Genomic DNA, 288358 nt, shown 5'->3' with positions numbered 1-288358 from the left:
AACTCATTCCACAGAGGGACGGAAAAATATCTGCGGGCATTCGGTCCTCCCTTGTACTTAATTGATGAATTAAGGTCACTGATTAGTAAGAAATTCCCCTCACCTAGTTGTCTAGGTCTTCATTGAAAGGAAAAAAACAAAAAAAACAGCACAGTCTAGTCCCTCCATGGAATGAGTTTTACACCCCTGGTGTAGGTGATCTAACAGCTAGCTATAGCTAGCTATGCTACCAAGATCATTTTAAAGAGTTCTGTTGGAAATGTCACGTTTTCACGCAACGCTGTTGTCGTTTAAGATGGATAATAATTTGGTATTTCTCTGTATAATTATCATAACGTGAGTATACGTTAGTTGTTCATTGGCACAGTACACACGGAGGTCGCCATTTGTTCTATAGTGTGTTTATTAATTCAACTACATGAGGGAACAAGAGACACTCACATAAATCTCACAGCTAGTGCCAGTGGCCCCTCACAGGTAGCTGGACCCTCAGACATTTGAAACAAACCAAACCAGAGCCTGTCCACAGCATATAAATGACGATAAGATCTAGGCTAGGGTTAGGATTGAGCTAGGGGTTAAACATAGTCTAGGTCAGCCCTTACCCTAGCTTCATGTCAACATCCCAGTTCAAGCCAAACCCTAGTCTCATTGCCATACCTCCAAAATTAAGTCGTTGTCAAACCTGGTTTGGGACGAGGCTACCTAACCCTAACTCTAGCTTCATGTCCACATCTGGTTCAACCCTAACCCTAACTCTAGCTTCATGTCCACATCTGGTTCAACCCTAACCCTAACTCTAGCTTCATGTCCACATCTGGTTCAACCCTAACCCTAACTCTAGCTTCATGTCCACATCTGGTTCAACCCTAACCCTACCCTCAACCCCAACCCTAACCTTTTATCCTACGTTCCTCTTTGGACCCGTAAGGTTGTCTCCGTCTGACTCTCCTTCTGACCCAAGTTCCAGAAGCCTGGCTCAATGTCACCAGTGAAAAACAATGGAGAAACACAGCTGGACGGTTTGAAACATTTGGAAGTTGTTCAGGATTTATTTGCTGTCCTCAGTGACGGTTACAGGAGAGTAAAGAAGAGGAGAGGGTAAATCACAAGCTGATGTTTGACCTGTCTTATGAGCTATACGCTCAGATGGAAAAACACAGATGTAAGAAAATAAAAATACAAAAACTGTTGAGCAACATTTTTTAGGTGTTGACTGAAATGTATTATGCACTGTATGGAGAGAGACAGTTTGTCTGTGTATGAGACAAGGCTTAATTTGTATTCAGATCATCATCCTAAACATCATGACTTCATTTTCCTCCTTCACATTCCTGTAGTCTAATGACACCTGCAAACACAGGAACAGACTTTCTGCAGTCTTCCTCACCATATATACAGTACACACACACACACACACACACACACACACACACACACACACACACACACACACACACACACACACTTTCTCTATTTCTTCTTGCATACATATATTAATATTTACTGTATGCTCCAGAGTCTGTGACCTTGTATCAATCTATAAACACTTTATCACTCTTGGTTACGTCTACAGATATTTACACCGCCTCACTCAGTCATATGAATGTATAGCGTATCTAATAGACTTACCCGCCCCCACCTCACCAACATGTTCTATACACAAACACACATTTACACTGTTTGTAGTAGAGCTAATGATTCCCTCCTTCTCCAGTAGGAAGGCCCGGTCATGCCAGAGCAAGGCTCATTGATTAAAAAGACACCTCATTAATCTGTTAGAGTACCCGATACCATTGGATACCAGAGAGCAAAGTGAACCAGACAGTCAGAGTTGAGAGAAGAGAGGGAGAGAGGGAAAAGAGAAGCCAACAGAGCCAAGTCAGATGAAAAGCAAGCAATTCTCTTTATCTCAATATCCAACTCTTTGTCCCTGTATCCCCCATCGGGCCACCTAACCCCTTCTGTCCACCACAGTCATGCTCACAAATTGGAATAAGCGATCTCCATGGCAACCCATCATCTGGATGAAGCATACCAGTGTGACCTCAGAGAGACCCTGTCAGCTCCTTTAGACATTATCCAGCTGAGCATCACCACACACACAGACAAGAGACTGCATGACTCACCCACCTCACAGAGCACCACCTTAGAGTTTATTGCATTGTGGGAAAAGCAGACACAGCAAGGACCTATTCTCCTGGTAATAAAGGCATGCATTGTTATATAGACTCAATGTAGTATTTGGCTGTTGGGGTTTGTGTGTTTAAGTGAAAACCAGGCTTTACCTTTGTATTGTGACCTAATCTCTGTGTTTTGTACACAGTTTTTTTCAATCACTTAGGTGCAATTTTCACAAGTATGTAGTACGTTTTCTTAACTCTAAGCACAAAAATCAAAATAGATCAAAATGGTTTGTTCCAAATCTCTAAGCACAATTGAATGAGTACACACAAATTCACGAAATCACTTGTTCATTGCACTAAATCACCCTTCCATATTCAATCGAAGTATCTTATTTTCAAAATGCAGTACTCACTTTTGATATCATTGTCCTGTCATTTTTTAATACAATTAACTCCAAAAACTGCTAAAAACGGCTAACTACTGAACCAAAACGCACTGCTGAAATTCCTGGGTTGTATATAACAATATACAGTTGTGGCCAAAAGTTTTGAGAATGACACAAATATTAATTTCTACAAAGTTTGCAGCTTCAGTGTCTTGAGATATTTTTGTCAGATGCTACTACGGAATACTGAAGTATAATTACAAGCATTTCATAAGTGTCAAAGGCTTTTATTGACAATTACATGAAGTTGATGCAAAGAGTCAATATTTGCAGTGTTGACCATTCTTTTTCAAGGCCTCTGCAATCCGCCCTGGCATGCTGTCAATTAACTTCTGGGCCACATCCTTACTGACGGCAGCCCATTCTTGCATAATCAATGCTTGGAGTTTGTCAGAATTTGTGGGGTTTTGTTTGTCCAAGTGCTTCTTGAGGATTGACCACAAGTTCTCAATGAGATTAAGGTCTGGGGAGTTTCCTGGCCATGGACCCCCCAAAAAAACAATGTTTTGTTCCCAGAGCCACTTAGATATCACTTTTGCCTTATGGAAAGGTGCTCCATCATGCTGGAAAATGCATTGTTCGTCACCAAACTGTTCCTGGATGGTTGGGAGAAGTTGCTCTCGGAGGATGTGTCGGTACCATTCTTTATTCATGGCTGTGTTCTTAGGCAAAATTGTGAGTGAGCCCACTCCCTTGGCTGAGAAGCAACCCCACACATGAATGGTCTCAGGATTCTTTACTGTTGGCATGACACAGGACTGATGGTAGCGCTCACCTTGTCTTCTCCAGACAAGCTTTTTTCCCGGATGCCCCAAATAATCAGAAAGGGTATTCATCAGAGAAAATGACTTTACCCCAGTCCTCAGCAGTCCAATCCCTGTACCTTTTGCAGAATATCAGTCTGTCCCTGATATTTTTCCTGGAGAGAAGTGGCTTCTTTGCTGCCCTTCTTGACACCAGGCCATCCTCCAAAAGTCTTTGCCTCACTGTACGTGCAGATGCACTCACACCTGCCTGCTGCCATTCCTGAGCAAGCTCTGTACTGGTGGTGTCCCGATCCCGCAGCTGAATCAACTTTAGGAGATGGTCCTGGCGCTTGCTGGACTTTCTTGGGCGCCCTGAAGCCTTCTTCACAACAATTGAACCGCTTTCCTTGAAGTTCTTGATGATCCGATAAATGGTTGATTTAGGTGCAATCTTACTGGCAGCAATATCCTTGCCTGTGAAGCCCTTTTTGTGCAAAGCAATGATGACGTCACGCGTTGCAAGTAACCATAGTTGACAGAGGGAGAACAATGATTCCAAGCACCACCCTCCTTTTGAAGCTTCCAGTCTGTTATTCAAACTCAATCAACATGACAGAGTGATCTCCAGCCTTATCGTTGTCAACATCCACACCTGTGTTAACGAGAGAATCACTGACATGATGTCAGCTGGTCCTTTTGTGGCAGGGCTGAAATGCAGTGGAAATGTTTTGGGGGATTCAGTTCATTTGCTTGGCAAAGAGGGACTTTGCAACTAATTGCAATTCATCTGATCACTTTTTATAACATTCTGAAGTATTTGCAAATTGCCATCATACAAACTGAGGCAGCAGACTTTGTGAAAATTAATATTTGTGTCATTCTCAAAACTTTTGGCCACGACTGTACAGTGCATTCAGAAAATATTCAGACCCCTTGACTTTATCCAAATTTTGTTACGTTACAGCCTTATAAAATTGATTAAATTGCCCCCCCCCCCTTCATTCTACACAAAATACCCCATAATGACAAAACAAAAACAGGTTTCTAGAAATGTTTGCAAATTTATATTTTAAAAAACAACTTGAAATATTACATTTACATAAGTATTCAGACCCTTTACTCAATACTTTGTTGAAGCACCGTTGGCAGCGATTGGCATCCACCTGTGGTAAATTCAATTGATTGACAATGATTTGGAAAAGCACACGCACCTGTCTATTTAAAAGGCCCAACAGTTGAGAGTGCATGTCAGAGCAAAAACCAAGCCATGTTGTCAAAATAATTGTCTGTAGAGCGCCAAGACAGGATTGTGTCGAGGAACAGATCTGGGGAAGGGTACCAAAACATTTATACAGCATTGAAGGTCCCCAAGAACACAGTGGCCTCCATTCTTCAATGGAAGTAGTTAAGGACAACGAAGGCTCTTCCTAGAGCTGGCTACTCGTCCAAACTTAGCAATCAGGGGAAAAGGGCCCTGGTTAGGGAGGTGACCAAGAATCTGATGGGGACTCTGACAGAGCTCTAGAGTTCCTCTGGAGATGGGAGAAACTGCCAGAAGGACACCCATCTCTGCAGCACTCCACCAATCAGGCCTTTATGGTAGAGTGGCCAGACGGAAGCTACTCCTCAGTAAAAGGCACATTACAGCTTGCTTGGAGTTTGCTAAAAGGCACCTAAAAACTCTCAGACCATGAGAAACAAGATTCTCTGGTCTCATGAAACCACGATTGAACTCTTTGGCCTGAATGCCAAGATTTACGTGTGGAGGAAACCTGGCACCATCCCTACGGTGAAGCACGGTGGTGGAAGCATCATACTGTGAGATGTTTTTCAGCGGTAGCGGCTTTCCGAAGGCACTGTATATACAGTCTCAGACAGACCAACTGGCGCATTGCACAGTCAGGGTTGAGGGAAAAATGAACGGAGCAAAATACAGAAAGATTCTTGATGAAAACCTGCTCCAGAGCACGCAGGACCTCAGACTGGGGCGAAGGTTCACCTTCCAACAGGACAACGACCCTAAGCACACAGCCAAGACAACACAGGAGTGGTTTCGGGACAAGTCTCTGAATATCTTTGAGTAGCCCAGCCAGAGGCCAGACTTAAACCTGATCGAACATCTCTGGAGTAGAGGTCAACCGATTATGATTTTTCAACACCGATACCGATACCAAGTTTTGGAGGACCAAAAAACACGATACCGATTAATCGGCCAATTTTTTTAACTGTATTTGTAATAATGACAATTACAACAATACTGAATGAACACTTATTTTAACTTAATATAATACATCAATAAAATCAATTTAGCCTCAAGTAAATAATGTTCAATTTGGTTTAAATAATGCAAAAACAGTGTTGGAGAAGAAAGTAAAAGTGCAATATGTGCTATGTAAGAAAGCTAATGTTTCAGTTCCTTGCTCAGAACATGAGAACATATGAAAGCTGGTGGTTCCTTTTAACATGAGTTAGGTACCTTCTTACCTTCTTCCCAGGTAAGAAGTTTTAGGTTGTAGTTATTATAGGAATTATAAGACTATTTCCCTCTATACTATTTGTATTTCATTAACCTTTGACTATTGGACTATTATAGGCACTTTAGTATTGCAAGTGTAACAGTATAGCTTCTGTCCCTCTCCTCGCTCCTCCCCGGGCTCGAACCAGCAACACAACGACAACAACCACCATCGAAGCAGCGTTACCCATGCAGAGCAATGGGAACAACTACTAGAAGGCTCAGAGCGAGTGACGTTTGAAACGCTATTAGCTAGCCATTTCACTTAGGTTACACCAGCCTCATCTCGGGAGTTGATAGGCTTGAACAGCGCAATGCTTGACGCACAACGAAGAGCTGCTGGCAAAACGCACGAAAATGCTGTTTGAATAAATGTTTACGCGCCTGCTTCTGCCTACCACCGCTCAGTCAGATATTTATATACTTGTATGCTCAGTCAGATTATATGCAACGCAGGACACGCTAGAGAATATCTAGTAATATCATCAATCATGTGTAGTTAACTAGTGGTCATGATTGATTGTTTTTTATAAGATAAGTTTAATGCTAGCTAGCAACTTACCTTGGCTTACTGCATTTGCGTAACAGGCAGTCTCCTTGTGGAGTGCAACGAGAGGCAGGTCGTTATTGCGTTGGACTAGTTAACTCTAAGGTTGCAAGATTGGATCCCCCGAGCTGACAAGGTGAAAATCTGTCGTTCAGCCCCTGAACAAGGCAGTTAACCCACCGTTCCTAGGCCGTCATTGAAAATAAGAATGTGTTTTTAACTGACTTGCCTAGTTAAATAAAGGTATAAAATATATAAAAAAATAATCGTCGCCCAAAAATACCGATTTCCGATTATTATGAAAACTTTTAATCGGCCCTAATTAATCGGCCATTCCGATTAATCGGTCGACCTCTACTCTGGAGACCTGAAAATATCTATGCAGCAACGCTCCCTATCCAACCTGACAGAGCTTGAGAGGATCTGCAGAGAAGAATGGGAGAAACTCCCCAAAAACAGGTTTGCCAAGCTTGTAGCATCAAACCCATGAAGTCTCGATGCTGTAATCGCTGCCAAAGGTGCTTCAACCTATTACTGAGTAAAGGGTGTAAATACTTATGTAAATGTGATATTTCCGTTTATTTGGAATACATTTGTAAAATTCTAAAAACCTATTTTTGCTTTGTCATTATAGGGTACTGAGGATTTAAACTCAATATTAGAATAAGGCAATAATGTAACAAAATGTGGAAAAAGTCAAGGTGTCTGAATACTTTCCGAAGGCACTGTATACACAGGCTCAGACAGACCAACTGGCGCATCACACACACACACACGATCTTAAGCAGGCCCCGCAGAGTAGGATGGGATGGATGAGAGGGCAAGAGAGGTGACTTTGCTGTCATGTCCCTCATGTCGGTGGTAATGTTTTCAGACAGCTCTACCCTGGCAGGAAGAGACCATCTAAACACAAGGGCGAAAACAGACCGACAAAACCATGGAAACCATTCGCTTTTATTGTTATAGTCATGTTTACAAAAATGTGCTATTCCCTTTGATACTTAAGAATGTTTTACACATAGTATTGTACCAAATAACAAGTGGATGCTAATTTTTCCATGATCAGACTTACCGATATAAAAATAACTATAACCCAAAAAACTCAAGTAAGTCACCTTGGCATAAGGAGAATCTGTTTAGTTTAATAAAGCAAACTTTAGTGCTACCTTGTGTTCCAACAAGGCATGAGATTACAGCAAAAACGTTCACAGGAACACCGAAGCTAACTGGTTCGGTTGTTCTTGCCAGTCAGAGAATGTAAAGAACATAAGCATTGTTTGATCATTCAACTATAGACATGAAAATAAATATGACTAAAATGACTACGGTATATACTGATGGTGTGGTAAGTGTAAATGTATGGTGTGTGTGTGTGTGTATGAAAAAAAGGCTCATCAGTAAGCAAGACCCAGTTCAGAACAAGAGGTGAAGAATGCCAAGACAACAGTAAAACATTAGGTTAATTCTACACAAGCAAATTGAGAAGCAAACCAGTCTGAACAGTGTTTCGTACCACTTTATACAGCCTCCACCCACCACTCAAAACATCAACTACAACATATTCAGAAGTTAGTCACACACAGTGGTCCCCGTTACTCTGCCTGACACAAACACCCAATCAAACAATCACGCTTTGGAAAATTTAGTCACCTACATTCCTCTCAAGTCCAAAATGTAGCACCATCTGGTGTTTAAAATGTCCTCAACCTCTAAATGTGACCCCCAAACCCCTTCAGACTTACTGCTGTTGACACCCAGTTGCTAAGAGCAAACCTCTTGTTGGGGTGGATTAGTGCCAAAAGGTCCATTCTGTCATTTAGACAGAAGCCTTAGCTGTTGTTACTGCACCACAGGATCTGATAGGAGAAAGGCTGCAGCAGGAATAAACAGAGGACGTTAGCCTCTTGGTGTCTGCCTGGTGTGCTCTAGTGAAGGTAGGCAGACGTCCCTCACAGTCCACTAACAATGGAACAGCCACTTACTGTCCACCATTGACTAATATAATCCAATTGAAACTGTTCTCTACTGCCAACAAATATAAGATTGGATTAAATCAATTCCTCATTATGTGGTGCCTGATGATTCTGTCTTTGTTTCTAACAGTGCTGTCAATCTCATTACCATGACTAAAGGCACAGGGAGGAGGACAAGGGGGAGGGAGAGTGAAGAGTGCCATTTCGCCCCCACTGGATTACTTTGAAATGAAAGGAGTTGAAAATAAGTAGGACCCAAGGCTCTGAGGTTTCACATCCTCTAAACCCACTCAAATCACACCTCTTTTTTTGTGCTTTGAGACAAACAGGAAACAACAAAACCCCATCTAACCAACCACGCACAAATCATATGCAAGTCTACAGAACACTTAGACACATTGAATAGATGCACTGTACAGCTTAATTAGACAAAACCAAGAATCAACAGGGTCTAAGTCATGGATCGGTATTAAAAAACCTTCTCTCGCAACTTCAAGGATAAATATACTAACTTGTATTAGAGGAGTGATAATGATATGTTACATTAGGAAAACAGTTTGTGCTTTATAAGTAAGCAGTGTTTTGTCTTGTAGTGACAAGACACGTTAGGAATGAATGAATCATTGAAATGAGGGTTGAGAACTCATGAAGGTCATACATACATCAGGTCTGTCAGATGTCTTGCTGCATTTCCATGTTGTAGGCGACACAGTCCAGAGCACCTGGTGTTGTATAGATCCACGTGGCTATAAATATCAATATATTATTAAAATGTAGCTGTTAGAGTCGTAGCACGTTTACTGTACTGTATGTGATGTCTGTCGTTCACTTGAGATCTAGAGCGATGTCCGATAAGGTTAGTCTACTATTATGGGAGTGGGGGAGCAGCTACGATGTTCAATAAGTACACACAGAAGAATATACAGTAAGTAACATTTGATTGCAAGATCTATGGAGTGTTTTAGTTTTAACACATCAAAAAAGACAAGAACATTAAATCCCTCTCCCAGTACCTAATAATGTATGTCAACAGCAGACGGCTTTCCTAACGTTAAGGGAACGTTTTGATAACCACACCCGACATCAGAGCATCAACAGCATAATCATTTTACCAAAACATCTCTCTCTCTATAATAAGCTCAAAGAGAACCCAGTTTGGGGCACCAAGAGTCCAAGAGATAAAGGATGAGGTTGTGCAAATTCCATTGTTGGAGAGAGGTCCAGAGCCTAATTCCAATCAAGTCCACTGCCTCTCATGGATCTCAAATGACTCGGTGTTTGCAATAAATCAGAAATGCAAACTACCCAACCAGAGGGTATGGAGCTACTGCTATATAGCTGATACCTTCCAGTCAATAAAAGACTAGGCTCAAGGGATCAGACTGGAATTGGGTCCACCTCTACCCCTTTTCTTGCTACACTGTATGTGCTGATGACATCACTTATTCTCCTCCCATCTGCTGTATTGTTTGTTTGCTCTTAAAATCAGCAGACACAGTGCAGTATTAACATTCAGCACCGCAGCCAATAAGAGTCGAGCACAAAGTGATATAGGAAATGTGTCATAAGGCAGGTGTCAATTGAAACCCTAAACACAACGAAAGGCCAAGCACATCTTTTCCAGAGAACAAAAAATAAGTTACAATTTGTCATATTTCCATCTATTAACAGTTCATATGGTTTCTTACATTTAATAAAGTGAGGAACAGTACAAGGCACACATTTAACGTTTTGAATTGTTAAAGATATAAATAACTGACAAAAAGAAAATCAACATGAGTAGTGTGCTGTCCTCCAGTTATCTCTTCAGCTCTGTTTAAACTATTTCATCATTCTCCTCTGTGCTTTGAGGACCTCTTATAAGGTTGTGTATGGATCCATCTGATGTTTCTGTGCCTAGCAACCTGATCTGGTTGACTCACAGTTTGACCCTAAAACAAGGCAACAAACAAGTGGTTCCATTGATGGTCAGTTCATGGTGTGGTCAGGTCACGGTCAGTCCACTGTGGTCCAATGTGAGTCAGAAAGGTCAGTCAGATGATGTCTACGAAGCTGCCAGGGAACAGTCCGGTCCTGCCGTTCCTCTGGAGTGTTCCTTTGAACCAGCCGTCCTCTCTCTTCCTGTGGACAAACACTATGTCTCCTTCCTTCAGTTCCAGCTCTGCCTCACTCTGAGGGGGGTAGGACACCACCACTCTGTACCTGGGGAGGAGAGATGGAGGATCAGAGAGGATACTGTACTGACACATACTCCCCTCCCCCCCCCACGAAGCACAGGAGAACAGAAACGCTACACAGATACACAGACAGCCCATTTTATTCATTACATGTCACTGTCCTACGATATAATAAATTAAGTACCTCTCGCATATGATTGGCCGAGCATCGTGCTGCTGGGAGATGAGGGAGGAGCATGCCTGGCGAGGGGGCGGGGCGATGGGGGCAGAGCCATCCAGTGGGCTGCTCTTACGTTGTGTTAACTCTGGGGTGGTGGGTAAAGTAGGCTCAGGCTCCATGGGGCAGGGGACTGCACGGCCATGGTTACCCATGCCAACGGTGGTGGAGGAGAGCGAGGGGGAGGGGGTGGTGTCAGGGCCCATGGCCCTTTGGAAGACCTCCCCCGTAGCAGCCTGTTCTGCCTCCAGGGTGGGGGAGGAGGGGGGAGAAGGGCGAGACTTCTTCTTGTTAGATGACAGCAGCTTCAGAAGACCTTTCTTCTCCCTCTGCAGAACGACAGAACGAAACAGAGAAAGCGAGAGAAAAAAGTAAATTATGTTGCTACTATGTTGCACTTGTCTGACAACGGCGTAGGCTGGATATAGACTGTCTTAAAGGAATTCATTGTGTGGACATTAGAATCTGCATAAACAGAAACCATGGACTTGGTCATTAGGTTGTTGGCTGACTAATCAGGGTTGTAATGTCCTCATCTGGCCTGCTGCCAGCTGCCTGTTCTGTTTGTTCTGTTTGTGTTGGCTGGCCTGGACTGACTCCCATCTCTAGTCTCGCCCGTGAAACAGACTGAGCGTTGTGCGTCAATTTGTTTCTGAAGATAAACTGGAATATCTGTGTTCAACAACATACAGAGGACATGGTATTTAAAATACACTGCAGTAAACAAGAGCACCAGACACTCCAGGCGATTGTCAACTAATTTTGGAATCCACTGTAGACGTGTTGAACACCAGCCAAATATGCTAGGCATAATAGAAGTACATGCAAACATGAGAAATATGCTAACATTGTTGATAACAATACAGATGGCTAGGGTGCTATCATGAATGCCCACCTTGCCGTCCTTGTCCAGCCGACAGGCAAGGGAGGAATTAGCTGACGTGGAGTTGCCGTTGCCTGGGGCGACGGGCATGGTGAGGTCTGCCACTGGTCGCAGGGCATCACGATCCAGCGAGGCGGCACTGACGTTGGGCGGAGTGAGGGAGGCGGCGGCACAGCCCAATGCCACACCGGCACGGACACAGCCCTGGGCAGGGTTAGAGGGCTGGGACTGGCACACGGCCAGGTGGGGCAGATAGGCTACAGAGGTCTGGGACTGGATGGGTGTCACAGCAGCGGTGGGCCGGTCCTGACTGTGGCAGGCTGCTGGGGCCAGAGGAGAGGCACAGAGTTAGATCATACACACATACCATTTCCCTATATATTCATTATCAAACACACTATCCCACCCTCAGGCTACATAGAATGCACACCTCCATTCCCCTAGTAGGTGACCCTACCTGTCCTGACAGCATTGCGTGCCTGGTTAACAGTCATCTGGGAGGTCATGTGCATGAGAACCTTGGCCTGTCCGGTCGCCACGTGAGCAGCCGTCACCATGGCAGCAGGTAATGGGCTGGAGGGGGCAGGGCCGGGACAGATGGGCAGGGGCTTGTTGAAGTCTGGCCCTGGAACGATCGCCCCCAGAGAAGTGGAGGGGCTGACGATGGTGACCCCTCGTCCAGCCTGGGTGCACAGAGTCAGGGGCACCTTGGGCTGGGTGCTGCCTGATGCCGTCCTAATGGGACCAACAAGAGGAGAGGGGTAAGGGCTGGGAACCTTAAGGTAGCTGCATATACAGAGATAATCAGTGTGTGTGCATACACCACCGTTCAAAAGTTTGGGGTCACTTAGAAATGTCCTTGTTTTTGAAAGAAGAGCACATTTTATGTCCATTAAAATAACATCAAATTGATCAGGAATAAAGTGTAGACATTGTTAATGTTGTAAATGGCCGATTTTTAATGGAATATCTACATAGGCGTACAGAGGCCCATTATCAGCAACCATCACTCCTGTGTTCCAACGGCACGTTGTGTTAGCCTTTTAAAATGATAAACCTGGATTAGCTAACTGATCATTAGAAAACTATTTTGCAATTATGTTAGCACAGCTGAAAACTGTTGTTCTGATTAAAGAAGGGATAAAAGTGGCCTTTAGACTAGTTGAGTATCTGGAGCATCAGCATGTGTGGGTTCGATTACAGGCTCAAAACGGCCAGAAATAAATAACTTTCTTCTGAAACTCGTCAGTCTATTCTTGTTCTGAGAAATGAAGGCTACTCCATGCGAGAAATTGCCAAGAAACTGAAGATCTCGTACAACGCTGTGTACTACTCCCTTCACAAAACTGGCTCTGACCAGAAAAGAAGGAGGAGTGGGAGGCCCCGGTGCACAACTGAGCAAGAGGACAAGTACATTAGAGTGTCTAGTTTGAGAAACAGACGCCTCTCACAAGTCCACAACAGGCAGCTCCATTAAATAGTACCCGCAAAACACCAGTCTCAACGTCAACAGTTGAGGAGGCAACTCCGGGATGCTGGCCTTCTAGGCAGAGTTACTCTGTCCAGTGTCTGTGTTCTTTTGCCCATCTTAATCTTTTCTTTTTATTGGCCAGTCAGATATGGCTTTTTCTTTGCAACTCTGCCTAGAAGGCCAGCATCCCGGAGTTGCCTCTTCACTGTTGACATTGAGACTGGTGCTTTGCGGGTACTATTTAATGAAGCTGCCAGTTGAGGACTTGTAAGGCCATTTTGAGGCTGCAATCAAACCCACAAATGATGATGCTCCAGATACTCAACTAGTCTAAAGAAGGCCAATTTCATTGTTTCTTTAAATCAGCACAACAGTTTTCAGCTGTGCTAACATAATTGCAAAAGGGTTTTCTAATGATCAATTAGCCTTTTAAAATGATAAACTTATATTAGCTAACACAACGTGCCATTGGAACACAGGAGTGATGGTTGCTGATAATGGGCCTCTGTACGCCTATGTAGATATTCCATTAAAAACTTCTTTTTTTTTTTAAACTGACATTTCCAGCTACAATAGTCATTTACAACATGAACAATGTCTGCACTGTATTTCTGATCAATTTGATGTTATTTGAATGGACATTTTTTTGTTGCTTTTCTTTCAAAAACAAGGACATTTCTAAGTGCCCCCAAACTTTTGAATGGTAGTGTATACACACACACACACACACACACACTGTCGGTCAATGGAATCATGTAGTAACCAGAAAAGTGTTAAACAAATCAAAATACATTTTATATTTGAGATTCTTCAAAGTAGCCACTCTTTGCCTTGATGACAGCTTTGCACACTCTTGGCATTCTATCAACCAGCTTGAGGTAGTCACCTGGAATGCATTTCAATTAACAGGTGTGCCTTGGTAAAAGTACCTTTGTGGAATTTCTTTCCTTAACGCGTTTGAGCCAATCAGTTGTGTTTGTAGGGGTGGAATACAGAAGATAAATCTATTCGGTAACATACCAAATTAATCTCTCCAGAAATAAGTCTCACACTGCTGCCGCCTATTACAGACCCCCCTCAGCTCCCAGCTGTGCCCTGGACACCATATGTGAATTGATTGCCCCCCATCGATCTTCAGAGTTCGTTCTGTTAGGTTACCTGAACTGGGATATGCTTAACACCCCAGCAGTCCTACAATCTAAGCTAGATGCCCTCAATCTCACACAAATTATCAAGGAAACCACCAGGTACAACCCTAAATCCGTAAACATGGGCACCCTCATAGATATTATCCTGACCAACTTGCCCTGCAAATACACCTCTGCTGTTTTCAATCAGGATCTCAGCGATCACTGCCTACATCCGCTATGGGTCCCGCAGTCAAACGACCACCCCTCATCACTGTCAAATGCTCCCTAAAACACTTCTGCGAGCAGGCCTTTCTAATCAACCTGGCCCGGGGTATCCTGGAAGGATATTGACCTCATCCCGTCAGTCGAGGATGCCTGGTCGTTCTTTAAAAGTAATTTCCTCGCCATCTTAAATAAGCATGCCCCTTTCAAAAAATGTAGAACTAAGAACAGATATAGCCCTTGGTTCACTCCAGACCTGACTGCCCTTGACCAGCACAAAAACATCCTGTGGCGGACTGCAATAGCATCGAATAGTCCCCGCGATATGCAACTGTTCAGGGAAGTCAGGAACCAATACACGCAGTCAGTCAGGAAAGCAAAGACTAAACTTTTCAAACAGAAATTTGCATCCTGTAGCTCTAACTCCAAAAAGTTTTGGGACACTGTAAAGTCCATGGAGAACAAGAGCACCTCCTCCCAACTGCACTGAGGCTAGGTAACACGGTCACCACCGATAAATCCATGATAATTGAAAATTTCAATAAGCATTTCTCTACGGCTGGCCATGCTTTCCTCCTGGCTACCCCAAACCCGGCCAACAGCTCCGCACCCCCCGCAGCTACTTGCACAAGCCTCTCCAGCTTCTCCAGAACATGGCAGATGTTCTGAAAGAGCTGCAAAACCTGGACCTGTACAAATCAGCTGGGCTAGACAATCTGGACCCTCTCTAAAGTTATCCGCCGCCATTGTTGCAACCCCTATTACCAGTCTGTTCAACCTCTCTTTCGTATCGTCCGAGATCCCTAAAGATTGGAAAGCTGCTGCGGTCATCCCCCTCTTCAAAGGGGGTGACACTCTAGACCCAAACTGTTATAGATCTATATCCATCCTGCCCTGCCTTTCTAAAGTCTTCGAAAGCCAAGTTAATATACAGAACACTGACCATTTCGAATCCCACCGTACCTTCTTCGCTGTGCAATCCGGTTTCCGAGCTGGTCATGGGTGCACCTCAGCCACGCTCAAGGTACTAAACGATATCATAACCGCCATCAATAAAAGAGAGTACTGTGCAGCCGTCTTCATCGACCTGGCCAAGGCTTTCGACTCTGTCAATCACCGTATTCTTATCGGCAGACTCAATAGCCTTGGTTTCTCAAATGACTGCCTCACCTGGTTCACAAACTACCTCGCAGACAAGGTTCATTGTGTCAAATCGGAGGGCCTTTTGTCCGCACCTCTGACAGTCTCTATGGGGGTACCACAGGCTTCAATTCTCGGGCTGACTCTTTTCTCTGAATATATCAACGATGTCGCTCTTGCTGCGGGTGATTCCCTGATCCACCTACGCAGACAACACCATTCGGTATACATCTGGCCCATTTTTGGACACTGTTAACTGACCTCCAAACGAGCTTCATTGCCATATAACACTGCTTCCGTGGCCTCCAACTGCTCTTAAACGCTAGTAAAACCAAATGCATGCTTTCAACCGTTTGCTGCCCACAACCGCCCGCCCGACTAGCATCACTACTCTGGACGGTTCTGACCTAGAATACGTGGACAACTACAAATACCTAGGTGTCTGGCTAGACTGCAAACTCTCCTTCCAGACTCATATCAAACATCTCCAATATAAAATAAAATCTAGAATCGACTTTCTATTTCGCAACAAAGCCTCCTTCACTCACGCCGCCAAACTTACCCTAGTAAAACTGACTTTTCTACCGATCCTCGTCTTCGGCGATGTCATCTACAAAATAGCTTCCAATACTCTACTCAGCAAATTGGATGAAGACTATCACAGTGCCATCCATTGTTACCAAAGCGCCTTATACCACCCACCACTGCGACCTGTATGCTCTAGTTGGCTGGCCCTCACTACATACTCATCGCCAGACCCACTGGCTCCAGGTCATCTATAAGTCTATGCTAGGTAAAGCTTTTTTTCTATTGTGTTATTGACTGTACGCTTGTTTATTCCATGAGTAACTCTGTTGTTGTTTCTGTCGCACTGCTTTGCTTTATCTTGGCCAGGTCGCAGTTGTAAATGAGAACTTGTTCTCACCTAGCTTACCTGGTTAAATAAAGGTGGGGGAAAAAATCAGTATGGCAAGAACAGCTCAAATAAGCAAAGAGAAACGACAGTAGATCATTACTAAGACATGAAGGTCAGTCAATACCTTGAAAGTTTCTTCAAGTGCAGTCGCAAAAACCATCAAGCGCTATGATGAAACTGGCTCATGAGGACCGCCACAGGAAAGGAAGACCCAGAGTTACTCTGCAGCAGAGCTACATTCATTAGAGTTAACTGCACCACCGATTACAGCCCAAATAAATGCTTCACGGAGTTCAATTAACAGACATCTCAACATCAACTGTTCAGAGGAGACTGTGTGTCAGGCCTTCATGGTCGAATTGCTGTAAAGAAACCACTAAAGGATACCAATGAGAAGACACTTGCTTGGGCCAAGAAACATGAGATTTTTGGTAGGTGAATGGATGATCTCCGCATGTGTGGTTCCCACCGTGAAGCATGGAGGAGGTTGTGTGATGGTGCTTTGCTGGTGACACTGTCCGATTTATTTTTAATTCAAGGCAAACTTAACCAGCATGGCTACCACAGCATTCCGCAGCGATACACCGTCCCATCTGGTTTGCGCTTAGTGGGACTAACATTTGTTTTTCAACAGGACAATGACCCAAAACACACCTCCAGGCTGTGCAAGGGCTGTTTGACCAAGAATGAGAGTGATGGAGTGCTGCATCAGATGACCTGGCCTCCACAATCACCCAACCTCAACCCAATTGAGATGGTTTGGGATGAGTTGGACTGCAAAGTGAAGGAAAAGCAGCCATCAAGTGCTCAGCATATGTGGGAATGTTGAGGTCCTGCACTTGCATGGTTACACATGGTCTACGGTTGTCAGGCCGTTTGGAAGTGTTTCCAAATTCTCTAAAACATTGGAGGCGGCTTATAGTAGAGAAAATTAACATTAAATTCTCCGGCAACAGCTCTGGTGGACATTCCTCCAGTCAGCATGCCAATTGCACCCTCCCTCAAAACTTGAGACATCTGTGGCATTTTGTTGTGTAACAAAACTGCACATTTGTGGCCTTTTATTGTCCCCAGCAAAAGGTGCATCTGTGTAATGATAATGCTATTTAATTAGCTTCTTGATATGCCACACCTGTCAGGTGAATGGATTATCCTGGCAAAGGAGGACAAATGCTCACCAACAGGGATGTAAACAAATTTGTGCACAATTTGAAAGAAGTAAGATTTGTGCATATGCAACATTTCTGGGATCTTTTAGACCAACAGTTTCAATGTTGTTGCAATGTTGCGTTTATATTTTTTGTTCAGTACTTATATATTACATTTTTTGGGGGGGGGGGGGGTAGACCAGCTTTAATATTGCAGATAATCCTCTGCATCATTTTGCAATATATATTTGTAAATAGAAATAAAAAAAGTGTTCCTTCATTATTTTCCCTTAACCCTACCACCCCTCCCCTAATTTAAGTAAACTTTTTGTCCACCCACACCATTTTGTCCACCCACACCAGACGCGATCAGGACACACAGGTTGAAATATCAAAACAAACTCTGAATCAATTATATTAACTTAGAGACAGGTCGAAAAGCATTAAACATTTATGGCAATTAAGCTAGCTAGCTAATTTGTCGTGGGATATAAACATTGGGTTATTATTTTACCTGAAATGCACAAGGTCCTCTACTCCGACAATTAATCCACAGATAAAACGGTCAACCGAGTTTGTTTCTAGTAATCTCTCCTCCTTTCTTCAGGCTTCTTCTTCTTCGTACATTATATGGCGGTTGGCAACCAACTTTAAGGTGCATGACCACAACGGACTGGAATGTTAAACTCAGTTCCTCTTTCAACCACCCACGTGGGCATATGCTCCTAAAAACCAATGAGGAGACGGGAGAGGCAGGACTTGCAGCTCGTCGAGCGTCACAATTAGAACCAAGTTCTATTTTAGGGCATTACAACACTGACGCGGGAAAGCAGTGTGGGTGCAATGATTGAATAAAGTATGTGTAAATTTAATTTGCAACGCGTCCGGTATGGTCAGCCTGTTAGGCTTCTACTTCCAGCTTATACATACTAAACTCAGCAAAAATAGAAATGTCCTCTCACTATCAACTGCATTTATTTTCAGCAAACTTAACATGTGTAAAGATTTGTAAGAACATAAGATTCAACAGACAAACTGAACAAGTTCCACAGACATGTGACTAACAGAAATGGAATAATGTGTCCCTGAACAAAGGGGGGATAAAGATCAAAAAGTAAGTCAGTATCTGGTGTGGCCACCAGTTGCATTAACTTCTCTAGGGTAGGGGGCAGCATTCAGAATTTTGGATGAAATGCATGCCCAAATTAAAATGCCTGTATCTCGGGCCCAGAATATATGATATGCATATAACTGGTAGATTTGGATAGAAAACACTCTAAATTTTCCAAAACTGTTAAAATAGTGTCTGTGAGTATAACAGAACTGATTTGGCAGGCAAAAACATGAGAAATCCATTCAGGAAGTAGTTTTTTTTTCTTTTCTTTTTTTTAGTTTCTATTCAATGCCAATACAGTATCCATTGACTTAGGACTCAAAATGCAGTTTCTATGCCTTCCACTAGATGTCAACAGTCCTCAGAAAATGTTTCAGGCTTGTATTCTGAAAAATGAATAAGTAAGAGCAGTCTGAATGAGTGGACCCTGCCGTGTCACAGAGCTTTTTCCTGCGCAAATCCGAAACAGTGCGTTTCTTGTTTACATTTTATATTGACGACGTTATTGTCTGGTTGAAATATTATTGATTATTTAGGCTAAAAACAACCTGAGGTTTGAATATAAACAATTTGACATGTTTCTATGAACTTTACGGATACAATTTATATTTTTTTGTCTTTCTGTTTTTACTTTGTTTGAGCCTGTGGATTACTGAAGAAAACGTGCAAACAAAACAGAGGTTTTTGGGTATAAAGAGACTTTATCGAACAAAAATAACATTTATTGAGTAAATGAATGTCTGCTGAATGCAACCATATGTAGATCATCAAAGGTAAGGGATTAATGTTATCTCTATTTCTAAATTGTGTAACTGTTCTACCTGGCTGGTTACTGTTTGTAATGATTTGTCTCGTGGGCTATGTTCTCATAATCGTAATGTATGCTTTCGCTGTAAAGCATTTTTAAAATCTGACACCGTGGTTGGATTCACAAGCAGTTAATCTTTAAACCTATGTAAAATATGTTTTGTTTTCTGAATCTTTATATTTGAATTTGGCGCCCAGCAGTTTCACTGGCTGCTGTAGAGGTGGGACGCTACCGTCTCACTTGCCCAAGAGAGGTTAAGTACTGCAGTGCATCTCCTCCTCATGGACTGCACCAGATTTGCTGTGAGATATTACCCCACTCTTCCACCAAGGCACCTGCAAGTTGTCGTACATTTCTGGGGGGGAAATGGCCCAAGCCCTCACCCTCCGATCCAACAGGTCCCAGACGTGCTCAATGGGATTGAGATCCGGGCTCTTAGCTGGCCATGGCAGAACACTGACATTCCTGTCTTGCAGGAAATCACGCACAGAACGAGCAGTATGGCTGGTGGCATTGTCATGCTGTAGAGTCATGTCAGGATGAGCCTGCAGGAAGGGTACCACATGAGAGAGGAGGATGTCTTCCCTGTAACGCACAGCGTTGAGATTGCCTGCAATGACAACGAGCTCAGTCAGATGATGCTGTGACACACCGCCCCAGACCATGACGGACCCTCCACCTCCAAATCGATCCCACTCCAGAGTAGAGGCCTCGGTGTAACGCTCATTCCTTCTACGATAAACGCAAATACGACCATCACCGCTGGTGAGACAAACCTGCGACTCGTCAGTGAAGAGCACTTTTTGCCAGTCCTGTCTGGTCCAGCAACAGTGGGTTTGTAACCATAGGCAACGCTGTTACCGGTGATGTCTGATGAGGACCTGCCTTACAACAGGCCTACAAGCCCTCAACCCAGCCTCTCTCAGAATATTCCTGACAGTGTGAGCACTGGACTGCCATCCTGTACCTGTCCCGCAAGTATGATGTTTGGATGTACCGATCCTGTGCAGGTGTTGTTACACGTGGTCTGCCACTGCAAGGACGATCAGCTGTCCATCCTGTCTCCCTGTAGCACTGTCTTAGGCGTCTCACAGTTCGGACAATGTAATTAACTACATTGACCATAATCCATTGCTCCAGTTTTTTTCCAGATCAGAGAGGAATAGGTGAAGTGAGAGGTTTCACCCTTGCCAAACTCTGTCCAAAATAAGCCCAATGCGTTTCTATGGCCTTATTTTGTATCGAAGCTCGTCGTCTGCCTTTCCGCCTTTGGGACAACGACTCCGATTGTTTGGGCGGAGATATGAGCATCTCTCGTCATTATATAGATCTTTGGACTGATACAGCATAGACCGCATGAGAGAGGAATGTACACAACGATGAGAGAGACAGTTTGTGAAAGTATGCCTAATCTACTTTGAAGAACTAGTAAAATTATATCGTCAGACAGCTCTGCAGCATAATTAGGCAGGCTAGCTAACTAGGATGACTAAAGACAGTACAGTATGGGGAGCACAAAACATTAGATGGCCTGGCTGGCTGGCTGACTGCAACTGCCTGAGCAGATGATTACTTTAAGGAATGAAGTAATCAAATATAAATTAAGTAATATTCACAACTGAAATATTTTATTATTTCATAGCAATTTCCTATTTTTTTATTGATGTGGACCTGATCAGAGACTATGGTTGACCATTTTTGGCCTTGCAATTTCCATTAAAATGTAGTTTTTTAAATCTATGTAACATCTTTATTTCCTAATGCATTTCATGTAAAAAAAAATGTTTTATAGAAACCGAAGTTGAAAACAGTGACTCTAATAACCGAACCGAAACAACCTCAAAAAGCACTAATCGCTCAGCACTACCCTCTGAACATAAACAATCCATGTCTCTTTAAAGTCGAGCACACAGCCATGCAATCTCCATAGACAAACATTGGCAGTAGAATGGCTTTACCGTCATAGGATGCCACCTTTCCAACAAGTCGGTTCGTCAAAGTGGTAGGTCACACAAGCTCACAGAACAGGGCCACCGAGTGCTAAAGCGTGTAAAAATGAACTATCCTCGGTTGCACCACTCACTACCGAGTTCCAAACTGTCTCTGGAAACAACGTCTGCAAAATAACTTTGTTGGGAGCTTCATGAAATGGGTTTACATGGCTGAGCAGCCGCACACAAGACTAAGATCACCATGCGCAATAACAAGCGCCGATTGGAATGGTGTAAAGCTCGCCGCCATTGGACTCTGGAGCAGTGGAAACGCGTTGAGTGATGGATCATGCTTCACCATCTGGCAGTCCGACTGATGAATCTGGATGAATCTAGAACACTACCTGCCCCATTGCATTGTGCCAACTGTAAAGTTTGGTGGAGGAGGAATAATGGTCTGGGGCTGTTTTTCATGGTTCGGGCTAGGCGCTTTAGTTCCAGTGAAGGGACATCTTAATGCTACAGCATACAATGACATTCTAGGTGATTTTCTGCTTCCAACTTTGATTTAACCTTTTATTTAACTAGGCAAGTCAGTTAAGAACAAATTCTTATTTTACAATAACAGCCTACCCCGGCCAAGCTCTCCCCTAACCCGGACGGCACTGGGTCAATTGTGCGCCGCTCTATGAGACTCCCGATCACGGACAGTTGTGATAAAGCCCGGGATCGAACCATGGTCTGTAGTGACGCCTCTAGCACTGTGATGCAGTGCCTTACACCGCTGCACCACTCGGGAGCCAAACTTTGTGGCAACAGTTTGGGGAAGGCCCTTGCCTGTTTCAGCATGACAACGCCCCCATGCACAAAGCAAAGTCCATACAGAAATGGTTGGTTAAGATCAGTGTGGAAGAACTTGAGGCGGTTATAACAGCAAAGGAATGAGATGTTCGACGAGTCCGAGCCCAGTCCACATACTTTTGGTCATGTAGTGTATATGTGTGTGTGCATGCGTACGGTCTGTGTGTGACAGACCTGCTGACAGGGCTCATGTAGTTGCCGGGGAACACTCCTATCTTGCCAGTGTGCATGGAGGTGCCTTTGAACCATCCGTCCTGACAGCGCTCCAGCACCAGGAACATCTCTCCCTTCCTCAGCTCCAACTCATCCTCCTTACGGGGGGTGTAGGGAAACAGGGCCACGTAGCTGCAGTGGGGGGAGAGAGAGATGGGACACATCAAACACACACACGTGGCCATCGACACAGGGACTGTCCAATTAACCTCAGGAGGAAATGAATCAGACATGTTGTGGATTCAGAACATCTCGTCTGTGACATGAGCAAAATGCACCCCCCTTCCACAGGCTACAGTATATCCATCAACATTTCCCCTCTCTTTCTAGTAGGCACTTACTGGCTGATCGAGATGGACATTCCCCTCTGGACTGGTCTTCCAATAGTTCAGAGAAAGCCACACTATATGTTTGTAGAGCAGGGATAGGCAAGTGGCAGCCCCTTTTGTAGGCCCGCAGATCAATTACCCCCCCAAAAAAGTAAAACAAATATTCAACAATTAAAAATGCAAATGTTTAATAAAAAAAAATCTGCATAAAGAAAATTGTAATTTTCCCATCAGTGGAGTTTCCACCAAACTGATGTTGTACTTTTTAGCTTAAGTTTAAGAACCAAATAAAAATCTGTGCTTCCATCGCATTTTCAACTCTACCGATAGTTGTCAAAAAAAAACTGTTGCGCAAAAAAGCAAATGTGCCAACTCTGATCTTACATTTTTATGTGTTATTTTAAATGTAGGACTACACTGGTCTTGGCATGTGTGCTCTAGCCAACACAGCTCACAGATACAGCGCGGGTAGGCTGGTCTACATGATGACATTATGGATAAGAGTGAGAATATTTTTCATTTGTCAAATGGCAGTCAGGCATCCATAATCATGTCAACAGAATAAGACCCTCAATATTTATTGGAAAGGAGCATCAAGATCACTGTGCACTTTCACCACCCTGTGAAGTTCATCATAACTTATTTCATCTGGCGCCTAATAAAGTGTACGGTTTCCCGAGTTGTAGTGGCAGGTACACAGAACATATCATTGAGTGACTCCCATTCTTCTTTCGAAATGGTTGTTATATTCACATCACATTTCCACCGCCATTTATCGCATAATTAATTTTAGACAAAAAGATCCCACCATGTCTAACGAACAAATGCTGTCTGCATTTATAAAATTGAACAAAAACTTCCTGTTTCCATCACAGCTGTCGCATATAAACTGTGGATGGAAACATGGTTTCTGACAGTCAACCAAGTTAGTCAGCTACAGTGCTTGCTAGACTAACTACAGTGCATTCGGGAAGTATTCAGACTCCTTGACATTTTGCTGTTATTGATAAAGCAGTTATTGACAAATAGACACACCCCCGCCCCCTCATCTTACCAGACATAGCTGCTCTGTCCTGCCGATGCATGGAGAAACCAGCCAGCTCTATATTATCCGTGTTGTCGTTCAGCCACGTCTCGGTGAAACTAAAACTGCAATATCTTATGTGTCCCGTTGGTAGGATACTCTTAAATCGTAGATCGTCTAGTTTTCCAATGATTGAACGTTGGCCAATAATACGGAGGGTAATGGTGGTTTACCTACTCGTCGGCTAATTCTTACAAGGCATCCTGCCCTCCTCCCCCATTTTTTCTTCATGCTGATGACAGGGATTTGGGCCACGTCTTGACAAAGCAGTATTTCCTTCACATTGGACTTCTTAAAGAAAAAATATTTGTCGAGGTGAGTCATCGCTGTTCTGATGTCCAGAAGCTCTTTTCAGTCATAAGAGACAGTAGCAGCAACATTATGTACAAAATGAGGTACAAACAATGCGAGAATTAAAATAAATAAATAAATAGTACAGTTGATTAGGAGCCCGTAAAACAGCAGTCATCACCTCCGGTGCCATCATCTCTCCAGAGTTCCTCTGTGGAGATGGGAGAACCTTCCAGAAGCACAACCATCTCTGCAGCACTCCACCAATCAGGCTTTTATGGTAGAGTGGCCAGACGGAAGCCACTCCTCAGTAAAAGGCACATGACAGCCCACTTGGATATTGCCAAAACGGCACCTAAAGAACTCTCAGACGATGAGAAACAAGATTCTCTGGTCTGATGAAACCAAGATTGACCTCTTTGGCCTGAATGCCAAGCGTCACGTCTGGAGGAAATCTGGGACCATCCCTACGGTGACGCATGATGGTGGCAGTGTCATCATGCTGTGGGGATATTTTTCAGCGGCAGGGACTGGGTGACAAGTCAGGATCGAGGCAAAGATCAACGGAGCAAAGTACAGAGATCGATGAAAACCTGCTCCAGAGCGCTCAGGACCTCAGACTGGGGTGAAGGTTCACCTTCCAACATAACAATAATCCTAAGCACACAGCCAAGACAACACAGGAGTGTCTTTGGGACAAGTCTCAAAGTCCTTGAGAGGCTCAGCCAGAGCCTGGACTTAAACCCAATTGAACATCTCTGGAGAGACCAGAAAATAGCTGTGCAGCAACACACCCCATCCAACTTGACAGCGCTTGAGAGGATCTGGAGAGAAGAATGGGAGAAACTCCCCAAATACACGTGTGCCAAGCTTGTAGCGTCACACCCAAGAAGACTTGAGGATGCAATTGCTGCCAAAGGTGCATCAACAAAGTATTGAGTAAAGGTCTGAATTCTAAACTTGATATTTCAGTTTATTTTTATAGATTTGCCAAAATTTCTAAAAACATATTTTTGCTTTATCATTATGTAAATGAATACATCTTAGAATAAGGCTGTAACGTAACAACATTTTGAAAAAGCTAAGGGGTCTGAATACTTTCCGATTGCACTGTATATTGTATTAATCATGGTCTAATTACCGACCGGGGGGCCCCCATTGATTTTGTTAGTCACTCAAAATGTGTAAAATGCAGGAAATTAACTTTAAAAAAAGAAAAAATCCCTCTACGCCACATGGCAAAACGAGTAGTATTTCATAAACTTAGTTATAAAATCGCAAAATCTTCTCTCCACCCCACGGCAAAATGTGTAGAATTGCAGGAAATTAGGCTAGGGCTGGCTCTGATTGCCGGTGTGTACAGTGGGGCAAAAAAGTATTTAGTCAGCCACGAATTGTGCAAGTTCTCCCACTTAAAAAGATGAGGCCTGTAATTTTCATCATAGGTACACTTCAGCTATGACAGACAAAATGAGAAAAGAAAATCCAGAAAATCACATTGTAGGATTTTTTATGAATTTATTTGCAAATTATGGTGGAAAATAAGTATTTGGTCACCTACAAACAAGCAAGATTTCTGGCTCTCACAGACCTGTAACTTCTACTTTAACTTCTTGTCAATATGGGGGCGCTGTTTCCACTTTGTAAAAAATCGTGCCCAAGTTAAACTGCCTCGTACTCTATTCTAGATCGTACAATATGCATATTAATATTACTATTGGATAGAAAACACACAAGTTTCTAAAACCGTTTGAATTATATCTGTGAGTAAAACAGAACTCATTTTGCAGCAAACTTCCTGACAGAAAGTGAAAGATCTGAAATCGAGGCCCTGTTCCAGGGCCTTCCTATTCAATTGCCTGAAATCTATGGATATACATGCACTACATACGCCTTCCACTAGATGTCAACAGGCAGTGGGAGGTGGAATGGCGTGTCTAGCTTGATCTGAGGTCGAACAAGAGCTTTTGGAATGACGTGTCTGGAAATTTCATTGTCTTCGAAGGCGTGAGAAGGAACCCCAGATTGCCTTCTGAAAAGCTTTCGGTATACACGGCTAATATCTCCGGCTTTGATTTTATTTGATACATGTGATAATATCATCGTAAAGTATGTTATTTCAATCGAGTTTTATCAGATTATTCAACGTTTATCGGGAGTTTTGCGTCGAGAGAAGATGGACATCTTCGCGCCACTTGGCTAGATATGGTTGCTAATTCGACAGGAGAAGAGGACATTCTAAAACCAAACAACGATTTATTCTAGACCAAGGACTCCTTGTACAAGATTCTGATGGAAGCTCAGCAAAAGTAGGAACCATTTATGATGTATTTCTGTGGAAAAAGTTTAGTCCTATTTTCCGCCCTTATTGCGGGCGCTGTCTCGCTATAACGTAAGCTGTTTGTTATGGTAAAGTTATTTTTTTTTTAAAATCTAACACGGCGATTGCATTAAGAACTAGTGTATCTTTCATTTGCTGTCCAACATGTATTTTTTAGTAAAGTTTATGATGAGTTCTTTGGTCAGATTAGGTGACTGTCCAAAATATCTCCGGATAATTTGGTGAATCGATGCTACATATTCATAACGTATAACCACGGTTTGCAGCTCAAAATATGCACATTTTTGAACAAAACATAAGTGTATTGTTTAACATGATGTTATAAGACTGTCATCTGATGAAGTTGGTCAAGGTTAGTGATCAATTTGATATATTTTGCTGGTTTTTGCGAATGCTATCTATGCGGTGAATAAATGTGGTTGTGTGCTTGACTATAGTGGTAAGCTAATTAAATGCTATATTGTGTTTTCGCTGTAAAACACTTAAATCTGAAATAGGGCCTCCCGGGTGGCGCAGTGGTCTAGGGCAGTTCATCGCAGTGCTAACTGCGCCACCAGAGTCTCTGGGTTCGCGCCCAGGCTCTGTCGCAGCCGGCCGAGACCGGGAGGTCCGTGGGGCGACGCACAATTGGGCTAGCGTCGTCCGGGTTAGGGAGGGTTTGGCCGGTAGGGATATCCTTGTCTCATCGCGCTCCAGCGACTCCTGTGGCGGGCCGGGCGCATTGCGCGCTAACCAAGGGGGCCAGGTGCACGGTGTTTCCTCCGACACATTGGTGCGGCTGGCTTCCGGGTTGGAGGCGCGCTGTGTTAAAGAAGCAGTGCGGCTTGGTTGGGTTGTGCTTCGGAGGACGCATGGCTTTCGACCTTCGTCTCTCCCGAGCCCGTACGGGAGTTGTAGCGATGAGATAAGATAGTAATTACTAGCGATTGGATACCACGAAAATTGTGGAGAAAAGGGGATAAAAAAAATAAAAAATAAACTGAAATATTAGCTGGATTCACAAGATGTTTATCTTTCATTTGCTGTACACCATGTATTTTTCATAAATGTTTTATGATGAGTATTTAGGTATTTCACGTTGCTCTCTGTAATTATTCTGGCTGCCTCGGTGCTATTTGTGATTGTAGCTGCAATGTAAAACTATGATTTATACCTCAAATATGCACATTTTCGAACAAAACAGATTTATTGTATAACATGTTATAATACTGTCATCTGATGAAGTTGTTTCTTGGTTAGTGACTAATTATATCTCTATTTGGTCGGTTTTGTGATAGCTACCTATGCGGTAAAAAAATTGTGAAAATATGCGGTTGAGTCTTTTGCTATTGTGGTTAGCTAATAGAAATACATTGTTTTCGCTGTAAAACATTTTAAAAATCAGAAATGATGGCTGGATTCACAAGATGTGTATCTTTCATTTGCTGTATTGGACTTGTGATTTCATGATATTTATATGCTAGTATTACTTGTGGCGCTATGCTAAGCTATGCTAGTCAGCTTTTTACTGATGAGGATGCTCCCGGATCAGGGATGGTGATGAAGTAGAGGTTAAGAGGCTCCTCTGTCCTCCACTCGTTACCTGTATTAATAGCACCTGTTTGAACTTGTTACCAGTATAAAAGACACCTGTCCACAACCTCAAACAGTCACATTCCAAACTCCACTACGGCCAAGACCAAAGAGCTGTCAAAGGACACCAGAAACAAAATTATAGACCTGCACCAGGCTGGGAAGACTGATAGGTAATAGGTAAGCAGCTTGGTTTGAAGAAATCAACTGTGGGAGCAATTATTAGGAAACGGAAGACATACAAGACCACTGATAATCTCCCTCGATCTGGGGCTCCACGCAAGATCTCACACCGTGGGGTCAAAATGATCACAAGAACGGTGAGCAAAAATCCCAGAACCACACGGGGGGACCTAGTGAATGACCTGCAGAGAGTTGGGACCAAAGTAACAAAGCCTACCATCAGTAACACACTACGCCGCCAGGGACTCAAATCCTGCAGTGCCAGACGTGTCCCCCTGCTTAAGCCAGTACATGTCCAGGCCCGTCTGAAGTTTGCTAGAGAGCATTTGGATGATCCAGAAGAAGATTGGGAGAATGTCATATGGTCAGATGAAACCAAAATATAACTTTTTGGTAAAAACTCAACTCGTCGTGTTTGGAGGACAAAGAATGCTGAGTTGCATCCAAAGAACACCATACCTACTGTGAAGCATGGGGGTGGAAACATCATGTTTTGGGGCTGTTTTTCTGCAAAGGGACCAGGACGACTGATCCGTGTAAAGGAAAGAATGAATGGGGCCATGTATCGTGAGATTTTGAGTGAAAACCTCCTTCCATCAGCAAGGGCATTGAAGATGAAACGTGGCTGGGTCTTTCAGCATGACAATGATCCCAAACACACCGCCCGGGCAACGAAGGAGTGGCTTCGTAAGAAGCATTTCAAGGTCCTGGAGTGGCCTAGCCAGTCTCCAGATCTCAACCCCATAGAAAATCTTTGGAGGGAGTTGAAAGTCCGTGTTGCCCAGCAACAGCCCCAAAACATCACTGCTCTAGAGGAGATCTGCATGGAGGAATGGGCCAAAATGCCAGCAACAGTGTGTGAAAACCTTGTGAAGACTTACAGAAAAATGTTTGACCTCTGTCATTGCCAACAAAGGGTATATAACAAAGTATTGAGATAAACGTTTGTTATTGACCAAATACTTATTTTCCACCATAATTTGCAAATAAATTCATTAAAAATCCTACAATGTGACTTTCTGGATTTTTTTTCTCATTTTGTCTGTCATAGCTGAAGTGTAGCTATGATGAAAATTACAGGCCTCTCTCATCTTTTTAAGTGGGAGAACCTGCACAATTGGTGGCTGACTAAATACTTTTTTTGCCCCACTGTATATGGATGTGGGTACGTAGACCGGGGAGCCACTACGGCCCCTCATGAGTTCACCCCATCACTGGTGTAGAGGAATACTATGGTAACGTTCTGCATGGCACAGCTGTGGCAGGGCTCCAGTGAGGTGCTGTAAAGGGAGTGGGAAAGTCACATCTCCAAGAACCTCAGAGGGGAAGAGGCTTTAAAGAACAACTGCTGACAGACAGCATAGACACTTTCACTGGTGTCAGGGAGGTGGAAATTAAGAAAAATGCAGAAACACACAAACACACTCACTTTGGGGAGGTGACCCGTATCTAATTCCTATCAGGTGTCTGGAGTCTCTCAAAGGAGTAATGATGTGAGAGGTCCAGGGTCACAAGCAGGATCTCTGATAGGACCCAGGAGACTCCATACCCCACAGCGGTTGACCTTTCACCCTTCACCTGTGCTCTGGGGTGAAGGGTGAAACCTCTGGTGTTCCACACTGACAGCTGAGCGGTCATTTAGAGGCTTGGAGAACTCCCAGAACACATTAGACGGCCCCACACCCTAGCCATGTGTGGAACATGCTCTTAAACAGCATGTTCCCTCTGGTTTAGTGTGCTGGTACTTTATACATGGAAGGGTGTTACATGTACATCTGTGTGTATGTGTGTGTATACTCACACTGTAGGTCTTTGTCTCCCACTCTGGTCGCTTGTGCTTGGGGAAGGTCTCTGACCAGCAGCCAACGAGGCTGCTGCTCCCAGCGCTGAAGATTGTGGGGGAGGAGGTGGGGGAGGAGGGAGAGCTTCCTGTCAAAAAACAACAAAAAAACAATCTGAAACAGAGATCAAACAGCACAGTTCACAATAAGTTTGAAGCGAATCCCTCACAAACTGCTTTGTTTGGAACCAAAAGACAGGAAACAAGTAAACAACTCACTGCCTTCAGCGCAACATGAGAGTTACATTAAAGCTCTTGATGGAATGATACATGAGAACCATACCCCTTCCCTTTAAGCCCATGACTAGGTGTTACATAATGAGAGAAACTGCTCGGTGAAAAGGGTATATTATTTACTCTCTGTTCAATGAGGGAGAGTATCGCTTGGCACAGAAGTTTGGTCTTGTCCCCAACTTCCCCATAGAACTGGGAAGGAATCTCCAGTGTGCTTGTTTGTTTGTTGCTATAGAAACAACACTGGGGCCTTGTGAATCCATTGCTGTGTTTAATTGGGACCATATGAAAGTCAAAACATTTCTGTAAACATTACATAGTTTAACCCTCAGGGGCGCTCTGAGCAGATTCTTCTGGGCTCTCTTATCCCCCTTGTTCTGCCTCTAACGTGACAGAAACCAGACCAAAACAACTCTTACACAATCATACACACTGACATATTGGTGTACTGGGAAAGGGTTTTGTTTTCTTCTAAACATGCAAAACTATTAATACATCTGCAGAGAAAGGCATTGTAGACGGTAAATATTTCAGTCCCCATCACCTGGAACAAGACAAATGTGTCTCAGCTTGACATTAACAGGCCTGAGGAGCAGACAGACATCACTAACATGGAGCAGTGGAGGGGGGGTTGAAATACATTCAGAAGAGCCTACATGCTACCATGCATGTTTGTGTGTGCGCTGTTGACGGAGCTGAGATAATGACATTGCCTGCAGGCCAGAGAAATCATCATGTAGAGTTAGTTCCCCAGTGAAGTGGAGAGCTTAACCTTTGTGTACACATAGTCCCCTGTTCAGCAGTACCACATACCAACAAAGCCACACACAGTCAGTTGACCATGACAAAGCAGCAGATACATCAGTCTCCGCCATACACGATAGCATGTAAGTAAAGTAACATAGATCAACCTAAATACACTGCTCAAAAAAATAAAGGGAACACTTAAACAACATGAGATCCTCAGACCCCTTGTGAGACCATATGCTGACACATGCACATTTGTGGCCTGCTGGAGGTCATTTTTCAGGGCTCTGGCAGTGCTCCTCCTTGCACAAAGGCGGAGGAGGCGGTCCTGCTGCTGGGTTGTTGCCCTCCTACGGCCTCCTCCACGTCTCCTGATGTACTGGCCTGTCTCCGGGTTACGCCTCCATGCTCTGGACACTACGCTGACAGACACAGCAAACCTTCTTGCCACAGCTCGCATTGATGTGCCATCCTGGATGAGCTGCACTACCTGAGCCACGTGTGTGGGTTGTAGACTCCGTCTCATGCTACCACTAGAGTGAAAGCACCGCCAGCATTCAAAAGTGACCAAAACATCAGCCAGGAAGCATAGGAACTGAGAAGTGGTCTGTGGTCACCACCTGCAGAACCACTCCTTTATTGGGGGTGTCTTGCTAATTGCCTATAATTTCCACCTTTTGTCTATTCCATTTGCACAACAGCATGTGAAATGTATTGTCAATCAGTGTTGCTTCCTAAGTGGACAGTTTGATTTGACAGAAGTGTGATTGACTTGGAGTTACATTGTGTTGTTTAAGTGTTCCCTTTATTTTTTTGAGCAGTGTAGTTGTTAAAACTATTATTAGGGTAGGAATGGGCATTTGAAATGTTTTGACTGTTCGAGTACTCGCATGATAATCAAAAATGGGGAGAAAAAAATTATCTAATTTTAGAACTGCACTGGAGAACAAAATGTTTTATCTATAGGCCTATGCCAACAGTGCACAGCAATGCCTAATTTATCATAACCATTACAGATAACAAATCCTAATAGCTAAATTGCTCAATTCAGTCAAAAAAAGCAAGTGCCATTTAATTTACTGAAACCATAATATCAACTGGTTATATTATATGGTGAAACAATCTTCTAAAAGATAGTAACCTCAGCAGTAGTGCTTGCTTGTAGAAGCATATGGCTGTGCAATGGCATAGCCTTGTTTTGTTCATTTAGCAGAGATGCTCTTCTTTCCTGAGCCCTTATCACAGCCAAGACGCACTTATTTTAATAGTAAAAAACATCTAATATAACAAAATAAAAGAACTTAAAAAGATGCTAGTGCAAAAAAGTGATGCGCATCTTCAGTCTAGAACAGTTCACCTCACAGTGATCAATTGTAACAGGGCTCAATTTGGCGAGTTGAAGAATGTTTTCAGGGCTCGAAATCTACCCTTTTGATATACAGACGCTCTATTTACTTTATTTTTCCTGTTCTTGGGAATTTTCAAAATAGATGAAAAATTCCTCATTGAAAACTGCATGGTGAGCAATTACTGCCACGGAATCTGTTAGGGGAGTAGGCATATGCTTAATGAGTCTGGTGAAAATATGTTCCTTGTTTCATCAAACTAATGTTTTTGCACACTTTCACTGTGGAACTTGTCTATGTTTAGGGGGGTTAAAGCCTAGGCTAACCAATTATAAATGGCACTAGCAGTTCGCCTAAGTGGAAAACAGACGGGATGCAATTATTCCAAAACTGCAGCTCGTTGTTGGAACTTGAGATAAAACTGGCATCATTTGGCAAGGAATGTAGCCTGTCTATCCCATCAGTCAGATATGTTTTTATAGGCATTTCTGTAGTCTTAACAGGAGCACACGAGTGTGTGTAGGGAGTGGTTGGAATGCAATTGAGGGAATGAGGCATGGCGAGGAAAGGGAATTTAGGGAGAAGAACTGTATGATGCTTGGCTTGGTTTCTTTTTTGTTGTGCCCCGCAAATGCACATGTACAAATGGCACACTAGAGTTAAAGCAAATGAATGTTGTCTTCAAGACAAAATGTCACTTTCCTGTTCTGGGAGCCACAAACACATTCTATCAAATAGCTTTACAGTATTTCAAAAAAATAATTTAAAAGTAATCTCTGGCTAAAGATGGAGCTTTGACGTCCGTTCCAGTACTCATGTCCATCCCTAATTAGGGAAACCGTTGCGTAGTTGCACGAACACTATTGTTATATTGAACTGTTGGTATGAATACTGTAGAATCTTTATAGAGAAGTGCACCTACCACAGCAATGGATGCATAACTTGTCTCTGGGGGAAATGTGAACACGGTTGCCGTAGTAACAGGACTGCTGGGGGGAGGGGTCACTAGGAGTCCAGTTGTACAGATGTGTACCTGTTGAGGAGAGAAGACAAAGTCAGTCAACTTACTCAACCAATACCACTACTACTCCCCTACAATATAATACTTTCAGGCATATACATTACACACAAAACAGTGTGCTAGAACAACTATGGCATTTTTCAACGATAGTTGCAACTGAATGGAGCTCCATCAGAAGGGACAGATGTTTTGGTCAATTTGTGCCAGTCTGTCCCCTCACATCCAGTCTCACATGGGTAGAAGTACTCTGTCATGAATGAACTAACAGACTAGTTATTTAATTTCTTAACCATCTCACACATGGCGTTAAAATGTCCCATTGAATGGAAATGTCGCCTTCACAGCAGCGGTGAACCCAATTGGCCAAATCAAGCTGTGCTGGTGTCCCAATAATCAGATTGGCTGGGTTAGGTCATATGACTGCCAAGCACACGTTTTAATTGGCTGGGTGAAGACAGGTGAGTGCTCAAGTCTCTTGCTGAGAGACGGGGAACCCCAGCAGTGTGACGCGGACTCATTCACTGTGGCTGTCCTGGTAACAGGGTGATTCTGTTGGACACAGTCTCCTTGTACCCTGTACTCTCCATCACTCCATGCATGACTGCCCCAGACAGAGCAGAGCTGCCTTTCTGGGTGAATCATTACAGAGGACCCACCTCAGACTCAATTAACTGTACCATGTGGAAGGGGAAGGTGCAATCAGGCAAGACAGAAAGTACTCAGCTATATCTATCTGTGTTGTGCATTTTGTTAAACATGTGTATGAGCTACATGGAACATATGTGTGTGTGTGTGTGTGTGTGTGTGTGTGTGTGTGTGTGTGTGTGTGTGTGTGTGTACACAACACGGGCACATCAATTACACTGGAAATTAACTGAAAATTTTCAGTTTTACAACAGGTCTGTTTTCATATACTGCAGGCTCCTTTATACATCTGACATGAAAGCAGTAGACAGAAGGCGTGTTCATTTCCATACACTCCCTCTGGCACCCCAGGAAACGACTGCTTCCCTTTCTGTCTGCTTTGAAGGAGGGAGAGAAGAGGAGCGAGAGAAAAGGAGAGATACCGAGCCACACAGATTTCGTCTAGGGAGTCTGTCTTTTTATGTGTTTTTATTAAACACATTCATCTATAAATCAAACCCATCTTAAGTCCTATAGCTTCCAGGTGTGCATGGGAGGTTCTATAATACTGAGTGTGTCTAGTTCATAATTAGGGAAGATAAAGCCAGGTCTGGAGAGTTGAACATGATTCTCCCCTCATCACCCTGTGGGTCCACAGCTTTAGTGAGAGATGGGTCACCCCAACATGAAAAGAACTGTCTGCACACACACAAACAAACATGCTCTGATAGCATAGTCAACACACACATACGAGAGCACTAAGGGATGCCACCAGTTGTAGAAGGGCTTTGTGTGGCTGCTGTTTCCGAGGGGAAGCTGTGGGTAAATCATGCCAGTGTGTCTGCGCTGTGTTGCAGCCCTGAGCCCCGGAAGGTGAGACAGAAGAGGACGCTAGGGTTGGGCGGTATACCATATACCGGTATTGATGCACGGACTATTTCATTTTTTTAAATATTTTTTTTTCTTCTAGTTTTGTCCCATGGAATAAATGTTGTAGATCTTAATGTTTTTCCTCATAATCGTGGACTATCGGACCACCATTTTATTACGTTTGCAATCGCAACAAATAATCTGCTCAGACCCCAACCAAGGAGCATCAAAAGTCATGCTATAAATTCTCAGACAACACAAAGATTCCTTGATGCCCTTCCAGACTCCCTCTGCCTACCCAAGGACGTCAGAGGACAAAAATCAGTTAACCACCTAACTGAGGAACTAAAATTAACCTTGTGCAATACCCTAGATGCAGTTGCACCCCTAAAAACTAAAAACATTTGTCATAAGAAACTAGCTCCCTGGTATACAGAAAATACCCGAGCTCAGAAGCAAGCTTCCAGAAAATTGGAACGGAAATGGCGCCACACCAAACTGGAAGTCTTCCGACTAGCTTGGAAAGACAGTACCGTGCAGTATCGAAGAGACCTCACTGCTGCTCGATCATCCTATTATTCCAACTTAACTTCTCTAGGGTAGGGGGTCAGCATTCGGAATTTCGGATGAAAAGCATGCCCAAATTAAACTGCTAGCTACTCATCCCCAGAAGATAAGATATGCATATTATTAGTAGATTTGGATAGAAAACACTCTGAAGTTTCTAAAACTGTTTGAATCATGTCTGAGTATAACATAACTTATTTAGCAGGCGAAACCCTGAGGACAAACCATTCAGATTTGTTTTGTTTTTGAGGTCACTCTTTTCAGTGAGTTTTCATTGGGAAACCAGATTTTTAAGGGACCTTCTTGCAGTTCCTACCGCTTCCACTGGATGTCAACAGTCTAGAAATTGGTTGAGGTTATTCCTTTGTGTAATGAAGAAGTACGGCCATCTTGAAGGAGGGTCACTCGAAGTGTCCTGTCAGAAGCGTTTGACCAGAAAGCTAGCTTTCTGGTTTTAATCCTGTATTGAACACAGATCATCCCGTCTTCAATTTGATCGATTATTTACGTTAAAAAAGACCTAAAGTTGTATTACAAAAGTAGTTTGACATTTTTTGGCAAAGTTTACAGGTAACCTATGAGATATTTTGTAGTCACGTTTCACAATTTGGAACCGGTGTTTCTCTGGATCAAACGCGCCAAATAAATTGACATTTTGGATATACACTGCTCAAAAAAATAAAGAGAACACTTAAACAACACAATGTAACTCCAAGTCAATCACACTTCTGTGAAATCAAACTGTCCACTTAGGAAGCAACACTGATTGACAATAAATTCCACATGCTGTTGTGCAAATGGAATAGACAAAAGGTGGAAATTATAGGCAATTAGCAAGACACCCCCAAAAAAGGAGTGATTCTGCAGGTGGTGACCACAGACCACTTCTCAGTTCCTATGCTTCCTGGCTGATGTTTTGGTCACTTTTGAATGCTGGCGGTGCTCTCACTCTAGTGGTAGCATGAGACGGAGTCTACAACCCACACAAGTGGCTCAGGTAGTGCAGTTCATCCAGGATGGCACATCAATGCGAGCTGTGGCAAAAAGGTTTGCTGTGTCTGTCAGCGTAGTGTCCAGAGCATGGAGGCGCTACCAGGAGACAGGCCAGTACATCAGGAGACGTGGAGGAGGCCGTAGGAGGGCAACAACCCAGCAGCAGGACCGCTACCTCCGCCTTTGTGCAAGGAGGTGCACTGCCAGCGCCCTGCAAAATGACCTCCAGCAGGCCACAAATGTGCAAGTGTATCTTTAAAATGGTGTAAAATACTTGTATGTTTGAGGAATTTAAATTATGGGATTTCATTTGTTTTGAATTTGGCGCCCTGCAGTTTCACTGGCTGTTGACGAGGTGGGACGCTACCGTCCCACATACCCTAGTGAGGTTAATTGAGGAAAATAAGAACAATTCGAAATTTCTTTTTGATACTGTTGCAAACCTAACTAAAAAGCAGCATTCCCCAAGTGAGGATGGCTTTCACTTCAGCAGTGATAAATTCATGAACTTCTTTGAGGAAAAGATCATGATCATTAGAAAGCAAATTACAGACTCCTCTTTAAATCTGCGTATTCCTCCAAAGCTCAGCTGTCCTGAGTCTGCACAACTCTGCCAGGACCTAGGATCAAGGGAGACACTTAAGCGTTTTAGTACTATATCTCTTGACACAATGATGAAAATAATCATGGCCTCTAAACATTCAAACTGCATACTGGACCCTATTCCAACTAAACTACTGAAAGAGCTGCTTCCTGTGCTCGGCCCTCCTATGTTGAACATAATAAACGGCACTCTATCCACCGGAGGTGTACCAACTGTACTTATGTCGGAAAGATATCAGTTTGTCTCTGTGAATGGTTTGTCCTCTGACAAATCAACTGTACATTTCGGTGTTCCTCAAGGTTCCGTTTTGAGACCACTATTGTTTTCACTATATATTTTACCTCTTGGGGATGTCATTCGAAAAAATAATGTTATCTTTCACTGCTATGCGGATGACACAGAGCTGTACATTTCAATGAAACATGGTGAAGCCCCAAAATTGCCCTCGCTAGAAGCCTGTGTTTCAGACATAAGGAAGTGGATGGCTGCAAACGTTCTACTTTTAAACTCGGACAAAACAGAGATGCTTGTTCTAGGTCAAGAAACAAAGAGATATTCTATTGAATCTGACAATTAATCTTGATGGTTGTAAAGTTGTCTCAAATAAAACTTAAGGACCTCGGCGTTACTCTGGACCCTGATCTCTCTTTTGACGAACATATCAAGACTGTTTCAAGGAAAGCTTTTTTCCATCTACGCAACATTGCAAAAATCTCAAACTTTCTGTCCAAAAATGATGCAGAAAAATGTATCCATGCTTTTGTTACTTCTAGGTTAAACTACTGCAATGCTCTACTTTCCGGCTACCGGGATAAAGCACTAAATAAACTTCAGTTAGTGCTAAATACGGCTGCTAGAATCCTGACTAGAACCCAAAAAATGTATCATATTACTCCAGTGCTAGCCTCCCTACACTGGCAAGGGCTGATTTCAAGGTTTTACTGCTAACCTACAAAGCATTACATGGGCTTGCTCCTACCTATCTTTCCGATTTGGTCCTGCCGTACATACCTACACGTACGCTACGGTCACAAGACGCAGGCCTCCTAATTGTCCCTAGAATTTCTAAGCAAACAGCTAGAGGCAGGGCTTTCTCCTATAGAGCTCAATTTTTATGGAATGGTCTGCCTGCCTACCTACCCATGTGAGAGACGCAGACTCGATCTCAACTTTTAAGTCTTTACTGAAGACTCATCTCTTCCGTTGGTCATATGATTGAGTGTAGTCTGGCCAGGAGTGTGAAGGTGAACGGAAAGGCTCTGGAGCAACGAACCGCCCTTGCTGTCTCTGCCTGGCCGGTTCCCCTCTCTCCACTGGGATTCTCTGCCTCTAACCCTATTACAGGGGCTGAGTCACTGGCTAACTGGTGCTCTTTCATGCCGTACCTAGGAGGGGTGTGTCACTTGAGTGGGTTGAGTCACTGACGTGATCTTCCTGTCTGGGTTGGAGCCCCCCCTTGGGTTGTGCCGTGGCGGAGATCTTTGTGGGCTATACTCGGCCTTGTCTCAGGATGGTAAGTTGGTGGTTGATATCCCTCTAGTGGTGTGGGGGCTGTGCTTTGGCAAAGTGGGTGGGGTTATATCCTTCCTGTTTGGCCCTGTCCGGGGGTATCATCGGATGGTGCCACAGTGTCTCCTGACCCCTCCTGTCTCAGCCTCCAGTATTTATGCTGCAGTAGTTTATGTCGGGGGCTAGGGTCAGTTTGTTATATCTGGAGTACTTCTCGTGTCTTATCCGGTGTCCTGTGTGAATTTAAGTATGCTCTCTCTAATTCTCTCGGAGGACCTGAGCCCTAGGACCATGCCTCAGGACCACCTGGCATGATGACACTTTGCTGTCCCCAGTCCACCTGGCCGTGCTGCTGCTCCAGTTTCAATTGCTCTGCATGCGGCTATGGAACCCTGACCTGTTCACCGGACGTGCTACCTGTCCCAGACCTGCTGTTTTCAACTCTCTAGAGACAGCAGGAGCAGTAGAGATACTCTGAATGATCGGCTATGAAAAGCCAACTGACATTTACTCCTGAGGTGCTGGCCTGTTGCACCCTCGACAACCACTGTGATTATTATTATTTGACCCTGCTGGTCATTTATGAACATTTGAACATCTTGGCCATGTTGTTATAATCTCCACCCGGCACAGCCAGAAGAGGACTGGCCACCTCTCATAGCCTGGTTCCTCTCTAGGTTTCTTCCTAGGTTTTGGCCATTCTAGGGAGTTCTTCCTAGCCACCGTGCTTCTACACCTGCATTGCTTGCTGTTTGGGGTTTTAGGCTGGGCTTCTGTATAGCACTTTGAGATATCAGCTGATGTAAGAAGGGCTATATAAATACATTTGATTTTGATTTGATATTTAACCAGGTAGGCAAGTTGAGAACAAGTTCTCATTTACAATTGCGACCTGGCCAAGATAAAGCAAAGCAGTTCGACACATACAACAACACAGAGTTAAACATGGAGTAAAACATACAGTCAATAATATAGTATATATAACATAATATATAATAATACAGTAGAAAAATAGGTCTATATACAATGTGAGCAACTGAGGTGAGATAAGGGAGGTAAAGGCAAAAAAAAAGGCATGGTGGCGAAGTAAATACAATATAGCAAGTAAAACACTGGAATGGTTTGAGTTTTATAACGGTAGTTTGGTTTGTTAAATGTGCTAGTTTACTCCACTATGAGTCATCTCTCAGCTCTCTCTCAATGCCGCATTCCACACAGACCTAGCCCCACCCCGTCACTCAAGGAGCACATTTGTTGTTGCTCGACCATGAGACATTTGCTTTCCTTCTGCATGGTCATGCATCAATGTTGAGGCAATTTTCTGCTTGCTTCTTAATATAAATCCAGAAGCGTTCTATAATTAATTTGTTTCTTACATGTGCAAACATCTACATAGTTTGTCTTTCATTAGCAAGTTGTGGCTAAATCGTATTAGCCGCTAATGCTAATCGCAAGTAAGATGGCTAGCTAATAAATGTACTGAGTCCGAGCAAACACTAGTAAGATGGCTAGCTGTTGCCAGATAATAGAATGTTAATTTCTCTACCATAAGCCACCTCCAATGTCATTTTAGACAATTTGGTAGTACGACCAACCGGCCTCAACTGCAGACTGCGTGTATGGCGTTGTGTGGGCGAGCGTTTGGATATTTTATTAGGATCCCCACTAGCTGTTGCAAAAGCAGCAGCTACTCTTCCTGGGGTCCACACAAAACATAATGACATAATACAGAACATCAATAGACAAGAACAGCTCAAGGACAGAACTACATACATGTTTTTAAAAGACACACGTAGCCTACACATGCATACACAAACCATCTAGGTCAAATGGGGGAGAGGCGTTGTGCCCGCGAGGTGTTGCGTCATGTTTTTTTTAAACCAGGTTTGCTGTTAATTTGAGCAATATGAGATGGAAGGAAGTTCCATGCAATAAGGGCTCTATATAATACTGTATTCTTTCTTGAATTTGTTCTGGGGACTGTGAAAAGACCCCTGGTGGCATGTCTGGTGGGATAAGTGTGTGTGTCAGAGCTGTGTGTAAATTGACTATGCAAACAATTTGGGATTTTCAACACTTTGTTTCTTAGAAAACCAAGTAGTGATGCAGTGAGTCTCTCCTCAACTCTCAGCCAAGAGAGACTGGCATGCATTGTATTTATATCAGCCCTCTGATTACAATTAAGAGCAAAACGTGCTGCTCTGTTCTGGGCCAGCTGCAGCTTAACTAGGTATTTCCTTGCAGCACTGGACCACACGACTGGACAATAATCAAGATTAGACCAAACTAGAGCCTGCAGAACTTGCTTTTTGGAGTGTGGTGTCAAAAAAGCAGAGCATTTCTATTTTGTGGCCAGACCTCTACCCATCTTTACAACCATTGAATCTGTTTTGACCATGACAGTTTACAATCTAAGGTAACACCAAGTCATTTTGTCTACTGAAATTGTTCAACAGCCACACCATTCATTACCAGATTCAGCTGAGGTCTAGAACTTAAGGAATGATTTGTACCAAATACAATGCTCTAAGTTTTAGAGAAGTTCAGGACCAGTTTATTACTGGCCACCCATTCCAAAACAGACTGCAACTCTTTGTTAACGTTTCAGTGACTTCATTAGCGGTTTCTGTAGTTTCTGATGCGTATATGGTTAAATCAGCATACTTGTACACACATGCTTTGTTTAATGTCAGAGGCATGGTCATTGGTAAAAATGTAAAAGAGTACAGGGCCTAGAGAGCTGCCCTGCGATACACCCCACTTTCCATGTTTGACATTAGGAGAAGCTTCCATTAAAGAAAACCCTCAGTTCTATTAGATAGATAGCCATATCATGGATTCAGAGCTGAGGTTGAAAAGCCATAACACAAGTTCTCTCAACAGTTTATGGTCAATAATATCAAAGGCTGCACTGAAATCTAACAGCACAGCTCCCACAATCTTCTTATTATCAATTTCTTTCAACCAATTATCAGTCATGTGTGTCATTTGTGTCAGTGCAGTACATGTTGAGTGCCCTTCTCTATAAGCATGCTGAAAAGTCTGTTAATTTGTTTACAGAGAAATAGCATTGTATTTGGTCAAAAACTATTTTTCCAACAGTTTTCTAAGAGCTGGCAACAAGCTTATAGGTCTGCTGTTAGAACCAGTAAAGGCTGCTTTACCACTCTTGGGTAGTGGAATTAATTTGGCTTCCCTCCAGGCCTGAGGACAAAAATGAGTGGCTAGAGAGTCAGCTACCTTCCTCAGTAGGTTTCCATTTACTGTAAGTTGTCAATGCCAGGTGGTTTGTAATTATTGATCAATAACAATTCTTCCAACTCTCCCACACTAACTTGACAAAATTGTAACTTGCAATGCTTTTCTTTCATTATTTGTTTTTTCTGCATGAATACAACTGCTCACTGTTCGTTGTTGGCATTTCCTGCCTAAGTTTGCTCACTTTGCCAATGAAATAATCATTCAAACATTTGGCAACATCAAATGGTTTTGTGATGAATAAGCCATCTGATTCGATGAAAGATGGAGTTGAATTTGTCGTTCTGCCCATAACTTAATTTAAAGAAGTCCAAAGTTTAATTTCATTGATAGGTCAACATTGTGAACAGTGTGCCCCATGGTGGCGGTGGGGTTATGGTATGGGGAGGCATAAGCTATGGACAACGAACATCATTTGCATTTTATCAATGGCATTTTGAATGCATAGATATACCGTGATGATATCCTGAGTCACATTGTGGTGCCATTTATCTGCCGTCATCACCTCATGTTTCAGCATGATAATGCAAGGCCCCATGTTGCAAGGATCTGTACACAATTCCTGGAAGCTGAAAATTCTTCCATGGCCTGCATACTCAGACATATCACCCATTGAGCAAGTTTGAGATGCTCTGGATCAACATGTTCCAGTTCCCCGCCAATATCCAGCAACTTCACAAAGCCATTGAGAGGAGTGGGACAACATTCCACAGGCCACAATCAACAGCATAATCAGCTCTTTGAAAAGGAGATGTGTTGAGCTGCATAAGGCAAATGGTGGTCACACCAGATACTGACTGGTTTTCTGATCTACGCCCCTACCCTTTTTTTTTTTAAGGTATCTGTGACCAACAGATGCATATCTACAGTGCCCTCCACTAATATTGGCACCCTTGGAAAATATGACCAAACTGGGCTGTAAAAAAAATGTCTTCATTGTATATCCTCTTGGTCATTCATTCAAAATATTCAGAAAAATCAAACCTTTAAAGATAAATAATTGGAAGAAAAAATGAATTCTTAAAAAAAAAAGTTTTTATCTTAAATGTGTGCCACAATTATTCATTCAATACTTTGTGCAACCTCCCTTGGCCAAGATAACAGATCTGAGACTTCTCCTATAATACGTAATGAGGTTGGAGAACACATGGGAAGGGATCTGAGACCATTCCTCCATACAAAATCTCTCCAGATCCACACTTGTGGACTCTCCGCTTCAGCTCATCCCACAGGTTTTCTATGGGGTTCAGGTCAGGGGAGGCCGTGGCAAAACCTTTATTCTGTGGTCAGTGAACCATTTTTGTGTTGATTTTGAGGTGTGCTTTGGATCATTGTCCTGCTGGAAGATCCAACCACGACCCAGTTTAAGCTTCCTAGCAGAAGCAGTCAGGTTTTGATTTAATATCTGCTGGTACATGGAGTCTATGATACCATGTATCCTAACAAGTTGTCCAGGGTCTTTGGAAGAAAAACAGCCCCATAACATCAAAGACTCACCACCATACATCACAGTGGGGATGAGGTACTTTTTGGCATGGCTATCCTTCTGTCTACGCCAAACCCATCTCTGGTGTTTGTATCCAAAAAGCTCTATTTTGGTCTCATCTGACCATAGAACCCAGTCCCATTGAAAGTTCCAGTAACGTTTGGCAAACTGTAGGTGCTTGAGTTGGTTGTTTGATGACAGCAAAGGCTTTTTTTATGGCAACCCTCCCAAACAACTTGTGGTTATGTACAAGACCCAACACAAAACCCAACTAGCAATTCTCCAGCTGTGATCCTTGGAGATTCTTTGGCAACTCAAACCATCCTCCTCACTGTGCGTGGGGTCAATAGACACACGTTCTCTTCCAGGCCGATTGCTAACATCTTCAGTTGCTTTAAATTTCGTAATTATTGCCCTGATAGAGGAAATGGGCATTTTCAAACCTTTGAGCTATTGTCTTATAGCCATTTCCTGATTTGTGCAGCTCAACAACCTTTTGTCTCACATCATTACTGTATTCTCGGGTCTTTCCCATAGTGAAGGATGACTATGGGAACTTGTCACCTCATATTTATACCCCAGTAAAACAGGAAGTCATGGCTTACCACTTAAGTGTTCCTAATCACTCAGATGAACTTAAAAATGTAAAATATGAATGGGAATATACTTCAGTTAGATTTTACTCATAAGAACTTCTAGGGGTGCCAATAATTGTGGCACACATGTTTCGGAGAAAAAATATTTATTTAATTTATTTCACATACATTGTATTCAATCATTTTACTTCAATTAAAGGTTCGATTTTTGTGAATATTTTGAATGATAGACCAAGAGGATAAACAGCAAAGAAACATTTTTCACAGCCCATTTTGCTCATATTTACCAAGGGTGCCAATATTATTGGAGGGCATAGCCAATTATGTGAAATCCATAAATTAGGCTGATTTTCCTTATATGAACTGTAACTCAGTAATGTTTTGCATGTTACGTTAATATGAATGCTGTCAAACCATAGACTAAGCCCTGTTGGCTTAATTCAAAAACAAATTTCAGAAAGACTATACTTATTTTGAGATACTTCAAACCAAAAAACACTGATAAGATGAAGTCAACATCCGATCTTCATATAACGAGTGTATGGTCATTTGCAATGTCAGTATAAAAGTCCCTACTCTGTATACCAGGCAGGCTGGGGTGAGGCAGTTCTCCTCCACACTGTTCTCTGCTCAGTTGCAAAAAACTAAGCAGCATTCTAAAGGTTTCCTCACTTCACAGCTTCCGTGGGTCACAGAACGTCTGCCTAAGACGCTGACAAATCTGTCTGACTGTGTGTCTGTCATGTCCCCAGCCCCTCTCTCTCTACAGTGCCAGGCAACCACAGAACAGCTGTGATTTGTTGCCATTCTGAGGTTGCTGTGGAAACCTCGGGGGCTAAGCTACAGTCTTTTTTGCGGGTGAGTGGAGTCACGCATCCATGATTTCAAACGCTTGGACGGAGCGATGGCCTGTTAGGAATGACGGGGGGAGAGAGGGAGGGAAGTGTGGTAACAGAAGGAGACTGGGAATCTTTGTCAGGGAAACAAACAGCGGATGAAAACAAGAATGTTAGTTGAATCTGCTTGTTTGTGCTTGTTGCGTGAGCATCTTGTTTCCCCCTGTTCCTCTCTCTCACTCATTACCCCTGATTAACAGGCCCAGATGGACCGTGTGGAGCCGACATGGGCAGGAGGCTGGACAAACACTGAGGGCTATAACAGACTTGGTGACAGAGAGGAGCACATCCCTTTCCAAGACAGTCTATCATCAGCTATCCCATGAAATAAATGGCAGTGATTATACACTTGTCCATAGTACAGACACCCAAACATAGACAAATGAGCTGCTATGCTGGACAAGATGATGGTTTTCCCAATTCTGGTTTAAGGGGACAGTATTGTTCAGAACAAAAATATGCAGTCAATTCTGGAGGAATTCATTAATGGGGCCAATAGAGTCAGGTTTCTGGACAAGTCCATTGATCATACAGAGTACTTCAGAGAGACATAAGGTTCTCCATTTAGTGGCTTCCTCGTTGAATACCCCTAACCAAACAGTACAAAGACACTGGACTAGGAGGAACGTAGAAGCCCTCTCTATTTTTCCCCTTCATCTCACCATACAGTATATGTCATCTGTGAGGGTGCGCTGTAGAAGAGCCCTCCCTTACTATCTCCCATTTACTCCTCCCCTCCCTCCTATCTCACCTGTGAGGGTGCGCTGCAGGACAGTCCTCCGCTGATCTCTCCGATGCGTGCGGCTGCCGTGGGGTTGGAGGAGCTGATGAGGACGGGCCCACTGATCTCCATGGAGTGTCTCTGGGGGGGCGGGGCCAGACAGGGCTTGTGGGACATGGTGAGGGATGTAAACGAGTGGCGCTTCTTACTGTTCTTCTTCTCCCCGGCCCGGTGGGGGCCACCGTTACTCTGGGGTCCCGATGAGGCCCCCTCGCCAGAGTCCTCACTGGAGTCCCCAGACTTGTCCAACTCAATCAGCTGACGCGCTGCTGTGTTAAACTACAGGCGGAGAGAGGGAAGAGGGGAAGGAAAGAAGGGCAGGATGGGTTGGGGTAGATAGGAGAGAAAAGGAGTCGTTGTCGTTAATATGATAATGAAAGCCGTCACTCTTCATAATAAACCTAGTTGTAGTAAGAACCACCCTGTGCCTTTATCTGATGGGAGAAAGCAGTAGGCTGAGAATGCTGCCAGTGCCAGGGGGTTGAGAGAGAACCTTGGGCTCAGGGGGAGTGGGAGTCAACGGTTTCAGGCAGGCAGCGGCGCAGACAGCAGCCTTTCATGTGAGGTAGGAATCAAAGGAGGAACACTAAAAAGGGTTTAGCTAATCACAGGGAGAACGAGGGAGCACTCCACGACACAGATAGCCCCGAGCTGCTCTCCCTCTACTTGGGACATAAAAGTGGAGAATTTCACACCAATCCTGAGGAGAGGCAGTGCTAAATGTGTACACACGTAGCACTAGATCAGATATACAGCCAAGTATATACAACCAAATATAGAATGGGTATCAGTAAAAAAATCACTGTACAGAAATAACTCAGACACAATCAAGTGTGGCTACAAAAAAATGTATTATAGCTTGTCCTCCATGACAGGTCCAGATTTGCTCATATTTAGTTTTAAAAAGAAAGCTGTTTACTGTATGACATATGCTGAATGTACAGTAGTCATCAGTTGCACATGTGTTTATGTAACCTGTGTGAGACCCGAGTCAAAATGTTATTTCTTTATTGATTTATTTATTTTACCGTTATTTTACCAGGTAAATTGACTGAGAACACGTTCTCATTTGCAGCAACGACCTGGGGAATAGTTACAGGGGAGAGGAGGGGGATGAATGAGCCAATTGTAAACTGGGGATTATTAGGTGACCATGATGGTTTGAGGGCCAGATTGGGAATTTAGCCAGGACACCGGGGTTAACACCCCTACTCTTACGATAAGTGCCATGGGATCTTTAATGACCTCAGAGAGTCAGGACACCCGTTTAACGTCCCATCCGAAAGACGGCACCCTACACAGGGCAGTGTCCCCAATCACTGCCCTGGGGCATTGGGATATTTTTTAGACCAGAGGAAAGAGTGCCTCCTACTGGCCCTCCAACACCACTTCCAGCAGCATCTGGTCTCCCATCCAGGGACTGACCAGGACCAACCCTGCAGGGTGGTATGCTGCTGGTGAATTTACCATTTCTTGGTGGAAAACGTTGTATTTCTCTGCTGTGAAAACATGGTCAATTGTATCCATTAGTTGTTTTGCATCCGTTCCCTTCAAAATATCCACCCTTGGGATATTATGAAAAATCTAAATCTGTCACATGAATAGTGCCATGAAAAATAAGACATATTTTTTTTAATTCTCCTCTGCTTCTAAGAATGTAATTCTTTTTTTTATTTTTTTTTTTTATCCCATTTTCTCCCCAATTTTTCGTGGTATCCAATCGCTAGTAATTACTACCTTGTCTCATCGCTACAACTCCCGTACGGGCACGAGAGAGACGAAGGTCGAAAGCCATGCGTCCTCCGAAGCACAACCCAACCAGCCGTACTGCTTCTTAACACAGCGCGCCTCCAACCCGGAAGCCAGCCGCACCAATGTGTCGGAGGAAACACCGTGTACCTGGCCCCCCTTGGTTGGCGCGCACTGCGCCCGGCCCGCCACAGGAGTCGCTGGAGCGCGATGAGACAAGGATATCCCTACCGGCCAAACCCTCCCTACCCCGGACGACGCTATGCCAATTGTGCGTCGCCCCACGGACCTCCCGGTCGCGGCCGGCTGCGACAGAGCCTGGGCGCGAACCCAGAGACTCTGGTGGCGCAGTTAGCGCTGCGATGCAGTGCCCTAGACCACTGCGCCACCCGGGAGGCCAAGAATGTAATTTTCAATGTCAGAGTCAAAGATAACTTTCACAAAAGCATTCACACGGGAAAATGTCTTGTCTTCTCAAATTGCTCTTCCTTTTATGACAAGCCTCTGCCCACTCCCGGGCTTCTCTCTACCATTAGAAGTGTAACAATTCACTAAATCCACGGTTCAGTACGTATTTGGGGTCACGGTTCGGATTTGGTACAACAGGAAAATTAAATGCAGTTAACAATCTTCAGCATTCACAAATGTTTCTGGCATTGTCTGTTGTGACACGATTGTTATGTTAGGCCTCTCAAGGTTCCACTCTGATGCTGCGTTTGTAACCATGTGGAAGGTGGGAATTTACCAGTTGTGAAGTCATAAATGCCAGTTGGATGCATTCATGTGACTTGAAAACTGATTGGCTAAATTGCCAACAAGCTGCAAGCATAAACTAAAAGTACAGCTATCATGCTGGCAAACAAATTATAGAGTTCATAAATCACATTAATATATTGCTTTTTATAAATAATGTTTTGTTACATTTAACTGCAGAAAATGCTGTTAGAGGCCTTTTCCTTAGTAGATGATGTTAGAGGTTACCATTTGGGAGAAGTGGGTGCTCAGGATGATAGAGGAGTTTCCCACAAGGGATTACCAGTTGGAGGGGCATTCAAGTGGATTTTTCCCAGTCGCATGTGTTAAATTTCCACTTCCATCTGGGTTACGAATGCACCATGACACTGCCTCCTTCACTGCCAAGCGCACACTTGTGAGTCTCATAAAGGGGGTGGGTCTGTAGCACGGAACATCTCCCACTGCGGAGTAATGTGATGGGCTGTCCCTTAAATAAGCACAACACAGGGCCAATGGCCAATTAATTACAAACTTCTGCTTTGGCTTGCTTATATAGACTGGGTACTATCTGTTTGCTGAAATGGGTGCAAGAGGGAAGTTCGTAACGTGGCTCGAGCACTTCCACGAGGTGCTGAAACTCCCTATTCTCAACAACCAGGAAGATGCTTCAAATGAAAACAGACTGCTTTAAAAGATAAATAGCCTACAGTATAGGCTACAGGCCTATACAATTCAATAATATTGAAATCAATTTCATGTTTATTCAACTGAGTTCTATTTTCCTAATTGCAGGCTGCTGTCTAATTTTTGCCTCAATATATTTCATGTGTAATGTGCGCAATGATGTGCCAAATCTTGATTTTAGTGCATTAGGGTAAGCCGCCTCAATTTGTGCAGTCATGATAATATCTTTCTAGGAGCTGATCCGTCGTCAGTATTGTGGAATAATTCCATTGTTAATGTAAGATTTGAATGGAGAAAGACAGCGCTGCTCTCGGATCAGCTTTCTTTAGATCCTATCAGTATCGACACGCCTCAACACGCACTTAGCGAACGTTCTCTGCGTGGTGTTTTGGGAAACGCATGTTACATCTTCGGTCGTTGTAGGAAAGATGCATTGTTAAAACACTCGTAAGCCTAAATTCCATCACTATCGGGAAACCAGGCCCAGATCTATAACACAGGTAAGGTTCCTACCAGCAGACAGTTCTCTCAGCAGTGATCATGGAAGCTTTTATAGGACAATGGTGAATTACCTCAGGATGTCAAGCTAAAGATGGCTAAAGCTTTTTAAAGCAAACACTGGCTGTATTTAAGGGGCACATGGGAATTTGGACAGCTGCTCAGAAGGTGCTCAATGACCAGTCATTCTAATGGCATGTTTAGTACTTTGGTGAAATATATTTTGACCGTTTAAGGGTGAAGCAAAATGTACACTAATGTGTACATTTTGAAAGATGTCTAACAAAGCAACAACAAAAAGATTGCACTAACATACTACATTTTCCAACCTCTTACCGGAGGTAAAATGCTAGCCTGAACATATCAGGGACACTCCGGTTGTTAAGACTTGGAGGAACATTTCGCTTACCTCAACATATGATATGGGGAAGATTCCAATTTTATCCCCCAGCATTCCCTCTGCCCAGTTTTCGTCCACTCTGCGAATCACAGTCAGAATATCATCCTAGAAGAGAAAAGATGCAGAGCTTGTTACCGGGAAGACTGTCATTAAAGATGCTGCTAACTAGGAGATTTTCAGATCTTCTAGGAACAAACACCCAGGATAGAAGAATAATGAGGCTGAGAGAGAGAGACCATGTTTTATTAAAACTCCCAGAAGTGCCCAGTTAGGCTACATTATTAGAGTAAATAGAGTAACACAGAATTATTAGAGTAATACAGTACAGTGGATCCTGTTTAAAAAGGAACAAGATAGATCGAATCCCCGAGCTGACAAGGTAAAAATCTGTCGTTCTGCCTTTAACCCACTGTTCCCCGGAAGGCTGTCATTGTAAATGAGAATTTGATCTTAACCGACTTGCCTAGTTCAATAAAGGTTTAAAAAAAAAATAAAGATATAAGACAGCAGACTGCTTATAAAAGCCAAGGATAGAAAGATCTAATCTACCCTTTCAGTTGATTAGAATAGATCGATAAATGTAGTAATTTAGCAATGGTACAGTAGTCGTCTAGTTCTAGATGTGTGAGTGGATAACTGGTCCTCTACACTAGGAGGAAAAATGCCTTGCATCCGTAGGACACGTCTGCAGAAAGAGACAGAGGAACACAGTTTCACTGAGGTTTGGTCAGGGTTAAGCCACAGAGGTTTTACAATCAAGTTGTTGAGCTGTTAGATTCTCCAAACTCAGGAAAATTACAGCTTAGAAAAAACAGTATTGGTTGTAATTAAAACTCTTGCTAGAAACTGTAGTTCCAGCTTTAGCGAAAATGTCCTATGTGGTAGGGCTGTGGTCTGTACAGTGGCCTACAACTCACCTTAGTGAAGGGCAGGCAGTCCTTGTCTGCCTCGTTGTCTTTCAGCTCAAAGTCGTAGAGGGCCTTGCACTGTGGCGGTGGCTGCGGCAGCGGTTTAATGATCTGGACAAAATTGGTGGGGAAAAAGCCGTGGACTCCACCCATCTCTCCATGGTACCAATTCTCATCCACCTGGCGTCGCAGGATGATGATGTCACCCTTATTGAACTTGAGGTCCCCAGGTTCCTTGCCATCGTAGTTGTACAGGGCCTTGGCACAGGGCAGCTGGGGTACACCCTGTAGAGGGAGAGAAAGAGAGATGGAGAGTGTTCAGGTGTCCAAAACATCAGGACTCATACATAATTGAGCACCACTCAGAACCACATGAATTGGGGGGGGGGGGTTGTAGTGATGGTCCATATGGGCCACTCACCGCACAAATGAATCAGGATTAAACCACCCTGACCTGGGTAGAGCTACACTTTCAGACAGACCCTATCACCCTCACTCACAGCTAGCATCACTCACTCATTGTACAATCTTCTTCCACCAAGTCAGTGTGTGCCTCAGTCACCACTCTCACTGACATTCATTCTCTGTTGCTTTCTAACCGAGAAAGAGACCCAAACGATGTACCGAAAAGAATCTTGGCCCAAAACAGACACCAGTTACTATGGAAACCAAAGGAAGAAAAGTGTGAAGGCCTACTTCTTATGGGAATTGGCAGAAACAAGAAAAGTCAAATGCATTCCCAAAACAAGAACACTAAATGTGCATCAATAGCTTGGTTTCCATCCAATTGGCAACAGATTTTAATGCGAATATTTTAAAATGAATTAAGCGAGAAACAGCAAAAATAATTTTTATGTGCACTACGTCATCACGCACAGCTTTATACCTGCAATAAGTGAAATTGATGGTAACACATTTGGTGGTATGCACATTTACAGAGATGTGTTTCCATCAAATTGACTTGTTGAAGCAAAAAGGCTGTGTGTGATGACGTAGGGCACATAAAAATTACTTTGCAGTTAAATTCCCATGTACTGAATAAAAATACAAGTTAAATGGGTTTCCATCGCATTTTCAACTCTACTGATGGTTTTGTCACAAAAAATGTTGCGTTATATAGCGAATGTGCCCTCTCTGGTCTTGACACGTGTGCTCTAATCAACAGCTGGCAGATACAGTGCAGGTATAGGATACATGATGAGATTAATATAGACAAAGAGACAGATCATTTTTATTTTTGCTAACGACAGTCAAGCATCAATCATGTCACCAGAACAAGACCCTCAATATTTATTGGAAAGGAGCATCAAGCTCATCACCGTGCACTTTCACCACCCTGTGAAGTTCATCATAACTTATTTAATCTGTAACCTAATAAACTGCATGCTTTTCCAAGGCGTAGTGGGAGGAACACACACCATGTCATCGTGACTCCAAATTTACTTCGATATTATGGTTACTATGTCAATATTTATATATTGCATCATTCAATTTTAAACACAAGAAGATCCCACCTTGTCTAGCGTATTTTGTTTTGTCAACATTTGGAAAGTTTACTGACAAATTTGCTGTTTCCATCAGGCCTGTCATTACATGTCGGATAGAAATGTCAACTCAGCAAAAAAATAAACGTCTTTCAGCAACCTTAACATGTGTAAATATTTGTATGAACATAAGATTCAACAGACAAACTGAACAAGTTCCACAGACATGTGACTAACAGACATGGAATAATATGTCCCTGAACAAATGGGGGGGGGGTCAACATCAAAAAGTAACAGTCAGTATCTGGTGTGGCCACCAGCTGCATTAAGTACTGCAGTGCATCTCCTCATGGCACCATATTTGCCAGTTCTTGCTGTGAGATATTACCCCACCCTTCCACCAAGGCACCTGCAAGTTTCCAGACATTTCTGGGGGGAATGGCCCTAGCCCTAACCCTCCGATCCAACAGGTCCCAGACGTGCTCAATGGGATTGAGATCCAGGCTCTTCGCTGGCCATGGCAGAGCACTGACATTCCTGTCTTGCAGGAAATCACGCACAGAACGAGCAGTATGGCTGGTGGCATTGTCATGCTGAAGGGTCATGTCATGATAAGCCTGCAGGAAGGGTACCACATGAGGGAGGAGGATGTCTTCCCTGTAACAAACAGCGTTGAGATTGCCTGCAATGACAACAAGCTCAGTCCGATGATGCTGTGACACACCGCCCCAGACAACGACGAACCCTCCACCTCCAAATCAATCCCGCTCCAGAGTACAGGCCTCGGTGTAACGCTCATTCCTTCGATGATAAACGAGAATCCGACCATCACCCCTGATGAGACAAAACCGCGACTCGTCAGTGAAGAGCACTTTTGCCAGTCCAGCGACAGTGGGTTTGTGCCCATAGGAGACGTTGTTGCCGGTGATGTCTGGTGAGGACCTGCCTTACAACAGGCCTACAAGCCATCAGTCCAGCCTCTCTCAGCCTATTGCGGACAGTGTGAGAACTGATGGAGGGATTGTGCGTTCCTGGTGTAACTCGGAGAGTTGTTGCCATCCTGTACCTGTCCCGCAGGTGTGATGCTCGGATGTACTGATCCTGTGCAGGTGTTCTTACACGTGGTCTGCCACTGCGAGGACGATCAGCTGTCCGTCCTGTCTCCCTGTAGCGCTGTCTTAGGTGTCTCACAGTACGGACATTGCAATTTATTGCCCTGGCCACATCTGCAGTCCTCATGCCTCCTTGCAGCATGCCTAAGGCACGTTCACGCAGATGAGCAGAGACCCTGGGCATCTTTCTTTTTGTGTTTTTCAGAGTCAGTAGAAAGGCCTCTTTAGTGTCTAAATATTTCAGAACTGTGACCTTAATTGCCTAACGTCTGTAAGCTGTTAGTGTCTTAACTTCTCTAGGATAGGGGGCAGCATTTTCACTTTGGATGAATAGCGTGCCCAGAGTGAACTGCACCCTACTCTGTCCCAGATGCTAATATATGCATATTATTATTGGATATAAAACACTCTGAAGTTTCTAAAACTGTTTGAATGATGTCTGTGAGTATAACATAACTCATATGGCAGGCAAAAACCTGAGAAAAAATACAAACAGGAAGTGAGAATTCTGAGGCTGGTTGATTTAACTCATCGCCTATTGAAACCCCAGTGGGATATGGATCTGTTTGCACTTCCTACGCCTTCCACTAGATGTCAACAGTCTGTAGAACGTTGAATGAAGCTTCTACTGTGATGTGGGGCCGGATGGGAGCTGTTTGAGTCAGTGGTCTGGCAGAGAGCCAGTTCCTGGTCTAGCGCATTCCGCATGATAACGACTTGCGTTCCACTACTTCTATAGACACAAAGGAATTCTCTGGCTGGAACGTTATTGAATATTTATGATAACAACATCCTAAAGATTGATTCTCTACTTAGTTTGACAAGTTTGTTCGACCTGTAATATAACTTTTTGAAGTTTTCATCCGACGTTCGCCTGGATCTGCGTGAGCGTTTGGATATGTGTACTATACGTGCCCAACAAAAGTAGCTACTTGGACATAAATAATGGACATTTTCGAACAAAACAACAATTTATTGTGGAACTAGGATTCCTGGGTGTGCATTCTGATGAAGATCAAAGGTAAGGGAATATTTATGATGTAATTTCGTATCTCTGTTGACTCCAACATGGCGGAGAAATGTTGTTTCTATCTGAGCGCTGTCTCAGATTATTGCATGGTTTGCTTTTTCCGTAAAGTTTTTTGAAATCTGACAGCGGTTGCATTAAGAACAAGTGTATCTTTAATTCTATGTAAAACATGTATTTTTCAAAGTGTATGAGTATTTCTGTTATTTGATGTGGCTCTCTGCAATTTCTCCGGATATTTTGGAGGCATTTCTGAACATGGCGCCAATGTAAACTGAGATTTTTGGATATAAATATGCACATTATCGAACAAAACATACATGTATTGTGTAACATTATGTCCTATGAGTGTCATCTGATGAAGATCATCAAAGGTTAGTGATTCATTTTATCTCCATTTCTGCTTTTTGTTACTCCTCTCTTTGGCTGGAAAAATGGGTGTGTTTTTCTGTGTCTATGTACTGACCTAACAATCGTTTGGTGTGCTTTCGCCGTAAATCCTTTTTGAAATCAGACATGTTGGCTGGATTCACAACAAGTGTAGCTTTAATTTGGTGTCTTTCATGTGTGATTTCATGAAAGTTTGATTTTTATAGTATTTATTTGAATTTGGCGCTCTGCATTTTTACTGGCTTTTGGCCAACTGGGTCGTTAGCGTCCCACATATCCCAGAGAAGTTAACGACCGTTCCACAGGTGCATGTTCATTAATTGTTTATGGTTCATTGAACAAGCATGGGAAACAGTGTTAAAACCCTTTACAATGAAGATCTGTGAATTTATTTGGATTTTTACGAACCATCTTTGAAAGACATTTCTTTTTTTATTGGATGGAAACCTGGTTAATTTGAATGTGTGTGACACTGAATGGGTCTTGTTGGGTGGCCTTTTAAATGAGTAAGTCTATTGTAGTACAGGATCGGTGTGATGAGCTTGGTTGGCTCACTGTATGTATGTCTGTCTGTGTAATACAGAAGTCTAAATGCCCCGGACCTGGCCCAGTTCTCTCCCTGTGGAAGGTTAGGTGGTCTCCACTTGCTAGTCTGGAGCCCTGAAAGGACCATTCAGGGGTGACAACACAGAGGGGACGGGGAGGCTCAATGAACCCCATTCAAGATGGCTGTCCTCACATCCCTCCACTCTGTTAGAGGCCTTTGGTAGTGCTCAAAATCACAAATACTACCGACAGCGTCAATCTGAGCACTGACAGATGAAATAAACCAGATATGAGGGAGAAAGATAGTCAGAGGTAAAGAGAAATAAGAAAAAAGAGGGTCTGTGACAGAGCAAGAGCTCAGCGCGAGGCGGCAGAGAGAGCGAGCGCGAGGCGGCAGAGAGAGCGAGCGCGAGGCGGCAGAGAGAGCGAGCGCGAGGCGGCAGAGAGAGCGAGCGCGAGGCGGCAGAGAGAGCGAGCGCGAGGCGGCAGAGAGAGCGAGCGCGAGGCGGCAGAGAGAGAGAGCGAGAGGCGGCAGAGAGAGAGAGCGAGAGGCGGCAGAGAGAGAGAGCGAGAGGCGGCAGAGAGAGAGAGCGAGAGGCGGCAGAGAGAGCGAGCGAGAGGCGGCAGAGAGAGCGAGCGAGAGGCGGCAGAGAGAGCGAGCGAGAGGCGGCAGAGAGAGCGAGCGAGAGGCGGCAGAGAGAGCGAGCGAGAGGCGGCAGAGAGAGCGAGCGAGAGGCGGCAGAGAGAGAGAGCGAGAGGCGGCAGAGAGAGAGAGCGAGAGGCGGCAGAGAGAGAGAGCGAGAGGCGGCAGAGAGAGAGAGCGAGAGGCGGCAGAGAGAGAGAGCGCGAGGCGGCAGAGAGAGAGAGCGCGAGGCGGCAGAGAGAGAGAGCACGAGGCGGCAGAGAGAGAGAGCACGAGGCGGCAGAGAGAGAGAGCGCGAGGCGGAAGTGTTTAGAGCTGGCAGGCGCTGCAGTCTTGTTTAAGGCTAACGAAGCGTTTAGCGGCTGAGAGTAGAATGAGAGTACAGAACACAGAGCTGTGAAGCTGAGCCAGGGTGACATCACCCGCTGCACACAATCACACAGCCCTGCCTGGTCTTGGCCTGGGCCTCTCAGCCAATCACACGCTGCACAGGATGGCCATGGCTGTGAGGTGGGGGGGGGGGGGGCTGGGGAAGAAAGAATTGATGAGCGGGGCAGGCAGCCCCCCCAGCCAGCACACTGCTGCTCTAGAACTGGTCTCTGAGGGGAAAGCAGGTCTTTGAGTCAGCCTGGCCCTGTGCTGGCAGGGAGCATTGTGATGTAAAAGGACATTAACAGCTCAGGTTCTGCAGAAGAGGGGGAAGAGGGGGAGGAGATCCAAAAGCTGACCCCTCCTGTCTCAGCCTCATTTATGCTGCAGTAGTTTGTGTCGGGGGGCTAGGGTCAGTCTGTTATATAATAATCCCCAGTTTACAATTGGCTCATTCATCCCCCTCCTCTCCCCTGTAACTATTCCCCAGGTCGTTGCTGCAAATGAGAACGTGTTCTCAGTCAACTTACCTGGTAAAATAACGGTAAAATAAAAAATAAATAAAATAAATATCTGGAGTATTTCTCCTGTCTTATCCGGTGTCCTGTGTGAATTTAAGTATGCGCTCTCTAATTCTCTCTTTTTCTCTCTCGGAGGACCTGAGCCCTAGGACCATGCCTCAGGACTACCTGGCATGATGACTCCTTGCTGTCCCCGGTCCACCTGGCCGTGCTGCTGCTCCAGTTTCAACTGTTCTGCCTGCGGCTATGGAACCCTGACCTGTTCACCGGACGTGCTACCTGTCCCAGACCTGCTGTTTTCAACTCTCTAGAGACAGCAGGAACAGTAGAGATACTCTGAATGATCGGCTATGAAAAGCCAACTGACATTTACTCCCGAGGTGCTGACTTGCTGCACCCTAGACAACCACTGTGATTATTCTTATTTGACCCTGCTGGTCATTTATGAACATTTGAACATCTTGGCCATGTTCTGTTATAATCTCCACCCGGCACAGCCAGAAGAAGACTGGCCACCCCTCATGACCTGGTTCCTCTCTAGGTTTCTTCCTAGGTTTTGGCCATTCTAGGGAGTTTTTCCTAGCCACCGTGCTTCTACACCTGCATTGCTTGCTGTTTGGGGTTTTAGGCTGGGTTTCTGTACAGCACTTTGAGATATCAGCTGATGTAAGAAGGGCTTTATAAATACATTTCATTTGAAAAGCAGGACTGATATGAACATTTGTACAACTGGACTGTACAATTCAAGTAGCCTCATTTTCATGACATGGCTGTTTGTTCAACAATGCTCCAAATGCAGTGCTCTAGACACGGCACTACACAACAGAACCAAAACTACACTCAGTGAATTGACTGTAATCTCCTCACAAGCCCATTGAGCTGCAGTCCAGGAGTGTTTTCCCCTACAAACCCCTCTTCTGGCCTTACACAAGAGGGGCTGTCAGCAGATTTACATTTCCCCGTTTCACCCAGCTTGACAGAGTAGAGAAAATGGTGGGGAGGGTGAAAAGGAGGGGGTTGAAGAGAGGGAGTGGGCTTCTGAATGGAAGAGTTGGTCTGTATGAATGAGATGGAAAAAGGAGGGAGGGAGGAGGGGGTGGGCGTTTCCGGTTTGCAACCATGGAAACTATGCAGATGTGTCTGAACTGGACAAACATGCATGAGTCGAATCCAGGCTTCAGTCCAGTCCAAACACCGAGGTCAGCTCCCCACCCCACAGTTGTAGTTTCCAGAAAGCCAATATTCTACTTAGTTTAGCACAGAAAACATGGTAATTAACTACAATGACCATAATCCCTTGTCCGTTGTGTGTTTCTTTTACACCTGCTACGTAAAAGGGAAGAATGCATAATCGAGAGATAGAGCAGTTGCTTCACAAGGTATCTCTACCTGAAAATACCTGATCTAAGTGATTGATAGTTGGTATTCAGGAGTCAAAGTATGCCTTATTTACTCTGAAGAACTAATAACATTTTGTTTTTGTCAGACAGCAGCAGCTCTAGAGATGAGATGATGGCCCGGAATTAAATAAAGTCAAATAAAATAAATGTAATACAAAAAACTGAAATATTGTATTAAAGTAATGTGAATACATGATGGTTAATAAGTGATAAGCAGTAATAGCCAGTCACTACCATCATGGGACTTTTGTTTTATTCTGTGTTGTTACAGCATTCAACTCACATAATGCAAAGTGCATTTAATGTTAAAGAAAATAAGCACTAATCGCTCAGTAGTACTGGGTTTCTCAATGTACCAGTCTCTGCAAGTGCCTGCTTGTTTATAAAAGAGAAAGAGTATCCTCCATCCAACCCCACACAAATGGTACAATCCAGCTAGTCTCTTTCCAGAATGAGAGTCACTGTGCCAGTGTTTTTATGCCTTTTCCCCTCACCCAAAGAGCGAGGCAGACAGAACAGACTGCATTAAGGGACACCTTCCCTCCTTGCCGCAGCTAAGCCTCTCCACTCCCACAGATAAATCCTTGTCACCTCCCACCAATGTGTTGAGGTGAGGTGGCCGGGCCGAGATCACATCCGTTCCCAGCAATGAGATGGAGATCTATAATATAATCGCAACATTAAAAGTGTTGATCCTATGTGTTGAAATAAATGATCCCAGATATATCCTATATGCACAAAAAAACGTATTTCTCTCAAATGTTGTGCACAAATTTGTTTACATCCCTGTTAGTGAGCATTTCTCCTTTGCCAAGATAATCTACCCACCTGACAGGTCTGGCATATTAAGAAGCTGATTTAACAGCATGACCATTACAAAGGTGCACCTTGTGCTGGGGGACAATAAAAGGCCACTAAATTGTGTAGTTTGGTCACAACACAATGCCACAAATGTCTCAAGTGTTGAGGGAGCATGCAATTGGCATGCTGACCACAGGAATGTCCACCAGAGCTGTTGCCAGAAATGTGAATGTTCACATCTCTACCATAATCCGGCTCCAATGTCAATTTAGAGAATTTGGCGGTACGTCTAACCGGCCTCACAACCGCAGAGCACGTGTAACCACGCCAGCCAAGGACCTCCACATCCGGCTTCTTCACCAGCGGGATCGTCTGAGACCAACCATCCGGACAGCAGATGAAACAAGAGTATTCCTGTCTGTAATAAGGCCCTTTTGTGGCAAAAAACTAATTCTGATTGGCTGGGCCTGGCTCCCCAGTGGGTGGGCCCCTGCCCAGGCATATGAAATCCATAGATTAGGGCGTAATTCATTTAAATTGACTGATTTCCATATCTGAACTGTAACTCCATAAAATTGTTGAAATTGTTGCATGTTCCGTTTATATTTTTGTTCAGTATAGATACTAAGGCTTTAATTACAGCCCTCTCCCTCCCTCCCTAGCCCACATAAACAGCTGCTCTGAAAGAAACGTTTAAAAGGAAGTCATCATTCAGCGGCATAACTCAGTGTCAGACAGAGCACGTCTAATGAGAATCTGACACAGGCCACAACTAATCACTTCTGTCCTGGTTATAGATTTAAGCACATGATTAGACAGTACACATCACAGACCCACAGTGTGTGCACTATGACTGAACAATACAAGTACACACATTTCCACATCATGCATGAGAAGCTGACTACACAACACACTATTATGATCCACAATGCACACCTACATGGGAATCTCAGCCGCTCTCTAATTTGTGTGCGCGCACTATAACAATAGTAACAGCCTGTGTGTAAGGCAATATTGCATGGCATCAGATGGTGTGTATAATCCTACCTTCATCAGAGATAATGCAATTAGTCAGAAGTGGAGTGCTAAGGGGATTTGGCTGTAATAGTGTTTACTTAAGTTTCACAGCATCGGATCATAACAGAATTACAACACTGTTCCCTCTACAGCACCGCCAAATGTCAACAACCAGCGAGCAAACAGATAACAAATACACAATGCACACAGACACACAGCAAGACAGACAGGGTAAGCTTAGGTCACAGCCTGTGGACTAGACTAACCCTAACCATATCCTAGCCGCCAGTGACGACAGCAGCACTAGAACACACAAATAAACTGCAATTTTAACTGAGCAATCATAGGTTATGAACCTGCCATCTGGCATGATTTATATGTACAGTAATAGATTATGAAGAGAATGTCCGCTGCTCATCCACACAGCTACTCTACCCAGTAAGAGCAAGCCTACTGTTTGGAGCTGCCATAGATGGCCATTGGAGTCTATAGGCAGACCTTGGTCAAGAACTCTCCAGTCTGGAAGATTGACGATGACAGTAGAGTGGTTCTTCTTCCAGACAGCATGTCTTCATTTCCAGCCAGGCCTCCTGTCTCTCCCCCCTGGGCTATGGCTTCCATATGAAGAGCCCCTAGAAACTCAGCAGCGGGTGGGGACAGGCAGGCGGCCGACCGTACAGCCACTGGGGGGGACGTCTGCATCTGCCTGCCAACCCAGAGACAACACATACATTCCTGGAGAGGGAACAGTATTGTGCTCTGACCAAAACATGGCATTCTGTCTTCATCAACATGTCAGTGTGTACTGCTCAGACTCCCCTAGTGTTGAGAAAGCACACGAAGGGAGTGACACATTGTGGAAGTGTGGAATTCGAGGGGCAGGAGCAATCTTGTTTTTATTAGAGCGCCATTACTTTAAATTGGTTCCTAATGGTCTCGTTTATGACCACTGGGAGACAGCAGCCTTCCCTGTTCCCTCCCTGTACACACAATCCTGGGGGCTTCGGACTGTGTGCCTGTCATATGCAGGGACAGGACTAGGGACAGTCAAGGAAGGAATGACCTGGTTTGAAGAGAGGAGGTGGTATGATGTATAGGTTGACTTGAGCCAGACTCAGTCAGGACACATGAAGACAGAGAGGAAATGAGGATCAGGAGAGAGGTTGAGCGACATGTTATAGGGTGATTTTCACTCAGAAATATACTTACTACTCCTGCCTGAGTCCTCTAAAGGTTATCTGAGTCCTGTAAAAAGTTGTTAGCTCAGGAGTTCAGACTGAGCCGAATCTACCTCAAACTGGTCTGTTCATTGCGCTAGAGAGAGCAGCTACCTAGCGTCCCTGCTCCTCCTCCTGTCCGCCTGCCGCCCTCTCGCATGGAACCAACACTGAGACAAAGGCTAACTTCCAACTACTGGTTTCTAAGGCAACCCGTCTCTGCGTGCCTTTTTTTGGACTGTTTATGGGTCTATTGACAATGTACTGAATCTTGTGAAAGAGTCATTCAAAGTCAGCGGGGCAGTGCTGAAGTCAGTGGTAAAAGCAACATTATAAACGGGGTGGTTCAAACCCTGAATGCTGATTGGCTGACAGCTGTGGTATATCAGACATTATACAACAGGTATGACAAAACATACATTTTTACTGCTCTAATTACATTGGTAACCAGTTTAAATACTAGCAATAAGGCCCCTCAGGGGTTTGTGGTATATGGCCAATATACCACGGCTAAGGACTGTATCCAGCCAATCCGCGTTGCGAGAACAGCCCTTAACCGTGGTATATTGGCCATATACCACACCCCCTCGTGCCTTATTGCTCAAGTAACACACAATATCGGAGTGAACAGATGCACGTCTTCTAATGTGAGGCGTTTTAAAATAAACCCTTAGTTTAGCTTCCTTTGTGTTCCTGTTGGAAGTCTTCACTACTTACAGTGAGAGAGAGGAGGCAGACAGGCAGGCAGACAGACGTGTGGAGGCCAGACGGAGCTCTGGCTCACACATGAACTTCTCACTAGTCCTCTCAGGCAACTCTACTACTGGCTCTGTGTATTATTGGCACTGTAGATCTTCCTGTTCATCCTCCTATCCCTACATCAGGTCAGTATAGGGCTTCCTCATCCAGAATAATACCAAGAGGCATTGCTTCCCCTCCTCTGAGTGCCAGTTATAAACACACACCTCAGGAGTAACCACTTGTTGACGCCAACAAATTCTCCCTTTATGGCCTGTCCACTGGCCCTGGGCTGCAGTGTGGGGGCTCTTGGGAATTGCAGTCATGATCAAAGCAGCCTCTCCTGGAGTCTGGACACAGAGGGCCCATGAGGGAGCCATGTGTAGGCCTAAACCAGGAACTAGGCTAAACTCAGAGTTCACTTTAAGAGAGAGGGGGAAAATCTATAAAAACATTCAACACATGGAAGTACAACTAAGACATTGCTGAGGCAGGAGCATTTAGTAAGCTACAGATTAGTCATAAAAAAGACGCCAGTTTGCCAGGAAAGGGGTCTGGGTTTATGGAAGACTTATGGCAACAGCGCACTCAGCCATACGGTTTTCATAAAGCTGTGAGTGGCTGGGTGTGTGTGTGTGTAATGAAGGTGCCATTTTACGTGAGCATGTGTGTGCAATGTATGTGCAGACTCGCTGTGAGTGTGTGAGTGTGCATGTGTGGGTGTGTGCGCGCGTGTCTAGCCTTTACCTGGTCTGATTGGCCCCGTTCCAGAGTTGAAGGCTGGTTCTGGGTGGCCTGGGATCACAGACCTGAAAGCACAGAACCCTCCATCTCTGTGCCATTTCATACACTGACTAGGCTTTAAGACAGTCTCGCACACAGGAAAGAGCCCACTCACATTACACTGAGGAGAGAGGGGGAGAGAAGAAGCATGACCAAAAGACAGATGGACTAGAGGAAGATGGAGAAAGACGAGGAATAGAGGAAGCGAGAGACGAGAGAGAGAGGAACACAGTGAGATAGGAGTGTCAATGTGATGCTGTTTGATGGGACTGACAGAACCTCCACTCCAACATGAGCCAGAAAGACACAGAAACATGTAGAGACAGGGTGGCCCAGCAGACCCTTCCAGCCAGGACTAATCTAATGCAGCAGGAACAGCTGGGAAAGCTAGGACAAACAACCAGAAATCTGTTCCCTTCACATCCCTGCCTGCAGTGGTACAAGAGAGAGCGGGAAAGAGTGAGGGTACAATACAGGTTCTTTCACTAATCCACCACAGATATCTTTCACCGGGCCAGCTTGGCCACGCAGAGACCGTGCAGTCACTAAAAGCAATACATCTAAAAAAACTCCTCCGCTGTCATTTCTTTCTCCTCCCACTCTCCTCTTCTCCCAGTCGCTCTTGCTCTGGCTGAGGGGGAGGCATGTTAAATGGGATGAGTTGTGCTGCTCCAGACTGAAGGAGAAAAGGCTGGGGTCATGAGTGTTTGGTGATGGGCTGAGAGAGATGAAGAGCGGAGCAGGCTATTAGTCCGGCCCTGAGAAGCTCAACATCCATACATCCATGTTTTCCACTCCTCTCTCGCCAGTTCACTTCTCCCTCTCCACAGGGCTCTTTTCTGCTCAGCCTCCCTCTTTTGCTCTCTCCCACAGAGGTCAGCCTATTGGTCCACTTTGGAACCACAGAGGTCAGGGGGATGTCAGTGGGTGTTTAATATCATGTTTTCCATCCATGAGTTTACTGCCTATTCAGATACAAGAGAGAAAATAGGAATCCCCCAATCTAGAATGAGCGGACAGAGGCTTTAGCATAAATAGAGATTAGGATGAATACCGGGGGATTACAACAAATGTCACAGTTATCAGTCTATCGAGTGCGGCTTGGTATGAGCTGAATACTAAGCGCCTCTTCAGATCTCTCCACTCCCCTCCACTGCCGGCTCTTAGAAGGGAGCGATACGTCGGCAGGCTTTTGTTCCAGGTAGCCAGCCAGCCATTCAGACTGAGGCAGAGCCAGCTGTTCCTGTCCTGCTTGGTCAGACTGGACTGATTTAGCCCTGTGTGAGGTAGTGGCACTGAGAGGGTTAATGGTTTAAGGATTGGATCACTTGCCAGGCAGACAGGAGCTCCCCAGATCCTGATTTCGCAGTATTTAGACTAGAAACACACCAACATAGTTAAAATTCACTCCAGGCAATTTGTCATCCTTCTTCTGATTACAGGGCTGTCATTTGGCACTGATGGGCCATGACCAATGAACATTATTTGGACTTTAGGTCATGGGTTGGCCCTGGTGGTTTCAGACCAGTGGCCTTTAAGCCGGAGTTTGACCTCTTGGGTCTCAGACAAGTGGGCATCAGACTTTGGGGGCAGAAAGGAAACAGTGGGCAGCTGAACGGTTGTTTGCATTGGCTGGTATTTGGACACCTCTACAGTTGACAAACAAAGCCAGCATATTGACGCAGTCGTGAAAAAGGGCCAGTTCACAAATGCTGCATCTGTTCCCCCTCTCAAAGACCATCACAGCTATGTCCATCATTCACCATTCTGAGAGAAAGTATGTGTGTCTGTCCATGCAATTCAGTATGGAAGTGTGTGTGTCTTGTTTGCAGTGTCCTCCCCCAAACACCCACAGCTCAGACCTAACGTCTAACTGCTAGCTTTTCTTCTCCTCTGATGAATGCTGGCAGAGAGCTGGAGCCACGGAGCCAGAGAGCAAGGGACAACTGACAGGCTGTTCAGGAGCTCAGCATAGACAGACCACTTTACTTTACACTTGTTTTCATCCAGAGTGGATTGGCAGACCTGTCCACCAGTTTATGCAACCCCCTTACTAGACCTGGCCCCAGTCTGTCCAGTCTACCAAGACCATGACTGAGTCTCCTGAAGTCATGTCTTAAATCTTGAAGTATGGGAAACAACAAACTGTTGTTTTTGTGGGTAAATATGTGTAGAGGGCTGGGTTGGTCCAGACTGGCCTGAGTCTCTGTAGGAGCAGCCAGCCACCCCTCCCATTATCAGCTTATCAGACTGAAGGCGTCAGGCCAGAAAAACAACAGCCAGGCAGGGAGGGAAGGGCTCCTGCTCTGTTGAGGCCCACACCACAACACTCCCTGGTTGCTGATCAGCCCCCCCCTAATGACATTATGGTATGGCTGGCGCTGAGAAGGGACTAGGAGGGGCTGTGTGTTTCTGGCTCCAGAGGTCATGAGGCAGTGAGACACAGTAGGAGCTAATGAGGTACCCACCCTGCCATTATCAGCAGCTCAGAGCCCAGCTCACATACATACCACACAAAATATCAATACACCTGGACTGTGACACCTGGCTGAGATATTAACACTGCACTGACTGCATGGTTACAGAGTAGAGACATGGGTCTCCCTGCATCTGTGTGGGTGTGGGTCAGGGTTTCTGTTACCCAGTAATGGTTTGCTTTTGACCAATAAATAAAATTACTGTCGGCCAATTGTCCTCGAGAAAAAAGAGAAAAAAAAGTCACATTTCAAAATAATGTTTTACAGTGATCCCTCGCCACTTCGCGGTTCACTTATCGCGGATTCGCTATTTCGCGGATTTTCATAATGCATTTTTTTTTTTTTTTTGGTGCATTGTGCTCTGCATTCTGATTCGCTAAAAACTCACTCCCGCTTCTTGTATCAAAACATGCTACGAATTGGACACGAGAGATGAGGAGGAAGGACTAACGCTTGGTCGCTTAGCAACCATGGTGCGAATGGCCACTGAACTTAAGCGAGTAGCTGAGGAATGGGACCCTTTAATGAGCCGTTCATTACAGTTCTCCAACGTAATCGATGGTGGCATGTCGGTGTACAAGGATCTTTTTGCAAAGAAGAAAAAAGAGCGACAACAGCTGCCTATCACTATGTTCTTCTCCCGAACAAACACACCTGCACCGCGGGCTTCAGAAGAAGAGAACACTGCAGAGCGCAGTCAGGATGCAGCGGCCCAGTCTGAAGAGCAGTGAAACGGCCTACACGTGAGTCACTGTATTTGTATACATGTAATAGTTGCTAATTGTAAAAAAAAAAAAAAGTTTTCTATTTCGCGGATTTCACTTATCGCGGGTCATTTTCGGAACGTAACCCCCGCGATAAACAAGGGATTACTGTATACCCTATTAATTTATGCTAATACCAGTCGATGTAAATCCATTTGAATTAGTGATGCACCAATATGACATTTTGTCCGATACCGATATTTTTCTTGCCAAAAAAACACGATAACCGATATTACAATTTTTGCGGCCTTTTAAGCATTCTAGTACAGTTAAATAGTTAACACACACAGACGCAGCGGTCTAAGGCACTGCATCTCTGTGCAAGAAGCGTCACTACAGTCCCTGGTCCAAATCCAGGCTGTATCACATCCAGGCGTGATTGGGAGTCCCATAGGGTGGCGCACAGTTGGCCCAGCGTCGTCCGGGTTTGGCCGAGGTAGGCCGTCATTGTAAATAAAAGTTTTTTCTTAACTGACTTGCCTTGTTAAAAGGGCTCACACACACACACACACCAAAAAGTTATATTGTTGGCATTTGTCCCCATTACCAGTAAAACAATCAAAACCTATTTCACATGCTGTGCTGTTTCGTTGTTCATTTGTTCAGTTGTTTCATTCCCAACCAGGATTTCGTCAAGCAGTGATGTTTCAGCTCTGTCTGTCCGTGGCCTCTCTTCCTCGGTGCGCACTGTCACTGTGTGTTTCCATCTTGTCCAGCTGTGTATGTAACATTTCATGTAAACCCTGTTTCTTGTCTGAGACGAAGTAGCAGTCCTTGTACATAGCATCGAGTATGGTGGCGACACAGTAAAGAGAGAATGCCACTGAATAGCTTGTTCACAGCTTGTGTGGGCAGTTTTGTTGAGCAGGCGTTTCAATGTCATGACAGAGGGTATCACGTCTGCTGCAGGCGCAGTTGATGAGCTTATTTCTCGAGTCAGTTGTTTGAATGGAGCTAGCTAGTGTGTTCATGTTTCCAACATGGTCTCAAATGCCATTGAAATGGCAGCAGCGGTATGACAACCAGTACATTCATGAGCACGAAATCCTCGTCAACCCACTGTGCTGTCAGACTCAGCATGCTCATGGGGCTGATATCGCTGATCCAAATGTCAGTCGTGAAGCTAATAGCAGTGACGCTAATACTGTGTAACTCCGGTAGGGCAACATCCGAACATTAGAAGGTGCGCTAACGTTAGTGTGTGCCGGTGCTCATCCAGTCGCAAAAGCCAACATCACCCACGACAGAACGGTTGATTGTCAAGGGCAATGAATTGCATTATCTTGGCTTCAATGGATTTCGACTTTGAGTTGTCTTGCTGACATTTTCTTACCCTTTCAAATGACTGCTCGACTTGTTGACTGCTCGATCCACACAGCAGACATTGTGGGCTAGGTTAGGAATGCTGTGTTGCACAACATTTTACGTGGCGTCATTACTTCATGCACCCATGTTATATAGGTATGCACGTCAGCGTTCACATCAGTTTTGCACATCAGCATTAAACTAGACATTAGGCAGATGTCGGCCAATTCCGATATCTTCACCGATATATCGTGCATCCCTAATTGAATAGTCATGCTTATCGGTCTATTGGTTAAATTGGCACGTGTACAGTATATTCATTATGTATCTTATCACACGTACTGCACAGAAAGCAATTGACCGGAAAATGTGTCAGACAGCGTGAGATCAGCTGCTACAGCATCTCAAGCAGAAAATGCATAGGCAACAGAACGCAGGCTTTATCGGCGCGTCACACACCACTTTGCAATGAGCAGAAGGCAGTATTGCATTAAAAAAACAATCGTTTGAAACCTCAGTTTTTTTTCTTTACATATGAGGCAGGTCTTACCTTGCTTCCAAGTATCCTAGCCAAAATCAGGCCATATGCAAAGGCAATCATTTTAAATAAACTTCATTTAATTTTCCAGTAGCCAAAGGCACAATCCTATTCATATTAGCAAAACATGCTAGTTGTTGCATAGAAATTTTGAAAGAGAAGATTTAATAACGTATACTTTCATCTCGGTCACATGAAACCGCTCACATGTGCAGTGTGCAACGTAATGAGAATAATAGTTTATCAACATTTTAAGCAAAAATGTTTTGATCTGTTGCTGACTCATTGCTTTTCAACGTTAAATGTTTATGTAGCCAAGGCCTACCGGTTGTATGAATTTGGGATCCATCATACCACAACTAACTGCCCCAGAGTATGTTTGGAATAGGCTATTTCTTTCTTGATAAGCTGACCAATAGAATAGGGCAACTTTCTAGTATGGGGGATAGTAGATTGATTTTGTTGTTCGTTACGCATCTTGTTTGCTGAAGAAAAGGAAATGTGGACTGTTTACCTATTCGATTGGCCCTGTCCGGGGTATCATCGGACGGGGCCACAGTGTCTCCTGACCCCTCCTGTCTCAGCCTCCAGTATTTATGCTGCAGTAGTTTGTGTGTCGGGGGGCTAGGGTCAGTCTGTTATATCTGGAGTATTTCTCCTGTCTTATCCGGTGTCCTGTTCGAATTTAACTATGCTCTCTCTAATTCTTTCTTTCTCCCTGAGGACCTGGGCCCTAGGACCATGCCTCAGGACTACCTGGCCTGATGACTCCTTGCTGTCCCCAGTCCACCTGGCCGTGCTGCTGCTCCAGTTTCAACTGTTCTGCCTGCGGCTATGGAACTCTGACCTGTTCACCGGACGTGCTACCTGTCCCAGACCTGCTGTTTTCAACTCTCTAGAGACAGCAGGAGCGTTAGAGATACTCTGAATGATCGGCTATGAAAAGCCAACTGACATTTACTCCTGAGGTGCTGGCCTGTTGCAGCCTTGATAACCACTGTGATTATTATTATTTGACCCTGCTGGTCATCTATGACCATTTGAACATCTTGGCCATGTTCTGTTATAATCTCCACCCGGCACAGCCAGAAGAGGACTGGCCACCCCTCATAGTGGGTTCCTCTCTAGGTTTCTTCCTAGGTTCTGGCCATTCTAGGGGGGTTTTCCTAGCCACCGTGCTTCTACACCTGCATTGTTTGCTGTTTGGGGGTTTAGGCAGGGTTTCTGTACAGCACTTTGAGATATCAGCTGACGTAAGAAGGGCTTTATAAATACATTTGATTGATTGATTATCTTCAAAAAGTGTGCATCAGAATTCGGTAAGTATGATGCACGTCATTGCATCCTCGACTTGCATGTTCTGTTAAAATTAATTACCATAATCTAAATGGGATTCTTAGCACTGTAGGTGGACGCCATAATCAGGTTACACACCCAATACATATGGGTCTAGGAAATTTCTAAATTTCTCAAAATGTTCGGTAAATGAAAATGCTGCTGGTAAAATGTCCGGTGCCACATTTTCCTAATAGAAACTCTGGTGTGGGTCATGCAAGACTTTAATTTACCAGACATCCATATACACTGGGTGTGTAACGCATTTAGGCTTCCACCCACGGTGCTCAAAATCACATTTCGATTATTGTAATTAAAACAGAATAGAAATTGACCTGTTCTTAAAACAACATGACAGGTTTTATTGAAAAGCTAAACATTGCCCGTTGAGTCTTCATCCCTACTATAAATCATAACTGAATATAATTTAAAACTAAGAAAAAATTGCCTAGAAGAACAAGTCACCTACAGAGTAATAAAAAAACATTTAAAAATATAATTTGCAAACAATCTGTCCTATAGGCTTTTTGTATGAACATGTATTAATAAATAACAAAAACACAGCTGTTTTCAAATACAATCTAATCTAGGCCTCTAACTTAAATTAGGCCTAATAAATAAAAAAAAACATGGCTGTCTACGAACACCAGGGCCAGCCGGTCATGGCTAGAAGGGATCCAGATTTTGTCAAATTAACGTCAGATTTAACTTTCCGTAGCAGGTGAGGAGAACTAGGTTAAGGTTAGGAAAAGGGTTAGCTAAAATGCAAATAAATTCAACCTTTTACATTAATTTCACAAAAGCTGCCATGACCAGGCCGGCCTGCCCGACTCCCCATTCTTTCTGGGATTCAACACCACAGCGGTGGAAAGAGGACACACTAGGCAGCCACAAAAATGAAAAAAAAATGTAAAACTGATGTCGGACAATCAAATTTGATATGTAAATAAACTAAATTCGTTAAGGCTGGTTCATTTGAAGTTTATTTTACAAAGCTGCTGTGAAACGAGGCCCGCACCATGCATTTACTGTATGAAAGCACAAAGCTCAAATTCTCCATTTACAGTTCTACTGGATGATGATAAATGGTATGTTTATTGTAATTTGAACTATCGTGGGGTCGTGACTCGTGTGATATACGTGGCTTATTGATAACCGTTTCCTACTATAGGCAGATGGCTGCCTAGTGATTGCAACATTGTAACTCTCCGATGTGAATAGTTGGTAACAATTCCTACTGAAGTCCTACTGAATAAGCGCGACTGAAATGCACTAATTGCGCATAACACACATCAATCGTTCCAAATCTTTATACTATACATGGCAGGCATATGTTGAGGACAGAGCTTGACGAACACAATTAATTAGCCTCTAATTGACTTGCGTTTGTGGTGGGCCGTGGCCTGTTCAAAGTGAGCCGCTGCTGTTCAGAAGTCAAAACTTCCCAACACTTGGAGCAGCTTGTGATGCGCAACAGCCTTCTTACTTTGTCCTCAGGAAGGAGCGATCTTGAGGCTGTCTTGACTCTGTTTGAGAAAGAATCCCCTCTCGACAGGCACACTGGAAACAGGAATAAAACACAATCTTTGCCAATTTTGCCCAGCCTGGGTACAGTTAGCTGAAGACCCTTATGAGTAAAAAAAAATTATGGAAATACACACACGACACTGATTTCCAAGCAGCTTGGGGATTTATTGGCATATGAAGTATATTTGACTTTGAAGTTGGAGCACATTTCCTGGTATGTCCATCAATGAATAAAAAACATTATTTTGCAATGGATTTTTATTTTAGGACAATTTGGCCGATAACAATTTTATTTATCGGCTTTTCATGCATTTTAAAAATCGGCCAAAAGCTGGCATTTACCGGCTAACGGAAACCCTGGTGAGGGTGTATATCAGTCTGAGTCACCAAAACAAACACACGGGATCAGTCTGAGTCACCAAAACAAACAAGACACAGAACACGACACATATCGACAGCCCACCTGGGAGAATCGCGTGCGTGACATTTTACTCAGGTGTGCCTAGGTTGATTCTCTCCGCCACCCTGACCAGAGTCAGAAAGAGTCGGCGTTTGAGTGTAAGAAAGCGAGAGCACGCTCAGCATGTGTGTGAGAGAGGGGCAGAGAAACCAACAACTACTAGAGCCCCCTCTCAGTCTACAAACAGGTCTCCTCTTTCTATTCAAGCCAACTTCAATAATTAATCAAACACTGTCAGGAGAGGCCCCAAGCATGGAAAGTAAGTGAGAACACTGGATCTCTCTTTCACCGACTCCCTCATACTGGGTACGTACACACACACACATACACTTCATCTCCATGGCTCAGTGGGAAACAGATGCGATATCAAATAATCATAGGACTGTAGACTGTAGTGGTATGTACTGAGAGTAGAACCAGTAGGAGCTGATCAAATGACTCAACCATTGGCTGATAAAGAGCAACAGAGAGATCGTCTGGTTTCCAATGCTATTCCCTATCTCCATCCTCAGAGCACTGGGACACTGACAGGACGTGGCATCAACAACTATCACACAGGCCAAGGGTCAAAGCTCCACTGGGACCAGGATCAGACTGTTCCTATCAAGTCAAAACATACTACTGTGTGTTTGGTTTTACTATCCATGTGGGGACCAGAAGTCCTCACAAGGATGGGGAAAAAAAGGAAACGTGTGGACCTTTTGCCAGTCCCCACAAGGAAAAAGGCTATTTTAGGCTTAGGTGTTAGGGTTACAATGCAGGTTAGAATTAGAGCCCAATCAATGTTTTTCGGGGTCCAATACCAATTCTTTTGAGGACAAAACTTACCGATACATCTGCTGCTATATTGTTTTAGTGAGGAAATGAAAGTCATTTCACTGAATTCTCATAAATTGCCATCCAAAAGAGCAATTGCACAATACCAATGCTTCAAATGTAGATTTCACATTGTGACAATGACACGAGAAGTGTTCAGATAAGCATAATATTCCATTTTTACATTCTATTTATTGACTATTGTTGGAATTATCAGCCGATACAGTGGTAAAAGGTCAAAATAGGCTGATAATAATCAGTGAACCGATAAATATCGGTTGGACTCTTGTTAGAATTAGGGTTAGTGAAAATATGATTTTGAATGGGAATCCTTCTTTTGGTCCCCACAAGGATAGAAAAACAAACCTGTGTGTGTGACATGGTGCGGAGAGGAGACAGGTCAGAGGTTAAGAGAGTATTCTTGTATATGACACATTTCCCTTCTACAATGTCAACCTGAAACTCAGCGCTCCCACCAGATCTGAAGGAAGAGCGAGCAAAAAGGGAGTGGGTGGAAGAAGTGTGGCTGTCTTCCTGCCTGTCCATCCTTTTCAGAGGATGGACCATGCATCTGTATCAAAATCCTCAGAGGTGGGCGCGCACACACACACACACTCACCTCTTCCACTGTGGAAGTAATGGGCCAGAGGTCAAACTGAAAACTTAACTCTCACCAAACCATGAATCAGCCCTGGGGATAGGTAATGGACACTTAACATGCCAGCCAGCCAATGGGCCATGGTCAACCAATCACAGGCCACCAATCACAACACAGGGTCAGAGGTCAAGCGGGATAGGGATTATGATCAACCCAAGGCTGAATAACCAGATGTCCGCTGTGGTGTGTGCTTGAGACACTTACTCCATGAGTTTGTTAGTATCTAAATCAGGAAGTCTCTGTGGTTGGACCACACACAGCTACTCTAGAGAGCTGATTGTTGGAAGAGAGTGTTTTGATGGTAGTGTCTCAGCGCTAGGCCTGTAACGGTCTTGGAATTTGAGTTACCAGTAATTGGCCAGGCCAATGTACACAGTTACCAACATAACAGTTTTGGAGGGGGGTGGGGGTCAAAAGCGGGGAGGTAACAATTCACTATTAGGCCATTATTCAAATAAAGATATGCCTACCTTGTCGCTTTTCTGCATATATTTTTTTTCATACAGATCCTATTTCTACGCACAAAACCATTCAAACAAAGTCCGATGGGGAAAGGGGGTGGGGGCAAAAACTGGGAGGTATCAATTAATTATTAGGCTATTATTTACAAAAATGCATCAACAAATGAAGAAATGCCTGGTTGGAGAGGATCTGTCACATTTTTGTATTGACAAAATTAATGGAGTCAAAATAAAGATAGCAGTCAAAAGTTTGGACACCTACTCATTCAATGGTTTTTCTTTATTTTTACTATTTTCACATTTTTCTAATACTGTGAGGAACTATTAACATTTGAACGGATGTAAAAAAAAAAAATAAAAAAAAAAAACAAGACTTCTTTGACTTACTGTGTGAGGTGAAGAAAAAAAAATTAAATACTGAGAAGCCCAGCTGGGCACTTTCCTACATTTGACATTTGTGAGAAATAGGCCAAGTACTTTATGCATGATTAGGTGCGCACACTCCATCAACATGACAGAGAAACCAGACATGTTCATTGCACACATGGAGCACCTAAACGGTATGAAATAAACCAAAACTTGTTTCTCACAAGTGTAGTTGGTTTTGAACTCTGCAAACGTTTCCACTCCGAGAATGAGAAGGGTAAATTACTGTAATTAATACATGCATTAACAGAAATGTATGTAACCGAATGAAAGGGATTAACTGTAAAGTGCCTGTTTTACAAACGGTAGGCTACCACATGGGTATTCATAAAAGTGCATTGTGGGCCGACACTGTATAGCCTACGCTACTATTCTACTTTGTGGAAATAGGAGGGCGACAATTTTGGGGGTTTAGCCCTAGGGCGGCATATCGGTTAGGACCGGGCCTGATCAGCATTGATTATTCTATAAGAAATAAAAAATCTTCTGTATCAAATTATACCATGCCAGGTTGGAGGATCGGCGCATTGTCTATTTGACACAGTATTAGTGCATTATAGGCCTCAGAGCCATAATAATTAATGAAGCCCGACACTTCCCCAAAAAATTTAACGAATACCGATTTACTTACTAGCAAGCAATGAAAATGTGCATTTTATAAAATGGAAGTCCACACATCAAATTTTTTATCACTGAAGTGCCATGGACTATCGCTCTCTACATCCCCACACATCTAGCGATTAGCTGCTCGAGAATCGAAGGAATGTTAAAGGGGATGTAGAAAGTTTAATAGAAAGACTAAGTTAGAAAAAGAATATATCTTATAATCATTAGTAAACACTCCCGCTATCAGGTAAATTTTATCTACATGAAAATAAAGTTAATAAAAATAAATTCTAAAATAAATGTAGGCCTATTTCAACGGTGGACGATCATTTTATTTTTATCCAGTCTTCATCCTACTGTCAGTTACACGGTTATTCAACTAACATCGCATCCCTAGTCAGGAGGGGGGTTGAGGTTGGCAAAAGCTGAGTTTAGGCCACCCAGAGTCTAGTCTTACACAGGATCAACATTCACAGATAACAGAACACACACACTGAATTGTGACAGATTACAGTCTATAAATTCCACACGGTTGTTGTTGTAATGCAAATAAATATAAGAAGCTTCACGCCTTACATTACACTATACCATGGCACTGTTGAATACTCGATTCTGATTGGCTAGAAGGACATGCTAGAGAGTGCATTATTCCCCTATAATGAGCGGTTTAATTCATTGCTATGAAGTTCATTCTTACATGTTCTATGTTTTAGCTCCTTTTGAAAGCAAAAGTGGAATTGAAATCATTGGCATTGTTGAATTCGATTTTCATAATAGCAAGATACTGTATGAGGACTGATGGTTTTGTTAGCTAAGCTAGCAAGTCTGTTTAGTTACCAAGGCAACTACCGTAGCTTTCTAGTAAACTTGATAGCTACTTCAGTGGATGACGAACACATTTCTATCAGCAAATATAGCCTTGGTATAAGCGGTATAATCAACTCAGGGCTCTATGCATTCTCTGGAAAATAGTGCAACTCCATGGAAGGTTAGTGCCACACCGCTAACGACGTGAAACACACCTACCACGTCATGCATTATTTTCCATAGTACGCAAAGCCCCTCGTTGATTATCCGTTACATACCTGATGAAAGTAAAGATGGCTGCCTCGCCCCCTCATGAATATGAGAGTCAGTCTGTCAGGACAGGAGGCAGATGGTGCAGGTGACTCTGCCCTGAGGGCAACAGCTGCTAAGGCTGGTTGCCTGTGTCTGCCTGGTTGCCTACCTCTCTGCCTGATTAATTCCGGATGATTCCCTTCTGCCGGATGCCTTTGATTCCTGCCTTCCTGATTCCTTTCTGCCTGCCGGGCTTATCGACACACTGCTAAAGCCTTAATGTACAGCCACCTCATATCAGAGCATAACCCAAAATTCAAACAGCTTGTAAACTTCATAACAAAGACGCAGAACACACACACAGGAACACAAAAGCAGTGTGGACGAGACCAGACAGGCCCAGTGTTTAGAAGGAAAACAGAAACCTGCGACTCCCTGTGGCATTCCATACACACACACCCTCAGATGTCTGAACACACACAGCTTTTCAGGTCGGTCTGAACACACACAGCTTCTAAGGTTTGTCTGGAGAGGCAGATAAAAAGATCAGACACACATTAACACAAACACACCGTTCTGTCTGTGGAGATAGACTCAAATGGAGAAAAACATGAGATTTAATTAGCCTTACGTGTCTGAGGTGAAAACATTCTCAAAACCCCAAAACCACACACCCCCCTCACCAAGGGACCGATACTGCCTTCTAAAGGAGGTAGTAACCATAGCTACACCTTAATCTTATGATTAAGTCTTTTGATCCGCTCCCCTGGAATTATGTCAACCCCAGAGCGGGACATAGTGATTCCCATAGCATAACCAGCATGGGCAACACGTACACACACATAATGCCGTGACAACGCGCATACAAACACAGCACTCACAGTACAGCCAAAGTCTAGGCTAAGTGTTTGCTCATGCCAGAATGTGAGCAGTGCTGTCTCACTAGACTGGTATTGATTGGCCAATCTCATTAACCTTTTTAGGCTACAGCCAGAAGGAAAGGGAGATAGGCACAGGCTCCAGCTAGATATGAGACGGAGAGATCAGATGGAGAGGGAGAAGCCGAAAAAAAAAAAGGGAGAGGCAGAAGAAGCCACTTAGCAGAAAGGATGGGCCCCTTAGAGACATGAAAGAAGAGATGGTGAGGGTTTCACAAAGACAGACATTAGGTGGATGATCAAAACCTCAGACAATCATACACTTAGCTCCCAGCTCCCTCTGGACCTCCATGGGAAACTCACAGGAGAGAATAGGGTTAGGGTCAGGATAGGGTAAGATAATGTGTGAAAGAACGATAAGGGGGTAAATCCATTTCAATTAAATCACTTTTTGACAGCATCCCTTTTGATTTGAACGAAACCTTCAATACATACTTGCCCATGGAAGGTGGTCAGAAAATGACTTTTTGGACCTGAATGCCAAAACATTCAGGAGATAGAGCTGCTCAAAGTTGACCCATTTTGCATATCATACCATGAGACAACCATCTTCATCACTGGAAAAAACAAACGTTTGAGTTTGATATCATTTAAAAGCTAGAAGTTTTTTGTTGTCATTTTTAAATCTAACATCAATGATCTAAAAATGCGTAAACTCCTTTTTTCATATTGACATATGATTGAGAGGGGTTTGGTTAAATGCAGAAGACATTTCTGTTGAATGCATTCAGTTGTGCAACTGATTAGGTATCCCCATTCCCTGTTGTAGTTTAGGCTTGACAGTACAATTTAAAACTGATATTCCCATTCAAGTCAACATTTTCTGATGTGTGGACCTCCAACCATCTTTGTTATATTATTTGAAAGTTGATGTTTCTATTTTATTCCCATTTTACTACATTTATCAGCCAAAACATGCAACCCACCCTGTACTCAAGAGCATGTTGTGTCTCAACCGATGTTGGGCACAATAAAAACACTTCAGATTATGTAAAATAGGGTCTAAGCTACAACATACACTACCAGTCAAAGTTTTAGAACACCTACTCATTCAAGGGTTTTTCTTTATTTTGACTATTTTCTACATTGTAGAATAATAGTTTAGACATCAAAACTATGAAATAACACATGGAAGGGCCTCCCGGGTGGCGCAGTGGTCTAGGGCACTGCATCGCAGTGCTAACTGCGCCACCAGAGTCTCTGGGTTCGCCCCCAGGCTCTGTCGCAGCCGGCCGCGACCGGGAGGTCCGTGGGGCGACGCACAATTGGGCCAGCGTCGTCCGGGTTGGGGAGGGTTTGGCCGGTAGGGATTTCCTTGTCTCATTGCGCTCCAGCGGCGGGCTGGGCGCAGTGCGCGCTAACCAAGGGGGGCCAGGTGCACGGTGTTTCCTCCGACACATTGGTGCGGCTGGCTTCCGGGTTGGAGGCGCGCTGTGTTAAAGAAGCAGTGCGGCTTGGTTGGGTTGTGCTTCGGAGGACGCATAGCTTTCGACCTTCGTCTCTCCCGAGCCCGTACGGGAGTTGTAGCGATGAGACAAGATAGTAATTACCAGCGATTGGATACCATGAAAATTGGGGAGAAAAGGGGGATTTTTTTTTTTTTTTTATACATAAAAATAAAAATAACCCATGGAATCATGTAGTAAACAAAAGTGTTAAACAAATCTAAATATATTTAATTTGTGATTCTTCAAATAGCCACCCTTTGCCTTGACAGCTTTGCACACTCTTGGCATTCTCTCAACCAGCTTCATGAGGTAGTCACCTGGAATGAGTTTCAATTAACAGCCTTGTTAAGTGAATTTGTGGAATTTCTTTCCTTCTTAATGCATTTGAGCCAATTAGTTGTGTTGTGTTAAGGTAGGAGAGGTATACAGAACATAGCCCTATTTGGTAAAAGATCAAGTCCATATTATGGCAAGAACAGCTCAAATAAGCAAAGAGAAACGACAGTCCATCATTACTTTAAGACATGAAGGTCAGTCAATACAGAACATTTCAAGAACTTTTAAAGTTTCTTCAAGTGCAGTCGCAAAAACCATCAAGCGCTATGATGAAACTGGCTCTCATGAGGACCGCTACAGGAATGGAAGACCCAGAGTTCTCCAAATGTGTATTCCTCACCGTAAAGCATGGAGGTGGTGTTATGGTGTGGGGTTGCTTTGCTAGTGACACTGATTTATTTAGAATTTAAGGCAGTTAACTTGCATGGCTACCACAGCATTCTGCAGCGATATGCCATGCCATCTGGTTTGGGCTTAATGGGACTATCATTTGTTTTTCAACAGGACAATAACCCAAAACACACCCCCAGGCTGTGTAAGAAGGGGAGAGATGGAGTGCTGCATCAGAAGACTTGGCCTCCACAATCTCCCGACCTCAACCAAATTGAGATGGTTTGGGATGAGTCAGACCGCAGAGTAAAGGAAAACCATCAAACAAGTGCTCAGCATGTGAGAACTCCTTCAAGACTGTTGGAAAAGCATTCCAGGTGAAGCTGGTTGAGAGAATGCCAAATGTGTGCAAAGCTGTCATCAAGGCAAAGGGTGGCATTTGAAGAATCTCAAATACAAAAATATATTTTAGATTTGTTTAATACTTTTTTGGTTACTCCATGATTCCATATGTGCTATTTCATAGTGTTGATGTCGTCACTATTATTCTACAACGTAGAAAATAGTACAAATAAAGAAAAACCTTGAATGTGAAGGTATTATAAAACTTTTAACTGATAATGTAAATGAACATTAAAAAAAATCTGAATGTACATATTTTTAGATAAAATAGTAATTTACTATTTAATATTAATTGTTGTTTTTTTTCCCTCAGAAATGATTAAATAGCTTGAGAACCCTGTTTGTAAGCTTTTAAATGATATCAACCTCAACCATTTATTCTTATGGTGTGGTGGTGTATGAAAAAAATGGGTCAATTATGAGCACCTTTATCTCTAGAATGTTTTGGCACTTCTACAATAGGCAAATATGTATAGAAATTCAAATATGTACATTCAAATCAAAAGCGGTGCTGTCAAAAAAGTGAATTTAACTTCTTGCAACTATAGGGGGTGCTGTTTAACATTAGCATAATTTGCTTTACAGATTAAACTGCCTAGTACTCAATTCTTGTTCGTACAATATGCATTTTATTATTATTATTGGATAGAAAACACTCTCTAGTTTCTATAGCCGTTGGAATTTTGTCTCTGAGTGAAACAGAACTCAATCTACAGCACTTTTCCTTGATTGGGAGTCAGATTTCAAACATTTTGGCCACTGATCTGGAGTCAGTTTAAAGGTCACTGTAAACGCTATGGAGAAACAGACACTGCTTACGTCTTCCCCTGGGTGTCAGTGCGTGATGACGCTTTGAATGGAGTCGATTGCGCAATCAGTGCCTCCATAAATAACAAAATACCGGAAGTAGCGTCCTTTTGGACTCTGCGCTCAACGCAAGAAGGATATCTGACTGGCCTTTTTCCAAGCCTTGGTTTAGCCAGTAATATAGCGTCGGTCATGTTTTTACTCGTTATAGGTGTTAGAAACATCATAAGGTAGTTAATTTAAACTGTTTTATAGCAATTTATATCCGTTTAGTGCGATTTTGAGGCATTGCTTTGTAATACACTTTGAAGCTCCGGGCACGTTTCGGGGTCCCGGTCGTACGTTAGTGGGCATTGACGGACAAGTGGACATCTTTCGACCAAAAGATGATTAGACCCAAGAAAGGATTCATTGCCCAAGATTCTGATGGGAGAACAGCTCATAGTAAGAACAATTTATGATGATAAATCGTGTTTCTGTCGAAAAATGTTAAACGCTTATGCCGCCATTTTGTTTGCTATAGCTTCGCTTGGCGCAACCTGTATTGAAAAGTAAGGATAATTTAAAAAATGTAATTCCGCGATTGTATTAAGAATTAAATTGTCTATCAATCGCTGTCCACCCTGTATTTTTTAGTCAAATTTATGAGTATTTATGTATAAGACTAGATCACTGTCTAATATGGTGCACGACATTTTCTGACCAGCTGTGCTACTTTTGTCATTGTCTAACCATGATTTTGGTGGCTAAATATGCACATTTTCGAACAAACTCTATATGTATGTTGTAATATGATGTTACAGGAGTGTCATCTAAAGAATTCTGAGAAGGTTAGTGAAAAAATTAATATATTTTGTCGATGTTGACGTTATCGCTCTCTTTGGCTAGAATCAATGCTCTGGTAATGTTTGCACATGTGGTATGCTAATATAACGATTTATTGTGTTTTCGCTGTAAGACACTTAGAAAATCTGAAATATTGTCTGTATTCACAAGATCTGTGTCTTTCCATTGCTATGTGCTGTGTATTTTTAAGAAATGTTTTATGATGAGTAAATTGGTAATACACGTTGCTCTCTGTAGTAATTCTAGTTGCTTTGGTGAGATTTGTGATGGTGGCTGCAATGGCAAACTATGATTTATACCTGAAATATGCACATTTTTCTAACAAAACCTATCCTATACCATAAATATGTTATCAGACTGTCATCTGATGAGGTTTTTTCTTGGTTAGTGGCTATCAATATCTTAGTTTAGCCGAATTGGTGATAGCTACTGGTGTTGAGAGAAAATGGTGGACAAAGAAAAATTGTGATTTTTTGCTAACGTGTTTAGCTAATAGATTTACATATTGTGTCTTCCCTGTAAAACATTTTAAAAATCTGAAATGGTGGCTTTATTCACAGGATCTGTATCTTTCATTAGGTGTCTTGGACTTGGGATTTAATGATATTTAGATGCTACTATTTAATTGTGACGCTATGCTAGCGATGCTAATCAGTGTGGGGGGGGGGGGGGGGTTGCTCCCGGACCCGGGGTAGAGGCTCGTGAAAGGTTAACGGATGTACCCATGGAAGGAGAGAAAGGTATAGGGCCGGTTCAATCGTTCCCAGTGGAGAGCAGTAAGTATGCATTTGCCAGTGTGTGGGCAGAGTGAGGGTGTAATGAGGGGGTTCCATCACACATGCCGAGGTCAGCCAGACAGCCAGCAGGAAACGCCGCCAACAACGTCGTCATCAAAGAGGGCCAACAGCGCGACTCATCGGCCTCAGACGCAGGGAGGAGCACTGGAATTTAATGAGACACTTTTACACCAGGACATAGCAGTAAACAACATTCCTCCTGTCTATAAAAAAAACTAACTCCAAAGACTGGAGGAAGAAAACAAGTACAAAACAAAGATGGAAAAAAAATACTTTACACAGAAATGCTAAGCTATTTCTAACAGGGAACAGGAAATTGGACTTGGAGCTACATCCAATAGGCAGCAGCTAAATTAATGAGTTTTGATTTTGCTCCCTGTTCGGTTTGAAGTGATTTCATGGAGATATGCGGATCAGAAATAGAGAAGAGAAAATAAAGAAATAGACAGAGGGGGAGTTGTACTAAGGCCTCATTACTACAGAGGAAACAACGGCCTTACCCCCCCCCCCGAGCTTCAGTTAAAAAGGATACTGCTGCAGCTCTCCACTCACACACGACAGGAGGTCCAGCTCACGACCTCACGCAGCCCTTCCCCGGTGTCATTAATCAACATTTGCCATTGAGCAGGTTGTCAAATAACCTCCTCTACAGATGTACGTGCTAGGTTTCACACAAGGCTAATGTCCCATCAAAAGTGTACCTGTGACAATGACACCAGCTGTAGAACAATTCCAGATCTTTTATTGAGAGAGCCATGTTCCAATTGCACTTATTAATTCTACTAGTCTGTTGTCACTTTGAAGAAACCTGGTCAATCGTCCACACATATAACAATATATTGCTGACAAATGGACTAATCATCACACAGCCTAAGCAATTCAGTTTTAAAACTAGCCTAACCTTTATGTTGAATCATTTCTAAGACTAAAATGCAAATGAAAGCCATCCAGGGGAACCACTCTCTCTCCCCATCGTGTGCTTTCTCTGTGTTAATGAGCATGTTCTTTTCATCCGTCTCTGCTTGTTGCGACCCCACACCGCCACGACCTCTGAACCCTGACCCACACTTATAATGGATTTTGTCCACATCACATGATAAAGACTTCTATTTCATCTAAACTTGTGGGAAGATGGAAAACTACGGTTGTTCTAGTATGAATCAACATAAAACCAAGAGGACAAAATATCCCAGTAATCTGAGAGACAGAGCTAACCTCCAGTCACACAGCTTTTCACTGAGGCTGCCTGCCCTGCTCCTTTATTCCACCTCAGACACGCACAACTGTGACTTCTGTTACACTGTGACAAGGCAGGGCCAGTGGAGGGAGGGACCCTTTTCCATAGCATTCTTTCCTAAACTTCTGTCTGACACTAGCAGCATCCCTACCCCCCAAACACACACCTCTCTCGGAGACGCTCCTGACGCCTGTGTCAGTCAGATCAGAGGAAAGCAGAAACAAAACCCTGTTGTGCATCTGTCTGCCAGGCTCCCCCCCCCCCCCCCCCCCCCATCCATTCTTTGGTCCAGATAAGAATTGGAGGGAGAGACAGGATTGGACAGGAGAACCGATCTGAAGGGGCCAGTTCAAAGACTGAGGGACACATAACAACAACAGAAGGCGAGACTGGGGACAATAGGAGAGATTGAGCAAGGGAGTTTGTGTGGTGTGGTAGATGAATGAGTCCAATAGGAGGAGAGCCAAGCAGGGGCAGCGAGGCAAAGGGTCCCCAAGGTCCAGCACTCCTGGACGCACTGTGCGGGCAGGCAGGGAGGGATCAGACCGGGCTAGAACCCAGCCAGCCAAGGCTTTGATCTTGGCCTTTCATGGTTTGACATATTCCACCTGCATTACCCTCCCATTCATCTCTCTCTCTGTATGGTAAGATGCCCTGGGAGGGACTGCAGAAGACTTCACAAGGACACAACATGCTATAGCAGGGATATGCTAGAAAATTACGCTGAATGTGCTTTGAAGACATTTGGCGTACACTCACAAAAACAGTGGTTTTGAATGTCACCCAGCGTGTATTGGTGTGGTGTGTGCGCGCTCTAGGCAGGGGCTTAAGGCGTCCGCATGCTTCCAAGACCAAACCATTCAGAAGAGTTTGTGCATATACTATGACAACATTGTGACATTTTGTTAGTTTTGGACATCGTGAGGGTTTTTAGGGATGTTGGAGCGAAAAATGTCTTAAGGCAAGCCAAAGTTGGTAGCTGAAGTCTACGCCCCTTCCTTGGTGATTGGTCAACAGTAGGGATTCTTTAGTCATGTCTTTGTTGTCATTCAACGAGAGACTACTCGTTTTCATGCACATTTTTTTAAATTGAGGAATACTGCACCAACATGTTAGTTAGATGTAAAATTCCACGACCTAAGATCTCCTCTGCTAAAACGTCAACATTATTGACAGATTCAAACTATTTTGAGGAAATGTATACTGGCCACGGCATCTCAAAATGGACAAACAGTACTATTGCCGCTAATTTCTCATACGAAGGTCTTTCATGCGAGCACGCTCATTCGGTTCACCTAGCCGATTTTGGATAGCTGCCAGCTGAACTGAAGCATGCTGACGCCTTTAGGCTAATAGCTCAGGGCATTGAGAGTTATCTCCTTACTGAGGGGATCATATAACAGAATGAGAAAAAAAACCTCAAAAGGACCAAATAATGGAGCAGTAACAAGTGTGACCAGCTCTTATCTCCAACAAACAGGTATTTTCTGAATAGAGGGAAATTCCAACGCACCCAAACCCCTTTGAAATGAGCAGACTTCTGATGTACTGCTACAGTAAATGAGGTTCAACCAGCATTAGGGAGTTTCTCCAACAGAAAACGGGATCTCTGTACCTGCATAGTTAAAATGGATACAATAACACAGTATTCCACTGACTCTACATACAACCTGGACATCTTTCCATCTACCCAGCTCCTTCCTTGAGGTTCTTGAATGAGGGACAATACACCAAACAACTTGTTGTCAAGACCTAAATACTGAATGAAGCCAGCCCATATCACACCTAAACATTATTGCATGTTACGGACAATCTAATCGTATGTTGTATCACTGGTATGCTATTTAATAAGAGAGAATGCCATGCAAGTAAGCATTGTACTTAACATTTTTCCTAGAATATTCAATTTAAAAAGAACGCTTGTTTTTGTTTGCGGGTGAGAACGAGCAGACATGCTATTGAGAGAGCAAAAATCTAAACAAGCACTGCCTTGAGCTAGGTAGCCTAGCGGTTTGGTCAGTAACCGAAGGGTTGCTGGTACAAATCCCCAAGAAGATTAAGTGAGAAATCTGACGATGTGCCCCTGAGCAAGGTACTTAACCCTAATTGCACCTCAAGTATCAAAGTTAGGACCGAGAGACTGAAAAACAGCTTCTATCTCAAGGCCATCCAACTGCTAAACAGCCATCTCCAGCACATTAGGGGCAGCTGCCTATAGACATAGATTAGGAATCACTGGCCACTTTTAGAAATGGATCACTAGCCACTGTAAAAATGTTCCGTCCTACAGCTGGCTAGCTAACTATGATAATAGCTAATGTGGGCCAACGATTAGAGCCAGTAACACAACATGCTCCTACACTGAACAACAATATAAATGCAACATGTAAAGTGTTAGTCCCATGTTTCATGATCTGAAATAAATGATCGCAGAAATGTTTCATACAAACAAAAAGCTTATTTCTCGAAAACGTTGTGCACAAATTTGTTTACATCCCTGTTAGTGAGCATTTCCCCTTTGCCAAGATAATCCATCCACCTGACAGGTGTAGCATGTAAAGAAGCTGATTAAACAGCATGATCATTACACAGAGCCACCTTTTGCTGGGGACAATAAAAGGCCACTAAAATGTGCAGTTTTATCTCACAACACAATGCCACAGAAGTCTCAAATTGGGGGAGCGTGCAATTGGCATGCTGACTGCAGGAATGTCCACAGGAGCTGTTGCCAGAGAATTTAATGTTAATTTCTCTACAATAAGCCGCCGCCAACGTCGTTTTAGAGAATTTAGCAGTACGTTCAACTGGCCTCAACTGCAGACCACGTGTATGGCATTGCATGGGTGAGCAGTTTGCTGATGTCAACATTGTGAAAAGAGTGCCCCATGGTGGCGGTGGGGTTATGGTTTTGGGCAGGCATAAGCTACAGTCACGCAGACACAATTGTATTTTATCGATGGCAATTTGAATGCATTGAGATACTGTGACGAGATCCTGAGGCCCATTGTTGTGCCATTCATCTGCCTCATGTTTCAGGATGATCATTTTTAAGGTATCTGTCTGTAACCAACAGATGCATATTTGTATTCCGTCATGTGAAATCCATAGATTGAGGCCTAATGAATTTGATTGACTGGTTTCCTTATATGAACTCAGTAAAATCTTTGGAATTGTAGCTTGTTGCATTTATATTTTTGTTCAGTATATTTAATCCCTGCAGATTTGCTTTGTTTTGTTTCCGAACTGGCTCGAACCATGGGAAACCACAAATGTGCTCATTCATCCATATTTAACGACCCTCTGAAAGCAGACTACTTACCCTCACTGGGGTGGTCTTAGCCTGGGCTCTCTGGGGCTGTGCTCCTGTGTCTCTGGGCCCGTTGCCCTGCACCCTGATGCCAGCTGTGCCATTGGCGCAGACTCCAGCTACGGGGCCCACCCGGCGGGGCCTCTGTTTGATGCCGTCCAGCAGCCGCACCAGAAGGATGTTACTGGGCAGCTCGTCCACAGCACACTCCACCAGCGTGCGGCACTCTGGGCAGCGCAGCTCTCCCCGGGAGCCCAGAATGCCCTGGAGGCAGCGCCTGCAAAAGGTATGCTGGCAAGGGAGGACCTTGGCTGTGGCATCCAGCCGCTCCAAACACACTGGGCACTCCAGCAAGTCCAACAGCACCGACTCATCCATTCTGTCTCCACCTCTGAGATTTGCTTCTACTTCAGTGGGAAGAGCATGGTGGTGGTGGTGGTATTGGTGGGGGTTGTGTATAGGAAACCGTGTCCGTGCTGTCACGTCACTCCCATGCCGCAGCTATGGCCATAGCGCCTGCATCAGCTGTAATATGGGGGTAAATTAGTTTGCTGTCATCCACATATAAAAATATTTATTGGCAATAGTTTGAGTCCTGCATATAAAACAAGCTATTGCGCTATTTACTGCTACTATAAAATGTGGAATGTAACAAAGTTCAAGAACCTTACATTCCAAAGTTCTCTGTCATCCTGCCAGTCACACCCAAAGGTAAAAAGGAACATAGCATGCCAGGCTGCACGTCCTATTCTACAATATTACTGATATGCTCTTTCTCATTTTCCCATTTATACCTGTCAATCGTAACTGATCAAATCGTTTTGCAAATAGAGCATTTCCCATCTGATCAAATCTTTTTGCAAATAGAGCATTTGCTATTTGTTGACTGCAGACGTAAAATAATCCCAAATTATTATTTCATATATTCAATTCCCTACGGACTCAAATCACAAATGTAGCCTATTATTAGATTAAAGAGCATTATAGAAACCCTGGCGAGAGATGTTGACACATTCAAGCAGTGGGATTACATGCACTACAACCGCGTTAAACTCAAAACCAGTGTGTGCATTTCTCACTGTGTCCAGAACGAACGGAGAGGATCTCCGTGACAATTTCATAAGAAAGGGCTTTGATCCTCATAATCCCTGACTGTAGTAAATTGGATACATTTGGAAGAAATATAACTAACTAGTATTGCTAAACAATACGACCACTTCGTAGAACGCAAGATTTGGGAGCAGAGCTCTGAAAGAGGCTACATGCCGAATAGTAAATCTTTCGCAAAAAAAAAACATTCTGCAAATCTGAAAAACATCCAGTGGTCTTGCGTAACTTTGCTACAATGTTCCAGTATGAAAAACAATTAGACACATTACAGCCACAACTAATGTCGCTCATAAGAAAAAAGTTATGTCCTGCATGATTATGTTGATAACCGAGATTAGCTTGTTGGCTAACTAGCTAGCTTGTTGATGAACAGTGTGTCAAAAGTTCGCTGTGAGTAACGTTACTAGTTATTAGTGTGTAAACCAATGTAACTGACTCAACAATTAAAATGCCATTGAATGACATACCATTAGTTTGTGTATTATATGTTTGATGTTAGAAAACAATCGTCCTTGAAAACACAAATCTTAGCTACCTCAAAGACGGGCCTCCTCTTCCACCCCTCCTCTCCTTTCCGAACAATTTCTCTCTCCGACTTGGATAGCGAACAAGCAAGGAATGAGCGACTTTGGAAAGAGCCTATTTGGCCTGTAATATAGTTTTCACAGTTTATTCTGCTTCACAGAGAAAATAATCTTTACACGCTATTGTATTCTGCACTTTCCGAAATAGCCCGAGAGACCATGTAAACTGGTAAATTCACGGTTTGGGAAAGACGGACGGAGAAACGAACTCCAGCTGCGGTATCAGAACGCCATGATGAACTAGATTGATTCTATGGAACACGCCCAAGATACTTCAACGAGGCGGGAGGGCGTGATGATATGTGTCAACCATAGGTTGGTGTCAACTCAACAGTCAACGTGTAAACATTTCACGCACACTCAAAATATGTTTTACTACTCCCTGGGTTAGTATTTTTACATTCATAAAATAATTTAACGAAATAAATGTTGTTGATAATTTATCTGGATTACTGTCAAGTAGTAGGCTACTGTATTTGAAACCACTAGCCCAGGCATTCCCAAACTTTTTGAGTTCGGGGACGCCTTTTGTAATAGCAAATTCATCAGGGACCCCCTCAAAATCAGAACACAACTCCAACTTTAGTGTGCGATAAAAATAGCATACAGGGAGTTTACTATGACTTCTGCATTGGATGGCCGGACTAACCAGGTCTCTGGCCCTGGGAAAGAACATTTTAAAGGTCCCCCTCTTCGCATTGGAGAGAAAATGTTGCAGTTTTAAAGCTAATTCCTTGCAACTCTACACATTTTGCCATGGGGCAGAGAGACATTTTTGCAGTTTTAAAGCTTTATACAACTCTACACATTTCCCATGGGGCAGAGAGACAATTTTGCAGATTGAAAAGGAAAGGGGAAACCTAGTCAGTTGTACAACTGAATGCATTCAACTGAAATGTGTCTTCCGCATTTAACCCAACCCCTCTGAGCTTAAATTATGTTCAAAACAAAATATTTAGGGAATACAAGAAGTAATTAGTTGATCCCAGTGAGCCTCCCAGGCCCTGTTGTACATCTAAGGGTATATTGTAGATCAATAATATTACATTGTATTGTATTGCATCCTCCAATCCACAAACCCCTTTGCCACATTTGTCTAATCTGTTGTTGCTATCAATATTTATATATTTTTTTTTATGTAAAAAAATAATAATAATGAAACGTATAAAAAATAATAACACAAAAACAATTCAGATCTGGCCGCAGACCCCCTGCAGTACTTCTGCAGACCCATATTTTCGGAAACCACTGCTCTAGCGCAAACCCTTCCTTGTAATAATGTTAGGTTGTTATTAACGCCCGCAGCAATAATAAGCCCTAGAAGCCTACGGTAGAAGTAGTGAAACCTTACCATGGAAGAGAATCATGTATTTTAGGAACAACAAAAAAATACCAACATCTCACAAAAACAGTATATTTTTGCTTCGCTCTCAAAACATCCACTAAATCCACTGTATTTTGTTTTATGTACCTTCAATACTTTTTTCCACATGACTGCTCAAAGGTTAGATTTGTGTCAGCTTGCAGAAAGTATGTGCACATAGTGCAAGTGTGACGCAAGAATGATATCATGGCATTTTGGTTCTTTATCTTTATCTACCATCACTCACCCACTTATCTTCCTCCATTCCATCACCACGACCCTGTCCTCCATTCCATCACCACGACCCTGTCCTCCATTCCATCACCACGACCCTGCCCTCCATTCCATCACCACGACCATGCCCTCCATTCCAAGTTCAGCTAAATCAAATCAACCCCTAAGCTTAAAGCTTCTGCTAATTGCATGTATTATAATTATCATTATTATTATTAGCCTGTAATAAAGGGATCAATTTTTCTGTTCTCCGTACGTCACTGTAATGTTTATATAAATGTCCCATGTGGATATTATAAGGATGTGCAGGAGGCTGCCATAGAGAAGATTATGCGAAGCATTCTGAGCGACACAGACACTGGGATAGACCTCTTTCCCATCACTGACCCCACTCCTCTTCCACTGAGAATCAGAGCAACACTTCATTTACACCTCTATTTGTCTGTAGTAAACAGCATCTCTCCATGTGTTTGTCTCTAGCAAACAGTGTGTTTGTGTGTGTGTATTTGTGTGTGTGTGAGAGAGAGAGAGAGAGAGAGAGAGAGGAGAGAGGAGAGAGGAGAGAGGAGAGAGGAGAGAGAGAGAGAGAGAGAGAGAGAGAGAGAGAGAGAGAGAGAGAGAGAGAGAGAGAGAAATTCTTATTACTAGAATTTATCAGTGCTGGCCATTTCCCCCATTAGTCACATAACCTGAGCAGCATCAGTGAAAGGGAGAGAGACAGAGGAAAACAATAAAAAGTGTGATTTATATTGATCTGACTTTGTTTGAGGACACTGCATACTGAGAGAGGGACGAGAGGGGGAAGACAGGGAGAAGGAAAGAAAGAGCAATAAAAGCAGAAGATTTATATGGAGTTGGCCCTCTTCTGTCACTAGTGATCACATAGGAGCTGGCAGGAGCTCTCAGGTCATATTTCATCACCGTGGAGACAGAGGCAGTACTCCACCCCCTGGGTGAGTGAAAGCCTAGGACTATAACCCCTGCCCTCCTTTCCTGCATAATCCCCTCTGTCCCGCCCTCCACTCATATTTTACCCTTCCAGTCCGTGTGACATCTGACTGAGCCTCTGGGATGTAATATTTGCAGCAGTAGAAAGCAGCATGAGTGATTCACAGACATTGGGAGGTAATGGCCACTCAGAATGATCCAATCTGAAGACAGAAAGAAACGAGTCCACAGCCCTGTTATTGGTAATAATCAAGACTGATACACATCACACACACACACACACACACACACACACACACACACACACACACACACACACACATCCCCCCTCACCTCACACACACACTCTAATGTGCAAGGTCTTACACACACACGATGGAGGTGACAGCTGTGTTATTGCCTAGAAGCAGGAGAGAGGAAAGAGAAGCGAGACAGGACAAGACATATGCTCCATTTTCCCCTGGCGGGAGAAAACCTGACAGCCATGATAAAGCATTCAACAATCAGCCTCGTGTACAGTAAACGATAAACTAGTTCTGGAGACAAATATGGACACAAAACATCTAAAAATGTATAAATGTACATATACATGTATATCGTATAGTGATTAAGGAATGTATTATTCATCATTAGTGGTGAAAAATAAAAAAAATTCAAAGGATTGTGGCAGAGTAGCAATCACACTACACATTATGACATAAATAATCAACTTTTGCAAGAGAACTACACACAATATTATTTTTAATGAATGAGTAGCTGAGTCATTCATTTGGGGAAATGTTCTTTGTCTGAGAAGAACATTTATCAAACTCTATCTTTAATTCAATAGTGCACTTATTTATTCAGCTACAACACAGAGGTAATTTCCTAGAGAAATTGCAATTGCACATTGCACTAATACTGCCACCCAGCAACTGATTGACAAGAATTCATAAAATAATTGCCACATAGGTCTGTATAGATGAATTGAAACTAGAGCAAAGGTTAATTAAAATGTAGCACAAAAATTCATTGAACATCTGTTGGGTTTAACCTGTTTGGGCTGCAGGGGCAGTATTGAGTAGCCGGATAAAAGGTGCCCATTTCAAACGGCCTCGTACTCAATTCTTGCTAATACAATATGCATATTATTGTTACTATTGGATAGAAAACACTCTCTAGTTTCTAAAACCATTTGAATTATATCTGTGAGTAAAACAGAACTCCTTTTGCAGCAAACTTCCTGACAGGAAGTAGAAAATCTGAAATCGATGCTCTCTTCTAGGGCCTGCCTATTAAAGTCCTTGATATTTATTCGTTTAGATGCACTTCATACGTCTTCCACTAGATGTCGACAAGCAGTGAGAGAAGAAATGGAGTGTGTAACTTAATCTGGGCTCGAATAATTGCTCTTTGTATGACTTGTCACCAGTTTCCTGTTTTCTGGAGAGCGCGTCAAGGGACCTGGATTTGCCTTCTGATAAGCTGTCGTTATGGAAGACTAATATTTCCGGCTTTGATTTTATTTGATACATGTGACAATATCATCGTAAAGTATGTTTTTTCAATATAGTTTAATCAGATTATTGAAATTTTTTCGGGAGTTTTGCCGTGTTCCGTTCTCTTCCGTTTGTTGACGATGGAGAGATTCGCGCCACTTGGCAAGTGTGCTGGCTAAATCGAGAGGGAAAAAGGCCGTTCTAAATCCAAACAGCGATTGTTCCCGACAAAGGACCCCTTGTACAACATTCTGATGAAAGATCAGCAAAAGTAGGACCCATTTTATGATGCTATTTCATATATCTGTCGAACATGTTGTGCTAGTCGTTTGCGCCCAGCTTTTGGGGACTCTCTAGCTATACCTAAGCTGGATGTCGTAATGAAGTTATTTTTAGAATTCTAACACGGCGATTGCATTAAGAACTAGTGTATCTATCATTTCCTATGCAACATGTATTTTTTAGTTATGTTTATGAATAATTATTTGGTCAGAATATGTGTGTCAGAAAAAGTGTCAGAAAAATGTCCGGACGTTGTGGGAAAAAGATGCTACGTTAGCACAATGTATAACCACTGATTTCAGCTCTAAATATGCAAATTTTCGAACAAAACATGAGTGTATGTATAACCTGATGTTATAGGACTGTCATCTGATGACGCTTATCAAGGTTAGTCAAAAATTATATATCTTTTGCTGGTTTGTTACGATCGCTAACTTTTGCTACTGGGGAATGGCTTGTGTTTCTGGCTATTGTAGTAAACTAATATAACGCTATATTGTGTTTTCGCTGTAAAACACTTAAGAAATCGGAAATATTGGCTGGATTCACAAGATGCTTGTCTTTCATTTGCTGTACACTATGTATTTTTCAGAAATGTTTTATGATGAGTATTTAGGTATTTGACGTTGGTGTCTGTAATTATTCTGGCTGCTTTCGGTGCAATTTCTGATTGTAGCTGCAATGTAAACTATGATTTATACCTGAAATATGCACATTTTTCGAACAAAACAGATTTATTGAATAACATGTTATAAGACTGTTGTCACGATCGTCAAAGGGAGAGAGAGAGGACCAAGGCGCAGCGTGTGCAAAATACATCTTCTCTTTAATTTGAAGAAGAACAAACAAAACAACAAAATGACGACCGTGAAGCTATACAAGAACTAAGTGCAACACATGCAACATAGAACCTCGACATAGACAATTCCCCACAAACAACAAAAGCCTATGGTTGCCTTAAATATGGCTCCCAATCAGAGACAACAATAACCAGCTGTCTCTAATTGAGACCCAATTCAGGCAACCATAGACTTTCCTAGAACCTACACTCAACCATAGACACAGCTAGACACATTCACTCAACACAAACCCATACACTACACCCAACACCCCCTTTACCATATAACCACCCAAAACCGAACAAAACACAAACATTCCCCATGTCACACCCTGACCTAACTAAAATAATAAAGAAAACAAAGAATACTAAGGCCAGGGCGTGACATAAGGGGGGGGTTAAGGTGCGAACTCCGGGCGCACCAGCACAAAGTCTAGGGATGGTCTGGGTGGGCTTCCTTCCACGGCGGCGGCTCCGGCACTGGTCGTGGTCCCCACCCCACCACAGTCACTACCCACCTCCGTAGCCTCCTCCACATGGCCACACTCCACCTTAACCCCACTGGATTAAGGGGCAGCACCGGACTAAGGGGCAGCACCGGACTAAGGGGCAGCACCGGACTAAGGGGCAGCACCGGACTAAGGGGCAGCACCGGACTAAGGGGCAGCACCGGACTAAGGGGCAGCACCGGACTAAGGGACGGCAGCACCGGACTAAGGGACGGCAGCACCGGACTAAGGGACGGCAGCTCCGGACTGAGGGACGGATCCTGGCTGGATGGCTCATGATTGGCTGACGGATCTGGCTGCTTATGGCTGGCTGACGGATCTGGCTGCTCATGGCTGGCTGACGGATCTGGCTGCTCATGGCTGGCTGACGGATCTGGCTGCTCATGGCTGGCTGACGGATCTGGCTGCTCATGGCTGGCTGACGGATCTGGCTGCTCATGGCTTGCTGACGGATCTGGCTGCTCATGGCTGGCTGACGGATCTGGCTGCTCAAGGCTGGCTGACGGATCTGGCTGCTCATGGCTGGCTGACGGATCTGGCTGCTCATGTCTGGTTGGCGGCTCTGGCAGATCCTGTCTGGTTGGCGGCTCTGGCAGATCCTGTCTGGTTGGCGGCTCTGGCAGATCCTGTCTGGTTGGCGGCTCTGGCAGATCCTGACTGACGAATGGCTCTAGCGGCTCCTGACTGACGAACGGCTCTGACGGCTCGGGACAGACGGGCGGCTCTGACGGCTCGGGGCAGACGGGCGGCTCAGATGGCGCTGGGTAGACGGATGGCTCAGATGGCACTGGGTAGACGGATGGCTCAGATGGCACTGGGTAGACGGATGGCTCAGATGGCACTGGGTAGACGGATGGCTCAGATGGCGCTTGGCAGACGGGTGGCTCAGATGGCGCTTGGCAGACGGGTGGCTCAGATGGCGCTTGGCAGACGGGCAGTTCAGGCCCCGCTGTGCAGACGGCAGACTCTGGCCGGCTGAGGCGCACTGTAGGCCTGGTGCGTGGTGCCGGAACTGGTGTTACCTGGCTGGGGACACGCACCTTCAGGCTAGTGCGGGGAGAAGGAACAGGGCATACTGGACCCTGGAGACGCACATTAGGCCTAGTGCGTGGTGCCGGAACTGGTGGTACCGGGCTGGGGACACGCATCTCAGGGCTAGTGCGGGGAGCAGCAACAGGACGCACAGGACTCTGGGGACACACAGGAGGCTTGGTGCGTGGTGTAGGCACCAGTGGCAAAGGGCTGGAGACACGCACCATAGGGCTAGTGCGTGGAGGAGGCACTGGTGGTACTGGGTCGGGGCGGGGAGGTGGCGCCGGAAATACCGGACCGTGCATGCGTACTGGCTCCCTTGAGCACTGAGCCTGCCCAACCTTACCTGGTTGTATGCTCCCCGTCGCCCGACCAGTGCGGGGAGGTGGAATAACCCGCACCGGGCTATGTAGGCGAACCGGGGACACCATGCGTAAGGCTGGTGCCATGTACGCCGGCCCGAGGAGACGCACTGGTGACCAGACGCGTTGGGCCGGCTTCATGACATACGGCTCAACGCGCAATCTAGCCCGGCCGATACGTGGAGCTGGAATGTACCGAACCGGGCTATGCACGCGTACAGGAGACACCATGCGCTCTGCTGCGTAACACGGTGTCTGCCCGTACTCTCGCTCTCCACGGTAAGTACAGGGAGTAGGCGCAGGTCTCCTACCTGACTTCGCCACACTCCCTTTAAGGCCCCCCCCAAGAAATTTTTGGGTTGTACTCACGGGCTTCCAGCCTTGCTTCCGTGCTGCCTCCTCATATCGCCTCCTCTCGGCTTTAGCTGCCTCCAGCTCTTCACGAGGGAGGCGATATTCTCCCGGTTGTGCCCAAGGCCCCTTACCATCCAGTATCTCCTCCCATGTCCATGAATCCTGTGTAGGTGGATCCTGTTGCCGCTTGACACGCCGCTTGGTCGTAGATGTGTGGGGAATTCTGTCACGATCGTCAAAGGGAGAGAGAGAGGACCAAGGCGCAGCGTGTGCAAAATACATCTTCTCTTTCATTTGAAGAAGAACAAACAAAACAACAAAATGACGACCGTGAAGCTATACAAGAACTAAGTGCAACACATGCAACATAGAACCTCGACATAGACAATTCCCCACAAACAACAAAAGCCTATGGTTGCCTTAAATATGGCTCCCAATCAGAGACAACAATAACCAGCTGTCTCTAATTGAGACCCAATTCAGGCAACCATAGACTTTCCTAGAACCTACACTCAACCATAGACACAGCTAGACACATTCACTCAACACAAACCCATACACTACACCCAACACCCCCTTTACCATATAACCACCCAAAACCGACAAAACACAAACATTCCCCATGTCACACCCTGACCTAACTAAAATAATAAAGAAAACAAAGAATACTAAGGCCAGGGCGTGACATAAGGGGGGGGTTAAGGTGCGAACTCCGGGCGCACCAGCACAAAGTCTAGGGATGGTCTGGGTGGGCTTCCTTCCACGGCGGCGGCTCCGGCACTGGTCGTGGTCCCCACCCCACCACAGTCACTACCCACCTCCGTAGCCTCCTCCACATGGCCACACTCCACCTTAACCCCACTGGATTAAGGGGCAGCACCGGACTAAGGGGCAGCACCGGACTAAGGGGCAGCACCGGACTAAGGGGCAGCACCGGACTAAGGGGCAGCACCGGACTAAGGGGCAGCACCGGACTAAGGGGCAGCACCGGACTAAGGGGCAGCACCGGACTAAGGGACGGCAGCACCGGACTAAGGGACGGCAGCACCGGACTAAGGGACGGCAGCTCCGGACTGAGGGACGGATCCTGGCTGGATGGCTCATGATTGGCTGACGGATCTGGCTGCTTATGGCTGGCTGACGGATCTGGCTGCTCATGGCTGGCTGACGGATCTGGCTGCTCATGGCTGGCTGACGGATCTGGCTGCTCATGGCTGGCTGACGGATCTGTCTGCTCATGGCTGGCTGACGGATCTGGCTGCTCATGGCTGGCTGACGGATCTGGCTGCTCATGGCTGGATGACGGATCTGGCTGCTCATGGCTGGCTGACGGATCTGGCTGCTCATGGCTGGCTGACGGATCTGGCTGCTCATGTCTGGTTGGCGGCTCTGGCAGATCCTGTCTGGTTGGCGGCTCTGGCAGATCCTGTCTGGTTGGCGGCTCTGGCAGATCCTGACTGACGAATGGCTCTAGCGGCTCCTGACTGACGAACGGCTCTGACGGCTCGGGACAGACGGGCGGCTCTGACGGCTCGGGGCAGACGGGCGGCTCAGATGGCGCTGGGTAGACGGATGGCTCAGATGGCACTGGGTAGACGGATGGCTCAGATGGCACTGGGTAGACGGATGGCTCAGATGGCACTGGGTAGACGGATGGCTCAGATGGCGCTTGGCAGACGGGTGGCTCAGATGGCGCTTGGCAGACGGGTGGCTCAGATGGCGCTTGGCAGACGGGCAGTTCAGGCCCCGCTGTGCAGACGGCAGACTCTGGCCGGCTGAGGCGCACTGTAGGCCTGGTGCGTGGTGCCGGAACTGGTGTTACCTGGCTGGGGACACGCACCTTCAGGCTAGTGCGGGGAGAAGGAACAGGGCATACTGGACCCTGGAGACGCACATTAGGCCTAGTGCGTGGTGCCGGAACTGGTGGTACCGGGCTGGGGACACGCATCTCAGGGCTAGTGCGGGGAGCAGCAACAGGACGCACAGGACTCTGGGGACACACAGGAGGCTTGGTGCGTGGTGTAGGCACCAGTGGCAAAGGGCTGGAGACACGCACCATAGGGCTAGTGCGTGGAGGAGGCACTGGTGGTACTGGGTCGGGGCGGGGAGGTGGCGCCGGAAATACCGGACCGTGCATGCGTACTGGCTCCCTTGAGCACTGAGCCTGCCCAACCTTACCTGGTTGTATGCTCCCCGTCGCCCGACCAGTGCGGGGAGGTGGAATAACCCGCACCGGGCTATGTAGGCGAACCGGGGACACCATGCGTAAGGCTGGTGCCATGTACGCCGGCCCGAGGAGACGCACTGGTGACCAGATGCATTGGGCCGGCTTCATGACATACGGCTCAACGCGCAATCTAGCCCGGCCGATACGTGGAGCTGGAATGTACCGAACCGGGCTATGCACGCGTACAGGAGACACCATGCGCTCTGCTGCGTAACACGGTGTCTGCCCGTACTCTCGCTCTCCACGGTAAGTACAGGGAGTAGGCGCAGGTCTCCTACCTGACTTCGCCACACTCCCTTTAAGGCCCCCCCCAAGGAATTTTTGGGTTGTACTCACGGGCTTCCAGCCTTGCTTCCGTGCTGCCTCCTCATATCGCCTCCTCTCGGCTTTAGCTGCCTCCAGCTCTTCACGAGGGAGGCGATATTCTCCCGGTTGTGCCCAAGGCCCCTTACCATCCAGTATCTCCTCCCATGTCCATGAATCCTGTGTAGGTGGATCCTGTTGCCGCTTGACACGCCGCTTGGTCGTAGATGTGTGGGGAATTCTGTCACGATCGTCAAAGGGAGAGAGAGAGGATCAAGGCGCAGCGTGAGCAAAATACATCTTCTCTTTCATTTGAAGAAGAACAAACAAAACAACAAAATGACGACCGTGAAGCTATACAAGAACTAAGTGCAACACATGCAACATAGAACCTCGACATAGACAATTCCCCACAAACAACAAAAGCCTATGGTTGCCTTAAATATGGCTCCCAATCAGAGACAACAATAACCAGCTGTCTCTAATTGAGACCCAATTCAGGCAACCATAGACTTTCCTAGAACCTACACTCAACCATAGACACAGCTAGACACATTCACTCAACACAAACCCATACACTACACCCAACACCCCCTTTACCATATAACCACCCAAAACCGACAAAACACAAACATTCCCCATGTCACACCCTGACCTAACTAAAATAATAAAGAAAACAAAGAATACTAAGGCCAGGGCGTGACAACTGTCATCTGATGAAGTTGTTTCTTGGTTAGTTTGGTTGGTTCTTGGTTAGTTAGGTTGGCTTTGTGCATGCTACCTGTGCTGTGAAAAATGTCTGTCCTTTTTTGTATTTAGTGGTGAGCTAACATAAATATACGTGCTGTTTTCGCTGTAAAACATTTTAAAAATCGGATTCACAAGATGTGTACCTTTCATTTGCTGTATTGGACTTGTTAATGTGTGAAAGTTAAATATTTCTAAAAAATATATTTTGAATTTCGCACCCTGCACTTGAAGTGGATGTTGTCATATTGTGGCTGGCCTCGGGCTTGCAGCCAGAAGAAGTTTTTAACTCAAAATATCCAATATTAATCTATTGAGAAAAGGCCACTTTTAAAGAGTTCTCCACGTGTATTCCCCTGATAAAACATTCTAACTTAATACTACATCCTGGGGCAAAAACATTCAAATTAGATTTGGGACCAGAGCTGAATGTCAATGAATGCTGAATGTGTGTGTGAACATGTACAGTGTTGTATGCTGAATGTGTGTGTGAACATGTACAGTGTTGTGAAAAAGTATTTGCCCCCTATCTAATTTTCTCTACTTTAGCATATTTTTGATACTGAATCTTCAACCAAAACCTAATATTAGATAAAGGGAACCTGAGTGAACAAATAACACAAGTTACCTACTTATTTAATTTATTTCATAAACTAAGTTATGCAACACCCAATGCCCATGTGTGAAAAAGTAATTGCCCCCTTACACCTAATAACTGCTTGTGCCACCTTTAGCTGCAATGACTCTAACCAAATGTAACAGGGTTGGTTATGTTTCCACTTGCCTCTAAAGAAATGTGTATTTGATGTTCAAGCATTCTTATTGGGTAGTTCAACTCTGATGACAATAAGGGGTGTTGTGATTGGCCCCGCTTGCAGATAGGGGGAGATCGCGAACGTCAGGTCTTCCCAGTATGAAAATGTGATGCAAGGGGTAGGTCACGTTTTGAATACTGTTTTCTATTTTACAATGTGAACAAGTTTGCTGTACGTTACTGATTTTATACATGTGTGGGTATGTGGTACCTGTTAGGGATTGAGGGGCTTTCTGGGATGTGCTTTAGCATATGATTGCTGTAAATAATTGTGTTAGCTAGCATACACCGATGTCATGGTCACATAAGCCACGGCTAACACAGTTGTCTTCATGCTACAGATTTTGCCATCGACAGCCATCAACACTGTTAAGCCCTGCACAACTAACGTGCTGTTTCCCATTTAACAACAGGTATTTACACATGTTATATTTTGTATTGTATTTTTGTATTTTGTTCGCCCAGTATGAAAATGTGATGCAAGGGATTTTGCCATCGACAGCCATCAACACTGTTAAGCCCTGCACAACTAACGTGCTGTTTCCCATTTAACAACAGCAGAAATAAATGATGCTCAACTGGGACCACTGGCCGAAGTGATTTATTATGAGAAAACACAACGCATGGAGAGTACACTATACATCTGTTACACAAACACTTCCTGTAGTTATTGATCAGTCTCTCACGTCGCTGTGGAGGAATTTTGGATCACTCCTCCATGCAAAACTGCTTTAATTCAGTGGCATTTGTGGGTTTTCAAGCATGAACTGCTCGTTTCAAGTCCTGCCACAACATTTCAATTGAGATTAGGTCTGGACTTTGACTAAGCCATTCCAAAACATCAAATTTGTTACTTTTTAGTAATTTTCATGTAGACTTGAATGTGTGTTTTGGATCATTGTCTTGCTGCATGACCCAGCTGCACTTCAGCTTCAACTCACAGACGGATGGCCTGACATTCTCCTGTAGAATTCTCTGATACAGAGCAGAAGTTATGGTTACTTCTATTAAGGCAAGTCGCAGCAAAGCATCCCCAAACCATCACACTCCCACTACCATACTTGACCGTTGGGATAAGGTTCTTACTGTGGAATGCAGAGTTTTGTTTTCGCCAGGCATAATGGGACCCATGTCATGCAAAAAGTTATACTTTTGACTCATCTGACCATAGGACATTCTTCCAAGAGTCTTGATGATCATCCAGGTGCTTTTTGGCAAGCTTGAGTCAACTTTGAACGAGATGGGTCCCATTATGTCTGGCGAAAACCAAACACTGCATTCCAGTGGGGGGAAATCAGAAAGGGGGCAAATACTTTTCACGGCACTGTATGTGTGTCAGTGTAGTAGCTTATCCTCTGAAAGCCAAGTAATTCAACCAAGAAATCAATTAACTTCACCCCAGTGATACTGTCAATTATGGGATAGGAGAATATGGGACAGAAACCTACTAATGATATCCATTTGATGTCTTTTTGCTCTCATAAATCTAAGAAATTAGGGTTGTGGTAGTACCAACAAAATAACTGACCACTGTAATAGTGGAATTTGTAGACCGAATTCCCTCTAATATGGAGATCGAGTTTGCTCTAATAGTAGAAATTGTAGTGTAGTTAGTGGAGCTGTTGAGAGGCCCGGGACAGGACTCCAGTCCGGTTATCATCAGGGCTTTAGAGCCCCTCTTTCATGCCTTTGACTTCTGTAATTCTGTGAAATCAGACATTAATAATTCACAGGTTTATTGCCATAAGAGCTGGGGGTAAAATTACAGCAGGTGTTGGCTGGACTTCAAGCAATACAAATTCTGCATTTGAAGGCTGTACACGGCAGACATGCACAGAATAGATATGAATTCAATTCTAGACATAAAACGAACAAATTAATATTGCAGAATCCTAGACATACACAAAACAGTCTGTAAGCTGAATATAAATTTGTTTAGATAAAGAGATATCAAGGTGGGTGTGAATGTGGATGGAATTCTTTTCAGAAAATCAGACACACACTTATCAAATAGACACTGCAGAATGATAAGCGTTGATATTTCCATCATGTATGCACCACAATAAACCCTGAAATTACCTCCTTCAGCAATCCACCCTTCTGCAATTATCCAATAATTTGTTGGTATATTTGGCAAATTAACAGGCACAGACATTTATTTGCCACTTCAGCTTGTGGAATGTGATACACTTGGGAAGATACAACGACCACCTAATGCAATTCAGATAGCAGACTTGAAATGAAATTCGTAAATTAGAAATTGAATGACAAACAAATAAACATAACAGCATACATATTGAATGTGCTGGTTGAAACACTAATCTATAGCAACTTCACAGTACTGGGACTGGAATAAAGCCATTTTAGAGGAGTAGTGGGGAGGGAGGACCATGCACATTCTAGCTCTGTGAGACACAGATAACTCACATCACTATAGGGTGTAGAACATGAGCTAGGAACAGGGCTTTAAATCCACTGTATAGAATAGACGAGGCATCCTTATTTTTAAAGGACTATAAAGGGGCTAGTATCATCTCAAAAGCACGTAGAAACATAAACTATGGGGAGTGACTGAGGCAGCATAATGTATATTGTCTCCTTCATTTCCTTCATGTCTTTCCGAGACACTAACCACATCCCACAACCATCTAATTTAATTTCCCTGTGAAACATAATTGTCGCATATTGTTATTTCAAATAACATTTTATTTGTCACATACGCTGAATACAAACTACCTAGTTAGCTAATAAAAGTTTCAAATAGTTTTCCTATTCATATCTGGATCCCAGGACGCAGCTAGCGTTAATGTTGGGACCGCTGATATATGTCCCGGGATCCTTGCTCAAACAAGGTGGTACTACAGCTAGGCAGCTAGCGTTAATGTTGGGACCGCTGATATATGTCCCGGGAGCCTTGCTCAAACAAGGTGGTACTACAGCTAGGCAGCTAGCGTTAATGTTGGGACCGCTGATATATGTCCCGGGATCCTTGCTCAAACAAGGTGGTACTACAGCTAGGCAGCTAGCGTTAATGTTGGGACCGCTGATATATGTCCCGGGATCCTTGCTCAAACAAGGTGGTACTACAGCTAGGCAGCTAGCGTTAATGTTGGGACCGCTGATATATGTCCCGGGATCCTTGCTCAAACAAGGTGGTACTACAGCTAGGCAGCTAACCTAGCTGTTAGCTATCAAACTAGGCAACCTAGTCTACTATTGCCGGATACCAAGCACGCTAAGCAGTTAGCCCTTGTGGCTAGGACCGCACTTCTATTTGTCTCGGTTTTAGGACTACCGATTTCAAGAGTTTTGTACTGCCGGTGTCTCTCATTTCACGGAGTGAATAGCGGGCTCGTCCTACTATTAGCACTATCATGCCTCTGAAAAAAGATGAGGATCACATCTCTGCTGGGCAGGTACGTGAACCCTTGGAGAAGCAGAAAGTTTTCTACAAGGAAATGATACACCAGCAAGAAAATAACTTTAAAAGCTTCATACAAATGATCATGGAGTCTACCAACAAACGGCTGGACGACCTGATTAAACAAGTACAAGACATTAAAACAAACCTTCAGTTCGCACAGAAGGATTTCATTTAAATTTTCAACTTTATTTAACCAGGTAGGCCAGTTGAGAACAATTTCTCAATAACAACTGCGACCTGGCCAAGATAAAGCAAAGCAGTGCGACACAAACAACACAGAGTAAACAAACGTACAGTCAATAACACAATATAAAAAAAAGTATATATATACACACAGTGTGTGCAAATGGCGTGAGGTGGTAAGGCAATAAATAGGCCATAGTGGCGAAGTAATTACAATTACTGGATGTGGATGTATTGAAGACCACACAGGATACACTTCCCAGAAACTGTTCCTCTACGCAGAATGAAATCTCCACAGTCAGGGAGTGTCACATTTGTCATAACGATGAGACCAAGGCGCAGCGTGATTTGAATACATACTTCTTTAATAAACGACTAAACAAACCGAACGTGCCGCTATTTAAACCAAGTGCTGACATGCAACTACACATAGACAACTACCCACAAATACAGGTGGGAAAAGGCAACCTAAGTATGGTTCTCAATCAGAGACAACGATAGACAGCTGCTTCTGATTGAAAACCACACCCACAGAAATACAAATCATAGAAAAAGGAACATAGAATGCCCACCTAAATCACACCCTGACCAAACCAAAATAGAGACATAAAAAGCTCTCTACGGTCAGGGCGTGACAGGGAGGGCCCAGGGAGGGCCTCCAGAACATGTCTGTGAAGGCGGATTACCTGGATGGACAATCGAGGAGAAATAATCTTGTAATAGATGGTATCCAGGAGAGCCAAAGTGAGACATGGGTTGAATCAGAGGACAAAGTTCGAAAGCTGTTTTCTGAGGAGCTACAATTGGATCAACAGGTTGAGCTAGAATGTGCTCTCCGGTCTGGGAAACCAGGGGGCGTGTTGGTGCCAATGGTGGTGCCAATGGAACCAGACCCAGGCCAATTGTAGTGAAATTTCTCAGGTTCAAGGATAAGCTTGCAGTTCTTGAAAAAGCCAAACGCCTTAAAGGGTCCTTCGTCTTCATCAATGAGGATTTCTCAGATGCAGTCCGTCAAAGAAGAAAGGAACTAATACCAGCTATGAAGGCTGCAAGAAAACAAGGTGACATAGCATATCTAAGGTATGGCAAACTGATTTGTTCACCCTCCCTCCCAAGGAGTTAGAACATTGTTCTAAAGCTGAATCAGTGGCACTAGGTTGCAGTGATCATAACTTGGTTGCACTCACTAGGAAAACTAAAATATCAAAGGCTGGCTCGAAGGTAATCTACCCAAGGTCCTACAGAGGGTTCAATCAGGACTCATTTGTGGATGAGATTAAGAATGTGCAATGGTTAGAGGTGTGTAGTAAGGACAATCCTGAAATGGCAATAAGTTTCTTTTTGAAATAATATATGAGTATAGCTGATAAGCATACCCCTTTAAGGAAATGCACTGTGAGGTCAAACGCCCCATGGATTGATGATGAGCTGAGAAATGTAATGATTCAACATTATGATGCCAAAAAAGTAGCAGATAAATCTGGCACTCTGTTTGATAAGCAAAGTTTTTGTAAATTAAGAAATCTTGTGACCAAGCTAAACAAGGGAAAGAAGAAGGGATTATATCAGCACAAAATGTATGAAGTAAAGGGTGATGGGAAAAAACTGTGGAGAACGTTGAACACTATTATGGGTAGGAATTCGAACGTCTGCCTCTTTTGCTGAATCAGAGGGTATATTTATTACAAAACAACATGACATCGCAAACTACTTTATTGAATATTTTCCAGTCAAAGTTGACAAATTGAGGAATGCTATGATTCCAACTGATGGCTCCATGTCATATACTCTTATAAAAGATTGTATCATGAAGGAGAGGCAATGCATGTTTGAATTTCATCAAGGAGAAAGGGTAGAGGTAGAAAGGTAGAAAGGACACTGTTGTCTCTTTCGGATGACAAGTCACCTGGTACAGATAATCTTGACGCCAAATTGCTTAGAGTTACAGCTAACTAAATATCTACCCCAATCGCTCATATTTTTAATAAGTGCTTGATGTATGAGGTGTGCCCAGAAGTCTGGAAAGAGTCAAAGGTTATTCCACTACCCAAGGATAAAACATCTGCATTCACTGGTCCTAATAGTCATCTTGCTAGCTGCCTGTGTTAAGTCAATTATTGGAAAAAATTGTATCTGTTCAGATCAAGGATTATTTATCATGTAATGGTCTGAAAACGGATTTCTAGCATGCATACAAAGAAGGGCATTCTACGAGTACGGCCTTAGCACAAATGACAGATGATTGGTTAAAGAGTATGGATGACAGGAACTTAGTTGGTGCAGTGTTGCTAGATTTCAGTGCTGCTTTTGATGTAATTGATCATGAACTGTGTCACGTCCTGACCTTTGTTCCTTTTTTATGTCTCTATTTTAGTTTGGTCAGGGTGTGAGTTGGGGTGGGCAGTCTATGTTCTTTTTCTATGTTGTTGTGTTTCTATGTGTTTGGCCTGGTGTGGTTCCCAATCAGAGGCAGCTGTCTATCGTTGTCTCTGATTGGGAGCCATACTTAGGTATCCTGTTTTCCTACTATGATTTGTGGGTAGTTGTCTGGTATTAGTTACCAGACGGAACTGTTTCGGTTGTTCTTTGTTTGTTTATTTTGTGGTTTAGTGTTCAGTGCATTTTAATAAAATGACGAACACTTACCACGCTGCACATTGGTCCGATCCTTCCTACTCCTCCTCAGACGAAGAGGAGATCCGTTACAAACTGTTACAAAATAGTTGTTTAATGTTAGATTTTCAAACAGTGAAGATATACACTGTGGTGTGCCTCAAGGAAGTTGCCTAGGCCCACTTCTCTACTCTATCTTTACTAATGATTATCTTCAGTAAGAACAAAGCAAGAGTGGTCATGTATGCTGATGAGTCTACAATGTATAGCTCAGCATCAGAATGTAATGAGCTAACAGATGTACTAAGCAGTGAACTAAGAATGGTGTCTGAGTGGGTTGATATGAACAAATTGGTGTTGAACATTTCTAAAACGAAATGTATTGTATTTGGTTCAAGATATATGCTTGCTGATGATCCCCAATTGAATTTGTCGATGAAGAGAACGCATGTAGAGCAAGTAAAAATTTAAAAAACGAAACTACTAGGTGTCATGTTGGACGCAGCTTTATCATGGTCAGAACACAAAGATAATATTGTTATTAAGATCCTGTTTCAAGAAAATGTTGAGATTATGTAACATCTAGCACACTGAATCAGGTGATTCAATCCCTGGTCCTATCACACTTAGAGTACTGTCCAGTTATATGGTCATCTGCAGGAAAGAAAGATGTAATAAAAGAACATCTAATGCGATAGACTATATGACTGGACAGGAAATAGAAAGCATCAACTGAATGTTAAATGTGTTTCCTGTCAGGTATTTTAATTGTCTGTATTGTCTACTTGTTGAATGTTTGTGAAGTCTTGATTTGTGGTTGTTTGTAATGTCTTGTTAATTGGTGTTGGACCCCAGGAAGATTAGATAGCGTTACGGCGTTAGATAATGGGGATCCTACTAAAAGACAAAATAATGCTTACAAGCCCTAAACCAACAATGCAGTTTTAAGAAAATAAAGTTAAGAAAATATTTACTAAATAACAAAAGTTTTTAAAAAATCCAATAAAATAACAATGAGGCTATATACAGGGGCGACTGGTACCGAGTCAATGTGCAGGGGTAAAGGTTAGTCAAGGTAACTTGTACATGTAGGTAGGGATGAAGTGACTATACATAGATAATAAACAGCGTGAAGCAGCAGTGTTAAATAAATAAATAGTCCGGGTGGTCATTTGATTAATTGTTTAGCAGTCTTATGGCTTGGTGGTAGAAGCTGTTAAGGAGCCTTTTGGACTTAGACTTGCTTCTCCGGTACCATGTGCCGTGCTGTTGCAGAGAGAACAGTCTATGACTTGGGTGACTGGAGACTTAGAATTTTTTTGGGCCTTCCTCTAACACCGCCTAGTATATAGGACCTGGATGTCAGGTAGCTTGGGCGGTACGCACTACCCTCTGTAGCGCCTTACTGTTGGAGGCCGAGCAGTTGCCATACCAGGTGGTGATGCAACCGGTCAGGATGCTCTCGATGGTGCAGCTGTAAAACCTTTTCAGGATCTGGGGACCCAGGCCAACTCTTTTCAGTTTCCTGGGGGGGAAAAGGCATTTTCGTGCCCTCTTCACTTTCTTGGTGTTTGGACCATGATAGTTTGCTGGTGATGTGGACACTTTAAAATCTCGACGTGCTCCACTACAGCCCCGTCGATGTGAATTTGGGTCATTACTGTAGTCCTCGATCATCTCCTTTGTCTTGCTCATGTTGAGGGAGAGGTTGTTATCCTGGCACCACAATGCCACGTCTCTGACCTCCATATAGGCTGTCTCATCGTTGTCGTGATCAGGCCTACCACCGTTGTGTCATCAGCAAACTTAATGGTGTTGGAGTCGTGCTTGGCCACGCAGTCGTAAGTGAACAGGGAGTACAGGAGGGGACTAAGCACGCACCCGAGGGGCCCCCGTGTTGAGGATCTGCGTGGCAGATGTGTTGTTGCCAACCCTTAACACCTGGGGGGCGGCCCGTCAGGAAGTCCAGGATCCAGTTGCAGAGGGAGGTGTTTAGTCCCAGGCTCCTTAGCTTAGTGATGAGCTTTGTGGGCACTATGGTGTTGAACGCTGAGCTGTAGTTAATGAACAGCATTCTCACATAGGTGTTCCTTTTGTCCAGGTTGCAAAAGGGCAGTGTGGAGTGCGATTGAGATTGCATCATTTGTGGATCTGTTGAGGCGGTATGCACATTGGAGCTGGTCTAGGGTTTCTGGGATGATGGTATTGATGTGAGCCATGACCAGCCTTTCAAAGCACTTCATTGCTACAAACGTGAGTGCTGCGGGCGGTAGTCATTTAGGCAGGTTACCTTCACTTTCTTGGGCACAGGGACTATAGTGGTCCCTGTGGTCTGAGAATATGTTATTCGAATTTTGTCATTTAGTATGCCTTGGGTCAGGGGAAATCCACAGTAGGATTCTCCCACTGTTGTATGATCGCAGCTGAACAGTGGTTCCTGATGGACAGGACAACACAGGGCCACACAGGCCCCTCCTGCCCCCTTCAGTGAGAGTCAACCCCCAGAGAGTTGCCTGTAGAGATGTAGGGCTCACCACATGCAGTATTACAACATAGCGATCTTTCATACAGTGGCTGGCAAAGCTTGATTGTGCAAGAGCTACAATTATCACCAGCCACCACACACACTTCTGAGAAAAGCACAATAAAAGGAAGGTTTTTGAAAACGCAGCAGTCTGAAATGTAACCCTGCTGTTAGTCCTTGTTTAGTGTAATGGATCTATGCAGAGTCATCATACAAACATGCACAAATACATACAGTAAAACACCAAACATGACTTAAATCAAAACAAAGATTAGAAAAAAGCATTTATTTACAATATATCCTTTATTATCAAATAAGAATAACGCTTTAAAATCAATATCATTACCAGTAATTTATATCTTTACAATTCTCTTAACAGAGTAACAATCTGACTTGACATGAACCCAACAAGTAGCAGTCCCTTGCAGCTGCTACCACGCCAACATACAACATCCTTAAACAAAAAGTCATCTTCCTTTTGAGCTGAACACATATTTTTGGGTTAACGGAACAGGTAAGAAATGTGAAAATGCATTAGATAACATTTAGCTGTATGAAAAAGTAATTCAAAAAAAGGAGGTCCAACAGGTTTTTATGGAAAATATGTTTTGCATGTTTATAGAAGTTGACCTGGTTTGTATTGTGAGGATGGTGACCGGGTGGTCCTAACCCCAGCATTAGGAATATCAAATGTACAATCACCTGTTTGACCTTTAAATATGGTGCTGGCCCATGAATATATTCCAACAGATACAGACAGATTTATGTTTGACGAAACCTTCCATTTAACTTTGGTTACCAGAAAATATTACTTGATAATGCACTTTCATATGAACATGAAGTTAAAAAAAGAGTGAGTCAGGTGTTTGAAGTGGAAGTAGGAAATACAGACATCAGTGTACTAGATAGCCTATTCAATCATGCAACTGTGCCAGAGCCTGGCTTCAACCCCTCCCAGATCCATCTATGGCCCCAACCCTCCACGCAGAGAGTCGTCTACCACATGCAGTGCACCTTGGGAAGACATCAGATGGCTAGCAGATTGTCAGAAGCTGCCAGCGGCTTGGACGCATATCCCCTATTCATCATTATCTAAAAGATGAAGAGGAAGAAGGGATGGAGAGAGAGAGAGAGAGATGGGAAGATGCATGTTAAAACCAATGAGTCATTAGATAGGCTGTAGCATGAGAGAGTGGCTGAGTACACTCAGAGCCCCCAGGTCAAATCAGCTTTCTTAAATCTGAGGTGATGGGTGAAAAGCTGAGCACATCACTTTTGCAGTCTTTATTACTAAATTCACATTTCCATTATCCCAAGTCAGTGACCTTAAACCCTGAACACTATAAAGGTGTGAATCTGGCACCCTACAAGACAAAACGACCATAACACAACATTCAGCAGGATCACCCCCTTAGGCCCAACAGTCAAACACACTCCATTCAGACACGTAACCCTTTAAGAATCAATGGAGGCTCTAATCTTCAGCGACAGGTTAGACTAATTCCCATTACAGACAGACTTCAAGCAGCAGAGTAAAAAGAGTTTGAAATCAGAAGCCTTCAGCTTCAAAGAGAAAAAGTATCCTGCCTGGTTCCATTAACATGACCCTCTCTGCCTAAATGGAAGGGCTTGAGTCACACATCAGATCAAATAAAAATGGTTCGAAAGGGAGGGAGCAAGGCTGTTAGAGACAAACAGACCAGTACTGGTCATCTAGACAGAATAAAGTGGTAAGCAGGGAGAGAAAGACAAGTGTTCGAGAGAACACAACAAAGAGAAAGCATAGAGATAGTCCAGAGAGAGCTTGAGAGCCGTCTGAAGCCTCTGCTCTCATGTCCTGGGGGAGTTCCGTTCTGTTCCATCAGACACAAATGAAACACTCCCTCTCCCCTCCCTTCCCCCAGAGTCTTCTGACAGCTGACTTGGCACAGGGGTGAGGCGGGGGAGTGAGGGGGAGACAGACAGACAGTCTTTAGGGTGTGTTTCACGTCGACATAGTCCCTAAGTGACTGAGTAGAGCCCGTGGGGCGTTAGGGGAGAATAGGATTGGGTAGATTAGATTAAAGGGTTTATTGGCTCGCTCACGCAGTCTAGCGCTCTGGGAAAACCTGTTTAAGAGGAAATCAGCACACTGGCTGAACACAACAATTAATAGAAAAACACGTATGGGACCGTGATTTAAACATGAGGGAAAAGAGATCCATCAAAACAAAGGGGAATAAGAGAAGGTGGGATACACACACACACACACACACAGAGAGAGAGAAAAACAAGGACTCTGATACTAACCCTCTTGGTAGGCTCCATCAGCCATGACCAGGTGAAGGATGTTGGGGTACAGGTGCTGGTGCTCAGTCCCCAGGATGTTCAGTACCATGTCGGGGCCCATGTCGATGTTCTCATCCTCATCTTCATGAATTGCCTTTAATGGTACAATGACATCATGAAAATTCAATGACCATGTGTAATTGCTGTATGATAGATAATGAATGACTTCTAGAGGGTAAGCAGGTCCCATCCATACCTTGATCTTGTTGTAGGCCTCTATAAAGTTCTCAAAGCCAATCTCCTGCTCCAGGTTAAACCGCAGCTCCTCCAGACGGCTGAATATGCTGTCCTGCTGTTCAGCCGCACCGTCCTCCTCCTCACCACTGTCATCTGTAGTTCACACACAATCCTATTGACAATCTGCTTCTGGCTGCATGCATTGTAGCTACAGTATTGTGCATGTGGAAGGAAGGATTACTAATGTACCCGATTGCCATTCTTCATTGAGCTGGCTCTCACTGCTGTGGTGCTCCTCTTCTTCCAGTCCGTTGGTGAGTGTGTGTCCTGCCTCTTCATCACCTGGACTCCCATTAGAACCCTCCTCCTCATCCACAGCCATCCCGTTCAGCTCCTCCTCATCATCATCTTCATCCTCAGCAGGGTTGCCGTTAAAGCCATCGCCTCCCTCTTCCTCTGGAGGACTACCAGAGTTAGAGCCAGATCCCCCCTCATCTTCCTCGCTGCGCTCCTCCTGCAGGAGTCTCTCCATGGAGGCCCTTAGCTCCCTCAAGTCATCATCCTCATACACACTGAGAGAACACAGCTCATAGTACTCATAGCATGTCATGTTTTCAAACTGCACAAAGCATGTTCCACAAAACACAGAGAAGTGAAATTGGGTTTCTATGTATTATACATATACTCATTGTGTGTGTGTGCGCATGTGTAGTGCAATTAGTGTCTTACTCTTCAGTCTCTGATTGTTCATCCTCTTTGGCCTCTTCTTCATCCTCCATGTCCTCTATATCCAGATTGTTGTCGTTGTCAGGGGCAACCGCCCCGTTGGCCCCTCCTGCGTCTTGTAGAGAGCTGAACAGTCTGCTGAGGTCTGGTAGAGAGCAGGTACGCAGCATCTGAGGACAAACAGTAAAGCACCGGTCACACACCCACCATGACTAAATAAATATTACAGATGCATATTTTTAGCACAAACTTTACTTTTTTTTTAAAGTTTGCACCAGGATTAGTTTTTTTGTTGCCATAAATAAGTTGTAGTGCAGCTCAGGTGCCCAGAAGATCAAGGAAATTAATCAAATTGTAGTATGTGAAAAATGCCTTTAACCTGGAGCCAGTTGAGGTGTCAGTTGGAACATGTTCGAGGACGTGTGCCAGGTGTGTGTACATGCGTGAGGCTGGCCAGTGGAGTGGCCTCTGGTATGATGACACATCAGGGATGTGGAAGAATTGCATTAATAACGCTTTGTCCAGGGAGAGCCATCGCTGAAAACGCATACATGCAGGGCTCAAAGCTGGACCAGAGTACACACACGGATAAAGTTGGAACTCTGACACACCCATCCCTACAAAAAAATAACAGGGAGCTTCGCCTGTCTCTCTCTGCACCTCTCTCCTCCATCCCTGATGGATGTTATGAAAGATAAATAGTCTCTCTCATCATGCCTTCTTCCAGACCATGTGATTAATATGACTGGCTCCATTCCAAAGCCCTTCATTAATAAAGACTGAATCAAAACCTAAAAATACCACAGAACCTCCACATTTCACCAGGCACAGGCCGAAGGGTCAGAGTACATTTCCTAAACATCTACCACAGCTGAACATCACCGTAGAGGACAGAATAAAATATCATATTAGATGGAAGTACAGATCCTGTCATGTGATTGATATAAAATACTGGCTGATAGAAATTATCCAGCCAATTTCATTCACCTCTGAAAGATGTTGTTTGTTCATTTTATAAAGGAGAAAATGCTTATTATTTGTGTTGTGTTCTATTATAAGAGGATGTTCAGGGTCACCATAACAGTGCGATTATGTTATTAGTTATTCATAATTATTTAGCAATTCCACATCCATTCATTCTCCTTAGTTCTGATCTCCAGTCTCCTTGAGGAGAAGTGTTGTTCACCTTTGGGTTGTTGGCATCAAACTGGCCGGTGGAGAGGCCGATGAGGAGGGCGTTGTGGTGTTTGGAGCGGAGAGGAGAGACGGAGCGTGAGCGTGAGGCCAGAGAAGAGGACGAGTCCTCCATGGACGACTGGGCTGACATAAGAACCAGAGCTGCAGTACGGCGGTGGGCCGGCGAGGAGCACAGCTTCACAAACAGAGGTTCCTCATACACAGGTGCTATACCTAGAGGGAGGGGGGGGAGGTGAGTATGGGACACCAAAGGCAGTTTAGTTCTAGAAGTGTCTCTCTCAGCTTACCGGAGGATTCAGGTTGCTTCTCTGCTTTCTCCCCAACATCTTTGGTTTCTGCTGGTGTTACTCTGCCCTCTGGTGGCCTAATAGGAGAGTGATATACAAAATCAAGACATCATTCTTGATAATTGAGTTTCATGAACATTTATTAAAACCACTTAGATGTCAACACCCCTGTTTAAGGGACCTGCGTGGTTCTGGTACCAGTTCCAACCGACATTTTCAATTATAAATCGATCTGGTTCCCATAGACACAGTATATTTTTGTGAAATCTAGGATGTGAAATCTGAAACCACTTGAAGCTGGGATGTCACTCCTACCATTTAATTTTCTCTTCCAACTGTCCATCAACTCCTGGCTAAACCATATGTACCAGCCACTGACAAAGCAAATGCCTGCAATCCTTACATCGTAGTGCAACAGGAGAGCGTTATTTCATCACTATAGCACATTCAGAGGTTGATTTATAGCCATTAATCTAAAATAATTCCACTTCGTTTGTCATAGATGTACAAGATGAATATGAGATTATAGGCGAGTGAGTTCCTAATTAGTTTTGGAAGCCAAGATAGAGATCTGTGTGACGTTCACAGCAGTGGGGGGGCGGATGTTTTGATCAAGAGAGACCTTGAACACTAAACATACAAATCTTATAGTTAGTGGTTTTCTAATTTGATTATACTATATTAAGAAAGCAGATGAGCAATTTCAAGCCTTATTCATACAGTTTTGTTGAATAGGAAATACGTCATAAAATATTTCATATTTGAACTGTGTACTTGAGCGCAGCATTACTAGTTATTGTTTATGGTGCTCTCATTATAATTGCTTTTGGGAAATACGTAGATTACATTTAGGATATATGTAGTTACATAAATTAAACACTTAATATTATGGCTAAGCTTCATTACAGTTCAAGTCACATATTAGTCTAAAGGTACAGGTGTTTAATCCAATGTTCATTTATGGCAATGAAAATCACATTAGGTCTTGATTAACTAAACCTATTCTTGGATTAGAGTTCTGTAATCCAGCTCGTGGGGAGCCAGCAAACCCTCACCCCAGCGGCAGGGCTCGTTTCTCCCAGGCCTGCACTACTCCAGCTGGGGAATTTGAGGCCTGCTTTGGGCCCTCCTCCAGGACCACTGACTCCAAGTCTGCTGGATCTGGAGAGAACAAGAGAACATCTAACTGAGTGATTTAGGTGGTGTTATATAATACACTGACTGCATGTCTCTGGATGAAGAGTGTCAGTATCTGACAACCTGTATAGTATGTAACCCACTCACTCACCCTCCATCTCTATCGGTTTGGGTGGGGTCTTTAGCATCTCTTCTAATATAGCCTGCCTCTTCTCCTGACCCGTCACGTCTACTGAGATCGTCCCCTCTTCCTGAACTTCGACCTCTGTGTTCTTAACGACAGACATCACAGCAGGTGGGCTTGCCTCTGAATGCATCACTTCCTTAGTTCCACTCACACCAACCATCTTAGCCGTCTGATTCACGTTGTCTGAATGGGAACCAATCAGAATCATTAGTACTTAGACGTTGAGTCTGTACGGAATGTGGTTGGTAATGGTAAGTGTGTGTTGGTGGGTAAATTAAGGACTCGCCAGTGTGTTTCTCTTCACAGATGTTGACATTCCCCAGCAGCTGGGTAAGAGGCTGAAGCTCCGCCTCCTGTAGAACTCTCAGCACCTGAGAATCCGGGCTCCGCCCCCATTCTTTTCTAGGGGCGTCGTCCTGTAGCACATTCATCCGAATGACCTCACCCACTGTCTGTTCTACAACATGCACAAACCGATATCTATTAGTATACATGTAGATATAGTCTGGATGTAGGAGATATTGTGCTGGAATGCATGCATCTAGGTTATTCACCAGCGGTCCTGATACAGGTATCCTCTAGGGTTTGCTGAGCTACAGAGAGAATCGACGGAGATCCAGCCTCCCATTTCTTCCTGTCCCCACCAGAGGACGGTCTCTCCTCTGGAGACAGAGCCTGAGAGCCTGGGGAGAAGGAGAGGAAGAGAGATGGAGCTCAAAATCAAAAGGGTGAGAGTAAGGATCCACGGTTCTCGTCAATCCAGCAATTCAAACAGGTCCTAGTCCTTTCTATAGCGAACAAGATTCTGTTTAAGAGTCCGGTTCTAGGAGACAGATGGTATAACTCACCAGTCGTTCTGATACAGGTTTCTTCTAGAGTCTGCTGAGCTACAGAGAGAATAGACGGAGCTACAGCCTCCCACTTCTTCCTGTCCCCACCAGAGGACGGTCTCTCCTCTGTGATAGGCTGGCTCTGCTGGGGGGTGGGGCATAGTCCTTCTGGGGGTGTGGCTGACACCTCCTCCTCAGGGCTCCGGGCCTTCAAGTTCTGATTCAGTCTTCGGAGAATCTCCTTCTTCTCACTCTGAAGAAATCACCAATAAAACCAAACATATAGTCACTGTCTTACTATAAACCAAAAGGCACTGCAACCAACTAGCCTCAGTGTAAAATAGTCATTTTGTGAAGCAGCACTGTGCTGTATTGGAAGTTATTGACCAAACTCACCTTAATGACGTCCGTTTTAGGTAAGTCATCATTAAAAGAGCTCTGCACAGACGCAAGCTGCTGGGAGACACAAATGGGAGAAAAAGCATGTGTAATAAAAATTGAATAATGGAGGAAAATAACTGTGAAAGCTTTAAGTGTTTACTGACTGCTCCAACGTCCTTCAGAGCAGAAGTCATGGAGATGACAGTGGTGGAGGGTTTGGATGCAGGCTGTGCTCTAGCTACAACGTCCTGTACAGGGAGGGAGGGGCCAGGCTGAGGGGGAGGAGCTAGCTCTACTGCTACACCTCCTGCTACCATGCCAACCTTCACACCTCGAGCTGCAAGCTGACAAAAACACACCACAATCAATGTTAGTGATTTTAATCCTACACATGCTGTACATTTGTAGCAGATGAGCTTGAGGAGTATGGGGACTTACGTGATCCTCCCAGGCTCTCTTTTCTCTCTCATAGGCCTCTCTCCTCTTTTTCTCTAGCTGCTCCTTCAACACAGCAGCACGGGCCTGCGCTTGGGCCTTCAGGGCTTCAATCTTCTTTCTCCTCAGCTCTGTCTCCTCACAGGACTCCTTGCTGTCTGAGCCATCACTGTCGTACTGGATTGACCACCCGAACAACCAGATGATGTCACCATTACCCGCAAACAAAAATGCCAAAACATGACAGAAGTTCAGAGGCTGATTAAAAGGATGTTATGCTGATGTGTTCTAAAAGGGTGGAAGGATACCTTCACTCCTCTGAGGCGTGCTTTGATCTGCTGTCTCTCATTGAAGTTCTGTAGCCTGATCTGCCTCAGCCGGGACAGGTACTCCTGAGAACATAACTGCAGAAGTTATACTAACACGCAAAACAAAGAGTTCACATATTGCTAAGAGGCTACAGCACGGATCAGACTCACACAGGTTACACATCATGACACAAAGCTATACAACATACACAAACTGATGACAAAATAATCCACTAAAATGGTTTCCTATAACAAATGACATGTAAGAACCGACGTAAAATCAGTCATCCACATACTTGACATGGCAAGAAAGATATTGGTGCAATATATAAAAACAAAGCTTGAGTTACTCAAACACCTAAAAAGGAAACACTGGAGTTACTTGAGATTAATTTATTTCATTTAAAAAAATGCTCAAAAAGGGACAACATATAATGTGCACAAAAATATATGTTATGGAAAGGGGGAAAAAAAATATTACTGGTGCACCAAATGTATGAGGTCTGAATCACACTTGTGCTTTGACACACACACCTGGTGACACAGTACATGCAGTAAAGGGAGTCGGACACTGGGAGGTGCTGCTGGGTGACTTTGACTGCAGAGTTACAGGAATAATCCATTCAAAAAATATACAGTCCCAAAATATTAAGAAAGTCAGCAATCAGTTTTTCAAGAGCGTTTTGCATCATGATGATGTGGCAAGTGACAACTTGCTTTTGAAAGTCCATCTTGAAAACTTGATTGCTGACATGCAAAACATTTTGGGACTGTATAAACAGTCGATTAATGAACGAAATACAAAAGATAGGGGAATAATCCACTTAAAAACTAAGGGGATGTGTCTGAGTGTAGTGTCATGCAGACACAACTGAAGAGGGCAAGCCAAACCCAGGCATGTTGTTATGAGTGAGGGATCAGATGGGGTGAGGCCGGCTGGACATCCAGAGCTGAGAGCTGGGCTCCTACCTCCTCCTCTTTGTTGGGTTTGGGCCTGCTGTAGCTGGACCGACCATAGATGGCTGCCAGGTTTTGCCGGGCACCCTGTTCACCGTTCAATTCAACCACATTTCACATGTATAAAAATTTGCTGCATTTTGTCCAAACTCCGGTAAGCATGCAATTCAACCTTGATTCCAGATCGACACTTTGGTTATTAACCATGACCATACAACAACCCCGTTATCCTTTGTGAGAACTTAACAGACTTTAAAGAGCCATCCCATTGTTCAGTGAGCAGAAGTATAGAAATGAGGGGCAGGAAGGAGAACACGTACCAGCTGTCCCTCAGCGCGGACCTTGTTCAGCATGGCATCTCTCTTACGCTGCAGAAACTCCTGAACCTGATTGGCCCGTTCAGCTGCTGCGTGACCCCGTTGCCTGGAGACAGTTGGAGAGGAAGTTATTTAATTGACTTAGTATTGATACAACGTTGTATATCGTAACTAATAAATATGATCCAATATCAAGCAAAGCTTTACTGCCAGTCAGAGACAGAGCAATGTTTTCTAGAATGGTTTGTGACCAACCACGGACCTGCTAACATGGGTTTGTTTGGTGACATGCTCTAGCCTCCGTAGCTCTCTCTTCACCGCATCAGGGTCTGGGAGACGAGCAGGGCCATTGGGCAGCACTGAGCTGGCAGCAGCTGGCACACCCCTTACACATACAAAATAACACAATCATTCAATCAGTCACCTGAGTCAATAAATTACCCAAAGGAAATGATGGCTGAACCCACCTAACAGGAGTGTCTCCTCCTGCTGTGAATACCTCTCTGGCACCCTCTTTGGGCTGAGGTTTGGCCAGCTGGTCCAGAGCAGCATGGTAGTGTTCATACGGGGCCCTGCTAGGGGAGAGCGGGGCAGGGCCTGGGGTGGGGCCCTGGGCAGGACATGGAGCAGGAAGCAGGGGCTCTGGGACAGGAGCTGCAAACCCAGCCATCATACCACCACCTCCTAAAAAACACTGGTGACAGATAAGACAGTGAGTTAGAGAGGAGAAGCTTTGATTGATGATAAAACATCTCCACTGTAGTGAGACCACAGTAGATGATGATTATGAAGGGGGTGGGGGGGGGGGGTCATTCTGTACCTTCCTCTCTGGACTGCTGCCTCCACTAGAGCTCAGTACGTGCCTCCAGCCCTGCTCTCGAGCTCGGTTGATCCGGTTTATCTGGGGGTCAAAGTTCACTAGTCACTATGAGCATTACATTAAATGCTTAAGTTTGATCGTCACTACTGCAATGTCATAACGTTACATAGTGTAAATAACTACTGTTTACGGTTATACTACCCCCACTGTCAAGGAAGGCCCTAAAAATTGTCAAAGACTCCAGGAACCCAAGTCATAGACTATTCTCTCTGCTACCGCATGGTAAGCAGTACCGATGCACCAAGTCTGGAACCAACAGGACCCTGAACAGCTTCTATCATCAAGTCATAAGACTGCTAAATAGTTAACCAAATAGCTACCTAGACTTTCTGCATTGACCCCCTTTTGCATTCTTTTGACGCATCACATACGCTGCAGCTACTGCTTATTATATATCCTGTTGGCTAGTCACTTTACCCATATGTACCCGTGTACTTCAATTACATCATACACCTGCACATCGACTCTGTACTGGTGAGTACTAGTGTTCCCTGTATATAGCCAAGTTATCGTTACTCATTGTGTATTTATTCCTTGTGTTGTTATTTTTTCTATTATTTTTCTCTCTGCATTGTTGTGAAGGGCCCGTAAGTAAGCATTTCACTGTTAGTCTACCACTGTTGTTAACAAAGCACGTGGCAAATAACATCCGATTTGACTCACCTTTTCCCGCTCATATCTCTTCATCTGTCCAGCATTCAACAGAAACATCTGAAGAACAAATAAAGATGAACAATCTGAAGTTTCATATTTCAGATGCAATACAGTATATCAAATGCTAGACACCCAGCTGACCTGCTCCCTCTGTTTCCTCTCTTTCTCGATCAGCTCCATCCTTTTCTTCCTGGCACCCTCCTGTAGTGTAAACACAATAGTCAACATGAAACCATGAACTTACTAAGACGCAAGAGGTTCACTGCTATAGAACAGGTCTAACAAGGAGGGGGAAAAAAGAGCCCTCTTTAGGCAGGTTAGGAGAAAGAGGGGTATAGAAGAGGGAGGGCTATTCAAACTGTCTGGAAAATGAGAAGTGGGGGGCTGCACTCTGTTTGGATGAGTGATGATGAGGAAGAAAAAAAAGGATGTACATCAGGAGGGAACTTTATGTGGGTGGGTTAATGGAAGGAAGAAAAGGAGGGAGAGATCCAGGGGTTAATTCAGGTTACAGGAGGCGCTCTCTCTGTTGTAGCTACCTCATATTTCCTCCTCTCTTCCTCCACTCGACTCACTCTCCTCTGGGGTGCTGCTGGGAGGGGGACGGGGGCCTGAGCAACATATAACACTGGGGTTCAGACTCAGAGGACACACAGACACACACATGCCCCACTGAGGTGTAACATGACAGACATCTTCATAACACACATTCATAACCAATATGAATAGATCTGTCTCAGTGGAGGGGCAGTAGAAAATGATGCACGGCCAGTATAGGATCATCCTGTTGAGAAGGCTGAAAGACGTCACTGGCTCTCCTCCAGTACTAACCATCTTGTGTTTGACGGCTGGTTTCCGCTCGGCAGGTTTCATGGCTGCATCTGAGGCTTTCCTGACATTTAAAGGCACTCCATATTTGGCGGCTGGTTTGGTGATCTTCTGGGCTGGGGTTAGGGGCATGGGAGCAGGGGCGCGACGCTTGGCTAGAGAGGGTAAGAAAGATAATATATTACAAAGTTGAGGTTCTTGGTGTAAGAGTGAGGCATGTGTATTCATTCAAATGTGTCAGCATTTTATGTGGTGTGTGTGTTTACCTGATGCCGCCTGCGCCACACCTGCTTTAGGCTGCTTGTGGAGGAAGCTATGGCTGAATTCCTGAGCGATAATCTGAGTGGGAGAAAACCAAACGTCATATTGTTGTGCTGAAAAGACTAGATTCACAGTGTATGTATCATACTGTCAAAGGGCTAATAGTCCCTGGGACCCTGTGTGTGTGTGTATCCTACCTCTGGGGTGAGGAACCTGAAGATTCTGTGGGAGAGGAAGGGTTTGTCGAGGATAGAGCTGACAGAGGGTCTCTCCCGGGGGTTGCGTCTGAACAGCTGGCCCATGAGAGAGCGTAGGTCCTGGGAGTAGTGGGTCGACACAGGGGGGTACGAGCCCCGGATGATCTTCAGAACCAGGTTCTTCATGTTACCTGCCTCAAACTAAGAGAGAACACACACGGTATTTTTCCTTAATAACTAAAATAGCAGGCCAGACACGACCAAAGGGAATGACTGATTACACTAATGGCCTCTTCTGACATTACGAATAGTGGTCCAGTGTCGCTCAGTTGGTAGAGCATGGTGCTTGCAATGCCAGGGTTGTTGGTTCACTTCCCACAAGGGACCAGTACAAAAGTCTGAAAATGTGTGCACTCTGTAACTACTGTAAGTTGAATCAAATCAAATTTTATTGGTCACATACACTTATTTAGCAGATGTTATTGCGGGTGTAGCGAAATGCTTGTGTTTCTAGCTCCAACAGTGCAGTAATATCTAACAAGCAATTAACAATTTCACAACATACAAATCTAAAGTAAAGGAATGGAATTAAGAATATATAAATATTAGGCGAGCAATGTCAGAGCGGCATAGACTTAGATACAGTAGAATAGAATTCATATAAGATGTCATGCAGAATATGTAAACATTCTTAAAGTGACTGTCTGCTAAATAGTGACTGTCTGGATAAGATTGTCTGCTAAATACCTCAATGTAAATGTAATTAATATTATTAGACCTTTTTAGAATTAAACAGACCACGTACTCAGCAGATATGATCAGCACATAAAGCTTTATGTGCCTCAATACTGCCAAAACTAAACTAATGGTGTTTTCTAAAGCAAGAAATAGACCTCTGAACCTTTCACCTATTACTACCTGTCAGGGCAAGGAGATTGAGGTTGTAACCTCATATAAATATCTTGGAATTCTAATTGATGACGGCCTCTTTTAAATTGCATATTCAACAACTTACAAAAAAATGTAAGCTGAAATTGGGATTTTATTTTAGGAATAAGGCCTGTTTTTCTTTTGAAGCCAGAAGGAGGCTAGTATCAGCTACATTTATGCCTTTACTAGACTATGGGGATATTTTATATATGAATGCTTCCACTCAGTGTTTGAGATCAATTGACACCCTTTACCATGGCACTTTGAGATTTATTTTAAACTGCAAAACCCTTACGCACCACTGCACTTTGTATACCAGGGTTGACTGGCCTTCTCTAGTCACTCGTAGGCTCAGTCACTGGTATACTTTTATTTATAAAGCTATTTTGGGTTTACTACCTTTTTATTTGGGCATTTTTATTGTTCAGAAATGTGGTGGGTACTCTCTTCGTTCGCTAGACTTTATCCTGCTAACTGTTCCAAATGTCCGAACTGAATTTGGTAAAAGGGCTTTTATGTACTCTGCGCCATCGTCTTGGAACGCCTTACAAAATACTTTTAAAAACTGGAAGAACTTGTCCTGATTGGTATTTTTAAATCACTGATGAAGGATTTTGAGGCTGATTCCCTGACCTGTCAATGTTTTTAATTTGCTGTTTTTGATTTTGTTATACTCTTGTGAATTCTCTGGTTTTTACTAGATTACTTGTAGTTTTTCATGTTGTCTGTCTGTAATTTTTGTAATGACCGGGTGCTGACTATCTTGGCCAGGACGCTCTTGAAAAAGAAATGTTAAATCTCAATGAGCCTTTCCTGGTTAAATAAAGGTTAAATAAAAAAAATTTAATTAAAAAAGACTCTGAAAAACAACTGACTGCAGAGAGAATCATCATGCATTATATATGGGAGAGAGTGAGCGTTTCTTATTGTGCCTGCCCCAGGTTCACTCTGTTACTGACTTTAAGACACACCTAAATAAGCACACACACACAAATACTTACTGCATGCTTTAGCGTGCACATTTCATACAGGACACACCCCAGGGCCCAAACATCACTGGAGGAGTGAAAGGGAAAGAGAGAGAGAGAGCATACAGATGGAGAGAGGAGGGATAAGTTCTCTGGGATTGGTACATTACATTCTCGCTCACACAGTATTGCACATACACTATTGCTAAAGATGCTTTTCTACACATTAGATAACGTGGAAAGAAAGGCACTCCTGTTAACAAGAAGACAACCATAGGCTGCTGTAGTGTGAGGCTGCATGCTACAGTTCATTAAGACAAATACAGACTCATGTAACTGAGGTTGATTAGATTACATGATGCATATTTAAATAGGTTAGAATCAATACAGGTGTCCTGCTCAGGACTCTGGATGTACACCAGCCAGTAAGTTGACTCCATAAAGGCTATACATGACGCCATTACATAATCATGGTGGCAGAGGCCACCATACACCTCATTGACTGCATTATTCTGAGTGTGTGTGACAAATTAACTAATAATTTGTACAATTAAGGTGATTCAACTCTGCACCTTTTAAATGGTAGGTACAAACTCATATTGACATACACAAAGAGAGAATCCTAAAAGTTCCCATCCCATCATGAGACAATGCCCCCTCAACCAGACATGGGTGCAGGTTACCTTTTGTTGTTGTACGGTTTGTTTTCACAAATCTCAGGTGACAGGTAGTATGGCGTCCCGATACATGTCCTGGCTAGCTCCACAGTACTGAGAAAGAGGATTGTGGAGTTACTGAAATGGAGATGAACATTGCAAAGAAGTTGCCCCTTTTTTCACTAAACACAGGATAGATTCTTTAGTATGTTGTATGACTCACCTATTCAGCACCCTGGCAATCCCAAAGTCTCCTAGCTGTATGGTTCCATCTTTGGTCAGAAATATGTTCTAAAAGTTCCAAACCATATAAGTATGATGAGTAATGTGTACTACAATATGCTCAAAATTCAGGGGACAGGGTCTCTAACTTCTTATTTACCTGTGATTTGATGTCTCTGTGGAGGATCTTACGGTCATGTACATGCTTCAAGGCGAGGCATATCTGCACCAACCAATCCAGGATCTATTAAGATACAGAGAGTGTCAAAGCATGTTCATGCCCTCCATCTATCCATGACAAAAATCTGTCTGTGGGGTGGGGGCATTTTCACCTGCCTCTATTGTGTTTTACCTGCTCCTCAGGGAACTGCACTCCTTTCTGAGAGTTGATCGTCTTGAATAGGTCTCCTCCCTCACAGTAATCCATTACGATGTACAGACATCCACACTCTAGAAAACGCACAGAGAGAAAGCATTGGTTTAACCAACCTGTCTGTGTTACACTGTGCTAGAAGACACACAAACCTAATTATTAGATCTCCCTGGCCAGGCTGAAGTTAAACACACACTACAGGATTGAATCAGGAGGGAGAGGTCTGTCTAGCTCTAGTTTCATTAATGAGCCAGGCAGATAATCTACTTATTTTCTGGAAGCTGCTGCCAAGTCTCACACACCAACTGAGATTCATCACGTTGCTTCATCAGAAATCACACCACAGGTGAAGGGCTCTGTATATTACAACCCTAAAGTCTCAAGGAAATTGATATAGGCATAGAGGCATTATGGCCATCACTGCTGACTATTGACCTCTGAACTGGGGTCACTGGACTGCATGGTGCACAGGTTGTTGTTTACCTTCAAAGGACTCTTTGTACTGGACGATGTTGGGATGGCTCATATTGGCCAGAACAGCCACCTCTTTACGGGACTCCTGTCTCTCTTTACTAGACATCTGCCATAGAAAGTGAGACAAAGGGAGAGGAAAAGGAAGACATTGATAATATCATATTATGGGTGGAATATAATTTCCATAACATCATGTAGGGCTAAATGGTGATTATGTCATATACGGTTCTCTGTAGCTTACCCGGGAGATGCCAATCTCTTTGATGACATACTGTTTTGCATCCTCCCTGGATTTGACGAGAATTGCCTTCCCGAAGGAGCCCTCCCCAATCTTCCTCACCTTTTCATATTTATCCATGTCTCTGAAACAGATGACTCCTCATTCTGGGGCTGGTAGGACACAAAAACACACCGTTTTTTTACTCACCACCAAAAGTATGTGGTCACACATGGAACGTTTTCAGAATAACTACCTTTGGGCTACTGAACTACCTTTGGGCAACTGTACTACTCTATAAACCACTGTGTAAGGATATGGGCTGCCTGCTTTGTATTCGTTGTCCATAATTGATGTTGATGATGATGATTCAAGGAGTAGAGTGTAGTGGTGCAGGTGTAATAAGTTTCCATCATTTAAAGCTTACATCATTAATACTAATTTACACGAGACCCTCTGTGTTTACCCCCTCCGCCCCAAAATACATGATTTGCTCTTTCTTGTCCCTTCTTTTGATCGAATGCTGTCAATGTTGGGCTACATTATCATGAACAGTTCTCATTCCCATGCTATGATGAGGATGGGCCTGCTGGACAGTGCTAGCAGCTAGCTAGTTGACAGCCTGGTACCTAGGAGGAGGCTGAGGATGATAGCTCTCAAAAACACCAGCCGTGAATTTGAATGAGAGTTTGACAGCCACTAAAAACAGGCTCCGTTGTCAGTCTGTCAACACACGTTCTGAAATCGTAGAAATTTAGCTCAAATGTACTTACCACTAAGATATTTGATGCATCGTATCAGAGATCTCCGTACTGCCACAAAATGCCCCTTGCGCTCTCTATCTAACTACTTTGGTGCAAGGCTTTCTTTTCATTGGTCCACTCCGCCAAATTCCCGTTCCTAGCGGCTAATAAAACAGTCAATCAAAAAGTAAGCCGGAGTACTGGGTCGTCACTAGTTACCACATCCACAAAGTCATAAACCCCGCCTATTGCTAAAATGTATCTTTTTAAAATCTGATTTTAAAACTAACCCTAAACCTAAAATTAACCACACTGCTAACCTTATGCCTAGCCCTAACCTTAAATCAAGACCAAAAAGCAAATGTTTGTTTTCATGAGTTTTTACGATATAAATCCTTTTATAATTTTGACTTTGTGGCTGTGCTATCTAGTGGAAACTGGTGTACAGGGTTTGTATGTGAGTTTGTTGAAGTGGACGTTCTCCTTAGCAACCATAAGGCGCAAAGAAAAATAGTACTGTAGCTAGTTTCTCTGAGAGAAGCTGTCTTTCACGCCTCAGTTGGAGATCTTGATAAAACCACACCCCTCAGCGGTGCAGTCGAAACAGGAAGTATCATTTTTCAAAACCAATAGGAATTCAGATAGTTGCACTTCCCCTCGTACCAGCCCGGACACACATTACATACATTATTCTCGGCCACAAAATGGCTGAGTCGTGTGCATTATTTGGGGAAGACCAATTCTCTTGTTCAATCTGTCTGGATCTACTGAAGAACCCTGTGACCATTCCTTGTGGACACAGTTACTGCATGGGCTGTATAAAGGACTATTGGGATCTAAATGACCGCATGGGTGTCTACAGCTGCCCTCAGTGCAGACAGACCTTCACCCCAAGGCCTGCTCTGAGCAAAAATACCATGTTTGCAGAAGTAGTGGAAAGACTGAAGAAGATTGAAGAGTTCCAAGCTGACCCTCGCATTCCTTGTTATGCTAAACCAGGGGATATTGAGTGTGATGTCTGTGGTGGGAGAAAACAGAAAGCCATTAAGTCTTGTCTTCTGTGTCTGGCCTCATACTGTGAAACACACCTCAAGCTTCATGACAAACTCAACCCTGGAAAACGACACACACTTGTGGAAGCCTCCATACAGCTTCAGGAGAAGATCTGCTCTCAGCATGACAAACTGCTGGAAGTTTACTGCCGTACTGATCGACGTTGTATCTGTTATGAGTGTTTGATGGGTGTACACAAAGGCCATGAAACAGTTTCAGCTGCAGCTGAAGGCACTGCAAAACAGGTATGCTGTTTTTACATGTTGTGTATGAAAATGTATGTGGAATAAAAGTGCTGAATTTAACACATTAAACTGCAGTTTATGCATCAGTATCAACACTGATAACCAGGAAAGGACTTTGAGTCCGAAGTGCACACAGCTATCAAAACAGTAAAGAATAAACAGTACACGTTACTGTTTAAAGTGCCATTAACAGTTAATAAAGTTTATGCCCTCTGATTCCAATCACATGCACCTTTTACTCATGAGCATTTTGACTCTACAGAAAGAACTGAAGGAGACACACAGGAAATACAAGCAAATAATCATCAGGAAAGAGAAGGAACTATTGTGCTTGAAGCAGGCCATGAGGTCTCTCACAGTGAGTATTGATGAGAGAACTACAACAGCTGAACTCAAACTCTGTGCCAATTATCTGATAAATTCAGTGTTCAGAGCTGAGTGTGGGGCCTGATTCAAATTGAGACTGCTCCTTTATCTGTCGTGTGTGTGTGTGTGTGTGTGTGTGTGTGTGTGTGTGTGTGTCCCAACAGTACTCAGCACAGATAGCCGTGGAAGACAGTGACAAGGTCTTTACTGAAATAATCTGTTCTGTTGAGAAGTGGTACTCTGATGTGAAAAGACTGATCAGATCACAGGAGAAGGCCGCTGTTGGCCAGGCTGCGGAGCAGGTTGACCAACTGCAAAGGGAGATTTCAGAGCTGAGGAGGAGAGATACTCAGCTTGAGCAGTTGTCAAAAACAGAAGATTTTATTATTTTCCTCCAGGTAATATTGGCATTAACAAGACTCCTGGGTGCGATGACTCTTGTAACAAATTATGATATTGGGGCCAAATTCACACGGAATGCCCCTGGTACTTTATTTCACTTTGAATCTGACAGGACTCAGAACCCAACTTGTATATGAAGATTGTGTGTGTGTCTGTGTGTCTTTAGAGATGTCAATCTGTCCTAGCCCTCCCTGGATATGAAGACACTTCCAGCATCAATGTGAGTCAGCAAGTCTCTTTTGAAGGTGTGAAGAAATCTGTGGCCGAGCTGGAACAGCGATTGGAGGACTTCTGTAAAGGGGCCTTTGCAAACATCTCTAAAAAAGGTTTGCAACAAACCAGACTTGTCAAATCCCTTGTTACATTCAAACCATCTCCACTGACCAATCTATAGCTTTCATTTATTTAATTGAGTAAAAATAATAATACAAAAGTAATAAACACGGCTTTCTGTATACATATCTGAATCTGTATAGAATTACTCTACATTGCTATACTCACTAGGTCTATATCTCTTTCCCACAGTACAGGATATTCATATTCTGCAGGAATCAAAGCCTAGTCCACGTGAGTCCATTTTCACCATACATTTACACAAAAATTCCATCAGCACAATCACAGCTGAGCTTGAGACCATGTAACATTATTTATCATAGTTAGTTAATTATTTCTGTATCCCTCTAGCTCTACCCCAGGTAAAAGACAAGTGTGTGGAGAGTAAAGAACCAACAACAAGAGAGGAGTTTTTGAAATGTAAGTACAGTATAGACAGACAGACACAGATCAGGTCGTTTTGTACTGGGACAGACGGACAGAGACCAGGTCATTTTGTACTGGTTCATCATATCTGCTTTCTCTCTACCATCAGATGCCTGTCAGCTCACATTGGACCAAAACACTGCACATAAAAACCTCCTTCTCTCTAAGGACAACAAAATGGCTGGATGGAATGATTTTGCACTGCCTTATCCTGACCACCCAGATAGATTTGATAACATGCCTGTGGTACTGTGCAGAGAGGCTTTGACAGGGCGCTGTTACTGGGAGGTTGAATGGGATGGAATACAGGCTATCATAGCTGTATCATATAAAGGGATAAACAGGAAAAAAAAACTCTGCCCTCCTGATGCATTCTCCAAATTACTAGAATTTTATGAACAATCCTGGAGTTTGGACTGGAATATAGCCCAAGTCTGTGAGAATAAGAAACAGATTCAACTAACTGCTTGGTCCTCTAGGAGAATAGGACTGTTCTTGGATCACAAGGCAGGAACTCTAGCATTTTACAACATTGCTGATAAAATGACCCTCATCTATAGAGTAAAAACGACATTCACTCAACCACTCTATCCTGCTTTCTGGATCAAAATACAGTCCAAGATAAAATTGTGCCCCCTGAAATAAATTTAAATGGCTGATTACAACACAATCCATTTGTAGAGTAGGGCAAGGCAGAAGGAGTAGTTTACATGTATCTTCAAACTGTTTATTGTACATTGAGAAAAATATGGGAATTGTGTATAATGTGCAATTTGTTTTAAACTGCATTCCACCAAGTGTACAAATTATTTTATGAAAAAAGTGGTAATGGTATATACTACCTACTTTTATGCAAGAATGAAATAAATACATGAATATGCTAACAGCTGTGTCAATGTTTGTAATATTTGGAAGGATTTATTATTTAAATCCATTATTTATTTGGAAGGATTTATTATATTTGTCAGACTTATACAACATTGATTATAAGTCTATCTATTTATAAAACAGATATCTTCCAATGTGGTACAGAGTTGTTGAGAACTGATGATATATTAGGCAACTCACAGTAACATGAAAATCCCAGCACCTCCCACAAATAGTTGAGGAGGATCTTTCACAACTGGCTCACATTAAACGACAAGTCCATTACACTCTTTGTCAGCAAAAGTGAAAACTAACAAACCAATGTCCAATGCAGTGTAGTTCATTTATAAAATCCTAAAGATGCAAGGAATGATGCACAACAAAAATATATTTTGGTTTACAACACCACCGACTCTGTCACAGGTGGCCATGAGGTGGGGTTAATATGGCGGACAGGGAAAAAAGGAGAAAAGTGGAACATAAACTCAGCAAAAAATGAAACACTTTACCCATATCCAAACTCTTCAGGACCCTGTCTTTCAAAGATAGTTTGTAAAAATCCATATAACTAAACAGATCTTCATTGTAAAGGGTTTAAACACTGTTTCCCATGTTTGTTCAATGAAGCATAAACAATTAATGAACATGCACCTGTGGAACGGTCGTTAAGACACTAACAGCTTACAGACGGTAGGCAATTAAGGTCACAGTTATGAACACTTAGGACACTAAAGAGGCCTTTCTACTGACTCTGAAAAACACCAAAAGAAAGATGCCCAGGGTCCCTGCTCATCTGTGTGAACGTGCTTTAGGCATGCTGCAAGGAGGCATGAGGACTGCAGATGTGGCCAGGGAAATTAATTGCAATGTCCATACTGAGACGCCTAAGACAGCGCTACAGGGAGACAGGACGGACAGCTGATCGTCCTCGCAGTGGCAGACCATGTGTAAGAACACCTGCACAGGATCAGTACATCCGAGCATCACACCTGCGGGACAGGTACAGGACGGCTACAACAACTGCACGAGTTACACCAGGAACGCACAAGCCCTCCATCAGTGCTCAGACTGTCCGCAATAGGCTGAGAGAGGCTGGACTGAGGGTTTGTAGGCCTGTTGTAAGGCAGGTCCTCACCAGACATCACCGGCAACAACGTCTCCTATGGGCACAAACTCCCTGTTGCTGGACCAGACAGGACTGGCAAAAAGTGCTCTTCACTGACGAGTCGCGGTTTTGTCTCACCAGGGGTGATGGTCGGATTCGCATTTATGGTCGAAGGAATGAGCGTTACACCGAGGCCTGTACTCTGGAGCGGGATCGATTTGGAGGTGGAGGGTACGTCATGGTCTGGGGCGGTGTGTCACAGCATCATCGGACTGAGCTTGTTGTCATTGCAGGCAATCTCAACGCTGTGCATTACAGGGAAGACATCCTCCTCCCTCATGTGGTACCCTTCCTGCAGGCTCATCCTGACATGACCCTCCAGCATGACAATGCCACCAGCCATACTGCTCGTTCTGTGCGTGATTTCCTGCAAGACAGGAATGTCAGTGCTCTGCCATGGCCAGCGAAGAGCCGGGATTTCAATCCCATTGAGCATGTCTGGGACCTGTTGGATCGGAGGGTGAGGGCCATTTCTCACAGAAATGTCCTGGAACTTGCAGGTTCCTTGGTGGAAGAGTAGTGTAACATCTCAAGAACTGGCAAATCTGGTGCAGTCCATCAGGAGGAGATGCACTGCAGTACTTAATGCAGCTGGTGGCCACACCAGATACTGACTGTTACTTTTGACCACCCCTTTGTTCAGGGACACATTATTCAATTTATGTTAGTCACATGTCTGTAGAACTTGTTCAGTTCATGTCTTAGTTGTTGAATATTGTTATGTTCATACAAATATTTACACATGTTAAGTTTGCTGAAAATAAACACCGTTGACAGTGTGAGGATGTTTGATTTTTTGCTGAGTTTATAAGTAAATATGGAATGGGGGAATGCACAAGCCTTCTGGAAGATCTGATGAAGGGGAAGATGGTTGGACAGGACAAAAAGGAGAAAAGTGGAACATGGTTTGAGTGAATATGGAGTGGTGGATCACACAGAGCTTTTGGAAGAGCCACAGAGCTTACTTACAAGCCCTGAACCAACAATGGAGTTCAAGAAATAGAGTTATAAAAAAAAATATTTACTAAATAAACTAAAGTAAAAAGTAACACAATAAAATTCCATAACAATAATGAGGCTATATACAGGGGGTACTGGTACTGACTCAATGTGCGGTGGGTACAGGTTAATCGAGGTAGTTTGTACATGTAAGTTGTGGTAAAGCGACTACACATAGATAATAAACAGTGAGTAGCAGCAGTGTGTAAAAACAAAGGGGGGGGGGGGGGGGTCAATAAAATAGGCTGGGTGGCCATTAGATTAATTGTTCAGCAGTTTTATAGCTTGGGGGTAGAAACTGTTAAGGAGCCTTTTGGACCTCGACTTGGCGCTCCGGTACCGCTTGCCAAGCGGTAGCAGAGAGAGCAGTCTATGACTGGAGTCTTAGATACTTTTTTGGGGCCTTCCTCTGACACCACCTAGTATATAGGCCCTGTATGGCAGGAAGCTTGGCCCCAGTGATGTATTGGGCCGTACGCACTACCCTCTGTAGTGCGTACAACATCCCCTCTGTAGTGCCTTACGGTCGGATGCCGAGCAGTTGCCATTCCAGGCGGTGATGCAACCAGCCACGATGCTCTCGATGATGCAGCTGTAGAACTTTTTGAGGATTTGGGGACCCAGATTCAGACCCTTTACTCAGTACTTTTTTGAAGCACCTTTGGCAGCGATTACAGCCTCAAGTCTACTTGGGTATGTTGCTACAAGCTTGGCACACCTGTATTTTGGGAATTTCTCCCATTCTTCTCTGCAAATCTACTCAAGTTCTGTCAGGTTGGATGGGGAGCGTCACTGCACAGCTATTTTCAGGTCTCTCCAGAGATGTTAGATTGGGTTCAAGTCCAGGCTCTGGTTGTGCCAATCAAGGACATTCAGAGACTTGTCCCGAAGCCACTTCTGCGTTGTCTTGGCTGTGTGCTTAGGGTCGTTGTCCTGTTTGAAGTTGAACCTTCGCCCCAGTCTGAGGTCCTGAGCACTCTGGACCCGTTTTTCATAATGGATCTCTCTGTACTTTGCTCCGTTCATCTTTCCCTCAATCTTTACTAGTCTCCCAGTCCCTGCTGCTGAAAAACATCCCCATAGCATGTTGGCCAGGTGATGAGTGGTGCCTGGTTTCCTCCAAACGTGGTGCTTGGCATTCAGGCCAAAGAGTTCAATCTTGGTTTCATCAGACCAGAGAATCTTGTTTCTCATGGTTCGAGAGTTCTTTATGTGCCTTTTGGCAAACTCCAAGTGGGCTGTCATGTGCCTTTTACTGAGGAGTGGCTTCTGTCTGGCCACTCAACCATAAAGTCCCAAAGGATCTCCCATTTCCACAAACAAACTCTAGAGCTCTGTCAGAGTGACCATCGGGTTCTTGGTCACCTCCCTGACCAAGGCCCTTCTCCCCCAATTGCTCAGTTTGGCCAGGCGGCCAGCTCTAGGTAGAGTCTGGTGGTTCCAAACTTCTTCCATTTATGAGGCCACTGTGTTCTTGGGTATCTTCAATGGTGCAGACATTTTTTGGTTTCCTTTCCCCAGATCTGTGCCCCAGATCTGTGCCTCTGTCTCAGAGCTCTACTGACAATTCCTTCTACCTCATGGCTTGGTTTTTGCTATGACATACACTTATATTGACAGGTGTGTGCCTTTCCAAATCATGTCCAATCAATTGAATTTACAACAAGTGGACTCCAAAGTTATAGAATCATCTCAAGGATGATCAATGGAAACAGGATTCACCTGAGCTCAATTTCGAGTCTCATAGCAAAGGGTCTGAATAGTTATCTAAATAAGGTATTTTCGTTTTTTATTTTTAATACATTTGCACCATTTAAAAAACATATATTTTAGAATAAGGTAGTAATGTAACAATATGTGGAAAAGGTGAAGAGGTCTAAATACTTAACGAAAACACTGTAACTGGAGTGGCGTTAAGTGTTGAGGAGGATCAACTGAAGTTAAAGATTCCCGGTGTCTGTGACGCCCGCTGTCTGGTACATGGAGAAACAGGAGTGCGCATGCCCATTATGACTTCCCCAATGCTAAGCTAACCAGTTAGCATCTAATACGCGACGCAAGAAGCAACTCAGTCAGTGCTGATTAGTTTCTATGGAGTGAAGATGGCTCCTTTTCCCGACGAGGTGGATGTTTTCACTGGCCCACACTGGCGAATGAAACAGTTGGTGGGACTTTACTGTGAGAAGGTCTGTATAAAGCAATATGAATTTGCCCAAATAACGTAAGCTATATAGCTAGCATGCTGACTGACATTTGTTACGCAGTGGTTAGCTAACTAGTCTGAGAAATGGGTGTTGTGTTTTTGGCATAGTTATGTCCGTCGCTGGCTAACTAGCTAACGGTAGTTGGGAAATGTCTCAACTAGCATGTTAGCTGGCTAACAACTTCAATGACATGATACTAAAGGCAATTTGTATAACATACAGTTCTAGCTAGTTAGTTACGTGGATTAACCAGTCTGCGAGTGACGTTGTTGTTATGCAACACGTTGTGCTAGCAGGGTTGGAGATTACCTTCTAGTGCAATCTGTTACAGTTGGCTACCAACGTTAGTTACCTGTCAAATTGTAACCAGTAACGTCATTTTTGGAATACCCGAACTCAGTAATTTTAATATGATTTACTTTCCCCGTAAAATGATCAATCAAACGCATATAGTCTGGACTGTGATGAGACTCGCTCAGGTGGAACAAACATACGCGCTTTTTTTCAATGGTGAATTGAATGTCAACATAAAGGTGTCATAATGTATTTTTTCTCACATCCTTTCTGGATTTTTAAAAGTATTCTATTAAGTACTTATTTCGTTTTTCAAAGTATCTAATTTGATTACAGTATTTTTGCTGCTAATGTAACTGATTATAGTTCGTTTGTTTGTGATTACATGTTACTCCCAGTGATGAATAAAAACCCTGGATTGCTAATTTTATGTGTTGGCAAGTAATAGGCTTTGACGCCACCGTCGGCCATATTGGCACTCCCCAGAAGGAGCAGTCCATAGGAATGAATGGAATTCTACAGTATTTCAATTAAATGTTTCAAGGGCACAATTACATGTATTTTGTTTGTAGTGGTTACAGTAACATAACTTTCCAAAAAATTATACTTTTGGGAAAAGGTTTGTATATATTTTCTCATATTTAGCTCACATAATGATTTATTTGGTATTTATTAAAAACGATGCATCTGTAATAGAATAAATGTGACAACAACAACTGTAGAAGTTAATAAATGCACTTCTATAGCTTCATAAAAAATTACACTGGTGGGGGAGTGCCAAAATGATGTGGCGCTTCAAAACAGCGCCCCCTGTTAGTCATCTAGCGTATATAGCAATTATTGTTTCTCCCCAACCCTGCTAGCCAGCTACTACGCAGTACAGTGGCTAACTATATTTTCCCCCAAGCTTTTACCTAATGTCACATAACTTGGCATGAGCAAAACACAATGAAATTGGTGAACAACGATCCTTCCTCACAACCTGTCCTCCATCTATGAGGCTTGTTTCCTCTCATACAGGCATGTCCACAATTATGTTGCTTATGTGTTCAGGTCTGCAAGATAAATATATTGTAGTTTACACACACACAAAGGTGGTAGGTTGCCTAGTGGTTAGAACGTTGGGCCAGTAACCGAAAGATCGCTAGTTCGAATCCTTGAGACAAGGTAAAAAATCTCTCGCTGTGCCCTTGAGCAAGGCACTTAAATCTAATTGCTCCAGGGTCGCAGTTGATAATGGCAGACCCTGGCCGAGGGTGTCTCAAGGAGAGTTGGGATATGCAAAAAAAAAAACATATCCAATTCACACACAAGCATTTATACACACTTGTATATGTATTAAATAGGACAAATATAAGCACCCACTAAATTATTATTACAGTACACACATACACACACTTTGTTAATTGGCAACACACAGCTTTATACTTATACTGAGTAACTTTGACATGTTATTTTTCTCCATTCTACCACAGCTGTCACAGACCAACTTCTCCAACAACAATGACTTCCGCTCATTTCTTCAGTCGCTGTGTGCTACCTTCAAGGAGTTCAAGATGCATGAACAGATTGAGAATGAGTACATCATCGGCCTGTTGCAGCAGCGCAGCTGCAATGTGTATAATGTACACTCCGACAACAAGCTCTCAGAGATGTTGTCCCTGTTTGAGAAAGGGCTGAGAAGCGTTAAGGTGACTCCACTAATGATATCAGCAGAAGCACTGCCACTAACATAATGGCATTTATGAAAAAGGCTCTCAAATAATCCCTGTTGCCCTTGAGGCTTTGTGTTGTGTAACACTGAGTTGTGCTTTTTATGAAATGGTAGACTATCACTGTAGTGATTCATCCTACAGACAGGCATGTAATATTACTAATCAAATCAAATGTATTTATAAAGCCCTTATATCAGCTGATATCTCAAAGTGCTGTACAGAAACCCAGCCTAAAACCCCAAACAGCAAGCAATGCAGGTGTAGAAGCATGGTGGCTAGAATAAACTCCCTAGAAAGGCCAGAAGCTAGGAAGAAACCTAGAGAGGAACCGGGCTATGAGTGGTGGCCAGTCCTCTTCTGGCTGTGCCGGGTGGAGATTATAACAGAGCATGGCCAAGATGTTCATAGATGACCAGCAGGCTCAAATAATAATAATCACAGTGGTTGTCGAGGGTGCAAAAGGTCAGCACCTCAGGAGTAAATGTCAGTTGGCTTTTCATAGCCGATCATTGAGAGTATCTCTACCGCTCCTGCTGTCTCTAGTGAGTTGAAAACAGCAGGTCTGGGACAGGTAGCAGGTCAGGGTTCCATAGCCGCAGGCAGAACAGTTGAAACTGGAGCAGCAGCACGGCCAGGTGGACTGGGGACAGCAAGCAGTCATCATGCCAGATAGTCCTGTGGCATAGTCCTATGGCTCAGGTCCTCTGAGAGAGAGAGAGAAAGAAAGAATTAGAGAGAGCATACTTAAATTCACACAGGACACCGGATAAGACAGGAGAAATACTCCAGATATAACAGACTGACCCTAGCCCCCGACACACAAACTACTGCAGCATAAATACTGGAGGCTGAGACAGCAGGGGTCAGGAGATACTGTGGCCCTGTCCGACGATACCCCCGGACAGGGCCAACCAGGCAGGATATAACCCCACCCACTTTGCCAAAGCACAGCCCCCACACCACTAGAGGGATATCGTCAACCACCAACTTACTATCCTGAGACAAGGCTGAGTATAGCCCACAAAGATCTCTGCCACAGCAGAACCCAAGGGGGGGGGGGGCGGTGGGGGGGGGGGGGGGGCGGTGGGGGGGGGGGGGGGCGCCAACCCAGACAGGAAGACCACGTCAGTGACTCAACCCACTCAAGTGACGCACCCCTCCTAGGGGCGGCATGGAAGAGCACCAGTAAGCCAGTGACTCAGCCCCTGTAATAGGGTTAGAGGCAGAGAATCCCAGTGGAGAGAGGGGAACCGGCAAGGCAGAGACAGCAAGGGCGGTTCGTTACTCCGGTGCCTTTCCGTTCACCTTCACAGTCCTGGGCCAGACTACACTCAATCATAGGACCTACTGAAGAAATGAGTCTTCAATAAAGACTTAAAAGTTGAGACCGAGTCTACGTCTCTCACATGGGTAGGCAGACCATTCCATAAAAATTTTGCTCTTTCGGAGAAAGCCCCGCCTCCAGCTGTTTGCTTAGAAATTCTAGGGACACTTAGAAGGCCTGTGTCTTGTGTAGGTATGTACGGCAGGACCAAATCGGAAAGATGGATAGGAGCAAGCCCATGTACAGTGACCCATGACAACAGTTTGGTTAAGGAAGGTCTTGGTTTCCTGTTCACTTTTTTACTTTAGTGAAACTGACGTTTCTAAATGCAACACACACTTGAACAATATGCCTCAATTCTGAAAAGAGAAATGGTTAGCAATTATATGGTAGATGCATGCATTTTGAACAGAAATAAAATAATTGAGAGATCTTTTGAGTTCTTGGCATTATGTTGCTTGTATACAATTATGATATATATGTTTGGTGTTAGGAGGTACTTTATTTTGTAGCTTGTAGAGAGCACCAAGCAGAACATGCATTAAATGGGCCTATGGACATTGTTTATAGACAGAAAAATATGTTTTTAGAGAGGTAGCCTAATTCAAAAGCTTTTTGTTCCATTTAGATAATGGAGGCAGAATTGTTCCTGTGACCTGCTTTTTTTTTTGCTCGAGATTGCAGGAAATGGCAGTTGCAGGTGTTCCTCAGCAGCACCACCTTGTTAAAATATCCTGGGGTGAACCCTGGGGTGAACCCGTCCCAGTCCCTGTTTGCTGAAAAAACAAAGGAAAATTCCACTGTTTGGGCAGAATTTTTCAATCTGCACTTAGTCTTCAACTAGGAGAGGAAAGAATGTTTTAATTAAACATCATAAACAAGACTTTGTTCCATTTTTTGTAAATGCTATTAGAATGCTTTTTGGTTTAGAGACTACAGATTTGTTGATGAAATGCATGAAGTGGAGGAAAACACTACTCAGTTAAATTGAGGGTATTTCAAGTTTAGCCTCAAACATGTTTATTTTCTTATCCTACAAGGGAAAGTATTTGAGTGTTTTACTGGTCTGTTGACTCTTGTATGTTTGACAGTATTGATTTGGCAGAAGTGGAGGATTGCTGGCATTCTTAAGGGGAGTGAATGACAGTCAGTTGTTTGTCTGATGTGTAATGTTTGATATATTTGCAGAGTGAGAATGAGCAGCTCAACTATGCCCAGCAGCTGAAGGAAAGACTTGAGGCATTCACACAGGACTTCTTACCCCATATGAAGGAGGAGGAAGAGGTATGATTTAATAATCTACAAGTAATAATTAATTCTGATGTAGGACTTTCTGTGTACAGTTAATACATGTTTGTTACACTACCGTTCAAAAGTTTGGGGTCACTTAGGAATGTCTTTGTTTTTGAAAGAAAACCACATTTTTTGTCCATTAAAATAACATCAACTTGATCAGAAATACAGTGTAGACATAGTTAATGTTGTAAATGACTATTGTAGCATGAAACGGCTGATTTTTTAAAATGGAATATCTACATAGGCGTACAGAGGCCCATTATCAGCAACCATCACTCCTGTGTTCCAATGGCACGTTGTGTTAGCTAATTAAGTTTATAATTTTTAAAGGCAAATTTATCATTAGAAAACCCTTTTGCAATTATGTTAGCACAGCTGAAAACTGTTGTCCTGATTTAAAGAAGCGATAAAACTGGCCTTTAGACTAGTTGAGTATCTGGAGCATCAGCATTTGTGGGTTCGATTACAGGCTCAAAATGGCCAAGAAACAAATAACTTTCTTCTGAAACTCGTCAGTCTATTCTTGTTCTGAGAAATGAAGGCTATTCCATGTGAGAAATTGCCAAAAAACTGAAGATCTCGTACAACGCTGTGTACTACTCCCTTCACAGAACAGAGCAAACTGTCTCTGACCAGAATAGAAAGAGGAGTGGGAGGCCCCGGTGCACAATTGAGCAAAAGGACAAGTACTGTACTTTAGAGTGTCTAGTTTGAGAAACTGACGCCTCACATGTCCTCAACTGGCAGGTTCATTAAATAGTACCCGCAAAACACCAGTCTCAATGTCAACAGAAAAGAGGCGACTCCGCCCTCTAGGCAGAGTTCCTCTGTCCAGTGTCTGTTCTTTTGCGCATCTTAATATTTTATTTTTATTGGCCAGTCTGAGATTTGGCTTTTTCTTTGCAACTCTGCCTAGACGGCGAGCATCCTGGAGTTGCCTCTTCACTGTTGACGTTGAGACTGGTGTTTTGAGGTTATTTTTAATGAAGCTGACATTCACAATGTCTACACTGTATTTCTGATCAATTTGATGCTATTTTAATGGACAAAAACATTTGCTTTTCTTTAAAAAAACAAGGACATTTCTAAGTGGCCCCAAACTTTTGAATGGTAGTGTATATCCAGTGTAATGTCCCTGAATGGATACCAGCAAGTAGGGCTGTTGCGGTGACCATATTACCACCACACTGGCAGTCATGAGTCATGACCGCAGTAAAATTTCATGTGACCATTGAGTCACAGTATTCTCCTCTTATGCACTCTGGACATGCTTTGGTAGTACCCAACTTGCTAATGACCATCAGGTCCTAATGGCCTGGTACTCAGGGCTCTATTTTCCCTCCATCAGGTCCTAATGGTCTGGTACTCAGGGCTCTATTGTCCCTCCATCAGGTTCTAATGGTCTGGTACTCAGGGCTCTACTGTCCCTCCATCAGGTCCTAATGGTCTGGTACTCAGGGCTCTATTGTCCCTCTAACCACTCTGACATCAGTGCAAATGCATTAAAAAATCACATCAAACACTTATCATCAAAATAATATCGTGCTTTAAAACTCACGTCACTGTGGCTATCAATTTGAAGAAAAGTTCAACAGCAGGTTGAAACTGAGTGTAAAACAGGGTCATTAGGGATGTTGTTTCAAAGCCTAACACAACGAAATGGACATCGCTTTCTAGGGTGATGATTCATTCAAGACAACCATAAGCATATTAAGAGTTTGTAGTCTTTTGAGCCCAAGCCTGAAAAAACCCGGAATTAAAGTTATGATTGTGCCGTTCTACAATACATAACCTACTGCCTATTACGCATTGCATAGAAACATAAATCAGAAAATATGTCTTTGGCACATAATTGGTCTAGCCTATACTACAAAATTAAACAAATCTGTGGACTGTATTATTATGCATACTGGATGGACTGGTTACCTTATGCTCTGCTCCCAAATCTCTGTCCACAGTTCAGGTAGAGAACGTATAACCCTAGGCAATGCTGTTGGTTCATTGATTGTGCAGGGTGGCTTAAAGTTAGCCTACAATTATAGTGAATTCAATTTTTGAATAGCCTATTAATAGGACTTTTCATAATTAATCGGGTGACACATTACCGTTAGCTATGCAGAATCTCACCACTGTGCGTTTCCATCTTCGCCCTCTCTTTTAATCCTTTCTCGAACTCGCAGAGGGGCTGTCAAGAGTTTAGTGAAATATGTTTTGTTGCGAAAACATTTTACTATTGATGTTCCCGAACAGATTTCACTTGGTTTCCTAAATTAAGCACTGGATAGCTGCAGGAACAGGGTTGGAGAGCCAATGGCATACAGAGTTTGGGTGGAATATTAGAATATCACCTGTCAGGGCCTCCCAAGTGGCGCAGCGGTCTAAGGCACTGCATCGCAGTGCTAGAGGCGTCACTACAGACCCGGGTTTGATTCTGGGCTGTGTCACAACCGGCCGTGATCGGGAGTCCCATAGTGCGGTGCACAAACTGTGGTTGATGTGTGGAGTGAAATGTGTTAACAGGGCTGTCCCCGACGAAACAAAATCTTGGTCGTCCAGTGCTTTAGACCAATCGATTGGTCGAAATGTTGAAACCTATTTTTTCATATATAGACACACCCTATGTGTTTGAATAAAATCACCTACATATGCATTGAGCTTTTCTGATGCTTTAAGCACACTGTTTGGTTAAATAATTAAGACACAAAATTAATCGGGAGCTCAATCACACTGTGTTTTTAAAAAATGACAGCGATTTCCTGTGTGACTGTCCTCCCTACTGCAGCGAAAAGGCACCACATCACAGCAAGTGTTTATTGTGCTGTCTGTGCTGAAGCGCGCAACATCACTTCAGCCATTTAGTTTTTTACGTGTTTCTGACTGAAATGTTCTGTTACTGAAATCCCTAATTTCCCTATTCCCTCAACCCTTGCTTTCTTTACGTGAAACATTTATTCATTGCATGCATGTGACCAATAGGGCCTGACCTATAGCCTATCATAATCACATCAAGAAATTGGTTATAACAAACTCCGAACACTGTAATGATGTCGACAGCAAAGTGGATGTGGAGGACGTGAAAAATAAACTCCAAACTGATGTTTACTGGTTGCTCAGGAGGGAAAGGGGATGTCAAATCTGTGGAAGACATTTGACTTAGTGAGTATTATGTGACAAACAGGTGCTGTTAGATTACAATATTATTTCTCTGCCTGTCTGGAGCAGTGTAAACAACACTAAATACATTCTAAGTAATACGAGTGCAAGCTTTCTCAAATCATCAATAGCTTTTAGTCGCATCATGCAGGCCATATATGTTTTGTTTTCTAAGACATTCTAAGGTTCGTATCATTCCCAACTAAAGTTGCCAAATAACTCAATTATCATTTTTACGCTCCACATAGCCACTTCACTCGCTCCGGAATGGGAAAAATATCATTTTTATTTTATTCAGCTAAGTTCAATTATATTATTCTTATTATAAAATCATATAAAATAATGGCATGGGATTTATAAGCATATCTTGTTAGCTAAATGAACAAGCCTATGGCATGGATCATAGCCAGATAACATACAGTAGGCCAACTCATTCTGTTCTTCTGAAATACATTTTCTTCATATCATAATTTTTCTTTAGACCTGACTAAAATATGGTGTATTTTATACTGAACAAAAACGTAAACGCAATATAAGCTGGTCCCATCTTTCATGAGCCTCATTTTTTTTCTTGTATGCACATGATTTCTCTCAAATTTTGGCCACATATTTGTTTACATCCCTGTTAGTGAGCATTTCACCTTTGCCAAGATAATCCATCCACCTGACAGGTGTGGCATATCAAGAAGCTTATTAAACAGCATGATCATTACAGAGGTGCACCTTGTGCTGGGGACAATAAAAGGCCACTCTAAAATGTGAGGTCTTGTCACACAACACAATGCCACGGGTGTCTCAAGTTGAGGGAGTATGCAATTGGCACGCCGACTGCAGGAATGTCTACCAGAGCATTAAATGTTAAATTCTCTACCATAAGCCGCCTCAAACATTGTTTTAGAGAATTTGTCAATACGTCTAACTGACCTCCAAACCTCAGACGACGTGTAACCACGCCAATCCAAGACCTTCACATCTGGCTTATGATGAAACTGTGTGTTTGCACAACTGAATAATTTCTGCACAAACTGTCAGAAACCGTCTCAGGTGAGCTCATTTGCGTGTTTGTTGTCCTCACCAAGGTTTTAACCTGACTGCAGTTCGGCGTCATAACTGACTTAATGTGGGCAAATGCTCACCTTGGATGGCCACTGGCACGCTGGAGAACTGTGCTCTCCACGGATGAATCCCGGTTTCAACTGTACCATGAACACAATTGCATTTTATCAATGGCAATTTCAATGCACAGAGATACCGTGATGAGATCCTGAGGCCCATTGTCATACCATTCATCCTCCGCAATCACCTCATGTTTCAGCCCCTTGTTGCAAGGATCTGTACACAATTCCTGGAATCTGAAAATGTCCCAGTTCTTTCATGGCACACTCACCAGGCATGTCAACCATTGAGCATGTTTAGGATGCTCTGGATCAGTGTACGGCAGCGTGTTTCAGGTCCTGCCAATATCCAGCAATTTTGCACAGCCATTGAAGTGGAGTGGGACAACATTCCACAGGCCACTATCAACAGCCTGATCAACTCTATGCGAAGGACATGTCACCTGCATGAGGCAAATTGTAGTCACACCAGATACTGACTGGTTTTCTGATCCATGCCTGTACCTTTTTCTTTAAGGTATCTGTGACCAACTGATGCATATCTGTAATCCCAGTCGTGAAATCATAGATTAAGTCCTACGTTGTTTATTTCAATTGACTGGTTTCCTTTATATGAACTGTAACTCACTATAATATTTTTTTTTGTTACATGTGTTTATTTTTGTCCAGTGTAAATTGATTTATTATATTTTTTTATAGATTTTCCAAAGGCACACATCAGTGGCTTGTATGCTGCTTGTATTCGTGGAGGCCTGGAGATGCGAAACGTGTTTATGTTAATTAACAATACATATCTGTGAAACTGGTAGTTTTTTGCATGGCAATAACTGTCTGAAAAAATGTAATGACCTCCACAGCCCTACCAGCAAGTATAACATGTTCAGAACTGTGGGTCTTTCTGTATTTTCTATAGTAATGCATTGCTTTGCATGTATTTGTGTGTAATGTAAATGAATGTGTATATCCAGGTGTTCCAGCCCATGCTGATGCAGTACTTCACTTATGAGGAGCTGAAAGACATCAAGAAGCAGGTGATAGCGCAGCACAGTAGCCAGCAGCGTTGGGACTGTGCAGCAGAGGTGCTGAAGGGGCTCAGTCTGTGGAGCCAGGCAGAGGAGCTGCACAAGGCCTTCAAGTATGCTGACCATGAGAAGACTGATGATGGTGAGTCAGACAGACCCCTTCATTATCTTTCTTAGGGTAGATATCACCAAAATGTGTACTAACTATCTTTCCCAACACAATCCTTTTACCTAATATCTTTCAAGAATACACATCCCAACTTCCTCATGACTATGCTGAATTGGAGGATGTGATCAGTACTTGTTTAGGAAATGAATACTGACCACAAATTTCCCATACCCAAATGTTCCTTTGAGGCGTGGCTCTAACCCTTACCAAAAACATTTTTACGGACAGCCGAATCACAATGCTGCTGCTTCATTTCCCACTGTAAAAGTTTGCTGCGGTCTAACAATGATTCTTGGATGTCTATATGTACCGTAAACTGTAGAGAAGCATGTCACTTCTAAACTCTTATAAGAACTGTACTTGACTTCAGTATGAACACTATAAAATGAGAACTCTGCTTATTATCATTCCTCAGAATTGGAGAAAGAGCTGTGCTCCACCCACATCTCCCAGCTGCCCACAGAGATCCTGCTGCATCTGTTCCGCTATCTGGGCCCTGAGGACCTGTGTCACTGTGGCCAGGTGTGCTCTGCCTGGTCTGACCTGGCCAAGACCGGCTCTCTGTGGAGACACCTCTACCCTGTACGCTGGGCCAGAGGTACAAAGATCAACCGTTACCTTTTTATACTTTTATCACCGCCAATGGGGAAGCAGTCAACACTAGAAAAACTGTCATACCAATACAATCCTTTGACACCTTTCTCATTAAGAAAACAGTTGCTGAGTTTGTATTTTGAGTGTGTGCCTTCTGTGTCCGTTTCCCAGGGGATTACTATCGCGGTCCCCCAGATGAACTGAACCAGGAGCCGGATGAGGAGTGGGTGAAAAGTCTGCAGGATGAGGGCAAGGCCTACCAGGAGTGGGATGAGGACGCAGATGTGGATGAGTCTGGTGAGTTACCAGTCAGTCTAATATATTTGTCAGGAGTACATCTGATATGATCAAGTGAATGCATAGCTTGATTGAAGTGACACAGATGTGTTTACAGATTTGGGTGAACTGTTTGGATACAACATCCAGAAAATGGCCCTCTTTTCTATCCACATTCTGCCTTGTTTAGATGCATCTTGTGAAGACTCCTTGGCTATAAGCGCTGCTCAGAGGGAGAAGAAGCTCCTGAATGGAATGATCCAGAACCTTCTGCCAGCTGTGGGTTCCTCTGTCAGGTCCATCGTTCTGGCCTACAGCTCTACGGTCTCCAGTAAGATGGTATGGACCAGGAATATTCATGATCATATGCCTAGAGCATCAATAAAGCAGAGCCTGCTAATACAAATCTTCCACTACTTTAACTAATGAGAAACACTGGTGTGTGCATATGAATGAAGGATGTTTGAGACGGAATAGATTATATATGGCAAGGCTGTAGGTTACAAGAGTGTAGGTTAATGATCTGTATGTATATGGGTGTCTGCTGCTGCAGGTGCGTCAGATCCTCAGTCTCTGTCCTAATCTCACCCACCTGGACCTCACTCAGACTGATGTCACAGACTCTGCCTTTGACAGGTATGTCATCCGTGCCACACCAATTATGCTGAACACTACATGGTGTGATGTACTATTACAATTACTTTGTCTGTCTTTTGTAATTAGTTTTTTTTTTTCGTCTGTCAGTTGGTCATCTCTGTGGGCATGTCTCTCTCTGGAGCACCTGGACCTTTCAGGCTGTGAGAAGATCACTGACCGCACACTGAAGAAGCTGTCCCTGGGTCTTGGGGACCTGGCATCTCCCACCTGCTCTGACCGACGAGCCAAGCTTCTGAAGAGCCCTCCTTCTCCCATCAGTCTGCTGGACAAGCGCAGCCGGCAGGTCCTGATCTTCAAGCAGTGGCCAGGGAGACTGGGCAGTGCCCCCTGCAGCCCCACCAGGGTCTGGGTCCTGGACCCCTCGGAGCTGGCTGACATCGAGGACGCTGCAGAGTGGAACCGTCGCAGGGGAGTGTCTACCCCTAAGGTGCGGGGCTTTGTGGAGACTCAGCCAGGGGGGTTGTCGTGTTGCTGTAGGAGGGGGGGCTTCAGGACTGGCTTTAGCACCTCCTACTGGCAGCAGCAGTATGGGCTTGGGGAGGCTGGCTGTGGCCATTCAACCTGCTGCACTGGTGAGACGGCCCTGAGGACTTTAGGAGGGCTGCAGTATAAGTCTTACACCACCAGGGGCAGTGCAGGGGCAGAGTTTCGGACTAAATGCTCCTCTGGGGGCCAGTTGTGCCTGGAGTGTGACAACAGAACTGATCAGTCAGACGGTCGGCGCTCACTAAGGTTCCTCAGCCTGTCTGGATGCTATCAGGTCACAGACCTGGGCTTGAGGTAAACTGCTTATGACTCCGTATTATGTAAACATTGCTTTAACCTATAGTTGTATGTGTGTTGATGTAGGGAATGAGTGTGTATTATGGACATTAAATCTATGCGTGTGTTTCAGGGCACTGTCTCAGCGTGGAGGGCTTCCTCACCTGGAGCATCTGAACCTGTCTGGATGTCTCCTCGTCACTGAGGTGGGGCTACAGGAGCTGGTGTCAGCCTGTCCTGCCCTCAATGATGAACACTTCTACTACTGCGACAACATCAACGGTAATGTACACGCATCACTCATTAGTTTACAACATTAGGGGAAAATAACCTCTCATAATAGAACTAAGTGATGCAATGTTATACACTTGAATGTTGCACAAATGTGTAGGAAGAGCATTATGTATCATATGGAGTTGTATGGATGACTTTTGGTGGATTGTATTCCAGTATGAATGTTCCGAACCTCACCTGTACAGCTCGTTTCCCAGTGTAAGTTCCTTATGTAACAGCCCTGCTGATCTTATGAGGTGGAAGGTAAGTGGGCTTTAAAGGTAGTCAGAGAAACACATTCAGTGTACACTACCACAACTTACTGCTTAACGCCATAGTATTAGTGTAAACCATTTAACAATGTTTCTGAACCAAGAGCGTGGACAGAAGTCCAACTTGGCAATAGGTATATGTCCACATTACTGGGGACTCACACTAGGCGAGATATCACCGACCTAGCTACCAGTCATTTTCTATGAAATAAGGAGACTCCACATCGCGCAACAGTCAATCGGAAGAGGGCAGCTCTTATTAGCAAGCTTTGACATTGGCGAACAACAAACTGATGTTATGCTTGCTGTTTGAAGGATACATATACCCACCAGGGTAGACGTCAACGGCTTGATCACTGATTATCTTGGCAAGTGTGAGACCCCTCTTAAGGACAGCAGTAACTGGTCTGTTTCTCTGCAGGTCCCCACGCTGACACGGCCAGCGGCTGCCAGAACCTGCAGTGTGGCTTCAGGGTGTGCTGCCGCTCTGGAGAGTGACCTTTGACCCAGCTCCACGACCCCCCCCCCCCCCCCCATGGTTCCTCATCTGCACTTTAATCACCTGGGAATAATCCAATCTCTGTACTTTAACTTAAAATAGTTTGTAGATGTACAAAAATAAATTCATGACATTTCCAAGTACTCCTTTAGAAAAATATGGGTGTTGGATGTATGAAGTATCCGCAAATGTAAATTCTAGTTCCTTATTTTGAGAAAGTGTTTCTTTAACATTTTCATTTGAGTTGCAAAAAAGCAGATGTTATACGTGAGCACCAAGTACTTGTTGTTTCTGTAATGAATTGAACCATGTTTCACAGAAGTTGACACCAGGTATCCTGTAGTTAACACCCCTGCTCCTACTTCCTTGTTTTAGATCTCTGATTTGTGATTGCTGTAAGTCTTAATTGGTTGAAGTTAGAAACATCAGATAATTCAATGTTGAGATGTGAGTTCTCTTCACATGATACATGTTGGGAGTGGTGATGCAGATGGTGTGTAACGTCAGTGACTTAAGAATCTGAGGGTACTGCACAGTCCTGGAGAACACTGATCATGTCACTTCTAGAGGTGGCCAGATCACTGTTAGAATTGCCTCATGTTGGGCAGGCATTTCAGGTGGTATTTGTCTACAGGTAATTATTATTTCAACCTCTAAAATTACTCATCTTTCTCCTTTGTGGCTGGAAACAGTGGATTGTTGTGATAATATTTTCCCTTTGTCATTGTGTAATGAATCAATGGTAAGGGCACTGAAACTCACATAAGCTCTCCCAGGGCAGAGGGTTACTTCACAAAACGATCTCCTAGACATGCAGTTGAATGACAATGGAGCAGATTTAAGAAATAGCAACTACTCAGATCCACTTTGAGTGCTGGTCTTTATACATAGCACAACTTCTGGAGACCCATTATTTGCTTGTTCAAACAATCTGCATGAGAAGTATTATTGGTTATGTACAATTCAAAAGTATATTGGATTTAAAGTGTGAAATATAGTAAAAGATTCAAACAGATGTATTTTGTTTAAAGTTTATGATAAAATCTGTAATATTACACTGCACATAACAAGACTGGGTGTCAGATTTGGTAGCTACACAAGTTAATTGTGATTTCATAGGAATGGTAAACAAACCCAGTGTCATCCAGAGCTATCACACTCATATGCAAATACAAGACTAAATGACAATAGCAAATCAATAGATTACGGTTACATGCACATAATGTGATTATTGTGGATAATCAGATTAAAATGTTGGAACGCAAGTTAAGGTGTTTCCATGTCCTAATCTCAGAAAACCAGGTGTTTTAATCTGTGTATGCTTGCTTTGATTTTGGGCGATTAAGATAATTCTGCTTAAGTGTTTAGATGCCTACTGCCATAATCAGTTTAATATCAAATTATTCCTGTGCATGTATATGTACTGTAGTCTAAAAGGTAGTTGTGCTCTAAACGTTTCTTCATAAACATACAGGTAAACAATATTGTAAAGTGCATTTATGAAAAACAAGCATGTCTATACCTCTGCAATGGAGTTACCGTGTGCGGATGAGTGAGGCCAGGTAAACCCAGACAGACAGGACATTGTTAGGGTAGGCATGAACATGAACTGCCAGTGCAAACTCCACATTGGACGCCTCCACGTTGTGGACTCCTGTACTGTAGACTGCCTCAATAATGGGCCGGACCTCTGAGAATGGAAGATGCAGGGGGAATCCTGAAATCTGTTAAAGGAGGAAATAGAGACCGTCAATGAGGATGTTCCACAGCCAAGGAAATCCAGTCATGTATCAACTGTTTCTTTCCATGGTATGAGCTAACATTCTGGGAGGCTGAAGAACTCCCCCAAATATAACAAATGTCAGTGCCATGACCATCAAAAGGCAATGCTCATAATTTCATCTGAAGAACTGAATGGATGTTTTATGGACCTCTCCATGCCAGGACTACTACATCATAAGCCATTCCCCTGTCCCAGCCATAGACTGTCCTCTCCCCTGTCCCTCCCAGCCCCAGACCAGACTCACCCTGTAGTCCCCTAGTAGACTCTGTAACTCTAGACGGTGCTCGTCGGCCACGTCCCTCCCTCCACTCAGCTCCAGCTTTGGCAGGAAGTGGCGCAAGGTGGAGGTGCAGTAGCGGTTCCAGCGGGTCGGGTGGCGGGGCCGCCATTCCATGATCTTCTCTTTTAGAATCTTCTCAACCCTACAGACAAGGGAGATGTTAAGCGAAGTGGAGGTGTTAACCTCCATATAGAGTGCCTTCGGGAAGTATTCGGACCTCTACATTTTGTTAGGTTATTCTAAAATGTATTCGTTTTTCCCCTCATCAATCCACACACACACAATACCCAATAATGACAATGCAAAAACAGGTTTTTAGAAATGTTTGCTAATTTATAAAAAAATAAAAACTGATATCACATTTACATAAGTATTCAGACCCTTTACCTCAGTACTTTGTTGAAGCACTTTTTGCAGCAATCATAGCCTACAGTCTTCTTGGGTATGACCCTACAAGCTTGGCACACCTGTATTTGGGGAGTTTCTCCCATTCTCTGCAGATCCTCTCAAGCTCTGTCAGGTTGGATGGGGAGTAGTGCTGCACAGCTATTTTCAGGTTTCTCCAGAAATGTTAGATCGGGATCAAGTCCGAGCTCTGGCTGGGCCACTCAAGGACATTCAGAGACTTGACCCGAAGCCACTCCAGCGTTGTCTTGGCTGTGTGCTTAGGGTCGTTATCCTGTTGGAAGGTGAACCTTCACCCCAGTCTGAGGTCCTGAGCACTCTGGAGCAGGTTTACATTGCTCCGTTCATCTTTCCCTCGATCCTGACTAGTCTCCCAGTCCCTGCCGCTGCAAACCATCCCCACAGCATGATGCTGCCACCACCATGCTTCACCGTAGGGATGGTGCCAGGTGTCCTCCAGATGTGACACTTGGCATTCAGGCCAAAGAATTGAATCTTGGTTCTCATGGTCAGAGTCTTTGGGTGCCTTTTGGCAAACTCCAAGCGGGCTTTCATGTGCCTTTTACTGAGGAGTGGCTTCAGTCTGGCCCCTCTACCATAAAGGCCTGATTGGTGGAGTGCTGCAGAGATGGTTGTCCTTCTGGAAAGTTCTCCCATCTCCACAGAGGAACTCTAGAGCTCCCTGACCAAGGCCCTTCTCCCCCGATTGCTCAGTTTGGCCAGGCAGCCAGCTCTAGGAAGAGTGTTGGTGGTCCCAAACTTCTTCCATTTAAGAATGATAGAGGCCGCTGTGTTTTTACGGACCTTTAATGCTGCAGACATTTTTTGATACCCATCCCCAGATCTGTGCCTCGACGCAATCCTGTTTCGGAGCTCTATGGACAGTTCCTTCAACCTCATGGCTTGGTTTTTGCTCTGACATGCACTTTCAACTGTGGGACCTTATATACAGTCGTGGCCAAAAGTTTTGAGATTGACACAAATATTAATTTTCACAAAGTCTGCTGCCTCAGTTTGTATGATGGCAATTTGCATATACTCCAGAATGTTATGAAGATTCATCAGATGAATTCCAATTAATTGCAAAGTCCCTCTTTGCCATGCAAATGAACTGAATCCCCAAAAAACATTTCCACTGCATTTCAGCCCTGCCACAAAAGGACCAGCTGACATGTCAGTGATTCTCTCGTTAACACAGGCGTGAGCGTTGATGAGGACAAGGCTGGAGATCACTCTGTCATGCTGATTGAGTTTGAATAACAGACTGGAAGCTTCAAAAGGAGGGTGGTGCTTGGAATCATTGTTCTTCCTCTGTCAACCATGGTTACCTGCAAGGAAACGTGTGACATCATCATTGCTTTGCACAAAAAGGGCTTCACAGGCAAGGATATTGCTGCCAGTAAGATTGCACCTAAATCAACCATTTATCGGATCATCAAGAACTTCAAGGAGAGCGGTTCAATTGTTGTGAAGAAGGCTTCAGGGCGCCCAAGAAAGTCCAGCAAGCGCCAGGACCATCTCCTAAAGTTGATTCAGCTGCGGGATCAGGGCACCACCAGTACAGAGCTTGCTCAGGAATGGCAGCAGGCCGTTGTGAGTGCATCTGCACGCACATTGAGGCGAAGACTTTTGGAGGATGGCCTGGTGTCAAGAAGGGCAGCAAAGAAGCCACTTCTCTCCAGGAAAAATATCAGGGACAGACTGATATTCTGCAAAAGGTACAGGGATTGGACTGCTGAGGACTGGGATAAAGTCATTTTCTCTGATGAATCCCCTTTCCGATTGTTTGGGGCATCCGGAAAAAAGTTTGTCCGGAGAAGACAAGGTGAGCGCTACTATCAGTCCTGTGTCATGCCAACACTAAAGCATCCTGAGATCATTCATGTGTGGGGTTGCTTCTCAGCCAAGGGAGTGGGCTCACTCACAATTTTGCCTAAGAACACAGCCATGAATAAAGAATGGTACCAACACATCCTCCGTGAGCAACTTCTCCCAACCATTCAGGAACAGTTTGGTGACGAACAATGCCTTTTCCAGCATGATGGAGCCCCTTGCCATAAGGCAAAAGTGATAACTAATTGGCTTGGGGAACAAAACATCGATATTTTTGGTCCATGGCCAGGAAACTCCCCAGACCTTAATCCCATTGAGAACTTGTGGTCAATCCTCAAGAAGCAGGTGGACAAACAAAAACCCACAAATTCTGACAAACTCCAAGCATTGATTATGCACGAATGGGCTGCCATCAGTCAGGATGTGGCCAAGAAGTTAATTGACAGCATGCCAGGGCGGATTGCAGAGGTCTTGAAAAAGAAGGGTCAACACTGCAAATATTGACTCTGCATCAACTTCATGTAATTGTCAATAAAAGCCTTTGACACTTATGAAATGCTTGTAATTATACTTCAGTATTCCATAGTAACATCTGACAAAAATATCTAAATACACTGAAGCAGCAAACTTTGTGGAAATTAATATTTGTGTCATCCTCAAAACTTTTGGCCACGACTGTAGACAGTTGTGTGCCTTTCCAAATCATGTCCAATTAATTGAATTTACCACAGGTGGACTCCAATCAAGTTTTAGAAACATGTCAAGGATGATTAATGGAAACAGGATACACCTGAGCTCAATTTCAAAGCTCATAGCAAAGAGTCTGAATACTTATGTAAATAAGGTCGTTTTTTATTTTTAATACATTTGCTAAAATTTCTAAAAACCTGTTTTCGCTTTGTCATTAAGGGGTATTGTGTGGGGATTGCTGAGGAATTGTCTTTATTTAATCTATTTTAGAATGACTTTGGAAAAATTCAAGGGGTCTGAATACTTTCCGAAGGTACTGTGATGCAGTATGATGATGTGTTGAATTCTTTCTAGGTTAGATGACTTGCCTGTCCTGCAGCTCTGCAGCCACTGCCTTGTCTGTGCGTTGATACACCAGCTCCTCAGGCTAAACAGAGAAGAGAAGACAGAAGGCACGGGTAAGCACTGTACAGGTCAAAGTCCAGAGAGATACTGAGGCTAGGTCTTAAGAGATAAATCATGCGTGGTGGCCACTGGTCACACTTGGCCTCACCTGAACACTGGACAGCCCAGGGTTTGGAAAGGCCCTGGAGAAGAACGGTTTCCAGAGTTTGGCTTTGGTGACATCAAAACTCATCCTCAGTGGAGAGGTGTACACCTGAATGTTGAACCATACCTAGAGGTCAGAAGGAGTGAATATGGTATATAGAGAAACCTGTCAGACAAAACATTTACTTCAGTCATATCATATAAATTAGATTAGAATACCGACTCACATTGTCAGCACTGACCAGGCATCCCACAGTCTGTAGAGGGCAGAAGGAGTCATACTGGCCGTAGTACTGACCACTGCTGGGGTTCCAGATGAGGTAGCGACTCTGCTCATAGGTCAGCACATACGCTGTGGGTCCCTAGGACGGAGAGGTGACAAGAGTTTACACAAAACAGATACCACAGAACAGAGCTGTTATAGTATGGTAGAGTGAGGTAAGTTGACCATTTTTTACATTCAGCATCACTTTCTTACAAGGATATCTACGTATATTTCAGGATGTTGTGTATCCCTGGAAATCAGAATTCATGTAAACATTACAGTTTTTAAAACGTAGCTTGTCCCAAAAAAGCGGTCTCTTGGCACAATTTACCCTGGGTTTGGGGTAGGTTGAGCCGCCTACAAATGTCTGTGCTGAATGGAATATTACCACTACCTTTTAAAACCATGTCTATCTTTATTTTCCAAAACACAATTCAACACAATCGTCGTCTTTTAATAATTTTAAGCATATTTTAAAAACAGACTAACACCTAACAAACAGTTTTAACATAGGCCAGGCCTTGTTGTTACCTCATATCCCAGGAATAATGCCTTGCATTACACCTGGGATGAAAACAGTTCAATTTGCTCAACTTACCCCATGGCAAACATTTTGACTATATTAGCTCACACAGGTACAGTGATGCACTTTCATGCTAGGTTTGGGAGCTCATTTTGAAGCTTAGAGACCAACTGATTATATAGAACACTCTTTAAATTATTACTTGGGTTTAGATACAAGCATCATGAAACCTCTTAACACAATACATTCATTTGTGTTGGTGAAAATCTGTTTTTTGGACCACTTTTTCCATGTGGTTTCTTCCTTCACAGACTATATGAAATGACCTCTTCCTAAATATTTGGCCAAATTTTGAATTTTGTGTATGGTTTCCTAGAAACAGGTGGGTCAACTTACCCACTCTCCCCTAACTGTAAAACAAGTCAAGGTTGGTCATCAGTCTTAACTAGTATGCAGTTCTTTACATTTGTTTTGGACTAATGTAGTTAAGGAAATTCAATCAGTAAGGCTGGTCTAAATGGATCGTCACTTTTCATCTAGTCAACTCCTAATTCACATCGCTTCCTATCTCATCAGTATAGCAGGTATTTTTAGGGTAGTGTCAATGTTACCTCATCAGCATAGCAGGTATCTATGGTAGTGTCATAATGTTACCTCATCAGCATAGCAGGTACCGGTATCTATGATAGTGTCTATAATGTTACCTCATCAGCATGGCAGGTATTTATAGGGTAGTGTCATAATGTTACCTCATCAGCATGGCAGGTATTTATAGAGTAGTGTCATAATGTTACCTCATCAGCATGGCAGGTATTTATAGGGTAGTGTCTATAATGTTACCTCATCAGCATGGCAGATATTTATAGAGTAGTGTCATAATGTTACCTCATCAGCATGGCAGATATTTATAGGGTAGTGTCATAATGTGACCTCATCAGCATGGCAGATATTTATAGGGTAGTGTCATAATGTGACCTCATCAGCATGGCAGATATTTATAGGGTAGTGTCATAATGTGACCTCATCAGCATGGCAGATATTTATAGGGTAGTGTCATAATGTGACCTCATCAGCATGGCAGATATTTATAGGGTAGTGTCATAATGTGACCTCATCAGCATGGCAGATATTTATAGGGTAGTGTCATAATGTGACCTCATCAGCATGGCAGATATTTATAGGGTAGTGTCATAATGTGACCTCATCAGCATGGCAGATATTTATAGGGTAGTGTCATAATGTGACCTCATCAGCATGGCAGATATTTATAGGGTAGTGTCATAATGTGACCTCATCAGCATGGCAGGTATTTATAGAGTAGTGTCATAATGTTACCTTATCAGCATGGCAGGTATTTATAGGGTAGTGTCATAATGTTAAGTCATCAGCATGGCATGTATTTATAGGGTAGTGTCATAATGTTAAGTCATCAGCATGGCATGTATTTATAGGGTAGTGTCATAATGTTAAGTCATCAGCATGGCAGGTATTTATAGGGTAGTGTCATAATGTTAAGTCATCAGCATGGCATGTATTTATAGGGTAGTGTCATAGTGTCACAATCACTTTCCTTTCAACCAATGTTGAATGCCAGCATCTGGCTCTATTCCTTGGAGACAAGGCCTACCCCTAACTATTCAATAAAATTCCTTATTAGATTTTGTCTCTATTGTCATTCAGTTAAGCCTGTACTTGATTGAAGTCTAGTTATCCAGCTTTGTGTTGCTCACCTCAGGAATGGCGCTGCCGATGATGAGCCAAGCCTTCTTGCCCATAGACAGGAAGTAATTACAGAGCAGTACAGCATGTTCCTCCTCGTCGCCCGCCAGCAGGGTCAGAAATTGCTACAAACAGGAAAAGGAAACCCGGAGTTACTCAGAGCCCGCCCTCCACTAAGACTATTGGAATCTACAATCAGAGTCTCTGAATATGTGTCTCACGTCACAGGTGCTCCACAGGTCACAGACACCAGCAAATGAGACGCTATCAGGCATAGAGGGGATGAGAGAAACATACCGAGCTATCAGCTCCTTGAGAGGGAAGGAGAGGGAGACACAGGTATGAAATCAAGCAACAGTCAAAGCTTGAGAGTGCTATAACTCAGCAATCAGACTGAGGCTCCATTATCAGTAGTGACTGTTTCTGTTGTCTCAGCGGAGACCTGACTGACCGTGGCCTCCTGGGGGCTGTTGGGGAAGGCGTCGAGCAGCTCCTGCGGGGGGTTGAGGGGGCGGAGGTAACGGCTGATAAACACAGTCTTCCCGTTGATGTCGATGACGGTGGTGAGGCAGGAACGGTTGGGGTAACTCACTGCTGCGTCCCTCTCAAAGACCTCTGACGCCAGCAGTAGACGCTCGCCCTCCTGGCTGTCAAACTGGGACAGGAGTCACAGGTCAGAGGAGTGTGGGGGGGGGGGGGGGCTACACCATAAAGCTACAGCAGTACACTTAGATCAGCGAGAGTCAGATGGTCTGGATATATTTGTGTCTAGTCTACTAATAACTGAGGGAGGAGGGATGTTGATGTGGGACTGCTGAACAATGGACAGTTAGACTGCTTGGGTACATTAGTCAGTGTGCTGTAGTCAACATCTATCTAATCAAAACACAATGTTAATGCCGTCATTCAATTTACTGCAGATAGCATATCTCAGTAAACAGTTACCTTTACTTCCTTCATCTAACAAACGCAGCAAAGGACAAAGAAAATAAAGAAGAAAAATAATCGATGTAAACCCCACTTCAGAGAATAAAGAAATAATGAAGGAATGTTAATAACTCATGCATTTAGTAAATAAAAAAAATTAAAAAGGCTATGACATATCAAACACAGAGAGAGAGAGCCTGGAGACAGCTAGGACAGACAGACAGCCTGCCAGGCTGAGCTTACCTTCTCCCTAACAGTCTCTCCAGGTACCAGCTGTGGTTCTATGGTGATGAAGAGTGTGATGAAGGCTCCTTCACTAAGACTGCGTACAGCGTCGTAGCCACCATCACTGGCCAGGCTGCGCTCCTTACTGTATCCCAACAACACCGGTGGGGTGTCCACCTTAAACGTGCCATCAATCTGCCAGATCAGATCAGACAACAGAACCACAGCAGTAAGTTACTTGTGTCAGTGTGAGTCACTGTGTCAATCAGTGGTCTGGTGTCATAGACAGTTAGTCTTACCCTGGACTGGAAGTAGATAGTACTGAAAGGAATCTTCACAGAGCCCAGCCAGTGTTTCTCTAGCCGTGTGTGGATTTCTCTCCCCCTATCCTCTCCATCCTGAAAATAGAGGAAAGATTTAAACTGACAAAACATAATGACATGGAAAGTGTAAGGATAATGTAGTTAACTGTGCTGTAATGTGTAATATGTTTTCCTGAGCCAGAGGGCATGGAAAGTCCCTTTGATTCACATTCTTGTGATGTCTTACTCACCCCTCCCAATTCATAATGGACTGCATCAAATATGTTGATGAAGACCTCGTCTTTCACTGACTGCAGGCTAGCAGTGCTGTAGTCTCCATTTGGGGCACTGTGGTGAGAACAAAAAAACAAGCTTGACAAATCTTCTAAACAAACATTCATAGATAATACCATACATGTGATCATGAAATTGACCATGTGTGGTCAAAGAGATGTCCCAGTTTAGACCAGTCATGGACCAGTCACACACTCACCTGAATGGCAGTTGCAGGTCCTCGTTCCAGCATGGGTTTGGTCCGTCTGCTGTTGTGGTCTGAAGAACCGTGCGCTGGAACGATACCTCCACAAAGGGCCTGACCTGCACCTGGAAAACACAGATTCACAACACATACACAGGTAAGACAAACTAATACAGACAAATATACACATACATTAAAGGAATATTCTGCAGTTACAGCCACTGATCCAGGTGAAGATCAGACGTGTTACCTGGTTGAGGAGCCAGTCGCTGCCCTGGATGGCACTCTGGGATGACTGGCCTGCTGTAAACGTCTCAGTGAAAGAGCGGACCGACTTAGATGCCACTGCAGGTTTGCTGGTAGAAGATAAATATTAGGAGTTTAAAATATTCCAGGAATGTTGTAGACATAATACTCTCCAGTATGACCTTGTTGCTGCAGTAAATAAAAGCTTTCTTATTCTTTTATGTCTGGAAATGTTGTGTGAGGTTTACGGATGTCTGTAGATGTAATATACCCAGCATGTGACTAGAAGTTCTGAGGTCGTACCTGGCATGGGGCTTGCGGATGGGGATGTCGTAGGCCCGGATAATGTTGAGAAGTAATCTAATGTCCCCGTCAGACAGATTCTGAGCTGTCACTTTCTTCCTCTCTTTCCTCTGAGGCTTCAGGGGCCGCTTAGGTTCAGCCAGCTTGAACAGATTCAGGCCAAGTATCCTGACGGTCAAAACAACAGCTGTCATTTCAGAGACAGAGTATATTCTCCTTCACTTTACAGGGTAAACACAGACCATACTACCACATACTCTGTTTACTTACTGTGAGGAGATGATTTACACAAATACTAATAGAACAGATATACCACACTAACGCTACACTCAGAAAAAAAGTTGCTATCTAGAACCTAAAAGGGTTTGTCAGCTGTCCCCATAGTAGAACCCTTCTTGATTCTTTGTAGAATCATTTTGGGTTCCATGTAGGACTCTTCTACAGAGGGTTCTACATGGAACCAAAAAGGGTTCTCCTATGGAGACAGCCAAATAACCCTTTTGGAACCCTTTTTTCTAACAGTGTACAGTATAATGATAAATAAACTAAAAGTAAACAGACTAACAGCCACAAACAGGTTGGGGAAAAGAGGAGAAAAGGCCTATGAACATACCCAGGGCCTGCACCACTAAATATGTAAATGCAAAGCATAATAGAGAAATGGGACACAGAAAAAAAGATGTTCAAATAATGAAAAGTAATATGACATAGAAAATAACAATAATGATAATAAAATGTATGTGATGATACTAGTTGCTAAGTGTCACATCCAGATGTGGTGTAAAAAGAGAAGAATGTGCTTTCAGATTCTCCAAAAGAGAACATCTCTTCAGCCAGGGAAATGCAGTGTTTGAGATCAAATATTCCAGAGACCCACCGGCCAAAGAGAAACTCATTCCTCTGGCCTGTGATCTATTCTGTGATCTACTTAGACCCTGTCAGTTTTTATGACAGATTATAACCCATCTTGCAATCCCCGTTAACCTAAACACAAACACTTGAGCAAAACAATTTGAACAATACAATACAAAAGACAGCCAGTCAAGTACTGGGGCAAATGCCAGTTCGTCACACACGCAAAGCAAAAGCATGTGGTGCTACCTACCTAAATACACTGATGAGTCAAACAAGCACAATGACTATATTCTATCTAGTATATAAGAATATTATCACAACAATTCTGCCTTGATATGATTTCACAAGTATGAAAATGCACAAATGTATTTACCCAATACTAGGAACTTCCTCTTCTTGGACCAGGTCAGACAGGAGGAAATGATGCTTGGCAATGAGGAAGCGGTTGATGACCGATTCTCTAATCTGAAAGACAGAGAGTCAAATAAATCAATATGAGCAGATCCACACGGACAAGACTCCAGATTCAAAGCTAACTGCCCGACACATCTACTCACCTTCTGCAGGTATTTGGCCACCAGGGCTCTGTGTGCATCTAGGTGATCCTTAGTGTCAACGATTTCTCCTTCTCTCAATCTCCTCTCATATTCCTGAAAAGGACAAAAATCATAAAGTTGAACATGTTTTCGGGCTTATTAAACCTTGATAGTAATCTTATAAAAGAATACAGTACCTTACCTGGAACACCTTATCAGTGACCTCCCGTTCCAGGGCAGGGACACACTTATAGTTACGGAACTCAGCCACCTCCTGGTTTCTGAGTCGGAGCAGACGGAACCTGCGAGACCGCTCAATTTCCTCCTCAGACAGGAAGTTGAACTCCTCCTGCAGCTGCTCCAGTCTGAAGTAATCTGGAGCTGTCACCTCCCCACTACTGGCCACCTTATGGACAGAGAGAGCGAATTATGATAGAGAGAGAGAGAGAGAGAGGTCATGCAAACAGTCAAATATATGGGACTCTATAGACATTTAAATGCAGTCTCCTGCTCTCTGGGGCAGCTGGGTAATATGGACCTGTGATCTCTTAGTAATGTGTAGTGTCTAGTCACCCACCTTTAGGAGTTGCATGATGGTTGCGTTGTTTGGGTCATTGGGATCCAGTCTAGATTCAGTGGCCCACTCCCCAAGCTTCTTCATATCATTAAGACTAGATGCCCCAATGCAGGCGATGGCATCCAACTGTTTCAGTCCACTGCACAGACAAAGAGGGAGAAATACATGTACTTACTTATGAATGTAGCCAGTAATATAAAATAGGACTGCAGTAATTCACCTTACTAGGTTTAGTGTTTCTACTGTACGTAACTTGGATGGGATTGGTTCACTGTACCTGTGCATGGCCTTGGACTGAGTGGTGGGCGGGGCCAGTGGTACATCATCCTCCCCTATAGCCCAGGACACACAGCAGGACAGCTTCCCAGAGGTCAGCAGCGTCTGACGGTTACTACCGTCTGCCTCAAAGGAGAAGGGCACGTCTGACAGGGCAAATTGACAGCAGAGAGAGACCAAAGAGAGAGAGAGAGAGAAGGGTGTAAGAGAGATGTCCAAGTATAAATATGCACAGTGTGTGTATGGGTGTGTACCACTGCCGACGGCCTCGTGGTCAAACATGACCCTTAGGTTGCTGCTGAACTCCAGCTCCTCAGAGGGGGCACTACCCGTCAGGACTGATGATTCTGGGACTGGCACAAACACCTCTGCTAACAGGGAGGTGGATGAGCCCAACACCTCAAACACCTACACACCCACAGAAGAACAAGAATAACAGGAGGTTTAAATGTGTCTGAAAGAAAGAAATTCATTAGAGATAACATGGAGATAAATTACGATAATATCATTGATTTAGTTCAATAATTTAGTTTAAAAAATCATTAACTGAAATCCAACATAACTTCACCTGCAACTTGATACTTTCTGGCCAGTTGACTATCTTCAGGTTGAATATCTGACCAAAATGGACTCTGAAATCAGAATTTAGGGAGCGATTGTCTGTTCTGGAGACTTCTTTGTTGTTATATAAAACCTTGGTGAAGAGATAGCGCTTTGCAACATCTTCTCTTCTAGCAAACTCGCCCCTGTGGGGAAGAACAGACAGTCATGCAAGTGAAATATGGATATCCTGTTCTGTGGACTTTTGGAACCCCTCTAGTTGGACCCCTCTGTTGGACCTCAAAATTAGACTAACGTCAAGAAGAAACCATGTCCCTTAGAGGTCTGAAAATGTCTGACAGAAAGTGTTATATCCTTTTAACTGTGTTCCTGTTCGTACCTGGGACACTGTTCATTAGGAGTGATGGGTCCAGATGCAGTGAGTTCAGGCATCAGGATGGGTTCCCCTGGTTTCCTTCTGATTCTAGAAGCCTTCTCTCTGACCTGCTCCTCAACACCCTCCATGTCTGGTTCCTCAGGAGGGTCTGGCTTCGAGTGTCCCAGCTCCGTGTCACCCTCTGACTGGTCATCATCATCGTCATCATCATCATCCTGAGACTGGGTTTTTTTCTTTTTCTTCTTCTCTTTGGCTTTCTGAGCGTGAGAAAATGTATGTCATAAAAAAATAGATTATATTAATAAACCAGGATTCTCAAGGCCCTCATACTTAATCTTAGGGGTGAAACATACCTGTTTCCTCCTCCAGGCCTTCCACTCCTCCTGCTGTCTCTTGTACTCAGTGACCTTTTTCTGGTAGTCTTCCTCCATCTCCCCCTGCAGCTCATCCACTTCAGCCTGGATCTCAGCCTCATGGTCCCGCTCATCTGAAGCCCGCATCCCCTCCTCCCTGGAGCAGAGGGGCACGCAGATCAGTTATCAACACCAAGCACATGATTATCCACAACAATCAACATATAAACAAGTTCACCAGTAGCACACTACTACACATAGTGCAGGGGCCATCTACATTGTGACAGTACCAGTAACTTTGGACAATGTTTTTCCATCTTAATAGAGTAACACAGTCCTAAATGATGGGGTGTTACATTACCTCCTGAGGTAAAGCTTGTATGGTGTGTTGGTGAACCTCTGGAAGTCCCTCAGGGCTTTGATCTCCTTCCAGACCTTGATGATGCTCTTCAGCAGGGTTCTGTCCTTCTCCTGCTCAGTGTCCCGCAGCCTGCGAGTGTTCTTCACCTCCTGCTTATACTCAGATATCCTCTGCTGCATGACAGGAGTTAGGCCCTGCCTACCGTGGATCTCCAGCATGTTCCGAACAGCGTTCCTCAACCCATTCAGCTACAGTAGACATAAACCAGTATTAGACCACCAATTCTTTGACTTTTAATTGAAGACACTCATCATTTACTTACTGAATAAACAAATAACACTAGAAATCTCTAGATCTAGAGAAGGAGAGGAGTCAGTTGAGGGTAAGTCGGAGTTAGTGCCACTGCTGAATAGCCTTTGTGCCAAATAGAATTAGAATAGAAGTCATTATATGTTCTGTGCTTTACCTTGGTAGTGAGGTGTTCCGTGATGTTCTTGTGCTGCCTGCTGAGGTGCTGGTCATAGAGCTGGGCCAGGCGTGCTCCTAGGACGTGCTCCCGGCTGAAGAGGGGGTGATGGGAGAAGATGAGCCCTGAGACGTCCACATCCAGCTGGTAATCCCCGTTCGTGCCCCCTCCTGCAATGTACTGAATGGCATGCTTTGACTTCAGCGCCTGTACCACAAAGGAACAGAGTTAATCAAACACGGGAACTCTAGAGAGTATCATACTACTGATGTAATCATATCCGCATATGTGTGTGGAGAGAGAACAAGAGACAGAGAGAAACAGACAGAGAGAGACCGAGAGAGAGAGAACGAAGATAAACGACATCATGTAGTAATAAGGAATTGTAGTAATAACAGGTTGTATTGTAACTCTTAACCTCCTACTATAATACAGTCTTTGTTGTCCTGGTGAACTCATCTGACAGCTGGAGCTACTTCCAAACGTCACACTCATCAAGAACAATATTATCGCCAATTCATGTTGCCAAGCAGCAGGCTATAAAAATAAATAAAGAGAGTTGCATACTCTATATTCAAGCTCCAAATAATGTATTGGGTAAGCAGCAGTTTCTCAGTTCAGTGACACTGGGATTGAACATTCTGCAAGGTTGTTTGTGTGGAGAGCAATGTGCTTTGATGTTTATTAATGGATATTAAGATAAGAGGATATGGCAGACAAGTGATTATTTTCCAGTGCAGAAACATGTCAGGTACTATAGGACTAGTTTGAGTACTATAGATAGATAAGGATTACATGAGGCGAGCACAGTGGAGGTGTGTCTTTGTTATTCAAATATAATTCATTATATTGTCCATTTTAATTTACCTTCCTATAGACAGTCTGCAGAGCCGGGTCCAGGTCTTCCTCCATGTGAAACAGAGGGGGTCTGGTGGACGACTCTTTAATGGGGTCAGGCAGAGCTATGATCCTGCCGTCGTCCCCAAACCACTTCCTCCCCTGAGCAGATGAACAGTCTCTAAATCAGAATTGATGCTGACGTCGCCCACTTGGAGGTAAGTTTGTTATCAGAACACTAAAGCTCACATCATGTTCTAGTGGTACAGTAACACTTTTACCTGCTGTTGTTTCAAGACACGGTTCTCTAAGATGTTCTGATTGGTCAGGGATATGGGAGGCCTCTCCCCCACGTATAGCCCCTCCTCCTCCAGATAACGGGGCTGCATGTTCTCTGGTACTTTACTGGAGGCTGGCACTGAAGCATAAATAGACAGAGCGTCAACATATATAGAGTACATAGACATTCACAGAGACCATCTTATAACACAATGATATATGCCGTGCACACATAATGAGGAATGTGAGTTGAGATGGGCTGTGTTAGTTAGGGTTTGGTACCTGTTCTTCGGTGTGGGTATGTTCTCCTGGGAATGGCTATGTTGGTGCACCTATCTCATACCGAGGACACTCCAGAGTTGCTGTTCAGACTTCAGGGGGATCTGCCCTTAAATAGCGAGCCTGGCTGACTGTCCTCCACAAGGGGGTCCTTAACCTGTTGTCCTAGCTGTAGGAAAGATTCTGTCTGGCCTCAGATTGATGTGGTTGCCTGTCTTCAGACTACCGGTCTGGCTGCACTACAGGTGTGGTTGGGGTAGGGTGGATACCTGCTCTGAGACTACAGGTCTAGTGGTGTTATAGTTCTGACTGTACAAAATAACAGGTGTGCTTTTATTGGGGTGGGTACCTGTCAAAAAGCTTGGGGTGAAGAGGAAGTCATTCTCGCTCTGAAGACGCCTCTGATAGCCCATGTACTCTGCCCTCTTCACCACCAGGAAGTCATGTGCTGATTGGTCGATAATGAACAGATCCTCTTCATCTTTCACTAGAGGAGCATCCTCATCCTGGGGTGGGAGGGGTCACAGAGGACAGGATGCATCAACACTACAGCCATACTGCCGTCCTCACCAACAAAGCATACCTCCATACTGCCGTCCTCGCCGGCAAAACATACTGCCGTCCTCGCCGGCAAAACATACTGCCAAACTGCCGTCTTCACCAGCAAAACATACTGTCATAGAGGGTCTTTGGGGTCTCTGTTATTAAAGAACAACATCAACTGTTAAAGCTATTAACAGGATTCATGACTAATTGATTAAGGATGATGTTTTTGGACATACTGTATGTTGTTCAAGGACACAGACTGATGTAATTCACAGAGAGGGGTGATGTGCCTATGCTGTGTTAAATCAGTGGTTCCCAAACTTTTTAATAGTCCTGTACCCCTTCAAACATTCAACCTCCAGCTGCATACCCCCTCTAGCTCCAGGGTCAGCGCACTATCAAATGTAGTTTTTTGCCATCATTGCAAGCCTGCCACACACAATACATTTAAACATAAGAATGAGTGTGAGTTGTCGTCACAACCCGGTTTGTGGGAAGTGACAAAGAGTTCTTATACTGTAGGACCAGGGCACAAATAATAATAATCAATAATTTTGCTCTTTATTTGACCATCTTACATAAAACTTTATTTGTTCATTGAAAATTTGAAATAACTCACCACAGGTTAATGAGAAGGGTGTGCTTGAAAGGACGCACATAACTCTGCAATGTTGAGTTGTATTGGAGAGAGTCTCAGTCTTACATAATTTTCCACACACAGTCTGTGCCTATTAGGGTTGCAAATGGTCGGAAACTTTCCGGAAATTTCCGAATTTTGCTTAAATTCATCAAAAAAGTTAGCTTATAACAGTGAACCTTTTTTTGTGGGATACACATAAGGCAATTCTGTCTTGTGGCATATTTTGGTTAAACTATCCCCAATTCAATGGAATTGCAACCCTCTGCATGCACAGTGCACTCTTCCATCACATGTACAGCTGATTCTCAAGATCTTGCACACTAATGAGATGCTATTGAGCCCACACTATTACACTGTCTGAGCCAAGGACTACATGCTTTCTGGTAAGTTTTGATTACAATACTGTGTGGGGTGAATATACACTGCTCAAAAAAATAAAGGGAACACTTAAACAACACAATGTAACTCCAAGTCAATCACACTTCTGTGAAATCAAACTGTCCACTTAGGAAGCAACATTGATTGACATTAAATTTCACATGCTGTTGTGCAAATGGAATAGACAAAAGGTGGAAATTATAGGCAATTAGCAAGACACCCCCCAAAACAGGAGTGATTCTGCAGGTGGTGACCACAGACCACTTCTCAGTTCCTATGCTTCCTGGCTGATGTTTTGGTCACTTTTGAATGCTGGCGGTGCTCTCACTCTAGTGGTAGCATGAGATGGAGTCTACAACCCACACAAGTGGCTTAGGTAGTGCAGTTCATCCAGGATGGCACATCAATGCGAACTGTGGCAAAAAGGTTTGCTGTGTCTGTCAGCGTAGTGTCCAGAGCATGCAGGCGCTACCAGGAGACAGGCCAGTACATCAGGAGACGTGGAGGAGGCCGTAGGAGGGCAACAACCCAGCAGCAGGACCGGTACCTCCGCCTTAGTGCAAGGAGGTGCACTGCCAGAGCCCTGCAAAATGACCTCCAGCAGGCCACAAATGTGCATGTGTCAGCATATGGTCTCACATATGGTCTCACAAGGTCTGAGGATCTCATCTCGGTATCTAATGGCAGTCAGGCTACCTCTGGCGAGCACATGGAGGGCTGTGCGGCCCCACAAAGAAATGCCACCCCACACCATGACTGACCCATCGCCAAACCGGTCATGCTGGAGGATGTTGCAGGCAGCAGAACGTTCTCCACGGCGTCTCCAGACTCTGTCACGTCTGTCACATGTGCTCATGTGCTCAGTGTGAACCTGCTTTCATCTGTGAAGAGCACAGGGCACCAGTGGCGAATTTGCCAATCTTGGTGTTCTCTGGCAAATGCCAAACGTCCTGCACGGTGTTGGGCTGTAAGCACAACCCCACCTGTGGACGTCGGGCCCTCATACCACCCTCATGGAGTCTGTTTCTGACCGTTTGAGCAGACACATGCACATTTGTGGCCTGCTGGAGGTCATTTTGCAGGGCTCTGGCAGTGCTCCTCCTGCTCAAAGGCAGAGGTAGCGGTCTTGCTGCTGGTTTGTTGCCCTCCTACGGCCTCCTCCACGTCTCCTGATATACTGGCCTGTCTCCTGGTAGCGCCTGCATGCTCTGGACACTACGCTGACAGACACAGCAAACCTTTTTGCCACAGTTCGCATTGATGTGCCATCCTGGATGAACTGCACTACCTGAGCCACTTGTGTGGGTTGTAGACTCCATCTCATGCTACCACTAGAGTGAGAGCACCGCCAGCATTCAAAAGTGATCAAAACATCAGCCAGGAAGCATAGGAACTGAGAAGTGGTCTGTGGTCACCACCTGCAGAATCACTCCTGTTTTCAGGGGTGTCTTGCTAATTGCCAATAATTTCCACCTTTTGTCTATTCCATTTGCACAACAGCATGTGAAATTTATTGTCAATCAGTGTTGCTTCCTAAGTGGACAGTTTGATTTCACAGAAGTGTGATTGACTTGGAGTTACATTGTGTTGTTTAAGCGTTCCCTTTATTTTTTTGAGCAGTGTATTTTATATGACATAAATAATTTTTTGTTAACTAGTAAATAGTAGCCTACAGCAAAGTGTGTTTAAATCATTTCTAACATAACAATTTCTGCTAGTTAGTTTTTGCTACCATGTGGGTTTTAGCTTGCTTGAGCCTGCTAACTGAGTTTTAATTCACCTGTTTCCATACATGTTTCATTTTAAAAATGTATCATACAAAGGAGTTGTTTAATCTAACTGCTTAACTATTTATCTGTACATTCAATTGTATTTAGGTTTTTTTAACATTTCTTTTCCTAATCTTTAGAGGAAAATGCCACTATCCCTCATGCACTATCTGATGTGTGGAGACATTTCACTGCAGCTAATGTAGAAGGAAAAGCTGTGTACATTTGCAAATACTGTGCCAAATCATATGTGAAGAATGCAACAAAGACGCAGAATCATCTGGCCAAGTGCATAAAGTTCCCTCAGCGCTCACAACAAGCAACCTCGGACAAAAGTCCCTCATTTTCACTTCTATTCGAGGTGAAAATGATGAATCAGACACCTTATCGATAGCAACAGCTAATGGTCCTCCTGGAATCAGAAGTTTTTTTGACTCAATAGAGGAACGTAGTCAGAGAAATGCTGAAGAATGTCTTGCTCGAGCTGTGTATGCAACTGGTTAACCTCTGATGCTCACAGGCAATGTGTATTGGATGAGATTTCAGAATGTTCTTCGCCCAGCATACACCCCTCCAACCAGACATGCTTTATCTACTCATTTGTTGGATGCAGAGTTCAAGTGAAGGTCAAGCAAATCATAGAGAAGGCAGACTGTATTGCAATCATCTCTGATGGGTGGTCGAATGTTCGTGGGCAAGGAATAATTAACTACATCATCTCCACCCCTCAAACAGTATTCTACAAGAGCACAGACACAAGGGACAACAGACACACCGGTCTCTACATTGCAGATGAGCTGAATGCAGTCATCAATGACCTTGGACCACAGAAGGTATTTGCACTGGTTACAGACAATGCTGCGAACATGAAGGCTGCTTGGCCTAAAGTGGAGGAGTCCTACCCTTACATCCCACCAATTGGCTGTGCTGCTCATGCATTGAATCTGCTCCTCAAGGACATAATGGCACTGTAAACAATGGATACACTCTACAAGAAAGCCAAGGAAATGGTTAGGTATGTGAAGGGTCATCAAGTTATAGCAGTAATCTACCTCACCAAGCAAAATGAGAAGAATAAGAGCACCACATTGAGGCTGCCCAGCAACACCTGTTGTGGTGGTGTTGTCATCATGTTTGACAGTCTCCTGGAGGGGAAGGAGTCTCCAAGAAATGGCCATATCACAGTCTGCCGATATGGACAGCCCCATCAAGAGGATCCTCCTGGATTATGTATTTTGTGAGAGAGTGGTAAGCAGACTGAAACTCCTGAAACCTATAGCAGTACCCATTGCACAGATTGAGCGAGACAATGCCATCCTGTCTGATGTTCAGACTCTGCTTGCAGATGTAAGAGAAGAAATCCGTACTGCCCTGCCCACTTCACTGTGGTTCCAAGCAGAGGAAACTGCAGTTCTGAAATACATCAAAAAGCGTGAAGACTTTTGCCTGAAGCCCATACATGCCGCAGCGTACATGTTGGACCCCCAAGTATGCTGGCAAGAGCATTCTGTCTGGTGCAGAGATCAACAAGGCCTATGGTGTCATAACTATCATGTCTCGCCACCTCGGCAGTCTGGCAAAGTACACTTCCAAGTAAGGGCTTTGGGATGGAGATGCAATATGGCAGTCGTGCCAACATATCTCATCAGCCACATGACGGAAGGGACTTTGTGGATCTGAGGGTCTTTCCCCTGTTGCCTCCATCCTCTAAATCCCACCAACATCAGCTGCCTCAGAGCGCAACTGGTCTTTGTTTGGGAACACACACCAAAGCACGCAACAGTCTGACCAATACAAGGGTTGAAAAATTGGTGGCCATCCGGACAAATTTGAGGCTTTTTGAGCCTGACAACGAACCATCCTCAACAAGGTTGGAAAATGACAGTGAAGATGAGGCCTCAGAGTCTGATGTTCAAGAGGTGGACATTGAGGAGGTCCAGGGAGAAGACATGGAAGCCTGAGAGGAAGACAACTACACTATCATTTTACAGAAGTATGTTGAAACGTTTTTGGGAGATGCGTTGGATCATTCAATATTCCCTTTCTTTTGTTGTTCAGTGAAATCATCCCATGTGAAGAGTCACCTCATTTAAAATAAAGTTCAATTCGTTTTATTTCTATTGGAAGGATTTAATAATTTGGAAATTATGTATACTTATGATAAGATAAAATGTTTATGTTTGTCTCCATATGATATGGTAAATATATCCAATGCAAAAAATATCTACATTTAAATGGTATTCATTTGTAAAGATTTCCATTAATATCCATATATTTGCAAAGAGCATCAGTGTCTTAACAGCGCGATTTGCCAAGGTAGGATACTCTGAGCGCAGCCCAATCTAGAAATCTGGCAGTGGCTTCTGATTAAATTAAATTTTCACAGAACCGCTTGTTGCAATTTCGATGAGGCTCTCTTGTTCAGATATCGGTAAGTGGACTGGAGGCAGGGCATGAATATGAGGGTGCCACAGGGTTCAATTCTCGGGCCTACTCTCTTCTCTGTATACATCAATGATGTCGCTCTTGCTGCTGGTGATTCTTTGATCCACCTCTACGCAGACGACACCATTCTGTATACCTCTAGCCCTTCATTGTGTTAACTAACCACCAGATGAGCTTCAATGCCAATCAACTCTCGTTCCATGGCTTCCAACTGCTCTTAAATGCAAGTAAAACTAAATGCATGCTCTTCAACCGATCACTGCCCGCACCTGCCCGCCCGTCCAGCACTACTCTGGACGGCTCTGACTTAGAATATGTGGACAACTACAAATACCTAGGTGTCTGGTTAGACTGTAAACTCTCCTTCCAGACTCACATTAAACATCTCCAATCCAAAATTAAATCTAGAATCGGCTTCCTATTTCGCAAACAAAGATTCTTTCACTCATGCTGCCAAACATACCCTCGTAAAATTGACCATCCTACCGATCCTCGACTTCGGCGATGTCATTTACAAAATAGCCTCCAACACTCTAATCAACAAATTGGACGCAGTCTATCACAGTGCCATCCGTTTTGTCACCAAAGCCCCATATACTACTCAGCACTGCGACCTGTATGCTCTCGTTGGCTGGCCCTCGATTCATACTCGTCGCCAAACCCACTGGCTTCAGGTCATCTACAAGTCTCTGCTAGGTAAAGCCCCGCCTTATCTCAGATCACTGGTCACCATAGCAGCACCCACACGTAGCACGCGCTCCAGCAGGTATATCTCACTGGTCACCCCCAAAGCCAATTATTCCTTTGGCCGCCTCTCCTTCCAGTTCTCTGCTGCCAATGACTGGAACGAACTGCAAAAATCTCTGAAACTGGAGACTCTTACCTCCCTCAATAGCTTTAAGCACCAGCTGTCAGAACAGCTCACAGATCACTGCACCTGTACATAGCTCATCTGTAAATAGCCCATCCAATCTACCTCATCCCCATACTGTATTTATTTATCTTGCTCCTTTGCAACCCAGTATCTCTACTTGCACATTCATCTTCTGCACATGCTACCATTCCAGTGTTTAATTGCTATATTGTAATAACTTCGCCACCATGGCCTATTTATTGCCTTACCTCTCTTATCCTACCTCATTTGCACATGCTGTATATAGATTTTTCTCCTGTATTATTGATTGTATGTTTGTTTATTCCATGTGTAACTCTGTGTTGTTGTTGTATGTGTCGAACGGCTTTGCTTTATCTTGGCCAGGTCGCAGTTGCAAATGACAACTTGTTCTCACCTAGCCTACCTGTTTTTTTAAATAAAAGGGATAACGAATCCAGTTGTTTGTGTTATCCATTTCTGGAAAGTACCTGCGTAATTGCGCACCCAACTCACTCAGGTGCTTCGCTACATCACATTTGACGTTGTCCGTAAGCTTGAGTTCATTTGCACACACACAAAAAAATCATACGATGGATAGACCTGTGTGTTGTCCTTGTTAATGCAGACAGAGAAGAGCTCCAACTTCTTAATCATAGCCTCAATTTTGTCCTGCACATTGAATATAGTTGCGGAGAGTCCCTGTAATCCTAGATTCAGATCATTCAGGCAAGAAAAAACATCACCCAGATAGGCCAGTCGTGTGAGAAACTCGTCATCATGCAAGCGGTCAGACAAGTGAAAATTATGGTCAGTAAAGAAAACTTTAAGCTCATCTCTCAATTAAAAAAAAAACATGTCAATACATTGCCCCTTGATAACCAGCGCACTTCTGTATGTTGTAAAAGCGTTACACACAAGAGTTTATGGGCCTTGCTGTAACAAAGTTAACCATTTTCACTGTAGTGTCCAAAACGTATTTCAAGCTGGCAGGCATTCCCTTGGCAGCAAGAGCCTCTCTGTGAATTCTGCAGTGTACCCAAGTGGCATCGGGAGAAACTGCTTGCACACGCGTTACCACTCCACTATGTCTCCCTGTCATGGCTTTTGCGCCATCAGTACAGATACCAACATGAGCAGCAGCTATGTTAGTGGAATTCCCGCAAGAGACCTTTAATGTGATTGGATGTTAATTATTTGACTAGGCTACCTGTATTTAACATTGTGTTATTTCGCTGAATACTAGATAGTTTAATTTTATTTTTGGCAGTGAAATGAGGCTACTCAGGCGAGAGAGAAAAAAACTCACCCAAATGTATAGCCCCGTTGGAAAATATAAAATGGACTGTTTGAAAATGTGAAGGAAAAAGTATTATATTTTTTAAATTGTGAGTCACATTTTTAATTAGCGTACTCCAGACGGCATTGAGCGTACCCCAGTTTGGGAATACCGGTCTTAAAACAATGTGGCTCAGACCTCTCTCTCTAACCAAGATCAAATGACAGACAGAAGAGAGAAATCTTTTCATCTGACATACGGTGCCTTCAGCATCGATGCTGATATAAGACCAGAAACACTGTCCTGTCATGTTCCTAGCTGACTGGTTTTGGAGGGTCTCAGGGTCCCATATCTTTTACAGCTAATTACACACAGACGCTGCAATCATTAGCAATCCATGGCAACAATATATGCCACTTGTACTCTGGGAGTACGTCTACCCTTGTACTCTGGGAGTACGTCTACCCTTGTACTCTGGGAGTACGTCTACCCTTGTACTCTGGGAGTACGTCTACCCTTGTTTTCAATCAGGGTTTCGGTCAATTACATTTTCTTTCAATTAATTCAGGAGATGCATTCAAATTAAATGACTTGAAAATGGTTCATTATCTATGCTAGTTTTACCCGCTCCTCGTTCTCGCCTTTCTGTTCCCTGTCCACTTCAGCGACCTCTTCCTCCTCCTCTTCCTCATCATCATTCTCCCCTTCTGTCCTTGGCCTTCTCTTACGACCTTTGCCCGCCTCTTCATGGGGTTCCGGGTCAAAGTTGAAAGTGAAAAAATTGTAGGCCTCCTCCGCTGTGGGTAAACCTGTCTCCGACTACATTTGCAATAAAATAGAGGACATTGATAAAATCCTTAACCTTAATCATACAATCTATTAGATTACAAGAACCAAAGGAGAGCAGTTTGGCCACTCACTATACTCTCTATCCTGACACTCCTGACTGTCTCTCGGAACTTGACTTTGGTGTTGAGGGGAGAAGAGTGGTCATCTCTCCCCGCCCTGAGGTCTGGCTCTGTCTGTAAAACATCAGCAGATCATGACCTTCACTTTCAGGCTAGTTAGCATAGTGAACTACATGCTTCAAAATATGGTTAATGAATTCTCCAATGAAATATTATCTCAGTACAGTGATGCTGGTACTGGACTACTATATGCACATAGACAGTGAAGAAAGTGAGTAGAAGTCAGATCCTCACCTCTCTGTCAAACCTGGTGAGAGTGTCTCTGTCTCTGAGACTCTGCAAGCGACTAGCTGGCACCTCCAAGGAAGCCTCCTGCTGTAGAAGACTTTCTGCTTTGGACTGATGAAGTGTACAAGAGACAATACATTTTCAATCAATTTCAATCAAACAATACGATTTCTGGAGATTAAACAGGAAGTTTGGTCCTGAACCCTTTGATAAGGAAATCGTACAAAATTAGGAGACTCTATAGTTAATCAATAATTAAATGTTGAGTAGAGCGAGGCTGTGTTTACCCTGGCTGCCCTCAGCTTGTCTCTCATTCGCTGTCTCATGGTGGAGCTCTCTGAGTGGCTTGAGCTGGGCGCGGGTTTGGCCTGAGGCCGGGGTGGCAGGTCTGAGGGGAGAGACAGGTCTGAAACAACACCTATGGGAGACAGAATAGGGAGAAACTACCCTGGTGGTCCAGTCTGTTTGGGCTGTTAACCAACTCCTCTCTGTGATAGCTCATGGTCAAGCCAATTTACTGTTTGACAGCAATAGGCTAGGGAGGACCAGGTTAGAGGACATGCAGGATAGACAGTCTCACCTCCTCTCTGGGAGTGAGTGGGACTGGACACGATGACAGGCTTCTCTGGTTTGTCGTCATCGTGGCTGATCTGTTGAACAGCAGTGACCTCCACCACTGTCTCATCATGGGGCTCCACCACTGAGTCATCAGGTGTATCATCTGTAGATGCCTTCTCAAGCTAGGAGAGGGAGCAAGTGTCAACATTTTGTATCCCATTTAATGAAACAGACAGAAAATACTTTACTAGTAGTACTACTATGTAATAACAGAGGGGTTTAAGTTTAAGACTGTTAATCAACAAGAAAAGTGGTGATGATTATAGCTAGGACTAGGAGCCAGTGAATGCTAACTTTAATACCTTTTTCTTCCTCTTCTGTCTCTGAGCCTTCAGGTTGCGTCTCAATGTATCTCCAGGCTCCTCCTCACCAGCTGTTAGCTCCTAATAATCCAACACAAACACACAGTTGGTGCAAAGTCATAGACATCCTACAATACTACAGGTAGGCCTGTGACTTTATATGAAGGCAGCTGCTGCTTTTTAGAGTGATATATAAATAATATATCCCCTTCGAGCAGGGAGAAAGAAAACAGAAGAAGAAGTAGAATGTTAGGAGAGAGGAGAGAACTACAGCACACAACCTATAGAACTCAGTGAACTCTACAGAGGAAAGAGAGAGAAGCAGTCTGGACACGTCTCTTGGCGAGGTGGTGAACAGCGCAGGTCAAAAGACTGCAGTCAGGAACACAGCACACAAGGTGACTACAGGCTAGCTAGGCCACAGCACGGCTAGCTAGGCCACAGCACGGCTATGGGAGAAAACACACCAACCTCCATAGTCGTCTGTCCTCTCTCCTTACTCTGCTTCTTGTCGGTTGGGACCAGAGCCTACCAGGCAAATCAGAGCACTTAGACACAGAGCCCTGCCAGTTTGTGTGTGGATGTGTATTCACATTTGACTTCTTCAGTGGGTGCAGGTGAGACTCGCTTTCAGGACTTGTTGAGTCTTGTCAAAGCCTGTACTTCCTCTGTCTGGCAATAAAGTACCTTGTATCTTGTCTCTAGAAGCTCACAGCTGTATCAAAGTCAGTAAGATGGCGCCGGAGAAAAAGGCAGACGTTTTACGTGCCGCCAACAGATTGTGTTTTTTGTTCATTTATAACTTATTTAAAAAAATATTTTGTACATAATGTGACCGAAAATAAATTCTGGACATCAGGACTGCGATTACTCACCACGGACTGGCAGAATCCTTTTTCCCTTTAACGAGTCTGACGAGGCCGACGCGAACAATATACTGCTTTCTCAGGAACAGGCCCAGATGCCCGTGATTTGCGTGAAGAGGAGGCGGAGAAAAAGGGGCCGGAGGGCGGGCTGCCTTCTGAGAATTCGTAGGCGATCTAATAAAACCAGACTTCCTTCCATTCTGCTAGCAAACGTGTAATCTTTGGACAATAAAATAGAAAACCTACGCGGAAGATTAAACTACCAACAGGACATTCAAAACTGTAATATCTTATGCTTCACGGAGTCGTGGCTGAACGACGACACTATCAACATACAGCTGGCTGGTTATACACTGTACCGGCAGGATAGAACAGCGGCATCTGGTAAGACAAGGGGCTGCGGACTATGTATTTTTGTAAATAACAGCTGGTGCACGATATCTAAGGAAGTCTCGAGCTATTGCTCGCCTGAGGTAGAGTATCTCATGATAAACTGTAGACCACATTACCTACCTAGAGAGTTTATCTGTATTTTTCGTAGCTGTTTACAAACCACCACAGTCAGAGGCTGGCACTAAGACAGCACTCAATGAGCTGTATTCCGCCATAAGCAAACAGGAAAACACTCACCCAGAGGCGGCACTCCAAGTAGCCGGGGATTTTGATGCAGGGAAACTTAAATCTGTTTTACCACATTTCTATCAGCATGTTAAATGTGTAACTAGAGGGAAAAAAACTCTGGACCACCTTTAATCCACACACAGAGACGCATACAAAGCTCTCCCTCGCCCTCCATTTGGCAAATCTGACCATAATTCTATCCTCCTGATTCCTGCTTACAAGCAAAAATTAAAGCAGGATGCACCAGTGACTAGATCAATAAAAAAAGTGGTCAGATGAAGCAGATGCTAAGCTACAGGACTGTTTTTCTAGCACAGACTGGAATATGTTCCGGGATTCCTCCGATGGCATTGAGGAGTACACCACATCAGTCATTGGCTTCATCAATAAGTGCATCGATGACGTCGTCCCCACAGTGACCATACGTACAAACCCCAACCAGAAGCCATGGATTACAGGCAACATCCGCACTGAGCTAAAGGCTAGAGCTGCCGCTTTCAAGGAGAGGGACTCTAACCCGGAAGCTTATAAGAAATCCCGCTATGCCCTCCAACGAACCATCAAACAGGCAAAGCGTCAATACAGGACTAAGATCGAATCGTACTACACCGGCTCTGACGCTCGTCGAATGTGGCAGTGCTTGCAAACCATTACAGACTACAAAGGGAAGCACAGCCGAGAGCTGCCCAGTGACAAGAGTTGCCCAGTGGCTCGCTTGAGGCAAATAACACTGAAAAATGCACGAGAGCACTAGCTGTTCTGGAAGACTGTGTGATCACGCTCTCCGCAGCAGATGTGAGTAAGACCTTTAAACAGTTCAACATTCCCAAGGCCGCAGGTCCAGACGGATTATCAGGATGTGTACTGCGAGCATGCGCTGACCAACTGGCAAGTGTCTTCACTGACATTTTCATCCTCTCCCTGTCCGAGTCTGTAATACCAACATGTTTTAAGCAGACCACCATAGTGCCTGTGCCCAAGAACACTAAGCTAACCTGCCTAAACGACTACAGACCCGTAGCACTCACATCTGTAGCCATGAAGTGCTTTGAAAGGCTGGTCATGGCTCACATCAACACCATTATCCCAGATACCATAGACCCACCCAAATTTGCATACCGCACCAACAGATCCACAGATGATGCAATGTCTATTGCACTCCACACTGCCCTTTCCCACCTGGACAAAAGGGACACCTATTTGAGAATGCTATTCATTGACTACAGCTCAGCATTCAACACCATAGTGCCCTCAAAGATCATCAAGAAGCTAAGGACCCTGGGAATAAACAACTCCCTCTGCAACTGGATCCTGGACTTCCTGACAGGTCGCACCCAGGTGATAAGGGTAGGTAGCAACGCATCCGCCACGCTGATCCTCAACACAGGGGCCCCTCAGGGGTGCGTGCTCAGTCCCCTCCTGTACTCCCTGTTCACTCATGACAGCACGGCCAAGCATGACTCCAACAACATCATTAAGTTTTCCCATGACACAACAGTGGTAGGCCTTATCACTGACAACGACGAGACAGCCTATAGGGAGGTCAGAGACCTGGCCGTATGATGCCAGGAAAACAACCTCTCCCTCAACGTAACCAAGACAAAGGAGATGATTGTGGACTACAGGAAAGAGAGGACTGAGCACACCCCCATTTTCATCTACAGGGCTGTAGCGGAGCAGGTTGAGAGTTTCATGTTCCTTGGTGTCCACATCATCAACAAACTAACATAGTCCTAGCACACCAAGACAGTAATGAAGAGGGCACGACAAAACCTATTCCCCCTCGGGAGACTGAAAAGATTTGGCATGGGTCCTCAGATCCTCAAAAGGTTCTACAGCTGCACCATCGAGAGCATCCTGACTGGTTGCGTCACTGCCTGGTATGGCAACTGCTTGGCCTACGACCGCAAGGCACTACAGAGGGTAGTGCGAGTGGCCCAGTACATCACTGGGGCCAAGCTTCCTGCCATCCAGGACCTCTATACCAAGCGGTGTCAGAGGAAGGCCCTAAAAATTGTCAAAGTCTCCAGCCACCCTAGGCATAGATTTTTCTCTCTGCTACCGCACGGCAAGATCGGAGCACCAAGTCTAGGTCCAAGAGGCTTCTAAACAGCTTCTACCCCCAAGCCATAAGACTCCTGAACACCTAATCAATTGGCTACCCAGACTATTTGCATTGCCTCCCCTCCCCTCTCTTTTACACCACTGCTACTCTCTGTTATCATCTATGCATAGTCACTTTAATAACTCTACCTACATGTACATATTACCTCAACTAACTGGTGCCCCCACACATTGACTCTGTACCGGTATCCCCTTGTATATAGTCTCGCTATTGTTATTTTACTGCTGCTCTTTAATTACTTGTTACTTTTATTTCTTATTCTTATCCGTATTTTGTTTAAACTGCATTGTTGGTTAGGTGCTCGTAAGTAAGCATTTCACTGTAATGTCTATACCTGTTGTATTCGGCGCATGTGACTAGTAAAATTGGATTTGATTTCAATTGAATGTAGAGTAATGGTAGGCACATAGTGGGTCAGTTTTGTTACTAGAGTGAAGCGCTATGACAACAATACATTTGGAGATACTCTCAAAACCTCAGCAGCAAACTAGTCCGAGCGATTGTATATGACTGACTGTATGTTATGCACTACCTGGGTATCTGTATCCACGTCGTCTTTGACCTGCAGAGTCTGTTGTAGCGCCCGTCGTTTCTTTCGTAATTTCTCCCGAAGATCACTGAAATGGAGGACAGTTTAACAAGCAAATTAGGCATGCTATGCATAGTCTATTTCTATTCATTCAACAAGAACTAATACTATGGTCAGGGCAACCCAATGCAAATGCTAAGTAAATACACTGCTCAAAAAAATAAAGGGAACACTTAAACAACACAATGTAACTCCAAGTCAATCACACTTCTGTGAAATCAAACTGTCCACTTAGGAAGCAACACTGATTGACAATAAATTTCACATGCTGTTGTGCAAATGGAATAGACAACAGGTGGAAATTATAGGCAATTAGCAAGACACCCCCAATAAAGGAGTGGTTCTGCAGGTGGTGACCACAGACCACTTCTCAGTTCCTATGCTTCCTGGCTGATGTTTTGGTCACTTTTGAATGCTGGCGGTGCTTTCACTCTAGTGGTAGCATGAGACGGAGTCTACAACCCACACAAGTAGCTCAGGTAGTGCAGCTCATCCAGGATGGCACATCAATGCAAGCTGTGGCAAGAAGGTTTGCTGTGTCGGTCAGCGTAGTGTGCAGAGCATGGAGGCGCTACCAGGAGACAGGCCAGTACACCAGGAGACGTGGAGGAGGCCGTAGGAGGGCAACAACAACTCCTAATGCAAGACAATGCTAGACCTCATGTGGCTGGAGTGTGTCAGCAGTTCCTGCAAGAGGAAGGCATTGATGCTATGGACTGGCCCGCCCGTTCCCCAGACCTGAATCCAATTGAGCACATCTGGGACATCATGTCTCCATCCACCAACGCCACGTTGCACCACAGATTGTCCAGGAGTTGGCGGATGCTTTAGTCCAGGTCTGGGAGGAGATCCCTCAGGAGACCATCCGCCACCTCATCAGGAGCATGCCCAGGCGTTGTAGGGAGGTCATACAGGCACGTGGAGGCCACAGACACCACTGAGCCTCATTTTGACTTGTTTTAAGGACATTACATCAAAGTTGGATCAGCCTGTAGTGTGGTTTTCGACTTTAAATTTTGAGTGTGACTCCAAATCCAGACCTCCATGGGTTGATAAATTTGATTTCCATTGATAATTTTTGTGTGATTCTTTTGTCAGCACATTCAACTATGTAAAGAAAAAAGTATTTAATAAGAATATTTCATTCATTCAGATCTAGGATGTGTTATTTTAGTGTTCCCTTAATTTTTTTGAGCAGTGTATGTTTCTAAAAAATAAAAAGTTAAAGCAATTTGACAGTTACCTTGAGGAGGCCATATTGATGATGGGAAGAAGTTCAACTTTAAATGGCTTGGTTTTAAACTTTAAATCTACTGGTATCCCTAATGAGAACCGCTACATTATATCTTGTCGAACGAGATTGATTCTGCAATGAAACATTGCAACAGTTTAATTTGAGTGTGCAACAAATGAAACATTGTAACAGTTTAATTTGAGCGTGCAACAAATGAAACATTGTAACCGTTACTAGAGCGTGTAACAAATAATCAACAGTGTAACAAAATGTACCGCTCTGTGGAACAAAGGCGAACAAACATTCTATAATGTAATTTAGCTAGGTAAAAGCCATCGAGCTCAGACAATGTTGTGAAAACGATATAATATTTAGCCTACAGTCCATTGGGCTGATAAACAACTACAAAGGTGTCCTCGGGTAATATTATAAGACAACTATTCGATATACAAAAACTGAAGACTATGTGTACAAACCTGGAGGTAAAAAGACTATCCATTGGACAACAAAAATGTGACTAATTTCTCCCTCTAGATAACTAGAACATACAGGCTTACTGCTATTGCTGCTGCTTAGTAACGAGATCAACTACTCATCGAACAACCTTGCAAACACATTGGTTCACTCTAGTATTGTATCCTATTCTCGCCCAGACATCTAGGATTTTCATTGATGCACGGATTTGTCAATCATCGAACAGTGATTGCGTCACATTCTACGGTGTCCGTAAAGTCTCACAGGTTTGCCTCCGTTTGTCGAATGGTATCTCGATGCGTACAGCAGTTGCTCAGAGGATCAATCTTCATGGTCTTTCATGGTCCCCACTCCCCCTCATTTGGTGATTTGAATGGAAGATTGTGTGGATTAACATCATGATATTAGACTTTTCAAATGAACACTTACAATGTACAATAATTACATGTGTCATAGAAAATGGTCCTCTAAATCCAATAATCAAATACCAGATCAGTAATAAAATCTGACATATTCTTGTCTTGTAGCATTATTAACTAAATTCTGGCAAGACTATTTGGCAACATTGTATCTTCCCATCAGTTTAGATCCAAAAAGGGATGAACACTGCATAGTTTAGTAACACTCTCCAGAAGCACACATGCAACAGGGACCCTCTCCCTCTCTTCTCTCTCATATATGTGTTTTAGAACTGTATTTCCCCAAAGGCTCGACATGCTACAGCTGAATTAGAAACAACACACACACACGCCTCTCATGTCGGTACAGATTTGTTTCCGTGTTTATGGGCTCCCAACCTCTCCATACTCCCATACTCACCTGCAGAATTTTTATTAAATGAGAAAATACCTATTTTCCGATGGTAAACATAACAAGAACACAAATAGCTTCTCAAATTCCAGTGATCATGCCAAAAAAACACAGGGAAGAGTCCAAGACACACCGCTTTCATTCAGCTGGACCAGACCACAATGGTAATCTCTGGATAGTAGAGATACAGTAGATGACTTGATTACTTCTCTGCAGAGTCAGACTATCTGCCATACCTGTAGTGTTATGTGGGATATTATGAAGATAGTGAAGTGTAATGATTGTGCTGATGGGGATGAAGTGGTTTATTACAGCCAGTGTTCAGTAATGTGTTTAACATCTGTGTTACATTACACTTTTGCGATTGAGCATCTATATCATATCACCACACTTAAAAACAGTACAATACTTGTGCCTTAAACTCTAATAGTATTCAACTCATACTATTCAATACTTTTGAAAATAAGGTACAGGGCAGACTCATTACGGACTGAAGTAAATATCATAACATGTATTCATGAAACATATAAATCATAGCTTATTATCACTTAGATACTTAGATATTTTTCTCCCAAAAAACTTACTTTCACCAAACAAAAATGGTTTCCTACGTGACTTTACCCCAAAACACACAAGGTCATACACACACATCCAGAATGAATTGTGAATAATGATAAGAGAGAAGGTTACAGACTCACAAATATCATACCCCCAAGACAACCTTTACAATAATGGGGAGGTTAACATTTTTAAAATGTATGCCTCATCATTTCTCACTCATCATTACACACGATTCATTCAGGATTATCCGTAATCCTGGTAACATCCACTTTAATGTTGAAGTGTTTAGAAACATATTATATTCTTATTTACAATAAAAGTGAATCCAAAATGACACAATCCATTATTTACCATTATTTTCTATTGGCCACGTAATAATCTAGAACACAACCAAAACAAACAGCAAATGCATCCAACAAATTTGTTGAGTCAGAAGCTTAATGTAATCATTGCGTGCTATGAATAGGGACCAAATACATAACTTTTTACTACTTTAATACACATATAAGTGAATTTGTCCCAATACTTTTGGTCCGCTTAAATGGGGGGACTATGTACAAAAACTGCTGTAATTTGTAAACGGTTCATTCGATATGGATGAAAAAACCCTCAAATTAAAGTTGGCAGTCTGCACTTTAACCTCATGTATCATTTCAAATCCAATGTGCGGGAATACAGAGCCAAAACAACAACAACAACAAAAATGTCGCTGTCCCAATACTTTTGGAGCTCACTGTATTTATATAGAATATAAATAAAACATGATGAAATAGATACTGTAAATGCATCAAGGGGAGGCTATAAACTCAGTCCTCTCAGTTCTTTATTGATTGTAATAAGTCACTATGCGTAGTCCTCTGCTAGTGAGTCCAGGTAGTTGGTGTCTGCATATATCAGGAATCCAGAGAACAGGCTGTCAGACCACCCTGCGTCTGCAAACAGGCCATTCTGGTCCTTGAAGAAGATCTCCAGCCACACCTCGTCTTCTGGGTTCAGGAACATTACTAAGGACCCGGAGGCCACGTCATGGTTTCCTGTGTTTGCGTCAAATGTCTTGATGCGGTACTGTCCGTTCTGCACCAGCCCGATGGCCAGATGCTTGTTGGCCAGTGTGATGTCATAGGAGAAGTAGTAGATGCCTGGGTAGGCACAGATGAACTTGCCCGTCTCTGGGTTGTAGTGGCCGCCCTCATTGAAGAGGACCTTGTTGAACTTGATAGGTTCCTTCTCAGCAGGGTAACTGCTGGTGATTCCCACAGAGAAGGCTGCTTTAGGCACCAGGCTGCCACACCGGCAGACTCCTGCCATCCCCCTTTCCCCTCGCTGGCCCATGTCCCCTTTCTTCCCAAGGGGCCCTGGAGGACCCGGTAGGCCCCTGTTCCCGCTCTCTCCACCAGGACCCCTCTTCCCACCAGGACCCCGGTCACCCCGCTGGCCAAGTTTACCCGTTGGGCCGACTTTCCCTTTTACCCCTGAAATGGAGACAGTTGGTGTTCTGACTGACTGTAACTCCAGCTGTGTATTGTCATTGACACATACTTGAACAGTTATTATCACATTTGACCAGCATTGTTGGATTATTTGTAATATGAGTAAGCTGATTCCCTGCATGTAAAACCCTACTACTTAAGGATTAGTGAATAGGCTCAGTGCCAGTGGTGTAAAGTACTTAAGTAAACATACTTTAAAGAACTATTTAAGGAGTTTTTTGGGGGTATCTGTAAATTTCTTTACTATTTATATTTTTGACTACTTTTACTTTTACTTCACTACATTCCTAAAGAAAATAATGTAATTTTTACTCCATACATTTTCCCTGACACTCAAAAGTACTCGTTACATGTTGAGTGCTTAGCAGAACAGAAAAATTGTCAAATTCACACACTTATCAAGAGAACACATGGTCATCCCTACTGCCTCTGATCTGGCAGACTCACTAAACACACTTATCAAGAGAACACATGGTCATCCCTACTGCCTCTGATCTGGCAGACTCACTAAACACACTTATCAAGAGAACACATGGTCAATCCTACTACCTCTGATCTGGAGGACTCACTAAACACAAATGCATTGTTTGTAAATTATGTCTGAGTGTTCGTGTGTACCGCTGGCTATCCGTACATTTTAAAAACAAGAAAATGGTGGCGTCTGGTTTGCTTTATTTTAGGAATTTGAAATTATTTAGACTTTTACTTTTGATGCTTAAGTATATTTAGAACCAAATACTTTTAGACTTTCACTCAAGTAGTATTTTACTGGGTGACTTTCACTTTTACTTGAGTAACTTTCTATTAAGATATCTATACTTTTACTCAAGTATGAAAATTGGGTACTTTTTCCACCACTGCTCAGTGCCTCACAGCCATCCTCGGTTATTATGTCGCCCTTGGAGTCTAGCCACAATCTATGTTTTACTACTGCACTGACTGTTGTACAGTGTCGTCAAATCTGGGATTGTATCAAACCAAACCATCACACAATAATTGTATTGGAGCTAGGAAAGAATGAACAGGATGCATGTGTATGCATGTACTGAATGTGTGAAAACATGTGTGCTATTCTGATGTGTGTGTGAGAAAGAGTCCGTGTGGTATTTGCATGCCTAGGTTCCTTTTAAATGTGTAGGTCTATAAAAGAACATCATGCAGAATGCAGGTACTGTGAGCCTGACATTTACAGGTCATTGATATAGTACGTATTGGATCTGAAACAAGGTTTGTCTTAAAGCCGTGTTGCACTTGGATGACACTAACAGACACTGACAATAAAAACAAAAAAACAGAGGCAGTGATTTAACTTTGTTCTTCCAAATATTTCAGCTTCCTTGACCCATATAAAATATTATATTTTGGATCACTCCAAAGGCATTAGAACCAGGCATCCAACCATTGGGACAAATATGAACACACCCCAAATAAAGGGAACTGCCTGGGAAGCTCAGACACATAGAAACCTTGGTCTTAGAAAAACACCTGGTAGAGGTAGTTTTGATTTAAACCACACATCACGTCACTTTTTCTGTCTGGCTCATGGTCTCCCTGGTGAAATATGGCTGTGTAGCTGATGTAGTTTGATCATGATTAATAAACACCATTTCAGAGATCACTGGAGGGTCCCATTTGTCTTCTACATCAATCACTGAAGCCTCTTTAATGTCCTGAAAGCAAACCCATCTGCAGGGCAGATTCAGATTGTGAAATGCTTGGGTTAGGATAATTAAAAAGGACTGAAATGTATCTTTGGTGGTGTAAACTTGTCTTTCAATGCAATCGTTATAATGTTTATATATTTACTTACTGCCAAAGGCCATGGCGTGTTCGTGGAGGTAAAGTAGACAATAAGTAAATATACAGTAGGAGTCAATATTTGAACTGTGTGCAGGGGCGTCATCTACCCCAAAAATCCGAGGGGGCACAAAGTACGTGAGGATGGCTGGGGGGGAGCTGGAGGGGGGCTAGGTCTCCGGTCTGTAAGTTGGAGAATTTGCATTTTTCACCTGAAACAGCGTTTTCCTGCAATCTAGAGCCATAATCATTATAATCATAATCATCATTATCATTGCTTAATTCTATGTTAAAAATACGGTTATTTTTCTTCATATCTAATCAGATCTCTTGAGCTGTCTGTATATTCCTGACGGGTGGCACAAAAAAAAAAAAAACTAAATATGCTTCTCTGCAAACTTCAGTACATTTAGTAATTGCTTGCTTTTCTAAAGTCTATTAACTTTGCCAGCAGGCAAGCCAGCTAAAATACAGTAGTTCTACAAGCTAGCGACTCTAACTTGATTATATATGTTTTATGGAATTAGATAAGGTCAGTACTGTACCTGCTCCGCCCTTCTCTCCTTTCTCTCCTCTCCTGCCATCTCTGCCGTCTCTTCCTGGGATTCCTACGTTCCCGTTGGCCCCTGGAGGCCCGTTTGGGCCAGGTTTACCTGGTGTCCCTGGCAACCCCGGAACACTGCAGATCAGACGAGGTGGAGCTCCTCTCACCTTGGCCTCCAGCAGCTGGCCAATCACACACTGGCACAGAAAGGCCATGCCTACCAATCGCCACATCCTCAGCTCTGTAGAGAGAAAAGAAAACGACCGCCACCTCATCAGACCTACTGTAGAGTACGTGATACACAACCTCAAATGACCACATTCACAAACGGGTGACATTCTCTTATAATGGCAGAGTGTGCATGATCTGAGTGGATATTAATCTAACAAATCTGGAAACTTTCTTCTAAGTTGAGAAACAGCCCAGTTTAGATTCCAGTTATTAGAGCCGACCAGAAATGAAAACACAGCAGTGTCCTGGCGGGAGAGGAGCATGTTCTAGTGTCAGCTCTCCAACAGACAGACTGAGATAAGGTCGGAGGGACTAAACACAGGAACCTGCTAAAATAATAAGCATTAGACACAGCACTATAAAACACAGCAGATTCCCCTGTAAAATAACATATGAAGGAATCAAGATCACGCACCGCACCTCTCTCCTGCCAAACTACAGCCACAGCGCCAGATGTGGGTCCTAATGGACAACGCTGCGTTTTGGACACTCTTTTTCTCTTCCTCTCTGTTGTCAGCCCCCCCAGTCGCATTAATGTGTTAGCGGCTGCAGCAGTGAGAGAAGCATTTGCCTCGCTTCCAAGCCAATTCCATTTTGTCAATGCATTCCTTAGTTATGACACAACAGCCAGAACAACTATGTCAGTGCAACCCAAGGCTGAAATAACCCTCTGGACACAGACTCGCACAGAAACACAGCCATGTTATCTGCTCTTGGATCTAAGAAACATTGATAGAAAACAATAACAATCATGTTATTGAAAGAGTTGATGATTGCACTTAGCAATGAGATAAATGATGGTTTAAAAAGAGAGCGAAAGAAAGGTAACTTTGGTTCTGTAATGACTGGGCAGCAAACCAGGGGTCATCAAGTGACTGTATGGATGGGATATAAGAGACCACATCATGGAAACCTTTCTCCCCTGGAACCAATACTGTAGCTAGATACCATACTGTAGCTGGATACCATACTGTAGCTGGATACCATACTGTAGCTGGATACCATACTGTAGCTAGATACCATACTGTAGCTGGATACCATACTGTAGCTAGATACCATACTGTAGCTGGATACCATACTGTAGCTGGATACCATACTGTAGCTGGATACCATACTGTAGCTGGATACCATACTGTAGCTAGGTACCATACTGTAGCTAGATACCATACTGTAGCTGGATACCATACTGTAGCTGGATACCATACTGTAGCTAGATACCATACTGTAGCTGGATACCATACTGTAGCTGGATACCATACTGTAGCTAGATACCATACTGTAGCTAGATACCATACTGTAGCTAGGTACCATACTGTAGCTAGATACCATACTGTAGCTGGATAGCATACTGTAGTTGGATACCATACTGTAGCTGGATACCATACTGTAGCTGGATACCATACTGTAGCTAGATACCATACTGTAGCTGGATACCATACTGTAGCTGGATACCATACTGTAGCTAGATACCATACTGTAGCTGGATACCATACTGTAGCTAGATACCATAGTGTAGCTAGATACCATACTGTAGCTGGATACCATACTGTAGCTGGATACCATACTGTAGCTAGATACCATACAGTAACTGGATACCATACTGTAGCTGGATACCATACTGTAGCTAGATACCATACTGTAGCTGGATACCATACTGTAGCTAGGTACCATACTGTAGCTGGATACCATACTGTAGCTAGGTACCATACTGTAGCTAGATACCATACTGTAGCTGGATACCATTTGGCGAAACATGATAGGTCATAAGGCTTAAATCATACAGTTAGACACTTAGTTACACACCACATGGAAACATAATTGACTTCACAAGTGTTGTTAGACATGCTTCATAACAGTAATTATATTTCATTCTCTATCGTAATTATACTGTAAACAATATGCATGTATGGCGGTAATGGTTGGCAGCTGTGGAAAAATGCTGTGGAAAAATGCCCGGGAGTGTATCTTCAGCTTCAGCATGTATAATGTAGTTAATATACACTGAGTGTACCAAACATTAGGAACACCTTCCTAGTATTGAATGGCAACCCCCCCCTTTTGCCCTCAGAACAGTCTCAACTCATCGGGACATGGACTCTACCAGGGGCGAAAGTGTTCCACAGAGTTGCTGGCCCATGTTGACTCTAATGCTTCCCACAGTTGTGTCAAGTTGGCTGGATGGTCAATGTCACTGGAGTGATGGACGAACTAACAAATGCCAGCCCTTGGCCAGTCCAGTGTTGTGTCGTGTGATTGGTTGAGCATTCTTGTGTACGTGACTTTAAACAGATGCGTTGCAGAGATGTCTGTTTAGCTGGCTAGCCGGCTTGATAATTTATAGCTCAGTGGCTTGAACATTATGCACTGAACGACTTGGGAAACCCAGCTTCAACTTGATACAGGAAAATGCCCGGGAGTTTATCTTCAGCTTCAGCATGTATAATGTAGTTAATAACTGAGTGTACCAAACATTAGGAACACCTTCCTAGTATTGATTTTCCCATTCGTCCTCTGAATGGCACACATACACAATCCATGTGTCAATTCTTTAAGCGGTCTCCTTCATCTACACTCATTGAAGTGGATTTAGCAAGTGACATCAATGAGGGATCATAGCTTTCACCTGGATTCACCTGGTCAGTCTATGTCATGGAAAGAGCAGGGGTTCTTAATGTTTTGTACATTCAGAGTATACAGTAATGTAACAAAACCCGAACCATAGATTCAAACAGGTACAGTTATGGATATTTGTGAGATCTGAGTATATTAATGTCTGTAATTTTGCTCTTTGTTGTTGTGTGTATATAGTAGGTCTGGGCAATTGCGCGTGAGCATGTTAGCTCTGTGTGTCAGTATGTTTGTACATCTGTTCCACGTCTGTGTCTCTGACAATAACGTGTGTTTAGGAATAGTGGAACTAACATTGGGTTTCCATGGCGTTGAGTTTAAAAAACAGTCTGCAACGTTTGTTGTGAGATTTTAGAGATACAGAATGAACACTCTGTCCTGAAAATGGAAGACTTGAAGATCATGATCAGGGGAATCACAAACCACGGAACACAATATAAATCGTTTGTGTAAATGCTTTATTCTCACACATGCAAGTGCTTTATAATCCAACACACACACACACACACACACACACACACACACACACACACACACACACACACACACACACACACACACACACACACACACACACACACACACACACACACACACACACACACACACACACACACACACACACACACAAAGGCCCCCCAATGAACATACACACACAAATTCACATACTACATAAGCTCAGCCAGCACTGTGAAATAGATACCCCCTGGCCCCCCATAATTAATTAGGGCTATTTACGTTAAAGGCAGCCTCTCTCGGTGGAACATGTTTTTCGATTTGAGGGTAATACTGTAATGAACTCAGCATAGAGCCAGTGTGAGAAAGGCCCTCTGAGGGAGAATCCCCACCCACCATTTCTGCCCAGCAGGGATGATGTCATGACTGGGACCTACCCATCATTAAAGCACTGACCCTGCTCTACTCTCAGATGCATGCATTCTCACACACAGAGACAAAATGTTCACCTGGGCATACACACGCTCACACACACAGACAAAATGTTCACCTGGGCATACACACGCTCACACACACAGACAAAATGTTCACCTGGGCATACACACGCTCACACACAGAGACAAAATGTTCACCTGGGCATACACACGCTCACACACAGAGACAAAATGTTCACCTGGGCATACATACGCTCACACACACAGAAAGAAAGGACAGAACTCACACATTCTTAAAAGCATAGTGCCATTATTTTAATTGGTAAACATGCTAAAATGAAAATTATTACCTGGGTGGTTTGAGGCCTGAATGCTGATTGGGTGACAGACGGGGAATATCAAACCGTATACCAAGGGTATGACAAAACATTTATTTTAACTGCTCTAATTACGTGTGTAAAACATTTATAATAGCAATAAAGCACCTCAGGGGTTTGATATATGGCCAATATAACACGGCTAATGGCTGTGTCCAGGCACTCCACGTTGCATTGTGCATAAAAACAGCCCTTAGCTGTGATATATTGGACATATACCACACCCCCCCAGGCCTTATTGCTTCAATTAAGACAAAGGTGATGACCAGCTGAGGTTGTTATTTTGAGATGATGAGAGTGAAATAGCATGCCAGCGTCTCTGATCTATTCAAAAAATGTATGGCCCATCCAATAACTTATACCCCAAAGTAAAGAACATTAGTTTTATTTTATTATAATGTGAGTGATCATAGCACTGGCATACTGTATGTATGGTATTAAGAAACATGCAGATGTTACGTTTTCCAGCTGAATGCTCTTACCACAGGTTGAGAGCTGCTCCTCTTGTTGACTGCTTGAACAACTTCAAATCAGTATAATTGTGTCAATCCTCAGATCTCCTTTCTGGTCACAGTACTGTATCCTTGGTGATGAGAGATGAGTAGAATGTCCTTGGATAACATAGTCTCCTTCTCAACCTCTCTGTCTCGCTCTCCTATCCTTCGTCTTTGTAGGGCTCGGTCAAACATTTGTGTAGGGCTCCCTCTGTCTCTCTGCTCCCTCTCAGAGTCTTGATTTGTAATAGTAGCCTCCCTAGAGTCATTCAAACCTCCCCCTCTCTGTTTCACTCACACCCCTCCCTCTTTCTCCCTCATCCACTTCCTCTGTCTCGTTATAAACTTTCCACAAAGCAAAACAACTATCACCAACTCAAGGACTTCATAATTTCAGAGTGTAGGCCTGAATACACACCCTTTCCACCAGTCCACATTAAAGAGTCAACTCCTGACATCGTACTTCATTCTGGAGTGTGATTCTTGTAACAGCATGATCATTCAGATTTTTTTTTTGCAACTGAGAAGTTGCAGCAATAGCAATATTTAGCCTCTAGATGGCGGTATACTACATATGCACTAAAACTACAGGTAACTGAAAGAATAATGGGAACACTTGAGTAAATGAGGAATGCAAAGTATATTGGAAGCAGGTCCTTCCACACAGGTGTTGTTAATTAAGCAATTAACATCCCATCATACTTAGGGTCATATATAAAATTCTGGGCAGGCCATTATTTTGGCTACCATGACAATGCCCCCATAGATTAACAATGCCCCATCCATAGGGATGGGTGGTCACTGAATGGTTTGATGAGCATGACAATTATGTAAACCATATGCCATGGCCATCTCAGTCACCAGATCACAACCCAATTGAACATTTATTTGAGATTCTTGAGCGGCGCCTTAGATAACAGTTAACAAAACACCAAATTATGGAATTTCCCATGGAAGAATGTTGTCACATCCCTCCAATAGAGTTCCAGACACTTGTAGAATCTATGCCAAGGTGCAATGAAGCTGTTCTGGCTTGTAGTGGCCCAACGCCCTATTAATACACTTTATGTTGGTGTTTCCTTTATTTTAGGACTGTGAGGAGGATGGCTATGTTATGGTATGGGGCCTTTGGTATTGGGGTGCTGTAGGATGGGCTCCTGGCTGGTGTTTGGCTAGTGACACACAATCTCTCCGTGGAAGCACAGGCAGGTGTTCTGAGTGTGCAAATGACGGCCACCTTTACCCTGGTAATTGTCACATCTGGCCACCTGTCAAAACAGATCTCCAAATCCATTTACTCTGAATCTACCCTTCCCTCGCCTCACTCCCATACTCTCCCAGGATGCTTGCTGTGCTAAGCAGTTTACCATATTGACTGCACAATGACCCTGGCCATATATTTACTAGTCACAGGGGAGCCCAGCCTCTGTCCGGGTCTAAAATGCATTTAAGAACTTCTCAAGAATAGTCGCTGTTCTAAAGACTCAGAGGAGGCATATAATGATTCATATCACTCACTACACTCCTATTCAGACATACAACTACAGGACTCCTTGTACAGTTAGGCTAGTAAGCAGAGGGTCATTTCTCCCTGTAGAGTGAAGTCAAAGTATACCTAAGCAAAAGCAATGTCATCCTAAACAATAGGCAAAGCCTTTTGACAAACACAGAGAAAAAAGGCAGGCATGTTGTGTCTGAACAGAATGGGTCTTTATTTATTCAGGAAATGAAAGAAAACAGTTTGTAATCAACACTCCATTTAAATACAAAACAAAAATTAAAATCGACATGATATTAATTTTGCATATCAAAGAACCATTGAGTAATAATTACAATCCGAACACCTCATAAACCTCTTTTGTGAATTCATACACAAACTCCGATTTAGAAATGAGTTACTTTAACAATATTACAAAGATTTAGCTTAAAAATAATTCAAATTAAAATAATACCTTAGCAATTGGCATCTTAAAATTATATATATTTCCACATAAAAATACAAAATAATATCAATGATATATAATATGAAAAATTATTCCAAGTATTCTGCTTCTATTAAAAAAAAAAAAACGGAATAAAATTAAATGAAATAGAAATATGCATGAAAAATTCTCTCCTTTTGGTAGCAAAACACTATCCAAAATAACTACAATCATTTACATCAGTACAAAGATATCTGGATTGAAAAATAGTTGCAATGAAAAAAAGGGGTTTCTTTTCTGACAGTAAAAAATGACACTGTGAATCAGAAATCTGCAAAATATGCAATGAAAAAAATAAATCTGCATTAAAAAGGTTTACACTGTAATTTTTACTTTTTATACAAACATTAGAAACAGTATTGCACGTCACAACACAGAATCGAGGTTAATCAGCCTTTCAAAATGTGTTATATTCAAGTTTCAGAGCATCTATGAGGAGAGGCACCGCGGGCCTCGATGCAACAGGGGGAGAATCTCAAGTGTCTTCCATGAATATAATAGAACCCTCAATGTTTCCTTCCTTCAAATAAAAGGTGTAAATGTGTACTTGTATATTAACCATATTGATATATTAAAACAGTTATATATTGATACATCAATTACATAATTATTTGTTCAAATCTTTTGTTTATTTTTGTTTTTCAACAGAGCCCTGCTTCTAGACATAATTAGAATATTAGGGGAACTAAAATGTGTGTAATAATAATAATAATAATCTATTGAAATAGAAAAATACAATCAAAATCAAATAGTTATTTGTCTACAAAAATAGTGAAATAAATATGATTCTTACAAAAACAAAGACACACACATACAAAGTAACAGTGTTCAACTTATAAAATAGGACCCATTACTCAACAAACAGCACAAGGAGTCGTGTTACATGTCAATGGTGACAAAGTACAAGAGAGCTCTGTTCTGTTCTGAGCACAACACCAACCACACCACGAGAGCCGAGGCCACCGGGACAAAGTACAAACAGGGTGGGGGCTTAATGACGATCCTTCATTTGCTTTGAACGGTTGCTCATCGTTTTTTGGCCACCATTTTCTCTAGAGCCAATCATCATAGCACAGTACCCTGTGGCACTTCTTCCTTCTTTCAGTTGACGGAGAGACTGAAAGACAACAGGACCCCCTATGAATACATTAGAACATATTAGAATACTGCTTCATTCACATAGAAAAACCTAAGACCAACGCCTCCTCACACCATTTCTTAAAGAAGTCATTATGAAAAAATAAAATAATCTGGTAGAATTATAAATCGGTAGAAGTTCGGCAGAACTGAATCTTTCATGAGTGATTAAATTGAGCAAAATAGGTCGTTGCCCAAACCATGTCTGCATTGAATCAGCTGACTAACTGGTAGGGTGAAAACGAGTCAAGAATCAAATAATCAGAGGGAAAATATAGAAAAGGTAGTGCATAATATATTATCAAAAGTGATTAGAGAGGCTGGGGACAGAGAGGGGGTCCCAACTCACAAGTTAAAGACATTAACAAATACATTATCTAATACGTGAATAAATTAACATAAACAATCTTATATCCATGAAGTAGTAGTAGTGACAGTACACATTTGACCCCTGAACCACGTCTAAACCGCATACCAAGGACTGACTCCACACCAGGGAACACTATGACACAAGGATAACAGGGATATTATACTGTATAGATACAGACATGTACAGTACCAAACAGCTGGCTAGTGCACCAGCAGGTCATTGCTCACAGAGAGACAGCGTCACAGTTAGATAAACAAAGAACACAGTTATTCATATTCTGCAGGCCAATTTTTTAAATTATAATTATTTCCCCATCACTGAAAATATATGAGGGAGTGTGTCTTTGTTGTCTTTCATTAGCAGGACATAAAACTGGATCACTTTTTACAGGTCTGGAGTCTAATAACTTGTAACTACAATGTGTATGAGAGCCTGGTTGTTTTGGAGAACAGTGTATCACACTGAGTAGCCTGATAACACAACTCAGGAACAGATGTTGGACAGATGCTTTCTTACGGATCCTTCTCTATGACAACATTTGAACAGTGGTTTAAATTGGCCAACTAGCCTAACACATAGCACAAACACACATCTCCCAGTCTTATGCCTGTAGAAATCAGATCCAGCCTGGCTTCTGTGTATGCTTTTGGTCTGCAAAGGGTTATGCTACATTAGAGTAACCTCTGGAACTATACAAAGGTGAGGAGGATAGGAAGGGTGAAGGCAAAATGTTTTGATGTTCTCATTCTCCTCTAGTTTACCTACATTGTTACTAAACTAAAACCTCATTCCACACACCAACAAGATCCACACAGACAGCACAGACACGACACAGACACTAACCACTGACTGAACGCCACTCAGCTTCTCAACAGGGTTCATTACTCCTCACAAACCACCACATCACAAAATGGTGGCATCCACTAGTTTAGAACCAATATCGTTTTTTTTGTATAATAAGTATGTAAATGTTTCAAACAACGGATCAACATCTATGCATGCAAGATTTTTTAATGTTAAGTCGTTTTCATGTATTTTCCTTTATCTTCATTTTTATACATATATTTTCTTACACCTAGGCTTCTGACGTTTTTGTTGTTGTTGCTATTCAAAGTAGGATTTTAGTGTTTTCTGTTATATAGTTTCTGTAGTTTGTGTTGTTGTTTTTTATCCTACATGTATTGGTTAAGTCTATCTTGCATGCAAAGGGTGTATAGACACAAGCATGCACTTCAATTTTCACATTCTATTCTTCCATGGCAAAGGTGGCCATGAGTGTGTGAGTGCGGACCGCATTTCATTTTTCAAGATTCAGGTTTATAGCTGGCGTTAATATATACCACCTATACATCTATTCATATATAATATATAGCAGCAAAGCTTCTAATATAGCTTGTGATTAAAAAGGTTAAATAGAATTAATAAAAACCAGATTCATATTTTGAGGTAATATTTTTTCAGGTCAAAAGAGAGCAAAAATAACCTCATCATTTTTGTAAATGTCTTCCCTGATGGGGAAAAAGAACAAATTATTATCAACAATAAAAAATAAGAGTTTGTTTTGTGGCAGAAATGTATCACTTTTATGCTTCCTATCGTTTTGTTACCTTTGGTAAATGACCTGGGGCAGGCGTCCAGATTATAGAATCAAGGTTTCCCCAGAAACAAGGGCACGCTACACCCACTAGGGGGTGGCTAGCAGCAGACAGACAGACAGATGGGCTGCTCCCATGCAAAAACATTCTCATATCTACGTTAAATCTCACATATAAAAATAATTTGAAAAACCTACAAAAAATCAATCTCTTTTAAATCTCCTCTTAAAAAACATTAAAGTACCACAAAAAAGTTGTCAGAGCCTGAGATGTGAGGGGGGTTTTGGTGAAAAACTGAGGCTTGTAGTGTTTGGCTGCTACAAAAGATATATACTGTATACTGTTATGTACTCTATACTGATAGCTTAGGGTAAAAGGCAGAGCGATGCACTTTTTCCTGCCTGGCGATGTCTCTCTTCCTTGACCGTTCCTTCTAACCGTGTCGCCATGGTGACGTGTGGTCGAGTTCCTCTTCAGTTCCAGCGGAAGTGGATTTGGCGTGGGCGGTCAGCCCCCTCTTTGACCAGCGGCTTGTGGAATTCTCGGCCGGCGCGGGAGTGGATGTTAGCCCAGCAGAACTCACAGTAGTACTGCAGGCAGGTCACGTTGGCGCAGAAGAAAGGGGCAAACTTCCCACCGCAACGCGCACCCTGGCACTCATCACACAGCTGGTCGTCCAGAACATAGGGCTTTACCTCCACCTGTAGGGGTGCAGGGGTACAGGGACATGGAGGGGATGAGAAGAGGAATACACAGAGATAACACAGGTACTGAGAGAGTAAGAGTGTATAAAAGGGTGCATAATATACCTAAAAACAATAGGTATGGATACATTGCATGTACTGTAAAAGCACTGAGCACAGGCAGAATACTGAGATAAATGATGAGAGATGAAAAGGTTCCTTTAAAATGATAGAGTAGCCTGTTTGAAGCTGTGTGAGATTCAAAGACAATGGAGTCAGGCAGCGCTGAGAGAGAGAGGAGAGAGAGGAGAGAGAGGAGAGAGGAGAGAGAGAGGAGAGAGAGAGAGATAGAGAGAGAGAAAGAAAGAGGAGACTGGAAATGGAACTAATTCAATCAGCACTAATAAGCTTTCTCCTCTCCATAGCAACCACCGTCAGACTATCTGCGTGTGATGCTATTGGAACACACACACTGTTTTTCTTTGAACCACAAATCCTCACTCTCTCATTCTCTCTCTGCATCCCTAGGAAATCAGGAGGAGAATATCTCCAGCAGGATTGTGTGGTTAATTAGATGGGAAGTGGAGGGAGGGAGGACTGTACCCGCTTGTCAATGTCTCCATGTTGCAGCTGGACAAATCTGGCGCTGATGGCAGCGATGTAACTCTGCTGATTGGAGAATGCGACGCGCCCCGCACCTTTGGGGTACTTGAGCTCTGGATCGGTGTCGATGCCAGCGTAGCAGACCCCCCCATAGAGACGGTCCATAATCATGGCCAACTCCACTGGAGAGAGATGAGAGAGAGACGGAACAGGAGAAGAAACAAAAGAGTAAAGAATGGGGGGAGGAGATGGAGAAGTGACACATGGGTAGGTGAGATGGTTAAGAGGTGAGAGAGAGAAAGTGGAGGAGGGGGTTGTCAGATTGTCATTACATAGGGAAAACATTGGCAGCTCGCAGATGCTCCTTATTACTCAAAACACAACATCTGTTTATCTACGTATTTCAACATCTACCATCACCAACACGAACATCCCAGTCCAATTACAGAGTAGATCAACTAGAGGCCCAGCTAAGATGTCATGTGGATCTGATAGAGGGAGATGAGGGAAGTGTTTACCTGCTCTGAGAGGGCGGGGGACCCCTCCTACGAAGATGGTCTTGCGAGGATCCAGGGGCTGAGAGCCGTCCATCACAAAGTCACTGTCACTCAGGTTCCACGGACGAATCTGGACCTGGAGACACACACACATCACACATATCCCATACATTGAATAATCGCAAGATGGAATTACACTGCGTAGGTGTTGCTAGTCTCACAGATCTCCTCGCTGGTGGGAATGGTCCTACAGAGAGCTGGGTTTGTGTTGGACTCACAGGCTTATCTTTGATGGTGGGGCTGGAGACACACAGGTAGAGCTTGCCGTCCTCCTCCATGCAGGCCTCGATCAGAGCCTGCACTGAGCTCTCCTCCTGGAACAGCAGGAAGGCGTAACCTAGGCAACACACACAACACACTCTCAGGACCTGGACAGCATAGACAATAGTGTGGGGTAATACTGCTACAAATACACTGAATTATTTCAATTTGAAAAAGTACTATATACAGACTATGTAGGTTAGTCATATGGGAAAGAGGATGTTGGTCAACCTAGCTGTACTGTCTCTTCCAGGAGTCTCAAGGCCATCATTGATTGCTACCGGCCATATTTATACAGTATACGGTGCTAAAACATACCTCTATGACATACATTTATGTCAATTTCAGTTAAAGAAAGTCTGAGGTGAGCTTTACCTTTGGGGGGGAAGTAGGATTTGCTCTCAGCCTTGTGTGGCCAGTCCACCACCAGGTGGCCAAAGCGACGGAAACTGTTGGTGATCTCATCTGACGAGAGAAAGAAAGAAGAGGCGAGAGGAAGGTGGATGTGTGAGGAGAAACGGAAGAGGGAGAAGGAAAAACAAACCAACGTGAGTAAGAACAACCTTTCATAACAGCATATCAACTGATTCACTGAACTAACAACACTGTGTTATGCTCTTCCTCCTCTCACCTTCATCTATGTCAGGGGGCAGGCCGCCCACAAACACTTTGCGGGAGAAACGCTCGATGCGCTCCCCATTCTGGTGGGGGTAACAGTTAGGGCCAAGCCCTGGGATGCCCTGGTTACCGTGCCCATCATCAAGGAGGCTGTCTTCAATGGGGAACAGGGAGGAGCGGCCTGGAGAAGAGGGGGTCACAGGTCAGCGGTCAGAACACCTGCAGACATGGACAATGACATCCACATAGATACACACATGCATACAGTACATACAGTCACATCACAAGCAGATGCACATACTTCTGCTTTGCCAACAACAGAAGCAACCAACCAGCTGTAGCTCTGTTAACACCCATTGACAGTTCCTAGATTGAACACATTCATGGAGCCCAACGTTTTAATGTTATATAGAGATAGTATTATTATAATGAGTCATGATAAATGAGCGGGGTCCATAACAACATGTGTAATGGCTGTTTACATCTGTCACCAGGCTTTGTGCTGAGTAGCTACAAGATAAAGTACAAGCATAAAGTGATAGAGAATTATGTCCAATGTAGTATTTATACTGTACATGTGCTGTAAAACCAAGACACGCTACCGTGAATACTCCAGCCAGAGCTCTGTGACTGACTGACAGACAGTAGACAGAGAGGACAAGATTGAGGTCTGGTAAGGAAGCTGTGGATTCACATTGTTACCATGGGGCAAAGCAGTAGCAGTAGACAGAGCAATGGACTGAGGTAAACTAGTGGTAACCAAGCCTGAAACCTATGGCAATGTCTGGATGTAAACGTGTTGTGCAGTATTCATATACGTCTGCAATTATATACTGTAGTGACCTTAACCCAACACCTAGCGACCTTGTCTAGAGATTGGGGTCTCTTGGAGTAAAGACTAAGATGTTGGGGCGACAGTCGCTTGGACCTGGGTTAAAATCTACCCCCCAAATTCACTGCAATACATTCAAAAAGGAGCAACTGCTGGTAAAAATGCTTGGGATGTCATAGTAAATGATTTAGATTGACTGTCAGTGGCGATCATGTTGACACTATAAACCCTGAATTGTTTGTATCCAGACACTGTTTTGGCAGCTGCAGTTCAGTAGCGTTAAACCATGCTGTGTAGTGGATGAACACGCAACACACATGACATGACACAGACTGCCCGTCACATGAAGGCGGCTTTACCTCGACGTCTCCCATAGCTCCTTGCTGCATGGAAACAAAGTAAAGAGTGGTTTTATGCCCTGCAGACATTCCTCGCAAGGTAAAGTATCCCCAGACCTGGTACTACTGACACTACAGATACTATGACCTCTAGTACCATTATTTACCCCTACCCCATTCAGCCCCTCATCATCTAACTGCATGGTTGGAGTGTCATGAAACCTAATTATCGTCACAGGCTTGACATCATGTTGAATAGTTAGGTATATGACAATGTGTCAAGCAGGAATGTAGGCTATATTGTAAACTGGACTAGGCTGACTATACGTATGAGGAGCAGCCTAATGGAAACGATACCAGTCTTCTCCTGACATCTAGTCATGTGACCTAGCCTACATAAATAAGCTAAGTGACCTAGCTACTACACCACCCGGCTCTCCTGCGGATGGTCATGTGACTTATACAACTAGGCATTCCTCTTCAACATCTCAAGCCCCAGTAGGATTACAACAACAATGCATATCCTTCAACAGGAGACATGTTTACTAGACTGTTACAACAGTCAGCCTAACGGACAGACACACAGCACAGCCTAGGAGAACCAACACTACTCATTTAACAAAACAATCCAGCACGGTCCACTATAGAGAAGGATATATCCCAACACAAATTAAGTTCAGAAAAGCATGACAGGAATGTCAATCCCAAACTAGCTTGCTTCTCGATCTAGCCTGGTTGAGCCTCCCTAACGAGTCATGATATGGAAACATGAACACTGGGCCATTTCTAAAATAGTCTGGTGATAGTGATGGAAGAAGACACACAAGCTGGTGTTGGCCAGGAGAGATAATTACCATTGAGCATGAGCAGGCCGTCAGCTCCGGGATGAGGGCATCCCACACGACCTGACATGACAGAGACACACACACACACACACACACACACACACACACACACACACACACACACACACACACACACACACACACACACACACACACACACACACACACACACACACACACACACACACACACACACACACACACACACACACACACACACACAGGGATGAGACTCTCAGCAGATGGAGAGGACAGGTTGAGGACATCAAGGGCACGGCCATGTACTGTATAAGGAACAGAAGCACCACTGTCACATGACAACAGCCTACTGAGCTGTAGTGTCGGAACAGAACACTGAACAAAACCCTCTTTTCCACGGAGACAGCTTGAGCTGACAAAATACAACAACAACAAAACAACACCCTGAATAGATTTGGGTTAACCCTAATGAACTATCAGAAGCACATGTCAGCTATTTATGTTATCTCTACATTCAATGGGAAGAATTGCAAATGTGTGAACAGAGAAAGAAGAGATGCTGGCAAATGATCTGATCTCCAGTTGAAAAATCAGCAACCCTATTTCTACTGCAACGTAAGCATGGTACATCTCCTATGCCCAGTTAGCTGAGCTCATTTCTAAAGTCCTGTAAGGTTAGTGCTTGTCTTCTGCTTCTGTACTAGCAGTCTGGGCTATAAATGGCAGAGCCCACTCTCCCCTCCCCTCCTCTCCACCCTCTTCTCACCCTCTCTTCCTCTCACCCTCCACCCTCCTCTGGCTGTCACAACACAGCGTATGAAAGTGTGATCATGTCTAAATGTAGTCTCCCTCTGGTTCTCTGTGCTGTGAATACTGGCCTATGCCCGCACCATCGGCTCCAGAGTCACAGTCAGGACCGGAGGACTACAGGACAACACCACACCCCCTAATACTTGTTGAGCCAACTTCAACATTTAGACTAGTTTATGAACAATAATAATAATGACGGTTGGGGAGTAACTGATTACATATTATCTCATGTTATCTGATTACAAAAAAACTGTAACTTTAATCAGTTAAATTACCAGAAAAAAAATGTGTAATCAGATTACAGAAAACTCGATGATTACTTCTTGGATTAAACTTAAATTCAGAAAGGATACTTGCGTAAAAAAATACATGATGACATCTTTTTGTTTTCCCAATTATATTCAATGGAGCGACAGGTAGCCTAGTGGTTAGAGGGGGTGCTGCAGGGAGCCTAGTGGTTAGAGGGGGTGCTGCAGGTAGCCTAGTGGTTAGAGCGTTGGACTAGTAACTAAAAGGTTGCAATGTAAAAAAATAAAATAAATTGCCCCTGAAAACACTGTTCCAAGGCCGTCATTGAAAATAAGAATTTGTTCTTAACTGACCTGCCTAGTTAAATAAAGGTAATATATATATATATATATTTTAAATTCAGCATTAAATAAAGGCGCAAGTTTAAAGTTTTTCCACCTGAGCGACTCTGACCACAATCCAGAGACCACTATGATGACACACCAAATGCGTTTGATGGATCCTTTTTGTCTTCTTCTAATGCCTGTTAAGGGGAAAGTAATCCAAAAGTAACTGATAGTAACCAGATTACGTTACTAAATTCGGGTCATCCAAAAGTTACGTTACTGATTACAATTTAGGACAGGTAACTAGTCACTGTAATGGATTACATTTAGAAAGTAACCTACCGACCCTGAATAGTCTTTCAGGGGTAGTATACTGTGCCAAATACAATGTGAGGGAATGTGTTGTTTACTATAAATGTCAATCTAAACTTCTCGGTCCCTGTCCATGGTTTGGGGGAGTAAGTATGTTGACGCCAGTGGTCATAACTATGTTAATTAATAATTAACAAGTAATAAGTCATTTTCACTGACTACAATGCACCTGCTTAGAGTATTTTCTAAAAGTCCAGCAGCTGAGCTGAGCTTAGAGGAGAGGCCTGCCATGGAACTGTGTGCAAGCCCTGTCTCTGTCACTCTACTCCTGGGCCAGCCCTGTCACTCTACTCCTGGGCCAGCCCTGTCTCCGTCACTAAGGGAACTGTGTGCCAGCCCTGTCTCTGTCACTCTACTCCTGGGCCAGCCCTGTCACTCTACTCCTGGGCCAGCCCTGTCTCTGTCACTAATAAAGCCGGTGTCACTCTACTCCTGGGCCAGCCCTGTCTCTGTCACTCTACTCCTGGGCCAGCCCTGTCTCTGTCACCCTACTCCTGGGCCAGCCCTGTCTCTGTCACCCTACTCCTGGGCCAGCCCTGTCTCTGTCACTCTACTCCTGGGCCAGCCCTGTCTCTGTCACCCTACTCCTGGGCCAGCCCTGTCTCTGTCACCCTACTCCTGGGCCAGCCCTGTCTCTGTCACTCTACTCCTGGGCCAGCCCTGTCTCTGTCACTCTACTCCTAGGCCAGCCCTGTCTCTGTCACCCTACTCCTGGGCCAGCCCTGTCTCTGTCACCCTACTCCCTGTCCCTGGTGTGTTCCTATCCTATCCTATCAGGACAGAGAGTGCTGCTGTGCTGCCTGCCTGACTCCTGTCTGTCCGTGTGCCCCAGGTTAGGTTAAGCAGTAGCAGTAGCAGCAGGATCAGGGCTGTAAGGTCATTTAAAGGCACAGCCGGTTGTGGAAGTAATACCCACTCTTAGCAGGGAGAACATAAGCTGCTCGCACTGGGGGGAAAAATGCCTCTAGGAGGGAGCAGGAAGCCTGTCAGTGCCTTGGAAAAGGGTATACTTCACCTCATATGCATTCCGTCTAACCACTGTTCTCCCTAACCACAATCACAATGACTTTCCCCATTATACAGTGAGTCAGTAACTAAGTAAGTATGATAATTAAAGACAGTGAGAGGAAGTAAGTAAGTAGTCTCACCCTTCATTGGATCTTGCTCCGCCCGCATGATGTCAATCAGAGAGCTTTCCAGGGAGTGCATGTTCAGGCTGTCGTACATTCTAGAGCGTTCCTAAAACACACACATACAACAAGCGGAAGGAACCTGCAGTGTTCTGGCACATAGGTATGGGTAATAAAGCCTGTGGGTAACATAGGTATGGGTAATAAAGCCTGTGGGTAACATAGGTATGGGTAATAAAGCCTGTGGGTAACATAGGTATGGGTAATAAAGCCTGTGGGTAAAATAGGTATGGGTAATAAAGCATGTGGGTAACATAGGTATGGGTAATAAAGCCTGTGGGTAACATAGGTATGGGTAATAAAGTATGTGGGTAACATAGGTATGGATAATAAAGCCTGTGGGTAACATAGGTATGGGTAATAAAGTATGTGGGTAACATAGGTATGGGTAATAAAGCCTGTGGGTAACATAGGTATGGGTAATAAAGCCTGTGGGTAACATAGGTATGGGTAATAAAGCCTGTGGGTAAAATAGGTATGGGTAATAAAGCATGTGGGTAACATAGGTATGGGTAATAAAGCCTGTGGGTAACATAGGTATGGGTAATAAAGTCTGTGGGTAACATAGGTATGGGTAATAAAGCCTGTGGGTAACATAGGTATGGGTAATAAAGCCTGTGGGTAACATAGGTAGAGTAATAAAGTCTGTGGGTAACATAGGTAGAGTAATAAAGTCTGTGGGTATGTGGCTTAATATTTCAGAGTGTGTTAACAGCACATACATGGATTAAAATTCTTTCCGTATTTATTCACTTCAGGGGTACTAAGGTATGCTAGTGAGCAGAGTGGACCCAATGATGGATTCAACAGGAACTCTGGAGCACGTCCCAGAGACAGACAGAGAGCAGAAACCAAATCCAGGAATGGCATTTACCCAGAGTGCTCACTGGGATGAGAGGGAGGTTATGAGCTCATCAGAGGGGCTATAAGACAGCCATGCACGGTGAATCTAAACCCCAGGCCTGTCAACCTTTATAACATACCACAGATGGCAGAACCTTTAAAGAAAATGGTGTACTGTACTGTGTATGTACATGACAAGGACCCTCTCGTGGTTGAGAACATGAGGGAAGATACAAGCTCATATGAGCACCTCAAAGACCTCCAACTTAATGTCTACTCCCTTACCTAATTAGACAATAATGGCATTTTGTAGGTGCCTAAGATAAGTTGCTGGAGGTATGGTCATCATACTAGCCTGACCACCACTTAAAAGTATTCCACACACTACTGGTCCTGACTAGAGGTCGGCCGATTAATCGGCATGGCCAATTAATTAGGGCCGATTTCAAATTTTCATAACAATCGGTAATCTGCATTTTTGGATGCTGATTATGGCCGATTACATTGCAATCCACGAGGTGGCAGGCTGACCACCTGTTACGCGAGTGCAGCAAGGAGCAAAGGTAAGTTGCTAGCTAGCATTAAACTTATCTTAGAAAAAACAATCAATCTTCACATAATCACTAGTTAACTACACATGGTTGATGGTATTACTAGGTTAACTAGCTTGTTCTGCGTTGCATATAATCAATGCGGTGCCTGTTAATTTATCATCGAATCACAGCCTACTTTGCCAAACGGGGGATTGTTTAACAAAAGCGCATTCGCGAAAAAAGCACAATCGTTGCACGAATGTACCTAACCATAAACATCAATGGCTTTCTTAAAATCTATACACAGAAGTTTTTTTTTTTTTTAAACCTGCATATTTATTTAAAATAAATTCATGTTAGCAGGTAATATTAACTAGGGAAATTGTGACACTTCTCTTGTGTTCATTGCACGCAGAGTCAGGGTATATGCAACAGTTTGGGCCGCCTGGCTCATTGCGAACTAATTTGCCAGAATTTTACGTAATTATGACATAACATTGAAGGTTGTGCAATGAAACAGCAATATTTAGACTTAGGGTTGCCACCCGTTCGATAAAATACGTAACGGTTCCGTATTTCACTGAAAGAATACATTTTGTTTTGTTTTAGAAATTATAGTTTCCGGATTTGACCATATTAATGACCAAAGGCTCGTATTTCTGTGTTTATTATATTCTAATTAAGTCTATGATTTGATATTTGATAATGCAGTCTGATTGAGCGGTGGTAGGCGGCAGCAGGCTCGTAAGCATTCTTTCAAACTTTACTGCGTTTGCCAGCAGCTCTTAGCAATGCTTGAACAGCGCTGTTTATGACTTCAAGCCTATCAACTCCTGAGATTAGGCTGGTAATACTAAAGTGCCTATTAGAACATCCAATGGTCAAAGGTATATGAAATACAAATGGTATAGAGAGAACTAGTCAACGCGTCATAATTCCTATAATAACTAGAACCTAAAACTTCTTAACTGGGAATATTGAACCACCAGCATTCATATGTTCTCATGTTCTGATCAAGGAACTTAAACGTTGGCTTTTTTACATGACACATTTTGCCCTTTTACTTTCTTCCCCTCTTCTTCTTCTTTGCATTATTTAAATCAAATTGAGCATGTTTCATTATTTATTTGAGACGAAATAATTTTTATTTATGTATTATATTAAGTTCAAATAAAACTGTTCATTCAGTATTGCTGTAATTGTCATTATTACAAATAAATATATATATTTTAAAAAAGCCGATACCGATTAATCGCCGATTAACTGGTATCGGCTTTTTTTGGTCCTCCAATAATCGGTATCGGTATCGGCGTTGAAAAATCATAATCGGTCGACCTCTAGTCCTGACACAGGATTAAAAACACTTAACTAAAAAATTATACTGTCCAGTGGTCAATCTGTGTATGATTTGTAGCCCAATCTTAGGCTAACATTTCCTGGCTGACTCTACTGCATCAGTCAGGGACCCTGGCATTAGGAGGCAACTAGATTCAGCCACAGGCCGATTTCTGTCGGAGTGGATGGTCGGGGGGCCAGAACATAATTATAATAATTTGAACACTGCAAATTGACCACAACTATGCCCAAAAAAGAGATTGGATTTGAAAATAACAACAATTAAATACCTTGATTACATTGAGACACAATCACATCTCTTTTTTATTTTTGGGAATACTTGGTGAACAGATTTCTAAAATGAAACTCATATTTGATTTGAGTCTTTTTTGTACACCATTTTTTGGTTGGCCGGTTTTGGTCCACGGGCTGCCTGTTGCCGATCCCTGCTATAGTCTGTCTTCAGGTGGACATTCTGGTTTAGGTGATGCTGTATCCACTGTATCAACTGAGGAGTGTTGCCACACAGTCACCCAATGAGAATGTAGTACAGATCTATGTAGGAGACTAATACAGTAGCTAGATGAACGTGTATTATAATTGCCTTTATATGATGTGATATTTCCTATTTCCTAACTACCTGCTACCGAGTGGCTATAGTGGCTAACACCCCTGCCCCGAAGCTCGCACCAGTTAGCCACGAGCCAGGCACATCTCCCGGCTAGCAAACAAAATTACTACAACTACAATACTTCTTTCGACATCTGGCCTGGACCCTTTGTCGACACGGCGCTCCGCGGTACCACCACGACTGGTCCGCCGACGTAACTCCATCCGCTGTGCCCTCAACCGGCCTTTGCCGGACGTCGGAGCAGACGCTTCTACTTACCCCAGTCTGCTAACATTAAACGCAGTGTCTCCCGCCTGCTAGCATAGTAACGACTACCTCGCGGCTTCCCTGTTCCATCTGTTGCTGTTCACTGGACCCTATGATCACTTGACTACATAGCTGATGCCTGCTGGACTGTCCATTAATCACGGTACTCCATCTTGTTTATTTTTTGTTTATCTGTCGGCCCCAGCCTCGAACTCAGGCCCTGTGTGTAATTAACCGAACCTCTCTGCCCATTCATAGCCATTTTACCTGTTGTTGTTGTCTTAGCTGATTAGCTGTTGTTGTCTTACCCGTTGTTGTCTTTATTAGCTCTCCCAAATCAACACCTGTGATTGATTTATGCTTCGCTTTATGTCTCTCTCAAATGTCTATATGCCTTGTACACTGTTGTTTAGGATATTTATCATTGTTTTAGTTTACTGCGGAGCCCCTAGTCCCACTCAACATGCCTCAGATACCTCTTTTGTCCAACCTCCCACACATGCGATGACCTCACCCAGCATAACTAGCGCGTTCAGAGATGCAACCTCTCTTATCATCACCCGGTGCCTGGGTTTACCTCCACTGTACCCGCACCCCACCATACCCCTGTCTGAACATTATGCCCTGAATCTATTCTCTACGCCCAGAAATCTGCTCCTTTTATTCTCTGTCCCCAATGCACTAGACGACCAGTCTTGATAGCCTTTAGCCGTACCCTCATCCTACTCCTCCTCTGTTCCTCGGGTGATGTGGAGGTTAACCCAGGCCCTGCATGTCCCCAGGCACTCTCATTTGTTGACTTCTGTAACCAAAAATAAAATAATTTCATGCATGTTCAAATCAGAAGCCTCCTCCCTAAGTTTGTTTTACTCACTGCTTTAGCATACTCTGCCAATCCTGATGTCCTTGACGTGTCTGAATCCTGGCTTAGGAAGGCCACCAAAAATTCTGAGATTTCCATACCCAACTACAACATTTTCTGTCAAGATAGAACTGCCAAAGGGGGAGGAGTTGCAATCTACTCCAGAGATAGCCTGAAGAGTTCTGTCATACTTTCCAGGTCTATGCCCAAACAGTTCGAGCTTCTAATTTAAAAAATGAATCTCTCCAGAAATAAGTCTCTCACTGTTGACACCTGTTATAGACCCCCCTCAGCACCCAGCTGTGCCCTGGACACCATATGTGAATTGATTGCCCCCCATCTATCTTCACAGTTCGTTCTGTTAGGTGACCTAAACTGGGATATGCTTAACACCCCAGCAGTCCTACAATCTAAGCTAGATGCCCTCAATCTCACACAAATTATCAAGGAAACCACCAGGTACAACCCTAAATCCGTAAACATGGGCACCCTCATAGATATTATCCTGACCAACTTGCCCTCCAAATACACCTCTGCTGTTTTCAATCAGGATCTCAGCGATCACTGCCTCATTGCCTGCATCTGCTATGGGTCCGCGGTAAAACGACCACTCCTCATCACTGTCAAACGCTCCCTAAAACACTTCTGTGTCTGAATCCTGACTTCAATTCTGACTTTCTAATCAACCTGGCCCGGGTATCCTGGAAGGATATTGACCTCATCCCGTCAGTCGAGGATGCCTGGTCGTTCTTTAAAAGTAACTTCCTCACCATCACCATCAGATATAGCCTTGGTTCACTCCAGACCTGACTGCCCTCGACCAGCACAAAAACATCCTGTGGCGGGCTGCAATAGCATCGATTAGTCCCCGCGATATGCAACTTTTCAAGGAAGTCAGGAACCAATACACGCAGTCAGTCAGGAAAGCAAAGACTAACTTTTCAAACAGAAATTTGCATCCTGTAGCTCTGACTCCAAAAAGTTTTGGGACACTGTAAAGTCCATGGAGAACAAGAGCACCTCCTCCCAGCTGCCCACTGCACTGAGGCTAGGAAACACTGTCACCACCGATAAATCCACGATAATCAAGGAATTTCAATAAGAATTTCTCTACGGCTGGCCATGCTTTCCTCCTGGCTACCCCAACCCCGGCCAACAGCTCCGCACCCCCACGCAGCTGCTTGCCCAAGCCTCCCCAGCTTCTCCTTCACCCAAATCCAGATGGCAGATGTTCTGAAAGAGCTACAAAACCTGGACCTGTACAAATCAGCTTGGCTAGACAATCTGGACCCTCTCTTTCTAAAATTATCCGCCGCCATTGTTGCAACCCCTATTACCAGTCTGTTCAACCTCTCTTTCGTATCGTCCGAGATCCCTAAAGATTAGAAAGCTGCCGCAGTCATCCCCCTCTTCAAAGGGGGAGACACTCTAGACCCAAACTGTTATAGACCTATATCCATCCTGCCCTGCCTTTCTAAAGTATTCAAAAGCCAAGTTAGTAAACAGATCACTGACCATTTCGAATCCCACCGTACCTTCTCCGCTGTGCAATCCGGTATCCGAGCTGGTCACGGGTGCACCTCAGCCACGCTCAAGGTACTAAACGATATCATAACCGCCATCGATAAAAGACAGTACTGTGCAGCTGTCTTCATCGACCTGGCCAAGGTTTTCGACTCTGTCAATCACCATATTCATATCGGCAGACTCAACAGCCTTGGTTTCTCAAATGACTGCCTCGCCTGGTTCACCAACTGCTTCTCAGACAGAGTTCAGTGTGTCAAAGCAGAGGGCCTGTTGTCCGGACCTCTGGCAGTCTCTATGGGGGTACCACATGGTTCAATTCTCGGGCCGACTATTTTCTCTGTATATATCAACGATGTTGCTCTTGCTGCGAGTGATTCCCTGATCCACCTCCACGCAGACAACACCATTCTGTATACATCTGGCCCTTCTTTGGACACTGTGTTAACTAACCTCGAAACGAGCTTCAATGCCATTCAACACTCCCTCCGTGGCCTCCAACTGCTCTTAAACGCTGGTAAAACCAAATGCATGCTTTTCAACTGTTCACTGCACGCACTCGCCCGCCCGACTAGCATCACTACTCTGGATAGTTCTGACTTAGAATATGTGGACAATTACAAATACCTAGGTGTCTGGCTAGACTGTAAACTCTCATTCTAGACTCATTTTAAACATCTCCAATCCAAAATTAAATCTCAAATCTATTTCGCAACAAAGATTCCTTCACTCACGCCGCCAAACATACCCTCGTAAAAACTGACTATCCTACCAATCCTCGACTTTTCGACGATGTCATTTACAAAATAGCTTCCAATACTCTACTCATCAAACTGTATGCAGTCTATCACAGTGTCATCCGTTTTGTCACCAAAGCCCCTTATACCACCCACCACTGCGACCTGTATGCTCTAGTCAGCTGGCCCTCGCTACATATTCGTCGCCAGACCCACTGGCTCCAGGTCATCTATAAGTCTATGCTAGGTAAAGCTCCGCCTTGTCTCAGTTCACTGGTCACGATAACAACACCCACCCGTAGCACACGTTCCAGCAGGTATATCTCACCGGTCATCCATAAAGCCAACACCTCCTTTGGCCGCCATTTCTGCCAGTTCTCTGCTGCCAATGACTGGAACGAATTGCAAAAATCGCTGAAGAAGAAGACTTATATTTCCCTTACCAACTTTAAACATCAGCTATCTGAGCAGCTAACTGATCGCTGCAGCTGTACATAGCCCATCTGTAAATAGCCCACCCAATCTACCTACCTCATCCCCATATTGTTTTTATTTACTTTTCTGCTCTTTTGCACACCAGTATATCTACTTGAACATCATCATCTGCTCATCTATCACTCCAGTGTTAATTTGCTAAATTATAATTACTTCGCTACTATGGCCTATTTATTGCCTTACCTCCTCACGCCATTTGCACACACTGTATATAGACTTTCTTTTTTTCTATTGTGTTATTGACTCTACACTTGATTATTCCATGTGTAACTCTGTGTTGTTGTTTGTGTCACACTGCTTTGCTTTATCTTGGCCAGGTCGCAGTTGTAAATGAGAACTTTTTCTCAACTAGCTTACCTGGTTAAATAAAGGTGAAATAAAAAAGAGAAATTAATGGTTGTAAAGGCATTCTTATGGAAAGATCGAAGCGTGTAGGAATGTACACTCCATGGATTAGGCAACAGGGCACCCCTCTAAATCCCCCAGTGCCAGCATACTACCCCCTTTCTACTTCTGCTTATCTCTGTCAATGACGTTCACATCATGATGAAGCACAAATGCATATCCCCTATACAAAACATTACACACAGGAAGGAAGCAAAAGACAGGAGACGCGTATGGAATTTGAGGAATTCCTTGTCGGACACTGTTTATAGAAATGAACAATTCATGGAGGAGGGCCTGCTTCCTGGAAGAGGAAGTGCAGCGCCATGACAGAGGGGAGAAAGTAACAAGGGATTACTGTGAAAAATGTGTCAGGGAAATAACTTGCGTGTTTTTCCGGTCTCAACCAAGATACAGTATGGTGACGGTGGCCCACCCAAAGATCCTTTCTTAAGGCCTGCTGCCTCCAGTTTCCCCCTTTGTACTTAAAAGGTCAGAACTGTGCTATACACAATTAGATGACATCAGTTATGGGTCTCTAAGGTTGTCTGCACTGAGTTATAACAACCCCCATCCTGAAATAGACTCTGCTAAATGTGGTGTTACCTGCTGAATGTGGTGTTACCTGCTAAATGTGGTGTTAAAGTAGCTTTAAAGCAGTACTAACTGCAGCCTGCTCCCTGACACCTCCACTATGACAGAAATAAATAACACCGCTCCCGTCTGATTAAAATGCTAATTCTGCTCGTCATCTGGGAATTGACATTCATTCTCAGCTGTGTGTTTTCTAAACAGCCCCTTTACACTCGCTCCCCTCCTCTCCCCCTTCCTCTCTCCCCTCCTCTCCCCCTTCCTCTCTCCCCCTCTGCTCCCTCCCAGCTCTCTCTCTTCCCCTCTGCATCCTGATCTGCTCTCACTGTCTGGCTCTCTGCGTTTGATGCTTGTCGCCTTCCTGCTCCTTCTTTCCAACAATCCTATACTGTGAAACACTCTGCACCCTGAAAACAGTGCTGTGAATATTAAACTGTCTCATTTCCATCATTTAAAGCTTTTCCCTGTCCTCCCTGCTCCCTCTCTCTACCTTCCACCGACCACACGTACTCTCTCTCTCTCGCTCTCTCTACCTTCCACCGACCACGCTTTCTGAAACACGTACTCTCTCTCTACCTTCCACCGACCACTCTTTCTGAAACACGTACTCTCTCTCTCTCTCTCTCTCTCTACCTTCCACCGACCACACGTACTCTCTCTCTCTCGCTCTCTCTACCTTCCACCGACCACACGTACTCTCTCTCTCTCGCTCTCTCTACCTTCCACCGACCACACGTACTCTCTCTCTCGCTCTCTCTACCTTCCACCGACCACGCTTTCTGAAACACGTACTCTCTCTCTCTCTCTCTCTCTCTCTACCTTCCACCGACCACGCTTTCTGAAACACGTACTCTCTCTCTCTCTCTCTACCTTCCACCGACCACTCTTTCTGAAACACGTACTCTCTTGCTCACTCTCTGGCTCCAATATCTAATTCAGGATATTATTACATTAAAACCCCTTTGCACTCCTTCCACCAAAATGTATACAGTACATATACACACACACACAAAATGTATACAGTACATATACACACACACAGACCCCATGTATATTTATTCTTACTGAGAAAAAGCATGTACCTGGAGAGGCATAAGCGTGTTACTGTTACTGTCTGTTCGGAACATGTTCTCCTCCATCCAGGACTTGGGGCCCATGGAGCCGGCGGAGCGGGGGAACTTGGGAGGTGCAATGACGTTACTGGAGAAGGGCTTCTTCATGGGGGAAACCTGGCTGACAGAGCCCGGGATGCCCATGCCTCCCCCACGACGGTGGTCCCGACCCCAGGACATACTCCCAGAGCCCCAGCCACTCCCCTGGTGACTGCCAGCCCAGGGAGACTGCTTCACCATGGACTGAGGACACAGAGAGAGAGAGAGAGTATCAAAAGGAACATAAATTTCAACATACCAATTAGGATCTGGCTAAAAATACTTGAATCAGTCATAGAGCCCATTGCCCTTTATGGTTGTGAGGTCTGGGGTCCGCTCACCAACCAAGATTTCACAAAATGGGACAAACACCAAATTGAGACTCTGCATGCAGAATTCTGCAAAAATATCCTCCGTGTACAACGTAGAACACCAAATAATGCATGCAGAGCAGAATTAGGCCGATACCCACTAATTATCAAAATCCAGAAAAGAGCCGTTAAATTCTACAACCACCTAAAAGGAAGCGATTCCCAAACCTTCCATAACAAAGCCATCACCTACAGAGAGATGAACCTGGAGAAGAGTCCCCTAAGCAAGCTGGTCCTAGGGCTCTGTTCACAAACACAAACACACCCCACAGAGCCCCAGGACAACAGCACAATTAGACCCAACCAAATCATGAGAAAACAAAAAGATAATTACTTGACACATTGGAAAGAATTAACAAAAAAACAGAGCTAACTAGAATGCTATTTGGCCCTAAACAGAGAGTACACAGTGGCAGAATACCTGACCACTGTGACTGACCCAAACTTAAGGAAAGCTTTGACTATGTACAGACTCAGTGAGCATAGCCTTGCTATTGAGAAAGGCCGCCGTAGGCAGACATGGCTCTCAAGAGAAGACAGGCTATGTGCACACTGCCCACAAAATGAGGTGGAAACTGAGCTGCACTTCCTAACCTCCTGCCCAATGTATGACCATATTAGAGAGACATATTTCCCTCAGATTACACAGATCCACAAAGAATTTGAAAACAAATCCAATTTTGATAAACTCCCATATCTACTGGGAGAAATTCCACAGTGTGCCATCACAGCAGCAAGATTTGTGACCTGTTGCCACAAGAAAAGGGCAACCAGTGAAGAACAAACACCATTGTAAATACAACCCATATTTATGCTTATTTATTTTAACTTGTGTGCTTTAACCATTTGTACATTGTTACAACACTGTATATATATAATATAACATTTGTAATGTCTTTATTGTTTTGAAACTTCTGTATGTGTAATGTTTACTGTTAATTTGTATTGTTTATTTCACTTTTGTATAATATCTACCTCACTTGCTTAGGCAATGTTAACACATGTTTCTCATGCCAATAAAGCCCCTTGAATTGAAATGAATTGAATTGAGAGAGAGAGAGAGAGAGAGAGAGGGGTAAGAGACCCAGTGTGAAATTGTGTGTTGTTGAACAAGTATTTATTGTTTGTATTTGATGTGTTTCTTTGATCATGTGTTTCTCCCTCTGCCACAGTCTGCTATGACCTGGTCCTGTGTTTCTCCCTCTGCCACAGTCTACTATGACCTGGTCCTGTGTTTCTCCCTCTGCCACAGTCTACTATGACCTGGTCCTGTGTTTCTCCCTCTGCCACAGTCTGCTATGACCTGGTCCTGTGTTTCTCCCTCTGCCACAGTCTACTATGACCTGGTCCCGTGTTTCTCCCTCTGCCACAGTCTACTATGACCTGGTCCTGTGTTTCTCCCTCTGCCACAGTCTACTATGACCTGTTCCTGTGTTTCTCCCTCTGCCACAGTCTACTATGACCTGGTCCTGTGTTTTTCCCTCTGCCACAGTCTGCTATGACCTGGTCCTGTGTTTCTCCCTCTGCCACAGTCTACTATGACCTGGTCCTGTGTTTCTCCCTCTGCCACAGTCTGCTATGACCTGGTTCTGTGTTTCTCCCTCTGCCACAGTCTACTATGACCTGGTCCTGTGTTTCTCCCTCTGCCACAGTCTACTATGACCTGGTCCTGTGTTTCTCCCTCTGCCACAGTCTACTATGACCTGGTCCTGTGTTTCTCCCTCTGCCACAGTCTACTATGACCTGGTCCTGTGTTTCTCCCTCTGCCACAGTCTGCTATGACCTAGTCCTGTGTTTCTCCCTCTGCCACAGTCTACTATGACCTGGTCCTGTGTTTCTCCCTCTGCCACAGTCTACTATGACCTGGTCCTGTGTTTCTCCCTCTGCCACAGTCTACTATGACCTGGTCCTGTGTTTCTCCCTCTGCCACAGTCTGCTATGACCTGGTCCTGTGTTTCTCCCTCTGCCACAGTCTACTATGACCTGGTCCTGTGTTTCTCCCTCTGCCACAGTCTACTATGACCTGGTCCTGTGTTTCTCCCTCTGCCACAGTCTGCTATGACCTGGTCCTGTGTTTCTCCCTCTGCCACAGTCTACTATGACCTGGTCCTGTGTTTCTCCCTCTGCCACAGTCTGCTATGACCTGGTCCTGTGTTTCTCCCTCTGCCACAGTCTACTATGACCTGGTCCTGTGTTTCTCCCTCTGCCACAGTCTGCTATGACCTGGTCCTGTGTTTCTCCCTCTGCCACAGTCTACTATGACCTGGTCCTGTGTTTCTCCCTCTGCCACAGTCTACTATGACCTGGTCCTGTGTTTCTCCCTCTGCCACAGTCTACTATGACCTGGTCCTGTGTTTCTCCCTCTGCCACAGTCTACTATGACCTGGTCCTGTGTTTCTCCCTCTGCCACAGTCTACTATGACCTGGTCCTGTGTTTCTCCCTCTGCCACAGTCTACTATGACCTGGTCCTGTGTTTCTCCCTCTGCCACAGTCTACTATGACCTGGTCCTGTGTTTCTCCCTCTGCCACAGTCTACTATGACCTGGTCCTGTGTTTCTCCCTCTGCCACAGTCTACTATGACCTGTTCCTGTGTTTCTCCCTCTGCCACAGTCTACTATGACCTGGTCCTGTGTTTCTCCCTCTGCCACAGTCTGCTATGACCTGGTCCTGTGTTTCTCCCTCTGCCACAGTCTACTATGACCTGGTCCTGTGTTTCTCCCTCTGCCACAGTCTGCTATGACCTGGTCCTGTGTTTCTCCCTCTGCCACAGTCTACTATGACCTGGTCCTGTGTTTCTCCCTCTGCCACAGTCTACTATGACCTGGTCCTGTGTTTCTCCCTCTGCCACAGTCTGCTATGACCTGGTCCTGTGTTTCTCCCTCTGCCACAGTCTACTATGACCTGGTCCTGTGTTTCTCCCTCTGCCACAGTCTACTATGACCTGGTCCTGTGTTTCTCCCTCTGCCACAGTCTACTATGACCTGGTCCTGTGTTTCTCCCTCTGCCACAGTCTACTATGACCTGGTCCTGTGTTTCTCCCTCTGCCACAGTCTACTATGACCTGGTCCTGTGTTTCTCCCTCTGCCACAGTCTGCTATGACCTGGTCCTGTGTTTCTCCCTCTGCCACAGTCTACTATGAGCTGGTCCTGTGTTTCTCCCTCTGCCACAGTCTGCTATGACCTAGTCCTGTGTTTCTCCCTCTGCCACAGTCTACTATGACCTGGTCCTGTGTTTCTCCCTCTGCCACAGTCTACTATGACCTGGTCTGTCTCCACCATACATCCACACTGACACCACCAACGTCCATTACTCTCTCTCTCTCTGTCTGTCTCCACCATATATCCACACTGACACCACAAACTCTCTCATGCACACAGTCAAATGCTGTCATGCAGCAGTCTCCAGCCCTCTACCCTATGCTGTATGTAGTATGTACAGCTCTTGATGCCAATAGCACGTTGGAGCCTGCAAATAGGAGTCGTGAAATCTCCCTTGTGACTGAGAGCAAATCTATTGCTGCAGTGGGGATGTTCTTTCTAGCTGACACAGGCAGGTCACCGTATAGCATCCTCACCCCACCCCCATGATGAGGGCTATGTGTATAGCCTCTGGTTATCAGATATACTCCCCATCAAGTAAAATCCCATGACCCCCAATGTCAGTACAGCCTCTCTCTGCCTCTCTGACTTCAGATAGAGAGCATCAGCCTGAACCAGTGATATGTGATGACTATGCCCTGCTCTGTGCCAGCCTCAAGCAGAGAACAAAAGTCAGATTCAGTGATGCTCCCTTGTTTGCCTCTCGCCCCTCCCTCCCCGTCAGCCTCCCCCGCCCTGCTACTGAGGGAGAAACTATGCCTACAGATGTAGGATCTTAATTTGATCACCCTGTTGCTGGAATACTTTCCTGCAATGCGGCACATTTAAAACTTGTGGTGTATTTGAAGTTTAAAAAGGCTTCTGAAGTTCGTAATTCCCACTTTGAAAATTCAGACTTGATTTTCCCTTAAGAAAAATGTATCAAGCCCTATAAAAATGTCCATCAATTATAATCCATAGAATAATTCCTCTTTCCTGTTGCTGCAGGATTATTTTCCTGCTGTAGCAAACTTGCTCAAATTAAGATCCTACATCTGTATAGCAGCAGTTATCTGTATAACAGAGGACACGACAAATGCATTACAGATAAAACCTATTTGCCTTCTATGATCATGGGTTTAGATTGATGAAAGGTGCACACACACACACACACACACACACACACACACACACACACACACACACACACACACACACACACACACACACACACACACACACACACACACACACACACACACCCAAAGAGAGATAGCTGCTTTTCAGGTCATGCCTTATCTCAGCAGTGTCACATGAGAAGGTCCTAGCCATTAGGAGTGCTGGTTGGTAGTTTCTCCATAATGGTTTTGGGGGTTGAGGCAGGCCTGAAACTGTTTGCTGTAGGTTAACTGACAACTGGAGAAGACAAGCCAGTGTGGGGTTCGTCTATGAATAATGCAGTCAGTCCCTCCCCTGCCCTACCCTAGCCGGGCAGCTCTACTACATGGACCTTCTGTCCCAGGAGCACAGGGCCAAATTAGCTTTCATTATCATAACTGGGTTTATGCACTTCTGCAGAGTAACATGTAATAACATATATGTATAAACATGGCTTGAACCCAATACAATCTAAGAGGTGTGTATAAGCCTAGTAGCATACATTAGCTTTACAAAAATTCTGATATTATCTCCCACCTCTTTAACAGCTTCTTTCTATCTGTCATTTTAAAGGCTCAATCCTCTATTCTATGGGGATGCTGATGTGGGGTTTCCATGTGAACAGGTGAATAGAGCTCACCTGGTGGTGGTGGTTGTAGTTGTTCCTCTGCTGCAGGAAGGCGCCCTGCTGGTGCTGATGATGGTGCTGGGGGTGCATCTGGGGGCTGACGGGGGACCTGCGGCTCTGCTGCTGCGGCTGTTGGTGGGCGTTGATCTGGGGTGAGAACTGGCTGCTGAAGCCATGCACGTTAATCCCTGGGCATGGATTAGTCGACACCGGAGAAAAACTCTGGAAGAAGGCCGGGTTGATAGACGAGGGGATACCGGGATAGAAGCTGTTGTCTGGGTCGGTATGAGGCATCTGATTAATCGCGTTTGAGTGGTGGATAGGGTTGGCCGAGTTAGAAATGGGTGGTGGTGGAGAGCTGGTCTGAACGGACCACGGGGTTCCGAATCCAGGGAGGGGAGGTGAAGCTGAGGCGCCACTCGGGTTCTGCATATCTTGGTTCTGGAGGTTCGAAAAACCGCCCCCGAGTCCTCCGGACAACATATTGCCGGTGCTACTGCCATTGCCGTTATTTATATGGTGGGTAATGGGGGAGTCCATTTGGATCCTAACCTTGTTTGGATTTACGGAAGTGGACGATGGCGACGCGGCAGTCTCCACATCGGCTTCAGCCTCCTCCACTGGCGAGCGGCTGATTTGTCCCGGTCTAGAGTATGCGCTGCGCTCGGGTTCGGTGGAGACTTGAGCGGTGAAAGGCTGCCTCTGCGGCAGGTGACTGAATATTCCTTGGGGTGGGGGCGACTCAGTGCAGCCAAACTCAGCTCGCTGACTTAACTGCTGATGTATTTTCCGGTCGTGCTGAAGGTCACAGATAGACTGCGTCGGGCAAAAATGACCAAAATCTGGAAAATCTGGATTCTGGTTTAGGTGGTTGTGAGGGAAGTGAGGACTCCCAGCTGGTTGTTGGTTTGGTTTGGTTGCTGTATCCCGGTTTTATTGATTGTGTTGTTGTTGCTGCTGTAGTTTTCCTCTGTTGACTAGGGTCGTTATTCGGTTGTCAACCCCACAGACTCGTTCTGCATGTTTTGCTGACGCGCAGCAGCTGACAGGAACAGTGGGGACAAGGCAGCGAGGCTACTGCGCGAAACCAAGGGTGAGCCGGGGCACAACTGGCGGATGGAAACCGCAGAAGAGGAGGAGCATTAGGATCAGATTGCGCGTCCGTCGAGAAGGGTAGAGTTGTGTCCAATGGTCGCTGTCTGTAATAAACCGAACCCGTAATCATCAATTTATTTATGTAAAACTATGTATTTGAACGAAGTTTTTCAATTCTCCGCCTAGAACAAGAGAACACAGTGCAGAATAGATGCGTTGACAAAGAAGTAACGTTAGCCTAACGAGAGAGGAGGGGTTTGTCTCTGTTCAGTCGGCGTTTTCTACAATTAATATTATTTTCTTATTTTAAAATCGATTCATATAGGCCCCTATTTATAAATATATCCGGTTATATTGTAGCCTGCGCAATCCAATCCTGACTGACCGTGTACCCCTCCTCTCGTTACCGGCCGGGCTGCTGCGGCAGCGGATTAAAGGTCCCCAGTGAATGACGCCTACGTCACGTCCGCATCATGTTCTGATCTGACCCTCCCTTCGCCCTTTGTAGTGAATGCTGCTGAGCGCTTCTACCGGCCCGAGCTGTAAAGAACACCGCATTGTTTACGTCATTCTTTCCTTATTCACAAGGTCCAGTATTTCATCATGATGCCCTGAATATTAAGCTTTAAATTGCATTTCTGAGTTTGTTTTATCTACTGCAGGTTTGGGCAGAATGCGCACATCCAGTGTAGCTTGACATGGGCAGGAGCTCACTGGAGCAGAGTACCGGCACCTCAAATGTTCTACTGCTTGAGAACCTATTCCTCTTATAGAATAATAGCTCAAAGGTATTGTGGAGCTCCTGCACCTAAATATAAACAGTAGGCCTACCAGAACCCAAAATGAGTACCAGCACCTATTTCAGTCCAAGTCAAGAACTGATCCAGCCCCCTATGTCAGATACCCCAACCCCCACTATCGTTAGCCCAAAATCCGGCAGATGGTGATATTGAGTCATTTAATTTTACTGTCCGAAGGGAATATGCAGCTGGCTATACATTCTCCATTTAGGCTGCAAAGATGTCGAATTCCTCCTTAATTCGATTTAATGGCTAGAAGGGAAAATATGCATTCTTTCTTTAACACAACACACATGATCATAAGTGGCTATACCTTTTCAAAGCTTTATAAAGTGCTGTTTAATGGATTTAAACATTAGTCTGTGTCGATCCAGTCACTGAATGGGGTGTTTCCCTGGGTCAGTATTTGCATTCAATCTCATCAATCTGTAAATGATTGCTGGTAGAAACTCTATCTAGTTACTACCTCCAATACTGACGGTTTGTATTAATGAAAGGGACCAAGAACTCAAAGGATTGTGAAGATCATTGGGTGTCTGTTGCGTTTAAACCTGCATAGAGACTGCATTTAACACAGAATATGGACTTGGTATTTTACCAAATAGGGCTTTCTTCTGTTACCACCCCTACCTTGTCACAACACAACTGATTGTCTCAAACACATTAAGAAGGAAAGAAATTCCACAAATTAACTTTTAAATTTTAACAAGGCACACCTGTTAATTAAAATGCATTCCAGGTGACTACCTCATGAAGCTGTTTGAGAGAATGCCAAGAGTGTGCAAAGCTGTCATCAAGGCAAAAGTTGGCTACTTTGAAGAATCTAAAATACATTTTTATTTGTTTAACACTTTTTTGGTTACTACATGATTCCAAATGTGTTATTTCATAGTGTTGATGTCTTCACTATTATTCTACAATGTAGAAAATAGTAAAAATAAAGAAAAACGTTTGAATGAGTAGGTGTGTACAAACCTTTGGCTGGTACTGTATTATATACAGTATATATTATCTGACATAATGAGGAGGGATATCACCGAACCACACTGGTGTGTGTCATAGTCAACGTTCCATTTGCTGAGCACCTAACAATCACTTACATACACATACGTACATACAGAGCTAGTTTCTTAGGTAAACATCTGTCGTTCTGCCCCTGAGCAAGGCAGTTAACCCACTGTTCCCCGGGTGCCGATGATGTGGATGTCAATTAAGACAGCCCCCTGCACCTCTCTGATTCAGAGGGGTTGGGTTAAATGCGGAAGACACATTTCAGTTGAATACATTCAGTTGTACAACTGACTAGGTATTTCCCCTTTCTCATTCTATGACCTTTCACCCCAAAAATGTATTATATCCTTGTAATAAAAGTATGAAATCTGCAATAAAGATTTTGTGACAGATATGCAACCTATCAGAATCTGAGGAACTCTTGAGACCAACACAAGCAAAGGCTGCCACGACAACACAATGGTATCGCACCACAACTGGCTGACGTATGATGCTTTACTCATTACGTTTTTGTCAAAACAGAGAGTTTCTCTCCAGTGATCTCTTACTTTTCTCATTAAGCAACAGAGGTTGCTCTTCTCTGTCCTCGTTGCACTTTCAGCTGTTTAGTTGGTAAGTAGACACCATCTGTACCCCACCAACCCCCCCCCCCCCCCCCCCCCCATGTGTCCCAGATGGGACATCCCACCAGTGAGGGAAGGGGCAGGTGTGGCAGCCACCGAGGGTGCTGAGCAATCATATGGCTGTGATTACCCAGTCTGGGGTAAGTGGTGGGGGAGTGATGATGGGGCAGGCAGGCTGCCAGCTGTTAGTGCTGGCCCTCCTACACACCCACACACACTGATTAGACAGGGCCGGGGGAGGGGACCATGGCTGGGGCCTGGAGGGTGCTGTTGCAAGGGTGGCTGGTTGGGGTTGTTCTCTGAGGCTCAGTCAGGCCTCCAGCTGCCCTATCCCTGGGCTGGCAGTGGCACATGCAGAATATGACACCTAAATCCCAACCTCTAATCTACACATCTTATTTATTTTGTATTTTTATTGAACCTTTATTTAACGCCAAGTAAGTTAAGAACAAATTCTTATTTTGCAATGACGGCCTACCCTGGCCTACCCTACCCCTCCTCTAATCTGGACAACGCTGGACCAATTGTGCGCCGCCCTATGGGACTCCCGATCACGGCCGGTTGTGATACAGCCCGGGATTGAACCAGGGTCTGTAGTGACGCCTGTAGCCCTGAGATGCAGTGCCTTACACGGAACCCAAACCGGCTGCGCGCGTGCGCCATTGTGCATACATTTATTTTGTCCCCCAACACCAAATGAGATTACGACATGTAGGTTACAATATCAAAACAAACTCTGAACCAATTACATTAATTTGGGAACAGGTCGAAAAGCATTAAACATTTATGGCAATTTAGCTAGTTAGCTTGCACTTGCTAGCTAATTTGTCCTATTTAGCTAGCTTGCTGTTGCTAGCTAATTTGTCCTGGGATATAAACATTGAGTTGTTATTTTACCTGAAATGCACAAGGTCCTCTACTCCGACAATTAATCCACACATAAAACGGTCAACCGAATCGTTTCTAGTCATCTCTCCTCCTTCCAGTCTTTTTCATCTTTGAACTTATATGGTGATTGGCATCTAAACTTTCATAGTATTACTACACCGACCGGCAACAAAGTTCGTCTTTCAATAACCCACGTGGGTATAACCAATGAGGAGATGGCACGTGGGTACCTGCTTCTATAAACCAATGAGGAGATGGGAGAGGCAGGACTTGCAGTGCGATCTGGGTCAGAAATAGAACTGATTTCTATTGTAGCCCTTTGCAACGCAGATGCTCGTTGGCACGCGCGAGCAGTGTGGGTGCAATAATTGAATAACATAGATTTCTAAATTTATTTTGCAACGCTCACGCACGCGACGCGAGCGGTGTGGTCAGCCTATTAGACCGCTGCAGCACTCGGGAGTCATCTTAACACAGACAGGCACAAACAACTAACCTGGGATGGCTCGCACACAAACTCACATTTACACACAAACTCAGTTTCGCACTAGCACAGCTGTAAAAAAACAAAAAATGAAATTGAATGACATGTAAAAAGCACTTGGTATACTCATATACACCATCAACACTTTCTATTCACACAAACACGTGTGTAAATGCGACTTACAAAATCAAAGAGGTCTTAACATGGTTACATGGTTGGTTATAACGCTACCTTTGGCCATCATGGTACACCTGTCATGTTGATCTAGACCTATCTCAGATTTCATGGTGTGTGTTAGGCAAGCTCAAATTAGGCCTTGGTCTGGGTGGGTTCACTCTGTGACACAGTGCAGCTGCTGTAGTCACGGCAACAGGTAATCTGCATTTCCTTTTGTCAGTTTGATTACTCTATTTGACTCAGGGCTGTGTGTGTGTTTGTGTTGTAAGGGGCGGGGCGAGGTCGGGCATTGATCAGCTCATCCTGACAGACCTGTCCATCAAGCCTGATCACTTTATTCCTGCATTGAAGTAGCATACCCCATCATCTCTCAGATCCCTCCCCCAGAACACAAGAAGTGTGCCACTTGTGTATCACTCAACACTGATGTCTTGTATTTCAGTTATGATGCTATACTGAACAAAAATATTATCGCAACATGTAAAGTGTTGGTCCCATGTTTCATGAGTTGAAATAAAAGATACCAGAAATGTTCTATACACACAAAAAGCATATTTCTCTAAAATGTTGTGCACAAATTTGTTTACATCTCTGTTAGTGAGCATTTCTCCTTTGCCAAGATAATACATCCAACGGACAGGTGTGACATATCAAGAAGCTGATTAAACAGCATGATCATTACACAGGTGCACCTTGTGTTGGGGACAATAAAAGGCCACTCTAAAATGTGCAGTTTTGTAACACAACACAATGACACAGATGTCTCAAGTTTTGAGGGAGCGTGCAATTGGCATGCTGAATGCAGGAATGTCCACCAGATTGGTTGCCAGATAATTTTATGTTAATTTCTCTAATATAAGCTGCCTCCAATGTCATTTTAGAGAATTTGGCAGTACGTCCAACCGGCCTCAATGTGGTCTACGGTTGTGAGGCCTGTTGGACGTACTGCCAAATTCAGGACCTTCACATCTGGCTTCTTCACCTGTGGGATCATCTGAGACAAGCCACCTGGACAGCTGATGAAACTGAGGAGCATTTATGTCTGTAATAAAGCCCTTTTGTCTGGAAAAACTCATTCTGATTGGCTGGACCTGGCTCCTCGGTGGGTGGGTGGGCCTATGCCCTCACTGGCCCACCCATGGCTGTGCCTCTGCCCAGTCATGTGAAATCCATAGATTAGTGCTTAATGAATTTATTTTATTTGACTGATTTCCTTATATGAACAGTAACTCAGTAAAATCGCTGAAATTCCATGTTGCGTTTATAATTTTGTTCAGTATATATTGGATGGAGTAATACTACCCGTATCTGCTTTCTAGGTTTGTTGAGGAGAACAGTATACAAATCGACTGGGAGAATGATGGCGTCAGGGTTTGAATCAGATGATGCATACCTTCCTATATAAAAGCCTACTATAAATAACTGTACGTTTCTCCTACACCGAAACCCACTCAGTATACACCGTACCAAATATGACTCAATATCATCATTGCGGTCCCAAAATTGATAAGCATTTGTGTGTTCCTGTGTGTTGCTCAAAGGTAGGGCAAGGTAAAGGCTATATAGTACAGTATGTTATGTTCCCTGAAAGTTTGTAAGGTCATCTGGTGGTTTGTGGAAGTCTGTCTGAAGGTTTGTTAAAGGTCTCCTTGGGGTTTGTGGGAGGTTGTGGGAGGTTTTGTTCTGATTTGCAGCCAGCATGGCCTGCAGGAAGTGGCTGCCTTTGTTCCTTTAAATTGTCCCTTTGTTGTGTTTCTCTCGCCACTGAATAGTGTCTCTGTGCAGCTGACTGATAAAGCCTCTGCAAACACTCAAACCCCGCACACACACTGCTGTCCTTCTGACATATTGTCAACAAAATCTTATTTAGTCAAATATGTGACATTATAATTGAGTTCATTCAGAAGCAGGATTGTTTTGTCAACAATTTTACAAAGAAACATTCTACAGACATTCTATTTACTAACAATAAGGAAAAGCAATAACAAGATCAATGATTTTCTAAATGAGACATTTTTACAGCAGTGTGGTAATTCTAGTTTACAAGGTCTGTCAACTTCAGGTATGTATATTCATGGATATTAAAATGTTAATGTCATGATTAGAGTGAAACATATCCCATCAAGTCACCCAGTTGTGTTTGAACAGAAGTGTATCTCCCGGGTATCTCCCGGGTGGCGCAGTGGTCTAGGGCACTGCATCGCAGTGCTAGCTGCGCCACCAGAGTCTGTGGGTTCACGCCCAGGCTCTGTCGCAGCCGGCCGCAACCGGGAGGTCCGTAGGGGCGACGCACAATTGGCATAGCGTTGTCTGGGTTAGGGAGGGATTGGCCGGTAGGGATATCCTTGTCTCAGTATGTAAAAAATGTAATAAAATGTATGCACTCTACTGTAAGTCGCTCTGGATAAGAGCGTCTGCTAAATGACTAAAATGTAAAATGTAAGTTTGACTTCCCTGAACACTTAGTTGTTCCTCCGGGACACAGAACGCTATTCTACCTGACACAGAAACACTGAGTAGTTAACATCAAACCTTGGGTAGAGGGTCCCAGTGAATGTAGAGTGGAATATGTGTGTCAGAATTTAGTAACCCTTCAATAATCAATAACTTTTTATAAGTACGCTTATAACAGAAAGGTCTTAATAAATAAATAGATTAGAAACTTGTGCAGAACTGATTGTTTGAGTAGTGGCTAATGAGTCGATTATTAATGAATAAATACAATTATTAGAAACTTGTGCAGACCTGATTGGTCGAGGAGTGGCTAATGAGTCGAGTCCCTGGGACCGGTCAAGTCTCTCTGTGTCTTCCAGAGAAATAAGACTAGCATTTTGGTGTGACACACTGAACATGACCCTTCACTTTCTCTCCCTCACCTCTTGTCCTCCTCTCCTTCCTCCGGGGGAGAATGACTGCCCCCTTTCATTGAGGATTTCAAGTTAAAGGCTAACCGGAGTACTGAAGGCAATGTTTTCAGAAGGCAGGATCCCCAATTATAGTCAAAGGTAGTATGGCAATCTCCGCAGTCAATATTTGTTGTATACTTGTTTTTCTTGTTTTTTAAACACAATCATGGTACCAATACTTGCTTCTATTTCACCAGATGTATATCCTTGAACATATTATTTTATAATTTAAGGATAATTTCCCGCCTGCAGTACCCTGGTCGGCCTTAAACTTGAGATACTCCATGAGAGGTGGCAGCACTGAGCTAACTTGCAACGTCACTTCCTAGAGCAGCTCAAACTGCTCATGCGATATTTCCAAAAACTCCTCCATGAAGCAAGATATCGACATGCTAAAATGACATTCCTGATCTTCAAACGCGCCACTAAGACTTCACATAGGAAACAATGGAGTGATGTCATCTTTGGCTTTGTCCATTCTTTTTAAAGTCAATGCTTTCCTCTCTCCCCTCTCCCCTCTTCCCCCGTCTCTTCCTCTCTCTCCCCTGGTTAGTTGTATGTTAATTTATTGTGTTAAGTGCTCCCCCTCTTTTCTCTCTCTCTCTTCCTCCCACATGTATTTTTATAATTTTTTTAATTTTTGTCATTTAGCAGCTACTCCTATCCAGGGCGACTTACAGTGGTGAGTGCATACATTTAAAATCAAATACATTTTTATTTGTCACATGCGCGGAATACAAACTTACCGTGAAATGCTTACTTACAAGCCCTTAACCAACAATGCAGTTTTAAGAAAGTAGAGTTAAGAAAATATTTACTAAATAAACAAAAGTTTAAAAAACAAACAAGTAACAATAAAATAACAATAATGAGGCTATATACAGGGGGTACCGTGGGGGTACAGGTAAGTCGAGTACATTTTTGTAGTTTTTCATACTGGTCCCGTTGGAAAATCGAACCGGTAACCATGACATCCACCAATCACTTAATCATTATTGGTACTGAGAGGTTGATGTGTAATTGACCTTGACCAACTGCTGTCTATTGGTTAAAAAGATGGTTCTACACAGAGACTGGCTTCGTACTGAATGTACTATATATAAGTAGGTTAGGCAAAGGATGAAGTGTAAATCTATAGGATAGCATTTCACGAGGAAAGTTGGGCATGAAATGACAGCAGGCTGTTCAATACTGAGCCATACTGACTGATGAGCGGCATACTGACACTTTTCTTGCGTCTGATTATTGCAGTGTTTTGAGACATCTCTCTCTCTCTCTCTCTGTCGTCTCCTCAGATGTTTGGTTCTCCCAAACCAATGTGTTTCGAGACAGGGATGAAATACACTGTACGCCTGAGCTTGTCCCTCTACTCTGCACTCTGTGATGTCCAGTCCCCATATACAATCATCGACTTGGTTAGTTCTCACACACCTAGACACAACTGAGACCTTTGCGTTAATCATGCAGTGATGTCACTTGCATAACATTTTCTGCTACAAGGATCTCAAGTTAGGATTTAGCCCTTCGACGAAATCTAATTCCATCTCCCTTATCTTTCTGCCGTCTCTATAGATTGTGCTGATGCCTCACTGTAAAAACCTGGAGATCCTCACTGGTTCTGAGTGAGGTGACGTGGCCAAGAGCAGTGCCTGGGACACGTTCCAGCATTACCGCTGTCTGGAGAACAGCCAGAGCGTGGCCAAGAACCCCTCCACAGACATCTGCCGCAACTTCATATTTAGTGCACCAGCTCTTCTGCACCAGGGAGCTAAAAGGTATGGCACCGTACTCCTAACAGTCATGTATGGCTGCTCAAACAGGCTTAAACATACAGTACTTGTATGCTAATTTATGTGTTTCTTAACTAAAGGTTTCAAGAGGGTTTCTTCTGGCTCAATGCTGACGAATGGTGTGGATTGTACAGCTCGACTCAGTCCCACATCTGCCATTCCATATTGAGGCAAACATGCAACAGCTCTGTGCCATTTTATCTTTCCTCGATTCCTTGCATCCTTTTTCCACGCCTCCTTCTAAAACCCAATTGGAGGATCTCAGACCTCCAATGGGTTTTGAGAAGGATGCGAATAGAGCTGAAGTGAGGATTTGAGCAGAGATGAATTGGGACAAAGCTCATGTCAATGTTTTAGGTGGAATGCTGAATGATACATTTGTTATGTTTTCACGTAAATCTTTGTACTACTTGTGCTCTTTCCACAGAACCCACTGGGCACAGACGTCAATTCAACATTTATTCTACGTTGGTTCAATGTAATTTCATTGAAATGACGTGGGAAAAACGTTGAGTCAACCAGTGTGTGCGAAGTGGGATGCCTCTGGCTTGCTGATAACATCTGATGAGCCTCCCTATGACTGCCTGACTGTACTCAATAACACTCCCATTGCCAAAGTGAAATAATTTGAGACAATGTAATTTGATAGACTGTGGCTAGGATTCCATTCAATTGGTGAAAAATTACCATGCGAATATTTGAAAAACTGCATTAAGAAAATATGCGCATTTTCCCACCAGTGATGTTTGCACCAAACTGAATTGTTGTGGATAGAAATCAGTGTGTGATAACATAGTGCACACATGTACCTTTCCTGCAGTCAAATAACCAAAGCGCCCACTAGTGGGTAGTGGGTAGTGCGTACGGCCCAGTACATCACTGGGGCTAAGCTGCCTGCCATCCAGGACCTCTACATTAGGTGGTGTCAGAGGAAGGCCCTAAAAATTGTCAAAGACCCCAGCCACCCCAGTCATAGACTGTTCTCTCTACTACCGCATGGCAAGCGGTACCGGAGTGCCAAGTCTAGGACAAAAAGGCTTCTCAACAGTTTTTACCCCCAAGCCATAAGACTCCTGAACAGGTAATGAATGGCTACCCAGACTTTTGCATTGTGTGCCCCCCCTCACCCAAACCCCTCTTTTTATGCTGCTGCTACTCTCTGTTTATCTCATATGCATAGTCACTTTAACTATACATTCATGTACATACTACCTTAATTGGGCCGACCAACCAGTGCTCCCACACATTGGCTAACCGCACTATCTGCATTGTGTCCCGCCACCCGCCAACCCCTCTTTTACGCTACTCTCTGTTCATCATATATGCATAATCACTTTAACCATATCTACATGTACATACTACCTCAATCAGCCTGACTAACCAGTGTCTGTATGTAGCCTCGCTACTTTTATAGCCTCGCTACTGTATATAGCCTGTCTTTTTACTGTTGTTTTATTTCTTTACTTACCTATTGTTCACCTAATACCTTTTTTGCACTATTGGTTAGAGCCTGTAAGTAAGCAATTTACTGTAAGGTGGACACCTGTTGTATTCGGCGCACGTGACAAATAAACTTTGATTTGATTAGTGGTGGGTGGAACATTATTTATATTTTTCATAATTAATAAACATTATTTATTTTTAAACGCCCCAAATCCATTGTTTCCATATCAAACGGTTTTGTTATATTTCAGTCTTCTGTGATGTTTATAAAGTGTAATAGTGTATACATTTCAACTCTATCTGACATGGTACATGCATCTTCTTTTTAAGCCCATAACCATGTTTGTGAGGTGTATACTTTGTTTCAAAGTAGATTTAAGACTATGAAGAAACACTCTGTGTGACCCTGATTCAGCCCACTGCAGTAAAAGGTTAAGTGTTCATGTACCGAATACAATTCTAATGTTCAATGTGTTTCCATCGCATTTTCAACTCTACCGATAGTTTTGTGTGCATGGTGACACAGTATGTGCCTACTCTGGTCTTGGTTTCCGCGAGTCGTAGTGGTGGGACCACACACCATGTCACTGCGTGACTCCAAGTTAACTTCGATATGATGGTTAATATTCCACCGCTATTTTTACCGACACAAAAAGATCCCACCATGTCGAACTAACAAATTATCTGTCAGCATTTATAAAAGTGTACCGAAAACAGCTGTTCTGATTTATTTTTTATACGGTATGACTTTACTCGCATAAAAACTGTAGATGGAAACGTGGTTAATGGTAGTTCCCAATCAGACAATTAATACAAAACAAATCTGTTTTCCTCAGTTAAGTTTTAGTGAATGCATGGCGTTGCCTTGTCTTCAGTCCTTATTAGAATGCTGTGTGTACCACGAGGACATGTTAACCCGGTTTTAGCTGCTTAATCATATACATTTTAGTCTACATTCCATTATTTGACACTTGGTTATGTACTGTTATAATGTAACATGTTCTCCCCTTTGTGTCTCCATATAATTCAAAATCCCCAATGTGCTGCCTGTGTGTGTGTGTGTGTGTGTGTGTGTATACCCTTGGGCCTAATAAATACCCTAAATATTGGATCCTGCCTTCATCTCAATTCCTGTACTGTCTTTTAACTAGCCCACTAGTCCTTCCATTCTTCAATGTTATCATTGTTAAGCCATTATTATGTGAGTACCCACATGTTATTCCCAACAATATATTTCACTTTGATTAAGTAATGTCCAGGACCTAGTGTGTGATCAATGAACTTGTTAGATCACAGCCCCATTATCCCCATACTCAACCTATTCATTGACACATTGGGGTTAACTTGCTCATAACAAGCAAACACATACCAGTCACAAAAAAAAAAAAATGAGTGTAGAGCTGGGCTCATTTTATGGTGTTAGCTAAAGCTGACTGTCTGCTCTTTGTCTTACAGACAAACGTTTCTATCTTACATGTAAGTAGATTCCACTCAACTCATTGTATACTATAGCTATTTGAATTTACACTGAGTGTACAAAACATTAAGAACACCTATTCTTTCCATGACATAGATGGACCAGGTGAATCCAGGTAAAAGCTATGATCCCTTATTAATTGTCAGTTGTTAAATCCACTTCAATCAGTGTAGATGAAAGGGAGGAGAGAGGGTTAAAGAAGGATTTTTAAGCCTTGAGACATGGATCGTATGTGTGCCTTTCAGAGGGTGAATTGGCAAAACCAAAATTTAAGTCCCTTAGAATGGGGATTGGTAGTTGTTGCCAGGCCACCGGTTTATGTTAAGAACTGCAACGCTGCTGGATTTTTCACACTCAACAGTTTCCCTTGTGTATCAAGACTGGTCGACCACCCAAAGGACATCCAGCCAACCCGACAGAACTGGTAAACATTGGAGTCAACATGGGCCAGCATGTTGTGGAACGCTTTCGACACCTTGTAGAGTCCACGTCCCGACGAATTGAAGCTGTTCTGAGGGCGGAATACAAATTGAAACTCAAATGAGAAAAAATACAAATTGAAACCCAAAGGGGCAAAGACTTGAGAGAGAGCAACTTGAGAAATTGAGAGCGAAAACTTGACACAGATATGTGACTATTGTTGGCGGACAATTGAATGCTTTCAAATAAAAAATGTACCCATTTGAATCACGTTTCTGTGCTTACGGTTCTTCATTTTTTCTGTTTAAGACATTTTTTCTTTTTGATCTGCAGTAATGATCTTCTGCTCGCTCAAAGTCCAGTTTTATATGCGTGCCACCCGCTGGCCTGTGCACTCATGGGACCCATCCTTTGCGTGCGCTAGCAAATTCTGTGCTTTCGACTCGAGTGTTTGCTTGCAATGTTTAATCTTGCTCGACAGCGCCATCGCGCGCATGCTTGACTTTAGAGTCTGATTTGACTCCATATGCGTGTGTGTGTGAGAAAGTAATAATGCTGTTCTCAATATCTAGTGCATTATGATATTCCATAGTAACTGACCCCAGTGTCTCCACTTTAAAGTGTATTCTCCAGTCCAGCAGAGACCAGCGTCACTCCTGAATCCTGCAGGTCATTGTTACTCAGGTCCAGCTCTCAGATGAGAGCGGTTTGAGCTGAGTCCAACACTTCACAGCATCTCTCTGTGAGGTTACACTGATTCAGCCTACATAAGAAATAAGAGTAAATACATTCTAGAGGTCCTGACTCGAGTCAATGAAACCAACCATGGAAGAATATTGTAGTGAATTCGGGGGGTAGCCCCGATCGGGACTCAAACCCAGGTCCAACGACTGTCAAGTTGCCATTTTATTCTTCTTACTAAGTATTGTTTGTACTGTTTGTTTGTTTTTTCATTTGGATCCTTGAAAACGAGACAGTGTATCTCAAGATATTTCCTCCTGCATAATGTCTAATAAATAAATACTCATAGAGCTGTTCTGGAGGCTATGACCACTGGCAGCAGTCTCAGAAGCCCCTCTGATCTGGAGTATTTCTTCAGGTCAAACACATCTAGCTCCTCTTCTGATGTCAGCAACACAAAAACCAGAGCTGACCACTGTGTAGGTGAGAGTTCGACTTCTGAGAGACTTCCTGAGCTCAGGTAGCTTTGGAACTCCTCCACTAGAGAACAGTCATTCAGCTCATTCAGACAGTGTAACAGATTGATGATTCTCCCTAATTGCGTTCTTGATGTATTTTACTGTTTTCTCATTGGTCTGTGAGCTGCTTCCTGTCTGTGTCAGTAGGCCGTGTAGAGCAGTCTGATTGGACTCGAGTGAGAGGCCCAGAAGGAGCAGGTCCAGGTGTCCATTGTTACTCTGCAAGGCCTTGTCCTAATCATAAGTTGGTGTTTCCCACATTTCAAAAGTTTGACAAGAGAGTTTTGGTGTGTGTGGGTTCTCATTGCTGTTTATGAAGGTGAGAAACACATACACAGCAGCAAGACACTCCTGGATGTTCAGATGAACAAAGCTGAACATTGTCTTCTGACTCATCTTCCCTTCCACCTCAATGAGATCGGTGCATAAAACTGAGTAGACTGATATTTGTCTGACATCAATGGCACGATCTCTCAGGTCATCCTTGTAGAAGATCAGATGTTCCTTCTGCAGCAGGCAGAATGCCAGCACTCAAACTTTAAGGACTTCCTAAGGAACAAATATTTGTTCTCATCCTGTCTATCTGAAATATCAGGATGTGTAAGAACGCCTCAGAGTCTTGGGAAACTCCACTCTCTGCTTCAACTTAGTTTCTCTGGAACAGTGGCTAAAATCCAACAGAAGACTGTGACATGATGTGGAGGCTCCTTGATGACTTGAAATGGTTGAAGATGCTGCTGGCCAGGTTCACATCACTGATTTTGTTACTGAAGTACTCCTTCTGTGGGTCATTGAACCCTCGTACCTCTGTCCACTGGTGGATGTGCTCACGAGGGATCTGATTGGCTGCTGCAGGTCGTGAGGTTATCCAGATGAGAGCAGAGGAGAGGAGATCTCCTGTGATGAGGCTTGCGATCAGTTTGTCCAGCCAGGCTGGCTTTTTGTTATCTTTTAGAGCTTCTTTTGTTATTTAAAGTTTTATTAAGTTTTCATGTTTTTCAAACAAACAAAACACATTCATAGATGTGGCAGACATATAGAATATAATAAAATAGAAAAAACAAAACAAAAAACAAATTTGCAGCAGCACTATCTGTGATCATGTTAGCTATTTCCAGCTTTAACTGAGACAAGCAAATACTGCGTTTTTTTTACAGCACCTTACAGTACAGTTGAAGTCTTAAGTTTACATACACCTTAACCAAATACATTTAAACTCAGTTTCACAATTCCTGACATTTAATCTGAGTAAAAATTCCCTGTCTTAGGTCAGTTAGGATCACCACTTTGTTTTAAGAATGTGAAATGTCAGAATAATAGTAGAGAATGATTATTTCAGCTATTATTTCTTTCATCACATTCCCAGTGGGTCAGAAGTTTACATACACTCAATTGGTATTTTGTAGCATTGCCTTTAAATTGTTTAACTTGGGTCAAACGTTTCAGGTAGCCTTCCACAAGCTTCCCACAATAAGTTGGGTGAATTTTGGTCCATTCCTCCTGACAGAGCTGGTGTAACTGAGTCAGGTTTGTAGGCCTCTTTGCTCGCACACACTTTTTCAGTTCTGCCCACAAATTGTCTATGGGAATGAGGTCAGGGCTTTGTGATGGCCACTCCAGTACCTTGACTTTGTTGTCCTTAAGCTATTTTGCCACAACTTTGGAAGTATGCTTGGGGTCATTGTCCATTTGGAAGACCCATTTGGGACCAAGCTTTAACTTCCTGACTGATGTCTTGAGATGTTGCTTCAATTTATCCACATAATTTTCCTCCCTCATGATGCCATGTATTTTGTGAAGTGCACCAGTCCCTCCTGCAGCAAAGCACGCCCACAACATGATGCTGCCACCCCCGTGTGTCACGGTTGGGATGGTGTTCTTCGGCTTGCAAGCTTCCCCCTTTTTCCTCCAAACATAATGATGGTCATTATGACCAAACAATTCTATTTTTCTTTCGTCAGACCAGAGGATATTTCTCTGAAAAGTACGATCTTTGTCCCCTTGTGCAGTTGCAAACCGTACTCTGGCTTTTTAATAGTGGTTTTGGAGCAGTGGATTCTTCCTTGCTTAGCAGCCTTTCAGGTTATGTTGATATAGGACTCGTTTTACTGTGGATATACAGTGGGGCAAAAAAGTATTTAGTCAGCCACCAATTGTGCAAGTTCTCCCACTTAAAAAGATGAGAGAGGCCTGTAATTTTCATCATAGGTACACTTCAACCATGACAGACAAAATGAGGGGAAAAAATCCAGAAAATCACATTGTAGGATTTTTTATGAATTTATTTGCAAATTATGGTGGAAAATAAGTATTTGGTCACCTACAAACAAGCAAGGTTTCTGGCTCTCACAGACATGTAACTTCTTCTTTAAGAGGCTCCTCTGTCCTCCACTCATCACCTGTATTAATGGCACCTGTTTTGAACTTGTTATCAGTATAAAAGACACCTGTCCACAACCTCAAACAGTCACACTCCAAACTCCAGTATGGCCAAGACCAAAGATCTGTCAAAGGACACCAGAAACAAAATTGTAGACCTGCACCAGGCTGGGAAGACTGAATCTGCAATAGGTAAGCAGCTTGGTTTGAAGAAATCAACTGTGGGAGCAATTATTAGGAAATGGAAGACATACAAGACCACTGATAATCTCCCTCGATCTGGGGCTCCACGCAAGATCTCACCCCGTGGGGTCAAAATGATCACAAGAACGGAGAGCAAAAATCCCAGAACCACACGGGGGGACCTAGTGAATGACTTGCAGAGAGCTGGGACCAAAGTAACAAAGCCTACCATCAGTAACACACTACGCCTTCAAGGACTCAAATCCTGCAGTGCCAGACGTGTCCCCCTGCTTAAGTCAGTACATGTCCAGGCCTGTCTGAAGTTTGCTAGAGAGCATTTGGATGATCCAGAAGAAGATTGGGAGATTGTCATATGGTCAGATGAAACCAAAATATAACTTTTTGGTAAAAACTCAACTCGTCGTGTTTGGAGGACAAAGAATGCTGATTTGCATCCAAAGAACACCATACCTACTGTGAAGCATGGGGGTGGAAACATCATGCTTTGGGGCTGTTTTTCTGCAAAGGGACCAGGACGACTGATCCGTGTAAAGGAAAGAATGAATGGGGCCATGTATCGTGAGATTTTGAGTGAAAACCTCCTTCCATCAGCAAGGGCATTGAATATGAAACGTGGCTGGGTCTTTCAGCATGACAATGATCCCAAACACACTGTCCGGGCAACGAAGGAGTGGCTTCGTAAGAAGCATTTCAAGGTCCTGGAGTGGCCTAGCCAGTCTCCAGATCTCAACCCCATAGAAAATATTTGGAGGGAGTTGAAAGTCCGTGTTGCCCAGCAACAGCCCCAAAACATCACTGCTCTAGAGGAGATCTGCATGGAGGAATGGGCCAAAATACCAGCAACAGCGTGTGAAAACCTTGTGAAGACTTACAGAAAATGTTTGACCTCTGTCATTGCCAACAAAGGGTATATAACAAAGTATTGAGATAAACTTTTGTTATTGACCAAATACTTATACTCCATACTGGAGTTTGGAGTGTGACTGTTTGAGGTTGTGGACAGGTGTCTTTTATACTGATAACAAGTTCAAACAGGTGCCATTAATACAGGTGATGAGTGGAGGACAGAGGAGCCTCTTAAAGAAGAAGTTAGATGTCTGTGAGAGCCAGAAATCTTGCTTGTTTGTAGGTGACCAAATACTTATTTTCCACCATAATTTGCAAATAAATTCATAAAAAATCCTACAATGTGATTTTCTGGATTTTTTTTTCTCATTTTGTCTGTCATAGTTGAAGTGTACCTATGATGAAAATTACAGGCCTCTCTCATCTTTTTAAGTAGGAGAACTTGCACAATTGGTGGCTGACTAAATACTTTTTGCCCCAGTGTAGATACTTTTGTACCTGTTTCCTCCAGCATCTTCACAAGGTCCTTTGTTGTTCTGGGATTGATTTGCACTTTTCGCACCAAAGTATGTTCATCTCTAGGAGACAAAACGCGTCTCCTTCCTGAGCGGTATGACGGCTGCGTGGTCCCATGGTGTTTATACTTGCGTACTATTGTTTGTACAGATGAACGTGGTACCTTCAGGCATTTGGAAATTTCTCCCAAGGATGAACCAGACTTTTGGAGGTCTACATTTGTTTTTCTGAGGTCTCGGCTGATTTCTTTTGATTTTCCCATGATGTCAAGCAAAGAGGCACTGAGTTTGAAGGTAGGCCTTGAAATACATCCACAGGTACACCTCCAATTGACTCAAATTATGTCAATTAGCCTATCAGAAGCTTCTAAAGCCATGACATCATTTTCAGGAATTTTCCAAGCTGTTTAAAGGCACAGTCAACTTAGTGTACGTAAACTTCTGACCCACTGGAATTGTGATACAGCGAATTATAAGTGAAATAATCTGTCTGTTAACAATTGTTGGAAAAATGACTTGTGTCATGCACAAAGTAGATGTCCTAACCGACTTGCCAAAACTATATTTTGTTAACAAGAAATTTGTGGAGTGGTTGGAAAACGAGTTTTAATGACTCCAACCTAAGTGTATGTAAACTTCCAACTTCAACTGTATATACACTCATTTCCCAAATCTTTCCATTCACTCTGTCCATTTTGAAATGTAGTTGAGTAATAGAGACCAGAGTCTATCAAACCTGGGCTGTCTCTTGCTGAGGTCATACGTGAGCTTTTCAAGAGGGAGAAAGTCAACAATCTGGTCAATCCATATTTTAAATGTAGGAGAAGTATTAGAAGCCCACAGTAGGAGAATACATTTCTTAGCAAAGTATGTGATAGTCAAACACATTTTCTCTGTCTGGATAAAGAACAAGGTCCTGTTGGGCATTAAGAAGATAGAGACAGAGGTCATACCAAACTGAACATCTAGAATTTTGTGTGTATAGATTACCAAAATCTGATCATCTCTCTACTACTCCAAAATACATGCATATAGGTTCCACTTTCAAAAGGTACATATTTTACAATCAGGAGAAATGTCTATTGATTCTATGGAGTCTCACTGGTGTTAAATAACATTTGTACAAGAAAATTGTAATTAGATTCTTTCATTTTTACATTAGTAGAGGAGCACTATACCCTGTTGCAAACATCCGCCCATAACTCATCAATGATAGTCAGACAAAGGTCCTTTTTCCAGATTATTTTCAAAGGAGTAAAGGAGGAGTCCACATTCTCAGAATGTCTCAGGAGTCTATTTTGCCTTTGATGGGTTGTGCTGTAACAAGGGTCTTAACTTCATTCAGCTGAGCTCTAAACCTCCCCTTGGAAGTGAATGAGGAATTTACAAGTCTAATTTGAAGACATTGCATTTTTTTGGCTCTTGGCACGTTGAATTCACTGCAGAGCTCTTGAAAGGATTTCAGTGTAGTTGTGTTCTGATGAAACAGGTCTGAAAAGGTCCTGATCCCTAAAGTATGCCAAAGATGAAAGTTGGCATCACTCAGGGATTTTGGCAAGTCTGGGTTGCATACTATAGGCGAGTGGAAGCATATCTGGTAAGAAATGCAACAGTATTTCCTAGTCCTTCCATGCTAGTAGGGTGCTGTTAATCACAAAGGTTTCTCTAAAGTTATTCATGAATCCACATCGAGTCTTGTCTGTTTGTGATCCATGTTAGCATGTTGCGGATTTGGGCAGACCAGTAGTACAATTGAAGGAAGGGAAGGGCAAGACCACCCTTAGATTCAGGTTTCGATAGAGTGGAGAACTTGATCCTATGTTTTTTATTGCCCCATATAAATTTGGTGATGCTTTGGTTGGTTGTTTTGAAATAATTAACTGGGAGATAGCATGGGAGCATCTAAAATAAATAATTAGATCTAGGGCGGATGTTCATACGGATAACATTGATTCTTCTGACTAAGCTAATTGGGAGGGAGATCCAGGTTCGTTGATCATTCCCGATTCGATTCAGGAGTGAGAGATAATTTTCCTTGAAAAGGCTATTCAGATCTGGTGTTACAAGATCTAACCTGTGTGCTTCCATTGCTTTTTTTTCTTAAAGAAAGCATATGCAATTAGATGACCTCAGTGTAGCTTTGGCAGTGTCCCACATTGTGGCCAGAGAAACAGGAGAGTCTTTGCTGTCTTGTGTGTAGTTGTCTATCCATGTAGTAACCAATGTATGGAATGCTTCGTTTGACAACATGGAGGTGTTGAATTTCCAGCTCTTTGACCTCAGGATATTTTTTACAGAGGTTAAAGCAGACACAGACAAAGTGCTATTGGTCAGATTGTGTAAGTGGTAGAATTAATGAAAATCTTTTGGATAAAAATGTAATCTATACAAGAGTAGGTGTTATGAACATTGGAATAGTATGTATAGTCCATAGATGAGCTATTAGTCTCTCCCCAGATATCTATCAGTCCCATCTCTTTAGTAAAAGAGTTCAACATCTTTGCTGATCTAGGGGTTGTGGTGGGGACTTGAGATGATTTGTCCAGAGTTGAGTTGTGGATACAATTAAAACCTCCAGCCAGCACTCCAAAAGAAACACAATGCTCATTGAACAGGGTTTTTATTTTCGACATGAAAGCAGGAGTATCAGTGTTAGGGGCATGTATATTTAAGATATGAATTGGTTGTCCATACATTGACCCAGAATAAATCTCTCCTCCGGATCAGATATGTTTTTGTCAATTATGAATGGAACATGCTTATGGATAAGTATGGCTGTGCCTCTACTGTTTGATTTGAAAGATTAGAAATACACCTGTCCCACCCAAGCTCTGTGGAGTTTAGCATGTTCAGCACCACAGAGGTGTACCTCTTGTAATAGCACAATGTCTACTTTTTCCTTTTTGAGAGCACTTTTTATACCGTTTTATTACATGACCTAGTCCATGGCAGTTCCATGTCAGTAGATTTAAGGTACTAGTCAATATCATCGAACAGTAATCGAACTCTAGTGCAAGTAATCTCTGGGTATATATCAGGTATCAAGGTAAGACCCAGATGCAGACCGTGTCGAAGTAACAATGTTTATTACAGCAACAGGGGCAAAGGTACAGGACGGCAGGCAGGCTCAGGGTCAGGTCAGGCAGAGGTCGGTAATCCAGAGGTGGGGCAAAGGTACAGAACGGCAGGCAGGCTCAGGGTCAGGGGCAGGCAGAGTGGTCAGGCGGGTGGGTACAGGGCCAGGACAGGCAAGGTTCAAAAACCAGGAGGACGAGAAAAGAGAGACTGGGGAAAAGCAGGAGCTAACACAAAAACGCATGGTTGGCTTGACAAACAAGACGAACTGGCAACAGACAAACAGAGAACACAGGTATAAATACACAGGGAAGAATGGGGGAGATGGGCGACACCTGGAGGGGGGTGGAGACAATCACAAAGACAGGTGAAACAGATCAGGATGTGACAGTATAGGTGGATAATAGTTACAGCTGCGATCACATAAAAGAAAAAGAAACGGTGTACATAAAACACAGGTGTCAAACTCATTCCACGGAGGGCCGAGTGTCTGCGGGTTTTCGCTCCTCCCTTGTACTTGATTGATGGATTAACATCACTAATTAGTTAGGAACTCCCCACACCTGGTTGTCTAGGGCTTTATTGAAAGGAAAAACCAAAAACCTGCAGACACTAGGCCCTCCGTGGAATGAGTTTGACACCCCTGACATAAAAGAACAATCTCTGAACACCTAATCCAAGTTATCAAACAACAACTCGACATAACCTGTCGGATCTGTTAACCCCACGCTCAGTTACAATTCTGTGTTCCGAAAAACAGGAACAGTTCGCAATGCACAACATCTTCTGAGAGAGAGAAATAAATGCCTAATCCTCTCCGTGACAACATAGCCCCCGTCCACAGTAAAAAAGAGGGAGAAATGAAGTAAATAAAATCAATAGCCTAGACTACAAATACATCCCCCAAAGGACATAGGCCTAAATGTTTGGACAAAATAAAACAAATGAGAGAGCAAATCCCTAAATTACATCTATAGGATAAGTTGTTTGTTATTATTAAAACGAAATATCAACAGGATAAGGATAAATTCACACACTGAGCCTCTCGTTACGTCTGTAGATGTGTCGTAATCGACAGGCTATCAATGATGAAGGCCTGTGTGAAAATGATAAATAAAAAAATTAAAAATAGGCTGTAGGCCTAATATAAATTGATAGTATCTGATCTCTATGTCTGCCAATTAGCCTATATGTTCTACAGACAAGATAACAGGTTGTAAATGCTTAATTTTCTCACTTGACCTAAAAGTGGAAAAACAAGTAGGCTAAAACACTAGAAGGACTGGGTTAAGCTATAGGGCCTATCCCTCTCTCAGCTAAAATAACATTTCAAAAATAGACATTAGCGGGGCGGGTGGGTCATTGGATGGGGGCTATATGTTGTCTTACCTCCATTAATAATAACAGTAATCACTTTTAGTCGTTGGTCCTTTTCTCAGTGGCCAGGATTGTCCTTCAAAAAACGTTTTGCCTCTTCGGGAGTTTTGAAGTGTCGCAGGGCTCCTTGGTGAAGAATCCTGAGCTCGTTTTGGTATTTGAATCCCCTGAAGATGCCTCGGTCATTGAAGTATTTCTTCACCTCGTCAAACTCTCTGCGTATTCCAGCTGACAGGTCCTGGTGTAAAGTGAGTTTGGAGTTTCCCACTTTAATGGTATTGATTTTCGCCGTCTGTAGGACTAGTTCCTTGTCAGGGAATCTCAGGAAATGTATGTTGATTGGGCGCGGTGGTTGTCTGGCTGCTGGTGAGGGCCTCAGTACTAGCTCTCTCGAGATCCACTCGGAGTTTGTCTTGCAGGTAGCGGATCAGTGGTATGTTTCTCTCTTCTTTTACGGTCAGGTTTAATAGAACACAGTTATTCCTTCACCGTCTATTTTCCAGGTCCTCTGTTTTCTCTTCTAGATGCTCTATTTTCTTTTCAGCAGATGCTGTAGGTTCCATGGTAGCAGATGCTATTGTTTCCATGGCGTCTGCCAGATGCTGTTGTTTCCATGGCATGCACCATTGAGTTTTCCATGGATAGGATTCACCCCTCTGCCTCATCCATGCGCCCCACGTTGATGGTTATCCTGTTGTTGATGCCAAGAAAGGCATTTTCCAGGGTTGTCGCCTTGCCCCCTATCCCACTGATCTGAGAGTTAATGCCATCTAGTTTGATGTTGAGTTCTGTACGCTGGGATCTAAGCTAAGAAAGGATGTCTTCGACAGAGACGCTAGCTTTTTCTGAAGCTAGCTGTTTCTTGGAGGCTTTTTCCGCGGATATTGCTTGAGTCCAGGTAAAAATGTCACATGTAATGTCACCTTTTGTAGCCGCCGTGTTTTTTTTTACTAAAGCTAATGGGGTTTAACTTGAAGTGGAGGTAAGATTAAGAATTGGAAATGACTTGTGCGGAGCTCTCAGTTCATGCGGCCATCTTCTTCAAGGGTCACGTGATTCCAAGTACAGAGAGAGTCGACACTCATCCAGACGATCAAATATGAACAGAACTTTAGAAATGATCGTCATAGTCTTGATTGGTTTCATTTTAGGGAAGAATTCATGAAGCAGTTCAATCACAGTTGTTTTCCCCTACATAATGATTTATTTTGTGGAAAGATCTTTTCCCTCTGCCCAGTCGTGAATAAACTTCTGAACAGAGACAGTCTTTCACATGGGCTTGAACATTGGCTGGCTTCAATAGCGGTCTCTCCTGTGGCTGGTGTTCTGGATTCCAGATGTATGACCTATGCTCATCTCTGACCCCTCACCTGCCCCCCTCAATCACATGGAGATCACTGTATATCTGGTTCAGATAGATTTAGACAGATTCCCCTTTCTTTGATGTCCCCTCATATACAACCATACTTATTTATACTTTCAGTTTGTCTTTGTCTGCAAGGAAATTCAAAGTGTATTCTTTATTTTACGGTCATGATTACTATATTGTATGTGTTTGTGTGTATCTGGATTGGATTAGTCAGAGTGCAATAATAGGGCCTTGCAATAATATCATTATTATGTGTTTTGGTCAGGTTGTTTTTAAAACATATTTTTAGCCAACAGAAAATTATCTGGTTATCTAACCAGATAACAACCAAAATATGACTTCTTTCCCATGATGTCTTGATGTTGTCATGAAAAAATACATTTTAAAAATACATCTTTACCTGGTTGATATCTGGTTATATGATGTCTTCTGAACCAGAAGTTTACAACCATAATATGGTATCATAATGGCGTCACCTGTCAAATTCTGCCTTCTGGGTGCTGTTGTGTTAATTCATACGGCTTACCTCTGACATCTAGAACCTCTGAAGCACACTGGGCTGAGAGAGAAAGAGAAAGACAGCTTGTTAAAATCAAATGTTCTTGTTTGGTTATCTTGTCTGAAAAATCAGTGTCCTGTTATTTGTTTGTGCAGTTGTCATCTTAAATGTTTTATAATCCTCTAACCTGCTGGTTCTGTTGTCTCACCCTCATCGTACTCATTCTTTACTGGTTCAACCAGCTGGTTCTGGTTAATCTTCTTCAGGATCTCCAGTGAGATCTTCACAGCTCCCACAATACCTTGGTCTCCACCATCTTATCCACCATAGTCTATCTGTTAGTATTCTCCAGCTGGCCTTTTGTGATGCAAGAAACGCCTTCTTAACCTATCAGGAACCACTAGAATCTATTCAGCTCTGTTTTGAGCAGATCATCCAGAGTGGCCAGCAGCAGCTCAGGAACGGGAGCCATGAGTACAGTAACTCAGGAGAAGACCTCTGCCATTGTAGTCATAGCGTTCTTAAAAATGTAATGCATCCAGGCCACAACCCCTACTGGGGAAAACATTAGTCTTACTGTCTTAGGTAGTAGGTGCATTAGTACTGGGCTGAAACAAGCCTGCACACCTTGTAGCTCTCCAGGACCCAGATTAGTATTTACCTGAGACTTTACAATAATATTTCAAGCTGAAGAGTGTATATAGTTGCCATTACAGGCTAACTGTGAGACTAAAAATATAACTCTTTGAATATACACTGCATTACCAAAAGTATGTGGACACCTGCACATCGAACATCTAATTCCAAAATCATGAGAATTAATATGGAGTTGGTCCCCCCCTTAGCTGCTATAACAGCCTCCACTCTTCTGGGAAGGCTTTCCACTAGATGTTGGAACATTTCTACGGGCACTTGCTTCCATTCAACCACAAGAGCATTAATGAGGTCGGTCACTGATGTTGGGCGATTAGGCCTGGCTCGCAGTCGGTGTTCCAATTCATTCCAAAGGTGTTCGATGGGGTTGAGGTCAGTATGGACCTTGCTTTGTGCACAGGGGCATCGTCATGCTGAAACAGGAAAGAGCCTTCCCCAAACTGTTGCCACAAAGTTGGAAGCATTGAATCGCTTAGAATGTCATTGTATGCTGTAGTGTTAAGATGTCCCTTCACTGGAGCTAAGGGGTCAAGCCCGAACCATGAAAAGCAGCCCAAGACCATTATTCCTCCTCCACCAAACTTTACAGTTGGCACTGTGCATTGGGGCAGGTAGTGTTCTCCTGACATCCGCCAAACCCAGATTCGTCTCTCGGACTGCCAGATGGTGAAGCATGATAAATCACTCCAGAGAACGCATTTCCACTGCTCCAGAGTCCAATGGTGGCGGGATTTACACCACTCCAGCCAACGCTAGGCATTGCACATGGTTTGTGTTAGGCTTGTGTGCGGCTGCTTGGCCATGGAAACCCATTTCATGAAGCTTCTGACGAACAGTTATTGTGCTGGCGTTGTTTCCAGAGGTAGTTTGGAACTTGGTAGTGAGTGTTGCAACTGAGGACAGACGATTTTTACACACTATGCGCTTCAGCACTCAGCGGTCCCATTCTGTGCGCTTGTGTTGCCTACCACTTGGCGGCTGAGCCGTTGTTGCTCCTAAACGTTTCCACTTCACAACAGCACTTACAGTTGACCGAGGAAGCTCTAGCAGGGCAGAAATTTGACCAACTGACTTGTTGGAAAGGTGGCATCCTATGATGGTGCCACGTTGAAAGTCACTGAGCTCTTCAGCACGGGCCATTCTCCTGCCAATGTTTGTCTATGGAGATTGCATGGCAGTCTGCTCAATTTTATATACCTGTCAGCAAAGGGTGTGGCTGAAATAGCCAAACCCCCACTAATTTGAAGGGGTGTCCACATACTTTTGTATATATACACAGTGTACAAAACATTAAGAACACCCTCCTAATATTCCAGAGCGGCGCTCAAGCTGGAGGTCAATGATGATGACAGGTGTCCTTGAGCTCCAGATGCTCTGTGTGGTCTGGAAGAGCAGGTGCTGCTGGGAAAACACTGAAAGGTAATGGAAAGAGTCATTGGCCTTTGTCATTTAGATTCATCCTACAAACAGGGATAGATTTCAAACCAATAACTGCTGTATGTACATTACATTGTACAGGGAGGATGCAGCAGTGTTACTCGGGCACATTTTTGTCTTACATCGACATGCAGCAGACACTTGGTGCTGGAGCTCTCACTGAATAATGTATTGGGTAACTCAAAGCCTCAGCTATGAACACACACACACACACACACACACACACACACACACACACACACACACCCCCACCCATCTGGTTTTCCATGGAGTAGATATTTATATTTAGGCAAAAACAGACTGCCTATTAGTCTGGCCTGTCAGCAGCAGACACACATATGGGAGTGTCTGTAAAACACCCACACAGATACACAAAGACAGTGTCACACACAACCCATGTTCTCTGATTCTGTCTTTCAAAACCATTGTATTAGCCTCTACATTACACGATTATAGCCAATTAAACTTGATTAGTGTGTGTGTGTGTGTGTGTGTGTGTGTTACCGGCAGGGCTCTCCCCAGTGTTTCCAGAGCGGCGCTCCAGCTGGGGGTCGGAGGTCAATGATGATGACAGGTGTCTCTGAGCTCCAGATGCTCTGTGTGGTCTGGAAGAGCAGGTGCTGCTAGGAGAACACTGAAAGGTAATGGAAAAAATTATTAGCCTTTGTCATTTAGATTCATCCTACAAACAGAGATAGATTTCAAACCAATAACTACTGTATGTACATTACATTGTACAGGAAGGATGCAGCAGTGTTATAAACACTGGGGTGAGGTTGACAAAACATTTGTGGCAATAAGATCATTGTTCATCCATTTCCTACCAATGGATTTAAAATTACCTTAGTGCTACAAAGGTTTTAGGAAACTCATCCCTGGACAGGTTATGTATCAACATGCAGCAGACCCAGCTATTTAAGCACACATGCTGCACAACTCTGATGCAACTAACTAGCAACAACAAACATTATGCTAATGCCAGAGGACTGTCTTAGATCATTGATGATCACTTTCATGACAGCTAAGGAACATTTCAAATATGAGCGAGACTATGTATTTATTATTGATGTGCTGAGAGGGGTTAGCTGAGGTCAACATCTGGTGTCCAAGAGGTGATGTAACAATACATCTCACCTCACCCAACACCTGTCAGCTGAGCTGGGAATGTTGGTTGTGTGTTAGAAACAGACGGAACAATTGTTTAGCAAACCTTTCAGATAGTCACTCACTTTTCAGCTTGAATGTATACACATTTGTATTGTTAGATAGCTCTGGGTGTAAAAACGGCCAGGTCCGGTCAGCTGATTCTAGCCATCCCTTCTGGTTAGTTCTAGTCAGGCAGCTTCGTCTCCCATTCAGATGACCCCCACTTCTGTTAGTGTCTTATTGGTCAAGGCCACGCCAATTACTTATCACCACATCTCCTTCAGCCTATCAGTGGCCTAGATTCCTGGGACTTCTGTTTCAGTTGGTGTAGGACCCCAGCACACTGTGTGGTCAGAAACGTGCTTTCCCCATCCTGATGAGCACTACCAGTTTTTCTCTCCTGCTGAGAAAGAAAATCCTGTGGGCTGACTCCCTGTCTGTCTGATATATTATTGTTTGTGCATCTCAATAACCACAATTACTGTCAGAGTGGTGTTGGATGTTCATGTGTGTGTGGATCATTTATTAAATCCCCTTAAAATGGAATACTGCTTACTCATGTTCTGGACAGACACACTGTGGTGGTTGCTACCGGCCTAAAACCAGCACCTACAATTTCCCCCTATTTTAATTGTCCTTCAATTCTACAACCTACCCATATTTTTCATGGTTCTCCGAGCCGGATCCAGTAACCGCTACAGCCCAAGTATGCCAGTTACCAGAGAAGATCCTCCACAAGATGTGGTCGGCGGTCACCTGCCGCAATATCTCAATAACTATAGCGATGACTACGAGTCAAGGCACAGACTACCACACACATCCACACACCACTGCTATGAGGGAGAGCAGTCTGATTTTTGATTGTCTTAACTCACTACCACTATTAAGCTGAGCTTCTCAGTATTTTTTTCACACAGTAAGTCAACAAAGTCAGTTTAAAAAAAATGATAATAGTTCCTCACAGTATTTGAAAAATACCTCGATTGTCACGCCCTGACCTTAGAGATCCTTTTAATGTCTCTATTTTGGTTTGGTCAGGGTGTGAGTTGGGGTGTGGTCAGAAACGTGCTTTCCCCATCCTGATGAGCACTACCAGTTTTTCTCTCCTGCTGAGAAAGAAAATCCTGTGGGCTGACTCCCTGTCTGTCTGATATATTATTGTTTGTGCATCTCAATAACCACAATTACTGTCAGAGTGTAATAGAATGCTATGTTCTATTATTTGTATTCCTATGTTTTGGCCTGGTAGGGTTCTCAATCAGGGACAGCTGTCTATCATTGTCTCTGATTGAGAACCATACTTAGGTATCCCTTATTCCCACCTGTCTTTGTGGGAAGTTGACTTTGTTTATGGCACATAGCTTCACGGTTTGTTTTGTAGTGTTTATTGTTTTGTTGGTGACATTTTTACAAATAAAAGAAAATGTACGCTCACCACGCTGCACCTTGGTCCAGTTCCTTCAACGGCCGTGACATCGATAATCACCAGGCCTCAGTGTGAGAGAGCAAAATGTAATGTTCTGAGGAACCCATATATCATAAAATACCTGAACATATTTCCCACTGGCTCCGTGAACTCTGAGGGCCCGGAATAGGCTAGTTGATACAATGTTGCGACAGCTTCGGGCAGTACCTTCATACGGTCATTGGGTCGGACCTAGTTGATTGATTTGATAGGCTACAATATTGCACTTCACTAGCAATAGCTCAAGTCAAGACAGATAGAAAGGGAGGCAGACAGGCGGAGTTGGGAGATAAATGCAATTGAAAGAACCTGCATTTTCATCTGGATATTTTCTGTTTTTATGTATTTTTACTTAGTTGACAATGGAAATTATAGGCCTACTGCTACTTTGGCCTAGGCTCTTAGTTCCATGCCCTCATTTCTTTAGCTTTCAATGGCTCAAGGTGAATCAATGTGTCCAAACGGCAGAGGCTGGTGGTCTCGCATTAGTGGAATTTTTACTTTTAGATTTTTATCATTTTAATTCAGATTTGTATTATTAACTATGTGACAATGATTGAGAAACAAAAACATTATATCATTAAAATGAAACACAAAAATGCGCATATGAAAATCATAAATGGCACGCAAATTGGTAGAAATGGTAATATAAATTGTAAGCGTTCCCCAACTTGAAACTTGCAAACTTGAAACTCACACGCCACCTAGGAATACAACATTTTGAACAGAGCGCACATTTCTTTGTACTGCATAAATACAATGGGGGTGTGTGTGAGAGAGAGATAACGAGATGGGTGTTGTCTAGTAACTAAGATGGACAGCTATGCAATCCATCGTGGACCACTTACCTTGATCCAGCACCAGCGGGTGGAAAGCACCACTCACTGGACCACGTCCAGCACTGTGTTCCTTGCTAGACTAGTGGGCTAGTATATCTACGTGTTTGACATAGGCAGGAGCTGGCCTGCGAGCCGAGGGTGAGAAAATGACATGTTCCTAATTTGATATTGTTCCCATTCCTTTTTCGCCAAGTTTAGAATTATAAACTAATAGACAATAGAAGTGGAAAAGTATTGCGAGCACTGCTCCAGATCACTTGATATCCACCACAAGGGTGAGAGAAGAGGGAGAGAGGGCTAGAGGGATCTTACAGCAGAGCATGTGTCCAACTCCAAACCCCCAACTGAATAGATAAGAGCATATTATGAGTGCACCACTTACAAAACAGAGCTGAGAGCTCTCCATGCAGAACGTGGCCCATATATAAATATCCCATGTTTTTTTTCTCTCCCCTACCCAAATCCCATTGTCATTTATATCAAGAATGCAAATGTGTGCAGTTTTACCACCTCACCAACAGGGGGTGCTGCAGCACCTCTATCGCCCATACTTCGTGCTGCTATAAACTCAGGTGACGGTTAGCTGAGGAACGCTCAACTCCACTCTTTTTTTTTTTGCTAGCAACAACATTGAGTCACCATCAGTTGATTATTGTGAAAATGTCTGTTTGTATTTGCTAAAAGTTTTTATTAAAAGCATGAATTTCAGCACCCTGCTGAAGGACCGCAGTTGTACAGGACAAACATAGGGTAGGCTACAGGTAAGCATTTTCCAAATAGACATTTTTACAAGAATCAACTGATGGTGACTCAATGTTGTTGCTAGCAAATCCCGCAACCAGTTATCAAAACTCAACTCTGCCTCCCTATAAGAGAGTTGAGCGTTCCTCAGCTAGGACGGTGACGGTGGACATAGAACAATCGTCACAGTGTGTTTACTGTAAATAGATACCTTAAGAGACATCAACTTCACTAATCACTAACCTGCAGTCTTTTGTTTCACATGTTTTTTATGTAAATAACCCAAGATAGACCACAGCATGTAATTTCCAATTGGATTATATTAATCATAGTGGGCAGAGCAAGCAAGGAGGTGGGCAGAGTCAAGCAAGAGCTAGCGAGATCCTATTGGTGCATTCTAGCATGTATTTGAATATTTCCGTTAGAGAATGCCTTCTCTGTGAAGTGCGCGTGTACAATAACTCAATTCGCTCATGCTAAACAATGCAATGTTTTAAAACTTTGGCAAAGGGTAAAGCCTACAAAAAGGTGTCCACTCTGTTTCTAACAGATTTTAGTTCTGGGAACAGAAAAATGTATTGAGATCAAATGTTTCATCTATGACAAAATTAGCAGAATTTCAGGAATCATGTCATCGGGAGGGATCAGCCGATCGTGAAGAAGAAAATGTACTACCTTAAAATCAGTGGAGGCTGGTGGGAGGCGCTATAGGAGGACAGGCTCATTGTAATGGCTGGAATGGTATAAATGGAGTCAAATGTGGTTTCCATATGTTTGATGTGTTTGATACCGTTCTATTAATTCAATTCCAGCTATTACAATGAGCCTGTACTCATATAGCTCCTCCTACCAGCCTCTACTGCTTAAAATGGAGATAGCCACAATTGCACTGCCCATTTTACTTGTAGTTTTTCATGTTGTCTGTCTGTAATTTTTGTAATGACTTGGTGCTGCCTATCTTGGCCAGGACGCTCTTAAAAAATAGATTTTATATCTCAATGAGCCCTTCCTGGTTAAATAAAGGTTAAATTACAGACGCTATAATGGCACAGATACAAAGATGAGTCCTCTATCAATTCAATTTTTTCAATTCAATTGACTTTATTGACATGGCAAGTTCGTTATTACTTACATTGTCAAAGTATACATATCGAAAATAAAAATCAAATATATATGTATATATACAAAATATATATATATATATTTATATATAAATAAATGGTGGGACCAACAGCAATAATAACAGTAGTAGTGGACATGGGATTACCATCTATCTATCTCTATGGGTTGAACAGAGTTCCATCACTAGGACACAGTAACCTTGGTTTGCTTGATAGCATATAATCTTTGACTGCCCTCAGGTGTTTATTAGTGTGTATTACACCAACATGCATCTTGGGTTTCGCAGGTGCAATATACTACTCTGGCCACAAAAGGGTAGTCTCTGTATTCATGACACAAATACCCCCTGAAAATCTTTGGATATTGACTCATCCTTCTGGCACCTGGTTGGATTCTTGAAGTAATATTGTGTAACACTGTAAGTCTTTGATTGTGTCATAAGAACATGATGTTCAGACAGAATTACATGTGGCTTCATACAGTTTGTAGGGTAAAGGTCATGGTTTTTAGTTTGACCATTTGAATGTATTTACTTTTATGTTTCCATATACTGTAGACCTGATTAAACACTCCATGGACCTTTTTCAGACTGTGTGTGAGTAGACCAATGCTTGTTCATTTCTACCCATTCATATATTCTTCAACCTCTTCTTTGGCAAGCTAGAATGTGCTGTTGATTCTGGATGTCTCTCTAAGAGGGTTTATGGGGCTTTTCCTGTACAGCCTCTCTTTGGGATGGACTGAAAAACCTCTGGCTGAAAAAGATGGACCTCCAATGTTTTGTCTTGACATTTCCCATGACTACAGCAGAGCAACTCTAATAAAGACTGCACTGATCTCCGTGGGATCTCGGATATCTTAATGATAGTAACATACTACTTGTTCCTCAAATGACCAGTAGCATATGTGTGCTTCAAATAAACAGACCAGTATTTTTTATTTGTATATGTACACTATGTAGCTTTCCCCTCATGATGCAGAGTGTATTGTATACCCCTCTGTGCTTCATACTTCAACATACTATATGCACCCTGTGCATCTGATACATCATCACTGTGCTAACTAGTACAGATAGACCTGTTAGTTGCATAGATCTGGAGTTTCATCCAAACTCAGTGTAAGTTCTGTTTGCTTAGTTAGTGCTGATCTGTATGATAGTACAGTATAGTAAGTCCTCTTGCTCTTAAACAGGTTTCACAAGAAACCCCACAGAAATACACAGTATAGCAGATAGACAAGGAGCCTCAGAGGAGCCAGAAAAAACTGTGACCTGGAAGAATGGTTTCCTTTTACTCAAGTACTTTTCCGGTTTCTTCACAGCAGACCTCACTTTAAGGGCTAGTTACATTCCTGTCTCTACGCAGAGCGTGTTCTACAGCTTGTGTTATGGGTATTTGTGTCTGTCTGTGCTTATGTGTGGATTGTGGGGGCTATACGAGGTCATATCTGTGTGTGTACACAGGGATTACAGCACATGGCCACGTGTGTTGAGGAATGGTCACAGTTTCTGTGTGATCGTACATGGGTCGTTCTCTGTAAGCTTAGAGACTAATATTTGTGTTGAGTGTTTGTGCTGACCTGGTGTGGTCCTGCTCTTCCAGCTGTAGAGGATGACCTGATCCAGTCCAGTTGTCCAGCTGGAGATGATGCTGACCTGGTCCAGGTCCAGTCATTGGAAGCTGTTCTGACGGTCAACCAGCAGGGGGCACTGCTCTCCATACACTGCATTGGATCAGAGCTGGACTGCAGAGAGCGAGAGAAAAATAGATAGTGATGAATTACTATACAAATATTTATCCCACATTAGATTAACCTTGACTCCATTTATGATAATGAAAACTTAAATATTGTTACATGTAATGTAAAATGGTTAATAATACTATTTTCCAGAGATTAACAGTTTATTTACTTACGCTCTGTGTTTGACATGAAACCATTCATCATTCTAGATCTCATCTCAAATGTTTTTCTCTCCAGAAAACAAAATAAGAACTGGTAAGCTAACTCCCTTATATATTATTTTCTTCTATTTTCTATCTTCCAAAATCTACTGCTTAGATCAGCCAACCACAACATGCTCATGTGGTTTCCTATGTACACTACCATTCAAAAGTTTGGGGTCACTTAGAAATTTCCTAAGTGAAGGCTATTCCAGAAATTAAGGCTATTCTATGTGAGAAATTGCCAAGAAACTGAAGATCTTGTACAGCGCAAACTGGCTCTGACCAGAATAGAAAGAGGAGTGGGAGGCCCCGGTGCACAACTGAGCAAGAGGACAAGTACAATAGTGTCTAGTTTGAGAAACAGACGCCTCACAAGTCCTCAACTGGCAGCTTCATTAAATAGTACCCGCAAAACACCAGTCTCAACGTCCACAGTGAAGAGGCGACTCCGGGATGCTGGCCTTCTAGGCAGAGTTGCAACAAAAAAGCCACATCTCAGACTAGCCAATAAAAGATTGAGATGGGCAAAAGAACACAGACACTGGACAGAGGAACTCTGCCTAGAAGGCCAGTATCCCGGAGTCGCCTCTTCACTGTTGACATTGAGACTGGTGTTTTGTGGCGAGGAACGCATGGAGACGTCAAAGTGTGTTTCAAAAATCGTCAAAGAGTAATTATTTTAACTTTAAGCATTTAATAAAGACATTTATAGAACAATATTATGAGGAATGGGAATGAGAGGGCTACTTACTGTACACAGTTGGGAAGGGATCACAGCAGTGATTGAATGAGGGTATGAGGCATGAGTTGAGGTGTTCAGAGGATTGACTTCAATGCAGGATTTGACTGGGAAGACAAACAATAACACTACACAGTTAGACAAAAGACCTAAGAATGAGTTAGTCCAAGCAAGGAGTAAAATCTTTGATGTGCAATAATATGATTGTGTTTGTGTATGTGAATGACTTGAAAATGTATTGGGGTACTCACAGTGCTTAGAGAGGAAACATAAAATGTGCCAGTGAATGATCAGGCACATGAGGCATGGATTCAGTTCATGGCAGGAGAGAGTTGACAATGGTAGTGGAGTGGAGCTGTCATCACCTCTTAATCAGGGAACAGCTCAACTAAGTTAAACACAGACTATCTGTTCACATCTCCCAGTTCACCATGCATCAAGCCTTCAGTATTACACACAGTAGACTACATACACAGTTCACATCTCCCAGTTCACCATGCATCAAGCCTTCAGTATTACACACAGTAGACTACATACACAGTTCACATCTCCCAGTTCACCATGCATCAAGCCTTCAGTATTACACACAGTAGACTACATACACAGTTCACATCTCCCAGTTCACCATGCATCAAGCCTTCAGTATTACAGACAGTAGACTACATACACAGTTCACATCTCCCAGTTCACCATGCATCAAGCCTTCAGTATTACACACAGTAGACTACATACACAGTTCACATCTCCCAGTTCACCATGCATCAAGCCTTCAGTATTACACACAGTAGACTACATACACAGTTCACATCTCCCAGTTCACCATGCATCAAGCCTTCAGTATTACACACAGTAGACTACATACACAGTTCACATCTCCCAGTTCACCATGCATCAAGCCTTCAGTATTACACACAGTAGACTACATACACAGTTCACATCTCCCAGTTCACCATGCATCAAGCTTTCAGTATTACACACAGTAGACTACATACCCAGTTCACAGCTCCCAGTTCACCATCCATTTTGTTTTCAGTATTACACACAGTAGACTACATACCCAGTTCACAGCTCCCAGTTCACCATGCATTTTGTTTTCAGTATCGTCTAGAAAGAAAACAGATTGTGGTCATTAAGTAATGTAAGGGAACCTCTAGGTTTGTGTGTAGAAGAATGCACCTTACTTTAGCTAATAGCCTATACAGTACCTGATCCTGCAGAGCTGGATGCTGATGTGACATGCTGTGACTTCTTGGGGGGGACGTCTTCTACATTATACTGAAATATATTGGAGGGGGGGGGGGGGGGTGCTTAAGTCTTTAAACATTGGTTTAAGACTATACCACTCATCAAATGAGAGCGGGGTTTAAGTCTTTAAACATTGGTTTAAGACTATACCACTCATCAAATGAGAGGGGGGCTTAAGTCATTAAACATTGGTTTAAGACTATACCACTCATCATATGAGAAGGGGGGTTTAAGTCTTTAAACATTGGTTTAAGACTATACCACTCATCAAATGAAAGCGGGGTTTAAGTCTTTAAACATTGGTTTAAGACTATACCACTCATCATATGAGAGAGGGGGTTTAAGTCTTTAAACATTGGTTTAAGACTATACCACTCATCATATGAGAAGGGGGGTTTAAGTCTTTAAACATTGGTTTAAGACTATACCACTCATCAAATGAGAGCGGGGTTTAAGTCTTTAAACATTGGTTTAAGACTATACCACTCATCATATGAGAGGGGGGGGTTTAAGTCTTTAAACATTGGTTTAAGACTATACCACTCATCATATGACACCTACCTGTAGTGTGTTTTGTTTTCGCCGCCTTTTTCGATCTTTCAACATCTCTTCTTCAGACCTTACTGAGTGAATGACATACATTCAATATGAACATATATTCAGGTCAGTCTGGCTACAGTAAAACAAGTGATTTTAAGGCTGCAAATGAAAAGTTTTTATATTGTTCAAGACGTACGGCATGGGAAAGTTCTGCAGGAGAACTAGGCACCACCATCGCCTAATTTGCTGCATGTTTTCTTTTGAAAAAGAAAATCACATTATCAGATGAGTATCCAAAAAACATTATATCCACTAGTGATGAGAATTTCATAATTTATACATACCTCTGTGAAATCACACGATGCTTCCATTGCAATGTACAGAGCGTACTGAAAGTTAAGAGATAGTAGGTTGTTAAGTTTGATAGTTATGATAACAACAATAATGATAATAGTAAATAATAATAATACCACTCCCCCAGGAATATATTTCAGGATGTAGAAGACCCCCCCCCCCCCACCACAGTTGTTTGAGAAACCTTGCTTTGGTAGGCCCTGTGGTGTGAACAAGGGTCGATGTTCAATAAAGGAATGACAATGAAATGGTACAATTCCGTGGAATCATTTTAAGGAATATCTAACCTGAACATCATCTACAACAAAAGTCCTCCAAGGTCCTGGGGACAAGATCAGAGCAATGTTTCTGTGAACACAGTGTATGTGAAAGTAAAGAAAAAGTTCAACAGCATTTTATACTCCAGCATGCATAACAGTTTTGAACACAGTTTGTAATCTCATTGATCAACATCTCAACCAAATATTGCCCAATTATCCATATTGAAATGATGTGGTGTGCGCAGTGGGATGCCCCCTGGGTGCAGCTAAGTCATCCTTAGGAGGGTGCGGTCCACACCCCAAAATCACTTGGACCACTATCAGGTTGTTATCTGATCAGTCGCTACTATTCATTGGCTCATACTTTTTATTCATTATGTTAGTAAATGCTGCAATAGTAACAAATCGTCTTGTATTTTTGGGTGTATTTGACAATTATTCAGTAGACATCCAGTGACTTCCTGTTAGCAGCTCTTCAACAACAATGTTTATTTGAACTTTATATCTAAATTCTGTAAAGGGTGAGTTGTGTAACCATGCTGCTGTGCTGCCAGTGCTGCAGTGCTTCTACTGAGTGTGTCCTCCTGTGGCCTAGACAAGAGGCAGAGTAGGAAGTCAAGCTCTCCTCCACTTGTCTCTCACTCACTCACTCTCCATGGCTGTGTTTACAATACACATACCATGCCTCTGGCTGCTGAGCTCTAGAGTTTCAGTAAAAAGGCCTGGAATAGACTGTGTGTGTGTGTGTGTGTGTGTGTGTGTGTGTGTGTGTGTGTGTGTGTAAAATACACCTTGACAGCGCAATACACAAGGGGTGAAACAGTGGCAATGGTACCCACAGGACAAACAGAATAATATTAGTCTGAGGAGAGATTAAATAGCATTAATACAACAAAAATAATTCTAAACACACCTTTACTTTACAAAGTTAAACAGATGTATTTTTTCTACATAATAAGCAGGAGTAATATTGTGTGTGTGTGTGTGTGTGTAGGGGCTTGTATGTGATTGTGAATCCAAACTTTGGGCTATGTTTATGTTTGCCGTCCCCTGGGTATTTTGGGTACCACTGTCATGCTGCTCCCTTATTGGATAATAAGATGAAGTCGAACGCTGACACACCGCGCTCTTAATGCATAATGAGAGGTAGTTAGACTCTGATATGACATTCACTCTTCACTCTTATCTTCTTTCATCTGGCTTCAATTGTGGCTTTTTGTTCTCTTCCTCCCCGTGATTGAAATTGTTTTTTAGAGAGAAGGAGAGCAGGAAAGAGAGACTACTTTTAGAAACAATGAACCGTTCATGTCACTAGAATGTCCAGTGATGTTTATCTGTGTGTATCTTAGGATCTTAAAGTGGCTCAATGCCACAGACTCTAAAAGAAAAGCCAAACCTTCCAAGGAAAGTCCCAGCCGCAAGTTTGATTGTTGACAACTAGAGATACTATATGTTAAAACTGTTATTCCAACAGAGCGGGCTCTTCCACATAGTGTATGTTCATTTACAGGTTCATGAGAGCAATATTTTCTAGAAGACAAGTTGTGTTCAGATAAGGCTTACTTACTACTATAGCTATAGGATGCTTGATCACATTCTCTATTTCCTCTCTCTATCATCTTCCCCTCCCTCTGTCCTTACCTTGAACTGTGACCCTGTTTCTTCTCTCCCACTCTCTGCTCTGCCAAACTAGTCTCTTCAGGAATGATCAACTTTATCAGTTTTACTTCTTTGGCAACTCCGTGACAATATATTTTGCTAATGTCTTTGAATGACTGGATGAAGAAGTAGTGACCGTTGGATGTCAGAGTTCAGCCATTATGCTTCTTCCTTCCCTGGTCCCTGTGGTTCTGTGACAACACAACAGGACAACAGGAAGGGGAAACTATGAATGGCGAAAGCTGTTTACACATCAACTGTTGCCATGGCACAAGCTCTGTCCAGAGTTAATGATTAGCTGAGATGTGTAGCGGAGTCAAAGATATTTATAATTAACTCAAGATAGTTAATCTGTGTTTTCAATGGGAACAAATGAAGCCATGGATTACAGGCAACATCCGCATCGAGCCAAAGGCTAGAGCTGCCGCTTACAAGGAGCGGGACACTAATCCGGACTCTTATAAGAAATCACGCTATGCCCTCAGACGAACCATCAAACAAGCAAAGCGTCAATACAGGATAACGATTGAATCCTACTACACCGGCTCTGACGCTCGTCGGATGTGGCAGGGCTCGAAAACTATTACATACTACAAAGGGAAACCCAGACGCGAGCTGCCCAGTGACGTGAGCCTACCAGATGAGCTAAATGCCTTTTATGCTCGCTTCAAGGCAAGCAACACTGAAGCATGCATGAGAGCACCAGCTGTTCTGGATGACTGTGTGATAACGCTCTCGGTAGCCGATGTGAGCAAGACCTCGTGAAGAGGCCACGACAAAACATTTTCCCCCGCAGGAGACTGAAAAGATTTGGCATGAGTCCCCAGATCCTCAAAAGGTTATACAGCTGCACCATCGAGAGCATCCTGACCGGTTGCATCACCGCCTGGTATGGCAACTGCTCGGCATCTGACCGTAAGGCGCTACAGAGTGTAGTACATCGCTCGGGCCAAGCTTCCTGCCATCCAGGACCTTTATAATACGCGGTGTCAGAGGAAAGCCCATAAAATTGTCAGAGACTCCAGCCACCCTAGTCATAGACTGTTTTCTCTGCTACCGCACCGGAAAGCCAAGTCTATGACCAAAAGGCTCTTTGACAGCTTTTACCCCCAAGCCATAACACTGCTGAACAATTAATCAAATGGCCACCGGACTATTTACATTGACCCCCCCCCCCCTCCCCCATTTGTTTTGTACACTGCTGCTACTCGCTGTTTATTATCTATGCATAGTCCCTTCACCCTTACCTACATGTACAAATTACCTCAACTAACCTATACCCCCACAAACTGTCTCGGTACCGGTACCCCCTGTATATAGCCTTGTTATTGTTATTTTATTGTGTTACTTTTTACATTTTGTAACTTTAGTTTTTCTGGTAAATATTAATAAATGATTAATAAACTGTTCTTGAACTGCACTGTTGGGCTAGTCCCCTTTTTTCTCAATTTCCGCCTGAATGACATGCCCAAACTGCCTGTTGCTCAGGCCCTGAAGCCAGGATATGTATATAATTGGTACCATTGAAAAGAAAACACTTTGAAGTCTGTGGAAATGTTAAAATAATGTAGGAGAATATAACACAATAGATATGGTAGGAGAAAATCCAAAGAAAAACCAACCTGCATTTTTTTTGAGAGACCATCCTCTTACAATGGCAAGTATAAATCTTCTTAAGGCTAGGGGGCAGTATTCGGAAGTTCGGATGACTGACATGTCCAAAGTAAACTGCCTGTTACTCAGGCCCAGAAGCGAGGATATGCATATAATTGGTAGAATTGGATAGAAAACACTCTTAAGTTTCTAAAACTGTTAAAACTTCTTATGGCTGCAGCCCGACGCCAGTACACTTATGACAGCCAGCTCAAAGTGCAGGGCGCGAAATTCAAAAGATATATTTTTTAAAATATTTAACTTTCACACATTAACAAGTCCAAGACACCAGATGAAAGGTACACATCTTGTGAATCAAGCCAACATGTCCGATTTTTAAAATGTTTTACAGGGAAAACACAATATGTAAATCTATTAGCTAACCACGTTAGCAAAAGACACCACTTTTTTTACTCCATCAGTTTTTTACTCCATCAGTAGCTATCACAAATTCGACCAAATAAAGATATAAATAGCCACTAACCAAGAAACAACTTCATCAGATGACAGTCTGATAACATATTTATTGTATAGCATATGTTTTGTTAGAAAAATTTGCATATTTCAGGTATAAATCATAGTTTACATTGCAGCTACAGTCAGAAATTGCACCGAAAGCAGACAGAAAAATTACAGACACCAACGCCAAATACCTAAATACTCATCATAAAACATTTCTGAAAAATACATAGTGTACAGCAATTGAAAGACAGGCATCTTGTGATTCCAGACAATATTTCTGATTTATCAAGTGTTTTACAGCGAAAACACAATATAGCGTTATATTAGCTTAGCACAATAGCCAGAAACACTTGGGCGCCGGCGACTACGACAGATATATGAAATAACATCATAAATTGGGTCTTACTTTTGCTGATCTTTCATCAGAATGTTGGACAAGGTGTCCTTTGACCAGAACAGTCGTTGTTTGGATTCAGAACGGACACTTTCCCTCTTCATTTAGCAAGCGTGCTAGCCGGGTGGCACGACGCTCTCCATGTCAACAAACGGAAGAGAACGGAACACGGCAAAACTCCCGAAAAAATGTCAATAATCTGATGAAACCATATTGAAAAAACATACTTTACGATGATATGGTGACATGTATCAAATAAAATCCAAGCCGGAGATTGTAGTCGCCTATAACGGCAGCTAAACAAAAGGCAATTCCACTGTCCAGCTCGCGCACTTCAGAGTACCGAAAATGGTGGACACGTCATTCCAAGATGATGTGTTCCAACTCAGACCAAGATATTCAACTAATTTCTTCTCTCACAGCCTCTTGACCCCCAGAGGAAGGTGTATGACGTGCATGTATACTAATAAGTCTTGTGCCCATTTATAGGCAGGAAGAAGAACAGAGCATCGATTTCAGACTTTCCACTTCCGGGTCAGGAAATGTGCTGCAGAATGAGTTCTGTTTCACTCAGAGAAATAATTCAAACGGTTTTAGACACTAGAGAGTGTTTTCTATCCAATAGTAATAATAATATGCATATTGTACGAGCAAGAATTGAGTACGAGGCCGTTTGAAATGGGCACATTTTATCTGGCTACTCAATACTGCCCCTTGCAGCCCAAACAGGTTAAAGTAATGTCTGTGAGTATAACAGAACTGATATGGCAGGCGAAAACCCGAGGAGAATCGTTTTTTTGAGGTCACATGCCATTCCAATGCTTGTCTATGGGATATTCAAAGGAATATGGCTTCCACTAGATGTCAACAGTCTTTAGAAAGGGTTTCAGGCTTGTTTTTTGAAAAATTAGTTAGTAGTCATAGTTTTTCAAGGTGTGTCTCATTTGGACTGTAGTCTTGTGGCGCACGTGGATGAGGGCGTGCACTTCGTTATTTATCTCCGGTATTGAACATACTACATTCGGTCTTACATTTTATAGTTTACTGTATTTACATATTAGGGTACCTGATGTATTCGGCGCATGTGACAAATAAAGTTTATTTGATTTGAAGCATAGTGGGCAGAACAAGCAAGGAGGTGGGCAGAGCCAAGCACGATCCTATTTGCGCGTTCTAGAATTATTTGCATATTATTTGCACACTTCTGTGAAGTGTGCGTGTGCAATAACTCAATTCGCCCTTGCACTCCTTGGAAACAATGCAATTTTTTAAAACTTTGGCAAAGGGTCACGTCTACAAAACTTAGTGCACACTGATCGTAACAGATTCTAGTTTTGGGAACAGAAAACTGTATTAGGATCGGGCTTTTCTTCGATGAGAAAATCATCAGAATGTTAGCACAGTTCCATCTCGCTCCATACTCTCCCACTGGGCTTCCTCTCCTCACCATATTTGGTGGGCTATGGAAATTCCAAACGGGTACTTCAGATTTATAAATCCAGTGAAACATCTGGCTTCTTGTTCTATCTGTGGCGGAGTGCTCTGTTAGCCAGCAGGACACACTGCCCACGGAACATTCTCCTAGTTAGCATGCCATAGCTCTGAGGAAGAGACCTATAGATTACCTAGAGTAAGTGTGATTCTCAGTGTGTGTGTTTCTGATTTCGTATGTTCATGTTTTTGTCTGGGGTTCATGTTTCTCCCTCCCCACCAACTCTCGTATTGTATCTAGTGTGAACACCCCGTGCCCCCTTAATTTGAGCCAGTTTACTATAACAGGAAATATGAATTATTATGTGGATTATAATGAATGGACATTTTTGTAGGGGTTGATACATTTTTTAGAAAGGAAAATCAAGTCTGAAATTTCAAAGTTGAAATGACAAAATTCAGAAGCCTTTTAAATCTCAAATACAATACAGGTTTTAAATGTGCTGCATTGCAGGAAAGTTCTGCAACAGGGTGATCATTAAGATCCTACATCTGTAGGAGTGGGCTACAATATGGCGTAAAGCTGACTCAACATTACTGTAAGAATGTAGGTCTTTAAATGGTATATATTTAGAATAATTACACCACTTTAACATAATGTTTTTAATTAGAATTGGCTATAGGGTATAGTAGTATAATGCTCAAATGCGTCTAATAGTTTACTGGAATGTGCTTGGAATGCTTTTGTCAGTGGCTGTGTGTGAAAATGAGATACACTATATATACAAAACTATGTGGACACCCCTTCAAATTAGTGGATTCAGTTGTTTCAGCCACACCCGTTTCTGACAGGTGTATACAATCGAGCACACAGACATGCACTCTCCACAGACAAACATTGGCAGTAGAATGGCCTTACTGAAGAGCTCAGTGACTTTCAACGTGGCACCTTCATAGGATGCCACCTTTCCAACAAGTCAGTTCTTCAAATTTCTGCCATGTTTGATCTGCCCCGGTCAACTGTAAGTGCTGTTATTGTGAAGTGGAAATGTCTTAGAGCAACAGCAGCTCAGCCACGAAGTGGTAGGCCACACAAGCTCACAGAACAGGACTGCCGAGTGCTGAAATGCGTAGCACATACAAATTGTCTGTCCTCGGTTGCAACACTCACCACCGCGTTCCAAACTGCCTCTGGAAGTAACATCAGCACAATAACTGTTCATCTGGAGCTTCATGAAATGGGTTTCGATGGCTGAGAAACCACACACAAGCCTAAGATAACCATATGCAATTTCAAGCGTTGGCTGGAGTGGTGTAAAGCTTGCCGCCATTGGACTCTGGAGTAGTGGAAACGTGTTCTCTGGAGTGATGAATCGCGCCTCACCATCTGGCCGTCCTACAGACGTGCTTTGAACTTTGTGGCAACAGTTTGGGGAAGGCCCTTTCCTGTTTCAGCATTACAATGCTCCCGTGTGTAGCAGTGTGATGTTGTTCCCCTAGATTATGCACCAAGTTGCACACAAGGACCAATTCAAATAGGCCAGGTCAAGAGGGGATGTTAATAATGTGATAATAATAATAATAATTCAGTGTATTTTTTTATTTAATTACAGCTGCATAGCTAATGTTTTTATTTGGTGTACAAACACTTTTTCATATCAATATTGTACATACATGTGATTGTAAAAGTTTTGTATATTTTGGTTTGGCCCATCGCGGGTTATCTTGTAACGTTCCTGACCTGTTTTTGTATGTGTATATGGTCAGGGCGTGAGTTTTGGGTGTGCAGTCTATGTTTTCTGTTTCTATGTTGGTTTTGGTTGCCTGGTATGGCTCTTAATTAGAGGCAGGTGTTTTGCGTTTTCCTCTAATTAAGAGTCATATTTAGGTAGGGTGTTCTCACTGTTTGTTTGTGGGTGATTGTCTTCCGTGTTTGTCGTTGCACCACACGGGACTGTTTTCGGTTTGTTTTGTTCATCGTTGTTTTTGTGTAGCCTGTTTTCTCTATTCGTGCGTTCTTCTTGTTTCATGTAAGTTCGTCGTCTAGGTCTGTCTACACCGTTTGTTGTTTTGTTAGTTTATTCAAGTTCGTGTTTTTGTTTAAAATAAATATGTGTTCAAACTCCACTGCGCCTTGGTTCGATCAATACTCCTCCTTTTCGACCGAAGAGAAGGAGGACCACCGTTACATATCTGTATTTCCGTACCCCCTTATTGTTCTCTTTTGCCTGACCTTCGGCATAGCAAGGTATGTTGTCCTTGGCTCCGAAATTGTTTAATATAAAACCGTCATAATGTTACTGTTATGCTACCATAAGTTTGTTACAATGTGGATAATTTAAAGATTTACGTTAACAAGTTTCACAAAGCTCGCTAACTAGGGTATCTATTGTAACTTGTGAGTACAGTGTTTGAGTGAGTGTCTGAGAGCTAGGACTGCGCCAAGGGTTAACATGTGTGTTGTCTCTTCGTGTGCAGGTATGTCTTTTATTTTGTCCGAATTATGTTCTGTATAACTTTACTTGTATTGTATGGTTTGCTGTTGTGCATCGAATGTGTGCACGCAGCACCTGTTATTTCCTTTTGGTTCTCTTTTGCCTGACCTTCGGCTAGCAAGGTGCCTGAGAGCTAGGACTGCGCCAAGGGTTAACATAATGTGTGTTGTCTCTTCGTGTGCAGGGCAAATAAAAAGAATTCAAGAATTCAACTAGCAGACCTTCAGTTGTGGCAGCGTCCTAATTAAAAGTACACAACGCAGAATGAACCACGCTACACGTGCACAATGTGGGGTCCATACATAAATGGTTTGTTGAGATTGGTTTGGAAGAACTTGACTGGCTGCACAGGTCCCTGACCTCAACCCCATCGAACACCTTTGGATGAATTGGAACGTCGACTGCAACCCAGGCCTAATTGCCCAACATCAGTGCCCGACCTCAGTAATGCTCTCGTGGCTGAATGGAAGAAAGTCTGCGCAGCAATGTTCCAACATCTAGTGCAGGGGTGTCAAACTCATTCCACGGAGGGCCTAGTGTCTGCAGGTTTTTGGTTTTTCCTTTCAATAAAGCCCTAAACAACCAGGTGTGGGGAGTTCCTAACTAATTAGTGATGTTAATTCATCAATCAAGTACAAGGGAGGAGCGAAAACCCGCAGACACTCGGCCCCCCGTGGAATGAGTTTGACACCTGTGATCTAGTGGAAAGCCTTTTACAGAAGAGTGGAGACTGTTATAGCAGCAAAGGGGGAGCTAACTCCATATGACTCCATACAAGCCCATGATTTTGGAATGTGATGTTCGACGAGCAGGTGTCAACATACTTTTGGTATTGTAGTGTATGTCTCTGCCATGTGCTGAATTACAGTGGAGAGAATTATGCCATGAAAATGTTTCACCTCATTAACCTCCTCCAGTCCTTCCCCCATCGGTAGTAAATTATCCCTAGTGTGGATGGGTTTCAAATACTGTACGGTGGCATGTAAATAGCCCCCCAACAATCTGTGTGTTTTTGTGAGAGTTAGAGCAAGAGAAAAAGTGTGTTTGAGTGTGTCCCTCAGAGTGGATTCATTCCCAGAGTTCTGTGGTGTAGTTGAGAGCAGATTGAATTTGGCATACATTTTAATCTCAAAAACACAAAAATCACAGCACAGCAGTCTAATCACCTTCAGAGCCACGTGTGTGGGTGTGTGTGTATAAGAGAAAGAGAGAAATAAGGTCAGAAAGACAGGGGTCTAGAGCTCTACATCTAGTTCAACACAGGATCTACAGGCTCAAGACAGTCCAGACCATGCGCGGAGCCATGAGTGGACAGGACCTACCACTGTGGCACCATGGTCCTGGGCCGAATGACTCAAACCCATTAAACCTTGTGCGCTGACTAGACCACATAGTCATGGCTGCAGCCCTGTGCCTGGAGAACCGTTCATTTACAGTGGACATAACAAGACCCAAGTTCATAAACGTCGTGTTCTTTTTGCGTCTCCCTGGAAATATTATTGATATTCATAGTCTCTGAGTAGTCATAGAAAGTCCCTCGGTAATTCACCGGCCAGCGCGATAACCAGTGTAGGCTGGTTTGAGCGGATTGACTTCTCCAGAATGAACACGGACGCTAGATGATGCTGTTGTACCAAGGCTTCTCACTCAGTAGTATTTTCTGTCATTTATGGATGTTTGTTACTGGCTAAAATTAAGATAACATAAAGGCGAATGAATATGCTTAGGGAAAGAGGGATGCCTAGTCAGTTGTACAACTGAATGCATTCAAATGAAATGTGTCTTCCGCATTTAACCCAACCCCTCTGAATCAGAGAGGTGCGGGGGGCTGCCATAATCGACATCCACGTCTTTGGCGCCTGGGGAACAGTGGGTTAACTTCCTTGCTCAGGGGCAGAACGACAGATTTTTACCTTGTCAGCTCAGGGATTCGATCCAGTTTAAAGCGTAGGCTAATGCTTAGGCATAATGCACAATTACGGATTTTGTACTCTTAAGTGGCTAATAGATAGAACAGGCTAAATATTGAATTACCCTGTATTCAATTATATGATTAGGCTAGAGGTCAAGCTGGAAATGTTAGGCGCTCTTTTTAAACAGTGTTATAACATTGCCATGCTCTCTCCTATCCAACGTTGCTTTCCTCTCCCTCTCCCCCTTTAATAATGTATCCCTTTATATAGCCCATTGCTACACTTGTTCCTGCTCATGCGTCAAGGGATTGGGGGTAATGAAACAACTGTTTAAAACGGTAACTTGAAGCTCCTATCTATATCCTTTAGGGCAGGGATAACGGCATCGTTTTAATCCGGTTGCCCAGCATAGCTCAGCATAGCTCAGCAGCCCCATCAAGTCATAAATTCCGTGCAATTCAAATAAGCGACATAATTTGGTCAATGGCCCTTATCTTGGATAATTATTTACTTCCCTGAGTTACCACCCGGGAACAGACAAAAACATCCCTGTCCCGCCGGCGTTTTCACACCTTTAAACGGAATAACTTTGAGCAACAAAAACACATTGGACCCAGTGAAATTAGTTTCGGGTAAACACTACGGACAAACGAGAACAACCAGGAGAACTCACTCTTTATTTTACACATGAATTACGCACGACAGACGAAGCAATAAAATGGTCCAGCTATCTAAACCCATGACAAAACTTGCCCACACACAAATCATGTAACCCCGAGGTTTGCGTGAATTTGGAAAGGGTGGTACCCAGCGTGTCCGTTTTCAGAGCCCATCACGACGTTAACAGCTCCCAACAAGAGAACTACGAGGGGGATCCCCGCGCTTAAAAAAACAGGGGAAGACACGATATTTATGCGTTGCTTTGCGGAATAGACACCTCTGTAAAGTACTTCAAATCAGTTCAACCTTAGTGCTCACATTTCAGGGATATTACCTTCGATTGAAAAAAAGTTGTAAAAGTAATATTTTTAATTAATATATCTATTTTGTAAATGTATAATGTAGGCTAAAACGTGTGTATGCCTAATTGTGATCAATTGTATATACATTAGGCCTATACTTCCCACTGGGCATAGACTTCAGTTCAACGTCTAGTTTTACATTTGGTTGAGTTGTCACCTCACCTAAATTCAACGTGAAATCAACAAAACATTTCACCATGTCATTGGATTTAGGTTCAAAGCTGGTTGAAAAAAGGCAACATTTCCCTATGTTGATGACTTTTTGCAAATCCAATCAGTTTTCCGTACTGATTCAACCTCACTACGTCGATTTTTTTGTCGTTGTTGAAATTAGGTGGAAATTACGTTGATTCTGCCATTTGTTGCATAGTGGGTTGTTTATGACTATAGCAATTCAAAGTAGTCCTAAAGGTGCTTTTGAAATATAGGTTTTTCATTCATAAAGTGATGTCAGTTTGAGTCCGTGTCTGTGATAGGTCCGTTGCTGGTTCTGCCTGGTCTCTGGTTGTTTTTTTACTTGTTGGGGCTGTGGTGTCCAGGGGGAGGAGTGGGCCGGTTCTCGGAGTGCTCCTAGGGAAGCGCATAGACAGAAGTTCGCATCAGTTTGCCTTCCAATTCAGTCGGTCCAGTCTCAATAGCAGCCACACGGCAGGGGACGGACGCGCTGCCAGAACTCAGGATACACAGACAAGGTTCAATCCTCCAGAACTGCCAACACGCACCACAGCTGTAGTCCGATTATCACCACACCAGAACTGACTCGAGGAATCTATCGAACACTGAAAAGGACACATTTATTGTATTTTTTGTTTGATTTAGTTTTTTTATAGTGTTGGTCTCAGACGTGTTGAGCTGGTTGAGAGAACTTTCCAACTTGTTTTATCATCCCTAAATCTGAAAGGTAAGACTGAGGCTCATTCACAAAATATGTTACATTTAGGCTATCCATATGATCACTGCTTTATATACATGTTCCATGAAGTGAACTTATGATAAACCACATCGATAAAAAACTGTTCTATAAAGCAATACGCTTGCGCTCTTGTAGCCTATTAAGTATAAATGGTTTGTGGAGAGACTTTTCCATAAAAAATAAAAACAGAGAGGGACTCTCCGAATAAAGGACGCTGCCTTTGAAACGTCTGCCAAATAGAGGGGAAGGGGTTTTGTGGTTTACAACTCCGGGAAGTTAAGGATTTCAAAACACATTTCAATCAAGCCTGGGCTCGCATGCTCTTTTAATTTGGTTCGCTTAGTTTGGCTGTATTTCACAAGGCACGGTGAATGTCGCGTGAAAAGGATGAACCTTTGAGGGAGTTGAAAAGGACACGCGGAAGGCAGTGTCCGCGCACTCGGGGTCTGGGGAGCCCTGCTTTGTGCCCATAACGGAGTTCCCATGCTCTCAGGGTGACGGAGCACCCTCTAAACCCGCCAGACGCAATTCATCAATATGCGTTCTCGCCCCCTTCTATAGTACGTGGCATACATTCTCTTCACTGGCCCTTTTTTTTATAGTGGTGCTGCGGATGAACATGACACAAATGTTGGGAAAATGTTAGACTGGTCTGGGGAGTCAGTTTTGCAATAGTAGAGTTTTCGTTTTACCAATGAGCAAGTCCACGCACCTGCAAGTAGCCTACCGCTATCCTGCTCTGATTCCTCACCCACACTCCATCTCACATTTGGGGAGCCTACACAAAATTCCCTCTTAAAATCAGGAGAAAGTAGCCTACTGCTACTTACTACTGTATGAAAGTAGTAAACATAATTTTTTGTTGCATTTTTACATAATTACTTATTCATTATTTACTTATTCATTTGTCTCTCGCGATGTTTTTAGACAGGCTACTATCTTATTGTAGATAATAACATGTATTTGAGTTGATTTTTATATACAGTATATATATTATTGATAAAAAGTGTTATTCGTTTAAAATATATATTTGTAGCCTATATAAAATATAGGCAATATAGACTGGGAATTTGAATAACTCTATTTAGTAGCAGAGAGAAGCCACACTGCCTCCCGTACTTTCTCAGGAGAATGAATAAAGAACAAAAGTATGAAAATGGAAAGGTCTGTGTTGCATACCGTAATTAAACAGTGATTTGCATATGAAAACTCCGGCTGAAAGAACTCCGCCAGTGTTGCTACAGCCATTTATGCGTCCGGAGAAGTGACGGGCTGCAGTGTACAGTATATACAGTCTCCTCGTTGCCTTTGCTTTGTGCGGACCGCTGGAGTGGGATGTCACGTCCAGAGTCGTTGCTGGAAGATTAAGGCCATAGCGACAGGTTTTTATTCCCGTCCTTAAATTATTCATCATATCCACACCCTCTCCCAGTGTCCAGGACATTCACACTGCAAAGCCCTCATTATACCTCCTCAGATGGACACAAGCAGAGACAGTGCCATCAGACTGATGGCGTCTCTCTCCTGAATAAGGGGTCTGTGCTCTCTGTCCAGCGGACACATGATTGACTCCTTTCCCACTATGTTGGTCCGTGCCCTTATCGTTGATATGCTGATTGGCAGAGAGTGGACGATTTCTTTCCCATTGTGCTTTTTGTAGGGCTGATCTTGTGTGATCTGCCCTTCATTCACAATGACAGCAATGAATTGCACATCAGTCAGAGCTGCACCCCTAATTTGACTGGCTCATTTGTAGCGCAGTAATAGAAACTGCCCCTGCGACCTGACATGCTCCACCATGCATCATTCCAGGATGCAGTGCTAACTGCAGGCCTCACTCAGAAATGAACCATAAAACAGAGAGACAGAGCGAAAGGCAAGGATGGAAAATACAGTAGGCTCCCCTTTCTGAACATACTATTTTGCCAGGAGCAGCAGCATAGTCTTTGTGGGCTGATGATGATGTAGATAGTTTAGAGACAGAATGTGAAGGATAATGTAGACTTATACACACTCTGGGTGAGAGGAATTTGACGGTTTAGAAGACACACACACACATGCAAATAAACTCACATTCTGCGCAGAAAAAAGTTCTGCTCCTGGACAGAGGCCCTAAACCTCAGTCTCTACCAATTCATTAATGAGCTGTTTGGCTCTCCAAGAGCACCAGACCTACTCTGGGTTTGGCTGTCCATCAGCATGGGCCCAGGTTATGTGTGGTTGGTTCCATCTCAGGCTCTGAGCCCTCAGCTCTGCCTGCCTGTCTGTATCCCCAATCCCCCGGTTGGCCCTGAAGTGACAGCACATCAGTGATGGAGTCTGCTACCAAAGACCTACTGACCATAAATCTGCTGTCAGAGAGGTTTTAAGAAGACACAAAGCGGCTCCAGGTCCTGTGAACCCTGCCAGGCGTCTCTTTGGGAGGAATCCCAAATGTCTCTTTATTTGTGTTGAAATTAGTGTATTTTTCCCTCCTGTCCTGCTAATGAGCTCCATGTGGGAGCAGGCAGGAGGTTCACCCGTCCTGACAGAGAGACATGGAGCTGGGGCCGGGAGGCTGGAGGGAGGATGGAGCTGCAGGACTGGGGTTGGGGCTGGGGCTGAGGCTGCAGAAGGAGGTAGGCAGGGCGACCCAAAGAACACATTGGAGGGATGGAGAGACGGAGGGGGGATGTGGCAGTGTAAGGGATGCCTAGTATACACACTTGCAGGCACGCATGGCCGCACGGACACAGGCAGGCAAGCAAGCACACAGACATGCACACGCACAATCTTCCTTTACATACACATGCTTATACATTCACCAATGTGAGCACATTCGTATACACATGCACGCTGAGGTCCTCACACACACTCCACATGGTTCTTTCATGTTGGACAGTTGGAGGGTAGGACTACTGTAGTGCCCTGTGAATGACAGGTGTAAGCTGCTCTGTTGTGCATACATGTTCGCTGTCACTCAGAAATGGCTCTATACACAGAATATATGTGCTAGTCATCAGTGTGTGCTGGCTTCACATTGACTGACTGCTGGAATACCAGCTCAATCACGCACACTGACTCACCAACTGGTATCAAACAGCACACACACCAATAACCACAACAAACACCTACATCCTACAACCAAACTGACCATTCACGGGATGACTTCTTCAACATCTCAGTTTGATGTATGGATTGATTGAGTAAATGGTTGATTGATTAGTTGATGAGATTATTCTTCACTTTGCTTTAATCTTAGTTGATGCATTTATATGAACGAGATTGGTGCTATTCCAACGACTCTCCACCTGGGAGGTGATAGTATAGTTAGTCTATTGTGTTATGTAATATTGTTTTCTGGCTAAATAGTCATTCACGTAGTTCTGTTAAAGGCATGATAAAGGCACAGAGTGAACGCTGCATGGTTCATGTTCTTGTTGCCATATAGGAATTCATGTGGAACTAACTGTCATTGTAAAGTCATATAATTTAGGTGGTTTTTACATAGTTATTACTACAGGTTATACAGTTAAATTGTGACAGACATACTTATATTTCTATCATTAATTATGCTTTCTGCATAAGCTGTTCAGTATTATTCACTATGAAGAAAAACCATGCACAATACAGTAATTGAGTACATTGAGACATCAAGTTGTTTGTGATGAAGTAATGTGATTATGTGGCTAAGTTGCTAGGCTTGTGGGTTCGATTCCCATGGGGGACATGTATGAAAATGTATGCACTCAATACTGTAAGTTGCTCTGGATAAGAGCGTCTACTAAAATGGAAAAGTCATGAATAGACCATTTCAGTTTTCACATAGAAATAAGTTGCATTTGCAAAGTATTTGAAGAAACTTGAAAACATATACCAAGCAAGTATTGTTATATTCTACAAGTATTATCAGATTAACTGTTTTGTACATTATCAGACTCAAGTTACAAATGCTGGTAAACACTCAAATAGGCTTACATTTAGTCAAATTTTATTCACAAAAGTAGTGTACTGTATTAGCGGACAGATATATACATCTTCAGCGCAGGCAATTTTTGTTTTTTCTCCCCCCTTGGCAAAAGAATCGCAGCACCCCCACCCCCAAACGACTTCCTGCGGCTATGCACAACTTCATATTTATTATGCATTAGGCTTTTTTCTTTAATGACCAAAAGTGCTTAAAGTTTTGAACAAAGTTCCAGTCGGAGTGAAACCGAAAAAATAAATGACTATATAAATAAATAAACGGCAGCAAAACAAAGTTGACACGATTGTGGCCGGCTCTGCCTTCAAATTATCCTCCCCCAAATTACGATCATACATTATCCCTCACTCTAATTAAACATTAGGCTTTATTTGTTCCAGATGCAGCTGTTTTGAAGTTTTATTTTGGTAAAGAGAGCTAACTCCATGGCCTGAGCAGTCTCATGCATGCACAACCATTCCAGATCCCAGCCTGTCTGTGCTGCTCCACACAACCACATGGCCCAGACATTAGCACAGTCAAATCCAACTATATTAATGTGAAGGTGTCATCTTTCAGTGATGGCTCATACATGGGATCTGAGTCTGGATGGAGGAACGTAGCATTTAGTGGTAACACTTCTCAGACTTGGGATACTGCAGCACTTTGACCAACTCAAACCAAAGCCATTGGTTTGAATCAGTATTACCACATGCGGTGGGCAAGTTGCTTACATTGGAAACAGCACATCAAGTGCATGTTGGGTTATGCTAAATATGTTGGCAAGCAAATCTGATGGACGATACCACACTAACCATTGAGAGAGCACATATCCCATATCGAATGACATCAGTCTGATAGTGTCATTGTGTGGGCTTAGTGCAGCAGGGACTGGGAGAGTCTTCTGGGAGCCTCTGTGCTGTGTATTGGGGTCCCTGTAGAGCTCTGCACATACCACCTCAGCGCTGTCTTGAGTATTAATAGACATTTCTTTCTTCCGCCCGACACGCTTCTGAAATGGAATGAGACAAGCTGAGGAGCTAAGGATCTCCTCTCGTGTGAGTCAAACCTCAAAGTACCACTTAGAAGGCTTTCCTCCGCCTCTCTGAAGTCTGACAGGATGATGGGAGGCTCAGCTCAGGCACGAGGGGAGATGGACACACTGACAGGAGCTGTCGAGGGCTTTTCTCTGTATTGTGTTTTAAAAGGAAGATAATGTAGTAATGAAGCCATGTTTGTAGCATGGAAGCATGACCAGCTTTGGGTTCTCTGGTTTGACTTATGTCTCTCCAGAGGGAGGGAGGAGAGAAAGGAGAGAATGTCTGTTTGACAAGGACAGAAAGAGGGTGGGATAGAGATTACTGTACATGTGTGTGAGAGAGAAGGAAAAAAAGATGAGCTATATTTGTGGGAAAAAAATACATGGAGAGCTAGGGTGGAAGAGAAAGAAGGAGAGAGAAAAGGAGGACAAGGAAGAGAGAGGGAGAGAGAGGGAAGAGGGGTCATTAAAAGGACACACTCTCACTTGCAGTAAATGGCAGTAAAGTATCTGGCTAATCTACCATCATTACCCTGATTAAATCAGCCGGGATTTGGCTTTCCCATCAGCTGCAATCAATGTGGTCAAATCAATAGACAGAGGATATCTCTGTGTTCCTGAGCCTCAGTAAGCTGCATAGACCCGTGTACTGAGTCACATCCCATAGCTGTTAGAGATATCTACTGAACAGTACACTGTAGCTACCAGTGCCAATCTTTCCTCCTCTTCTATCCCCTTAAATGTAGTTTCTCTCTTTTTGTCTGCCTTCCACTCTCTTTTTGCAAGAGATGGGGCATCTATCTCTCCATCTCTGTCTCGCACTTTCCTCTCTTTGGCAGCATGTTACTGGTTTCCCTTCTATTCTGAGACTTAACAGGCAAGATTGGAAACACATTTTCAAGTTCTTCTTCCAAGTATTGATTGAAAGATTTCCAATATTCACTACACTCTTTAAAAAAAGGTGCTATCTAGAACCTAAAAGGGTTATTCGGCAGTCCCCATAGGAGAACCCTTTAAAGAACACTTTTGGTTACAGGTGGAACCCTTTTCAGTTCCATGTAGAACCCTTTACACAGGCTTCTACATGGAACTCAAAAGAGTTCTTCCTGAAACCAAAAAGGGTTCTGCTATGGGGACAGCCGAAGAACCTTTTTGGAACCCTTTTTTCTAAAGAGTGTACTTTGGCATTTCTAACTGTTCTGACATTCCTGCATTACTATTTTGTGTGTTACAGGAGGATGATGCTGTGCTTGGGACCTCAGGGCTGGCCTCTGGGCCTGGCACTGGTGCTGGGGGTTGTAGTTGGCCAGAAGCTGCCCACGCGAGATGAGGGCCTGTTCCAGATGCAGATCAGAGACAAGACCCTGTTTCATGATTCTTCCGTCATCCCAGACGGCGCTGAGATCAGTGGATACTTGTTCAGGGACACACCTAAAAGGTAACGATTCCAGGTCTATAGCAATACGCAAGTTGACGTTTATTGCCATAAGTTTTGTCCTGGAGGCAGAACTGAGCGATTTCCCTGTAGATAGGCCAGCTACAAAGTCAAAATTGGCTATATTGTAAAAATTCAACAAAGCTTTTTGGTCTTCATTTAAGGTTATGGTTAGGCATTAGGGTTAGCAGTGTGGTTAAAGTTAGGGTTAAGGTTAGGGTTAGGTTTAAAATCAGATTGTATGACTTTGTGGCTGTGCTAGCTGGTGACCTCCAGAACAAGATTCATGACAAAAAACACTAACCTGCTATAAATACAGCCATCACTATCAACAACCATTACCAACATGTAGGTCTATTGCTCCAAACATGTACATGTACTGTATGTCTTATCTTACCAAATACATGAGACCAGGTTGTGTTCGATCGAAAACAAACAGCATTGTAGCCTTCCCACACTAAATAGCACTGTAGGCTATGTATGATGACTTACTGTAAGTGGATGCATTGGGAATATGGAATGCATTGTAATGGATAATAGGATGAGGAAATGCATTATAGATGAGAAAGAGATGTTCATGTTATTGAGATAATGTCTGCTAAAAGAGACTCAGGTCATTAGCACTCGGAGACAACCATAGAGTGACCATAGATGATTTCAGTAGTTAAACCTGTAGTTAACCCTATCATTTACCTGGGCACTACTTCTTATTCTTGCAGGTACTACTTTGTGGTGGAGGAGGACAACACCCCGATGTCTGTGACGGTGACACCATGTGATGCTCCTCTGGAGTGGAAGCTCACTCTGCAGGAGCTGCCTGATGAGGCCAGCGGAGAGGGATCAGGTAAACACCAATTAGACTATATATACAAAAGTATGTGGATTCGGCTATTTCAGCCACAGCTGTTGTTGACTGGTGTATAAAATCGAGCACACAGCCATGCAATCTCCATTGATGAACATTGTCAGTAGACTTTCAACGCGGCACCATCATAGGATGCCACCTTTCCAACAAGTCAGTTCTTCCAATTTCTGTCATGCTAGAGCTGCCCCGGTCAACTGTAAGTGCCGTTATTGTGAAGTGGAAACGTATAGGAGCAAAAACGCCTCAGCCGCGAAGTGGTAGGTGGCACAAGCTCACAGAATGGGACCCGCTGAGTGCTGAAGCGCGTAGTGAGTAAAAATCGTCTGTCCTCGGGTGCAACACTCAGTTCTTAGTTCCAAACTGCCTCTGGAAGCAACGTCAGCACAATAACTGTTTGTCGGGAGCATCATGAAATGGGTTTACATGGCTGAGCAGCCGCACACAAGACTTCGATCACCTTGTGCAATGCCAAGCGTCAACTGGAGTGGTGTAAAGATCACCGCAATTGGACTCTGGAGCAGTGGAAACGCGTTCTCTGGAGTGATGAATCATGCTTCACCATCTGGCAGTCCGACAGACGAATCTGGATTTGGTGGAGGTCAGGAGAACGCTACCTGGCCAAATGCATAGTGCCAACTGTAAAGTTTGGTGGAGGAGGAATAATGGTCTGGGGCTGTTTTTCATGGTTCGGGCTTGGCCTCGTAGTTCTGGTAAAGGGAAATCATAACGCTACCGCATACAATGATATTCTAGACGAGATTCTGTGCTTCCAACTTTGTGGCAACAGTTTGGGAAAGGGCCTTTCCTGTTTCAGCATGACAATGCCCCCTTGTGCACAAAGCGAGGTCCATACAGAAGTAGTTTGTCGAGAACGGTGTGGAAGAACTTGACTGGCCTGCGCAGAGTCATGACCTCTATCCCATTGAACACCTCTAACCCATCGGTGCCCGACCTCACTAATGCTTTTGTGGCTGAATGGAAACAAGTCCCTGCAGCAATGTTCCAAGATCTAGTAGAATGCCTACCCAGAAGAGTGGAGGCTGCTATAGCAGTATAGGGGGGACCAACACCATATTAATGCCCATGATTTTGGAATGAGATGTTCAACGAGCAGGTGTCCACATACCTTTGGTAATGTAGTGTATATGGGAATTCATATAAATATGATTTATGGAACTATTAGCTAATGTAAATGGGACTATTACAATGTCATTATGTGGTAAAACGTGCAATATATGATTAAGGTACAACAATTACATAAACAATCATTTCAGAAATGTATCAGGATGAACAGTAACTAGCATTAACATTTTATTGATGTGGTTTTGGATAAAATTGGAAAGACACTCTACATTTTGTTGTGGTTGGGCAGCGTTGGTGGTCTGCTTTTTTGCTGTGGTTGTGGTATGGTTATTAACTAACACAGTGTATGAACTGACCACACCTGATGTCTGTAGTCTGTGAAAAGGGCACAGAGCTCTGAGTAGAAGAGACTGCCCTTGGCTGGTTGGTTGGCTGGCTGGCTGGCAGACAAATACAGTGTATAAGTAGAATGTGATTAAGCCTTCTACATTAATCCCCCATAAACATCTTTAGATAGCTAGGTACAATAATCCCCTTGTCCACTACTAACATATACTCCTTATGCCCTTCAAATTGAATACTTTTCCCTCTCTCTCTCTCTCTCTCTCTCTCTCTCTCTCTCTCTCTCTCTCTCTCTCTCTCTCTCTCTCTGTCTCTCTGTCTCTCTGTCTCTCTGTCTCTCTGTCTCTCTCTGTCTCTCTCTGTCTCTCTCTCTGTCTCTCTCTCTGTCTCTCTCTCTGTCTCTCTCTCTCTGTCTCTCTCTGTCTCTCTCTCTCTGTCTCTCTCTCTCTGTCTCTCTCTCTCTGTCTCTCTCTCTCTGTCTCTCTCTCTCTGTCTCTCTCTGTCTCTGTCTCTCTCTCTCTCTCTCTCTCTCATTCACACACACTCGGACTCTCTCTCTCCATCTGGACAGTGTCTTTGAAACACAAAAAATCTATCAACTCCCTCAAGCCCAGTCCCATTAGAGCACAGACATGGACTGCAGCGGTGGTTTTAGAGTGTACATATGTGAGGGTGTGAAATGACATGTGTGCACGTGTATGACTATGTGTATGCACGTGTGTCTCTGCCAATTAATAAATGGGCTTTTTGCCTGATACTTCCTACTTTTTTGATGTTCACTGTCCTAATATATTACAGAATAGAGACTAAATACTGTAACACAGTAATGTGCTACATATGTGCTACACATGGCATCTTAACGTAGACCAAGGAGCCATTCACATATAGGTAGAAGGCGATGTGTGTGCACGAGTTTCCAGTGAACACTGTAAATACACAAATGCACAACTTCTCTATCTATTCATCTGTTCTCTCCTCTGTTTGCTGAATGTCTCAGCCTCAGATTGGATCTTTTATCCTTTCTTTAGAACACCGTTCAGCCCACTCTCTGGATGACAAACATAATATTATGGTTCTAAGCACAACTGAAATAAGGCCTGGGCCTCTTTGTAGCAGAACTTCCCAGGAAGGGCCAAGCGAATATTTGCCTGTGATCTTTTGGGATGTTTAGAGATGTTTAGAGTGAAAGCATGGCTGCTGGCTTGTGAGGGGCTAATTGTCTGGCTCGGAGAGAGCTTCACCATGACCTCACCAGGATCAACACTTTAAATGGGTAATTATTTGCCACCTATGGAAATTATTTTACTTCAGGACCAAACATAAAAAATAAAAACATTAGGGGATGTTAACAAAAAATATCTCAGGAGATGATGTGGTTGCTGTGACATGAAAATAAGTAATGTTAAGTCTTCTTGTGTCGCTGTGTGCTTTCCAGGTAAGCTGGAGCCCCTGGACCAGCAGAAGCAGCAGCAGGTGACAGTGGATGAGGGTACAGAGCTCTTCTCCTACAAGGGGAATGATGTGGAGTCTTACGTGGCAACCAGCTCTCCCTCCGGCCTCTACCAACTGGAGATGCTCTCCACAGAGAAGGACAGCAACTTCAAGGTGTACGCCACCACCACCCCAGAGTCTGACCAGCCCTACCCCGAGCTGCCCTACGATCCCCGTGTGGACGTCACCGCCCTTGGCCGTACCACTGTCACTCTGGCCTGGAAGCCCACCCCCACGGGCGTTCTGATGGGCCAGCCCGTCCAGTACTGTGTTGTCATCAACAAGGAGCACAACTTCAAAAGTCTGTGTGCTGCCGAGGCTAAGATCAGCGCTGACGATGCCTTCATGGCCGTTCCAAAGCCAGGCCGGGACTTCAGCCCCTTTGACTTTGCCCACTTTGGCTTTGTCCGCTCAGACAATGACTTTAACAAGGACCGAGGTCTCACCAGCAACAAGATCTCCCGCTTCTACACAGCCAAGCCCAAGGCCTCAGACATTCAAAAAGTCTGTATTGGCAACAAGAACATCTTCACCGTGTCGGACCTGAAGCCGGACACTCAGTACTACTTTGACGTATTCGCTGTGAACTCTGCCACCAACACCAGCACTGCCTACGTGGGCACGTTCGCCCGCACTAAGGAGGAGGCTCGGCAGAAGACGGTGGAGCTGAAGGACAGCAAGGTGTCTGATGTCTTCATCAAGAGGAAGGGCAGTAAGTTCCTACGCTTTGCCCCGGTCTCCTCTCATCAGAGGGTCACTCTGTTCGTGCACGCCTGTCTGGACTCTGTCCAGGTGCAGGTGAGGCGTGACGGCAAGTTGCTGCTCTCCCAGAATGTGGAAGGGGTACGACAGTTCCAGCTGCGAGGGAAGCCTAAGGCCAAGTACCTGATCCGTCTGCGAGGCAGCAGGAAGGGAGCGTCCACCCTGAAGGTGCTGGCCACCACAAAGCCCAGCAGCAAGCAGCCCTTCCCCTCGCTTCCCGAGGACACGCGCATCAAGGCTTTTGACAAGCTGCGTACCTGCTCCACTGCCACTGTGGCCTGGCTGGGAACGCAGGACCGCAACAAGTACTGTGTCTACAAAAAAGAGGTGGCCGAGAGCTATGGCGAGGAGCAGCGGCGGCGTGAGCAGAACCAGTGTGCCGGGCCCGAGACACGGAGGAAGTCAGAGAAGGTCCTCTGCAAATACTTTTACAGCCCCAACCTGCAGAAGGCCGTTACCACGGAAACCATCACAGGGCTAGAGCCGGGCAAGACCTACCTGCTGGACGTTTATGTTGTGGGCCACAGCGGTCACTCAGTCAAATACCAGAGTAAACTGGTGAAAACAAGGAAATACTGCTAAAAGACTGCATAGAATAAATCTATTATAAATATATATATTAAAAAAGTTTTATTTAACTCTAAGTGATATTCTACTAAGGAGTGAATACAGACTGACTACTCACACAGCTGATGGGCCTGTGGCAGAGACTGAACTGTTTGTAGAGAGAGATATCAACCTGTATATTTATGTTTACATTTCATTGTTGGCACGTTTTTGGGCGATCCATAGCGAGGTTCTCTGTCGCCTTTGCTTGGGGACCTAGCATCTCGTTGCCAACAGGGAGACCTCCGAGCTTCAGAAAAGAGACTGTTTCATCTTGTGTGTTTCTTTGTTGCTGCATGACTCTTGCGTTTGTCAAAATGGTTTGTTCCTCCAGTTTCAATTCCCGTTGACCTGCAGGGATACAATAGCTACCGGCCTTGTATAGTTCTCTCAGTGCATTATTCACATTTAGGATAGATTTAAATTATTTTATACTTCTTTGCCTCTTTTGGTTTGATTGTTTGATTTATTGGTGATGATGACTATTACATTTATGAGGAAGTAATTCAAAATCTATGAGGAAATTGTCGTTGTGGAGACATTCCCTTGTGCATCTCAGCCAGGGTGCACTCTAGAGCCCGTCTGTAAATGTGTTCTGTGCTGGAGCTCTCTGTTATCACTGTATCACCGTGTTTGTCACATGTACACAGTTGTCCTGCCAATATTAATGTACATAAACACTAAATATAGAACAAGTAATCCCTGTGTCACCCTGGGTGTCATGTTCTTCTGTGGGCTAGTTAACATCACATAGATAGATGCAGGGTGTCAGACAGCAGTGTATCAGCAGAAAGGAGGATATATAGTGCTTATTGATTTACATATGTTCTCGTAAGCATAACATGATTGTTGACATAAACGATTACTGACATGTAAGAACATTTTATTATGGACATAATGCATCAGATGAATGGGACTGACGGAGTGAATTATTTGGAGGAATGTATTTGAATGATGGTAAATGTTGTTATATTGCCGGTGTCAAAAGTTCTCAAAGGTACAGGTGTAGGATCTTCATTTGATCAAACTGTTGCCGGAGAACTTTCCTGCAATGCAGTGTATTTGAGGTTTTAAAAGGCTTCTGTAGTTTGTAATTTCCACTTAGAAATATCGGACTTGATTTTCCCTTACAAAAAAATTTCCATTAATTATAATCCACATAATAATTTTGTATTTATTTTATTTCACCTTTATTTAACCAGGTAGGCCAGTTGAGAACAAGTTCTCATTTACAACTGCGACCTGGCCATGATAAAGCAAAGCAGTGCGACAAAAACAACAACACAGAGTTACACATGGGATAAACAAACGTACAGTCAATAACACAGTAGGAAATCTGTATACAGTGTGTGCAAATGAAGTAAGGAGGTAAGGCAATAAATAGGCCATAGTCTACCTGTTGTTAAACTGTCTCAAATTAAGATCCTACATCTGTAGTGTCTTCACAGGTACAATGTACAACTTTTGTCACATTAGTGTCTGCAATCGTTTAGTTTTCATGTGTTTTAAGATGTAGAGTAACACAGTTTTAACCACACTTACAGTATACTTGCCACATGTACGAGACGAATAGGAGTTCAACATGCACTGACTGACACAGACCTGATCACACACACATCCACACGTTTTAATTAAGAATGGTCACAAGTGAGTGGAGAAGTCGTCTCTGTTGTGGCCAAGTCAAACAGCTGTTCCTTGTGAGTCTCCATGTTTCTATCACAACCTGATCCTGAGCAGCAACGCTCCGATTCACTACCACAACTTCCTGTCAATCAAACGACCTCATTCAGAGGAAGCGCGGGGGAGGCTCCACCTGGCTTATATTAACCTGCTGTTGCCCTGGAATAATGTGGAGGAGCTCCCAGAGAGCTGTGGGAATGTCATGGACAGGCCTGTAAACTCCTACTAATAAAGCCAGTAGGTAGGGACTGCTAGAGCTATGCTCTGGGGGTCAACACAGTCATGAATAAGGTCTGAATGGGAGTAGATGGGTTTTTAATGAAGCCAAGGCACTCCTTCATTTTTTCTGTACTAGTCACTCAGGAGGTATAAGCCTGTAACAATTATAAACACTCACACTTTGTTATTGATATACACACAGACAAATGCATGCACAAACCACAAAGTAAAACACAAAGACAAATGCACGCACAAACCACAAAGTAAAACACAAAGACAAATGCACGCACAAACCACAAAGTAACACACAGACAAATGCACGCACAAACCACAAAGTAAAACACAAAGACAAATGCACGCACAAACCACAAAGTAACACACAGACAAATGCATGCACAAACCACAAAGTAAAACACAAAGACAAATGCACGCACAAACCACAAAGTAAGACACAAAGACAAATGCATGCACAAACCACAAAGTAAAACACAAAGACAAATGCATGCACAAACCACAAAGTAAAACACAGACACATACATGCACAAACCACAAAGTAAAACACAAAGACAAATGCACGCACAAACCACAAAGTTAAACACAAAGACAAATGCACGCACAAACCACAAAGTAAGACACAGACACATGCATGCACAAACCACAAAGTAAAACACAGACACATGCACGCACAAACCACAAAGTAAGACACAAAGACAAATGCACGCACAAACCACAAAGTAAAACACAGACACATGCACGCACAAACCACAAAGTAAAACACAAAGACAAATGCACGCACAAAACACAAAGTAAAACACAAAGACAAATGCACTCACAAACCACAAAGTAAGACACAGACACATGCACGCACAAACCACAAAGTAAGACACAGACACATGCACGCACAAACCACAAAGTAAGACAGACAGAAAAGCCTCTGTTCTGGAGCTCACCCTCTGGTGGGCTGTGTGTGTTTGTTTTCTAACACAGTAATGATCGTGGAGCTTTGATCTGTGCGTTACGTATATATACAGCTGAATGAAGAGTGGAGACAGACATTCATGACCCTGCAGGTGTGGTGGAATGGCGAGACTTGTGCGCCAGAGACCCAGCTTTGATCACTGGCCAGGGTTAGCATGACTCGCCTGCCCCTCAAATTCACTACGCTGGTGTGGGAAGTTTACTTGTCCATCGGAAACTGCTCTGGAGCAACAGTCAGAGTAACGACCGCCGGACTGCTAGTTGAGCACAAATGCAGCAGGGACAGACACTATAATATATTGTCAGAGCCACAATTGCTATGGGATGTATTATGCTAGATGTACAGTGCATCCTGCTACTGACCTCAGAGCTCAGTGACACTTGGAAAGAGTTTGTGAAGAAGAAACGGTCGCTAGTGTGGCAGGCATGCATACAGGCCCAGAGAGACAGAAACCCATGCACCACACACATACATCGACACACTAACACACAGCCTCTGTTTATGACACTCTCATGAGATTTTAAACTAAAGAAGACCACAGAGCGCTTCTCAGAGATGATAATCCCTTTGGCAGAGAAAGCAGTGAAACCGTAGACACTCTGATGACTATCACACGCTTTGTGGAGCAGAATGAGGCTAAGGCACCTTGGCTACTATGGGAAAAAAGATGTGGATGGAGTATGGATTTAGTCAGACATTTCAGCTCCACACAACCTCCATCTACAAACCCCAGCTGAAGGACTCAACCAACGTATGGCTGCTGTGATAATACACTAACACTGAATTCACTGTTTAACTGCCAGTAATTTACCATCTAGGAGTGTGTGTGTGTTTTAGTGTGCCTATGTATGTGTGCAATGTGTACTAAGTCTATGTTGGTTTTGTGTATACGTATGAATGCACATGATTTTTCCTTGTTGTGTATGATTGTGCGTGTGTGTGTGATTGTAATACATGAACATGAAAGGTAACATGTGATTGTGTACGCTTATTACAGTATGAATGCCCTGTCCCCAGTAGGACCCTCGTAGGGGTGGTCCCTCAGTTCTCTGGTGCTCATAAAATCACTCCTAAGTGCCTGTAATTTCTCATGCTTCATCAGTACTGTAATCTCTGTAGACTCCCTCAGAAGAACATGCTATAACAGGGTACGTTGGGGACCAGGGGTTGACAAACAAAAACATAATTCATCCAGTGACCTCGGAGCTGCAGGAAATGGTTTGCTGGCTGTTTGACGACGGACTTGAAATAGGGGGTTGGGGTGGTGGGGGGACTGGGGAAGGTTGTGAAACATGAAACAAAAGGTGGCCTGGCCCCTAAACCTACAGTATCAGGTTTGGGTATTTCAACAAATGCACAGACATTTGGAAAATCCTGTATGGAACCATTTCTGTGTTTGCCAAACTGAGGTTTCCCTGTAGTGAAAATATTTACTTAGAAAAAAAGAATCTCTGAAAGTATTTATTTCAGTGCAATCCTCTGCCATGTCCTAAATGTGGGTTATGTGCTTTTTGGCACTCTGAGGCACCATTGGCAGCACAGTGAGCAAATGGTTGGATCCAAAGTTCTATGGCTCAATACTCTTTGGGTTCTAAGTCCTGGTCCTGTTAGTGATCCTCTGGTCTTTTTATGAACCTTTATAATGGTCTGATACAGGGTCTGTTACGGCCTTGTTTCTGATCTAACCTGAATATAACCTGAATCTAGCAGATAAATTGAATGTTGTTGCCACTTAGTGAATAAGGTACATCAACATAAGACCTAATGAAAAGCTCAGGAAAATATGTCTGATTGTGTGTGTGGTCACTAGTCAACAGTAGGAGACCAGGGTTGGTCTGGATCACCTAGAGGGTAGTCAAGCTGAGTGAAAGTTAATGGGGTAGGGGGTTTATAGAGGGCATGGGGGAGAAAGAGGTCATGGCCTTTAATTGTCTCGGTCCTGACTCCCCAGACCATGGCGCTGACAGGGAGGTCAGGAGGGGATAGGAGGGGTAGGGGGGCTGGGGGGACACAACGACCGTCTCAGTCCTCTTGTCACTCCCACCATCCAATAGGTCCACCTAGACATCCTGCGGCCACTTCCATAGGCCTGTTCTTATATAATGTCAATGGGTCTTAGAGCACCACTGGAACATGACACAAGGCTACTGGTTAGACAACCTTTAATACAAAGGTGAACTGAGAAACAAATACACAAACAGACAAGGAGAAACAGATAAGAATTTGAAAGAATATGAAGATGAGTTACTTCAGGTCTGGTGTGATACGGAAATAAAGGACCATTTCCTGTTATGCTGATGAAGGAGGACCCAAAAGCGACGTAATAGAAATAGACAAAAACGATACTCCTGATATATCTAAGGTAAAAACAAAACAGGAAAACTGAAATCCTCTCGTCAGTAGAGATGAACGACTGGAGACGCGACCACTAGACACCTGCTCACATGCAGCATCTGATGAAGGCAAAAACACGACAGGGCGGAACAAGGACACTGAACAGCAAACATCAAACAAGAATCCGACAAGGACTGAAGCGGAAACAGAGGAAGAAATAGGAACTCTAATGAGGGCAAAAATAGGGGACAGGTGTGAAAGAGTAAATGAGGTCGTTAGGAGAATGAGAAACAGCTGGGAGCAGGAACGGAACGATAGAGAGAGAGCGGGAGAGGGAGAAAGGGAGGAGGAGAGAGAAGGATAGAAAGAGGGAAAGAACCTAATAAGACCAGCAGAGGGAAGCACAGGGACAAGACATGATGATCAAAAACATGACATTTCCAGTCTATCTAGGCCTAGCCTCCTACTAGAACATACTGTGAGAAAACAAAGTGTTATAATAAAAAATTAAAAAGGTTTGGTCTCTTTAAAAAGAGAAATCTACATAAATAAGACACAGTTTAAATGGAACATGGAAAGGGAAACAAACAATCAACAGCTTTACTAGGATTTTGACAATGGAGTCCAGAGTGCTGAGTCTTAAACAACTGTTCCTACCCATGGAAACTCATCTTCTTTCAAAGAAAGAGAGCATACATTAATGCCAGTTCATTGACTCTTCAGAAAACAAGAACATTATGACTCTAAGGCTCTGTGGTAACCTAGCCAACGCATACTGGTCATGTGAACCAGTCAGAGTGGAACGCAGAGCCATAATGCCGCAGGAAGTCATTAAGATAAGCAAGAGTTACAAACACAGTAAACAACACTATCACAATGCGGACAAAATGCTGATTAGAGAGAAAGGAGATTTGTTCAAGGTCTGCATCCAACAACATACACAGTACTTCAGATAGACAATACACACAAACAGACACAGTGTACCTGAATACTTGATCACACTAATCTCTGTTGTGCAGGGTGAAAGTCAACCAATCGAGGTGGGTGATGTATTTCTCCCTCATTAATGGTCAGAGATTGAGTTTGAAAGGACGCATAATGTATTTTTGTATACTCTCTCATCCAGCATTAACGTGTGAAGTTACTAAGACTGTGTGAAGTCCTCCTGCAAAGATGGTTTCTAAATACATAAAGGTATACTTTTCAGTTAATTAATCATACTCTGACCTAGATAGGAAGATCACAAGGCTGCTGGCCCACACGGCATCCCAAGCCGCATTCTCAGAGCATGTGCAGACCAGCTGGTTGGAGTGTTTACGGACATATTCAATCTCTCCCTATCCAAGTCTGTTGTCCCCCACTTGCTTCAATATGCCAACCAGTGTTCCTGTACCCAAGAAAGCAAAATAAATGACTATCGCCCTGTAGCACTCACTTCTGTTATCATGAAGTGCTATGAGAGGCTAGTTAAGGATCATATCACCTCCACCTTACCCGACAAACTAGACCCACTACAATTTGCATACCGCCCCAACAGATAAACGGATGACACAATCCCCATTGCACTGCATACTGCCCTATCCCATCTGGACAAGAGGAATACCTATGTAAGAATGCTCTTCATCAACTACAGCTCAGCCTTCAACATCATAGTGTCCTCCAAGCACATCACTAAGCTCGGGGCCCTAGGTCTGTACACCGCCCTGTGCAACTGGGTTCTGGACTTCCTGACGGGCCGACCCAAGCTGGTGAAGGTAGGCAACAACACCTCCACTATTCTGATCCTCAACACGGGGGCCCCACAAGGGTGCGTGCTCAGCCCCCTCCTGTACTCCCTGTTCACCCACGACTGCGTGGTCACACATGTCTTCAATTCAATCATCAAGTTTGCAGACGACACAACAGTGGTAGGCCAGATTACCAACAACGACGAGACAGCCTACAGGGAGGAGGTGAGGGCGCTGGCAGAGAGGTGCCAGGAAAATAACCTCTCCCTCAACGTCAACAAAACAAAGGAGCTGATCGTGGACTTCAGGAGACAGCAGAAAGGGCACGCCCCCATCCACATCGACAGGGCCGCAGTGGAGAGAGTGAAAAGCTTCAAGTTCCTCTGCGTGCACATCACTGACAACAGTGCCTCTTCAATCTCAGGAGGCTAAAGAAATTTGTCTAGGGCCACCGAGGAATGGCCTGTTCCCCCTGCTACCATCTAGTAGCTGGAGACCGTACAGGTGAATCAAAGCTAGGACCGAGAGACTGAAAAAATGCTTCTTTCTCCTGGCCATCAGACTGTTAAATAGTCATCACTAGCCAGCCTCCCCCCAGTACCCTGCCCTGAACTTTAATCAATGTTACTAGCTGGCTACCACCTAGTACTAAACCCTACACCTTAGAGATTGCTGCCCTATGTACATAGTCATTGCATTGAATACTGTCACTTTAATAATGTTTACATCATGTTTTACCCAGTTCATATGCACATAATGTATCCTAGTCAAGGATCATCCTATATAACTAATGCTGTACACACCTTTACTGTTCATATACTGTCCATAATGTCTATACACACCATCATATACCTATATATATTTTTACATTCCGGACTCTGACATTGCTCGTCCTGATGTTTCTTAATTCTTAATTCCTTTCTTTAAATGTTTTGTATATATGTGTGTATTGTTAGGTATTGTTAGGTATAACTGCAATGCTGGAGATATAAACACAAGCATTTCACTGCACCTGCGATAACATCTGCAAAATATGTGTCACGATCGTCTTCTTTAGAGAGAGTGGACCAAGGCGCAGCGTGTGCAAAATACATCTTCTCTTTATTTTGAAGAAGAACAACAAACGTGAAGCTATAAATGACTAAGTGCAAACATGCAACATAGACTAGACATAGACAACTACCCACAAAAGCCTACTGCCTATGGCTGCCTTAAATATGGCTCCCAATCAGAGACAATGAATGACAGCTGTCTGATTGAGACCCAATCTAGGCAGCCATAGACATAACTAGACAACCTCACTCTTCTCTACCCCATACACATACAACACCCATAGACTAAACAAAACACACAAAGACAACCCACCCCAACTCACGCCCATACCAACTAAATAAATAAAAGGAAAAGGAACAATAGGTCAGGAACGTGACAATATGTGTACGCGACCAATAAAATTGGATTTGATTTGAGGTTAGGAGGTACATGAGATCTTCAACAAAGTGCAATCCCACTGGGTAAAAACTGCTTTCATCAACATTGTTTCTACATCATTTCAACAACAAAAAATGTATGTGATGATGTTGAATCAATGTGGAAAACTGAATTTTGTATTTTTTTCACCCAACTTTTAACCTAAATCCAATGATATGGTGAATGTTGGGGGGGATTTCACGTTGAATTCACATTACTTGACAACTCAACCAAATGTAAATCAAAACCAAATGTTGAACTGTTCCCAGTGGGATATGTTTAGCTAAGGATAGCAAAGTCATCATATTATTGTGCACATGCACGAGCGCATATGCACGCACACACACTTGCACATACAGAAGCAATAAAGGGAATATGGGGACAGCAATTGGATCAGAGTACCATAGTTCCTTGAGAAGGTATTTTAAAGCAGTGGAAACACAATTGCTGATTTTGCTCAGTGTTGGCCCTACAGCAGTAACTGATATTATACACCCACCATTATACATCCTACTGTTAGACCAACACTTTTAGCTTGTATCATAAGGGGTTCATAAAACTGTCATTATAACTGTCACAGAGGTATGACCCAAACCATACCCAGGTAAGCTAGTTTGGTAGAGGTACAGTAGGTCAAGCCAATTAGCCTAGCAGAAGTGTATGTGATGTGTCAAAGGAGTGCAAAAAGGGGTCAATGCAGAAAGTCTAGGTAGCTATTTGGTTAACTATTTAGCAGTCTTATGACTTGAGGGTAGAAGCTGTTCAGGGTCCCTGGTTGGTTCCAGACTTAGTGCATTGGTACCGCTTGCCGTTGCAGATAGAGCAGTCTATGACATGGGTGACTGGAGTCTTTGACAATTGTTTGGGCCTCCCTCTGACACAGCCTGGTATAGAGGTCCTGGATGGCAGGGAGCTCGGCCCCAGTGATGTACTGTGTCGTACACACTAACCTCTGTAGTGCCTTACGGTTGGATGCCAAGCAGTTGCCATACCAAGCGGTGATGTAGCCAGTCAAGATGCTCTCAATGGTGCAGCTGTAGAACGTTTTGAGGATCTGCTTCTTGAGGGGGAAGAGCCATTGTCATGCCTTCTTCACGACTGTGTTGATGTGTGTGGAACATGTTAATTCCTTAGTGATGTTGACACCTAGGAACTTAAAGCTTTCAACCCGCTCCACTACAGCCCTGTCAATGTGGATGGGGGCGGGATTGGCCCTCCATTTCCTGTAGTCCACGATCAGCCCCTTTGTCTTGCTGATGCTAAGGGAGAGGTTGTTGTCCTGGCACCACACTGCCAGGTCACTGACATCCTCCCTAAAGGCTGTCTCATCTGCATCTCTTATCAGGCCTACCACCAACGTGTCGTCAGCAAACTTAATGATTGTGTTGGCGTCGTGTGTGGACATGCAGTCATTCCTTTTGTCCAGGTGGGAGAAGGCAGTGTGAAGTGCAATAGAGATTGCATCATCTGTGGATCTGTTGAGGCGGTATGCAAATTGGTGGGTCCAGGGTGTATGGGATGAGAGTGTTGATGTGAGTCTTTCAATACATTTCATGGCTACAGACGTGAGTGCTACGGGGCGATAGCCTTTTAGACAGGTTACCTTGGCGTTCTTGGGCACAGGAATTATGGTGGTCTGCTTGAAACATGTAGGTATTATAGACTGTGTCAGGGAGAAGTTGAAAATGTCAGTGAAGACACTTGCCAACTGGTCAGCACATGCTCTAAATACGCGTCCTGGTAATCCGTGAATCTTAACCTGTTTAAAGGTTTTACTCACATCTGCTATTGAGAGTGAGATCACACAGTTGTCCGAAACAGCTGGTGCTCTAATGCATGGTTCAGTGTTGCTGCCATCAGCTGCCATGACTGTTTATGACAGTATGTTATTTAAATATCTGAAGTAAGCATAGATAAAAGCAATGTCATGGTGGAAATGTAGTAAATATTTCAACTAGTCCTGTCAAATAGGCATACAGTACACTGTTTATGTATATACAGTATATCACAAAAGTGAGTACACCCCTCACATTTTTGTAAATATTTGAGTATATATTTTCTGCAGCACGGTGGCCAAGCTGCAGCACGGTGGCCAAGACCATACAGCGATTTAACTGGACAGGTTCCACTCAGAACAGGCCTCGCCATGGTCGACCAAAGAAGTTGAGTGCACGTGCTCAACATCATATCCAGAGGTTGTCTTTGGGAAATAGATGTATGAGTGCTGCCAGCATTGCTGCAGAGGTTGAAGGGGTGGGGGGTCAGCCTGTCAGTGCTCAGACCATTCGCCGTACACTGCATCAAATTGGTCTGCATGGCTGTCGTCCCAGAAGGAAGCCTCTTCTAAAGATGATGCACAAGAAAGCCCGCAAACAGTTTGCTGAAGACAAGCAGACTAAGGACATGGATTACTGGAACCATGTCCTGTGGTCTGATGAGACCAAGATAAACTTATTTGGTTCAGATGGTGTCAAGCGTGTGTGGCGGCAACCAGGTGAGGAGTACAAAGACAAGTGTGTCTTGCCTACAGTCAAGCATGGTGGAGGGAGTGTCATGGTCTGGGGCTGCATGAGTGCTGCCGGCACTGGGGAGCTACAGTTCATTGAGGGAACCATGAATGCCAACATGTACTGTGACATACTGAAACAGAGCATGATCTCCTCCCTTCGGAGACTGGGCTGCAGGGCAGTATTCCAACATGATAACGACCCCAAACACACCTCCAAGACGACCACTGCCTTGCTAAAGAAGCTGAGGGTAACGGTGATGGACTGGGCAAGCATGTCTCCAGACCTAAACCCTATTGAGCATCTGTGGGGCATCCTCAAACGGAAGGTGGATGAGTGCAAGGTCTCTAACATCCACCAGCTCCGTGATGTCGTTATGGAGGAGTGGAAGAGGACTCCAGTGGCAACCTGTGAAGCTCAGGTGAACTCCTTGCCCAAGAGGGTTAAGGCAGTGCTGGAAAATGATGGTGGCCACACAAAATATTGACACTTTGGGCCCAATTTGGATATTTTCACTTAGGGGTGTACTCACTTTTGTTGCCAGCGGTTTAGACATTAATGGCTGTGTGTTGAGTTATTTTGAGGGGACAGCAAATTTACACTGTTATACAAGCTGTACACTCACTACTTTACAGTGTAGCAAAGTGTAATTTCTTCAGTGTTGTCACATGAAAAGATACATATACTCAAATATTTACAAAAATGTGAGGGGTGTACTGTATATATATATATACACTACCGTTCAAAAGTTTGGGGTCACTTAGAAATGTTCTTGTTATTGAAAGAAAAGCACATTTGTTGTCCATTAAAATAACATCAAATTGATCAGAAGTACGGTGTAGACATTGTTAAATGTTGTAAATGACTATTGTAGCATGAAACGGCGTACAGAGTCCCATTATCAGCAAACATCACTCCAGTGTTCCAATGGCACGTTGTGTTAGCTAATCCAAGTTTATAATTTTAAAAGGCTAATTGATCATTAGAAAACCCTTTTGCAATTATGTTAGCACAGCGGAAAACTGTTGTCCTGATTAAAGAAGCAATAAAACTGGCCTTCTTTAGTTAGACTAGTTGAATATCTGGAGCATCAGCATTTGTGGGTTCGATTACCGGCTCAAAATGGCCAGAAACAAAGAACTTTCTTCTGAAACTCGTCAGTCTATTCTTATTCTGAGAAATGAAGGCTATTCCATGTGAGAAATTGCCAAGAAACTGAAGATCTCGTACAACGCTGTGTACTATTCCTTTCACAGAACAGCGCAAACTGTCTCTAACCAGAATAGAAAGAGGATTGGGAGGCCCCGGTGCCCAACTAAGCAAGAGGACATTAGTACATTAGAGTGTCAAGATTGAGAAACAGATGCCTCACAAGTCCTCAACTGGCAGCTTCATTAAAAAGTACCCACAAAACACCAGTCTCAACATCAACAGTGAAGAGACCACTCCGGGATGCTGGCCTTCTAGGCAGAGTTCCTCTGTCCAGTGTCTGTGTTCTTTTGCCCATCTTAATCTTTTCTTTTTATTGGCCTAGAAGGCCAGTATCCTGCAGTTGCCTCTTCACTGTTGACATTGAGACTGGTGCTTTTATTTAAAAAACAAGGACATTTCTAAGTGACCCCAAACTTTTGAACGGTATTGTATATATACATAGGCACATTGAAGATATAAAAATAATAACAACCAATGTAAAGACCTGATCAACTTTAGATTTGCATATGTTTGTGGTTACTGTTAGTCATCCAAAGTTAGAGGACAG

The 288358-nt window shown here is 43.6% G+C and overlaps 8 protein-coding genes, 2 long non-coding RNA genes and 1 pseudogene across 24 annotated transcripts; 4 read left to right on the top strand and 7 right to left on the bottom strand.

Annotated features, from left to right (window-relative positions):
• The window catches only part of LOC129869665 (carbonyl reductase family member 4-like), an 18643-nt pseudogene extending 12169 nt beyond the window's left edge, over positions 1-6474 (bottom strand).
• An 844-nt stretch (positions 6475-7318) lies between these two features.
• On the bottom strand, positions 7319-87597 carry LOC129869662 (E3 ubiquitin-protein ligase SH3RF1-like). 2 transcript variants are annotated; one of them, XM_055944286.1, is made up of 12 exons: positions 87304-87597; positions 85671-86183; positions 50740-51015; positions 49832-49927; positions 45727-46035; positions 33474-33584; positions 30186-30313; positions 22546-22716; positions 12088-12365; positions 11643-11953; positions 10715-11076; positions 7319-10555 (listed from the first exon to the last, which is right to left on the bottom strand). In XM_055944286.1, exons 2-12 carry the CDS (start codon positions 86034-86036, stop codon positions 10387-10389), a joined length of 2577 nt encoding a protein of 858 aa, XP_055800261.1. In that variant the 5' UTR covers positions 86037-86183; positions 87304-87597; the 3' UTR covers positions 7319-10386. The 2 variants fall into 2 exon arrangements, with proteins under 2 accessions (XP_055800261.1, XP_055800262.1); XM_055944287.1 differs by having other exon boundaries at positions 11643-11950.
• A 20274-nt stretch (positions 87598-107871) lies between these two features.
• Positions 107872-124395, bottom strand: nek1 (NIMA-related kinase 1). 5 transcript variants are annotated; one of them, XM_055944281.1, is made up of 35 exons: positions 124288-124395; positions 123539-123687; positions 123307-123403; positions 122803-122900; positions 122611-122694; positions 122452-122519; positions 122256-122342; positions 121606-121660; positions 119675-119875; positions 119483-119555; positions 119220-119371; positions 118928-118999; positions 118530-118589; positions 118398-118445; positions 117675-117755; positions 117322-117548; positions 117117-117239; positions 116858-116960; positions 116550-116624; positions 115581-115676; positions 115276-115449; positions 115002-115181; positions 114853-114912; positions 114475-114709; positions 114181-114309; positions 113913-114083; positions 113591-113809; positions 113358-113463; positions 112303-112379; positions 112005-112228; positions 110822-110988; positions 110342-110664; positions 110112-110245; positions 109877-110009; positions 107872-108679 (listed from the first exon to the last, which is right to left on the bottom strand). In XM_055944281.1, the coding sequence occupies exons 2-35, from the start codon at positions 123653-123655 to the stop codon at positions 108666-108668; spliced, it is 4263 nt and encodes a 1420-aa protein (XP_055800256.1). In that variant the 5' UTR covers positions 123656-123687; positions 124288-124395; the 3' UTR covers positions 107872-108665. The 5 variants fall into 5 exon arrangements, with proteins under 5 accessions (XP_055800256.1, XP_055800257.1, XP_055800258.1 ...); XM_055944282.1 differs by having other exon boundaries at positions 114853-114909; XM_055944283.1 differs by having other exon boundaries at positions 115581-115664.
• A 319-nt stretch (positions 124396-124714) lies between these two features.
• Positions 124715-127966, top strand: LOC129869660 (tripartite motif-containing protein 16-like). Its single transcript, XM_055944280.1, has 7 exons — positions 124715-125555; positions 125818-125913; positions 126086-126319; positions 126490-126649; positions 126849-126890; positions 127008-127076; positions 127192-127966. The coding sequence occupies exons 1-7, from the start codon at positions 124962-124964 to the stop codon at positions 127725-127727; spliced, it is 1731 nt and encodes a 576-aa protein (XP_055800255.1). The 5' UTR covers positions 124715-124961; the 3' UTR covers positions 127728-127966.
• Positions 127967-132120: 4154 nt separating this feature from the next.
• LOC129869658 (F-box/LRR-repeat protein 5) lies at positions 132121-146753 on the top strand. Its single transcript, XM_055944277.1, has 11 exons — positions 132121-132299; positions 134087-134302; positions 136839-136934; positions 142183-142378; positions 142821-143003; positions 143171-143296; positions 143466-143614; positions 143829-143911; positions 144020-144712; positions 144828-144976; positions 145661-146753. Exons 1-11 carry the CDS (start codon positions 132216-132218, stop codon positions 145735-145737), a joined length of 2052 nt encoding a protein of 683 aa, XP_055800252.1. The 5' UTR covers positions 132121-132215; the 3' UTR covers positions 145738-146753.
• A 2-nt stretch (positions 146754-146755) lies between these two features.
• Positions 146756-178100, bottom strand: cc2d2a (coiled-coil and C2 domain containing 2A). Of its 7 annotated transcripts, XM_055944275.1 has the most exons (39): positions 177978-178088; positions 177511-177633; positions 176211-176295; positions 172538-172594; positions 172067-172147; positions 171727-171886; positions 171434-171534; positions 171153-171257; positions 170871-170972; positions 170575-170769; positions 162372-162528; positions 161746-161882; positions 161495-161626; positions 160628-160834; positions 160162-160409; positions 159801-159957; positions 159451-159704; positions 159079-159256; positions 158765-158918; positions 158512-158656; positions 158235-158373; positions 157860-158063; positions 157679-157771; positions 157495-157586; positions 156267-156434; positions 155968-156073; positions 155733-155842; positions 155491-155587; positions 155237-155335; positions 154956-155132; positions 154731-154745; positions 154237-154440; positions 154007-154096; positions 153797-153910; positions 151506-151640; positions 151283-151405; positions 151098-151156; positions 147766-147943; positions 146756-147462 (listed from the first exon to the last, which is right to left on the bottom strand). In XM_055944275.1, exons 2-39 carry the CDS (start codon positions 177522-177524, stop codon positions 147274-147276), a joined length of 5061 nt encoding a protein of 1686 aa, XP_055800250.1. In that variant the 5' UTR covers positions 177525-177633; positions 177978-178088; the 3' UTR covers positions 146756-147273. The 7 variants fall into 7 exon arrangements, with proteins under 7 accessions (XP_055800250.1, XP_055800249.1, XP_055800246.1 ...); XM_055944274.1 differs by lacking the exon at positions 177511-177633 and having other exon boundaries at positions 177978-178100; XM_055944271.1 differs by having other exon boundaries at positions 158512-158918; positions 177978-178089.
• A 972-nt stretch (positions 178101-179072) lies between these two features.
• LOC129869659 (complement C1q tumor necrosis factor-related protein 7-like) lies at positions 179073-188188 on the bottom strand. Its single transcript, XM_055944278.1, has 3 exons — positions 187786-188188; positions 183179-183418; positions 179073-180818 (listed from the first exon to the last, which is right to left on the bottom strand). Exons 2-3 carry the CDS (start codon positions 183408-183410, stop codon positions 180190-180192), a joined length of 861 nt encoding a protein of 286 aa, XP_055800253.1. The 5' UTR covers positions 183411-183418; positions 187786-188188; the 3' UTR covers positions 179073-180189.
• A 1297-nt stretch (positions 188189-189485) lies between these two features.
• Positions 189486-216040, bottom strand: LOC129869655 (cytoplasmic polyadenylation element-binding protein 2-like). Of its 3 annotated transcripts, XM_055944269.1 has the most exons (11): positions 215126-216040; positions 209808-210080; positions 200503-200593; positions 197628-197678; positions 196795-196818; positions 195617-195784; positions 195361-195450; positions 194943-195061; positions 194686-194800; positions 194168-194349; positions 189486-193582 (listed from the first exon to the last, which is right to left on the bottom strand). In XM_055944269.1, the coding sequence occupies exons 1-11, from the start codon at positions 215651-215653 to the stop codon at positions 193355-193357; spliced, it is 1869 nt and encodes a 622-aa protein (XP_055800244.1). In that variant the 5' UTR covers positions 215654-216040; the 3' UTR covers positions 189486-193354. The 3 variants fall into 3 exon arrangements, with proteins under 3 accessions (XP_055800244.1, XP_055800242.1, XP_055800243.1); XM_055944267.1 differs by lacking the exon at positions 196795-196818 and having other exon boundaries at positions 215126-215752; XM_055944268.1 differs by lacking the exons at positions 196795-196818; positions 197628-197678 and having other exon boundaries at positions 215126-215752.
• A 7051-nt stretch (positions 216041-223091) lies between these two features.
• LOC129869654 (uncharacterized) lies at positions 223092-228494 on the top strand. Of its 2 annotated transcripts, XR_008762002.1 has the most exons (4): positions 223092-223779; positions 224393-224512; positions 224670-224872; positions 224968-228494. It is a non-coding gene; the product is annotated as an uncharacterized LOC129869654 (long non-coding RNA). The 2 variants fall into 2 exon arrangements; XR_008762001.1 differs by having other exon boundaries at positions 223374-223779; positions 224670-228494.
• A 7480-nt stretch (positions 228495-235974) lies between these two features.
• LOC129869653 (uncharacterized) lies at positions 235975-241713 on the bottom strand. The gene is made up of 2 exons (XR_008762000.1): positions 237835-241713; positions 235975-236780 (listed from the first exon to the last, which is right to left on the bottom strand). It is a non-coding gene; the product is annotated as an uncharacterized LOC129869653 (long non-coding RNA).
• A 21772-nt stretch (positions 241714-263485) lies between these two features.
• Positions 263486-276382, top strand: LOC129869652 (protein NDNF-like). Its single transcript, XM_055944265.1, has 4 exons — positions 263486-264105; positions 270334-270537; positions 271254-271378; positions 274260-276382. The coding sequence occupies exons 2-4, from the start codon at positions 270338-270340 to the stop codon at positions 275657-275659; spliced, it is 1725 nt and encodes a 574-aa protein (XP_055800240.1). The 5' UTR covers positions 263486-264105; positions 270334-270337; the 3' UTR covers positions 275660-276382.
• The last annotated feature ends 11976 nt before the right edge of the window (positions 276383-288358 follow it).

The sequence above is a fragment of the Salvelinus fontinalis genome, chromosome 14 (assembly GCF_029448725.1).
Source record: "Salvelinus fontinalis isolate EN_2023a chromosome 14, ASM2944872v1, whole genome shotgun sequence".
Lineage (NCBI taxonomy): Eukaryota > Metazoa > Chordata > Actinopteri > Salmoniformes > Salmonidae > Salvelinus > Salvelinus fontinalis.
Note: the sequence above shows the minus strand (reverse complement) of the source record. Positions and strands in the feature narration are given on the sequence as shown.

What these genes read in the sequence shown, in the direction of transcription:
- LOC129869662 (XM_055944286.1), bottom strand. Translation starts at nt 86,036, where the DNA reads ATGGATGAGTCGGTGCTGTTGGACTTGCTGGAGTGCCCAGTGTGTTTG. An exon ending in GTTATGCATCCATTGCTGTG is followed by an intron (nt 30,314 to 33,473) that starts GTAGGTGCACTT and finishes GTTTTTTGACAG; the next exon opens with GAAGCTCTCCCTCCTCCCCC. An exon ending in GGCTGGACAAGGACGGCAAG is followed by an intron (nt 11,077 to 11,642) that starts GTGGGCATTCAT and finishes GTCGTTCTGCAG; the next exon opens with AGGGAGAAGAAAGGTCTTCT.
- nek1 (XM_055944281.1), bottom strand. Translation starts at nt 123,655, where the DNA reads ATGGATAAATATGAAAAGGTGAGGAAGATTGGGGAGGGCTCCTTCGGG. An exon ending in ACAGAGACATCAAATCACAG is followed by an intron (nt 122,520 to 122,610) that starts GTAAATAAGAAG and finishes TGGAACTTTTAG; the next exon opens with AACATATTTCTGACCAAAGA. An exon ending in AGAGAGCCTGGGAGGATCAC is followed by an intron (nt 115,182 to 115,275) that starts GTAAGTCCCCAT and finishes TGTTTTTGTCAG; the next exon opens with CTTGCAGCTCGAGGTGTGAA.
- LOC129869660 (XM_055944280.1), top strand. Translation starts at nt 124,962, where the DNA reads ATGGCTGAGTCGTGTGCATTATTTGGGGAAGACCAATTCTCTTGTTCA. An exon ending in CTGAAGGCACTGCAAAACAG is followed by an intron (nt 125,556 to 125,817) that starts GTATGCTGTTTT and finishes TTGACTCTACAG; the next exon opens with AAAGAACTGAAGGAGACACA. An exon ending in AGGCCATGAGGTCTCTCACA is followed by an intron (nt 125,914 to 126,085) that starts GTGAGTATTGAT and finishes GTGTCCCAACAG; the next exon opens with TACTCAGCACAGATAGCCGT.
- LOC129869658 (XM_055944277.1), top strand. Translation starts at nt 132,216, where the DNA reads ATGGCTCCTTTTCCCGACGAGGTGGATGTTTTCACTGGCCCACACTGG. An exon ending in GTCACAGACCTGGGCTTGAG is followed by an intron (nt 144,713 to 144,827) that starts GTAAACTGCTTA and finishes CGTGTGTTTCAG; the next exon opens with GGCACTGTCTCAGCGTGGAG. An exon ending in CTACTGCGACAACATCAACG is followed by an intron (nt 144,977 to 145,660) that starts GTAATGTACACG and finishes GTTTCTCTGCAG; the next exon opens with GTCCCCACGCTGACACGGCC.
- cc2d2a (XM_055944270.1), bottom strand. Translation starts at nt 178,000, where the DNA reads ATGGATAGTCTTTTTACCTCCAG. An exon ending in GACAGAAGAGGAAGAAAAAG is followed by an intron (nt 171,887 to 172,066) that starts GTATTAAAGTTA and finishes TCCCTCTCCTAG; the next exon opens with CTTGAGAAGGCATCTACAGA. An exon ending in TCACTGATAAGGTGTTCCAG is followed by an intron (nt 157,772 to 157,859) that starts GTAAGGTACTGT and finishes TGTCCTTTTCAG; the next exon opens with GAATATGAGAGGAGATTGAG.
- LOC129869659 (XM_055944278.1), bottom strand. Translation starts at nt 183,410, where the DNA reads ATGTGGCGATTGGTAGGCATGGCCTTTCTGTGCCAGTGTGTGATTGGC. An exon ending in AGGAGAGAAGGGCGGAGCAG is followed by an intron (nt 180,819 to 183,178) that starts GTACAGTACTGA and finishes TCTCCATTTCAG; the next exon opens with GGGTAAAAGGGAAAGTCGGC.
- LOC129869655 (XM_055944269.1), bottom strand. Translation starts at nt 215,653, where the DNA reads ATGGACTCCCCCATTACCCACCATATAAATAACGGCAATGGCAGTAGC. An exon ending in ATCCTACTTCCCCCCCAAAG is followed by an intron (nt 195,062 to 195,360) that starts GTAAAGCTCACC and finishes TGTGTTGCCTAG; the next exon opens with GTTACGCCTTCCTGCTGTTC. An exon ending in CCACCATCAAAGATAAGCCT is followed by an intron (nt 194,801 to 194,942) that starts GTGAGTCCAACA and finishes GTGTGTCTCCAG; the next exon opens with GTCCAGATTCGTCCGTGGAA.
- LOC129869652 (XM_055944265.1), top strand. Translation starts at nt 270,338, where the DNA reads ATGATGCTGTGCTTGGGACCTCAGGGCTGGCCTCTGGGCCTGGCACTG. An exon ending in TTCAGGGACACACCTAAAAG is followed by an intron (nt 270,538 to 271,253) that starts GTAACGATTCCA and finishes TTATTCTTGCAG; the next exon opens with GTACTACTTTGTGGTGGAGG. An exon ending in GGCCAGCGGAGAGGGATCAG is followed by an intron (nt 271,379 to 274,259) that starts GTAAACACCAAT and finishes TGTGCTTTCCAG; the next exon opens with GTAAGCTGGAGCCCCTGGAC.